At 31.4% G+C, this 284,011-nt stretch overlaps 30 protein-coding genes, 2 long non-coding RNA genes and 2 other non-coding genes across 52 annotated transcripts; 17 read left to right on the top strand and 17 right to left on the bottom strand.

Moving 5' to 3' along the window:
• Positions 1-13,437: 13,437 nt before the first annotated feature.
• LOC145949373 (coiled-coil domain-containing protein SCD2-like) lies at positions 13,438-17,753 on the bottom strand. 2 transcript variants are annotated; one of them, XM_083059155.1, is made up of 7 exons: positions 17,468-17,753; positions 17,210-17,367; positions 16,057-16,126; positions 15,455-15,496; positions 15,036-15,076; positions 14,168-14,294; positions 13,438-13,761 (listed from the first exon to the last, which is right to left on the bottom strand). In XM_083059155.1, the coding sequence occupies exons 1-7, from the start codon at positions 17,580-17,582 to the stop codon at positions 13,640-13,642; spliced, it is 675 nt and encodes a 224-aa protein (XP_082915281.1). In that variant the 5' UTR covers positions 17,583-17,753; the 3' UTR covers positions 13,438-13,639. The 2 variants fall into 2 exon arrangements, with proteins under 2 accessions (XP_082915281.1, XP_082915282.1); XM_083059156.1 differs by having other exon boundaries at positions 17,210-17,325; positions 17,468-17,749.
• Positions 17,754-18,545: 792 nt separating this feature from the next.
• Positions 18,546-19,475, top strand: LOC145958794 (uncharacterized). The gene has a single exon (XM_083076339.1). It carries the CDS (start codon positions 18,546-18,548, stop codon positions 19,473-19,475), a length of 930 nt encoding a protein of 309 aa, XP_082932465.1.
• A 3,366-nt stretch (positions 19,476-22,841) lies between these two features.
• On the top strand, positions 22,842-24,756 carry LOC109792100 (sodium/hydrogen exchanger 1-like). Its single transcript, XM_083059154.1, has 7 exons — positions 22,842-23,043; positions 23,269-23,335; positions 23,461-23,561; positions 23,676-23,777; positions 24,034-24,172; positions 24,273-24,335; positions 24,544-24,756. The coding sequence occupies exons 1-7, from the start codon at positions 22,904-22,906 to the stop codon at positions 24,739-24,741; spliced, it is 810 nt and encodes a 269-aa protein (XP_082915280.1). The 5' UTR covers positions 22,842-22,903; the 3' UTR covers positions 24,742-24,756.
• Positions 24,757-37,221: 12,465 nt separating this feature from the next.
• LOC109794160 (superoxide dismutase [Cu-Zn]) lies at positions 37,222-40,432 on the bottom strand. 2 transcript variants are annotated; one of them, XM_020353638.3, is made up of 8 exons: positions 40,277-40,432; positions 39,338-39,426; positions 39,153-39,254; positions 38,688-38,783; positions 38,285-38,316; positions 38,108-38,183; positions 37,706-37,759; positions 37,222-37,434 (listed from the first exon to the last, which is right to left on the bottom strand). In XM_020353638.3, the coding sequence occupies exons 2-8, from the start codon at positions 39,411-39,413 to the stop codon at positions 37,412-37,414; spliced, it is 459 nt and encodes a 152-aa protein (XP_020209227.1). In that variant the 5' UTR covers positions 39,414-39,426; positions 40,277-40,432; the 3' UTR covers positions 37,222-37,411. The 2 variants fall into 2 exon arrangements, with proteins under 2 accessions (XP_020209227.1, XP_020209228.1); XM_020353639.3 differs by having other exon boundaries at positions 39,338-39,442; positions 40,277-40,389.
• Positions 40,433-46,544: 6,112 nt separating this feature from the next.
• Positions 46,545-60,409, bottom strand: LOC109793455 (uncharacterized). Of its 2 annotated transcripts, none has more exons than XM_083059152.1 (21): positions 60,154-60,409; positions 59,759-60,073; positions 59,601-59,654; positions 59,458-59,511; positions 59,292-59,351; positions 57,302-57,696; positions 56,478-56,559; positions 56,186-56,227; positions 55,777-55,839; positions 54,480-54,529; positions 53,646-53,673; positions 53,221-53,286; positions 53,021-53,101; positions 52,878-52,938; positions 50,573-50,680; positions 50,315-50,472; positions 49,162-49,231; positions 48,562-48,603; positions 48,143-48,183; positions 47,275-47,401; positions 46,545-46,868 (listed from the first exon to the last, which is right to left on the bottom strand). In XM_083059152.1, the coding sequence occupies exons 2-21, from the start codon at positions 60,071-60,073 to the stop codon at positions 46,747-46,749; spliced, it is 2,019 nt and encodes a 672-aa protein (XP_082915278.1). In that variant the 5' UTR covers positions 60,154-60,409; the 3' UTR covers positions 46,545-46,746. The 2 variants fall into 2 exon arrangements, with proteins under 2 accessions (XP_082915278.1, XP_082915279.1); XM_083059153.1 differs by having other exon boundaries at positions 50,315-50,430; positions 60,154-60,407.
• A 2,449-nt stretch (positions 60,410-62,858) lies between these two features.
• CAND2 (Protein of unknown function, transmembrane-40) lies at positions 62,859-65,184 on the top strand. Its single transcript, XM_020352928.3, has 6 exons — positions 62,859-63,253; positions 63,898-64,089; positions 64,304-64,466; positions 64,549-64,651; positions 64,746-64,827; positions 64,924-65,184. Exons 1-6 carry the CDS (start codon positions 62,990-62,992, stop codon positions 64,999-65,001), a joined length of 882 nt encoding a protein of 293 aa, XP_020208517.1. The 5' UTR covers positions 62,859-62,989; the 3' UTR covers positions 65,002-65,184.
• Positions 65,185-65,233: 49 nt separating this feature from the next.
• ACP1 (acyl carrier protein 1) lies at positions 65,234-67,551 on the bottom strand. The gene is made up of 4 exons (XM_020352929.3): positions 67,370-67,551; positions 66,697-66,807; positions 65,757-65,885; positions 65,234-65,650 (listed from the first exon to the last, which is right to left on the bottom strand). Exons 1-4 carry the CDS (start codon positions 67,430-67,432, stop codon positions 65,522-65,524), a joined length of 432 nt encoding a protein of 143 aa, XP_020208518.1. The 5' UTR covers positions 67,433-67,551; the 3' UTR covers positions 65,234-65,521.
• Positions 67,552-68,016: 465 nt separating this feature from the next.
• Positions 68,017-71,277, top strand: LOC109793458 (Transport protein particle (TRAPP) component). The gene is made up of 4 exons (XM_020352930.3): positions 68,017-68,302; positions 68,611-68,728; positions 68,813-69,044; positions 70,817-71,277. The coding sequence occupies exons 1-4, from the start codon at positions 68,151-68,153 to the stop codon at positions 70,843-70,845; spliced, it is 531 nt and encodes a 176-aa protein (XP_020208519.1). The 5' UTR covers positions 68,017-68,150; the 3' UTR covers positions 70,846-71,277.
• A 6,377-nt stretch (positions 71,278-77,654) lies between these two features.
• Positions 77,655-83,670, top strand: LOC109789911 (bifunctional 3-dehydroquinate dehydratase/shikimate dehydrogenase, chloroplastic). Of its 2 annotated transcripts, XM_020348964.3 has the most exons (10): positions 77,664-78,146; positions 78,460-78,550; positions 78,725-78,949; positions 79,282-79,622; positions 79,799-79,862; positions 80,526-80,634; positions 81,233-81,382; positions 82,595-82,743; positions 82,897-83,059; positions 83,368-83,670. In XM_020348964.3, exons 1-10 carry the CDS (start codon positions 77,920-77,922, stop codon positions 83,409-83,411), a joined length of 1,563 nt encoding a protein of 520 aa, XP_020204553.2. In that variant the 5' UTR covers positions 77,664-77,919; the 3' UTR covers positions 83,412-83,670. The 2 variants fall into 2 exon arrangements, 1 of the variants encoding a protein (XP_020204553.2); XR_014427567.1 differs by lacking the exon at positions 83,368-83,670 and having other exon boundaries at positions 77,655-78,146; positions 82,599-82,743; positions 82,897-83,036.
• Positions 83,671-85,830: 2,160 nt separating this feature from the next.
• Positions 85,831-91,829, top strand: LOC109789924 (bifunctional 3-dehydroquinate dehydratase/shikimate dehydrogenase, chloroplastic). 2 transcript variants are annotated; one of them, XM_020348980.3, is made up of 11 exons: positions 85,844-86,538; positions 86,651-86,868; positions 87,284-87,389; positions 87,586-87,804; positions 88,145-88,494; positions 88,662-88,725; positions 88,821-88,926; positions 89,014-89,157; positions 89,354-89,502; positions 91,030-91,192; positions 91,348-91,829. In XM_020348980.3, exons 1-11 carry the CDS (start codon positions 86,524-86,526, stop codon positions 91,389-91,391), a joined length of 1,578 nt encoding a protein of 525 aa, XP_020204569.1. In that variant the 5' UTR covers positions 85,844-86,523; the 3' UTR covers positions 91,392-91,829. The 2 variants fall into 2 exon arrangements, with proteins under 2 accessions (XP_082915277.1, XP_020204569.1); XM_083059151.1 differs by lacking the exons at positions 91,030-91,192; positions 91,348-91,829 and having other exon boundaries at positions 85,831-86,538; positions 89,270-89,405.
• A 6,554-nt stretch (positions 91,830-98,383) lies between these two features.
• On the top strand, positions 98,384-103,768 carry LOC109789912 (uncharacterized). The gene is made up of 2 exons (XM_020348965.3): positions 98,384-98,592; positions 100,104-103,768. The coding sequence occupies exon 2, from the start codon at positions 100,228-100,230 to the stop codon at positions 103,366-103,368; it is 3,141 nt and encodes a 1,046-aa protein (XP_020204554.1). The 5' UTR covers positions 98,384-98,592; positions 100,104-100,227; the 3' UTR covers positions 103,369-103,768.
• A 7,110-nt stretch (positions 103,769-110,878) lies between these two features.
• Positions 110,879-119,733, top strand: LOC109789919 (protein BONZAI 3). Of its 3 annotated transcripts, XM_029269553.2 has the most exons (17): positions 110,953-111,088; positions 111,452-111,565; positions 113,145-113,192; positions 113,685-113,833; positions 113,936-113,984; positions 115,267-115,323; positions 116,331-116,510; positions 116,613-116,747; positions 116,858-116,919; positions 117,032-117,128; positions 117,214-117,328; positions 117,410-117,486; positions 117,715-117,852; positions 117,958-118,125; positions 118,222-118,335; positions 118,444-118,540; positions 118,801-119,733. In XM_029269553.2, the coding sequence occupies exons 4-17, from the start codon at positions 113,694-113,696 to the stop codon at positions 118,929-118,931; spliced, it is 1,560 nt and encodes a 519-aa protein (XP_029125386.1). In that variant the 5' UTR covers positions 110,953-111,088; positions 111,452-111,565; positions 113,145-113,192; positions 113,685-113,693; the 3' UTR covers positions 118,932-119,733. The 3 variants fall into 3 exon arrangements, with proteins under 3 accessions (XP_020204563.1, XP_020204564.1, XP_029125386.1); XM_020348974.3 differs by lacking the exon at positions 111,452-111,565 and having other exon boundaries at positions 110,879-111,088; XM_020348975.3 differs by lacking the exons at positions 111,452-111,565; positions 113,685-113,833; positions 113,936-113,984 and having other exon boundaries at positions 110,879-111,088.
• Positions 119,734-121,520: 1,787 nt separating this feature from the next.
• Positions 121,521-126,618, bottom strand: LOC109789917 (DHHC-type zinc finger family protein). 2 transcript variants are annotated; one of them, XM_083059148.1, is made up of 10 exons: positions 126,272-126,597; positions 126,081-126,174; positions 125,664-125,758; positions 125,396-125,563; positions 125,237-125,309; positions 125,101-125,153; positions 123,491-123,582; positions 123,341-123,393; positions 123,100-123,225; positions 121,521-122,091 (listed from the first exon to the last, which is right to left on the bottom strand). In XM_083059148.1, exons 1-10 carry the CDS (start codon positions 126,418-126,420, stop codon positions 121,816-121,818), a joined length of 1,179 nt encoding a protein of 392 aa, XP_082915274.1. In that variant the 5' UTR covers positions 126,421-126,597; the 3' UTR covers positions 121,521-121,815. The 2 variants fall into 2 exon arrangements, with proteins under 2 accessions (XP_082915274.1, XP_082915275.1); XM_083059149.1 differs by having other exon boundaries at positions 121,878-122,110; positions 126,272-126,618.
• Positions 126,619-128,480: 1,862 nt separating this feature from the next.
• On the bottom strand, positions 128,481-131,909 carry LOC109789922 (stress regulated protein). Its single transcript, XM_020348977.3, has 7 exons — positions 130,900-131,909; positions 130,610-130,828; positions 130,029-130,115; positions 129,774-129,920; positions 129,458-129,484; positions 129,248-129,343; positions 128,481-128,936 (listed from the first exon to the last, which is right to left on the bottom strand). The coding sequence occupies exons 1-7, from the start codon at positions 131,125-131,127 to the stop codon at positions 128,736-128,738; spliced, it is 1,005 nt and encodes a 334-aa protein (XP_020204566.1). The 5' UTR covers positions 131,128-131,909; the 3' UTR covers positions 128,481-128,735.
• A 985-nt stretch (positions 131,910-132,894) lies between these two features.
• LOC109789916 (histone H2AX) lies at positions 132,895-133,839 on the bottom strand. The gene is made up of 2 exons (XM_020348970.3): positions 133,526-133,839; positions 132,895-133,344 (listed from the first exon to the last, which is right to left on the bottom strand). Exons 1-2 carry the CDS (start codon positions 133,724-133,726, stop codon positions 133,123-133,125), a joined length of 423 nt encoding a protein of 140 aa, XP_020204559.1. The 5' UTR covers positions 133,727-133,839; the 3' UTR covers positions 132,895-133,122.
• Positions 133,840-136,630: 2,791 nt separating this feature from the next.
• On the bottom strand, positions 136,631-140,008 carry LOC109789921 (histidine-containing phosphotransfer protein 1). Its single transcript, XM_020348976.2, has 6 exons — positions 139,812-140,008; positions 139,502-139,632; positions 139,347-139,415; positions 137,444-137,515; positions 137,218-137,290; positions 136,631-136,942 (listed from the first exon to the last, which is right to left on the bottom strand). Exons 1-6 carry the CDS (start codon positions 139,872-139,874, stop codon positions 136,892-136,894), a joined length of 459 nt encoding a protein of 152 aa, XP_020204565.1. The 5' UTR covers positions 139,875-140,008; the 3' UTR covers positions 136,631-136,891.
• Positions 140,009-147,838: 7,830 nt separating this feature from the next.
• Positions 147,839-152,184, bottom strand: LOC145949371 (uncharacterized). Its single transcript, XR_014427566.1, has 2 exons — positions 150,041-152,184; positions 147,839-148,428 (listed from the first exon to the last, which is right to left on the bottom strand). It is a non-coding gene; the product is annotated as an uncharacterized LOC145949371 (long non-coding RNA).
• Positions 152,185-152,224: 40 nt separating this feature from the next.
• Positions 152,225-155,478, top strand: LOC145949370 (uncharacterized). Its single transcript, XR_014427565.1, has 2 exons — positions 152,225-152,361; positions 154,201-155,478. It is a non-coding gene; the product is annotated as an uncharacterized LOC145949370 (long non-coding RNA).
• Positions 153,457-157,343, bottom strand: LOC109789909 (receptor-like cytosolic serine/threonine-protein kinase RBK2). 2 transcript variants are annotated; one of them, XM_083059146.1, is made up of 8 exons: positions 157,199-157,343; positions 156,775-157,110; positions 155,215-155,466; positions 154,880-155,037; positions 154,670-154,749; positions 154,454-154,589; positions 154,214-154,363; positions 153,457-153,892 (listed from the first exon to the last, which is right to left on the bottom strand). In XM_083059146.1, exons 1-8 carry the CDS (start codon positions 157,326-157,328, stop codon positions 153,800-153,802), a joined length of 1,335 nt encoding a protein of 444 aa, XP_082915272.1. In that variant the 5' UTR covers positions 157,329-157,343; the 3' UTR covers positions 153,457-153,799. The 2 variants fall into 2 exon arrangements, with proteins under 2 accessions (XP_082915272.1, XP_082915271.1); XM_083059145.1 differs by having other exon boundaries at positions 156,775-157,264.
• Positions 157,344-172,220: 14,877 nt separating this feature from the next.
• On the top strand, positions 172,221-177,059 carry LOC109789915 (sugar transporter ERD6-like 5). The gene is made up of 18 exons (XM_020348969.3): positions 172,221-172,553; positions 172,715-172,777; positions 172,866-172,955; positions 173,059-173,118; positions 173,922-173,987; positions 174,090-174,155; positions 174,285-174,360; positions 174,456-174,520; positions 174,684-174,776; positions 174,914-174,994; positions 175,077-175,161; positions 175,281-175,324; positions 175,462-175,524; positions 175,611-175,670; positions 175,751-175,804; positions 176,217-176,276; positions 176,375-176,489; positions 176,632-177,059. Exons 1-18 carry the CDS (start codon positions 172,383-172,385, stop codon positions 176,760-176,762), a joined length of 1,443 nt encoding a protein of 480 aa, XP_020204558.1. The 5' UTR covers positions 172,221-172,382; the 3' UTR covers positions 176,763-177,059.
• A 7,503-nt stretch (positions 177,060-184,562) lies between these two features.
• On the top strand, positions 184,563-186,175 carry LOC109789923 (NADPH-dependent aldehyde reductase 1, chloroplastic). 2 transcript variants are annotated; one of them, XM_029269555.2, is made up of 4 exons: positions 184,563-184,750; positions 184,830-185,206; positions 185,327-185,685; positions 185,794-186,175. In XM_029269555.2, the coding sequence occupies exons 1-4, from the start codon at positions 184,622-184,624 to the stop codon at positions 185,814-185,816; spliced, it is 888 nt and encodes a 295-aa protein (XP_029125388.1). In that variant the 5' UTR covers positions 184,563-184,621; the 3' UTR covers positions 185,817-186,175. The 2 variants fall into 2 exon arrangements, with proteins under 2 accessions (XP_029125388.1, XP_020204567.1); XM_020348978.3 differs by having other exon boundaries at positions 184,567-184,744.
• A 554-nt stretch (positions 186,176-186,729) lies between these two features.
• Positions 186,730-188,560, bottom strand: LOC109789918 (small ribosomal subunit protein uS11). Its single transcript, XM_020348973.3, has 6 exons — positions 188,400-188,560; positions 188,156-188,275; positions 188,031-188,076; positions 187,562-187,647; positions 187,268-187,397; positions 186,730-187,053 (listed from the first exon to the last, which is right to left on the bottom strand). The coding sequence occupies exons 1-6, from the start codon at positions 188,400-188,402 to the stop codon at positions 186,986-186,988; spliced, it is 453 nt and encodes a 150-aa protein (XP_020204562.1). The 5' UTR covers positions 188,403-188,560; the 3' UTR covers positions 186,730-186,985.
• Positions 188,561-189,801: 1,241 nt separating this feature from the next.
• On the top strand, positions 189,802-194,099 carry LOC109789914 (sugar transporter ERD6-like 5). Its single transcript, XM_020348968.3, has 17 exons — positions 189,802-190,137; positions 190,226-190,288; positions 190,587-190,676; positions 190,760-190,819; positions 191,062-191,127; positions 191,237-191,302; positions 191,624-191,665; positions 191,823-191,915; positions 192,067-192,147; positions 192,229-192,313; positions 192,428-192,471; positions 192,609-192,671; positions 192,758-192,817; positions 192,896-192,949; positions 193,346-193,410; positions 193,516-193,619; positions 193,801-194,099. The coding sequence occupies exons 1-16, from the start codon at positions 189,997-189,999 to the stop codon at positions 193,532-193,534; spliced, it is 1,092 nt and encodes a 363-aa protein (XP_020204557.1). The 5' UTR covers positions 189,802-189,996; the 3' UTR covers positions 193,535-193,619; positions 193,801-194,099.
• Positions 194,100-194,694: 595 nt separating this feature from the next.
• Positions 194,695-198,861, top strand: LOC109789913 (sugar transporter ERD6-like 5). Of its 2 annotated transcripts, XM_083059143.1 has the most exons (18): positions 194,695-195,208; positions 195,483-195,545; positions 195,622-195,711; positions 195,800-195,859; positions 196,060-196,125; positions 196,225-196,290; positions 196,396-196,471; positions 196,559-196,623; positions 196,768-196,860; positions 196,992-197,072; positions 197,148-197,232; positions 197,347-197,390; positions 197,510-197,572; positions 197,652-197,711; positions 197,825-197,878; positions 198,171-198,230; positions 198,333-198,447; positions 198,559-198,861. In XM_083059143.1, the coding sequence occupies exons 1-18, from the start codon at positions 195,017-195,019 to the stop codon at positions 198,687-198,689; spliced, it is 1,464 nt and encodes a 487-aa protein (XP_082915269.1). In that variant the 5' UTR covers positions 194,695-195,016; the 3' UTR covers positions 198,690-198,861. The 2 variants fall into 2 exon arrangements, with proteins under 2 accessions (XP_082915269.1, XP_082915270.1); XM_083059144.1 differs by lacking the exon at positions 194,695-195,208 and having other exon boundaries at positions 195,622-195,700.
• Positions 198,862-199,907: 1,046 nt separating this feature from the next.
• LOC109797711 (uncharacterized) lies at positions 199,908-201,536 on the top strand. Its single transcript, XM_020357829.3, has one exon. The coding sequence runs from the start codon at positions 200,047-200,049 to the stop codon at positions 200,749-200,751; it is 705 nt and encodes a 234-aa protein (XP_020213418.1). The 5' UTR covers positions 199,908-200,046; the 3' UTR covers positions 200,752-201,536.
• Positions 201,537-203,892: 2,356 nt separating this feature from the next.
• On the bottom strand, positions 203,893-203,974 carry TRNAS-UGA (transfer RNA serine (anticodon UGA)). Its single transcript has one exon. It is a non-coding gene; the product is annotated as a tRNA-Ser (tRNA).
• A 1,124-nt stretch (positions 203,975-205,098) lies between these two features.
• On the bottom strand, positions 205,099-207,150 carry LOC109795741 (uncharacterized). The gene is made up of 4 exons (XM_020355271.3): positions 207,006-207,150; positions 206,001-206,075; positions 205,505-205,894; positions 205,099-205,426 (listed from the first exon to the last, which is right to left on the bottom strand). Exons 2-4 carry the CDS (start codon positions 206,070-206,072, stop codon positions 205,265-205,267), a joined length of 624 nt encoding a protein of 207 aa, XP_020210860.1. The 5' UTR covers positions 206,073-206,075; positions 207,006-207,150; the 3' UTR covers positions 205,099-205,264.
• A 1,341-nt stretch (positions 207,151-208,491) lies between these two features.
• Positions 208,492-233,871, bottom strand: LOC109796058 (piezo-type mechanosensitive ion channel component). 5 transcript variants are annotated; one of them, XM_083059140.1, is made up of 22 exons: positions 233,481-233,730; positions 233,167-233,291; positions 232,120-232,200; positions 231,730-231,886; positions 231,459-231,616; positions 230,123-230,279; positions 229,845-230,031; positions 226,348-226,463; positions 225,581-225,665; positions 221,873-222,088; positions 221,620-221,794; positions 220,655-220,783; positions 220,083-220,256; positions 219,695-219,919; positions 217,990-219,507; positions 215,294-217,773; positions 213,972-214,367; positions 211,941-212,099; positions 209,878-210,381; positions 209,599-209,740; positions 209,141-209,285; positions 208,492-209,045 (listed from the first exon to the last, which is right to left on the bottom strand). In XM_083059140.1, exons 2-22 carry the CDS (start codon positions 233,213-233,215, stop codon positions 208,910-208,912), a joined length of 7,389 nt encoding a protein of 2,462 aa, XP_082915266.1. In that variant the 5' UTR covers positions 233,216-233,291; positions 233,481-233,730; the 3' UTR covers positions 208,492-208,909. The 5 variants fall into 5 exon arrangements, 4 of the variants coding, with proteins under 4 accessions (XP_082915266.1, XP_082915265.1, XP_082915267.1 ...); XM_083059139.1 differs by having other exon boundaries at positions 233,167-233,730; XR_014427563.1 differs by lacking the exons at positions 208,492-209,045; positions 209,141-209,285; positions 209,599-209,740; positions 209,878-210,381 and adding an exon at positions 212,267-213,885 and having other exon boundaries at positions 211,961-212,099; positions 233,167-233,871.
• Positions 233,872-235,377: 1,506 nt separating this feature from the next.
• TRNAA-CGC (transfer RNA alanine (anticodon CGC)) lies at positions 235,378-235,450 on the top strand. The gene has a single exon. It is a non-coding gene; the product is annotated as a tRNA-Ala (tRNA).
• A 5,360-nt stretch (positions 235,451-240,810) lies between these two features.
• Positions 240,811-243,473, top strand: LOC109797133 (phosphoglycerate mutase-like protein AT74H). Its single transcript, XM_020357057.3, has 2 exons — positions 240,811-241,521; positions 242,532-243,473. Exons 1-2 carry the CDS (start codon positions 241,047-241,049, stop codon positions 242,957-242,959), a joined length of 903 nt encoding a protein of 300 aa, XP_020212646.1. The 5' UTR covers positions 240,811-241,046; the 3' UTR covers positions 242,960-243,473.
• Positions 243,474-245,463: 1,990 nt separating this feature from the next.
• LOC109797261 (uncharacterized) lies at positions 245,464-247,603 on the top strand. Of its 3 annotated transcripts, XM_020357244.3 has the most exons (4): positions 245,474-245,764; positions 245,890-246,159; positions 246,824-246,847; positions 247,111-247,603. In XM_020357244.3, exons 2-4 carry the CDS (start codon positions 245,940-245,942, stop codon positions 247,431-247,433), a joined length of 567 nt encoding a protein of 188 aa, XP_020212833.1. In that variant the 5' UTR covers positions 245,474-245,764; positions 245,890-245,939; the 3' UTR covers positions 247,434-247,603. The 3 variants fall into 3 exon arrangements, with proteins under 3 accessions (XP_029126897.1, XP_020212833.1, XP_020212832.1); XM_020357243.2 differs by having other exon boundaries at positions 245,474-246,159; XM_029271064.2 differs by lacking the exon at positions 246,824-246,847 and having other exon boundaries at positions 245,464-246,159.
• Positions 247,604-247,983: 380 nt separating this feature from the next.
• On the bottom strand, positions 247,984-254,616 carry LOC109797450 (glutathione synthetase, chloroplastic). Of its 2 annotated transcripts, XM_029271063.2 has the most exons (12): positions 254,196-254,614; positions 253,947-254,116; positions 253,784-253,859; positions 253,374-253,504; positions 252,613-252,735; positions 252,457-252,537; positions 252,129-252,209; positions 251,837-251,906; positions 249,456-249,577; positions 249,154-249,293; positions 248,864-249,056; positions 247,985-248,782 (listed from the first exon to the last, which is right to left on the bottom strand). In XM_029271063.2, the coding sequence occupies exons 1-12, from the start codon at positions 254,367-254,369 to the stop codon at positions 248,638-248,640; spliced, it is 1,506 nt and encodes a 501-aa protein (XP_029126896.1). In that variant the 5' UTR covers positions 254,370-254,614; the 3' UTR covers positions 247,985-248,637. The 2 variants fall into 2 exon arrangements, with proteins under 2 accessions (XP_082915264.1, XP_029126896.1); XM_083059138.1 differs by lacking the exon at positions 252,129-252,209 and having other exon boundaries at positions 247,984-248,782; positions 252,496-252,537; positions 254,196-254,616.
• Positions 254,617-256,734: 2,118 nt separating this feature from the next.
• LOC109796437 (glutathione synthetase, chloroplastic) lies at positions 256,735-267,546 on the bottom strand. Its single transcript, XM_083059137.1, has 12 exons — positions 267,214-267,546; positions 266,962-267,131; positions 265,722-265,797; positions 264,858-264,988; positions 263,570-263,692; positions 263,392-263,494; positions 263,097-263,179; positions 262,822-262,891; positions 259,399-259,520; positions 259,166-259,305; positions 258,879-259,071; positions 256,735-258,798 (listed from the first exon to the last, which is right to left on the bottom strand). Exons 1-12 carry the CDS (start codon positions 267,433-267,435, stop codon positions 258,675-258,677), a joined length of 1,557 nt encoding a protein of 518 aa, XP_082915263.1. The 5' UTR covers positions 267,436-267,546; the 3' UTR covers positions 256,735-258,674.
• A 7,171-nt stretch (positions 267,547-274,717) lies between these two features.
• On the bottom strand, positions 274,718-279,888 carry LOC109797327 (glutathione synthetase, chloroplastic). The gene is made up of 12 exons (XM_020357336.3): positions 279,437-279,888; positions 278,850-279,019; positions 277,975-278,050; positions 277,489-277,619; positions 277,060-277,182; positions 276,892-276,972; positions 276,682-276,762; positions 276,508-276,577; positions 275,787-275,908; positions 275,428-275,567; positions 275,145-275,337; positions 274,718-275,061 (listed from the first exon to the last, which is right to left on the bottom strand). Exons 1-12 carry the CDS (start codon positions 279,767-279,769, stop codon positions 274,938-274,940), a joined length of 1,644 nt encoding a protein of 547 aa, XP_020212925.1. The 5' UTR covers positions 279,770-279,888; the 3' UTR covers positions 274,718-274,937.
• Positions 279,889-284,011: the final 4,123 nt, after the last annotated feature.

Here is a 284,011-nt window from a genome sequence, read left to right as displayed (position 1 = left end):
GAGTAAAAAGAACGATGAATCCTTCAAGGCGTACGCCCAACGTTGGAGGGAGTTGGCGGCACAGATAGAGCCCCCGCTGTCGGATAAGGAGACGGTGTCCTTATTCATCAACTCGTTGACTGGTCCCTATTACGATAAAATGATAGGGAACACAACGACACTCTTCTCGGACGTCATCACCATAGGGGAAAGGGTGGAACAAGGACTTAAAAGTGGGAAGCTGGCTAAGCCTTCCCAATCATATGAAGCTAAGAAGGCCTTTGGGAAGAAGAAAGAAGGAGGAGTCAACGCTGTAACCATCGCTCCGTCTTCTCCCGCTTCGAAGTCAGGCAAATCGCAAAACAACTCTGTGAAGAAGTTTGATAGACTTCCGACCACTTACAGCGATCTCCTGCCGAAGCTAGTAGAGGCGCGTCTTATAGCTTACATTCCACCAAAGAAGGTGAATCCACCCTACCCCGATTGGTACAATCCACAAGACAAATGTCTATACCACTCGGGGGCACAAGGGCATTCAACGGAGAACTGCCGAGCTCTCAAGTATAAGGTCCAAGACCTTATCGACGCTGGGTGGGTCACTTTCGATTCGACGGCGCCCGACGTGAGCAAGAATCCTCTACCGCAGCAGGAGTAGAGAGAAGGGCAAGCCATGATAGGGCCCCTCCACATTTTTTTTCTTCTTTTAGGGACTCACGATCAGTACCCGAGATCATGAGGACCTTTTCATGTAAATAAAGGGTTTTGTACAGTTTTACACTCATACATCAATAAAAAGGCATCTTTCACACATTATTCTCTCATTTTGTTCTATTCTCTCTCTCTCATAAATATTAATAAACTCTAAACCTAAACAGAACCAATAAATAATTATGTCTGTGATTGCTCGCTCTGACCGGGATCCGAAAGCCGAGGGTGAATGGGTTGAGTTGGACAGTGATGAGGAGACCATCTCTCCGGATCTGCAAAGACTGCTAGATCAAGAAGCTCGTCTACTCCAACCGAATCAAGAAGAATTGGAGACCGTGAATTTGGGGCAGGGTCAAGAATTGAAAGAGGTCAATATTGGGACCCGTATCAGTGATGGAATAAAAACGCAATTGATTCAATTGTTGAGGGAATACAAGGACGTATTTGCATGGTCGTACCACGATATGCCCGGTTTGGACTCCAACATCGTTGAACACAAGTTGCCCTTAAAAGAGGGGTTTCGACCTATTAAGCAAAAGCTTCGACGAATCAAGCCCGAATGGTCCTTAAAGATTAAGGAGGAGGTGGAAAAACAATTAGACGCGGGATTCTTGGTTGTATCCCAGTATCCCGAATGGCTGGCTAACATTGTGCCAGTCGTCAAAAAGAATGGGAAGGTTAGAGTGTGTGTTGATTATAGGGATTTGAATCGTGCCAGTCCAAAGGACGATTTTCCCTTGCCACATATTGATACACTCGTGGATCACACAGCCACAAACACACTCTATTCCTTTATGGATGGATACTCGGGGTATAATCAAATCAAGATGAATATAGAAGACCGCGAGAAAACTTCTTTCATTACACCCTGGGGAACTTTCTGCTACAGGGTGATGCCTTTTGGACTTAAAAATGCGGGTGCCACCTACCAACGAGCGATGGTGACTCTATTCCACGATATGATCCACAAAGAAATAGAAGTATACGTGGATGACATGATCGCAAAGTCAAAAGACGAAATGGACCACATCCAATATTTGAGAAAATTATTCAATCGGCTTCGTAAGTATCAGCTTAAGCTAAACCCAGCTAAGTGTACTTTCGGAGTTCGGTCGGGTAAGCTTCTTGGGTTCATCGTCAGTGAAAAAGGCATAGAGGTGGACCCCGATAAAGTAAAGGCAATAATGGAAATGCCTCCTCCTAAAACTGAGAAAGAAATTAGAGGATTCCTCGGCAGGGTGAACTACGTCGCAAGGTTCATCGCACAGTTGACTGACACGTGCAAACCGATATTCAAGCTGTTGCGCAAGAATCATTCCGAAACTTGGGATGAGAATTGTCAACGAGCTTTTGACAAGGTCAAACAGTGCTTGGCCAATCCACCAGTATTGGTGCCACCTGTCGAGGGAAGGCCATTAATCCTCTATCTGACAGTGCTTGATGAGTCCATGGGAGCCGTGCTAGGGCAACAGGACGAAACTGGAAAGAAAGAACGAGCCATCTACTACCTGAGCAAAAAGTTCCTTGATTATGAAACCCGCTACACGCCATTAGAAAAGACTTGCTGTGCGTTAGCGTGGGCAACACAAAGGCTCAGGCAGTACATGATAAGGCATACTACTTGGTTGGTCTCCAAAATGGACCCAATTAAGTACGTGTTCGACAAGCCAATAATCACTGGGAAGATCGCCCGATGGCAAGTACAATTATCAGAATTCGACATCATACATGTCACACAAAAGGCCATCAAAGGCAGTACCCTAGCTGATTACCTAGCACATGGGCCGACCAATGATTATCAATCCCTTCAGGATGATTTCCCCGATGAACATATAATGAGTATACAACATGAAGATCCTAAGGACGATGCGTGGACCATGTATTTTGATGGAGCCTCCAACATGCTTGGACAGGGGATTGGGACAGTGTTAATCTCCCCACGAGGAAAGCATATCCCTCTAACAGCAAGACTCAATTTCGACTGTACAAATAATATGGCCGAATACGAGGCTTGCGCGTTAGGAATCCAAGCGGCTATCAATAATGGTATCCTCAAACTCAAAGTATTTGGAGATTCGGCTTTAGTCATCCATCAGCTACGAGGAGACTGGGAAGTCCGAAATCCTAAACTGATACCATATGTTGAGCATATCAAAGATTTGACACAATTCTTCCAAAGTGTCATCTTTGAATACATTCCAAGGGAGGAGAATCAGTTCGCTGACGCCCTTGCTACACTATCATCGATGTTCGCCTTGGATAAGGAACATGAAATGCCCATCATCAATATCCGGCGGCACGATAAGCAAGCGTTTTGCCTACTGATAGATGAAACTGTTGACGATCATCCATGGTTCCATGACATCAAACAATATCTGTCAAAAGGGGAATATCCTGATATGGCCAGCGATAATGATAAAAAGCACATCCGAAGAAGGGCCATGGGATTTCTGTTGATTGGAGAAACCCTCTACAAAAGGAATTATGACTCGGTCTTGTTGAGATGTATAGACCAAGTCGAAGCTCAAAATATAATCAAAGAAATACATAAGGGGGTTTTTGGTACCCATATTCCCGGGCCTGCAATGGCTAAGAAAATCCTCAGAGCAGGATATTATTGGTCGACCATTGAAAAGGATTGTTACCAATACGCCCGGAAATGCCACAAGTGTCAAGCATATGCCGACAATATTCATGTCCCACCAACGCCACTCAATGTTCTGGCTTCACCATGGCCATTTGCAATGTGGGGCATGGATGTTATTGGACCCATCGAGCCAAAGGCATCCAATGGACATAGGTTCATCCTTGTGGCCATTGACTATTTCACCAAATGGGTAGAAGCGGCATCGTATGCTCATGTGACCCGAAAGGTGGTAACATCCTTCATCAGAAAGAATATCATATGCAGATACGGTATTCCCGATAAAATCATCACTGATAATGGATCCAATTTGAACAATAAGATGGTGGAAGAGCTGTGCAAAGAGTTCAAAATTCAGCACCATAACTCTTCCCCATATCGACCAAAGATGAATGGGGCAGTCGAGGCAGCCAATAAGAATATCAAGAAGATAGTACAAAAGATGGTTGTCTCATTCAAAGACTGGCATGAGATGCTACCCTTCGCTCTCCATGGTTATAGGACTTCAGTACGTACATCCACAGGAGCTACTCCATTCTCCCTTGTTTATGGAATGGAGGCAGTTCTGCCGGTTGAAGTCGAGATACCGTCTCTGAGAGTAATCATGGAAGCAAAACTTTCCGAGGCAGAATGGGTTCAAAGTCGATACAATCAATTGAACCTTATCGAAGAAAAACGACTGAACGCCGTATGCCATGGTCAAACCTACCAAAGGAAGATCAAAAAGGCTTTCGACAAAAAAGTCCATCCTCGAATCTACCATGAGGGAGAGCTGGTGATGAAGAAATTGCTACCAGCTCAAAAGGACAAAATCGGAAAGTGGGCCCCAAATTACGAAGGACCATATGTGGTGAAGCGAGCTTTCTCCGGAGGAGCATTGATTCTCACAGACATGGACGGAGAAGAACTTCGATACCCAGTCAACGCTGACGTGGTAAAGAAGTATTATGCTTGAAGACGTTGCTTGCATCAGCCCGCTAGGATGAAAACCCAAAAAGGGCATCCTAGGCAAAAGTTAGGGCAAGACAAAAAGCCCGCCAGTACAAGGGTACTAGGCAAAACAAAGGCAAAATTATCCCCGCTAGGACATGTCCTAGGCAAAAATTAGGGGCAAAAGAATAAGATATAAAAACAAAGCAAGCAACGATCACTTGAACCGAAAACCAAAAGGCGGTTCAAGTGATAATCTTCTAGAAGCAAGCGTCTTGCAGTATCTACACTCCTGGCTCAGGCATCTCACCCGAAACAACTAGGGAAACGGGAAGAGCAGCAATTACATATATAATTGTTTAAAGCCAAAAATATATAGCCAACCTTGGCCAGCCATTCTTCAGAAATTCCCTTTGTAAATCTTTCTGTATAAACATTTGTGAATATCAATAAAATATCCATTTGTTTCTTTTCTTTCTTGACCTTGTGATTATGCCTTTAAATTGATGTTTCTAAAAATTGTACGAAACTCTTAATAATCGGTCAATAAAAGAAAATTGGAGGGGTTCCTGTAAAATCCATAATCTCCTGCATAAAGGCTCACAAAAATACTCCCTCGCGTCAATGACAAAAAGTCCTCCAAGAAGAAGAGGACAGGGAGAGCCACTCACTTTTCTAAATAAATGAACAAAAATAAAATTGTATTACATTTGTGCATCACACACATGAGTTACACATTCAAAGACCTTATCATGAGGCAACTGCATAAAATAGAAAAATAGAAAATTGCTTGTGTATGACAGCAGCAAGCAAAATACAAAGATTCAGAAAATCAGCAGCATCATACAGAATAATTGAGCCTGGAGAGGCTTGCCGAAACAATACTCCTCATCCCCCACATCTCAAAATAATTGAGCCTGGAGAGGCTCGCAGAAATAATACTCCCCAGAGAAACCTCAACTCACGCTCTTGGACTCAAAATCCCCAACAAGAGCTATCAAAGCAAGATCGACGACATTCCCAATGGAAGTACGATCACCCAAGCAGAATATCCAAGTCAAAGGACTTAAACTTCCTCAGTGAAGATAGCTCTCCAACTCGAGTGTCGAGTGAGGCTAAGCCTGTAGAGGCTTCCTAAATAATACTCTGGGATACATAAGATCCCCAAATCCCCAGTCGCCTACTCAAGAGGCATCCCTGCAGAAGGAGAAGAAAATAAAAATCAATGATCATTCCCCAAGTGGAATCTGGCTCTCAGCCAATCATTGAACGTCAAGCTGATACGCCTAACAGAAGAGGCTAATCAAAATCAACGACAAAATCCCCCAGTGGATAACAGCCTACACAGAGGCAGCAAAATCAGAAAACCAAAAGAGACACCCGAACAAGGATAACCGGGATACTCCACCAACGTCGAAAGGACGTCAGCCAATCATAAGGCACCGCTCACATCAGAAAGAGCATCTTTGTGTCTACACCCCAAAGGAATCAGAAATTCTCCAGCGGGCACCAACTACGCAATGGAAAGTTGGGACACAAGAACCTATGAGTAACTGCACATCCCCTAGACGGATCCCTGCGTTATCCAGCCCTTAGTGGCACAAAATCAAAAAACAACCGTCGAAGCAGCATCGTGGACTGTGGAGACAAAATCATCACGAATCCCTGGAAAGGAGATATTCACGCTACCCCGTCGTCACAAACACGGAGGTATGCAGCTTCCGGCTCGGACAATGAGCGAAGCTATCTCTGAAAAAGGGTACTCACCGCCTACCGTTGTCATAAAGGTACTTAGCTTCCGGCTCGAACAAAGAGTGAAGCTAAGCCTGGAGAGACGGTACTTACGGCTTCCAGCTTGGACAACAAGCAAAGCAAGGCCTGGAGAGGCAAAACTCATACTGCTCACCGTCGTCACAAAGGTGTTTAGCTTCCGGCTCAAACAAAGAGTGAAGCTAAGCCTGGAGAGACGGTACTCACAGCTTCCAGCTTGGGCAACAAGCAAAGCAAGGCCTGGAGAGGCAAAACTCACACTTCTCACCGTCGTCGCAAAGGTGCTTGGTTTCCGGCTCAAACAAAGAGTGAAGCTAAGCCTGGAGAGGCGGGTACTCAACCATCAGCGTCATCAGAGGTGCGTTGATGTCCAACTTCCGGCTCGAGCGTCGAGTGAAGTTGACCTTGGAGAAGGTAAACTCAGCTACCGAGGATGTCAAAAGCGCCGAGGTATGCACCCACCTGGAGAGGCTACTCAACATTTTTCCACCGGAAGACGCTACAAGTCAGAAGGTCGGCACAATACCCGGACAATTGGGTCAACTCCTTTACTTGTCAGCCGATACACCAAAAGGCCGTCCGACTAAGTAAAGGGGGGGGCAGCTGTAGACCCCTAAAATTGTCCGGGTCGGAAATAAAAGCTTGAAGATTCTCGAAGACTGAAGGATAATCAGCCAGAAGGACTCCTGGAAAGCCCTAGGAGGGTTCTCTGTAGGTCTAGAGGTCTTAGAATAGCTAAAAAATAAGGAAGTGGAGGGAAAAAGCCCAATACGGCCGTACTGAACTTAATACGGCCGTATTGAAGCTTCAATACGGCCGTACTGAAGTCAGTACGACCGTATTGACACTTCAATACGACCGCCGCGAACTCAATACGGGCGTATTGAAATTTCTGACTTTCAATACGACCGTATTGAACTCCAATACGACCGTATTGAAGCTCAAAAATTTCAATACGGCCGTATTGGCCTTGTAGGCCGTATTGCGCCTATTCCCTATAAATATGACGTCATTTGGACGTCCTACCACACTTTTTCACTGAGTTTTGACTCCCTCCTTGAGTATTTTGGGGTTTTTGAGCAGTGTTCTGCCCTAGAAAACTCTCCGGGAGTTGATCCGACGAAGTTCTTGAGCCCCGAGCCATTTTGCTTGAGGATCGAACCAAGTCGAGGGGAAATCTTTTTGATCCCCTTAGTTAAAATTTTGTTCTAGGAGAGCGAGGAGCGGGCTTGTAGAGCGTGGGAACGCCAAAACGCTTCCCAGTTCATTTTTTATAAAAAGCACGCTTCAAGAGGTTTCCCTTCAATCCTTCCTTTTACTGCTTTCTGTGTGTATATTTAAACTGTCATCATGTAGATAGTCAATTCATAATTGTTTAGAATAAATAGGGGTAATTTAGTAATTTTATACTGTTCTGTTAAAAATAATCTGTCATAGGGAACCCGAAAGGGGCGCTGTGGGGTGCTAACACCTTCCCCACGCGTAACCGACTCCCTTACCCAACTCTGGTTGTAGTGGCCAAAGTTGATTTTTAAATCAATTGCCTTATCCCTTTTTCCAATGTTTTGAGTAAAACATTGGTGGCGACTCCACGAACCCTCCTTTATGAAAACCACTAATCCATGGAGGGTCCCGCTTGGGATTAATATGGATTAGTGAGCCTTTTAATAAAATTGCTCGTTTGACGAGGTCTCAGTTTGAGAATAAGTCATTCTAGCAATCCACATTTTTCAAACAAATAAACGAGTCCAACCATCCTTCGCGAATGCCGAAAGCCCGTTTCGGGCCGGTGGCGACAGCCCTTAGGATATCTGAGTTGCTCCATGAGGGTCTTTGGAAACCGATTCAGCTATCTCCTGGGGGGTTACCACTTTCACACCTCTTCTTTGCTGATGATATCTTACTGTTTTGTCAAGCTTCAGAAGACCAAGCTCGTTTGGTGGCATCAATCTTGGAGGAGTTTTCGCGTTTATCAGGCTTAAGAGTCAACTTGACTAAGTCCAAGTTTATGAGCTCTAGGAAAGTTTCACAGAGGAGGATTGATACGTTGGAAGAACTGTTAGGGATTGGCTACACGGCTCAGATCGGGAAGTATTTGGGTGTTCCCATGACTCATGGTCAGCTGAGCTGTGCAGATTTCTATGATGTGATGGATAAGATTCAGAGTAGACTTGCGGCTTGGAAGGCCAAGCTTCTCAATATGGCAGGTAAGCTGTGTCTGGTAAACCTCTATTCCTGTATATAGCATGCAATCATTGTGGCTTCCCCAAGCAGTGTGTAATAGAATTGATCAGGCTTGCCGTCGTATGCTCTGGGCTAAGTCTGAAAATACTCGATTTTGGTCTCCAGTGAGTTGGGATGTTGTTACTTAACCGAAAGAGTTAGGTGGCCTTGGGGTTAGGGAGGCGCGCAGGGTGAATGTATCACTCCTTGGGAAGCTAATTTGGGATCTGCTTTCGGCTCCACAGAAGCCTTGGGTTCAACTCCTCAACAACCTCTACCTACATGGAGACTCTATCCTGTGTGCTCATAACAAGCGGGGTGTTTCTTCAATCTGGTCGAGTATTATTAAGGCCCTTCCCTCACGGAGTGAGGGATTCAAGCCTCATCTAGGATCGGGCGCCTTATCACTTTGGTACAAGGACTGGTCAGGTAATGGGCTTTGGTGCGGGAAAGTCCCTTTTGTTCATATTGCGAACACCAATAAAAAGGTTGCCGACTGCTGGGTTAGTGGAGAATGGAGCTTCAATGCCTTGTATACGGTTCTTCCGACCGAACTAATAAACTCGGTCCAACAGCTGAGTGTTGGCAATTCCCCTTTGGGGTTGGACCACTTTACTTGGAGGGGTGATATCTCGGGTTGCTACACAGCGACATCTGGGTATCGTTTTCTAACTCCGGGGTTGGCAGCAGAGGGGGATGCAATTTGGAAGAAGCTTTGGAGGATCATGATTCCTGAGAAGGTTAAGTTCTTTCTATGGCAATGCCTTCATTCATCCCTCCCAACGAATCAGGTTCGGGCTGATAGGAGGTTGGCAGAGTCAGGTGTATGCTCGCGATGCTCTTGCCCTCATGAGACTATTTTACATGCTCTTCGGGATTGCCCATATTCGCGAGAGGTGCTGATGTCTGGCGGGTGCAGTGTGAGGTGGTCCTTTCTGTAATGGATTGTTTTCAGTGGCTGAAGGGGATTATCTTGCACAAGGATGCTATTACGCTATCCATCACCTTGTGGTGGGTCTGGCGTTTTAGGAATAACATGGTTTTTAACGACGAACTCTGGCAAATCTCGGTGGTCCGTCGGAAGATGATACTATCTACGGTGGAGAACAGTGTGTATAACGCTAAGAGGCGCTTATGGGAGGAGCAAGCCCTTTGGAGGCCTCCGGAGCACCCGTGGATCAAGCTAAACACGGACGAAAGTTGGTTGAGGGAGACTTCGGCTATGGGGATGGGTGGAGTAATTCGTGATTGGGCAGGTATGTGGCGGGGGGGCTTTTCGCGTGGAGCCTTACATGGTGATGCGTTACGTGCTGAGTAATTGGCCTTGGAGGAGGGTCTATTGTTTTGTTGGGAGGGTGGGTTTAGGAAGGTGACTTGTGAATGTGATTGCCTGGGAGCTGTTACGGTGTTTCACGATCGGCCAACGAACAGAGATTACCTGCACAAGCACTATGATGTTATTCATCGTGTTCAGCAAATGCTTGCTCGGGATTGGATAGTTTACGTAAGTCATATTCCTCGGGATATAAATTCAGTAGCTCATACGCTTGCTAATTGGGGTGTAAGGAACCTAGGTTACAATGTGTTTTGGAGGAGTCCTCCAGATTTTATTTTGCTTCAGTTAGGGAAAGACTCTATGTCTTAGTTTGTCTACTTTGTTTTAACTTTCATATTTTACCAAAAAAAAAGACAATTATTTTGGTTATGAACGTTGTTAAATTAGTCTTTAACATTAAAAGAATATAAAATAAATTTCTATTATGTGTAATAATTTTTCAAATTTAATTATTTATTATCATTTGATCTTTATATATTTATATATATATATATATATATTAATATCAGATTTATTTGTTTAAATCTTTTTTTTATAAAAGTGTTTTTTAAATAAAACAAGCATTTTATTTATACTTTTTGTATATGTTTGTCTAAACTTTTTTTAATAAACAATTTTCAGCTTTTTTCTTAGAAACAACTCCTTTATGTTTTTTAAAAATTATTTTTTTAAAAGTATTTATTTAGAAACACAGTTTATTAAGTTTAAACAAGCAAACTTATTATTACTTTACTCTTGTGCTTTTTAAATTTTAGATTAATATAATTGTCAATTTACAATTTTTTATAGACTTATTTTGTCATTTTCTTAGTTTTAAATATTAATATCACAATATTTTTTAAATTTAAGTACCCAAATGATCATTTATTCTTTAGTATATTTTGAAAGTGATACTAAGCAATTTTTATCTATTTTAATAAAAACAAAATATATATTGTTAATTAAGTAGTAACTATTTCAAATGATTTTGAAAATAATTATTAAAAGTTATATTTTTATTATATATCAATAGTATTCACGTCCAAGATTGTTGCCGTTTAAGATTTCCTAATCGGTCGGTCCAAATAGTAAAATTATTGATGCATTTAGGGTGATGAGATAAGTTCATGGATGTCAAAAGAAAAAATGTATCCATATATATTCACATATAAAATTCGTTTTAAGTAGAAAATGAATAATATAAATAAATATATGTTAATAATGAAAACAGATATGTTTTATATTCGCATGTTAACAAGATATGTATATATATAGTAATATTTATACTTATAAGTATTTATTAATATTCAATTATATAATTATATATAAAGTATTTTAACAATTAGGTTAAGTTTTTTGAATTGGAAAATCTTAATTAATAAAATTATATATAATATTTAAATAATTTAAGTTTTGACTTTTAAAGTATTATTTAAAAAATTATTAAAATAAATATAATTTTTTAAATAAATATTTACAAATATTTGTGAGTCTGCAAATATTAAAAAATATGTGAATATATATTAAATAGATATTTACACAAATATAAAAATGGATACAAGGATAATTATCTGGCGGGACAAGGAGTTATTATACCTATCTATTTTGTCCATTAAAATATTCCTATACCAGTTAATCTAACTTGTTTAAGTCTTAACCTATGAAGTTCACATATTTAACAGGTTAAATAGGTCTAAACTGTAAAATAAATGGTATTTTTATTTAAGTTTATATATGTCTGGCAAAACCTATAGTTAATAGGCAAGTCCACAAGCTCAATAAAAAAATTCTTTTTTTATACCAAGAAAATACGAGAGAAAAATACATAAAATATTATATAAAAATATAAACTTCAAGCAATCTAAAATTCTTAAAAAATGAAAATTTAAACATATAAAAGTTTATACATTTAAATCAAAGCATTAAAATATTAACATTTGTATATTTAATCTAAAATATATTTATATATAAAAAAATATAAAATATATTAAGGTAACAAAAGTACGATATATTTTAAATAAAAAATATATTAAAGTTAATACTTATTATTCATATTTATTTATTAACAAAATACTAAAATTACTCATATTTTTAAATCCCTCATAAAGCTGGCAGAAAGAATAATTTTTTAAAACAAGTCAATCCATGAGATTTGTGGATTAAGTTTGCAAAATTCGGGAACTTCGTGAACTATACTTAATTTCTTTTATAATTATGTAAATTTTTAAAAACAAGTTCATTAATCGTGCAGGTTACAAGTTTGGCCGACTTAAATCCATATACTCACTCTTAAATATACTATTATAATGTTAAGTTTATATAATAATAAAAACTTTTAATAATCAAAAGGTGAAAATCTTTTATTGTATTTGTTGTAAGCTGCAACTCTTTCATTTCATTTACAGGGATAGATTAAAAGAAAAAGCAATAGTCTAAAATAACATTTTTAAATTTCTAATACATTATAGATAATATTAAGGTACTTTATATTTTTGTGAATTATTTTTATAAATAATAAATAATAAAAATTATATAATAGTTAGTTTTTCATCTTTGGAATAAAAATTATATGAGAAGTTTGTTAGATATAGGTTAATTAAGTCGTTCTTTTTGTGAACTTTTGAATTGACGTAAATTGGATTAACTTTCTTAATTTATTTTTGTAAAATACTATATATATGTGTATATAGGTTAGAATATCTTTTGTACTCTTGTTAATTCTATTTTGCTTATAAAAAAAAGAAGTTAATTTTTCATCTATAACAATATATAAAAAAGATATCTCATTTTGGTATTCATTTTTCAAAGATATTAATACTTCTATATTATATTTTAATTTTTCCATCAATATATAATTAGGGATAAAATAGGAAAAATATATATACACAAATAACTAACTACCATCTTTAAAAAACAATAACTACTCTCTTTAAAAAATAATAACTATTTAATTTTGCCTTAGATTAATAAACTCACCAATTCATTCAATCCATCAATTTGGCAGGTTTAACACGTTACTCGATAGGTCAATCTTTTAATCTAATTATTTTTTATTTTATGCTTTTAAATGATAAATTTATAGTAAACTTATACTGGATCAATATTTTATTTTATAACTTTATTTTTCTTTCTAGATAATTATTCTTATTTTACATAAAATAGAAGTATATTATTTTGATCACATATTTTTCATAAGTATATTTTTATGTATAATGTCATTTTTTTAATAAAAAATTATATTACTTAAACCGTTTGTATAAAAAAATATAATATCTCTAACCAATATTACAAATAATAATAAAATTTCATGTTGTGGTAATGTATATTAAAATATTTTGATTTCAATTGAGATTTTTAAAAAAATTGAATAAATTCAACTCATTTTTTTTAACTTACAAAATCAATCCGCTAATCCATTACTAAATAAAATAAATTACATTTTTTTTAATTCATTTTCTTTAATGAATCAATTCACTCTGTTCCATTTCTTTCCTCCCATTTTAGATGGATTAACTTCACACCCTATATTTTAATGGGATGGGATGATAGGTACCTTTGAAATTTTGAATTATCCCCGGTTATTACGGTCGCCATTATTTTTTTAGTTTTTCTTGGACCTTTCGGGACTAGATTGTGTGTGTACTTAGACAGGGTATGGTAATTCGGCCGAATCCATAATGTAAACAAATATTATTGAATTTAACATATATTATACCCAAAAATATAATTCATACATAAATTTAACTATATATATATATATATATAATTATTTTAAATCAAGTAATATTCTCATAAGTATTATTAAAATCTAAGATATCTAACAAAATATTGACAACGTTTTTACCAAACACATCATACAGCACCATGGTAAAAATATAAATCCAATCTATTTTTAATATATATTTTTTACATTATCTTAATAATTGATAAAATTGTTTTTATAAAATACTATGATACAATGAAAAATATGGCCTATTTCACTCTAACTCTTTCCAGTAACTAAAATACAAAATCCGTTTTAGAGAAGTTTGTGAAAATAATAAATTTGGGAACGCTTAACTTGAATTGTATCAAAAGTCAGTACGACTGGGCGCTGCGGAATTGTTAATGTTTTCCTCCAATTCTCTGCGAGACTCATCCCACAACTGCGTTTCAATATCCAGCCTCTTGATTTCTGCAAGTCCACGTTCAACTGCGGACGGGATAAATCACTAAAGATCATGTTCAAACTAAAAGCATTTACATATTATATTTGCAACACAACATAGTAGTAATTAAGACAATAATTTTGAGTATTTTAGTTTGATATATAAAACCCATGTTATTGCTATTCCCAAGTAGAACGACTAAAATTGGCGGACTTCAGTCTTTTTAGCAGAAAAGATTACCTAAAAGATGACTTAGTTTAAATGGAAATACATCACATATTTATTTACAATTGTTTTTCTCTTAGCACATAAAATAAAACCACAGAAGTGATATCAGGGCAAAGCTACAATAATAAATGCTTAATTTTCGCACACAAAAAATGAATATGGTAGAACCAATACTGCTTTGCAGGTAAATTATAACGGATGGGAGGAAAGGATGAAGGGTACCGTCAACTGCATCTTGTGAGGTAGGAGTATTTGAGTTATGACTGATCCAGAATTGCAAACGCTCATTTGCTATGTCAATCTCTATTTCATGCCTTTTTGCCCTCCTCCAAATGTAAGTAAGCCAAGCCTAAACGAACATGAAAGACAAGAGAGTGGATTCATGATCGAACACAACTGATGTGAATTAACATGTTTGAAAAGGAAAATTGTAAATAAGCTCCATACTAACAAAATTTGAATCTTTCTTAATAAACCCCCACAAGAAAAGAAAGGTTATTTTCACTTTTATCTATATCAAATTTTGAATACAGAAAAAAATTGGAGAAAGTCATATTTTAGTAAATAAATGTGAAAAAAAATATTTTCTTAAACAAAATGCTTCCTAAATTTCTAGATATCTTTTCAAGTTTTATTCCAAGTAATTATTTGGAAACATTTTTTTATAGTATTTATTGACATATTTTACTCTGATGAAGTTGCTCGAGCTTCAGCAAATAATAAATCCCATATACAATAAGTTTATTCTAATTAAGATACAAATTCCAACCGCTTGTTTTCTTCCTTTTCTTTCTCATTGTCCCGTCTCATTAACAAATGCTGTTTTCTTCACATTCAAACTTATGCTTCTATCAGTAACCCATTCAAAACTAATTGAATGAAGTTTGCTTGTTGTGTCGTATATATTACTATTTAGCTATTGTAAATTAAACTTTCCATATCACACAAATTGAAAATTAAAGGCCTAATTAGTTACCACAATTTCCATGGCATGTAACAAGGAGGAGGGTGAGAAGTGATTAAGGAGGATATTACCAATTTTATCAGCCAAATAATGAAGAAACACAATGAAAATATTGTTACATGTTACCTGTTTAAAAGATACATCTTCGGCCTCTTCCTGACTCAATTCTGAAAGTAAAATAATTATCTTTAAATCAAGTATGTAACGTGCAAGCTAACTGAAAAATATATATTTTTAAATAAGATTTAGGTTTAGGATAGTGTCAATTTGAATCAATTTACAAACATGCAAGTTGTGTTGTGAGGACGATTATCAAAAGGCAGACAAAACATGTAGCATATAAGATTAAATGATGAAAACTATCCCTTATCTCTTTATTTCTTTCTAACTTAACTCGTCCCGTATCATATACATTTTTAAAATATATATAATAAAAAAGTCTCACAAGTCGCAAAACAAGCTCAATACACTATCATAATATTATAACTCCACTAATTTTTTACCACATGATCAAGGAAATGCAAAGTGCGACTAGAAAATCTTACCAAATGCATCACACTGCCCTTCAATTGGTAGTTTTAGGTCATCTACATAAAAATAAAAAAAAATAAAAAAATCAAGACAAGTGTTAGAACATATGCATAACGATCTTTGAGAGAATGAAAACCACAAGCTTATATATTTAAATAACCCTTAATAATAAGATTATATAATATACTCTACACTCAAATAGGTATCAATCTGGAAAAATATAAAAGAGAAAAAGAAAATTTGCACATAAACAGTATATTTACTATTAAATGTTCTTTTTAAGAAAATTAACTATGAATCACTCGTTAAAAGAATGTTATTTATAATTACACTACATGTTTCACGCACAAAATTTATAGCACAAGCTAAATAGTAGATGATGACTGTATTCTCCGAAAAAAAAAAAGAATAATGCTTTTTCTACAACAACTTTGGAATACCATTTGATGTCTTTTTTATTTTTATGAGATATTTTTGACATAAGCAGATATAACAACAATAAAAGCAATTAAATGAAAATTATAGACAAATGAATACCATATCAAATAAGATGATTAAATTTGACGTTCAACTTAAAAACCTATAAAATTAGTTGATATATTATTTAACTTGGCACCTGAAAAACCTGCTTTCAATAAATTTGGTCGCCTATGTTGAGCCAATGCAACTGCCAATGCTTCTTCTACCTTTAAAATAATTATAAAGAAGAAATCCAATCATAACTTAAACGAAAAAAACAATGGAGTCAAAATAAGATTGTAATATATAGATTAAATATGTAATATTATTGTGTTTTTAAATTTTAAAGTGCAATGTTGCTAAGACAAAGTTAACCATAAAAATAGTATTATAAAAAGATGTACATGATTCTTTTTCTACAATAGCTAGAGTAGTTGACTCAATTTATATATTGAATTCATTAATTCTCCGCGATGTTTTTCATGTTCTTAATATTTGTCATGCAATTTATTATCAAACTTGTAACTTAAATTGTCTTCTAGTTTTTGACTCGTCATATTTGCAAATATCAAGAGTTGAAATCGACGGAGATGATTGACGATGCTAAAGAGATTGATAGCCTAACAAAATTGAAAGCAATTCTCTTTACTCATCAAAAGCTTATAAAAAAAACCAACCCTGAATTCATAATGATGTTTGAGGACTAACAGAAATACCTTACTTTGAAATAAATAAATAAATAAGTGGTTCTTTTTAGATGATTATACAAGGCTGACCCGTTGGCATAGGTATGTCTAATGAGAGAAAATTTCAAAGTAAAGGGGATTTTCAAAATTTTCTTTCATATTATAAAGACACAATTTTAGGAACAAATCAAAATATTTTCAAGTAGCAAAAACTAGTATTTTAAAAAGTTCTCGTGTTGACAGCTCCCAACAAAATATGAGAGCCGAGAGGAAAAATAACACATTTTGGAAGTTGCTAGAGAATTATAATTTCAATATCTGATACGTAAATATATTTAGAGTGAAGAAATTTTAACATCAACCCATTTAATTGATAAATGTCCAACAAAACTTTAAAACCCCTTTCAGATGTTTGTTCGTTCGTTTCTAAAATTATCCCGTTGACATCTTATTGAATGAGGACGGGAAGAAGAAATTCTTGTGAAGAAAGGTATCACACGTTAAATTCCCAACTTTGAATTTAAAAGTGAAAAAGAGATTTTAGTATCTACGTACTAACATAACATTTGAAGCAATAAAGGACGTGCATGCCATCATTTTTAAAAATAAGGATATAATAGAAACCTTTAGTGAAGCCAATTGCCGCAAACCTTGCTCGACAAAAAGCATGTTCTCAATATTTCCCTCTCCAGAAAGTTCCTTCAGATCGCGTTGATATTCTGTATCCTCTAAATCCAGGTCTACCGGGTAGCACAAAAACTGAGGATTGTTAATCACCCGAACTTTTTTTCATGAGTTAGATACGTAAGTAACCGAGGGAAAGAAAAAAAGATAACAAGTAAACCACCAAAACAAAAAATATTCAGAAGTAATTAACGTTACCTGTTTCCTCTTTAGCTTTCTCTCCTGCGGCTAATACAACTTCATCTGGATTCGGGGCGAACATAGACCAGTATTTATATTTTGCTTCAGCAATATCAGCATGAATACCTGACATATATGAGATTTTCCCCCATTTCTTTAAATAAAAGTACAATTTCTAAGCAGTTGCATCAAAATGACAGTAAGTTCATCGACATCAAAATAAAAATATTAAAACTTAGTGAGATACTATTTCTAAAAAAGAAAGTTGTCCAATTTCGGCTGCATTAAAATAATGTTTTGTTTTATTTTGTTTCTATTCTGCATTGGCTAATTTTATTCTATTTTTTAAATATGTTAAAATGTGATACAAACTTCTAGAATAAGCTAGATCATTATAGAAAATACATAAATGTATGCTAGTAACTACTAGATGATACAAACTCTAGAATTATGTAGATAATTACATATAGGTAGAAAACTCTAGATCGAATAGATATTTCTAGAGTTTTCTCCATAAAACATAAATGATGTGTTGAGGCCTATAAATAGGCCATATACTCAACATTTGTAAAAAGCAACTAGTAAGTCATTTTTACTATTCAAATTTATTCCAACTATTCTTCTAAACTAGTTTTCCTCTCAACTAAGCCTATCATTATAAATTTGCCCCCCCATTCCTTCTACTAAACAAATAAGTTTTTACTATTTGATAATTCATAAACTAACAGTGGTACTAGAGCTACGTTCGGTCATCTACTAGGCGTAGAAATACTATCCCACTACTTCCAAAAAAAATTTCCAATATTCTACCCACTTAAAAAAAAAATTCTAATCCATGGCTAACACCATTCAATCATCATCTATCCCTATTCCCATTTTTAATGGTGAAAATTATGAATTTTGGAGTACAAAAATGAAGACATATTTCACCTTCCAAGATTTATGGGACACGATAGAAGAAGGATTTTCTACTCCAGAAGACCCATCATCTCTTACTGCGACTCAAAAAAAGGAGTTAAAAGAGAACAAATAAAAGAATTCAAAGGCGTTATTCATTTTGCAACAAGCTGTGACTGACACAATTTTTCCAAGAATAATGGGTGCAACAGCAGCCAAAGAAGCATGGACTACGCTGCAGGAGGAGTTCGAAGGAAGTGAAAAGGTACGTGCTGTAAAATTACAAACTCTACGACGTAACTTTGAATTGTTAAATATGAAGGAATCTGAGACTGTAGAGGACTACTATTCTAAGATAAAAGAAATAGTTAACCAAATGAGAGCTTACGGGAAAAATATTCTTGACAAGAAAATTGTGGAGAAAATTCTAATTAGTGTTCCCCATAAATATGATCCAATTGTGACAACAATTGAGCAAACAAAAGACCTATCTACCTTATCAATAACAGAGTTGATGGGGTCACTTGAAGCTTACGAGCAAAGGTTGAATAGGCATGATGAAGACTCAACTGAAAGGAATAATGGAGAAACTTCTAGACATAAAGAGAATTCTAGAAATTTCTCTAAAAATTATCAGAATGAATATCCTCCATGCGGGATTTGCAAGAGGACAAATCATGCCGAGAAAGACTGTCGATATTCCAATAGTGAAACAATGTTGGACATGTGGAGAAGTATTGCCGCAATAAAAATAAGCATCAAGCAAACTTTGCTGAAGAGAAAAATGGTGAGCAACATCTTTTCTATGCTACCCAAGATTCCAATAGTGAAACAAGTGGAAATTGGTACTTGGATAGCGGTCAAAGATGCAAGCATCTTCAAGGATATTGATGAATCCGTCAAGGTGAAAGTTCGAATGGGGAACAATATTGTCGTTGAATCAAAAGGCAAAGGCACAGTTATGGTGGAGACGAAGAAAGGTACGAGACTTATTACTGATGTTCTACTAGTTCCCAATCTTAAAGAAAATCTCTTGAGCATTGGCCAAATGATGGAGAAAGGTTATACTCTCCATTTCAAAGGAGACACATGTAAAATATATGACAAGAAAAAACTAGAGATTGGCTGAGTAAAAATGGAGAAGAGCAATAGAAGTTTCCTTATAAGCCTGAGACAAGGCCCTAACATTGCCATGAAAGCAGAAGTAGACGACTCATGGCTTTGGCATCGAAGATTTGGTCACTTTAATACGCATGCCTTAAAGTTATTATATCAAAAAAATATGATGAGAGATCTCCCATGCCTAAAGGAGAATAGTGAAGCTTGTGAAGGATGTCTCCTTGGCAAGCAACACCGACTGTCGTTTTCAACAGGCAAAGCATGGAGAGCAAAGGACTTATTGGAGCTGATCCATATAGATATATGTGGACCAATGCGGACGTCATCACTCCATAACAACAGGTATTTCATTCTCTTCATAGATGATTTTTCTAGAATGACTTGGGACTACTTCATAAAAGCAAAATCAGAAGTCTTTGGTATTTTCAAGAAGTTTAAGACCCTTGTCAAAAAGCAAAGTGGCAAACAAATAAAAGTACTTAGAAGTGATCGTGGCAAAGAATACACTTCCCATGAGTTTGATAAATTTTGCGAAGATAAAGGCATTGAGCGACAACTTACAGTTGCATATTCTCCACAACAAAATGGAGTATCTGAAAGGAAAAACCGCACAATAATGGAGATGGCCAGATCAATGCTCAAGGAGAAAGGATTACCAAACACGTTTTGGGCTGAAGCAGTTTATACTACTGTCTACATACTTAATAGATGTCCAACTAAGGTAGTCCAAGATAAGACTCCGATTGAAGCTTGGAGTGGAATAAAACCATCAGCAAAGCACCTAAGGGTATTTGGATCTATTTTCTACATACACGTTCTAGAAGAGAAAAGGCACAAGCTAGAAGACAAGACAGTACGAGGTATCTTCCTTGGATATAGTACACAGTCAAAAGGCTACCGAGTCTACAACTTGCAAACCAAGAAGCTAATTATTAGCCGAGATGTTGAAGTTGATGAAAATGCGGCTTGGAATTGGAATGATGAGAAAGTAGAGAAAAACATTCCTATCTCAATTCAACAACCAGAAGAAGAAACTACAGAAGTCCCAGGTGACCCTCATTCTACTCCACAACAACAAACTCCATCACTAGAGTCTACTCCTTGACGAGTTAGATCCTTGGAGGATATATATGAAACCTGCAACTTGGCCATACTTGAACCTGAAAGCTTTGAAGCAGCATCAAAGAAACAAGTATGGGTCAAGGCTATGGAAGAAGAGATAAAAATGATTGAGAAAAATAACACATGGGATCTAGTAGACTATCCAAAAGACAAAGATATCATCAGGGTAAAATGGGTTTACAAGACAAAGCTCAATCCGGACGGCACTATACAAAAGCACAAGGCAAGGTTGGTAGCTAAGGGCTATTCACAACAACTTGGAGTCGACTACAACGAGACATTTGCCCTGGTAGCACGCCTAGATACAATTAGACCTCTAATAGCTCTTGCAGCAGAAAAAGGATGGAATATCTTCCAGTTAGATGTCAAGTCCGCTTTTCTCAATGGAGTACTACAAGAAGAGATCTATGTAGAGCAACCACAAGGTTTCATAAGCAAGGGCAATGAAGACAAAGTACTAAGGCTCAGAAAAGCTTTAAATGGTTTGAAGCAAGCTCCTCGAGCATGGTATAGCAGAATAGATCAATACTTCACCGATCATGGATTTAGGAGGAGTAAGAGTGAGCCAACGCTATACATCAAGACCCAAGGTCAGTATGACACTCTCATTGTCTCCTTATATGTAGATGATCTTATCTACACAGGGAACAATATGAAGATGATGATAGAATTCAAAGAAGACATGATGAAGACATTTGAAATGACGGACCTTGGCTTGATGAACTACTTCCTTGGTATTGAGGTAAGTCAAAAGAAGAAAGGGATATTCATTTGTCAAAAGAAATACACTGAAGCTCTCTTGAAGAAGTTTAAGATGAGTGGTTGCAAGACTGTCACTACTCCTCTTGTGACAAAGGAGAAGCTACAGAAAGATGATGGAGCACCAGATGCTGATACATCTCGCTACAGAAATTTAATTGGAAGCTTACTATATTTAACAGTCACACGACCAGATATAATGTATGCTGTAAGCCTTTTATCAAGGTTTATGCAAAAACCAAGCCAAATTCACTTTGGAGCAGCTAAAAGAATTCTAAGATACCTACAAGGCACGAAGGAGTTTGGTATTTGGTACAAAACAATGATCAATTCAAGTTTGCTCGGATACACCGACAGTGATTGGGCAAGATCGGTAGATGACATGAAGAGCACCTCTGGTTATGCCTTCTCACTTGGATCAGGAATATTTTCTTGGGCATCAAAAAAGCAAGCAACAGTTGCACAATCAACTGCAGCGGCTGAAGCTACAAGTCAAGCAATTTGGCTACAAAGAATACTTGCAGAAATGGGAGAACAACAAGATGGGCCTACTACAATCTACTGCGACAATAAATCAACAATCGCAATGACAAAAAATCCAGTACATCACAGTAGGACAAAACACATTGCAATTAAATATCACTTCATCAGAGAAGCAGAAACAACTAAAGAAATCAAGATGGAGTATTGTAAGACTGAAGAGCAAGTTGCTGACATATTCACAAAGGCACTACCAAGAACAAGATTCGAACAGTTTCACACTATGATAGGAGTTAAAGAAATTTGTATCAAGGAGGAGTGTTAAAATGTAATACAAACTTCTAGAATAAGCTAGATCATTATAAAAAATACATAGATGTATGCTAGTAACTACTAGATGATACAAACTCTAGAATTATGTAGATAATTACATATAGATATAAAACTCTAGATCGAATAGATATTTCTAGAGTTTTCTCCATAAAACATGAATGATGTGTTGAGGCCTATAAATAGGTCATATACTCAACATTTGTAAAAAGCAACTAGTAAGTCATTTTCACTACTCAAATTTATTCCAACTATTCCTCTAGACTAGTTTTCCTCTCAACTAAGCCTATCATTATAAATTTGCCCCCCCCCCCCATTCCTTCTACTAATCAAATAAGTTTTTACTATTTGATAATTCATAAACTAACAAAATCAATACCTAATTGATTAAAGTTAGCCTATTATATTTAGATTTTTAGATTTTTTAGTCTTCATAATTAATGATTATGAACTGGAGTAACATTCTTTCTCCTTGAATTTTCGTATTTCAAAATAAATGATATTTTTATAACAAAATTAAAAAACTATCATATATATTAACTTAAACAAACAATTTTACATATAAAAACATTATTATATTTCAGAAGCTTTTTGAATACTACTTTCTTCACCTACCGTTTTAGAAACAAAAAAAAAAAAATTGTTTATCAAAATATAATAAAATGAAACGTTGTAGAAAATAACAAAGCCGTTGAAAAAGTTATGGTGAAACTTGCTTTGGCTGTGAGTGGTTGAATCACTCACACCATGAAAAGATCTAAGTCAACAGTTAGTACATACATGCACATTGATATTGCATATGGCTTTGGTCTCATATGTTTACTCCATATCACCTTGCAGGCTGGTTTACTTAGCGCTTACATTATTAAGAAGCTCTATATTGGCAGGTATCATCTTGAGACAAGTGTTTTAGCCATTGCTGTTGTCATTCAGCAGTTACTATGATAGTATTGTATTGTTTTATATTTTTCAAATGAGTTCTTTCACTTCAGTAGAATCTCTTGGGGTCTGTGTATGTTTTATCTTGTGATCACAAGTTTTTTAGAGCTACCATGAAAGTAATTTGTAACAATTTTATAGCTGTTCAACAAATTGCTCACTCAATATTACAGGCACTCTACAGATCGTGAGGTTGCTCTTATGATGCTAATGGCATACCTTTCCTACATTCTGGCTGAAGTAAGTTTTAAAGAACTTCAGAGGTTTTTGTGGAGTACGTCTTGTTTTTGAGCTTTATCTCTATCTATCTATTCTTGTGGTACATTAATTATTGGCGGGTTGTGATATATCTACATGTTCTGCAGTTATGGTACCTGAGTGGCATTCTAACTGTATTCTTCTGCGGGATTGTTATGTCTCATTATACTTGGCATAATGTTACCGAGAGCTCAAGAATCACTACTAAGTACATCCTCTAAACAGATTTCTTCAAGCTATATACCAATCTATTTGGCGGTGGTAACGCTGTCTTATTTTTTTATATACTAAAACTACATGTTTTTTCGTCTAACTCTTACAGGCATGCTTTTGCAACTCTCTCATTTGTTCTTGAAACCTTTATCTTCCTTTACGTTGGTATGGATGCCTTGGACATTGAAAAGTGGAGGTTTGTTAGTGATAGGTAAGTCCCGTGTTCTCTCACAAACTAGACAAAATGATCATCAACTCCTTGCCCTTTTTATATTCATGAAAGATTATTGAATCGTGTATCACCTTTTCAACAAATGGTATATGACGTAGCCACTTTACTGAAACAGATGTTTTCTGTGCTTGGAAATTTCATCTTTTAATTTTCCAAACATTCCTCAAAACTTGCTTTTTCTTACTATAGGAAGTGAAAAAAATTCATGCGCCTCATTCGGTTTCTTCTTCTGCAGGCCTAAAACATCTGTTGCTGTGAGTTCAGTATTATTGGGTCTAGTACTTGCAGGGAGAGCAGCATTTGTTTTTCCCCTATCCTTCTTATCCAACCTCACTAAAAAGTCGCCAAGCGAAAGAATAAGTTTCAGGGAGCAGGTATGGCTAGATCTCTATCAGAACTCAGAAAGTATTCTCTTTCAGAATTTCTTGGGCTTTAAAGTTCTGTTAACAAATTTTTCATTCTTTCTCGCTTTAGGTGATCATTTGGTGGGCTGGTCTTATGAGAGGTGCTGTTTCAATGGCACTTGCCTACAATCAGGTAAGAGCGACGTTGTTTATTAGGGGTTATTGTTTTTTCCAAATTAGAGTTAATGGTCAGTGTAGTGTAGATAGGATCAAGTTTAAATTGCTGTTGCATTCACCTTGCAGGATGTATCAGGTGATGCAGCCTGCAGTTTATTACTGTACCTCCAATACGATCTTAAAGTTAGATGTTTTTTAGAAACTGACACTCTTGTAAAATGCAGTTCACGATGTCGGGTCACACTGAACTGCGAACCAATGCCATCATGATCACCAGCACCATCACTGTTGTGCTTGTCAGCACCATGGTAAGATGCTTGCTTCTTGTAAATTTCTTACACCATATGTCAGTGTTGTTCATGGTTTTATTCATAGAGATTTTGCTTTCTGCTTTGCTTACAATTAGTCCTAGCCTAGGTTAACCATTTTAGAATTGAGACAGCTCGCAATATAAGATGGGAAATTTAAAAACCACTCAATTATATGCTTTTAATGTGTCTTACAGTTAACTAAGTTGAGGGGGATTGGGACCTGAAAAAATATTGTACTATCCGTACCGCGTAACCGAGCTCCGAGCTCGGCACCACAACGCAAACCGACCTCGGACGCGCATCGCATGGCATCAGCTCGGCATTTAAGTGAATCATAACCGATTCCCGAGGATCTCGCCCCAGACGAGGTCCGTTATCTAATCATATTACATCTTATCTCAGGCCCAAGGCCCAAAGTAACCCTAATTCACACTAAGGTACGTGCATTACTTATACGAGATTCATACTCCCACAAACACTAACTTGAGCATCGGAGTTTCTTTTGCAGGTATCACCCCCATCTTGGAGCACCAGCGTACCGGCGAAGGAGGCTCGCCGATCTTACCTAGCGGATCAGTTCTACAGCAAATTTCCAGTAAGAACATTTCGCGCCCACCGTGGGGCCGATCAAGACAGCTCTCATCGGCCACGCTTATGGTTTGCACCAGAAGTCATAGCAGACGCGCAACAGAAGACGCAGATCATACGACTACCATGGACAGTGAAGCGGCATTAAGGAGGCTGATTGATCAGGTCAAGCAAATGCGGCAGCAACACGCCGCCGACCTACAAAACATGCGTGCCCAGCACGACACTGATCTAGCGGCAATGCGCACCGCTAATGAAGCCAACCTGGCAGCGCTGCGCGCCGAGAACAAGCGCATCCGCGCCCAACTCTCTCGACGTCCCTCTGATCATCCTCCTCATGTGAGCAGCCACCACGAGGAAGAAGAACATTCAGTCTCTCAACCACGGACCGCAACCAAGACACCAACTCAGCGGCCGACCACGCATCGGTCTCACGCACCGACACACAGGTCAGCCCATGAAATCAGCAAGGCCCCTACTCATGCCGCGGGAGAACCGGCAACCTTCCGTCGCCACCCTTTTGTGGATGGCATTATGGAGACACCACTCCCTCACGGGTGGAAGCCTCTTCACCTCGACCGCTACGACGACACGACAGACCCGGATGAGCACATCGACCTGTACACAACACAGGTAAATCTCTACACCAACAACAATGCTATCTTGTGTAGGGTTTTCCCGACCTCACTTAAGGGGGCCGCGCTCAACTGGTACACACAACTACCTGCTCAATCCATCGACAACTTCAATACCCTAGTCAGGAGGTTCACCGCGCAATATGCGACGAGCCGACCTCACCATGTCACCTCAGCCGCCCTGGCCAGTCTCAGGCAAAGCGACGACGAACCGCTCCGGGCATTTATGGAACAATTCGCCGCCACCTCGATCAAAATCAGGAACCTGAATCCCGAGGTCGCCCTACATGCCATGCTCATGGCACTCAAACCCGGGCCATTCGTCGACAGCCTGTGTCGTGAGTCCCCCCGCGACATGGACGAGCTCCGCGCCCGCGCTGCAGGTTACATCCAGATGGAGGAACACTCCGCCTTCCGTGACCAGGTTCGCGAAAAAGTACCAGCAAAGCCAGAGCAGGGGCACAATGACAAGGTCAAAGTCAACAATGACAGCCAATTCAAGAAGTCGGCTAGGGCAAACAGAGGGGGGAGATATGACTTCTACACCCCCCTGAACGCACCCAGAGTCCACATCCTGGAAGAAGCTAGCAATAACAACTTACTCGCCCTCCCACCACCAGGTGACACTCCAAACAGCGCCGACAAGTCCAAACATTGTCGGTACCACAGGAACCACGGTCACACTACGGAGGAATGTCGCACGCTCCGGGACCGTATCGAAGAGCTCATACAGGTAGGCCATCTCGGCCAATACGTCCAGCGGCAACAGGGTCACTGAGGAGGGCATGGCGGTCGAGGACGTGGCAGAGGCCGAGGTTCGGGAGCTCGCACGGATCAACCCTCCGGCTCCCAACAAAATGCCGGCGGCGCAGTGCAGGCCGAGGTAAGCCAGGAGACAGGGTCAGCCCCCTTACGGGGAGTGATTAACACAATTACAGGCGGTTTCGCTGGGGGAGGCGCCAGCGGCTCGGCCCGAAAAAGGCACATGCGGAGTGTCAACTGCATCCACTCTACCACCTCGGCCTCGCACCAAAGCTCACCGCCGATCTCTTTCTCTGACGAGGACTACGTGGGTGTCAGCCTTAACCAAGATGATCTCATGGTTATCATGGTGGAGGTCACCAACTGGGAGGTACAGAAGACACTCATTGACCAAGGAAGTTCGGCTGACGTCCTGTACTGGCTAACGTTCCTTAGACTAGACGTCCCCCATTCTCTCATCCAGCCGCACACGAAGCCCTTAGTCGGCTTCGCAGGAGAGCGAGTTCACACTCGCGGGTACATAGACCTACTGATAACCTTCGGGGTACCCCCGGATACAAGGAGAATCATGGTTCGATACCTCCTCTTGGAGGCCAACACCTCCTATAACATCATCATCGGGAGGCCAACCTTGAATCAGCTCGGAGCAGTGGCGTCCACCCCACACCTCACCATAAAGTTCCCAGGGAATGACGGCAAAATCATCTCCGTCAAGGCAAATCAGAAGACAACTCGACAGTGTTACGCTGAGAGCCTGAGGATCTCCTCATCCGGAGCAAGGGGGCTCCCCCCACCATAGCTCATTAGGTTCTATTTCTCCTTTCTGTATAAACAAAATTGTGCACTCTTTTCCCGCCTCAGTCCTTGACTGAGAGGGTTTTTAACGAGGCACACAAAAAAACGATCAATAAAATTACTCATTTTGCTGAATCTATTCTCTTATTTATTGTTTTTACAAAAAAAAAGGTCGAGTACGAACCTCGGTAAAATTCATTTTACTCCAAAACGAGGTCGAGTACGAACCTCGGTAAAATTCATTTTACTCCAAAACGAGGTCAAGTATGAACCTCGGCAAAATTCATTTTACTCCAAAACGAGGTCGAGTACGAACCTCGGTAAAATTCATTTTACTCCAAAACGAGGTCGAGTACGAACCTTGGCAAAATTCGTTTTACTCCAAAACAAGGTCGAGTACGAACCTCGACAAAATTCGTTTTACGCCAAAACGAGGTCGAGTACGAACCTCGGCAAAATTCATTCTACTCCAAAACGAGGTCGAGTACGAACCTCGGTAAAATTCATTTTACTCCAAAACGAGGTCAAGTACAAACCTCGGTAAAATTCATTTTAGTCCAAAACGAGGTCGAGTACGAACCTCGGCAAAATTCATTTTACTCCAAAACGAGGTCGAGTACGAACCTCGGCAAAATTCATTTTACTCCAAAACGAGGTCGAGTACGAACCTCGGTAAAATTCATTTTACTCCAAAACGAGGTCGAGTACGAACCTCGGCAAAATTCATTTTACTCCAAAACGAGGTCGAGTACGAACCTCGGCAAAATTCGTTTTACGCCAAAACGAGGTCGAGTACGAACCTCGACAAAATTCATTTTACTCCAAAACGAGGTCGAGTACGAACCTCGGCAAAATTCGTTTTACTCCAAAACGAGGTCGAGTACGAACCTCGGCAAAATTCATTTTAATCCAAAACGAGGTCGAGTACGAACCTCGGCAAAGTCCATTCTACTCCAAAAACAAGGTCGAGTACGAACCCCAAGACAATTCATTCTACCCAAACCCGAGGCCAAGTCTGAACCTTAGTACCACCGTTTGAGGTCGAATTCGAACCCTTAATACAGTCTACCCTACTCTAAAAACAAGATTGAGCCCGAGAAGGCAGAAAAACAATCAAATCTCGACGAGCAATATATATACAAAGCCCACTTTGAAGCTGGATTACTAAAACCACATCCAAAAATACAAAGACTGCCAGCAGCTTGGCAATGCACACCGACAATCGCCCGAAACTCTCCACCACATGATGCCGGTGTGGCCTTTCTCCCAATAAGGAATGGATACCCTCAGACCATTCCCCCCTGCGAAAGACCAACTAAAGTTCCTTCTGGTAGCAATCGACTACCTCACCAAGTGGATCGAGGCATGTCCACTCGCCAAAATCACCACTGCGAACGTGCGGAAGTTCACCTGGAAGAATATCATCTGCAGGTTCGGAATCCTTCACGCCCTCGTTACCGACAACGGTCGACAATTCATCGCACAGGAACTCGAGGACTTCCTCCGCGATCTCGGAATTAAGCACCTTTCAACCTCGATGGAACACCCCCAGACCAATGACCAGGCCGAAGCTGCCAACAAGGTCATCCTCTGGGAACTCAAAGAGCGACTAGAAAGCGCCAAAGGGCAATGGCCCGATGAGCTCCCCAGCATCCTCTAGGTGCACAATTGATAGCTAAGTCGTATCACTATCAAACAATTCTAGGTTCTTCAACAAATTTCTGTAATATAGAGGACTTAACCTAGGTCATCTCTCAAGGACACAAGCACATTGTATTTTGAATTTAATCATGTATGTAAATCAATTTAGAACTCGGGGGGAAATTTTCAAACAAACAATTAGAACAGTATCAAGAAAGCAAAGAAATCAAATCAACACAAAATTTCAGTAGTATAAGATTTCAGTTCAAGGTTTCAATTCCTACAGTATAATCATCATTGTTCACAATGAATACGAATTCTCAATCCATCTAATTCAATCCGAAATTAATCCAAACAGTTTTCTAAATCTAGATTTTGAATTTTATTAAAACAGAAACTACAATCGCACATTCCAAATTTCAACAAAATTCAAGAAAAGTAACCGATTGAATTAGAGATTTAGGTTATTTCTAATCAGAAAATACTTCTTCTCATTTTCAATTAGGAATCAAAACAGAGATTCAATATCATGAAAACCGAATTTAAACTAAACAGAAAAGAGGAGAAGAAGAAGAAAGAATTCGTTCGGTAAAAATTAGAAACTCAAATTTACCGTAGTTCTTGAAACCTTAAACCGATTAAGGAATTAGCTTTGCCTCATTATCATGTTGCAGCAAATTCCAATTGAGAGAAGAAATTCCGTGAGACAGAGAAAAATTCGTGTAAGAGGAAGTGAGAGAGAGAAAGATGCAAAGTTTCTAAAGAGAGAAGAGAGAACTTGGAAGAGAAACTTCTTCAGGAAGTAATCTCCAATCTGAAAATCTAACAAATGATTTTTCAAGACACCACTCCTGAGTCATTACATGGTTTTAAAGACAAAATAATGGGCCTAAAGCCAAAGGTCCAGTCCACTAATTACAATTGAAAAGACTAATTAACTAAACTAATCAGTTTCATGACAAGCTGAACAATTCAGTGCAGAGCCGCGACTTTAAAGCACGATTTTGGGTCTGAAAATGTCCAAACTGGGTTTTTCGTCCAACATGAGAATTGTATATCTCTGTCTTATCTTTACAGGGACACCAAGTTTGCCAAATTCCGAGTTGAATAGCTCCAGATATGGCTTGTACAAGAAACTGTGTCAAAACAGGAAATTCTTACGGAAAATTAGTAAAATTTATAACTAATTCCTAAATGATTCACTAATGCAAATCTAAACTAAAACATGAATATAGGATACTAAAAAGAATCAAATAAGGTAAAAACACATAAAGAAAGATATACTAAAATATTACTATCAACCATTGCACCCCCCCGGTCAAGCACACAAGGGACGACTTACAGGCTGACCTACGGAGCTGACGTGATGATCCCAATAGAAGTAGGCAAAAAATCCCACAGACGCCAAGTCTTCAGCGGCGAGCAGAATGCCCAAGAACTGGCAGCTGACCTCAACCCAGTGGACGAGCTTAGAAACAAAGCCCAAATCCACGAAGAAGCCTGCAAGCTCCAAGCTTCCAGAAGATACAACACCCGAGTAAAACCTCGCTCATTCCGAGCTGGTGACTTGGCGTCATTCCAAAAGACATGGGTTTTGACTGAGAGGGTTTTTAACGGAGCACACTTACATAATCAACAAAATGACCCATTCCACTCAACTTACATCTTTTTCGCATCATTTTACGTCTAACCCCAAATGAAGGTCGAGTCCGAACCTCGGTTCATTAAGGTCAAGTTTGAACCTTCACGGAAATCCAAGGTCGAGTACGAACCTCGGTTTATTCAGGTCAAGTCTGAACCTCCACGAAAGTATAAGGTCAAATCCGAACCTTCGTATAGCTCACTTCACTTCAATTCGAGACCGAATCCGAACCTCAGGCCAAATTCAAACCTCTCGAAAGATTCATTTACGAAAAACCGAGGTCGAGGTTTAACCCCAGCGTGACCAGCTCGGATCCATAAAAACACAAAATAGGCACCGAACGTATACCTCAAAACGCACACAAATCAAAAACCAAGCGCAAACACATAAAAGCAAAAAAAAAAAAAAAGGATATATATATATACCAGCAAAGTTCCCAGAGTTCAACACTTAAATCCAAAACAGAAAATTAAACTAGGCTATTACAAAATTGGCCTACATAGAGGCATTTTCGCCGGAGCTATCCTCGACGTCGTCCTCCTTGACCAGCTTCCCAAAGCGGACAACCTTCTCCACATGCATGGAGGAAAAGTCGAACCCGGGAGCAAGAAGCCGTGCCTGACGGACAGCCTTGTGGAAGCCCCTCTTGTGCTCCACCACAACGGAGCGCTCGACCTTCGCAAGCCTCCCTTCCACGGCCGCCTTCCCTACCGCCAGCTCCGCCCTCAAGGCGACAATCTCGTCCTCCCGGCCACCAAGAATGACCTTGCTACGAAGGCGCTCCTCAGCCGCCGCCGCCAACTCTCCTTTAAGAGAGGTTACAACATCCTCCAGAGCCCGCACTTGGCCACAAGAAGACGTCACCTCATCCTCCAAAGAGCGGGCGTGACCCCGATAGAAGGCAACGAGCTCCTGCAGCTCCCCCACCTGGGAAGCATAAGCCTCGTTGGATCGCAAGGCGATCTCAAGAGACTTCTGGACCCGTGCAAGGTCGCCCCGCGCGGATCGAAGCTCAGCCTCCTGCCGCTTCGCCTCACCAAGGGCAGCACTAAGAGCTTTGTTTTCCTCCCTCAGGATCTTATTCTCATCCTTCCAGGGTTGAAGCCGGCCCCTCAGCTTGGCCAGGTCCTCTTGCTGCTTGGCCAGGTCCTCCTGTTGCTTAGCCCACCGAGGCTTCCAGTGACCCAAGATGCCCATAGCCCTCTGCAGAAGGACCTGGGCAGCATCGAAACTATCCTCGGGGTCGGCCTCGTCTATCAACCCCTGGTCCTCGGAGCTCAACGAGCCCTGAGGAAAGAATTTCTCGGCGGTCACCCCCGCGCTCCACAGCGATTTCATGTCGGCCGAGGCACTCACGTGGTCCAGCCGCACCTTTGAAAGGCACTTCGCGAAGCGATGGGTTAGGTATCGGCTCCGGGAAGCCCCTTGTGACGAGCCAGACGGCGGCGCCGAAGCTGCAGTGGTGGACGGGGGAACCTCACGACTTGGACCCCCTTCACGAGCCCCAACAGAGGCGGAAGCTGGCGTCCCCTGCTCGGCATCTAGAAGGTTCGCAATAGGAACCTCCGACCTCGCCTGCGAAAACCAGCCCTATGTCAAAAAATAATTAAGGTGACATACATAAAACCACGAAAGTCAGGGAACACTACTTACCTCAACAGCAGGAATAACCTGCTCGGCTACAGGAACTGCCACCTCGGCAGCCTGAACCACCTCTTCAAAAGCCACTTGAGGGGCCCCCTTGGGCGGTGGACTCTCGGTAAGGTCCACTGCACCAGCATCAGCAGCCTTGGAGGTCACCTCCTCGACGTTCGGAGGGGCAGAGGTCCCCCCGACCTCCTTCGCTCCCCTCTTCCTCTTCCGGTTGACCTTCAGAGAGGGAACATCCTCCTCTTGAGGCTATTGGACCTCGAGCTCGGTGACGTTGTAGCGATGCTTCAGCACACGCCACAGGTTTTTCCCCATGATGCCTGCATTCACGAGATAAAACACATCAGCAAGTGAAATTTACACAAACCCCAAACCACCAAAAAACCAAATACTCACTCTCCAAACCCCTCTCCCTGAACGCCGAGTTCGCAAGCGACATAACGAGCTTGCAATCCAGTGGACGAGGAAGCGCGGCGAGATTCTCAATGGCAGCCGCCTCCGAAGCAGTCAGCTTCAATTGGCCCACCCCGTGAAACCTAGAAGGTCGGGGGCACCAATAGAAGGGAAATCTTGGCAGCCCCCCAAAATAAAACGCCCCATCTTCCGAGGGGTCGACGTTCACAAGAGCAACCCGGAAAAACTCTTGTTTGAAATTTTTGTACGACTGGAGTAGAGAGTAAACAAACCCCCATCCCTACTCCCACTCAAAGATGATATACCGTAAGGCGGAACGCCTAACTTCAATTGATAAAAATGAAGGAAAACGAGAAGAGACACCTCTATCCCCAAAACTGTACACAAGACTTGAAAAGCCCTTAAAAAACCCCAACTATTAGGGTGCAACTAACAAGGAGCCGAGTTGACATAGTTCAAGAAGTCACACTCGAATTGAGTAAAGGGAAGACAGACACCCAAATCCCTAAAAAAACAATGGTACATATAGAAATGAGGAGGGTCGGAAGACCTCCCCATGTACACGCCCTCACCGGCCTGATAGGGCTCAAGCCGGGTCATTCGGGAGATAGAAGGGTCGCAAACCCTACACGACCTTGAGATCCCATTCACCTCAAGAAAGGTCCGAAAGACGCTTTGAACCCCCGCCATCTCACGCTTGACCTAGTCGTAGCCAGGGATACCCGGCTCCAGGTCCTTAGGCGGAGACACATCCTTCTTCTCGGCAGCGGCCTTCCTAGTAGTCGCCGCCTTGCCGCGCGCCTTGCCCCTGGCAGGCGCAGAAGAGCCGGCACCGTTTCCACCAGCCATCAAAGAAACGAGAAGACTCAAAGAAGATTTGGGTACAAGAGAAAACAAAATAGTAGAAAGGAAGTACCTGGTACTCCTCGTCAGATAATAACCCTAACAATGATGGGGTTACCAGAAACGGTGGCGGAAACGGAAGAAATCAAGAGTAGAAGATGAACAGGCAGGCAGAGGAGACAATGCGCGCAAGAAAACTGGAAGAGTGAAAATGAGTAAAGTGAAAAGGAGAAGAGGCGCGAGGGAGAGAAAAAGGTCCTTCCCACATTTCAAAACCGCCACGCCACGTGTCGGTCAGGGGACATGCCTGACAACACAATTAATTGCAAGACCATCATTACATAACTGTCATCTCCCATAAACGTGCCACTTGCACGTTCCCGGGAAATGAACAGTCGCGACACATGGCACCACAACGAGCAAACGTACGCGAGAGGTCACCTCCCCCCTAGCGAGCTTGATCTTAACTCACCGACCTACAGTCTTCAGAGCTCGGGGGGCTAGTGTACTATCCGTACCGCGTAACCGAGCTCCGAGCTCGGCACCACAACGCAAACCGACCTCGGACGCGCACCGCATGGCATCAGCTCGGCATTTAAGTGAATCATAACCGATTCCCGAGGATCTCGCCCTAGACGAGGTCCGTTATCTAATCATATTACATCTTATCTCAGGCCCAAGGCCCAAAGCAACCCTAATTCACATTAAGGTACGTGAATTACTTATACGAGATTCATACTCCCACAAACACTAACTTGAGCATCGGAGTCTCTTTTGCAGATACCACCCCCATCTTGGAGCACCAGCGTACCAGCGAAGGAGGCTCACCGATCTTACCTGACGGATCAGCTCTACAACAGATTTCCGGTAAGAATAACTATATACCTCAGTTTCAAAAGAAAATTCTTTAGAGGTGGTGCTGACACAATTTAATGACAACTTGTTAGGTGTTTGGTTTAATGATTAAGCCACTCATAAGGTTTTTGTTGCCTGTCACTCACCCTCCTACAAGCATAAACATCATCGGAAATATAGATTCATGTCACAATTCCCCCAAATCAATCACTGTACCCTTTCTTGGAGGCTCCCAAGATTCTGAAAACGACCTTGATGTCAATGAAATTCATCGTCCAAACAGTATTCGTGCCTTACTAACAACTCCAACGCATACTGTTCATCGCTTGTGGCGTAAGTTTGATAATACATTTATGCGTCCAGTTTTTGGTGGTAGAGGGTTTGTTCCGGTTGCTCCATCCTCACCAACTGACCAAAGCGGTGTTCAACAGTGGCAATAAGAAGATTGTCCAGAAACGTGTAATATTATTGCCTAGAAATTGAAATTTTTATGTAGATCATGCAGCGCATGTAATCGCGTTTCGTTTGCTCGAGTTTTTTGGGCAGTAGGAAAGCTTTGTGCAAGTGCAATGTATAAAAAACAAATTAATATTTCGTTTTTCACTATTACTACACCGAATGGTTCTTTAATTTCTTTTACAAACTAATATTTTAGTATGTAAAAAAAATATTTATTATATATAACTAAAACTTATAATAAATTATATATATAATTTATATAAATAAATATTTTAAATATATAAATTATATTTTACATTTATAATAAATAACTTATATTATACACTTATTTTTATATTATTTTTATTTATTGATAAAAATTTCTAAATATTCTCTAAAAGAATTTCTAAATATTTTTTCATACGATAAAAATTCGCATTTGATATAAAAAAAATTATATTTAATGTAAAAAGGTCAATTCAACACTTTTAGGATGAAAAATAAAATTTTAATAGTTATAACTTTAAAAATAAACAATTTAAATATGATGAATGATGAAAAATATTCTTTTCAGAGTAGGAAAAATTGCTGTGTATTTTGAAAGCCAAATCAACCTCAAGGTCTAAGATAATGTTAAAAAAACATATTGATGTATCGTGGAATTTTAACAGGTCCGAGAATTTAGATTAGATATGCAAGACTGTCAAAATTTGTATAATTATATTAAAATATAGGCTAAAAACCTAATTTGGTCCCTTATAATCTTTTTTTGTTTCAATTTAGTCCCTCATTAATTTTTGGTCTCAATTTGGTCCCAAACTAATTAATTGGTTTCAATTTAGTCCCATATTAATTAATTGGTTTCAATGTAAGACTTTCCGTCCAAATTGCTTTAACGGTGTTAACTTTTGGCCACGTGGACGCCACGTAGATGCATACGTGGATGCCACGTGGATCAAAATTTTTTTTAAAACACCTGGACCCAGAACGGCCCGTTCTGAAACCGGAACGGGCCGTTCTGGTTTCTTTTTTGGTGTGTTAATTTTGCATCCGGAACAGCCCGTTCCAGGTGCAAAATTAACACAACGAAAATGCAACCAGAACGGCCCGTTCCAGTTTCAGAACGGGCCGTTCCGGTTTTATTTTATTTTATTTATATATAAAATATTAATGATTTTATAAAATATATATTATTAATTATATTTTAATTATGTTATTATATCTAATAAAATAAATATATTAATATTTTTTTATATTTTATTTTATTATGTTTATTTTATTAAATTTTATCATTTTATTCTTTTAATCTTAAATAAGTTGCAAAAAATTATAAAGTGATATTTAAATATTTCTTCAAACAGAAAGAGAAAGAAAAAATTATTACTCTATTTATAAGATAATTATATTTTATAAAAATAAGTAATTTTAAAATTTTTACCATAAAAAAATATTTTTCAAAATTATTATATTTTTTAATAAAATTAATCAAGAATATTGGTTTAATTGCATTTTATATCTCTCAAACAATTGTGCAATTTTGTGATCTCCAAGATTTTAATTGCATAATTTTAGTGCTTAAAGAATTACAATTGCGCGATTTTGGTCCTTCAATTTTTAATTGAACAATTTTAGTCCCTCGAATATCATAATAGTATGATTTTTGTTTCTCCCATTAAAAATTAATAATTTTAATATATATATAATGTTTTAAAATTAAATAATTATTTATCTATTCAAATTAACATATATTATAATTTTTTGTAATGTATCAAATGATATATATTTATTATTACTAAATAAATAAAATTTATATATTATTAATATTTTAATATTACTAATAAATTAATATCAATAATATTTTTCCTATATTTATAAATAAACTAATAATTTGATAAATATATATTAATATATTTTTACAAAAATATAAATATATAAAATCAGATATATTTTTCTAATTAATATACTTATATTTTTGTAAAAGTATATTAGTTTATCTATAAATATATTAATAATATTATTGATATAATATCAAAAATTATAAGATATGTTAATTTGAATAGCTTCCCAAAGAAATTGCAAACAGGGGTCTTTAATTTTATAGCCAAGGTACGCGTCGTCACTACTACAGTAAATTTCCTGTGCAGGTAATGGCAATGCCACTTACGCGAGAATTGTAAAATTTCTTCTTTTCTAAGCTAAGATTATTGAGAATTGACTTATTATTTTACAAGCAACAGTATGAAGCCGAGAAAAGACCAACACATTTTTCGAGAATCACACTGCAAGCGCAAACTGATACGTGAAATAAAGATAAACACCGACAGGTACTTCAGGCAAAGTAACAATCTGATTAAAGCATCGAGTGCCGACATATAATCCTCAAACGATACAAGCAAAACACAGAATTCCGCAGTACAGACCAGACCTAACCAAACGGGTTTAAATAGGTGCTACTTTATTCCACAATTCTAAAGCTCCGTCGTATGATCAAGCACGTTTTCAACTTCATGTGATTAGTTTATCCTTGCAGACCAATGATACCTACACCAACAAACGGCAAAAAAAGAGGATATCAGTACAATCAACATAAGCAAACAACAAAATCTCGACAATGGAGGAAGTGAAAGCATCCACGAGAGTGACGAGACAATATAGATTCTAAACAGCTGACAAAGGCGGTCAAATATTTAGTCTTTATAAAGATCTTTGGTAAGTTTAATTTGTGGCATCACAACCACATCAAAAATTGATATTGCATGGGAAATAAGGAACGTCAGAAAATACGGCATTTGATGTCACAGTCTACGCTTACCACAAGCTACTCTGCCACCGGCATTTCCAGTACTCTTGCTAAGCTCGTGGCCACCTAACACAAGAGAAGGAAGAATAATAACATGCAGTAAGCTGAAAAACAATGGAAGCATGACATAAAATAATGAATAGCCGTGCATGTAATGCAAGTAAGGAGGAACAGAATAGATCAAGATTCTTTTATGATAGCAAGGAACATGATCGAGAGGAAGACACAATTCAAGTTGATGGGTCGTACATAAATATGATGAGATTTACTATTAATTTTTCTTTCCTAACAGGACAATATCATGTTCTTTACTAAGATGAAATGATCCAAATCCAAAAAGAATACAGAATATCATAAATATAGGATCAATGACTCAAATGCTATAGTAAGTAATAAAAACAGATCAGCGGATACCTTTCCCAAGATCATCAGGATCAGCATGGACAACAACAGCCCTTCCAATGATGGAGTTTGGTCCAGTGAGAGGAATCTGTGCACATTCAATAACTTACTAAAAATTGAAACTTCTAAGTATTGGTGTCAGCCTAGAAGAATTCATCAGACATATTGATTAGGAGATGAATAACATACCTGACTGTCAGTAATAGAGAAGTTGACTTTTCCTGAGTTACACAATGAGAGGGAACCATTTTAATATAAAGACCAAACAAGCATGTGGTACGATAGGCGAAATAAACAAGTTCTTTCAAAAGATGAACTATCAGCAAAATAGAAAGAAAGAAATCTTGATTACCAACAATCTTTCCAAAACATGGAAAAGTTCCTTGTATAACCTCCAGCCTATCTGTTAACTATGTAATCAACCACTTCTTTGTAATGCTAAAAGTCTTCTTTTTTTAACACAGGAAATGTATAAATAATAAGAAATCTAAAATTTGTAATCGGGTGAATAAATTGCTTTTGGTTATTTCAGTTTGATAGTAACCAATACAAAACAAACAAATTAAACAAAAAACAAAGTTATAAGCCATACCATCATCACCGACATTGACATTCCCTAGATCACCAGCATGGCGATTGTCATCCTCAGGGGCACCATGCTCCTTGCCATTAGGATTGAAATGTGCTCCTGTAAGCATGGAAAAAAACCAAGAGATTGAGCCTCGTAATATACAAGTAAATGATAAGATTTCATAATCCAACAGCTTTATAACAGATTGTATTGCTTGGCACATTGAAGAATCTTTAAAGGGAAATGCTAACTAAGAAAGGTAGAAAATTTATATTAAAAGATGTATCTGCACATTCTTCCATGTAGCTTTATTGTAGTTTTCAATGAAAACTTACCACGTGTGATTCCTTAACCAATGCCTCAAGGGCCCTGGTTAGCTAGACCCTTCTTTAAATTAAAGCAAAGTGTGTGATTATTTTTGTTCCAGTTCATTAATGCTTCAGATTATAAAAAAAAATGATTCGGGTTATTGTCCAGAGACTATACCAGTTGACAGACAACCATTGGTAGTGTCCCCCAAGGCGTGTACATGGAAGCCATGAAGACCGGGCTTAAGACCAGCAAGAGATCCAGTTACAGTGGTTGGGCCTGGACAATTCACAATATATGTTACTTCATTTAGCTTAATCCAATGAAAACAAAACAAAACAAAACTCTCTGTTGAAACTTACCATTTCCCTCCTGACTGAAGAAAATAGTTCCAGTGACACCCTCACTGCTGCCAAGAACTGCCACAGCCTTCACCATTGCTCAATGTGATCTGAACAACAAAACAGCTATTTAAAGCAAAATATGCAAGACATGCACAAGCTCATTAGAATAGTATCAAGTGAGCATTATTGGTAAATATAGACCGTCAGATCATATTCAAATAGTAAAGATCAAAAGGTGAATGTACGACTTTTTCTTTTAGTAGTGATGTAATCGCACAACCGAGTTAACTGAGTTACATGGCAATCTAAACACAAAGATCCTACAAACTCTTTCAAAACCTTCGATTCCGATATAAATAATTTCAAATGTTTATGATTCTGATGCTAATTCCATACAACTGAAGGAACATATCGAGTTGACCGGAAGTAAATAGAGATTATCACGTCAAAAAGCTAAACCTCAAATTCCAATTACACAAACTAGTAGCCTATTCAGTAGATCAATCAACAACACCGAACGAAACGCACAAACACAAGACTGACTAAAATTCTTCCGAATTCCATGAGCATAGCATGAGTTCAACAAAATATACACATAAACAAAAGAAATTAGTAAAACTAATTTCATTTCTGAAAACGAATCTGAAGCCGCTGAGCTTAAATAAGAGTTAGGTTTCTTAGGTATTATTTCTCTCCTCGCGACTCTCTCTCTCTCTCTTTAATTCTTCAACTCTTCTCTCGTCCAAAGTAATCAACAAAGGAAAAAAAAAATAATAATAATAAAGATGCGATCGATCACTTGTAGAACGAAAACGTTAGCGATTTGTGCATGATAAAATATCCGGAGGAAAATTAAAAATAAAAAAAAATAAGAAGGAGAAAGGAAGAGTCTAGACGCGATGATCGGAGAGAAAAGAGAAGTAATCGAGGAGAGAAGATATGAAAAGCAGAGCATACCTCAGGGCACCCCCTTAGAGTGAGAAGAGAAAGAGAAGAGTCTAGAAGAAGAAGACGACGAGAAATGAAGAACTGTGGTTGTTACGTTTTAATTTATAGTGAGTGAGGCGTGTGTAAGCACGAGATCCTCCACCACTGTTACCAATCTATCTGGTATTTCATCCTCACCTACCCATCTATTACCTAATTTATTAACATTAATAAAATTAATTCCATATCAATTATTACCCCCAACAACATTTTTTTTTTTGGGTTGCAAATTACCTAAAACATTTAATTCTTTATATAATTATTTTTAAATTAAAATGATTTTAATTAAAGTAAATTATCTTAATTTAACAAAATATATTAATATAATTTTTTTAATAAACATACATCCTAATTCTTTAGAAGAAAAATAAATATTAATTAATAGAAATAATTAGTGTACAACATATATTTTAATTAATTAAAAGATATATTAATATTAATTAAAAAAATATAAGAAATTTTTATCAATTAAATTAATTATTTTTTTAATATTAGATAATTGAGTCTTTTTTATATTGAAACAGAGGTAGTATTTAAATTTTATTTCAAAATATTCATAAAAGCATATTTCATGTGTCTTATAATAAGTGTTACATTATAAAAATAAATAAATTTTAAAATAAGTATTATATTAATTTTTAATATTAAATTAATTACTTTTTATTTATATTTCTAATAACATTACTCTAAACCTATATATAAATAAAAATTGTCTTAAATTTTTGACTAAAATATAAGAAAATTTTATTGAAGTCAAATTTATTTATTATTTTTAATTCAAAAATACTTTTATGATAATAAATGAAAGCACTATATCTACCATAAATGTTATTAAGGATATTTTAGGAAATATGGTATATATTTTTATGTGAAATTATAAAAATTAAATATACTTAATAAAAAAATTTAGTTTATGTGAAATTGATCCTATTTATTTATATATAAGTTTAGAGAGAATATTATGCAGAGAGTGATCTTTTAGTTGCATAATTTTTAGAAAGTTAATTATAAGATTAATTTTGTAAAGTTATTATTTTCTTTTTTATTTATTATTTTTTTTCTTCGTATGTACAAAAATAACTTAAAACAATACTTATTATAAAATAGATTAAGTATAACTTAGATGATAGTTATATTTAATGATAGTTTAAATATTTATATAATTTCATAAATTTTTACCTTTTAATTTACATAGTTAAAAAAAAAATTGTTTAATAACAAAATATAACCTATTCTATCAAGTTTTTTTTTTAAGCAAACCTATTCTATCAAGTTAGTTTCTGCAAAAGTAAAACAATATTTTTGATCGTGAGTATATACTTAAGTTGAGAACTTCAATCCTTATTTAATGAATACAAGTATGAAATTACTTACAATATATTTAATTTTAATTTTGATACATAGCATTTTTGTCTTTCATAGTCCCTTAGTCTATTACTATAGAAATTAAAAATAATTTAAAACTGTATAGACTAAAAAAAATTAATAACTATGTGAATTATAATATATATATATATAGAGAACTAAAGTTTAATGTTTTAATTATCAAAATCAAAAGATAAAATTCTTGGAACTATATATATGAAAAAAGATATTGAAACATTTAATGATACTACTCTTGGTATAAATAACGACTATTCAACCATTATTGCGACAGTTGAATAAAAAATTAATGGATATTTCATTAATAAAATTCATAAATTATAATAAATTAGGAATATAAAAATTAACAACTAATATATAAGTAGACAATTATTTTTGGTTATGAACGTTGTTAAATTAGTCTCTAACATTAAGAGAATATAAAATAAATTTATATTATGTGTAATAATTTTTAAAATTTTAATTATTTATTATCATTTGATCTTTATATATATATATATATATATATATATATATATATATATATATATATATTAATATCATATTTATTTGTTTAAATCTTTTTCTTATAAAAGTGTTTTTTAAATAAAACAAGCATTTTATTTATACTTTTTGTATATTTTGTCTAAATTTTTTTAATAAACAATTTTCAGCTTTTTTCTTAGAAACAACTCCGATATGTTTTTTAAAAAGTATTTATTTAGAAACACATTTTATTAAGTTTAAACAAGCAAACTTATTATTGCTTTACTCTTGTGCTTTTTAAATTTTAGATTAATATAATTGTCAATTTACAATTTTTTTATAGACTTATTTTGTCATTTTCTTAGTTTTAAATATTAATATCACAATATTTTTAAAATTTAAGTACCCAAATGATCATTTATTCTTTAGTATATTTTGAAAGTGATACTAAGCGATTTTTATCTATTTTAGTAAAAACAAAATATATATTGTTAATTAAGTAGTAACTATTTCAAATGATTTTGAAAATAATTATTAAAAGTTATATTTTTATTATATATCAATAGTATTCACGTCCAAGATTGTTGCCGTTTAAGATTTCCTAATCGGTCGGTCCAAATAGTAAAATTATTGATGCATTTAGGGTGATGATATGAGTTCATGGATGTCAAAAGAAAAAATGTATCCATATATATATTCACATATAAAATTCGTTTTAAGTAGAAAATGAATATATATAATAATATTTATACTTATAATTATTTATTAATATTCAATTATATAATTACATATAAAGTATTTTAATAATTAGGTTAAGTTTTTGAATTGAAAAATCTTGATTAATAAAATTACGTATAATATTTAAATAATTTAAGTTTTGATTTTCAAACTATTATTTTAAAAAACTATTAAAATAAATATAATTTTTTTAAATAAATATTTATGAATTTGCGAGTCCGTAAATATTAAAAAATATGTAGATATATATTAAATAGATACTTACACAAATATAAAGATGAGTACAAGGATAAAGATTTAACGTGGCTGCATACACAAAACAAGATTCAAACTCCTGACCTTGCTTAAGCATGGATCAAACCCTACTGCTGAACCACATGCTTGGAGTTGTAACAGCCCAAGCAACCCGCATGAGGATATTGTCCGCGTCCTCAAGAGTAAGGTATCCACACCCATATATATGGCATGCTTCGTTCACCTTACTAGCCGATGTGGGACTTCACAATCCACCCCCCCTCGGGGAGCCCAGCGCCCTCGCTGGCACACCTGCCCGGGTCCCGGCTCTGATACCAAATGTAACAGCCCAAGCAACCCGCATGAGGATATTGTCCGCTTTGGCCCACGGCCTCACGGCTTTGTTCTCGGGAATGGCCAACACCACCCCAAAACGCGTCCTCAAGAGTAAGGTATCCACACCCATATATATGGCATGCTTCGTTCACCTTACTAGCCGATGTGGGACTTCACAATCACTTACTCTTGAGGACGCGTTTTGGGGTGGTGTTGGCCATTCCCGAGAACAAAGCCGTGAGGCCGTGGGCCAAAGCGGACAATATCCTCATGCGGGTTGCTTGGGCTGTTACATTTGGTATCAGAGCCGGGACCCGGGCAGGTGTGCCAGCGAGGGCGCTGGGCTCCCCGAGGGGGGGTGGATTGTGAAGTCCCACATCGGCTAGTAAGGTGAACGAAGCATGCCATATATATGGGTGTGGATACCTTACTCTTGAGGACGCGTTTTGGGGTGGTGTTGGCCATTCCCGAGAACAAAGCCGTGAGGCCGTGGGCCAAAGCGGACAATATCCTCATGCGGGTTGCTTGGGCTGTTACATTTGGTATCAGAGCCGGGACCCGGGCAGGTGTGCCAGCGAGGGCGCTGGGCTCCCCGAGGGGGGGTGGATTGTGAAGTCCCACATCGGCTAGTAAGGTGAACGAAGCATGCCATATATATGGGTGTGGATACCTTACTCTTGAGGACGCGTTTTGGGGTGGTGTTGGCCATTCCCGAGAACAAAGCCGTGAGGCCGTGGGCCAAAGCGGACAATATCCTCATGCGGGTTGCTTGGGCTGTTACAGGAGTTATTTATCTTGTCCCATTAATATTACTATATGAGTTAACCTAACTTGTTTAAGTCTTGACCTATGAATAATTTCACATGTTTAACAGGTTAGATAAATCCAAACTATAAAATAAATGGTATTTTTATTTAAGTTTATATATGTCTCACGATTCGCAAAACCTATAATTAATAGGCAAGTCTACAAGCTCAATAAAAAAATTCCTTTTTTTATACTAAGAAAATACGAGAGAAAAATACATAAAATATTATATAAAAATATAAACTTCAAACAATCTAAAATTTTTAAAAAATGAAAATTTAAACATATAAAGATTTATACATTTAAATCAAAGCATTAAAATATTAACATATCAAATTTGTATATTTAATCTAAAATATATTTATACATAAAAAAAATATAAAATATATTAAGGTAACAAAAGTACAATATATTTTAAATAAAAATATACTAAATTTAATACTTATTATTCATATTTATTTATTAACAAAATGCTAAAATTACTCATATTTTTAAATCCCTCATAAAGCTGGCAAAAAGAATATTTTTTTAAAACAAGTCAATCCATGAGATTTGTGGATTAAGTTTGCAAAATTGGGAACTTCGTGAACTATACTTAATTCCTCTTATAATTATGTAAATTTTTAAAACAAGTTCATTAATCGTGCAGGTTACAAGTTTCGCCGACCTAAATCCATATACTCACTCCTAAATATACTATTATAATGTCATGTTTATATAATAATAAATAAATAAACTTTTAATAATCAAAAGGTGAAAATCTTTTATTGTATTTGTTGTAAGGTGCAACTCTGTCATTTCATTTACAGGGATAGATTAAAAGAAAACGCAATAGTCTAAAATAACATTTTTAAATTTCTAATACATTATAGATAATATTAAGGTACTTTATATTTTTGTGAATTATTTTAAAAAAATAATAAATAAGAAAAATTATATAATAATTTGTTTTTCATCTTTGGAATAAAAATTATATGAGAAGTTTGTTAGATATAGGTTAATTAAGTCGTTCTTTTTGTGAACTTTTGAATTGACGTAAATTGGATTAACTTTCTTAATTTATTTTTGTAAAATACTATATATATGTGTATATAGGTTAGAATATCTTTTGTACTCTTGTTAATTCTATTTTGCTTATAAAAAAAAGAAGTTAATTTTTCATCTATAACAATATATAAAAAAGATATCTCATTTTGGTATTCATTTTTCAAAGATATTAATACTTCTATATTATATTTTAATTTTTCCATCAATATATAATTAGGGATAAAATAGGAAAAATATATATACACAAATAACTAACTACCATCTTTAAAAAACAATAACTACTCTCTTTAAAAAATAATAACTATTTAATTTTGCCTTAGATTAATAAACTCACCAATTCATTCAATCCATCAATTTGGCAGGTTTAACACGTTACTCGATAGGTCAATCTTTTAATCTAATTATTTTTTATTTTATGCTTTTAAATGATAAATTTATAGTAAACTTATACTGGATCAATATTTTATTTTATAACTTTATTTTTCTTTCTAGATAATTATTCTTATTTTACATAAAATAGAAGTATATTATTTTGATCACATATTTTTCATAAGTATATTTTTATGTATAATGTCATTTTTTTAATAAAAAATTATATTACTTAAACCGTTTGTATAAAAAAATATAATATCTCTAACCAATATTACAAATAATAATAAAATTTCATGTTGTGGTAATGTATATTAAAATATTTTGATTTCAATTGAGATTTTTAAAAAAATTGAATAAATTCAACTCATTTTTTTTAACTTACAAAATCAATCCGCTAATCCATTACTAAATAAAATAAATTACATTTTTTTTAATTCATTTTCTTTAATGAATCAATTCACTCTGTTCCATTTCTTTCCTCCCATTTTAGATGGATTAACTTCACACCCTATATTTTAATGGGATGGGATGATAGGTACCTTTGAAATTTTGAATTATCCCCGGTTATTACGGTCGCCATTATTTTTTTAGTTTTTCTTGGACCTTTCGGGACTAGATTGTGTGTGTACTTAGACAGGGTATGGTAATTCGGCCGAATCCATAATGTAAACAAATATTATTGAATTTAACATATATTATACCCAAAAATATAATTCATACATAAATTTAACTATATATATATATATATATATAATTATTTTAAATCAAGTAATATTCTCATAAGTATTATTAAAATCTAAGATATCTAACAAAATATTGACAACGTTTTTACCAAACACATCATACAGCACCATGGTAAAAATATAAATCCAATCTATTTTTAATATATATTTTTTACATTATCTTAATAATTGATAAAATTGTTTTTATAAAATACTATGATACAATGAAAAATATGGCCTATTTCACTCTAACTCTTTCCAGTAACTAAAATACAAAATCCGTTTTAGAGAAGTTTGTGAAAATAATAAATTTGGGAACGCTTAACTTGAATTGTATCAAAAGTCAGTACGACTGGGCGCTGCGGAATTGTTAATGTTTTCCTCCAATTCTCTGCGAGACTCATCCCACAACTGCGTTTCAATATCCAGCCTCTTGATTTCTGCAAGTCCACGTTCAACTGCGGACGGGATAAATCACTAAAGATCATGTTCAAACTAAAAGCATTTACATATTATATTTGCAACACAACATAGTAGTAATTAAGACAATAATTTTGAGTATTTTAGTTTGATATATAAAACCCATGTTATTGCTATTCCCAAGTAGAACGACTAAAATTGGCGGACTTCAGTCTTTTTAGCAGAAAAGATTACCTAAAAGATGACTTAGTTTAAATGGAAATACATCACATATTTATTTACAATTGTTTTTCTCTTAGCACATAAAATAAAACCACAGAAGTGATATCAGGGCAAAGCTACAATAATAAATGCTTAATTTTCGCACACAAAAAATGAATATGGTAGAACCAATACTGCTTTGCAGGTAAATTATAACGGATGGGAGGAAAGGATGAAGGGTACCGTCAACTGCATCTTGTGAGGTAGGAGTATTTGAGTTATGACTGATCCAGAATTGCAAACGCTCATTTGCTATGTCAATCTCTATTTCATGCCTTTTTGCCCTCCTCCAAATGTAAGTAAGCCAAGCCTAAACGAACATGAAAGACAAGAGAGTGGATTCATGATCGAACACAACTGATGTGAATTAACATGTTTGAAAAGGAAAATTGTAAATAAGCTCCATACTAACAAAATTTGAATCTTTCTTAATAAACCCCCACAAGAAAAGAAAGGTTATTTTCACTTTTATCTATATCAAATTTTGAATACAGAAAAAAATTGGAGAAAGTCATATTTTAGTAAATAAATGTGAAAAAAAATATTTTCTTAAACAAAATGCTTCCTAAATTTCTAGATATCTTTTCAAGTTTTATTCCAAGTAATTATTTGGAAACATTTTTTTATAGTATTTATTGACATATTTTACTCTGATGAAGTTGCTCGAGCTTCAGCAAATAATAAATCCCATATACAATAAGTTTATTCTAATTAAGATACAAATTCCAACCGCTTGTTTTCTTCCTTTTCTTTCTCATTGTCCCGTCTCATTAACAAATGCTGTTTTCTTCACATTCAAACTTATGCTTCTATCAGTAACCCATTCAAAACTAATTGAATGAAGTTTGCTTGTTGTGTCGTATATATTACTATTTAGCTATTGTAAATTAAACTTTCCATATCACACAAATTGAAAATTAAAGGCCTAATTAGTTACCACAATTTCCATGGCATGTAACAAGGAGGAGGGTGAGAAGTGATTAAGGAGGATATTACCAATTTTATCAGCCAAATAATGAAGAAACACAATGAAAATATTGTTACATGTTACCTGTTTAAAAGATACATCTTCGGCCTCTTCCTGACTCAATTCTGAAAGTAAAATAATTATCTTTAAATCAAGTATGTAACGTGCAAGCTAACTGAAAAATATATATTTTTAAATAAGATTTAGGTTTAGGATAGTGTCAATTTGAATCAATTTACAAACATGCAGGTTGTGTTGTGAGGACGATTATCAAAAGGAAGACAAAACATGTAGCATATAAGATTAAATGATGAAAACTATCCCTTATCTCTTTATTTCTTTCTAACTTAACTCGTCCCATATCATATACATTTTTAAAATATATATAATAAAAAAGTCTCACAAGTCGCAAAACAAGCTCAATACACTATCATAATATTATAACTCCACTAATTTTTTACCACATGATCAAGGAAATGCAAAGTGCGACTAGAAAATCTTACCAAATGCATCACACTGCCCTTCAATTGGTAGTTTTAGGTCATCTACATAAAAATAAAAAAAATAAAAAAATCAAGACAAGTGTTAGAACATATGCATAACGATCTTTGAGAGAATGAAAACCACAAGCTTATATATTTAAATAACCCTTAATAATAAGATTATATAATATACTCTACACTCAAATAGGTATCAATCTGGAAAAATATAAAAGAGAAAAAGAAAATTTGCACATAAACAGTATATTTACTATTAAATGTTCTTTTTAAGAAAAATAACTATGAATCACTCGTTAAAAGAATGTTATTTATAATTACACTACATGTTTCACGCACAAAATTTATAGCACAAGCTAAATAGTAGATGATGACTGTATTCTCCGAAAAAAAAAAGAATAATGCTTTTTCTACAACAACTTTGGAATACCATTTGATGTCTTTTTTATTTTTATGAGATATTTTTGACATAAGCAGATATAACAACAATAAAAGCAATTAAATGAAAATTATAGACAAATGAATACCATATCAAATAAGATGATTAAATTTGACGTTCAACTTAAAAACCTATAAAATTAGTTGATATATTATTTAACTTGGCACCTGAAAAACCTGCTTTCAATAAATTTGGTCGCCTATGTTGAGCCAATGCAACTGCCAATGCTTCTTCTACCTTTAAAATAATTATAAAGAAGAAATCCAATCATAACTTAAACGAAAAAAACAATGGAGTCAGAATAAGATTGTAATATATAGATTAAATATGTAATATTATTGTGTTTTTAAATTTTAAAGTGCAATGTTGCTAAGACAAAGTTAACCATAAAAATAGTATTATAAAAAGATGTACATGATTCTTTTTCTACAATAGCTAGAGTAGTTGACTCAATTTATATATTGAATTCATTAATTCTCCGCGATGTTTTTCATGTTCTTAATATTTGTCATGCAATTTATTATCAAACTTGTAACTTAAATTGTCTTCTAGTTTTTGACTCGTCATATTTGCAAATATCAAGAGTTGAAATCGACGGAGATGATTGACGATGCTAAAGAGATTGATAGCCTAACAAAATTGAAAGCAATTCTCTTTACTCATCAAAAGCTTATAAAAAAAACCAACCCTGAATTCATAATGATGTTTGAGGACTAACAGAAATACCTTACTTTGAAATAAATAAATAAATAAGTGGTTCTTTTTAGATGATTATACAAGGCTGACCCGTTGGCATAGGTATGTCTAATGAGAGAAAATTTCAAAGTAAAGGGGATTTTCAAAACTTTCTTTCATATTATAAAGACATAATTTTAGGAACAAATCAAAATATTTTCAAGTAGCAAAAACTAGTATTTTAAAAAGTTCTCGTGTTGACAGCTCCCAACAAAATATGAGAGCCGAGAGGAAAAATAACACATTTTGGAAGTTGCTAGAGAATTATAATTTCAATATCTGATACGTAAATATATTTAGAGTGAAGAAATTTTAACATCAACCCATTTAATTGATAAATGTCCAACAAAACTTTAAAACCCCTTTCAGATGTTTGTTCGTTCGTTTCTAAAATTATCCCGTTGACATCTTATTGAATGAGGACGGGAAGAAGAAATTCTTGTGAAGAAAGGTATCACACGTTAAATTCCCAACTTTGAATTTAAAAGTGAAAAAGAGATTTTAGTATCTACGTACTAACATAACATTTGAAGCAATAAAGGACGTGCATGCCATCATTTTTAAAAATAAGGATATAATAGAAACCTTTAGTGAAGCCAATTGCCGCAAACCTTGCTCGACAAAAAGCATGTTCTCAATATTTCCCTCTCCAGAAAGTTCCTTCAGATCGCGTTGATATTCTGTATCCTCTAAATCCAGGTCTACCGGGTAGCACAAAAACTGAGGATTGTTAATCACCCGAACTTTTTTTCATGAGTTAGATACGTAAGTAACCGAGGGAAAGAAAAAAAGATAACAAGTAAACCACCAAAACAAAAAATATTCAGAAGTAATTAACGTTACCTGTTTCCTCTTTAGCTTTCTCTCCTGCGGCTAATACAACTTCATCTGGATTCGGGGCGAACATAGACCAGTATTTATATTTTGCTTCAGCAATATCAGCATGAATACCTGACATATATGAGATTTTCCCCCATTTCTTTAAATAAAAGTACAATTTCTAAGCAGTTGCATCAAAATGACAGTAAGTTCATCGACATCAAAATAAAAATATTAAAACTTAGTGAGATACTATTTCTAAAAAAGAAAGTTGTCCAATTTCGGCGGGATAAAAATAATGTTTTGTTTTATTTTGTTTCGATTCTGCATTGGCTAATTTTATTTTATTTTTAAAATCAATACCTAATTGATTAAAGTTAGCCTATTATATTTAGATTTTTAGATTTTTTAGTCTTCATAATTAATGATTATGAACTGGAGTAACATTTTTTCTCCTTGAATTTTCGTATTTCAAAATAAATGATATTTTTATAACTAAAAATTGAAAAACTATCATATATATTAACTTAAACAAACAATTTTACATATAAAAGCATTATTATTTTTCAGAAGCTTTTTGAATACTACTTTCTTCACCTACCGTTTTAGAAACAAAAAATATTTTTTTTTGTTTGTTATTTTAATTTTAATTTCAATTAGAAAATAAGAATATTAATAATTTAAATTTTTTGTTTTATCTTTTGATATATCTACTAAATAATTGAGGTTCGGAGACAACTTATTTATTAAAATTAGTCGCCTATTTTTCAAAAACTCTTGAAATAAACTAATAAAAATTAAAAAGTTATTTTTCAAACTAAGTTGAGCCAATTGTATACCAAAAATAAAATAATATTTTTGAGTAAACCCAGGGTATTTTACAATTATTAATAAATAACTTTAAATATTCTAATAAATAATATTAAATTGTATTTTCTTATAACTAAGATTTCTGAAAAAAAAAAAAAAAAAAAAGAAGAATTTGCTGTGTTTGAAATTAATGTGTATTATCATTTCAACTTTTCTTTTTGAAATTACAAAATTTATTTCTAAATCCATGGTGACGAGGTCCACTTATTTGAAAAAATATCATTGGCATTTTCCCTCGTCTTTGATTGTTTTTAATAAAATATCGCTAATTGAAAAAAATACAGACATATTGCTCATATGTGTTTTATTAGTCAGCAATGGTACCATAATTAAAGATAAGTCGAGTTCGTTAAAAAACACGTGTAAGAGGAACAATTTCATTATTCCGGGAAAAAAATTACTGCTTAAATTTGTTAGGAAATTAATATTTTGACGAATTTTGTTTTGACTAAATCTCTAAGTTTAGGCAAAGTTACATTAGAACATTTATAATAGGAGTTATCTACGAGTAATTCTCATTCACTTTAAATGAGTTTCAATGTGTCATATCACTCATAACCAATTCATATTATATTTATACAATTTTTGTTTTAATGAGAGTTATTTATAAACACTTCCACTTTTTAACAATTCATACTATATTTTTTAACAATTCATACCACATTTTTTGATTAATTTAAACAAAATTAATTATTATGGAAAGAACGTATCTTGAAAAACAAATCAAACCTCTCTACAAATAACATATCTTGGAGAAGGTACGTATCTTAATTTTTAGCAATTTTTATTGTTGTCACTCCATTCCAATGAAAGTTTGTAATAAGGGGCATGCTTAACTTTTACGAACTACATAAACATCTTTGCTGGAGGTGCTCTTAGGTGACTATTTGATGCATGAAAATTTTCACAGCAAAACCATTTCCTTGAGAATGAATTTCGCAAAAATAAGATATCTAAAAGAGTTTGTAAAATTTGTTTAGTTATTATTTCATTTTTTATGAATAATCTATTTATAATTAGTTTAAATGAAAAAAATTAATTACTTTATAATAAATAAATATGAAAATTTTCATTTTCATTTGTATTGGTAGGAAAATTGGTTTTATTTATTTATTTACAAATTAATATTTTCATAATTTGTTTATGTCTAGACAATAGTTTTATTGTCTTCAAACATGAAAAAAAAAACAGTTGAATTTCAATACATATATAATTTATTATGCATATACTTCTTAATTTTCTCATCAACCACTATAACTCGCTTTACCTTCTAAAATGAGTTGTTTATTTTAGATAAACCACAACCATCGAGACTTTAAACAAATCCAAAACAAAAGTAAATCAATGTACCAAAAAAAAAAAAAAAAAAAGCAAATCACACAATTAACGTTATATATATATATAGATAGATAGATACTGGATTGACGGTATATTTTAACAACTAATAAGATCACCTTACCATGTTGAAAGCATAAACCCCAGTACCGAGCTAGCCAACACCTCTTTAAAACAACCTCTTCCTAAGAGACAAGCGGAAAGTATCATTAATTATGATTATTTAAATGAAAACTTTATGCTTAAAATTAATTATTAAACCCTAACCATTTCTTCCGGGGTAAGTATCATTCGTTGAGTCATAAGCTGTAGCTTTTCCAAAGCAGAAGCCGTCTCCTCCCTTGCAGTCTGATACAAAATATGAGAAATTTAAATTGAACTCCATAAACATAATTTTTTCCATGCATTAAAAAATTGCATAATTTGAAAACAGAACTATGAAACGTACAAGGTAAAATGCTGGATACCTCAGCATCCGCCTGAAGCGTTGCTTGAAAGCCTCCATGATTCTTTGATGCATTTCTTAAAGCAGCCTGAAAATGGAAATTTAGGTCATTCTACAAACGTTAATAATAAAATAAAATAAAACTAGGATCAGATTGACTATACTATATTAAAATTGATACCAAGAGAAGTGTTTGTAACACACTTCTCTGAACATTATTTATTAAAGGCCATAAATCCTACACATTGATCGTAAATTCTAAATAACATAGTTAATATAATTTATTAAAAATAATACATTAACTCTAAACTATGACTATACATGTTTCTTTGATTAATTAATTTGCCAGTAATAGATGCACAACTACGAGGCCTATTCCCAGCGGTAGAGACTTGCATAAAGAATACGAGAAAGAGGGTTAGCTAGGTAAACGAAAAGAAGATAAACCTCTCTTTGCTGCAGTGCTGCCTCTTTTCTGAAGAACAAAACAAACAAGTATCAGAATACTAAAAAGATTTAGGGAAGAAACAGAACTTACCTATAGCTAGTCAGTCTCTCATGTTGTTAATGTTATCTAATTTTTCTGCCGCGGTAGATAATTTTCTTGGAAAAAAATCAGAGATCAAATTGTAGATGGGTTTTCTTCAAAATTTAAATGCATGCATTGAAATAGATTCAACAAATTAAGTTAAATCTATGAAAAGAATCACAAAATAAATAAAATGATTAATGGACAGAAAAGAAAATTTAGAAAATTATAAGTGGACAACAATGTTCTTATTTTAAACCATATATAAATAGTAAAGCGAAGTGACATTTAATCCAAACCCCAAGTGTTGAAAGGGATCAAGATACTCTCATGTTTGTTTTGATTGAGAAAAGATACCAACAACTATGAGATCCATCAATTTGAGTAGGGTCCACTAATTTTGCTTAATTCTCCTTTTCTCTCATGGGATGATCATGGTACTCGCTATATCATGGGAAGAACCAACTTTATGTTGAATGTGTCATTTGTCTGGATCATTTTTGGCTTATTTGAGTAAAATGTTTTTAAAAGGGAGAATAAAATAAGAATTAAAAAATGAAATCAGTTTTTTTTTAAATTTAAATTAATTTATGTATATACTAATTTACAGAAGTTTTCTAATATTAATTTTTTTAAAAAAAATATTTTTAATTTATGAAAAAAAAATTCTTCTTTTTTATAATTATTTTTAGAAAAGTTTATCTAAACACAGTCTTTACTTTTATACCAACTAATCTCATTGCTAAACTTGCCTGGTTAAAAGACGAGCTTCCAAAGTTACACCTTCTCCGAGAGCAGCAACCTATAAGAAAGTATATGAAAAATAATGGATAATTAGTAGACATATATAGATCCTCACTGACCAGTTATACCATACAATGAGAGAGAAAGAAACTCGAGATAGTAGGTAATGCCGATGTGAGAGTCTTTCCTTACCAATGGTAATTTATCCGATCATGCAATTCAAATATTTGGAATGGTATGCCAACCTAAAAAAAAAAGTTTAATTCTAATATGATAATGGTGTATAAGTATTTTGTACAATTACCTTGATAACAATGACATGTGTTTGTATAGAACTTTTACTTCTTTTTTTTTTTATCTGATATATTTTCTTTTGGTTTCTCATAAGCATATTTCTTCGGAGATCGAAGATAATTATGTTTAGGTACGACCTGATATTAAAAATGGATACCTTTTTCGGCTGATATTTTTTCACTTTTTTTATTCTCTATTTTCTTTCCGTTTCATCTAAATAATCATATTTTCTTTTTGTAATTAAATTTATTTTCATGTTATTCTTTAATGAGTTCAATAATACACGAGATATGAAATTTAATATATGAAGTGACAGCATGATATTAGATGTCAATATAAAATTACAATAATCATGCATTCAAAAGTCAAAATATATACTAAAATCATTTATCAAAAGATTATGAACATCGGAAGTGGACGCGGCCAAAGTACTAATAACAATATAATTTTAAATCTAATTCTTTTTTGCTTATTCTTCTAATAATATAATGTTGATTTTTGTATTATATCATTTTTAATAAAAAAATAATTATAAAATTAATTTTATAAAATTATTATTCTTTTTCATCCATTTATTAACAATTTTTTATTTGTCTAAAATGACTTAGAATAACACTTATTATAGAATAGATAAAATAACAATTATACTTTAAATATTATCAAACATGTTGGACAAAAAAAAAAAAAAAAAACTTTACCAAAAAAAACATGTTGGACAAATTTCATTTTTCTTCGTTCTGTTATAAAAAAGTAGCAAATAACACATTTCCTAAATCATATTTCCTTCATCAAAATAACCGTAATTATGGTAGCTAAATTTGTTCCCTAACATTTGATTACATGTCCCCGGATGTTATCAACATCACATGTATGCTTGTGCACTAGACGCTTTTTTTCCCCTTTCTGGGGGAAGCAATGGTACTAACGGCTTACTAGTGCACAAGAGCAATAAACAAATAAATAATTGCAGAAGAAAGATGGACGCTTTGGCAGATCCCTCAAATGTATTACCTGTTGTTCTAGTTGCCTAACTCTTGATTCAGTTTCCTCACACTTGTCTTCTGCAAGTCGAAGCTGTGGAAACACACATAACAATGGTGCGCCAAAATCAATTTTCATAATGGAAAACTTGATATTATCAGCCTTCAGCCGTATTGTTATTTATTAAAGACAGCAGCAATATTCATATGACTGTGGCAAGTTAGCTACATCTAATCTAGCCCAAAATTATATCTGAATCTAGAAAGAAGCTAATGTATCAATATAAAAAATATGAACTGAACGTTCCAATAGATGAAATCAAGAAAACTGATGTAACACACGAGTCTTTCTTCTACAATGTTAAAATAATGCAGCTAGAGTCTCAAAATTTGAATGTCTATGAGGAAAACATAATAATGAAACTAATGTATTTTATCACCTTTTCAACCAAATTGTCGTTCTCTTCTTGTAACATATCAAGCTGCATTAAAATTCACATCTCATTAGTAGATTCCTGAAAATAGACAGCAGCCATGCCTGGCTGAGGAAGTTGAAGATTAAGAAATGCAGGTGAAGAAAAGTTAGAAGGTGGTTGGAAGGGCGGAAGGAACAAGTAGAAATACAGAGCGGGTAGCTTGTTTAGTGACCCTGAAATGAATCATCTATGAAAGAAAGACTTCAAAGGCATGAACATAATTAAATCTAGTGTCCAAAATGGACCCATGTAATACCTCATCCTCAAGCTCACTAGTTGGACGCTGCTGCTGATTGGCATTTTCCCTTACCTTCATACTACTCAGATCAAGTGACAACCTACATGGTCATAAAAAGCACACAGCATTACATAGATGATATGCGTTATAGAGTAAATTTTGGATTTCAAAGTCACCCCTTATTTCATTAATGGCACGCATTTTGAACCTATGATTAGAAATTTGTGTGATACGCATGATATTACTTATCTGATTTTTTTCTTTTATAATTAAAAATCACACGTAGGTCTTACTAAATAGTAGTGTATAACATGAAATTTCCTGCTTTCAAAAAAAATAAAAATGAATTTTACTAAGATAGCTCTATATTAGTGTGGCTAACATGAAATTTTACCCAATGAACGTAAAAAAGAGTGTAAGAAACGCGAGATAACATTTCTCCAATGCATTTATTGGAATTAAAATGAGTAAATTGATGGGAAAAAAAACTCTTCCACGCACAATATAATATTCATACCTAAAGATTTCAAATAGAATGTACACTAAGATTTTATTTTCCAACTCTATACATAAAACTAAACTATAATGCAAAATACAAATGTATCATCATCATAATGAATGATAAAAAAAAATCACCATCCTAATTAAAAAAGAAAAAGAAAATAGATCTCTAAAAATAACCGATCCTCTTTATTTTTCATTCACTCCATGTATTTTAAAATTTTTATAACATAAATAAACGTACTACTTAAATGTAGAAAATAACCAAGAAGAGGATCATGTGATGATAATCCAGTGTCTTATTATTGTTTCTTGGAAAGGAAATACAAAAGCAAACATACCTTCTGTCTTTTCTAATATCAAGTAGAGGCTCAGTGGGAGGAATACCACCAGAGGAGGCTGGTCTGAGTGTGATAGGTACACTAGGCGGCACCATGGGAACCACCTTAGAAAGCCCAGAGGGACGGCCCGAGGTTGAGCGAGCAGAGGGAGGTTGATCACTGTTCGCACTGCTGGGTTGAGGCGTCCGAGTCGATATCATAGTGCGAGCGGAGGGAGACGAGTCCAGTGTTCGGGTTGCTGGTGTTGAACGAGCAGAAGGTGGTTGTTGTTCCGCTTGGTTCCCAATCGTGGGTGTTCGAGGTGGTGGTTGCTCGACAGCATTTGAAGAGGCAGATGATCGAACACTCGATATGCCTCTCACAGATTGGGGCTGTTCTTGAGCGGTGCGAATTGACTGATACAAATTAACAAAATCAAAGTTTCATCAACTTGTTGCAATTAGAACATGTTTATGAAAATTTAATTTCCCCCATATTAGCTTTTTGTTTTAAATACTCACACTTGATCTATGAAATTTTACGAATTCCTTATACATGTTATTTTTATTTTCTTTTAAAATATGTTAAAAGCACTTAAAAGGAAAGTTTATAAAATTATATAAATAAAAAAAATTAAAATTATATATAAGGACTAAGTTTTTTTTTTTTTTTGTCTTCTTAAAAATAAAATAAAATATTTAAAATTTGAATTTAATATATTTTTTTTTCATAAAATTGATTCTACTGTATAAAAACTATTTTTTTATTAAAAATAAATAAATATCTTAAAATTATTTTTCAATAAATTCAACTAAACAAAAATTCATTCTAAATATAATCTATTATAAAAATAATCAATTACATATATAATTAATTATTACAATAATATATTTTTGTTATAACTTTATCAATTACATTCTTAATATCATTCAAGGTTAATAATCTATAAATCTAAGAGAAATTCTATCATACATAAAAAAATTAAGCGTCCTTTGATTAAATGGAGAGGAGATAGAAAAATTTAAAAATTTTATTTGATTGAAAAAATGGGAGGTAATTCTTTTCTTATATAATTCAGAAAAAAGAAATTTTAAAAATTAATTTACCTTTATTTTGTTATAATTTAAAATTTAAAAAAAATATTTTAAATATTAAATAATAAATGTCTCAAAACTAGAATTGGAGAATTGGAAGGGAGCTAAAATTAGGTTAGGGATTTTACTTCCCTCTCCTCTTAAAATTGGAATCAAACGATACAAATTTAAAAAACTTTTCTCCAACAAAATATAATGTAAAGGATATTGGTACACCGAAAAATTTTCTCTCTTTCTCTTTTGTTTAACATATGTATGTAACTCGTTCTACGTACCAAAAACTCTATATTTATTTTAGGTTCATAACAATTTTTTAATTGGAATGAAGTTTTTTTGTTTTTCTCTCTCTCAATATAGAAACTCAGTTAACTACTGATTCAGAAAAACAAAAGTATCAACACCTTATATTTTTTTAAGTCCTATAACTCCCTAAATTTACTTAGAATGAACGAATAATATAATGGTATTTTAACTATTTTTCACACTCTTATCCACTTATAAATTGGGTTGTACACTCTTTATTTTAAGTAAGATTTATTAAAAATTATAAAATCATATATGAATTACATTAAATTAAAAAATTCAAAATAATACAATTTTTGTAGCCGGAAAAAGTTATGTCTGCGCAAATTAATCTTTATTACCTAAATTATGGACATTACCTAAATTATGTTTATGAATTTATTTATTTATTTATTTTTGTTTTTTTAAATAATTTTAATGAATCTTAAATAATAATTAAGAATATATTAAGAAGTTATATTGGTATCATTTTCCTTGGAAGTTATATGTATGACCAGATTATTCATTTTTTAATAATTATTTTAAAGTATAAATATTTCAGAAAGAGAGGGTGTGAAAATTAAATTAAAACACTAAAAAGTATATATATCTATGCAAAAATAGAAGCTAGTTACCGCTGGCGCTGGGGAACGCGATCTAGCAGATGGTGATTGTTCTTGCACGGAGCGAACTGACTAATAGAAACAAAATCAAACGTATTCACCAACTTGTTATTCCAATTAAGCAGCATTTAGCACGAATATATACATAATACATCATTGCAACGAAAAATCGAATTACCGCGGGGGAACGTGATCTCGCAGATGGAGGTTGATCTTGAGCAGCGCGAACTGGCTAAGAGAAATAACACGGAACAAATTTTCAAACAAAGCACTGCAATCGACTGATAATTCAAATGCCGCGAAGCGAAATGACTTAATTACCATCGGTGACCGCGACCTCGCAGATACCGCTGGATCCGGAACGCTCCGAACTGCCTAATAGAACAGCAACAACGTGGAATTCGAAGCACGTTCAAAAGGAATCAATAAACACAATATTAAGCAATCAAAACGGTTGAATGAGTAGTTAGTTAAGTTACCACAGGAGAGCGAGATGGCCTTGGTCTTCCACCGCCGAGGCCAATGCCTCCGGAGCCGGTGATGGAGGAATAGTCGAGAGGAACGTCGTCGTCGTCGTCATCCTCGTCCTCGGTTTGCGACATGACCTGTGCGAGCCTCTGCGCGGCGGCTTTGGTGGCGTTGTTCTGCGCTCTCCGGACGTTGGCCATGGCGGAGCCGGTGGAGCCTGCACGCGAGTGGCGGTGCAGCGGCGACACCATATTCACCGGCGAGGACGGCGTGGTCGGCGTCCCCGAAGAGCTGTTCTGCCTATCGTACATTTTCCGCCGATCCATCTAGAAAACCGAAAAAAAAATAAAAAATGAAACGTTATTGAAAATAACAAAGCCGTTGAAAAAGTTATGGTGAAACTTGCTTTGGCTGTGAGTGGTTGAATCGAAGGAGGAGGTTATATGAGAAGAGGAAGAATGGAGAAAAAAATGGTTGATGGATCTGTTAGGCGTAAGGCATAATGATTGGGAGTTAGAGGCATAATGTTGTTGTTGGAAGAGACAGAAAAGTAAAAGGAGAGAGTGGAAGAAGCGTGTTGGAGTGGCGTCCTGCTATTGTGGAGGGACTTGAGGATCCATTCGTTAGAGGTTGGGAGCTGTGACGTCGATGCAACTGCTTCCATTTTGTAACGGTCTCCGAACTTCCTGTAACGAAAATTTTTATGTTTTTCTATTACTCCTTTAGACAATAAATAAATAAATCTCACAATATAAGAGATAGGGGATAAAATGTAAGAAAGATTGTAAGATAAGGTAATTGGACAAACGAAGATATGAATAAAAAAGTTTGTCTCAAAAAATTATCTTCAAAATTGTAACATTTATTCTGATATATGGATAATCTCTATTATCTATATTATATATAGCTAAAAGCATATCTCTTTTATTAATTACCTTATTAGATAGATTGTTATATTTTTTATTATTAAAAATAATTTTAAAAAATTAATATCTTTTATCAAATTTAAGATTTAAATTTAAAATCTTAATATTTGATGATCAATTACAACATTAATTCAATTATTTTATTTTTATTTTTGTTTTATTTTTAATAGAAATATAAAGTGTTTTAATCTCATTATTCAATAATAATATAACTTTTGTTATTAATAGGATCATAAGGAGCATTACCAAATTATAGTCAAATGAGTTTCGAACTATATGTAATAAAAGATAGAGTTTTTTTTATTGTTATAAAATAAATAATATAATATTAATGTAGTTATTATTTAAAATATTTTTATATAATATTATAATATAATTTTTGCATATTATTAAAATATATAATACTTCATTAATAAACAATGTTATACTACATTGGTAGTATAACACCAGTGATGTATTAGAAAAAATAAGAAAATTAGTTAATAAAAAAGTGATTCTATTTATTATATAAAAATATTAAATAATAAATTATATAAATTATTTACAATAAATTTAGTTATTTTGATTGGAAATTATGTTTATTAATTTTAAACTAAATTTAATATTAAATAAGAATTAGAAAACAGTTAATTATATATATATATATAATACAGTATTTATTTGATAACTCAATATAATATATAATATATAAAATAATGAAGTTTCTAATAAGGATAATCGCTTTTAATACTTATGAAATCACTTTTTAACATTTTTATTAATTTATGTTTCTTTTACAGGTTATTGTCACGTCAATTAATAGATAAAAATTAAAGGATTGTAATTGTGAAATATATATATATATATATATATATATATATATATATATTCAACATAAACATAGTTTTTAACTAAAAATTAAAGATTAAGACACTAGAAATCTATTTAAGGAATTGATATATCTAAATTATTTTTTTATGTATATTTACTAGAGAGTAAACTCATAATTACATGTTAAAAAGAGAAGGTAACCTACTATGTTGGTAAAAATCTTGAATTATATTAAGTTTAAATATATTTTTTATTTGCAATAAAAAATTATCTTTTTAATCTTTATAATTTTATCAACTTTACATTTTAGTCTCCGTAATTAAGAATATTCAGTTTTTTAGTTCTTTTGCATATAATTTTTTTATTCTCTTTAGTTTTTATAGTTATATAAATTTTCTCTTTTAGTCCCTATAAAAATAAAGAATTAAAATAAAATAAAATAAAAATAACATGTATAAAAATAAAATAAAACATTTTTTACTATAAATACTAAAAGATAAAAGGTAAAAATTATGAATCTATATGAATAAACAAATAATTAAGCAATAATATAATAATCAAAAGTGAAATCTAATCATAAAATAATGAAAAATATTAACTAATATACTGTTCAAATTATACATTTTATCACATTATATTCATTCTACTTACATTAGAGAAAGTGAGACACTTCATGTCTCGTAATAAAAAAAAATAATGAAATTAAGAAAACTTACAGTTAATTTTAAAATAATGAGGTGGTTAAATAAATTAATTTAAGGATAAAAGAATAAAAATATATATATGAACATTAAAATAAAATATGCTTTTTATTAATTTTATAAATTATAGATATATTATTTCCATTTCATTTATAGATTATAGATATATAATTTTCATTTCATTTAAAAGTAGATTGATAGAGCACCTTCATTGGAGGGTGTTTATTGAGTTGCTTATTCTTAAGTAACGGTGCTTACAATTTTTTTTTATTGGAGTGATCTTATATGACAATTCAGTTACTTAAAATTTTTTCTCTGTTACTTCTACAAGCAAAGGTGCTTAAAACTAAGAAGAGAAATTTAATTGGTTGAATTGGATCTCCATGAAATATGAATCAAATTTATCAAAAAAAAAAAAAAAAAAAAAAAACATCATTCACCTCATCTTCTTCCGTCCGAGGAAGGTTGCCGACGCCGACCCGTGTCCCCGGTCGCTGGTCGCGCGTCGCCGGTCTAGCATTTATTTTTAACATACTTATTGATTTAACCCTGTAACTCTAAAATAGTATTTTTATATAAACTTTAAGATAACTATTATGAAAATTAAATAACACGTGTCTTTTAATTAAATTTTAAAAATAAATTTAATGTAATAACCAAATAAAAATGAAGAAAAGATAGGTAGGGATTGAACGGTGACGATGGAATTAAGAGGGGCAAGTAGTTCCACCAGCATGTCGAAATCAGAGCACTAGGGTTTCGGTTCTCCCTGCAATTGGCCCCTTCAAATGCACCAGCTTGGAAGATGGTTCCAGAGTCAGTGATAAGGCAAGGTTGGGATTCAGATAGTTCAGGCGAGGGAATGTACGATTGGGTATTGAAATGTCACGGGTTCTGGCACAATGCCACTTTGATCATCCCCTCCTTCCTTTTCGTCTTCTACCTCGCACTGCAAGCCAGGCACACCTTTCTCAAACTCTCCCTTGCCCGCAGCTCCCGCATCATCATTTCGTATAACGCTGCACTCTGCTTCGTCACCATGCTCAATCTCGCCTGGTGCCTTTTCCAGGTCAATTTCTTCTCCTTTACTCACTGCTACCATAGTCAATTACCAGCCATCAAACTTTTTCGTAGCAAGGGTTTCTTTTTTTAATCTTTTTTTTTTTTATATCACTTATTTGTAGTTGTGTTAAAATAATGCTTCCTCAAATACTCTAAATTAGTAATTGTTTGATAATTTTAATAGGAAAAAACCCCTCATGTATGGATAAATAAATTATCAATAAACATATATAGAAAAAGTATTAAAAATAAAAATTGTTTTTTTATGAATTAAAATTAATTTATGTGTAAGTCATATTTTGGGGAAATCAAATGATTTAATGCATACATTAATTTTAATTTAGAAAAGAATTATAATTTCATTTTATTTTTTCTTTAATAAATGTTTATAATAAAAACAGAAGTACACAGACAATTTTTTTGAAAAATTAAATAACTTTAGGCATAAATTAATTTTAACTTATAAAAATATTTAATTCATTTTATTCTTTTATTTTCTTCCAAGTATTTATTGAGAAATTAAGACAAGACCTTGTTACTATTTTCATTGGGTTTTAATTTTTCCGATGCCCATTTCTAGTTCACTAGGATTTTCTATGCCTTGACTTTAGACAAATAAATATATGCTTTATTTGATGCTCGGTGATGAAGGCATGGGAGTGCACGTCAGGGAGAGAACTGGAATGGAACTTGTTGTCCTTGTTTACTAGTTCCGGAATGCTGTTTTTGGAAGTGAGCTTGCTGGCTTTTTTACTTCAAGGAAATAATGCAGGTGGTTTGGAAGCAATGAGACGAACTTTTGGCATCTCAACGCTCCTTGTTGGTTTGGATATACTGTTGAAGGTATTTCTTTGTTTTAAACTACAACTACAAGTCTGCTTCTCCTTATTTGAACTTAGTTATCATAACGTCACCAATATCACTGCTCTCTCAGTAGCCAAATTATCTTGTTTTTCCATGCCAAATATTAGTATGTGGGATGAATATGGATTTATGCTTAGCCAATGGAAAGGTGACTGCGGGGTTCAATTTTCTTTTGGGACCTTTTCTTTGTTAGGCTATGTATCTATTTGTATTTGGGATCCCATTATTCGTCGACACCAATGAACATACCCACCATGTGAAGTGGAACTTGTGGGTTGTCCACAGGCTGTTGCTCACTGCTGTTTATGGCTTCATAATGTTAATGTACCATTCCGGATGGAGAGAAACGTTGCCTGGTAAGTTAATAATTGACGGGATAGTGAAAGGGTGTTTCAACTTGGTGTCTAATTGCCTAATTTTCAATTTCTTTTCATGCAGCAAAATTTGCATTTTATAAGTATGTTGCTATTATGTTCATTTTGAATGCGATTGCGACGCTTGCTTGTGGCCTTACTGGAAATGGTGCTGCTTTTGGTTTCTGGTAAGATTCTTAAACAACTGAGAACATGACATCCAATTTGAGCTGTTTTTCCTTGGCATCTTTCTCTGAAGCTTTGTTTACTTTTTGTTCACAGGTTGTATCGTGTCACAGTTGTCTTTTACCATGCATTTTATCTTCCCTTGTTGTATATAACATTCCTGGCAGACTTTTTTCAGGTTGGAGTTGTTTATTTTTTCAGAACCCTTTACTACTGCTTAAAGATAGCTTTCTTTTTACGGCTCTAACATTATATTATCGCGTGGGAATTTCAGGAGGAAAATTTTCATTTGGAAAGTGTGTATTATTCCGAGATGAAAGATGCGGGTTTCTTCGATACTGATTGGGAATGATCTATCAGCTGTAAAATAAACACTGGCTCAATGTACTCGTCGCAGGGCATCGGATCAAGACATATTATGTAAATTTAGTAATTGCGACAGCAGATCGCATTAATATATATAAACTGATGCTTATCTGTAAGCATCTCATATGTTCTGTTATTTAATACTTAATAGACACGGAGTTCTCATCTACTTGGTAATATTCAGGTTCCTTCCGAATTTTTAGCAATAGTCTATAATATTAACGAAAAAATTAGACTGAATTAAATTAACTTACATAAAATAGCAATGGCATCTCTGATAAAATTAACATATCACTGACATAAACCCCTTAATGCAAAAAAGGACTTGATGTAATTTCCAGAAACAAAAGGCCAGGCTAATTTGTTTTCCTTCTTGGACTTTTATCAGGCAACAAGTCTTTCGCAATTAAAACACTCGATACTCAAAATTGCCCCACACCATAAATATTGATAGGTATGGAGATTATGAGTTCATGTTTACACAAACCTTCTGGTACATTTTTACTCTAAGAACTCTTCTTCAGAACGATTTCTTCAATAAGATCTGCAGCATCCTGAACTGTAGTGATGGCCTGGGCGCTTTCCTCTTCAATGGCGATACCAAATTGTTCCTCAAGGGCCATCACAATCTCAACCTACAAGGCATGGCATTTAAACGAAATCCATATGTAAGATAGTAGATATAGGAAAAGAACATTAAACTGTTACAATGTCAAGTGTTGGCATGATGTTTCTAATTACCGTGTCAAGGGAATCAGCTCCAAGAGTTGCAAATTTTGACTCCGCGGACACAGTCTGACCTTCAGGCACAGCCAGCTGCTTCTTTACTATGTCGCAAACCTTCTCTACTGTCTCTGGTTTAGCTTTAGCCTGCTCCAAGGTGTTTATATAATCATGAAGAATGCAAATATACCCACAAAAAAGAGAGCGAGAGAAGGCAAGTCCTGGAAATTTATGGCCTGTTTTTCTTAAATTCTAATATCACCATTCACCAATCACCACACAAGGGAAAATTTGCCTTCCAGCATTTCTAGTCAAATGCCGAAGTGTTTTAAACTTTGATCAAATGGTCGTTTTCACCACTCCTAAATCTTAAACAAAGGAAGCATTAATGGATTTATATACACTGGTGGAGAATGTATATTCTTTCAGAAATATCATCGCATTTTTCAACTTGTTACTTACAAGCATACACTTTCCATCTTATAAAACCCTTTAGAAACTTAATAAACCACAAGATTCAAAAATATCTAATTTACATATTCTAATAAAACAGTTAATGGCCTTCGCAGCAATATCCACATACAAGCAAAAAATTAGTACTTTATACAAGTTCTTATAAGTTATAATTGGTGTTTCTTCAGCTAAAACCATTTCTTATATTGTGCAGAACCCAGGGCTAATTAACTGAGGCCAAGGGACGAACCCTAATTTACTGAAATATGGATGTCTGACCTCACGGGGTAAACTATGCATAACGTTTCACCTTTCACATCACAATTTGTCCCATTCACTTCTCAGACTCTGCTCCAACAGAGAGACTTCAAGAAGGACAATCCATTCGTAAAAAATCCTATTAACTATAGACTCAAAGACATATAAAATACAATGGTTTGGTGTTTCATGCATGAAAAGTAAGTAACGAAAATATGAAAGATCAAACACTGCATTAGCTACTTACAGCACAGGAAATTCTAAGGCGAATTGAGCTGGGCTGCAAGCTAAAGGAAACATTCTTCCTCCCAAAGCTGGAAACCAGAGCAGATCTCGGGCCAGAAATTGAGGTAAATGCCTGTTCAACAAATTCATCCACACGAAGCTCATTAAACAATTAAAAGATTAGTTAATCAATTAATAGAAGATAAAATAAAATAAAACGATACTAATGCTTTTTTTTTCTTCAGTTTTTCAAGTGAAAACTTTTAAGGAGCACTGACGAAGTGTGCAGAACAAAAACAAGTGTTATTGTCCAAAGTTTTCACTTGTAGAGTTATATAAACACGGAACCAATAAAAAATAGAAATTTTCTTGGCATGTAACTTACGAAACCCCAAATTTATTTTCCGAAAAAACAACTTAGGATTAAAATTGACAGAAATTAAAACGGAAAATAGAGTGCAATCAGTAATTAGTAAAAGTGGAAAAAAAAGGAAGATAAAAATAAGTGAAGATTGATTTATGAGGAATGCATCTAGGCTTTACAGTGTGGTAGAAAGAAAAAATAAATAAACATCTATGGAGCAGTCGGTAGTGAGGAATAAAAAGAGGGGCGAAAAATGCACAGATCAAGAAGCGAAGCGAAGTGCAGAGTAGTGGTTATGGTTGAAGAGTGTTTGAGGGAGGGAAAAAGATACCAGTGTTTGAGGAAGGAGGGATCGCATGGAGAGCGAGGTTCCAACGACTGCGTTGGTGGCCATGGTGGTGTGTGGCGAAGGTGCAAAGGCGCAGAAGAAAAATGGAGAAGAAAGAGAGAGGGTGGCGGAGAAGGCGAAGAGTGTGATGCGAGAATATATATAGCGACAAGTGCCTTGGACCCGGGATTGTTGGCTGCAGGAAAGAGTACTCTCTTCGGATTCGGAACCTCATAAAGTAGTTATTGGGTTGCACTCCACACCCCTACTGGATCATACACCCCACGTTAGCCCAATATTATATTTCCAAGCATTTAATTCCTGCACCTATCACACTACTACATACACCCACCATTTTTATTTATTATTGAATAGATAATATTTTACAATTTGGAGCAATGGTTGGTTTGGTAGAGCTATTGGGTTGATAAATCATTAGTTGTACCAATAAGTCACTAATAAAAATATAATTATATATGTTATTTATTTATTAATAATAATATAGTAACATAAAATTGTATGGCTCAACGATTACGTCTTGCTATTATGAAAATGTCAGAAAAAGAAGGGGTGTGAAAAGAAAAAAAGAATGTGAAACGAAAGGCCCAACAGAGATAAGCCCATTTAAGTCCAGTAGTCTCAAGTTTGATGTGTTGGTGCGGATCGGCGTTGAAGAGTGAGGCAAGGGAAGCAAGGACGATGAGTAAGACTAATCAGATTGAGAGTGTATAGCGATTGTGATTCTTTGGTTTCCATAGATTAGCGGGCGAGAAGAAGAGAGAAGATGGTGAGGGAAGTATCAGAGAGTTGCGTAGATAGCTTGCTGACGGAGATGGTGGCGTGCTATTGCAATCGATTCTATGCTAACAAACCTGAACTCGCAGCACGCAGGATCGAGGCCATTGGATATCAGGTCGGTCACCAGCTCTCTGAAAGGTTGTTTCCGAGCCCCAACATGAACGAATTCCTATTTCATTTAGATCTCTCTTTTGCTTCATTTAGATTAAATTTCTTCGGAGAGATAGATCTGTGCTGAAAAATCGTGACAGTTAAACTGAGTTTAGTTAGTTTATGGAGTTATACGAATAAGCCCCAAATTCTTTAGGCTTGTCACATGCTTTTTTGATAAACCTTTAAATGTTGATTGTTTTTGGGTGGGTTAACTTATTATTGTTTGTAGGAATTCTACATTAAGGCTTTCTGAGGGGAATTATCATGAATTAGTGAAAATGTGGTGTTGTTAGGTATACCATGGAGCGGCCTCGGTTCACGGATCATCTGGAGGCCATCAAGTTCATTTGCAAGGATTTCTGGTCTGAGCTCTTTAAGAAGCAGATAGACAACTTGAAGACAAATCATAGGGTGAGTTCAGAGTTGAAGACAATCGGCGCATACATACATATTTATTGTATAGTTTTTGACTGGATGTATATGGTTCTGTTGCAGGGTACATTTGTGTTGCAAGATAATAAATTTCGTTGGCTTGCACGGATGTCGGTTGATCCGTCCATTGATAATGCTAGTTCAGTTGAAGATAATTCTGCACCTACACCTGAAAACAAGGCAGCACAAGCAATGAGCATGCATCTTTATTTCCCGTGTGGGATTATTAGAGGAGCTCTTTCCAACTTGGGAATTCCTTGTGCAGTTTCTGCAGATATATCAAACCTTCCTGCATGTGTGTATTTCTCTATCTCTATTTCTGTCTCGCACAAATTACAGAAGTCTTTTTAGGGGAGAAGAGTTCATTTTTCATTATGAATGTTTTCTGGATGCACAAATTGTTTATCCTTCTAAGTCAGGTAAAGATCCATAATAATCATTTGTGTGCAATCCCGAGGCTATAATGGTGCAGCGTCATGTTCTGGCATCTGGCTTCTATCTATATTTTTCAGATTGCAGAGAGCTTTCCATTCGCACTTCGCAGAAGTTATGGACACAGCTTTTAACGGGGTTAAAAATCTTTTTTTGTTACCTCTGCATGTCTAATGTGTGTTTTTGGTGCAATGTGCAATTTTGTCCCCGTTCATTTAGTCAAAGGGTTTGAAACCCAGTTTCATGTTCAGAACTGGAAATATGTGTCTCTGCCTGCTGTTTGGATGAAGCCCATCTGGCTCACCGCTATTTGCCATAGTCTCTGGCCAAGCAGTCCTTTCCAGCCTTATCTTTGTTTTTCCAACCTGCTCTGTTTTCTGTATAGACTGTTTCCAAACCAGTCATATATATAAGAACTTTTTCTTTTTTCAAAAAAATTGCATAATTATTACAATTTTTAAAACGCATCTTTTAATTAAAAATGGACTTCTGTTTTCTTTTTTCCAAAACAATCAAACAGAAGGGCCCTCTATGTATTCAGTTTTTCCCTCATGAGTGGAGACTTGAGAGGTTCATGTACCTGTTTCTATGATTAAAACCTGCAATTCACTAGGTCACTAGACGTTAAGACTACATCTTTACTGTTGTATCAAAGCTCACCCTCCTGCTACAGAAAAAACCAAGTCTGAATTTTTGTTTAACCTTTTAGTTTATCAAGGTTCTGAGCAATGATGATGATGATCTTGTCATTTTTTTCTTCAAATTATTGTGATCTGTAGACCTTTCTGCTATGGAATAAAATTATTAAAAGATGTTGATGATAAAGTGGAACGCTTCAATTCTAATAGACCCTGCAATTATTGCCTCAGCTTAGGAAGTTTAAGTTGTGCATTTGTTTCTAGAAAATTTTGTTAATTTGGAATTACTTAATCTGTATTAATTTAAGACAATTTAAACAAGATTGTCTGTCCCCATACCTGTAGAATGTAGAATATAAACATTTCAAGGTTAATTTGTTTTTGCTTCCCATGTCTGTATCTATTAAAGCTTCTCATTATTGGGTAATCATATTAGGATTTAGCTTGATCTGAAATTTCAACATCATTTCCTAGAATCAGTCTAAATCTGGGATAAATGATGCTGTCATTGTTTTATAAATGAAGCCTTTTTCTCCTCATTTAAAAATGATAAACTATCATCATTGCAGCATGTAATTTCCTTTGTGGTGTGCCAACATGCAGTTCTAAGTATCTTTGTGTTTGTTTGATGTGTAGTTGCCAACTAATGTGTTGGAAATAATGATTCTTAATGTATTTAGGAAATAGTTGGTGCATGTGTCATAGGATAAAATGCATTTAGTACTTGTGGGTAATACTGGCTAGGAAGTTGCACTCAAATAACATCAGCCTAGGAAATAGTCTCCACTAAGTCTATTTAGAACCTATATATATGGATATCTTGAATAACCTATGACACACGATATCTTGAATAATAAAGCATTCCCATTCTCATTCTGAATTTCTCTAATTTATCTCCTTCAATTGCCCTCTAAATTCAACAATATGTTTGTGTATAAAAATTTGTCTTCTCTGTATTAGTTGCTCTGATCAATCTCCTTTTTACATCATTGAGCAGGTTCATTTGTGGTCCGTATAAAAGCTTGATGAGTTCATAATTATATTACTGAAGGGAGGGGAAGCCTTAACATCGTTCAAACAATGCTTTGATGTCTGCGAGCGCTTCTGTCATAAAATGCTCCCTTGGGAAATGTTTCTTTACCAGATTTAAACTATATCAAATGTTATTGACTTGGTTGTGTAGAAAGGGCTCCTGAGATAGTATTTTGATAAATGAGAATTTGGTTCTTTCAGATGCAGATTCTACGGAGAGTACACGATAATATCGAATTATTGTGCTGTGTGGAATGACACCGAGAATATCAGTCATCGTAATTTGTTGCTCTTTGTATGGAATGGATGTTAGCCTTATAAGTTGTATAACTTTTTTTATTTCCAATTTGCTTGAGCGTGGCTTCTTTTTAGGACTAGCTTAAATTGATCAGTTATAAATATTTGATTACGAGGAATTTGATCTAATTTTTTTGCCATATTCTATTCGAACCTAAATCACTTCTGAGATTTCGGACTTGCCAGTTAGTGAGAGTGAGTTTTGTATGCACCGGCTTATGAAATTCTAGACGGGGATCCGTCTTATTCAGTGTTATTGGTCATCAATGCTACTGCCACGTTACCTTTATGCAAATAAATAATAATATTTCCATCTTCATGTTCTAGAAAAAAAGAAAAAAAAAAAAGGTGAAACAAACACTTTCTTGTTCTAAAATTCAGTATTAGATTTGTCTCAGACTGATCGGTTGATCCGGGAACTAACCACATTGAATCGGATGTTTATGAACTGGTGTTGATCGATCGGTTTAATTCAAACGAGATTGTTAAAAACCGGTGACCCGGGGTGACCAGCTGGGTCATGTTCGTTAATAAGTTAATTTTGTAAGAAGTTTTTTAATCGCTTTAAGCTACTTTGTAAGAAATAAATTATAAATAATAAAGATCAAATTTAAATTCTCGCGCTCAAATATCAGCACAGGATTGATTTAAGTAGTTCTTGTAAGTTGTAAGGAATCTTTTGAGATAGCAAGATTTTCTTCTTTTTTTTCGTACATGTGAAGTATTCTATTTTTTTTATTATTAAGAAAAGTGAAGTATTATTATTATAAGAAGAATGAGCGTCTTAAAGTGGTACTTTAATTTGATAGAACATATCAGAGAATTTTTTACTGTATTAATATTTTTTTAAAAAAAAAATTATTAAAATAGAACTCTGGACATAATATCTACCTAACTAGCACCGATTATTATTCAAGGTCATAATTCAGTTCTCGGAGAACCGAATTCTTACTTTCCCTGTGTGCTCCTCCAGCGTCGTGGGCTGTGAGAATTCGATTTCCAGAAAATCGAATTCCGGGCAGCCATTTTTTTTTTTTTTTTTTTTTTACTAAATAATAAATTATATTTATAATAAAACTCAAATTATAAATAATAATAAAATAATAAATAATATTTATAATAAAAAATCAAATTTTAAAAATTTAATAACTTATAATGTTAATAAATAATAAAATTAATAAGTTATATTTATAATAAAATTTAATTTTAATAAATATTATTTTTAATAAGTTATTTTGAAAAAAATTGGAATTTAATAAATAATAATTATAATAAGTTATATCTATATTTAAAAAAAAATTAAATTTGAAAACAATTTCAAAAATATGTAATTATTAAATAATAAATTATATTTATAATAAAATTCAAATATGAAAAATTTAATAAGTTATAATGTTAATAAATAAAAAATATAATAAGTTTTCATTATAATAAATATTTAATTTAATAAATAATATTTATAATATTTATAAGTATTATTTATTAGATTTCATTTTTATTTAAAAAAACTTATTATAAATATTATTTATTAAATTTAATATTTATTATAATTAAAAGTTATTACATTTTTTATTTCTTAACATTATAACTTATTAACTTTTTTAAATTTGAATTTTATTATAAATATAATTTATTATTTAATTATTATATATTTTTCAAAATATTTAAAAATTTAAAATTCTTTTTTTAAAATAAATATAAATATTCATTATTATAATTATTATTTATTAAATTCCAATTTTAATTTCAATATAACTTATTATAAATATTATTTACTAAATTTAAAATTTATTATAAATATATCTTATTAAATTTATTATTTATTAACATTATAAGTAATTAACTTTTTAAAATTTAAATTTTATTATAAATATTCTTTATTATTTAATTATTATTTAAATTTTGAGTTTTATTATAAATTTAATTTATTATTTAATAAAAATGAAAAACGAAAAACAGAAAAAAAAAAAAAAAACAAACAAACAAACAAACAAACAAACAAAAACAAAAACAAAACAAAAAACAAAAAACAAAAATGGTTGCCCGGAATTTAGGGGGGTGTATTGGTTTAGGATTTCGTAGGATTTTAAAAGATTTTTTTTGAGTAAAAAAATTCATTGGTAATCCTAATCACTTAAAAATAATTCAGTGGTATTCAATCTGGATTTTCAAGATTTTTTAAAGAGTCCATTAAAATCCATTGGTATTCATTTGAGATTTTTTACAACTTAAAAACAATCCATTGGTATTCAAAAATATAAGGATTTTAAAGGATTGTTGTGTGAGAGAGATTTTGAATGACTTTCTAGTGTTATCTATAAATACCAAATTCATAAAACAGTCATATCCAAACCCATCGAATTTTGAAGGATTGTTTGAAGTGACTTTTCAAAAATTTTCAAGTGAGTTTTTCATATATTTTTTTTTATGCTCCTGTCTTCTCCATTTTTTCTCTGCTAATAATACGAAACTATTATTCATTGTTCATATATAATATTGTAGTATTGTTCTCATCCCATTCCTCTATTTTGTGAAACTCCGATATGTAAATGATAGTGTCATTGATTTGCTATATTTTGATTTGCTATATTTTTCTGTTCGTTCTCTTTAATTGACTTGCTTTATTTTATTCTATGTAGTTGAATTTGTTCCTTTATATAACACAAAAAAATGCTTGAAATTTCAACTTTTAAGTGGTATTTTTTTTTATAACACATGTCAAGAAAAGAAAAAGGTGAAAGATAAAATTGATATCATAATCTCTACAATATATATATATATATAAGATGAATTTGTTAGGGTTTCTGTGAGTAGAATGAGATAAAAATGGATCTTAGTTACGAGAATAACCCTCTCAGCATAAAAACTGCGATTTTTTTTACAACTCAATAATTATTTTATTTTTTTTACTATGAATTTTTATTTTTATTTTTATATTATGAAATTAGGACTTTTTTATATTTTAAAAAAATAAAATTAACATAAGATAATGCAGTATATAATTTTTTAGGGTTTAGGATTTATGTCTTCATTAGCTTATTTTTTAAAAGAGAAAATATTGTTTAAATATTTGTTAGAATATTTTACATTTATAAATATTGTTAAAAATTATCATAATATATAACTAAAATAATATATATATATATATATATTCTATATATCTAAATGCTTATTCTTTAAATAATAATAATAATTATAATAATTATTATTATTATACTAATATTATATATATTGCATATGTAATTAGGTAAATAATTTTTTGGTAGATTGTGGATTTCCTAATCGACGTCAATTTTTAGCTCCATTTCGAGGTGTAAGATATCATCTACAAGATTTTGCAGATCAAGGTAATGACCCTGAAAATGAGAAAGAATTGTTCAATATCTTCGTCATGCGTCTTTAAGGAATTTAATCGAGAAAATATTTGGTATTTTTAAATCAAGGTTCACAATTTTTAAGTCAGCACCTCCATTTTTATTTAAGACACAAGTAGAACTTGTGTTAGTATGTGCAACACTACATAACTTTCTATGTAAAGAATGTCGTTCTGATGAATTTCCAATTGAAGCGGTGGATGAACTTTCATCTTCAACGTTACCAGTTAATGAAGATCATACTTTTGAACCTATTATTCAAATCCAGGAGCAAGAGCAAAAAGACGCTAATGCTTGGAGGACTAATATAGCTATGAATATGTGGATGAATGTTATTTAAGAGGATAAGATATTATGGAGAATTATTATTATTATTATTTATCTAGACATTATTATTTTTTATTATTTTTGTCTTTGACTCTTTTTAAATTTGAATGTATGAAAATTTTTTTGAAATCTTATCAAATGTCAAAAATTCACAAAAATTCTACAAAATCTCACATAATTCATTAAAATCCTGATTTAAAGAATCCATTAAAATCCTGATTTTAAGTCTTGTAGAATCTTGCAAAATCTTAAAAATCATGAAAATTCTGCAAAGTCTTTTAAAATCTGCAAGATTTTTTTTAACTAAACAAGTCTTTTAAAATCCTAATCCAATACACCCCTCTCAGTGCTAGTTGGGTAAATAATGTGTCCAGAATTCTATTTTGGTAAATTTTAAATTAAAAATATTATTACAGCAAAAAATTCCATATCAGAGATTTGATTTAGGGGGGTGTATTGGATTAGGATTTTAAAAGACTTTTTTAGTTAAAAAAAATCCTACAGATTTTAAAAGATTTTGCAGGATTTTCATGACTTTTAAGATTTTGCAGGATTCTACAAGACTTAAAATCAGGATTTTAATAGATTCTGCAAGACTTTTAAATCAGGATTTTAATGGATTCTATGGGATTTTGTAGAATTTTCATGGATTTTTGACATTTGATAAGATTTCAAAAAAAATTTCATACATTCAAATTTAAAGAGTCAAAGACAAAAAATAATAAAAAAAAATAATGTCTAGATAATTAATAATAATAATAATAATAATAATTCTCTATAATATCTTGTCCTCTTAAATAGCATTCACCCACATATCCATATCTATACTAGTCCTCCAAGCATTAGCGTATTTTCGCTCTTGTTCCTGGATTTGAATAATAGGTTCAAAAGTATGATCTTCATTAATTGGTAACGTTGAAGATGAAGATTCATCCACCGCTTCAATTGGAAATTCATCAGAACGACATTCTTTACGTAGAAAATTATGTAGTGTTACACATACTAACACAAGTTCTACTCGTGTCTTAAATAAAAATGGAGATGCTGACTTAAAAATTGTGAACCTTGATTTAAAAATACCAAATATTTTATCGATCACATTCCTTAAAGACGCATGACAAAGATTGAACAATTCTTTCTCATTTTCAGGGTTATTACCCTGACCTGCAAAATCTTGTAGATGATACCTTACACCTCGAAATGGAGCTAAAAATTGGCGTCGATTAGGAAATCCACAATCCACCAAAAAAATAGTTACCTAATTACATAAGCAATATATATAATATTAGTATAATAATAATAATAATAATAATAATTATTATTATTATTATTTAAAGAATAAGCATTTAGATATAAAGAATATATATATATATATATATTATTTTAGTTATATATTATATGATAATTTTTAACGATATTTATAAATATAAATTATTCTAACAAATATTTTAACAATATTTCCTCTTTTAAAAAATAAGCTAATGAAAACATAAATTCTAAACTCTAAAAAATTAGATACTGCAACGTTTTATGTTAATTTTCTTTTTTAAAATATAAAAAAGTCCTAATTTCACAATATAAAAAGAAAAAGAAAAATTCATAGTAAAAAAAATAAAATAATTGTTGAGTCATAAAAGGAGAAGAATAAGAGTAACAAACTTAAAGGAAGAAGATAAATCGCAATTTTTATGCTAAGCGGGTTCTTCCCCCAATTAAGATCAATTTTCATCTCATTTTACTCACAGAAACCCTAACAAATTCATCTTTTATATATATATATATATATATATATATATATATATATTGTAGAGATTATAATATCAATTTCATCTTTCACTTTTTTCTTTTCTTGACGTGTGTTATAAAAAAAATTACCACTTAAAAGTTAAAATTTTAAGCATTTTTTTGTGTTATATAAAGGAACAAATTCAACTACATAGAATAAAATAAAGCAAGTCAATCAAAGAGAACGAACAGAAAAATAGAATAAATCAATGACACTATCATTTATATATCGGAGTTTCACAAAATAGGAGAATGAGATGAAAACAATACTACAATATTATATATGAGCAATGAACAATAGTGCAGTATTATTAGCAAAGAAAAAATGGAAAAGACAGGAGCATAGAAAAAAAAAGATAAAAAACTCACTTGAAAATTCTTGAAAAGTCACTTCAAACAATCCTTCAAAATCCGATGGGTTTGGATGGGATTGTTTTATGAATTTGGTATTTATAGATAACACTAGAAAGTCCTTCAAAATCTCTCTCACACAACAATCCTTTAAAATCCTTATATTTTTGAATACCAATGGATTGTTTTTAAGTTGTAAAAAATCTCAAATGAATACCAATGGATTTTAATGGACTCTTTAAAAAATCTTGAAAATCCTGATTGAATACCACTGGATTATTTTTAAGTGACATAAAATCCTGATTGAATACCAATAGATTTTTTTACTCAAAAAAAGTCTTTTAAAATCCTACGAAATCCTAAACCAATACACCCCCCTTAATTTTATTTTGGGCATGTGAGTAAAAATAATTACAAGAACATTATAGACAACATGCTTTTAGCTGGATGGCACTATGTTGCAGATAGAAGGTATTTTACAGCAAATTTATACGTGGAAACAGTAGAAAATTACAATGGACAGTTGGCATTTGGGACAACAATTTTAAGTTTTCATTTCTCCATGTGATTGTTGTTGGCATCTTTGAAAAATACTTATTTTAATTGAGATGCGTAAGTTGATTTAACTTATTGGAGAATCTCACTTCATTTTATTTTCTTGTTCTCTTTCTTATAAATGTATGAACAAAATTATACCAACGAAACCCTATTTCTAGTGAATTAAATTAGCACACTCGATAAATCATTGAAATACATGTCTCAAAAAAAAAAATGAACAATTACTGCAAAGCTTGTTAGTTGTGTTCCAATTCTATGCAACCTTGTTGGAGCTGTGTCAGCTATTGATAACGACTGAACCCCTGAGGGACATTGTTACGTATTTTGCTTCTCTTAATCTCTGCAATAGTTTTTGGACTGTTTCTGCCAATCAAAAATGGGTAGTAATGATGTGAGGAAACCTTCTGTTATGGTTTGTGCTCCAATCACAGCAACACAACGATCTGTATCTATTGAGCAAATTGTGAATGACATGCATCAGGCAAAGGCAGAAGGTGCTGATCTAGTGGAGATTAAGCTTGACTGCATCACCAACTTCAACCCTCGCCGTGACCTCAAAATCATTCTCCAAAATAAGCCTCTACCAGTGCTTATTGTTGACTGGTAATACATCTCATGTCTTGTTTCATTAGCAATACAACAAACTTATCCTGTTATTGAATCTCACTCTTTGTTTATATGTAGAGGCCAAGAGCGGTAACTGTTACATCATTGGTTCATATTATGAATAGTCATTTAACCATTTTAAATAATTGTACTTTCATTTTATCAGTGCTTATTGAATAAGTATTTAATTAAGTTGTTTATAGAGATGTAATCTAAAATCAATCGATGGTCAAGTGTCTTATTCTTTCTTTACTTTCACATGCTTAATCATTTGCATTCAGTATATTTGTTTTATTTGCTTTTTTTTAAGGCCAAAATGGGAAGGCGATGAGAACATGCGATTGGAAGCATTGAAGCTTGCTGTGGAATTGGTGGCTGATTTCATAGAAGTTGAGTTGGAGGTATGATTTTTGTTAACATATGGAAATTGGTTTCTTTGAGAAAGTGCCACGCTGTTCATTGCATCCAATCTATAATTTGTTTCTTTTCCCCTAATCTTATAATAATTTCAATTTAACGGCATAGCAATGATATTCTTAAGACACAATTTAATGGAATACCACTTGGTTGTTCAGGCAGCTTCTTGTCTTCCAACCTTGGTGGAACATAAGAGAAATCATAATAGTCATGGAAAAATGATTGTTTCCTGCAATGTGGATGGAATCACCCCTCCGCAAGAAGAACTCCTTCAACTTGTTGCACAAATGCAAGCTGCCAGAGCAGATATCATCAAACTTGTGACACATGCAGCTGATATAACAGAAATTATAAGAATTTTTAACTTGTTTCCCCATTGTCAGGCATGAGTTTTTATTTTTTTACTTTTTGTCTTTTTAAGCTTACATCTCCTGAATAATCATATTTCCAATATAAATTGTACTGTAGCAATAATAGTTCTGGCACTAGTTATAGCCAAGAGGGGAAATATTGTTCTTTTGGGTTTGGTTCAGTAGGGAAATGATTTACAAAAGTAGGATCATTTCTAATCTACAAAGAAGGAAAGCTGATAAACACTTCTTTTTCTGTTCTGATATTTTCGTATTTTGTTACATCAAAATTAATTTTCTTAGTCTTTTTTCACACTTGCTGTTTCTACTTTCTAATGTTTTCCTGCTCTGGTAACAATTTGCAGGTACCATTGATTGCTTATTCTGTTGGTGAAAGAGGATTGATAAGTCATATTCTAAGTCCAAAATTTGGTGGGTTCTTTGTCTATGGATCATTAGCAGGAAATCCAATCCCTGGTGTGCCTTCTCTTGACAGTCTCCGGGGAGCCTATAAATTGGAACATGTAAATGCAGATACCAAGGTTTTTGGGCTCATCTCAAAACCAGTTAGCCATAGCAAAGGTCCTATATTGCATAATCCTTCCTTCAGACATGTTAACTATAATGGAATCTATGTCCCCATGTTTGTTGATGATCTTAAAGAGTTCTTTAGCACCTATCCAAGCCCTGATATTTGTGGTTTTAGGTATGTCACAAGTTAGAATCACACTTTCTCATTGAGGTCCTCATCGTAACTTCTATTTGATTTTATGGTTTGCTTGAATGGTGATGTTTTAATATTTTTGTAATCATATCAGTCATTGAAGTGTTTGTATTTCTTTCTTCTATGGAAAATTCTCATCTAATTCTTTTGTACCGCAGTGTTGGGATTCCATATAAGGAAGAAGTTCTAAGGTTTTGCGATGAAGTCCATCCGCTAGCTCAGGTTGGCTTATTCTTCCATGCAACATTCGGTAGTGTTCTGTAGTGGTTATATTTTTACCAAAATCATGGCTCAATCTGTTCTTTCAGCCAAGATATAAATTAGAAAAATTTGCACTAAATCACTTTTAATTTGTATATGCATGGGTGACATGCAGAACTTGTTTTCTGCACTGCATATATCATCATGCTTGTTCTTGCTTTTCAACCTGACCCTTCAGTTTATTAGGTACTGATTGACAATCTACATTCAATCGCAGAAAAAAAAATGTCATTAAATAATTTTCTCCAGTTTTATAAAGTTAGACATAAAATTTGGTAGATGGAATAAATGAATTATTCCAACTTACATGATTATATGACCATATATTTTGGTGTGAATATAAATAAAGGATGCCCTTCCATTAAGTGTGTGTTTCTGTATGTTTTTCTCTCGAGTTGAGCACAATATCTTTTTTTGATCGATCATTTGAAATGAAACTGATGCTATTCTGAAGGAACATTATTAGTCTGTCCAAAATAACTTCAAGGGAAATTAATGCAGTAAGGCATGTTGTTGCTTGATGACAATGGTGCTCTATTAAAATGGACTTCATATGCAGTTCTTCCATGCGATGTTTTTGGTAATAGATACGTAATCAATTTGCTTCACTTCATGTTCTACCAGTCTATAGGAGCTGTTAATACCATAATAAGGAGACCAACAGATGGGAAGCTTGTAGGTTATAATACAGATTGTGAGTCTGCAATTACTGCAATTGAGGATGCACTCAATGGTAATACTCCCCTACCGTTGTGTTTATTTTAATTTCCTTGAGCTTGCCAAAAATATATTTTAAAAAAATCAACATCCTAAAAGCCAAAGCTATTACATGAATGGTTAAAGGTGAAAAGTCAAAATTTTAATCATTTGGCCAAGGAGGTTGTGAAATAAAATCAAGGACCAACTTTCCTATAAAACCTTGAATTGTTAGGTGCCTATCCAAGAGTGGATTCCATCTTTAAAAGTAAATACTGATCATGTTTAACTTTTTTTTTTTGTTATTGTACGACTCCAAATAATCCACTTTTTTGAAATTTCAATGTAATTTTTTTGGACAAAACTTAGATCTAGTTTCTTATTTCCTTGCCATCAAGTTCTCAAATCAAACAATGACAATGAATGTTTTTCTAAAATTCTGAAACTTATAATGTTGGAAAAAAAAATCCTTGTTTGATTTGAGAACTTGTTAACAAGGATATGATTATCTTGATCTAAGTTTTGTCAAATTTTTCTGTGATGAACTTCAATGCTTGTTCTTTAGCAATCTCAAATTACAATTGGTGTGATTTTAACAAGTACTAGTTAACTGATTCCCATGATTCAATTATCAGATCATGGTTGCAATGATGGTGGAACGTCTTTAGGTTCACCCCTTGCTGGACGATTGTTTGTGCTAGTTGGTGCGGGTGGTGCAGCGAAAGCACTAGCATTTGGTGCTAAAAGCAGAGGAGCTCGTGTAGTCATCTTTGACATTGACTTTGGTATAAAATTATGGCACATGTTGTCTATTATGAATTTAATTTTCCTTTCATTCTTTCTTAAGTTATAACTGAAGTTTTTATCAACTTCAACATACCTGTCAAGTCTAGCAATTTGCTACCCCCAAAAGGGCCACAGGGATAGGTGGGATGGGTGGGTGAAACTACATACCCTAGTGTTTTTGGATGGGGGGATTTTAATGATGTAATTCAATTTTTTTTAAAATTTCAAATGTTTTAGTGTAAAATATTTTGTTTCATCGAAGAATTTACAAAAAAATTGACATTCAAACATTTTTGAAAATTTGCTTTCTCTTTTTTCTCTTACCTTCCTCTTCTCTATTTCAAAGTCTACATTAAAAAATATCAATAATTTTTTTTAATTATTAAATATTAAAATTTATTTTAAAAATTATTAAATATTATCCAATATTATTTTTTAAATTTATTAAATATTTAAAAATAGGCTAATATTTAGTTTTATAAAATTAAATCTTAAAATTTTAATATATATTTGTTTAAAATCAATTTTATCCATAATAAAAATTAAAGAGGAGGGTTCAAACGACACCGGTATAACTTTTACTAAGTGTTACACCGCTCAATAACTTTATATTAAATGTAAATTTTGAAAATCTAACCGTTAGATTGAAAGTTAATATCTCTTAGATCATATATATCAAATTTTATATTAATCTAAGATGATTTGATACTTCATTCTTATAAAACAAAATTGACGTAATATATACATTTCAAAATATATTAAAATATGAACACTTTGATTACCTTCAAGTTGTTCAATTTTAACAAAATTTGACATATATGATCTAAGAGATATGAACTAATCTAACGGTTGGATTTTCAAAATTTACATTTAATATAAAGTTATTGAGCGGTGTAACACTTAGTAAAAGTTACACCGGTGTCGTTTGAACCCTCCTTAAAATTAAATTGACTATCGAAATTAAGAATTTAAAATTTTAAAAATTTGAATTAACTTATTCAAACAAGACATTTAAAAGAATGACAGAAATTGAAATCAATGTAATTCAAATGTAAAGAATTTTTAATATGGTAAATTACTTCTCTTTTGCATGTGGTTTTTCCCATCAAGAGTTTTTCACGTTAAATATGTGTTCATTTTTCTTTCTTTGTCTCTATTGCATAATGTTGCATGGACAAATTTTCTTTTAATCTCTTATTTTGTTTAAAAAGACAGAGCAAAATCTCTTGCTTGTGATGTACATGGTGAAGTTCAGCCTTACAAAGAGTTGGTGAGCTTTCAGCCAGAGAAAGGGGCGATTCTTGCAAATGCAACACCAGTAGGAATGCACCCCAATACAGACAGAATTCCGGTGGCAGAGGTTCTACACTCTTCATTCAAATAAAACAAGTGCAAAACTAACAAGAAATTACTTAGATGGATATATAATAAAAGATTTGCATTACAAGTTAACATAAAATACTTCATCTAAGTTTATGTGAGTTTAATTATTAATCTTGGTTTCTTCTTGAAGGCAACTTTGGGAGAGTACCTATTAGTGTTTGATGCCGTTTATACACCAAGAAGAACCAGATTATTGAAAGAAGCTGATGCTGCAGGAGCAATTACTGTGGGTGGGGTAGAAATGTTCCTAAGGCAAGCTATTGGTCAGTTCAATCTTTTCACGGGCCTACAAGGTACAATTTTTACTTTCTTATTTAACGTTTTCATAATCAAACCTTCTTCTTTTTTCTTCAAGTATAATTTTTATAATTAATCCATTTTTTTTTTGAAAAAAATATTCTTGATTTAGTCTCTAGAATACAAAATTCTAAAACTTAAGTACATAGAATAATTTAAAAAGAGGTCTAAAACATTAAAGGCTAAAATTCTTGGTGGAATTACCCTGCTGCAATTCAATTAAGTTGCCTTAATTCAGTTTCATATATGAATTTGTTGGAAGTTTTATAAAGTAATCTCCTTCTTGGTGGTTTCCTCTCTGCAGCACCTGAAGAATTTATGCGGCAAATTGTTTTATCCAAGTTTTGAAGGTTTGTTTCCACAAATAGATCCTACAACTTGAGGGATATAACATCTAAAAAAATATGTGCCTTATTCTTAATTGGGAGGACAAGTACAACCCAATTATCAAAAGTTTAAATAATTGACAGCAGAACATCAATTATTAAAGGAAGAAGTGTGGATTGCTGTAAATTTTATGATATTTATTGTGGACGAAACTAGAAGACATTGTTCAACCTATTTTGTTGCCATTGGTAATATTAACTTATGGGCCTCCTAGTTGATAGTTTTCCGGGCCTTGGGTCTGATTCTGCATTGGAGTTTTTCTTTTTTGTGGCTATTTTATTTATTTTGAAAAATTGCACCGATTTTCTTGAGGTCTTTTAAAATGACATACTTCTCCTTTAATTTTTAAGTGAATATTAACTTATTTTATTTATTTATTTATATGATACATACAATTCCTTATATAAGATAACACCATTTGTATATTGTTAGAAGAAATAAATTATTAATGCAAATATCAATAATTGAATGAGATTTGATTTCTTACTTAATTTTAACTTTTAAATTATATTTTAAATATTATGTGTGTTGTGATTTGAAAAAATTACCAATTTCAAAGAACAATTTCAAATAATGGGCTGGAAAATTATTATTTCAATAATGAAAATTTTCATAAAAAAGAACGAACATTGTATATAATTCAAAAATATAGGCTTAAATATGTTTTTAGTTTCTCAAATTTAAAATAAATTTATTTTTGGTCCTTCAAATTTAAAACTGTTATTTTTAACTCCTGTAATTTTTAAAAATCTTGTTTTAATCTCTTATGTCACCAATAATATATTTAAAAATGACAAATTAAGACAGTTATGTAATATCAACTGAATTTAATGTGATATATTCACTAACAGGAACACTAATAGATAAATTTTATGTAATAATGATTGATAATTTTCTTAACAAAATTTGAATACAAAGATTAAAATAAAATTTTTTAAAATTACAGAAACTAAAAATAATAATTTTAAATTTGAGAAATAAAAATAAATTTACCCTAAATTTAAAGATTAAAAATATATTTAAGACAAATATATATAATTGGTAGAATTAAATTATTTTTATTTATTTTTTCTTCCTTATTTCTTTAATTAATAACCCTATTTAAATGGAAGTAAATGTTTTTTAAAAATTAGAAGAGAAATGTGTGTTATTTAAACAAATATTAAGGGAGGTGAGTGAAATTTTCCTTTTCTTTTTAACTCATTCTCATTTATTCTATTCACAATTAGGGATGGCATAAATACTCGCACCCGCGGGTACCTGCGGATAAAATCCGCTATGGATAATAAATGGATAGGCTAATTGGGTACCGCGAATAATGGAGACGGATAATTTTTTACCTGTTTATAAATGGGGCGCGGGCGGGTATGATGATATCCATACCCGCGGATACCCGTTTAATATTATTTCTTAAATATCTTAATTATACTTATACCACATAGCCCTAAAACTACACTCTCTCATCTTATTTTCTTACAAAAGTGGGGTTGATGAAGTTACTAACATGTTTTAAGCATGTTATAGAATTATGTTAGATGTAATTTGATTAATTTTCTAGCTTTGATTGGATCAATAAGATTTATGTACTTTAAGTTATTTACTTTCGTTTGGAATTATGAGATTGAATTATTGTAACTTTATGATGAGACTTTAACTTACTTGTCAGATTATGTATTTTAAGTTATTGATTATATTGCAATTTTATTATTATTTCAACAAAATTAACGTTAAATACAAATTCAAAATTAACATTAAATTTTTGTTTTTAATATTTCAATGACATTAAATATAAATTTAAAATTATTTGTAAAATAATTTTTAAATTTCTTAAAAAATTTATAAAAATATTCATGGATATCTGTGAGTATTCAAGAAATTCATGGATACCCGCACGGATATGGGGTGGGTATGGGACCAATTTTCATTCAGCAGGACAGGGGCAGGTTTACTATTACTCGCCCCCATCGGGCCCTATTGCCATCCCTATTCACAACCTTAGATTTTTTTTGGTCAATTTTTATTTATAACAACTTAATAATAAAAGGGAAATTCTTACATGGCGTATACAATTTTTTAAAAAAACTTTCTTTATCTATCAACTAATATTACAAGCCACCCCCACTATTTTATTTCAACCTCCTACGTCAATTATTTTTCTTTCACCAAAATTCTCAATAAATAAAAGACACGCGGAGAATTTACATTGTTAAAAAATGTACCAAATATATATGAAATTATTATCAAATAATATCTTTTCCTGCAACATAATTATCTTGGAAATAAAATTAATTTTTCAATAACCGAATAACTTCAATATGAATTGATGCATTACGGACAGGCGGTGGGTGATTTGGTGATATAAATAAGTTACAAGTTTATTGACAAAATATTCCTTTGTAGTTTTATGTTTCTCCTTAAGTGTTTTTTTTTATTATTATTATTATTTAACAATAGCGGCATGTATTGATTTAATTAGTTTCATTTGAATTTTCAACAGGTCAATATAATCCAACGAGGACTTCTAGAATTAATTGCTTACACGAAAGAAAAAAAAAGGATTCATCTCAATAAAAATTAATTATTACGAGAAAAAAAAGTCATATTATCTAATATCTAGGCTTGATAAGAAATTAAGAATGCTAATTTGTTTGGCCTCAGTTGGATCATTAATCTTTAATCTCAAAAGCTGCTGATCTTAATCGGTTTAATATTTCTTTTGTAAAATTTAAATATATGCACAGAGAGGAAACAATTTTTAATTGATTGAGATTATATATATATATATATATATATATTGGGAATCCATTAAAATTAATCTCTTTATTTTTTTGAACCAATTGGCTTTCTGATTTTGGGTTGGAGTAGTTATGACAGCACAAATTAATACTTTCCTGATCATGTAAATTATTAATGCAATGATAAAAGGCAACCTACCACCAAAGAAGGAAGTAAGCACTTGTAGTTCAATTAATTTCTGGTTCAACCGCTATTCTTGGCTTTGTTTCGTAAACTGCTATATATGAAGTCATAACTGGAGAAGGTAGATAAGTTCCAAGAGAACCACATAGGACACATGGAAGGCCTTCCGGTACTCTCTTCTCTTTTAATTCTATTCTATCATTATGAATGTTTCGCTATTGTGTCCTAGTTTATATGCATAATATAATGTTGAATAGCACTTGCATGTGAATGTGAATTAGTTGGAGAGTTTGAACTCAGTTGGAAACTGTCCTACACTTGTTTGCACTCCGATTCTTGGAACCACTGTGGCTCAGATGCTGATTCAGATGCGAAGGGCCAATGAAATAGGTGCAGATATGGTTGAGATACGCCTTGATTATTTGAGAACCTTCAACCCTACACCTCATCTTCAAACTCTTATAAGCCAGAGTCCTTTACCCACCATTGTCACTTACAGGTTTTACTCTTGTTTCAATTAGTACTTATAAATCAAAAACATTACACATACTCAGTTCATACATACCTCATTTTTTTGGAAAGGAGAAAACAAGGTTTTGCTAACCATTACTACATTGAAAATGTTTTAAGTAACTTTTTATATTCCCAACATAATAAATACTTTATTTTTTTTAATATTTTTAGTTTTACTTTCTTACTAAAAGTATTTAGAATAATGGTTAGTAAAATTATTTGGAAAGTAGTACTTCTGTACAACAGTAACCTTTTACTTACAATAACTACTAAAGTTAGTAGTAAGGATGTGGGTACGAGGACTTTTGTCATTGTCATCAGTGTAATCTTTTTTGTTAATGGAGAAAAAGATATATTTTAGTTACAATAAATCTACAAGTATATGCTGTTTTTTTATTCAGACCAACATGGGAAGGTGGTAAATATGAAGGAGATGAAACCAAGAGACAGGATGTTCTTCGCCTAGCAATGGAATTGGGAGCTGATTATATTGATGTTGAGCTTCAGGTAGCTGTTTATTATTCAATAAGGTTAATTTCCCAACGTTAGTGAAAAACCTGAATGAAGTTAATTTATCAAAGTTCAAAAATTTTATTACACAGTCATTTCAGCATATGGATCAGCTATCCATGTGGTAAATTAGTAGTTTTAAACTTACAAGTTTGTTTATTACAATAAAATGTGACTCTCCCCTTGTTTGCAGGTTGCTGATGACTTCAATCGTTCCATATGTGAAAAGAAGCCTCATAATTTCAAGGTAATAGTTTCTTCACATAACTTTCACAATACTCCATCAGCGGAGGCCATTGGCAATCTGGTAGCAAGGATACAAGCTACTGGATGCGACATTGCGAAGATAGTAACCACTGCATCGGACATTACAGATTGTGCACACATTTTCCAAATCATGGTACATTCTCAAGTAAGTTGATCATAAATACATTTCATGTGATTTGCAGACTAAACCAGTTCTATTTTCCTTGTTGCATTGTATTGTACACTCTATATTGTACTCTTTCTAATACATATTTTATTATTGGTTAAAATTTATTAAAATTAAAAAAAAAAAATTAAAAGACTCATTAAGTAAGAAGACATATCAAAATTTATAATTTTCAATAAATTTAACCGAAGATAGAAAATGTGTTAAAAAGAGTGTTATATATTGTATTATTAGTATTTCTCTTTCTTGAACGTACATTTTGTTTCTAATGAATATGTATATATATCCTAAATCCTAAACTTCACATCACATGTTGCAGATTCCAACAATAGGAATTGTAATGGGTGAGAGGGGCTTAATTTCGAGGTTACTTAGCCCCAAATTTGGTGGTTATCTCACCTATGGTGCACTGGAGGAGGATGCTATTTCTGCTCCTGGGCAAATAACAGTGAAAAATATGCTAGAACTTTACAATTTTAGGCTTATAAAAGCTGATACTAAAGTGTATGGAATTATTGGAAAGCCAGTGGGTCATAGCAAGAGTCCTCTTTTGTTCAATGCAGCCTTTAAGTCAGTTGGGCTGAATTCTGTTTATATGCACTTTTTGGTGGATGATGTGGAGAAGTTTTTCAATACCTATTCATCCCCTGACTTTGCCTCTGGATGCAGGTTCTCTATCTCTTTGCTTTGATGCTACACATTTTTTATCTTTATTCTCACTCCAGTCTTCTAGAAAATAATTGCCAAATAAAATTTAATCCAACAGATTTCATTTGTTTTTACACGGTCACTGAGGAAGTATAGTAATACTAATACAATTTCATTGTAAAATGCAGTTGCACAATTCCTCACAAGGAGGTTGCACTTAAATGCATGGATGAGGTTGACCCAATTGCCAAGGTACTGATCATTATCCTCTTAAACTATATCAAATGATGGTTAATGGTATATAAGATGTTACCGTATCTTGCAAATGATTCTTTTAATTCTTTCAGAAAATAGGAGCTATCAATAACATTGTGAGGAGACCTGATGGGAAGTTAATAGCTTTTAATACTGATTACATTGGGGCTATCACTGCCATTGAGGATGGATTAAGAGGTCCTTAGTTGTTGACTTTCTAAACTAGAGCAAAACAAGTTAAAAAAATTTCTCAACTCAGTTATATGATTTGTTTCTCTTTTACAGGTTTGGATGGTGCAGTGCCAGTTGTTGGATCCCCTTTGTCTGGCAAGATGTTTGTTGTACTAGGAGCTGGTGGAGCTGGAAAATCACTTGCTTATGGTGCTGCACAGAAAGGGGCAAGAGTTGTAGTTGCCAACCGCACCTTTGGTAAGACATTGTCATTTATCTCTACATTATGAAACCAGTAGATGCATTAAGTCGAATCCTTCTCAAGTCGATGAATATTTAGATTCATTCAAGTAATATATGACTTCACCAGCACCACCCTATTCATTTTGTTGCCAAAAGTGAGAGGGACATGGATATACTTGTGGTAACTCAAACCATCAATACTTAACTACAGAACGTGCTAAAGAATTGGCTGAGAAAGTTGGCGGAAAAGCTATGACTCTGAGTGAAGTTGAAAGTTTCCACCCAGAAGAAGGGATGGTGCTTGCAAATACGACATCTGTGGGAATGAAGCCTAACATTGATCAGACCCCCATACCGAAGGTTTGCTACTCTATGCTAATCTCTCTGACACCAACACTATGGTTATTTGGCTAATTATTTGAGGGCATTCAAAATAGAAAATTATCAAGCGATTTTTATTGGAGATATAACAAGTGATATGGGGGAAAGGTAAGGCAACTCTTATCGTATGAGTTAGAAGTTACCTCAAACCCAAATTTTAAAATTATATAAGGATTCAAAGCTTAATAATCTAGGACCTCTTGTATATGTTCAGCTCATGAAGGGAGAAAGTATCAAGTAGTCTTAAATCACGTGATTCCTAATGAATCTTTCTATGACATGTAATCAAACGCTATTAACTTTTTATTATAAATTCAAAGACTTAAATATACATGTTATGGAGAGATTCGTCGACATCACGAATACTTGATAGTTTTAGACTGCTTAATAATTTTTTTCATGAAAGAGGGTGTGGGGGACTCCAAATTGACTAATAATATAGTCAAAATAATATATATAATATATATATATATATATGAGAGTTAGTTAGTAATATAATAAAAATAATATATATAAATGAAGAGCAACTTACATTTTTGTAATCAAATTATAAGAATTATAATTCTAAATTTTTTCAAGACTATTCTTGAAATACAGTATAAATTAGAGAATTAATATAGTACAATCATTCATACAATATTATTTTTGTATCTATTGGTCTTAATTATTAATAATTGTAATGAATATTGTGATGAAGAGTATTATAGATATAGGATATTAGTATTGTTCGGATTGATTATATAAAGCTTCCTATGTACTCATGTAAATTTATTTTTTCACTTGAGTAAACCACTTTCTAGGTTTTTTTTTTTTTTTTTACTTTCTCCCATGTGAGTCATGTTCCCTTATAAGAGAGATATGTTTGGTTTTGAGCTCCCTTCTTATGTGAAAAATAAGATTAAATGTGTAAGTCTATTATATTTCACTTAACTAAGTAGGAAGGAGTCAGGTCAGATAGATACAGTAACTCATTTTAAAAGGAAACGACATCAAATTATATAGAGAAGAGAAGATAGAAAATTTTACTGTTGAGTTCACATATCTACTAGGTAGCATTTTTTTACTTGCAACTTGATATTTGTTCATTATTGAGGCAAATTGATTTTTAGAAAGAAAATTCTTAGGATTTGTTTTCTTATTTTCAACCATTGAATCGTCGAAGAGAGATATGAAATAAGAGAAAAATGTAGCGCAATAACAATTTTATTTTTTAGACTTTTCATTTATAAATAATTGTTTTTGGTTTACTTTGAATAAAAAGTAAAGGATTTAATTTATGTTACATTATTATTTTTTATTGAATTATTATTATTATATTAGGCTTTCCCCATCGACACAGACACAAAAGAAAAAATAATGTTATGCAAATTGATATACAAAGTATAATTTTCCTATAATTTATACTCTTCAAGCAAATGCATGTATTTTCACACGTACAAAATTTTGCATTGAGCACTTTCACACCATCCATATTCTGAGTACTTAATAGGATGCTTTTAAGTGCAGCACGCTTTAGTGCACTACTGCTTGGTGTTTGATGCCATATATACGCCAAAAGACACCAAGCTTTTACGTGATGCAAAAGAAACTGGAGCTGCAATCGTGTACGGCACAGAGATGTTGATTCGCCAAGGCTTTGAGCAGTACAAAAATTTTACTGCCTTACCTGGTAAAATTAATCAAACTCAACATCCAACACAGTTTTATTTATTTACTTTCTTAACTTATTTTATCTGACTTATGTATGTAAGAAGTCTAATTTATATTATTGAGAATTTTTGCTAAAAATATGTGATCTGACTTTATTTGTATCTTCAATTCCAGCACCTGAAGATTTGTTTCGACAACTGATGGAGAAACATGCATAGTTCTTTGCCACTCGCATCATATGATACAATATTTGTCGCCTGTTTAACGAAGATGTGTGATTATTCATGCTCTATGTACTTTTTTTCCATTGTTGTTTGATACAACAATAAAAATTTACGTTAATGATCCCGTAAAAAAAAAATTCCTATTTTTACTCTTTCATTAAAAAAAAAATTCATATCGTGATGATAAGATACAACATTTGATAAGTAAAAAATGCTAACTACAATCAATAATATTTTTGTAGGTTTTATTATTAAATCACCAGACATTTATTAAATAAAATATAAAATTTACAAAATTTGTGATTTTAAGTAAACATCAATTAATGATAATGAAACTATTATAAAAAGAGTAAAATAGAGAGTATATATTAGTAGTATTTTTCTTTGATAAATATTCATGTCTTTTAAAAATGTTGATGAAATTTTAATTCATAATATTTGGAGTTGTTACAATTTAACTTATGATCTCGAATTCTAATTTTGTATATGTAATTGAATTAAATAGTTTAAGAGGATTATCTTCTTTTGAAGGTGTTTGTATATACTCAAAATTAAATCATAGTATTTATAATCCATAACTATAATAAAGAAAATTTAACTTTTTAGTATACATAATTTTTGTCTTATTTTGCTCGTGTAATTACTCTTTTATAAATCACAATTTTTATTCTTTTATGTAGATTGTACTCTACATAATTGCTTATACTTTCAATTAACTACTTACTATTATAATTCTTTTTAAAAAGTCTACAAAGAAATTGAGTGTCTTTTTAATGTAATTCTATATACAAATAAATAATATTAGAAGAAGTTACACTCCCTTCATGATTTTTATATCAGACCAATAAGAATAAGTTAAGACTTCAAAAACTAGTTGGACATTTGATGGAAATCACTTTAGCATTTTGGTCCTGCAAAATAAGTATTTTTTATTTTAGTTTTTATAAATTTTTTTCATTCTTATAAAATTTGAATTATTGATTTTAGCCTTTTCTATGATGTGATCTTTGTTAATTGTCTACATATTAATAGAAAATTAAGTAATCATGTTAGATGACACTCACAATTATAAAAAATAATGATTTGTAATTTTAAAGAGATGAAAAATTAATTATTTTTTTCACAGAGACTAAAATTAAAGGATGTTCATTTTAAAGGAAGTAAGAACATATTTAAATTTTAATTTCTTTTTGAAATATCTATAAGAATTTACAAATCAATTTAACCTAAAAATAAATAATTAAAACAGTATGTGTACTGATAATATAAATATTTTTTAAATACATTTTAAAGATTTTATTATACTTCAAAATTATATTTCATTTTTACTTTTTATAGTTATTTTTAGTTTTTCACGAAAAAACTAAAAAAATAAATAATGTTAAATAAATTAAAATACATATCTCATTGTATATTATTATTAAATAAAAAACATAACACGCACATTAATAAAATATTTAATTATTGAACAATGTGCGTGGTTAAATCTTTATATGGTACTTAATTAAATATTTTTTCTTTTTTTAAAAATTAAATCGAACAATACAAATTTATAAAAAAAAAATCATATTCTTCCTCCCCTCTCCTCCATTCCTTTTCAATCAAATATGATGTTAATCTTTGTGGATCTTTTTATTGATTTATTATGAATTTAATCTTTTAAATTTAATAATTATTAACATATTTAGATTTTTGAAGAATTATTATCTTAATTTGTTTCTTTTATATATATATATATATTATTTTTATTATCTTTTTAATTATAATTTAAATTATATAATAATTATCAAGTGTCGGATATATAAAAAAAAATAGTGTTGTTAGAAACCTTGTATTCAATTTGTATGAATAGTATTAAAAAGAAAGATAATTTACACTTAATAGATAATAAATGTATGTGCTATAAGCATTATTTGCATGAATAACATTAGAAGGTAAAAACAATTGTGTATATAAAATAAACATTGTATACAATTTTTTTAAGTTATAAAAATTATATTTTTATTATATAAAGAAATAGTGTTGTTAAGATCCTTTATACAATCTGCATGGATAATATTAAAAGGAAAGATAATATATATTTAATGAATAATAAATATGTATTTTATGTGCACAATCTGCATGAATAACATTCAAAGATAAAAAAAAATTGTATACATTTGTTTTAAGTTATATAATTTATGTTTTTATTATGTAAGAAATAATATTGGTAACACCCTTATATACAATTTGCATGAATAGTGTTAAAAGGAAAGATAATATATACTTCATAGGTAATGAATATGTGTGCTACATGCACAATTTGCATGAATAACATTAGAAGATAAATAAAAATAAAAAAAAATTATAAAAAAGGAAACACAATGTTTCATGATAAATAAAAAATATAAAAAATAAAAATATTATATATGTATGCACACACATGTATACATGTGTATCTGTATGTGATATTAAGTGAGAAAGTCATTTTTTAGTGATTGAAGATAATTATCAAATATATAATTAATAAAATAATAAAGACTGAATTTTTTTATCAAATATTAAGTTTGATTAAAATATAGTCATTATATTTGATAGAATGAATACTTTTTTTATACAAATCAAAAGCATTTAAAATTTTGTGTTAATAATAAATTATACTAATGGTTAAAAATGGTTGAGTTTGCTTAAGCAAGAAGCTTAAAATTACAATAACATAAATCTTGATGTATACAAGTTATTCTAGTGACTGGAGTAGATGTATGGGAAGTTAAGTTCGATAAATCTTCTAAAAGATAAGTTTTTACCCCCTCTAAACATTGATTTTTCTCCAAACTTTGTCTTTGATGTGGTTAAAAGTGAATCTCTTACTTCTCCCAAACATTGAAGGGAAACCTAAGTATTTATTTGTGTCAAGCATTCATGGACCCTAAGCATATTAAGGACTAAGTATTATCTCTTAATTAGTATTTCAACTAAAAAACATTTAAAAATTTTCAAATTAAGAGACTAAATTTATGCTTACTCGAATGCATTTAAACAAGATAACATGAAGTATATTAGTAAGAGCTTTGGCCCAAATTTTACAGAAAATATTACAAGAGCAATCAAATATTGTTCATCAAAGTAAGATTAGCACATTTGGAAATAAGAGAAATGTTAGTATTTTTCAATGAATGAAATAATTCTCCAATTTCTAACCAATGAAAACATTCATTAGATATATCATTGCCACAAATATCTCAAAAGTGTTGAAAAATAATGTAAGACTTAAACCATCTAGTTTTGGGGTTTTATCATGATACATGTTGAATAAGATATCTTTGAGTTTTATTTCAAAAAAAGGAGTCATGAAGGCATATGATAGACAAGGTTGAACAAGATGAATGATTGGCTCATATACACCATCTTGAAATAATTCGTCACAACATTGTGAATTTCATATTGATTTTCAACCAATAATTCTTCATTGTTTTTCAATGTCATTCTTCTCATTCCTTGTTGATGCAGTAGAATGAAAATTTTGTGTTCATGTCACTATCCTTGAGCCAATAAACCTTTGATTGTTGCCTCCAATATTTCTTTTCCTATACTAGTAACATTGTAAGGTACTCCATGATGGAATTAAATTTTGTAACAAAAATTTCATCTAAACCTTAAATAAAGATCCTTTAAACATGTTGTCAATTTTGCAACAATGTCATATTCGTGGTGAGCTTCCCGACATAACCACATTAGGAAGGTCTCTTCAACAACCCTCGGGTGCCTATACTTCTAGCCCAAGTGAAAGGACAACCATCAAGATTGATGTTGTGAAGGTCACAATCGCAAACAACTTCATGAAAACCATTTAGAAGCTAAGGTAGATGGTCCATTCTACCACATTTATCATCAATGGTCAGAATATCATTGAAGTCCCCAATGATGAATCAAGGTGATTTGTCATGCCAATGATCTAAGAAAATCTCAACCTTTTCTCTTCCTACTTCTTTTAGGTTAACCTTAATAACCTGTTAACATCTAATTCCCTTTAATTGGATCTTCCATTAGAACTAAAGTTGTTAAAATGGGTTTCAACCTGTGGACCAACCCGACCCACCTTGAAAACAGACAAAGGTAGGCCCAAAAAATGAAAATTCTCATAATAGGTCAAAAAATGTAACTTGATCCACTTTCGACCCGCCTCACTCGGGTTGGACCCGTGTTGGGCCAAACTGCCCACTTAACTCACTTACACTCCCATAAACCAACTCACTAACAATCCACTTAACTCATTTATTATTATATATATATTATTTTAACAAGATACCATTTTTTTTGTAAATAAATATAAAGTTGGTGTTAAACAACATGAAATTACTATGAATTTATCTACTCAAGTTTCCAATAAAGTTTAATATTGATGAATAATCACTCTCATGAGAGGATTTTTATTTTTTTTGCTTTGATTATTTAAAGTTGTACACTTTTTTATTTAAGTTTAATGTTGTATGCATGATACTTAATTTGACAATTCTTACTTTAAATTATAAATTATTTTATATTGGAGATTATTTTAAATTTAATTTTTAAAAAAAATAGGTGGGTTGGTGGGCCAACCCATTTAGCCCACCAACCCGTGATGAGTCAAGCCAGATTAATTTTTTTTTGATATTGAGGTTGGTAGATCGAGTCGGGTCAACCCACTTAAAAAAGTTGATTGAGGTGGGCCGGGTCAAATGGATCAAGTCGACCCGTTTTGACAATTATAACTAAAACACCGACAAAATTATACAAAAATAATAATTTTGCAATGAACACAATCTTTCTAAATCACAACTAAATCACCACTTCTCTCATCTCTATCAACAACAAAAACACGTTCAAATCCAATTTTTTAACCACCACATTCTTTATATGGTTTATTAGACCATACTAAGGTCCTTCAAGATAGGAACTGCTCCCAAATTATCTGAGCATTGACATTTCAAACTTAGCTCATGATATATACATTTTATATATATATAAATACACCTCCTTCATTTAAATTTAAAAATATCCTTATTTATTTATTTTACACATTCAATTTTCAATTTATTACTCACTCTCTCACTCTTTTTTTTCTCTTGTTCCACACATCTCATTCCTTCTTCCTTTTAATTTTCATGTGCATCATCTTGTTTTCTCCCAATTTTACACTTATTTAAGGAGAAAAAATATTAAATAAAATATTGGAGGTGTAAAATTAAAAAATTTAATAATATTTTATAAATTAATTTTTTTAAAAAAGGAGATATACTTATATATATAAAAAAAAAGATGTATATATCGTAAGCCTTCAAACTTAACATTTTCATTGCTTCTAGTAGGCCAAGAATCTAAGCTTACCGTTGAAAAATGTTGGATTGGGATCTCATTAAATATGTGAAGCCATAACAAGGCTCAATAAGATTGTGACTGTGTTGTTATGTTCTCTAAGTTAATCTCTCACTTTTTTTTCTCTCACATAGGCTATCAATGTCCTCATTTTAACTTTTTGTCATGGGGGTACATGGTGACATCAATTGCAATATTTGAATGAGTTATTATAATTTTTGCTAAAATTTTTCGTTATTTATTTTTCATTCTCCACTCTTGTATTAATTCCTTCAATAATTTTACAATAATCATTATTTAGCCATTAATATCTCATTGATTGTTGCTATTTCTGCTACTAGATTATCCACCTACACCTCAATGGAGTTCGATCATCTTCCCATTCATTTCTAAGTCATCTCCCTCCCTTTAATCCTTTTGATCTTTTTATTCTTCTTTAATCTACTTTATGGTATGCACTTTGTTCCTATAAACCATCATCTGCATCTTTAGCAAATAAACAGTCATAAAGATTTTCATTATGGCCAATCAAGCCACAAACAAAATAGAAGGCTCTTAGGTGTTCTTGTTTGAAATGACCATATGCCATTATCCACCTAGTTTCCGAACCATCTTACCCTTCTATAATGTTTTACGAATATTCACTTTTACTTTGATCCTCATACAAGTTTGCCAACAGCTAGAATTATTGTTGGCATTGTATTTAAGAAATTCCCCAAGTGTTTGTCCACCATTAAAGTCACAAAGCCCATAGAAAAGTCATGAATTTGTACCTAGAAAGGCACATAAGGGTAATTGGCTAGGTGGTTGTCAAAAGACATCCCTAAGTATTAATAGGTGGTTGTCAAAAAATCAAGGTTGATTTGTGAAAATTTTTTCTGTTTAATTTATTATAAAATTTGAATATAAGTATTTCTTGGATGTTTATGTGAACATTGTTAGCGTGATTAGTCAACCAGTTAATCAAATCTTATTAATTAGTTAATTTGTTAACCAAATTTTATCTCTTATTGTAATATTAATTTATATTCCAGTACTTTTTGATATGGTTGTTAAAAATAATTTTTTTTTATTATTATATAAGATATGTATACAAACATTGATAATCAATTCATAAAACTATTGTTCTGCATATTTGTATAATCATCACTTTTCTTACAAGTCTTCATATTCTTATCATTGAACCCTTTCTTTCTTTTATAACATGTATACATATTTGCCATTCAATAAGAAATTGATCCAATGGACAAAATGATAAATCTTTTATTGTGTCCTCATCTTATTCGAAATTGAATGTTAGTCTTTTATCATCATTTTCTACCAGAAAAAATGTTCGATTGTTATGTATGTTTTTTATCTTTACCATCCATGTGAAAATAACAAATTTCTCGTGAGAAGAAAGAATCTAACTACTCTCATAAGGAGAGAAATTTTTTCTTTTAACCGACAAAATTTAAATTTAATATTAATTTTTATACATTAAATATTGCATATTATTCATTAATTATAAATCACCGTTAATATAATTTTAGTTAATATTTATTATAAAAATAAAAAATCTATAATAATTTTTAATTACTTTTTTTATACCATTAAAATATATATATTTTTATACACAAAGAGCAATCCAAATATGTTATCTTGAAGTTTATTTGAAGAAAGAATAATTTGAGCAAATTGCAAGGGCTTCTTCCTTCCTTCAATCAAGCCCTCACTTGTCCTTTCAGTCCCATCAAAATTTCCCTCTTCACTCTCTCAATTTTTTCACTTCCCGCTTTCATCTCTTTCTCACTCTCTATAGCTGAGAGCCACACCGTACCGTTAACACTTTCACTCTTCTTAGTTCGTGGTGGCGGTGCAAGTAAGTTCCATTACTCTTTTCTCGATCTCGTTGCTTCTTAGGGTTTTATAAATTTCAGTTTAAACGAAACTCCTCACTATGCTGCTTTATCTCATGTTTAGATCACTTCTCTCTAATGTCGAATCTTAGGGTTTAGGTTTTGCTGTTTCTCAGCTTGTTTCCTCTTTCGTGTTTAGTCTTGTCTTGACATTAAATTATTATTATTGTGTGTTTGTTTCACTGTCCGCATTTTATTGCATCTGATCTGTTTATCTGTTTATAAATAATTGTTTTCTTTTTGTGGGATTGGTAGTATTAGAGTTGAAATGGAAATTTAACGCTTCCTGGATTGTTGTTAGTATTCAAGGTTATCAATATTATGGCAGTGAGCCGAAAATCTGCCATAAACTTATGGCGTGGTGGCCTATGTCATTATTCATTAGAGTTTGATAATCTCATCATGTAAGATCCTAAACATAATCATTTAAATGTTTCCGTCCTGTGTCTAAGGAAGCATGACTTTTGGTTGTGTGCTTGACATTGTCTTATGAGTGGAAAAAGAATTGTGAATAGCATTATATGTTTTAATAAAGAAACAGAGAACAAAAGGACAGCGAACACCATTTTGAAATTATGAAAACAGAGAGCTAAACATTGAAAAAGATGAAGAACTATAGCAGTCAGTGTCACACAGAGGATATGAGACAAAACAAAAAAACAGAGAAAAAAAAGGTGAGGAACATATGAAGAATGTAGAACAGATAGAAAAAAATAGAAGGAATAAAAAAATGCAAAACAAAAGAACTGTTCTATCTTGTTGGCATTGTTTGCCAGAGTTTGGGCCATTGGTCGGAGGGTGACTGGAGAGGCTTCATCGGACTTGATTGGCCACAACTATGGAGGTTAAACACAGAAAGAAGAGAAACCCTAGGTTCCTTTGTGAACGTTAATGAGGGTCAAGAGACTGAGAGAAAAGTGGAAGTGATATTTATCTGAAGAAACCCTTAAATGGGCTTTTTAAAAACCAAAAAAGAAAAAAATCCACCATGACTGGCATAAGCCATGACGGTGCCATGGCCATGGCAGGCACCATAACAGATATGGCAGATGCTGCCATAAAATGTTAAAAAACGAATGGCCAATGGTGGTCAACTTTTTCTGATTCTCTGAGATAGAGAGTACCTACACATATGGAGCATGTCTAAGACTCTGTTCTTCATTAGCATTTATAGAAAAAGAAAATAAGAAGGTAAAATGAATTGATCTACTTCTATAAGCTTGTTATGCTAAAATTAACTTATGCTTACAGTTTTATAGAAGCTTTTTCATATAATTTTTCCTAATTTTGTTGAAGTTAAAGTGTATAAGTTGGCTTTAGCTTTTGGTTTAAGGTCAATTGATTTTATCTTTGTATTTGCTTTTCTTATAAGTGCTTATGAAGAAGTTTATTCAATCAGGATCTGTATTTACTTGTGCAACTGATATGAAATTCTTGTTAAATGGTTCATGGGGGTTTGGCTTGTGTTGATCAGGTGAAGATGTTGCACCGCATCTGGTTGGTGGATTTGTGACTATGCAGAAGTTGTTTCCCTGTGTATGTGTTGCCTGTGAGATTAAGAGAATTTCTGTGATTGCGTTTTGATTTTCAACTCACTGATGGAGTGCAACAAGGATGAAGCTATGAGGGCTAAGCAGATTGCTGAAAATAAGATGCAAGCTGGTGACTTTGAAGGGGCGCTGAAATTTGCTACGAAAGCCCAGAGGCTGTTTCCTGATATTCAGAACATTGTTCAGATCATTACAGTTTGTGAGGTTCACTGTGCTGCACAGAAAAAACACTCTGGGTCTGACATGGACTGGTATGGAATTCTTCAGACAGATCGGATAGTTGATGAAGCAACAATAAAGAAACAGTATAGAAAGCTTGCACTGCTACTTCATCCTGATAAAAATAAATCTGCTGGTGCAGAGGCTGCTTTCAAGTTGATTGGTGAAGCTAACAGAGTATTGAGCGACAGAACGAAGCGTACTTTGTATGACTCAAAGCTTGGAGTTTCTTTGGGAAATACAGCTCCTAAGGTTCCACCTCGTAATCCAAATGGGAATTCTTTTGGGGCAAAATATGATGGAACTACAAGAAATCATCATAACAATTTTTATTCACAAAACAATGCTTGGAATGCATATCATCGGGTTGAAAGTCAGACATTCTGGACATGTTGCCCATATTGTAATACTAGATATCAATACTACAAATTCATTTTAAATCAGACCATACGCTGTCAACAACAACAATGTTCTAAATCCTTTACAGCTCATGATATGGGGAACCACAATGTGCCACCAGGATATGGGTCACCTAATAACCAGAAAGAGCCTCCAAAACATGCACCATCAAAAGAAGCATCAAAAAGAAATGGTGGCAAATCTTGTAGTAGGAAACAGGAGGGTGTATCCATGTCAAAATGTACTGCTGGAGTTGGTGCCAGTTCTAAATTTGCAAAGAGCAGAGATGCCCATGTGGCTGCAGGAGTGGCAAAGGCTGGTGTTGGAACATCCAACCCCACTAATTCCAAAGCCAAGGAATCACAAACCTCAACAAAAATTGGATGTAAGAGAGCAAGGCAGTCAGCAGCATCAGATGATTATAACAAAACTGGAAATGGTAAAGGCATGAAAGATACCAAGGTTCAAGAAAATAGGGTTGATTCTCATAGGAGATCTTCTAGGAAAAAACAGCATGTTTCGTACACAGAAGCTGATAAAGATGGTGATGTTGGGATTTCTCCCAAAAGGCCAAGACATCATGAATCCTTTACCTCCACGGAAATGAAGAAAAGAGAAGTGCCCACAACTGGTGGGTTGTTTGGTAACAATAATCCAGCCTCTTTTACTGCTGGTGTGGGTGGTCAGAATGATAGAAAGGAGGCATCCAATTCAGATCTTAACGATAGAAAGTCAAAAACTGACAATTGTTCTCCACTGAAGTCAAATTTATCTCCCAGTTCAGAAATTTGCTGTCCTGATCCAGATTTCAGTGATTTTGAGAGAGATAAGGCAGAGGATTGTTTTGCTGTTAATCAATTGTGGGCTATTTTTGATAATGACGATAGTATGCCAAGATTCTATGCTTTTGTCAAGAAAGTGTACTCCCCTTTCAAATTGCAGATTACTTGGCTGGAACCTGACTCAGATGACCAAGGTGAGATTGACTGGCATGAAGCAGGTTTGCCTGTTGCTTGTGGTAAGTTTAAACTTGGTCATTCTCAGAGAACTACAGATCGTTTTATGTTCTCTCATCTGATGCATAGCATAAAAGGAAGTGACGCTGGTACTTATCTTGTATATCCAAAAAAGGGAGAAACTTGGGCAGTTTTCAGACATTGGGATATTGGATGGAGTTCTAATCCAGAAAAGCATTCAGAGTATCAATTTGAATATGTGGAAGTTCTATCTGATTTTGCTGAAAATGTTGGCATTGAAGTTGCTTATCTTGGCAAACTGAAAGGGTTTGTCAGTCTCTTTCAGCGAACTGTGCTGAATGGAATTAGCTTATTTTGTATTCCGCCTAATGAGCTATATAGGTTCTCACATCGAGTTCCTTCATATAAGATGACAGGTGCTGAAAGGGAAGATGTTCCAAAAGGATCTTTTGAACTCGATCCTGCTGGTCTGCCTAATAGTCTTTTTGAAGTTGGTGATCCTGGTGTTGTGAAGATAGATGGAGTCAATTGTTCGAACAATGAATACTTGAAGTGTAAAGTTGAACAGCCAACGTCTAGTGATAGTATTCACAAAGCAAAGTTGCGAGAAAGTAATGATGATGAAAGAATCTCACAAATCCTCAGAAGATCACCAAGGTCAAGCCAAAAAGGTATGAACAATGGTCAAGCAAGCACTAGCCACAGGGACACCTCAGAGGGAGACACTGTCGTATCTCAGACCAATGAGAAGAAAGTCGAGATACCTCAGAAACATGAGAAAAATAATTGTGTAGAAGAGACATTGAAAGCTCGAAAGTCACCTAGAGATTTAAGCAAGAAAAATGTTAAAGGAGATGCAGGTGAATGGACGACAGGCAAGATGACTGATAATCATTCAAATAACAGCAAAAATGTGAAGGACAGGAGTTTTCCTCAGTCGGTGGGAGCTTCGAGTTATGACTTTAAGAAGGAAAAATCTGAAGAGATGTTTCAGTGTGGTCAGATATGGGCAATATATGGTGACAGGGATAATATGCCAAATACATATGCACAAATTAAGAAGATTGAATTCACTCCTAATTTTAGATTGCAGGTGTCTGTGCTTGAACCCTGCTCACCATCAAATGACTTAAAAAGAACAATATCTTGTGGTTCTTTTAAAGTTAAAGCAAAATTGCAGATTCTTTCTATCTCTGCATTCTCTCATCAATTAAAAGTCGAACCCTTGGTAAATAGTAGATATGAAATTTACCCTAGAAAAGGTGAGATTTGGGCTCTACACAAGGACCAGAAGTGTGAACTGACTTCAAATCAGGGCAGAGATGAATGTCATATAGTAGAAGTATTAGCAGATAGTGACAAAAGTATACAAGTTGTTGTTCTGATGCCGTATAGCAACTCTCAGACAATTTTCAAGGCTCCTAGAATTCAGAGATCTAAAACTGGTGTAATTGAAATATTAAGAGAAGAGGTTGGCAGATTTTCACATCAGATTCCTGCATTTCAGCACAGTGGGGAAGACAATGTTCATCTCAGAGGGTGTTGGGAGCTTGATCCTTCTTCAGTTCCTGGTTGTCTCATACCAATAGACTGAAGTATAGCATATTTATACCCCTCTTGTTCTTTTTGTTGGCTATAGTGGACCTATGTTTTCTATGACTTATCCATCTATTCTGTGAAGCAGCAACGTATGGAAATGTGTTCAAGAGATTTCGTCATTCTATGTTTTAGTCAGTTACATTAATTAAAGCAGCTGTTATCACATTTTGGATATACTTTTTGTTGTCGTTAGTGTGCGCTGACACGCGGGACGCCTGATCTTGTGTTAGTACTTGACACTCTTTAGTCCTGAATTCGCTTCAATATGATAGTTTTTACTGTGCCATTCAGCCAGAAGAAAAAATGTGTGCTGGTAAATACATTTTATCCTTTTAAACTGGTAGTTGTGCTCCTGTATCCGTTTATAATACGATTTTTCCTATATTGTTACCCGCGATGCTGGGCTTTTGGTTCTAAGTTAAAATACGAGATCAAACATGGCATTGTGCGTTATGATAATTTCACTGCAGTCAATTATTTTTATTAACTAGTCTCAAATGATGAATGATTTATTAGCTTGTAGTTGTGTGGAAAAAAAGAAAGTGGTTAGTGCTTCAATTTTAAAAAAAACAGATATACAATTATCTAAAATAAAAATTTCCTAGAAGTAACTAGTACATTTTGTTACGTCACCCACATTGCATCAGCTATTCTATCTAATGAGACCGGGTGCATTGCTTTAAGCTTTTGCCTCCACGGTGTTTGGTGGATTACTTTTATATACTCTGTACTTTGATTTGGATTTGGACTTGGACTATTATATCTTTTATAGTTCGTAGACTATCCCATTGGGAAAGGTAGGGCCAAGTTCCCTCGGGAGTTTCATACCAAATTTATATCATCACAATATCCATCAATTTGTTTACTTTCTTTTAGCATTTTAATGGATTCAATAAATATATTAATATTCACCCGTTAAAGTTATATTAAATAATATTACAACGGATATTTTCTTTCAACAAACAGTCACTCATCATCAATTATATATGTGATAGGTTTAACATATCATTTCATCTCTAATTTTATTTTTAAAATTTTAATAAATCTTTCAATTAAAAAATTGTTGTTAGATCCTTTATCTTTTTATTTTTTATTTTTATAATTTAGTCCCTATAGTTTTGTTTAGAAATTTATTTACAAATGTAAAAATAGATTTTTAATATATGTATATTTAGACAACTATATTATATTATTATTCACTGTCATCATTCATATGTATCAAGAATATTTTTGTGAAATTTTATAGATTGTAAACAAATTTCTAACTTAGAGACTAAATTACAAAATATAAAATGATGAACTCAATTATAATTTTTTAAGTTTATATATAAAAAATTCTAAAAAATTCATTGATCAGATAATGTATTAAACCTATTTAATAATAAAAAAATACAATTTCATTAAAAAAATATTATTTTAATTAATATAACAAAATACTTAACTTATGATTGTTGAAATTTTTAAAAAAATACTTTTAGTAACATAAAATAATGATTACATTATCACATTATATGGATTATATTTAGCGATGATGTAATAACATATTGTAGCACACTCATGTAACATGTTTTTATTATCAGTTAATTTTTAAAAAAATTACATATTTATAAGAAAGACTTTTAAATAAGAATCGTTTGAAGTTGGTGTTCACTGTCATAGAAAATAAATTGAAGTGTAAAATTGAATATGTTGACTTGATTTTCGAATCTTGGAAGAAGAAAATGACAAATTTTAATTGTTACGTCAAGTACAGCAGAGCTGAGGCAGGACATTGTTTTTTCCTTGAGTTTGGTTGGTGGAATACTGATAATATACATATGGCATTAGAAAATACTTTTCATGTCCACTCTTTTCTATTCACTTACACATTCTACGTACTTTTTTGTTTCATTTCTCTCTTTATCAGATAACCTACTATATTTATCACCTTTTTTTCCACCTGAATCTATCCTACTTTACGACCATCATGATTCATGTTCATGGGATACATGCATACTGCATAGCGTGTTGAATTTTATTCTTCAGCTCGGGAGTTTCCCAGCAAAATTTTGGTATTGCAATTAGACTCGTATTCCTGAGTATCCCATTTTGACCCGATCAACTTATTTTCAGCCGTGCGAGTTTGGATTTACATTTTCTTTAATTTGATAAATGGGTTAGGATGCCACTTCCTGTCCCGTCCTTACACCCCTACCTGTTCCATTGCATTTTCTTTTTACCTTTTTTTATAGCTTATATATATAATATCAAAAATTAAATTTAAGTTTTTAATTTTAATAAATAATAAAAATTAGAAATTAATTATTTTAATAATTAAATAGTTTAAATTATAACAATAAATTAGTAACAAAAATTATATATTTAATTAAAAATATAATTAAGCTCTTAAATTTTCTATTTATAATTTTTTTTTATTTATTATTTTTAAGTAGTGTTTATATTATAATATAATTGTTAACTTATAATTTAATTTATTTAAAATGTATAAATAAATCAAAATACTAAAAAAAATGATGAATCTCCATAGGTTTATCTGAACTCAATAAAATCTAATGCGATGGAACGAATTTTGAAAACATGAACTCATCCCTTTAAAATCTAAATCCAAGCACACTTTGCCTTTTACGAGAATGGGGAGAGCAAAATCTATCCGCGTCTCGCTTTATTATCATTTCTAGCAAAATTATTCACAATTTACATTACTTTGTTTTCATTTTTTTAAGTTTTAATTGATTTAATATTATATAACTAATGACCAATAATATTATATTAAGTAATATTACCATAGATATTTTCTTTCAAAACTCATAGTCAGGTATTGAGATACAAACAAGTCAGATGAAATTATTTTATAGTATTTATTTGAAGGAAGATTTTATAAGAGTTATTTTTATAAAGTTATTTTACACACAACTCTACAATGATGAGATATTAACTTTGAACCTAAGTTTTCACAATTTTATTTTAGTCATCACGTATGTGTGTGTTTTATAAGTTGTTATTTTTTCTTATTTTATCAATGTGAGACTTGTTTGTATCCCAACAATCATCTCCTCAAACAAGAGACCTAACCTTTCATGCAGCGAAATTTGTTTTTATATATCACTTATCACTTTATATGAGCTATAATTTATTGGTTGTCACTGAATCCAACCTGTGACTCTAATACTACTGATAGGTTATTTTATATTTGTATTTTGTAAAGATATAATTTTTTACCAAAGAAGTATAATCTAATTTTATTCACAAGATCTCTAATTATAGAGAAAAATTGTCATACAAAATCAAATATTAGTATTATCTTATTCTAAAAATAAGGAAACAAATAATAAAATAATCAAAACAGATTAAGTATAAATATTTGAAACATAAATAAAAGATTCTTATAAAAAATTAATTTATTTTTTTAAAGATATTTAAACATATTCTCAACATAAAGTATATATTTATACGGTTAATAAAGGAGATTATCTTATTTGATATCCATATTTTTGGATAATTTTACCTTTATAATTATCCTTTTATAAATAATAATATTATTTTTTTAATGTAAATTTTACTTTATAATTATCGGTATAATAATCACCCATTATTATATTTTATTATTTATTATTTTGAAAAATAATTCACAAAGACACGGAGTACCTTTTGTACGTTAATTTTAAAATAAAAACAATAGAATTTGATTGAAAATAACTTATTTCAATTAGTTTAATAAAATACTTGAATTATGATGTTTGAAAAATTCATAAAAATATTTAAAGTAACATAAAATAATTATAATATTATCTCACAAAATAGTTTATAGATAAAATTGAGAAGTGCTAGTAGTTAACAAAATGAGTATAACATATTTATTTTAAATTTTTTATTATCAGTTAAAGTTTAATCAAAACTCAATTAATTGTAAGAGGTGAGACACACAATTTTTAATAAATTTACATCTATAATAAAAAATGTATTTTAAAAATTGCTATAAAAATGTATTGGAGGATATATAAGATGAGTTGTTGCAGCCACTGCAACATCTCAATTAGAAGAGATGAGAGAAGAGAATTCACGAAAATAGAAATACGAAAAGAACAAGACACTGCAATTGGGGTTGAAAGCAGTGTTCTCGAGCCAATAATCATTTTACAAAATTGATCCTCACTCTATCTCTGCACTGCAGAACTACCTCTATGAACCCAAAACCAACCTTAACTACTCATTCAAACTTTTAAGCATGGTTTCACATAAGTTAATAAGTGTTTTTGAAACTTTTTTTTATTGTAAAACATTTTTTATTAAGTTAATCACCTATACATCGTATAAAATTTTTTTACTAACAACCAATCATATCTTTTAATAATGTCATGTCAGTTACTTATTTAATAAAATAATAATAAAATAAAATAATTTAAAAGATATAATTAGTTGTTAGTGTAAAAACTTTACGCTAACAGTTTATGGATGATTAACTCATCAAATAATAAAGAATGCAGATTTCTTACTGTTGTAAAGAAATGCTTATTAGAAATATTTATCATTAAAAAATATTTAAAACTTATCTCTTCGTGTTATTAAAAGGATTTACTTAAACATATCAAAATCTCTTTAGTTAATAATAATTTTAAAATATTTCATGATAAAGTCGTATTATATATAATATAAGAAAATGAAGCAGAAACTAAGAGGTAATATCATCGGCCACAAAAAATTCAAACTGTCACATATACTTTTTCTTTTTATTCAAACTATGAACTATACTGCAAATTGTTTTCTTCACGTAAATAGTGAACAATTTGTTTCCTTCACGTAATCCAATAAGGAGATAGGATGGGGTCAGCAACAGATAATAAAAGTAGATTACTTTAAACTAATCTTTTATAAATAAATGAAAAACTAATTTGACCATAGTTAGTGAATCAACCATATACCAATTTATAATTAAATGCGTATAAGTGTATCATTAATTATATTCCTTGAAATTTCGTAGGTGGTATATGAACATAGTTCGATACAAATTAAAAACACTTTCAAACTAAATTTTTTTTTATAGGAAATAAAAAAGAGTTAATCACCTATACACCGTCAGTGTAATTTTTTTTACATTGACAACCAATTATATCTTTTAAGAGTTAATAACCTATACACTGCCAGTGTAAAATTTTTTTACATTGACAACCAATTATATCTTCTAATTGTGACATGTCATTATAAATATATTTACTTTTAATAGTGACATGATGCAATTAAAAGATATAATTAGTTGCTAGTGTAAAAAAAACTTTAAACAATGTATAGGTAATTAACTCATCTTTTAATAGTGTCATGTCAGTTGCTTATTTAATGAAATAATAATAAAATAAAATAACTTAAAGAGTTAATCACCTGTATACTGTCAGTGTAAAGTTTTTTTACACTGACAACCAATTATATCTTTTAGTAGTACCATGTCAGTTGCTTATTTAATACAATAATAATAAAATACAATAATTTAAAGAGTTAATTACCTGTACACTGCTAGTATAAATTTTTTTTACACTGACAACCAATCATATCTTTTAATAATACCATATCATTTACTTATTTAATAAAATAAAAATAAAATAAAATAATTTAAAAGATATGATTGTCGATATATAAATCATTAATTCATAATTAAATGTTTGGAAACGTAATGAGCATGACGAAGAAAATTATGATTCAGACAGGCCCATTGGAAGGGGCTAATGCTAATCCAACAAAATGGAAACTTTTCTGTTCAATTTCAGGCGTTATTTCTTAGGTTCAACTGTCGTCTTATTTGTTTTTTCGCCCACTCATAACACGTCAAAGAGACTTTGTTTTTTCTTACAGACATAGTACACACACTATTCAAATTTACCTTTTTTTTTTTTTTTTTTTTTTAATTGATCATACATTTTTATCTAAATTTTAAAAAGAGTTTATGGATAAACTTATGCATGTAAAAATTTTCACACTATTACTCAAATAGAAGTCAGAAATTATAAGGGAATAAGAGGGGAAAAGTTAAAAACTTTGTTTAATTGGAAAAAGGAAAGATAACTTTTTTTAATTATTTTTATTTGGTTTATAAGAGATGAAGAGAAATTTTAAAAAATTATTTTACTTTATATTTTTATAATTTTAAAATTTAATAATATAAATAAAAATATTTTAAACATTATATTAAAATTATTTAAAAATTCATCACTTTCCATTCAAATTCTCTCAATATCGTAGAAAAACTAAAAAATTAGATAAAAATTAAGAAATTTTGCTTTTTCCATTATCCTCTCCTAGACTCCTACAAATTGAATCGATAAAAATTTTCAAAAGTTTCTCTCTTCTATTTCATTCCAACATAATATTATGTTAGTCTTTACTTTGTACAGTAACACAGTATATATATTTTAATATATTAAGATTTCATTTACAATGTCAAGATTCAAATTTAAAATCCTATATATACTACTCTAAACCTTCCAAAAATGAATATATACAATTTATATTTATGTATTTGTGAAGATTTAAGTAATTAAATGATAAATATAAAATTAAATGGACAGTTATAATATAATATTTATCTATTAAATTTTAAATTAAGTATTTTACAAAATAAATTTCACACTATTTATTATTATTATTTTTCAATCAAATGACTTTTATTTTTACTTCTATTTACTCACATTTGTTTATTCCTTTAATTTTATTCTCTTCTTTCCCATTATTTCTCTCATTTTCATTCTAGTTTTTATCTACTTCTCTTCATTTCTCTTATCTTCCTCTTCCTTTATTTCTCTTTATTCTCTTTTATCTCTACTGAACATAACTTAAAAGATAAAATAGTTTTCATTACAAAGTTAACATTATAGATTAAAACAAAAGTGTAACATATATTTATATATTTAAAAATAACGCAACTTTTAAATTATAATAGAGATCAATATACTTTAAAATTTTTATTAAAAAAGTAGATACTATGGGGAAAAAAACTGTATGCATTTAACATGGAAATCACATTAGAAATAAGTAGGGTCCAACTAAATAGTGTATAAGAAACAATAGTTTATTTTCGTGTACACATATTTTCAAGTTATTTTATTCTTATAGCTTTCGAATCAATTCAGTCTCCGAATAATTAAAAAATAATAATATATTTTAATAAATTTATTATAAAATAATTATTTAATTTAATATTTGATTATTTAAATTAAATTTTGAATGGTTGGGACAAAATCTGGGTCCAAAGATCCAGCATATTTAATATGATTTATTTTTGTAATTGACGTAAATGTTCCCCTAGTGATCCATTTCATTTGTGATGATATGGAAAGGATATGAGGTATAATGAAATGTTGAAAATATTTGAGTGATTGACGATGGAATAATGAAAATATAAAGTTTGGAGAAGAATTAGAAAGGGAATTGGGAAACGCGTTTTGGTAGTCATTAAACTTAAAATATTAATATTTAAAAAATAATATTATTATATATATATATATATATATATATATATGTAAGCGCGGTAAGGGGAAAATGAAAGATCGTTTGTAGTTTGTTGTTTGGTATTAGGCAGAGAGAGAATGGGAGGCTGTTTTTCAGATGTGAAAGGAGGGAAGCAAGCGGTTGGAGGTAATGGCAATGGCAATGGAAGAGAATCACTAAACGACGCCGTTCATTTCTTTTACAAGACGCAAGGCTTTCAACCTATCTTCACCCAACTTCAGGTACCTTTTCGCAATCCCTATCACCATCGCACTCTTTTTCTTCACGCTCCTTTTATTCATCCAATTCTTTCTTCTTCTTTTTTTTTTATTTTTTTTTATTTTTTTATTTTTTAATTAATGGCATTGTGTATAATATTTTTTCTATAAAATCTTATTAGTATTTCAACAATTCTTTTCTAAATTTTGTTTTTCAATTCTAAAATGCTTAAATATTTTCTCCTCTAAATCTAAACCTTTGTTGATTTTAGGGTTTAGGGTTTACTTTTACTCATTTCTTAAAATGCTTTTCAAGCAATGATATAAGAGGTTATTTGTGCATTGACGTGAACTTTTCTTCATCTTTTATCCATTTTTTTATTCAAGTCCGGTCAAACCAGCGTCGTGACCAGGGGAAATGGAACGAAGGACAGATAAAGACTTTCAAATTTCAATACAAGTACAACAAAACAAACCAAAGTCTGACACTTTTAAACTAGAGTTAGGACACCTTTCATTATATTTCTACTTATTCTTGCTTATCCTATAATTATACATTTTTCGAATGTGTATCAATAATCATTTTTATGATAAAAAATAATTATATTTACAATTATTTTTTATAATGACTGTATTTATTTTAAAATATATCTAAATTTAACTTCTACGTTTCTTTTTATTCTATAATTTAGTTATGTATAATTTTAATATCAATATGTTATATTAAAATATCAAATTCATCCAATTTCAAACTCAAATAAACAATTCGATCACATTTACGGGTCAGCCTAGGCGCCTAGCAAACTTGTTTGCTTCTTCATATATATATAAAAAAAAACAATTACACTAAATAAGTATATTGCTATATTTAAAATGGACAAATAAAATTATTAACTGAAAAATAATTAATATAATCTAATCAATATAATCTTTTTTTTCCTTTTATTAAAAAATATTCTAAACATTTGAAAGCAAAACTTGAGGAAAAAGAAATTTTTCTTTACATTTTTTTAAAAGATAGAAGTTAGCCGGTTAAATTGAAAAGTGTTTGATAAAATTATGATAAATGTAGAATGACATAAAATAGTTTATAAATTAAAAAAGATAATTTTTTTTTATGTAAGTTGATAAGGATATTAAAAAAAGGTTAAGAACTTATAAAATATAAAATATAAAATACTTTAATTAACTTGTAAAAATAAATTATAAATTCCTAAAGTATGGTCACTGTATATTATAGTTATACACGTACATTTAAAATATTTTACTCTTTTACACTTTTCTTATTTTTTTAAATTTTAATGATATATCACTATTTTATCCTTTTCTTTCTTCCACCTTTAATACACATTTTAAACGAGTTGTAATGTTGTATAATGATGAGTATCCTTGTATGTTTGAAATTAAGTCGACATCTAAATCATGATTGGAACAAAGCTTGTCTTTTGGTAAGATTTACGTAAATTGTGATTTTGAGAATCCCTACTAAAATCCAAAGACACAAGAAATTATGGGATTTATTATTTCAAACATATCAGTCATGATAAACTGCCAAATATTGATTAAAAAAAAATCAAATTTCACAAATTCGAGCTTCATGTTCTCAAGCTTGAAGCTTTGAAAATGTGATTCTAAAACATAAGCTCTGGAAAAAAAAAAAAATCACCAGCAAATGTTACCTTAGCAAATTCGTCCATCAAAATTAATGTTTTTGAGTGTTGTTCTATAATTCTTAACCATCGATCAATTTCATTCTCAAAGTATTACTCTTTCTATTGTTTAGTTCCTAAAGAAAATGATATACTTAATCCTTTAAGTGTCAGGAATCATGCTACTCAATCTTTGAAGTATTGAAAAATGCTTCAAATTAACACGTCCTGAATGATAGTAAAATATATTACTTTAAGAACTAAATGGATAGATATTCAATATTTTAAGGAATATTTAAAAAATTTATTAATGTTTAGTTTATTTTCTGTCAATTTTTCTTTCTTTTTAAATGTACTATGTTATTGTTTGAACCTGGACAACTGGACAAGGTCGACAAATGTTTAAGGTCTTCGAAATCTTTTTGCTGCAGTTATCTCTTTCAGCATCTAACTTGCTCGATCGGGACATTACATCCAAGGTATATTTTAATTTATTTAAAGGGTGCAAATGTTATACAAAGATTTGAAATGGTTGACATTTTCTTATATTTCTCGACGTTTCTTGTTTATTTATATATGTATGACCGTTTTTCTCTTGAAATACCTTACCATTTGCCTTAAAATCCTTAATTGAACATGATCTTAATTATTTTGGACAAATATAAAGTTTCTTGGATTTTGTAGTACCATTTTTTCAATAAAAATAACTTCAGATATTAATTCATCTTAGATGCTTTTTCATTTAGACCAAGTGAAGCAAATGCTTTGAAAATATTCTTTAGGCTGCGGAAACTAGTATGTAAATTTTATTAGTAGAGCCACAGTTCCTCCACAAATTCATGTAAATGTCAAGACTTTATTTACAAAATATTTGTTTTTTTAGACATGAAAAATATAATGACCATATCTTAAATATCTTTTTTGTTATTTTATGTGTCAATATCTTTTTTTTCTTCCTATTTTTATTTCAGAGTGATCCCATGGTTGTAGTATTTGCAAAGAAAAGAGATGGTAAATTAGAAGAATTAGGTCGCACTGAAATCATAATGAATTGTCTGAATCCAGAGTGGATAGAGAAAATTAGTGTTGCATTTCAGTTCGAAATTGTGCAACCACTCGAGTAAGCTTTCCTTGATCTGTCTTGCGTCCATTCCAAGCTAAATGGTGTGTTCTGTATTGCAATAATGACTGATAATTCCCTCTCATTTTACTTTTCTTCCAGATTTCATGTTTATGACATTGATACAAAATATCATAGCATTCCCACCAAGGTTTGTAAACATAATAATAACTCTGCCCTCTATAATTTTATGCACTGTTTGCTCCTCAAGGCTATAACAGTGATACTTTCCGATTGAGTTTAAAAAAAAAAAAATCTCAACTCCTAACTTTCTAAAATTTTCGGAAGAAAAGTATTTAATTACGGAGAGCATTAGTGGCACATTTTCTAACAAGAAAGAAGTTCTCTCGTGTCAAAAAAAAAAAAAACTTGAGATTCTCAAATTTTAAAATCTCCCCCATTATTTCTTAAAACCTCCACTCTATAATAAAAAAAAATTATATTCAATATTTTTTTGAATGGTTAGGATCTCATCTTCTGAAAATACTATAGGAATGGATTGGTCCATTCTCCTCTAACACATTTCTATTAACACACTTTTTCATATCAGTTAAAATTTATTGAAAATTATAAAAATATGTGAAAAGACCATCAAATAAATATTAATGTAGAACCCACGCACACACACACACATATATATATATATATATATATATTAAAAAAATTCAATATATTTCAACCATTATAAATGAGTGTGTTCATAATATATCTTATTTAGTTATATTTACGGTGTTCTCTCTCTCTATATATAAAGCCTTCGATGTTATTATTTTTAATTTTTTATGCTGTAATTTGTAATTCATTTAACTACTCTATTAAGTGATTTTATAAATGAAAAGGATAATATGATTGACATCAATTCATATACTAATTAATATGCAAACAACAATTTGTTTTCAGAGAAGAGAATTTACTTTTTTACAACAACGGGTAAGTTATTTAGTGATGGAAAGAGTTTATGAAAATAGCTCATAATAAGTTTATAAGCTGTTATTTCTTTTTTTATTATAAAAACAAATTATACATTAAGTTTTTATATTTAATTATTTATTCAATAAATATTTAAGGTATTTACATAAACTATTTATTCAATAAATATATAAGTTAACATAAACGGACTGTAGTTATTAGATTTGAAAATAAGACATGTTTTGCTCCATTCAACTTTATATGAACTTGTGTGATTAAAGAAATTAATTTATGGTTGATTTTTATAATTAAAATGCATAACGAGAGCGGAAGGGAAGTCAACTTAGTATGGTGATGTGAAATAAAATGAAGCGAGACTTAAAAAGTTTAGATATGAGCAAGCATCTTGCATTGTAATAGTACTCCTCCAAATTTAAATTCTCACTTTCTCTTGCCGAATTAGTGAATTAGACTCATGAAGTTTACATTTGAAAACCAAGAAAAAATTTCATCTGTTCTTGCAGACATTAAAACTGGGAGATCAGGAATTCCTTGGAATGGCCAGTTGCAATTTATCAGAGGTCAGTCTCGTATTCATTTGCAATCGTTGATGAAAACCATGTTATTTTGGTCTTTATATATCCAATATTTAGTTTTCATTTTCTAATACACAATAAGTTCACACTTTACACAGATTCAAGTTCGTGGTTATGTGGTAATGGATTCTGATTAAATACAATTCGTTTAATTTGGAGTGTTATAGTTGGAAAAGAAAAGATAGAGAAATAAAAAAAATTAAAAAGTTTGAAAGAAGGAGAAGAAGGATATTAGGTTTTGTAAAGAAAAATGAAACATAAAAACTAACTTAATTTGATATAAAATGTTTGCAAACAAAATTTATCAAAGATTTTTTACCAAAAATGAAAAATGAAATAATTACATACCACTAATGAATGAAACCTAACATATTTTGTCATTGCCATACTTTCCTTTTGCCCTTCTATTTATTATTAAGTGAAATAATATATTGTCTTAATTATTAAACAATGTGAACTCACACTTCATAACGAAGTTAACATGAAATTTTACCAAATAAAACAAAGGTTAAAGATTGTGATGATAGCATTTCCCGTTGAAAAATACTACTCAGTACTCAGTCTCCCACAACATTACTTGTGACTTACGAGATTAAAAGGAGACGTGTGTGATTAAATAGGAGATGATAGCATTTCCCACAATTTAAGAGAGATGGAAAGAGAAAAAAAAAGGAGATGTATGTGATAAAATAGGTTATGACTTTTGAGGTAAGAAGAAAGAAAAAAACGAATTACAAAAGGTGAATGAAAATTTGTGATTACTTTTTCCAGCGTTGCTTATGGACAATGTTAAACGTTTTTTCTCATTTTGATAAAAGTGGAAAGAGTAAGTGATAAATATGACATGTGATATAATGGGAAACGTAGAGAAAAATGGAATGGAAAAAAGTTGTAAGATAATGTTATCATTTGTTGCATTGAGAAATGAGAGTTTTATGGACACTGCTTGATGCTGGTGCGAACTGTGTGTGTTGGTGTCTCCCCGGTGGCAGGTAGTGACTAAAGCAAGTAGTAGATTGACATTAAGGCTCCAAAACAAAAGCGGTCTTGGTGGTTCAAGAAACCTAGGGACAATTACTGTTCATGCTGAGGAGACTGTTGCTTCAAGGAGTGCAGTTGAGATGATCTTGCGTTGTTCTCACTTGGATAACAAGGACGTTTTTTCAAAAAGTGTACGTATAATACACACTTAATTCATGTTCCCTATTTAAGTGAATATTTATTATTTTGTTTGGCTTGTCCCTTGTCTCATATCCGTTTCGTTTTTCTTGTAGGACCCTTTTCTAAGAATATCAAGAATGGTTGAGAGTGGAGGTTATATTCCTATATGCAAGACCGAAGTTATCAACGACAATTTAAATCCAAAATGGAAACCAGTTTGTCTTAGTGCCCAGAAGTTTGCAAGCAAAGTAAGCTTGCCATCTTTGGGCTTGTTTACGATCATGGGTTATTATAATATTCTAATTACTTTCTCCCGTGAGATATTTATCTAGCTATCCAATTTTCTAATTCTGTGCAGGATAATCCATTAGTGATTGAGTGTTTTGATTTCAATAGCAGTGGCGATCATGTACTTATCGGGTAATAATGCAATTATTAGAAATTGGTTTATATTTTTGTTTGGCATTTATAGTTAACTTTACTATGGTTCATGGGTGCAAAATATATTGATATCAACATTTATTGTCATCAGTAAAATGAAGAAGTCAGTAGCAGATCTTGAAAAGCTATACAAAGAGAAAATAGGCGCAAATTTTGTCATAGCGTCCACAAGCCACAGACAAGAGAAGGTGTTGGTTGACCCATGCAAAAGAATTACCTTTTTTCTCTACTCCTTTGCTTAACCTCACACTTTATTGGAAATTTTTGCTGTAGATTCTGAAGGGTCAATTGTTTGTGGACCAATATTGCGAAAAGGAACAGTTTAGTTTTATTGATTACATATCTAGTGGTTTTGAACTGAACTTCATGGTTGCTGTAGATTTCACTGGTAAGTAACGATTGTTCTATTAGCAATAGTGATTGTGAATTTCATCTTTTTAGTTTATTAAGAGCTTCAAAATTTGTCCAGCTTCAAATGGAAATCCTCAACATTCAGATTCTTTGCATTACATTGATGCATATGGTCGGTTAAACTCGTACCAAAAGGTAAGCTTGATATCTACTTCTTGTCAATGAATGAATCTAAACTTGTCAATCATTAACTTGTGAAACCCAATGGATCGATCTCGCTCAAGGTTTTACAGCTTATGATCCAGTATTATGTTTGATATTTGTATAAAATCAAGACGGTGTTTCTTTTAACTTCTTTATGGTACTGACTAACTTCAATAATGGGGTGGCATAGGCATTATCTAACATAGTATTTATTTGTAGGCTATAATGGAGGTTGGAGAAGTCATTCAGTTTTATGATTCTGATAGGAGGTTTCCTGCTTGGGGCTTTGGAGGAAAGATACCTGGTGGCAATGTATCCCACTGCTTTAATCTAAATGGGAGTCCCGGTGGCTCTGAGGTGAGAAGCTTTTCCTTTCCTTCATCATCATCATTTCATTATTTTATTATTATTTGATGTTAAAAAATTGTTCTGTCAATTTAATAGTTATTTATCTGTGTTTAGGTTGTAGGAGTTGAAGGCATAATGGAGGCTTATGCCAGTGCTTTACGCAGTGTTACTCTGTCTGGACCCACTTTATTTGGCCCAGTTATCAACATGGCCGCACAAATGGCTGTCCAGTCCCTCACGTCACATAGCAACACAAAGTATTATGTATTGCTTATCATAACGGTAAGATAATGAATTGGTGATGCTTTTTTTTCTTATGCGTGACTTTTTTTTGTGATAAGGTTATGAATAACCAATCAAATGTTCATCTTCTCAAAGGATGGAGTTGTTACGGATCTTCAAGAAACAATAAATGCTCTGGTTAAAACATCTGACCTTCCCCTGTCGATTCTTATTGTTGGAGTTGGAAGTGCTGATTTCACTAGCATGGAGGTTTACTATTTATTCTTGTCTAAGTTTTTTTCATAGACCCCATTAATCATTTATTCGAATTAAAATGCTTTGTTGTTGGAGAGAATGAATATATTTGTTGGCTTGCAGGTGCTGGATGCTGATAATGGGCATCGGTTAGAGAGTTCTACTGGTCGTGTAGCTACACGAGACATGGTGCAATTTGTCCCTATGAGAGAAGTAGAGAGTAAGTACCAGTTGTTTCAGAAGTTAATCACTATATATATCATTCAAATCATTAACACTTATCATTTTTCTAATTTCTTCTTGTTACCACCTATCATATTTTTCATATATACATACTTCTCTTTCGTTCTCTAAGTGTCATTTGGCACCTAGGTGTTCATGGATTATTAACCTTGTCTTTGAAATAGTTGATTTTTTGTCCATTTTTTTAATTATTAATTTCATTCCATTCAAACGAACCGTCTCTCGTGTTTTTGACAGGTGGGCAGATATCTGTCGTGCAAGCTCTTTTGGAAGAACTACCTGAACAATTCTTGTCTTTTATGCGAAGCAGGGACATCAAGCCTCTGCCTTCCAATTTCCCTCAAGCGTCCACTTCCACTATGCAATAGATATTGCCATAAGAGAAGCTTTTTTCTTTTCATAGTTGGTCCACAAAACCCGTTTATTTTCGATAACTCGTACACATAAGGGAGAAGGACGAGTGAAGATGTTATTTGCTCCGAAGCAGGCAATCAAAGGCCAAAAATTCTATTAGGCTATTACCTAAAATGTTTGCATCTTTTTAATTTTTTTTTTTATTGAAATGAATTGTAAATAGAAGGATGAAGAATCTCGTACATATATCAGTGAATAAAGGGTAAAATGGTTTACTTGGGGATCAATATTTCAAAGAAAATATCTCACGTGATATACTCCTAGTTCCTCTTCCGTATACTTTGGATATTTCATATATAACATAATAACTTGATTTCTTTAATTTCTACAAGTAATCACTGGATGGCTATCTTGATTTCCTTGTCGATCACCTTTCAGCTTGGGCGTCCCTTGGATAACAACAGTAGATTTGATTTCTTCAACCTTGGAAATAACTTGGTTTTTTTTATTTTATTATTGAGATAGCATTATTGTCACGATTCTTGGAATTACGCGACATTGTAGATAATTTCAGTTGAGGTGGTACCCACAATTGTGATAGTCAAACCCTCCAAAACTTTATCGTTGTGACTGAAATTGCAATTGCATTCGCTGTCTCCTCGTGATCTCGATTGTACACGAGTTTTTTGTTTTGTTTTAATATACTTTTTTTTATTATCTAAATAACCTATTCCCTAATTATTTACCTAACTGACCCACTTACCGGTTTTTTACTTGGGTCCTCTTTTTTTTTTTTTTTTTTTTTTTTTTTTTTTTTTTTTCCAGTGAAAAATCGGTTGATTTATAATAAAATATTTGACATATAATACATAATGTTATATAAATATTCTGTTAAATAACTTAAATGTTTAATATCAACAAATTTATTATGATAAAAAATAATTAAAAATTTTAAAAATTCGTATTTTTAACTAATCTGTTCGTACCAACAAAATATATCAATTGACTCACATCGTGACCTTTTATTATGTCTCTACTAAATTAATTTTTTCCTTTGTATAACTATTTCTCCGATAGTATCACTTTCAAGTTTCAAAAATGTTCTTGACACCTTTTAAAAGTCATTCAAAAATTTTAAAAATTAGACTTTCATACAACATTCATTGATTTATAATACAAAATTTAATATATAATATAAATATTTATTTTTATATAACCTAAAAGTTTATATAAATTAATTAAATTTAATTTAAAATATTTTTAAAAAAATTCATTTTTAATTAGTTATCCATAATTATTAAAGAAAAATAAAAAAAATAAATGATACATATTTAAAATATAACAAATGAATTATTAAATTAAAATATTAAATTATCTATATTTTAAAAATTAAAAAAATATTATTTAAATTTTGATTCTGAATTTTAAATTAAATTAAACTAATTTTTAAAAATAATTATATTTTTAATTTTTTAACATTATCTATATTTTTAACACAAAATTTAAATATTAAATATAATTTTTAAAATTTAAATATAATAATAATATTAAATATATAAAATTTTCAAAATATAAAACTTAAATATTAAAAATAATATTCAAATTCTGAATTTTAAATTAAATTAAAATAATTTTTAAAATTTTAAAATACAAAAAGCAAAAAAAAAAAGTACCCCAATTAAGAAATCGGTTGCTGGATTCAAAAAAAAAAAAAAAAAAAAAAAAAAAAAGAGGGGGGTCCAAGTGAGAAATTAGTTCCCCCAACCGATATCTCACTTGGGCTGGAGAAGTGGGCCAGTTAGGTAAATAATTAGGAATGGGTTATTTGGGTAATAAAAAAAAAGCAGTATATTAAAAATAAAAAATAATAAAAAAAGTCGGGGGCTACAGACACTGTCCTAAAACTGTTTTTGCAACTGATTGGCTTCACACTTTTCCCTTCCGGTTTCTGTTTTATATTGTTTCTGGAATCTCGTTATTTTAAATGAAAATTGGCTTCCCGTTAATGTTTTTCCTCATTGGAAGTCTCATTCTCTAATTGAATTATAACTCAAATTCATCCTTAAAATATACAATTCTAATTTTGAAAACTTATATCTATCAAAATTAACCTTAGACCAAACTAATTAGTGAGATAATTATTGAATAACATACATAGTCATCGAAAGTTCGTAGTTTCTTCGTAGCTATCGTGTTGATCATGAGAAAGGACATAAACAAAGGATTCCCAACCCACGAGGCTTCAATCTTCTTGCTCTAGTATATTTTGTCCAACGATTCTAAGCACAGGGTACAGCAGACACGGGCTTTTTTATGATTGTGGTTAGCGCACTACACGAGCTAATCCTCAGATCAAATTATCTGTAATACTAGTTCTTTTAACAACATTTGTATTACAAGTTTAAGATAAACACACACATACAATCGTAAAACATATATTAGGTCGAGGGAGATCTCCCAAACTTCAAACCCGCAGGTAAATGGTAATTAGCCAAATAACAGCCAGGTTACCCGTGCCCACCGCCCATGGAGTTTCACTTTCACCCCATTATCATAATATATAATATAAATAAATAAATGAACAAAGTACAGCTGGACCAAAATTCTAAAATAAAATAAATGCATTAAATACTGATATATTTCTACTTTAGCAAATAGTAAATAGTACAACAACCAACAGAAGAAAAATGCAGACACATGGCCTATCAAACAATCAATTTTCACTCTACAGCTAGTCTAGAATACTAATAGACAACAGAGAATTTAATATATTATATTTCTGGTTTTACAATGACTTATTGGGTAATCTTAAAAAAAATGCGTAAACGTGCTACCAACTCAATTTATGTGCAACTAACCACCAAGAAAGACACGTATACACGTATGCTAGGAGCATACTCAGCTGGACTTGAATTTGTTTTGAATAAAGGACCGCCTTGTAGAGAAAGGAAAAATAACCTCCTGAATATTGTGGAAGAAACCTTTATCGTAAGCATTATTCTTAACAACTACCACATCTTCTAGAGGTGATTTTCGAAAGAAGGCTCTCCACTTGCTTAATAAGGGCTGTTTTTCACTGCTCATTCCACTGATACTTTGTTTTAGGGCTTCAGCACTGACCTTTGCTTCTTTTAACTTTCTTTGCCAATCCATATAATCTTGCCACTTGAAGGTCTGTGATCCACATAGAAACCTTAAGTTTCATTGAGCATCAGGGTGTCATTAGCACCTCTTATAAGCAAACAGTTTTCCGGTTAAATTAGCCACCAAGATTGGATAATACAAAACAACAATAGAGCAATTTTGCATTCACAAACCAGCAGAAACTGTACAGGGGACTCATCAGAATTCAAGTAGCCAGACCTGAATTATTTACTTCAGTATTGGGTTTTTTCAAGTCCAAGGATTCCGCTATTGGGTTTTTTCAATGCAAGGATTCCGCTATTGGGTTTTTTCAAGTCCAAGGGGAAGCTTATAATACGCCTTACAGTGGGGAGGGGAAGAGGAGCTAAGGGAATGGAAAAGGGAGATAGCAAATTACGGGAGATTGAATCCTGCACTGGAAGGATTCTTCTATTGGTGGGATGGAGACAATGATAACAGAAGGAAAAAACACACACAACAAACAATGAACTCATCAAAACTAATATATTAATTCACATTCCTTTCACCAGATAAAGAAGGTAGTAGATTATAAATTATCATATTCTAAGGAAGATAAACAAGCAGGCATTACAAGGACCATACAGAGCCAGTGAGCCACTCGAAATATTTTCTTATCCAGAAAAAAGGTGGTTATTTGCTTCTAGTGCTACCTAATGATAGCTTTATTTCATACGACAATTTATCAGGTTGCAGCAGAATGTATATTGAACCTCTAACAAAGCTGTCAGTTTTCCCAAATACAAATATTGTTCTAGAACATCATATCATGTGTATCACTGTTATTTTATGATATCCACGACCATGCCAACTTCCAAATTAATAATTCTGTTTAGCATTTTCTTCTAACATAATAGACATGGACAAATGGCATTTATATTCTATACACCTCTAATTCAACTATTAAGAGGCACAGTATTTGCATGAAGAAGGTTAAAAGATTCCTTGCCATTTGCTGGCTCCTTATAATTTACTAAAAATTTACTTTCAACACATTCTGAGGTTACAGGTAGAAAGTACCTCATTAGTGGTAGTATTGCTAAGGCAAAGCTTTGCATGGTAACCAAAGAAACCAGCTAACAGCATTGCTACGATTGCAAGGAACACCATAAGAAGTATCTGAGTGTTGTAAGATCCCAATAACCACTGTAGGATAACAAAACATCATTAACCACTAAATGGAAAATAGAGAATCAAAATAAAATTATTGAAATGCATAACAATCAACATGCATGTAGAGACACAAAAATAAATCCCTCACCTGCACAACATTAGGTGCTAAATCCATAAAAGAATTTTCTATTCCATAATAGACTGCATAGTTATGACAAGGATATAAGTCACAAAATTAGTAAAAGAAACAACTTAATCTGAAGAATGAAGATAGATATTAGTTGCAAATCTATATTACCAGTTAGAATATCAATAACTTTTAGTTCTTTTAGTCTTCCAGCAAGAACCAAGCCAATGGCAATTGTTCCATACAAGCACATAAGGAAGTGCCTACAAGATGTGAAAGAATCACAAAGACAAATAGAACCAGAGATGAAGAATGTATAATTTATTGAAAATTTAAGGTATAGCTAAAATCAGTGATTAAATTTTTATTACTATGATCTTATAGTATCTTATATACTAAGGGAATGGAAAAAAGAAAAAACTGAAGAATGTCACATGATGCTAAAATATCATATTGAAAAACACATGTTCACATAGTACAAAAGAGTTTTAAGATATAGTGGAACAGTGAATTGGTACAGAAACATTCAAGAACCACAGGTAGGGAGTAGGGACTAAATGTTTTATTTTCGAAAGAGAAAGGAAGGTACAAGTGCAACAAGGGTGAGGATAAGTTATCCACTAAGACAAGAGGAAGAAAAAGATAAAAGCTGGAATGCAGCATGGCTGTCTGATCTCTCTGTATGCCAGGGAAATTGTAGGAATTTTGTATTGCAGATATGCAAAATATGGAGACCAAGTCTGAAATTTGGAGGAAGCCTCTGTATTACAGAAAAAAAAAGATATACAGGAACTGGTAACACAGATGCCAAGGGAACTCCCAGTCTCCCCCCTCCCTGCTCACATTCCACACTCTGCATGATAACACCAGAATCCTGTGGCCGGTAGCAACCCCAACAGTTTCTTATCTCATTTTCTCTGCTAAGCAGAACATTCCTCCAATTCCCTCCTTATTTCCCCTCTCCTCTATGAGAAAACCAGTCTGCTCCTTTGGCCCATTCCTCTCTTTTGAGGGTAGTCCATGTTGTCTCTTCCTCCTACTATATCAGCAGCCCGCTTCAAACATCCAGGGGCAGAAAACTACAGGGAGCTAAAAACATAATCTTGTTCCAAATAAGTTTTAATAGGAAAGAAACACCCTTAAAGATGTGTATTTGGCTCTAACAAAGTGCACCAGGAGATTACAGAAAATGCACTCTGTAACAGAATTTTAGCCCTGGGAATGAGACTTTATGACTCAAGTGTCCATCCAAATATTCATAAATTTGCAATCACCCACACTGAATGAAACCAGTGATTTAAAAGAATCATGCCACCGAGAGAAAGTACAAGCATCCCACCCATTCCAATCTAACCCATGCTTGCTCTAAAAAACTCACGCAACCATTTAGCCGACAATGCGATATTGTTAGACATCAAATTTCCATGACCAAAGAACAAGGCTTACCAAGGTTCTTAATTATGATTATGAAATGAAACCTGTGAGCAGATTGTTGGAAGAAAAGAAAAACAAGAGGATGTTTCATTCAGCAAGTAGATATTTCTATCCGAAGTGCAAGAAGATACCACCAGACATATTTCTCTGTGAACCACGGTTCAATAATTTTACCTAAGGAAAGAAAACATCCTAAATTTTTGCTTAGTCTTCCAATGTGCCATACTTTATGGGGTTCCTTTTGTTAATGAGTTAGATTAGATTGCTTGAAATGATATTCATGAAAGAAACCAAGAATGCATTTTCTGTTAACTATAACAAATTGATGCACCACACATAGAACTCACCATAATAGAAAAGCCATGAAATACCGGGTGTTTTTCTCCCCTATGCAATTGTTCTGCAAGTAAAACAACTTCAGCACAACACCAAAAACCACATGATATATATTAAATTAGAACCATATATGCAAAGATTACAAACCATCCATCCACAGTGATGATCAAATCGTGCTACACAGCGATTACAAATGCTGCAATGTTTTGACCTAGCAGGTCTGCATAAAAAAAATAAAGACTTATTTATAGATAGATTTCATTTAACTAATATTTCAACAAAAATCAACAATAGCAGCAAACTCACTTTGGAATTTTGCAAGTGGTACACTCTTTCTCTGCATAAATAATATTATCATAGGGATAAGCAGAAAGATACTGAGAAACATTCTCAGTGCTAACCGTCCCAGGATCAGAAAAGCTGGTCAAAAGAAAGAGCAGAATTCCAACAGCAACTGCCAGAAAGCTTGTGTACCTAAACAAAAATATAAGGTCTAACAAAATTCACGATAGAATAACGCTGAAGAAACCATTAAGCAACACAAGAGTAGAACAAGAGCCGTGCAGTACACTACCTGTGAATTCCACTTAAATAGTATCCAGGGATGTAGGCAAAGCAAGACTTGACAATGAAATAATACGTTACGCCAATTATCACAGTATAAATAATCTGCAATAAACACAAGTCTAACCAATCATCAAACATAACAATAGAAGCCAAGACTCTCAGAGAAGTGAGAACAAAATCATCATCTCATCCTTCACCAAAAAAGGATGCTCCAACTGAAAGTACTCTCACTCGCACTCTATTACTCAATATCGCACAAACAAAAGAAGACCGAACACAGCATTCGTGACCTCGATAACATCGTAAGGAATAAGGCGTAGCAATTAATCTAACGAAAACCTAGAGGAATTTGCTCATAGATCAGCGCTAATAAATAAAAAAATTAATGCATCCAAATAAGAGGAAGCGTTTCGAAAAACGATACCTGCAGAAGAGGATTGGGACGATCGCAGCAGTAATATTCGAGGGAGAGAACCGCATCCGTACACTTGGAGCCGAAAACAGCGCCAACGAAACGCCTGCGAGAGAGAGATGAAGCAATTGAAATTGAAGGAAGAGAGAGAGTGAAGAAGCAATTGAAATGGAAGCGAGCGAGAGAAAGAGATATATATATACAGAAAGTAATCGTAAGCGCCGAAAGTGAGGAAGTGGTGAATGCGTTGGATGAAAGTGCCCTCGAAGATTGGCCATCGACCGCAGAGGAACGACACGATAACCAGCGCAGTTACCAAACCATGGCACACCAGTAACCACTCTACCCCCATTCTTTCCCTATGCCTATGCCTATGCCCATTCCATCATTTCCAACCTTCTTCAACCCACGCCTCTACCCTCTACCCTCTACCCTCTAACTAATTACTTTATTAATTATTATTCGTAATAATCATTCATCAGCTAAAATAAAATCAATATTGTTTCACGGAAATTCCCTTCAAATCAACTAATCACATGGTAATAAAAAAATCAATATTGTTAATCAAATCAAGGTCTATGCTCAATTAAAACCATTCCTCGAGAAATAAAAAGAAAGTCCGTGATAATCATGTTTGACTTCTCACTTCATACTCAATATTAAGAAGAAAGTTTTTTTATTTTAATATTTAAGACTAAGTTACGCTTATAGTATGCTATTTTATAATTCACAATTTTAATTTATATTCAAAATATGAAATTCTTTTTCTCATTAACATTTAAGATTTTAAGTGACATATAACATTTAGACAAAAAAAAAATAATCACTTAAATTAATGTGATTACAAAAAAAGGAGTTAATTAAAGTTTATGAGTAAACCCGTTTACTTTGTAATCGACCAAGGCATAGAAATTTTTAGGTGTTGATAAAGAGTTAATTATCTATATACGGACAACTAATTATCTATTTTAATAATGTCATATCATTTACTTATTTAATCAAATAAAAATAAATTATATATTATTAAAAGAAATGATTGGTTATCAATGTAAAAAAATTTACATTGACAGTGAACGATTAACTCGTTAATAAATACATTCCTATACTTAATAATATATTACCATTTCTCTTTTAGTTTTTCTGATTACTCTTTATTTTATTTCTCAGACCCCCTTCCTATGATATTCCATGTCCAGATATAGATAAAAATAAAACTGCAAAAACATAAACATATCAAAAGATAAAAAAATAATAATATTAATGATAGTCAGAAGAAAATTACGATGTTATGTAATGTATTTTCTGGATCTATGTTTTAAAACAGTTTCGTAAAGAATTTTCCGAAAGAGTATATATATTAATCTGAAAAATATTTGTCAAAAGTATATTTTAAAATATAATTTCAAAAACTATTTTACAGAACATTATTTATATTATTTAAAAAAAAATACATTTTACAAATATGTTTTAAAATATAATTATGCAAATTACATTCCAAAACAATATATATATATATATATATATATATATATATATATATATAATTTAGGAAATATTTGAAAGCCCATTTTAACAAGTACAACACAGATTAAAAAGAATAAAACAAAATCAATTATAATCAATCTTATCTTGAAAAATCAACAAAGACCTCTTAAAAAAATCTACAAACATTTTTTTTACATTCGTTTATTTTTGCATGACTAATAACAAAGATATCGGTCCTTATTATATATAGGTTGTATTAAATTAATCACAAAGAATTATCTATAAAAAAATTACTTAACACATTAAGTTTTACCTTATACTTAATTTAGGAAATAATATTGAAAGGTAAAAAAATATAAAAATGATGACATTGAGAGTAAAAAATAAAGTTAAAAAAATATATAAAATAATAATAATAATAATAATTGAGATTAAATATCTTGATTGTTTGAGAAACAAATCAAGAAAAAAAAAAGTAAGTAAAATCAACAAAGAATAGTTAAATAGGAACAGATAACAAAAGAAAAAGAGGGATGAAAAAAATGTTATGAACAAAAATGAAAGTTTTTTTTTAAATAAAGTTTATTTCAAAAAAAAATATTTAAAGAATTTTTTTTTAAAAAAAAAGCGAGAAAAAGAGGGGAGTATTTATTAAAAAGAGAAAGTGTATATATCATCATTTGCCAAGATTTTTGCTCACAAAGTTGTCAACCAGCGACTGTCCATCCCAAAATGGGCTAGGCTGGCCCAAAATATGTATTTCACATAGAATATTTAAACCTCAAAATTATAAATTTATAAGAAATGATAAATCCTCCTACAAATAGTCTTAATAATTTGAAAAAACTAGTATTAAATTAAAAAAAATGATTATAATTAATATCTATTAATATCTTAAAAATATATGCTAAAACAATACTCACCGCATACAATAAATAATAAACAAGATTGTCATTTTCTCTCATTGCAAATGATCTTTGACACAGCCTCCGAAAGTGATAACCAGAAGAATCAATAAACTGTATTGAATTCCTGCTTTCCACTGTAAAACAAGATATTCCCATTTTGCTCCAAGAACCGACCAAGGTAATAATACCAAATGAAAATTCATGGAAATATGAATCAACATATCCAGAAGCAAAGTTTAGAGTAGTTGAAGAATCAAGGGGGGTCAATCTTCAGTTAGAGATCTGAAACATCCATAGAATTCTCTATAATGTCAATGCAGGATCCTACAGATTTTCCCATTGACAATGCCTCTGCAAGCTTAGCTCGAGCTGCTTCATGCCTACGCAAGAGCAAGACCGTATTTAGCAAAGACCATCTAACTTGAGAATCTGCCTTCTTCTGGGTGAAACCTAGGCCCTTGAGCAATAAATCCAACTATTTACAATTAAGAAAACTATAGTTAGTAATGTCAATGCCATTTGAGCTTTCCATATGTCATGACTAAGAAAGTAAAGGTCTGTTTGGATAAACTTATTCAGAAGTATTTTTAAGAGAGAAAATTAAAAAAAAAAATGAAATAAATTTCTTCATAAGTTAAACTATTTTACAGAAGTTCTCTCTTATTAGTTTCTTCATAATCTTATTTTCTTTAGGTTTATTTTAATTTTCCTTTCTGTTCTTCTTTCCTACAAGTACTTCTAAATATATTTATCCAAACATGCCCTGAATCAAAAAATTGCATAGACCTTTCTTATGTCATCCAGACCTCCTTCAGCAAATCCATATATAAGATACTCGGTAGACACCCCAGCCAATGCTATACACGAAAATTTGTCCAATGTCTAGTAACACAGAACAAAGGTTTTGTCACATAATTAAACTTTATAATCTGCAGAACATTGGCTAAAACAAACATGTAAATGTGAAAATTAGATGTTAGTAAGATAACAACGTACTGTAGCTGATACTTTTCCCGTATTAACCTGCATGAAGTGAAAGGTGCTAACAATTAACAGATATCGGTGTCAACTAAATGCAGTTCAAGTGATACTCTGGATAATCAAGCAGTTTACCGAGTTAAAAACATATATTCACTCAACTGAAACAGTCAGAGACAGTCTTACAGTAAATTGTAACAAAGGTCAAAGCTGGATTACTAGTATTTAGTAGGACAAACAGTCAAGCAAAGACACATCCCTAGTTGTTACTTTCTCTCTGTGCGGTACCTTAAAAGTTAAATAAGTTGCATTATGGGGGGGCAAAGCAACCTACTTCTTCTTGAAACTCAAAATCCACAAAGGCTGTGCCAGCTTGAATATTCAGAGATCCTTCCTTCTGTAGAGCATCCAAACTAGAAATAGCATATCCTTTAGGAAGTATTCCTACCAGATAAGCAATTAAAAAGTGACCAGCTTCATGCTGCATAATTATATTTTGTTATGGTTACTTAATGGTCATTAAGATTATGTAAGTTAGTAGAAATAAAATTACTATAAGTGCATGATAATTGAATGGCATGAATCTGACTTGAATAACCCTATTGTGGTATTTCTGACTGAAGCTGTGACCAATCGTATCAACAACCAAGCTACCAATACCTCCACCAAAAGAAACCTGCAAACAATCAATTGGATGAAAAAACCCAAATGTAATGATGAAGATTGATAGACAAACTTGGTCCAGAGTTTTACAATGCAATGAACCTTCAATCCTCAATAGTTACAAAGTCTGTTATTGGCAGAGGTGGCAATTAAAATACAACAACCAAACCTTATCCCGCTGGGTGATGTTGGCTACATGGTTTATAGGATATCATTTGACTTGCTAAAAGACCAAAGTTTCAACAATGTTATTAGGTGGCAAATAGGATATTGGAAATAAAATCTTTCATTTGCATTGGAAAATAGGAGAAAAAGTAAATAAGCTCCCCAATATGCAAGTAGGATTTGTTCTAAGAAAAAAATGGTTATGATCAGCAGAACATGCAAACAAGCATAAAATTGATGGGTCTTCTAGGAACACCTCAATCACTTCACTCATCTGGTGACCTTATTTAGATAAATTTCTTCAAAAGTATAAGTGTATAAATTGATTCTAATACTAAGTACCGTGTCTAGTGTCCACAGAAATAGCAACGCGAGTGATATATAGAATAGTTGCTGTGGGGAAATTCCAAAGGCATTCCATGCAGCAAGCCCTCCCACAATAGCAGCAATCTGGAGGTTTCTCTCTATTGAACCAAGAGTGGTGTCGACGGGCGACAGAAGAGACAAAGTTTCAATTCCATTTAGCCTCAATTCATCCAAGGTGTAAAGCCTTTGAGGCACCTGAATAAGCATAGGAGAAAGATTATCCAAAGAAAAAACTACAGAAGGTTGAGAAGAAACGCAAGACTAACCTGTCTGGCTGCACCGAAACACCGAAGCCCACCAGGCTTACCCTGCAATTCCTTCACAAGTGTGAGCGCAGCTCTATCATCACCTCTTGCTAGCTCCTTGTCCACTTTCTCCAACACTTGCTGCCTAGACACCCCAACGTTGGAGGAACATTGGATTCGGACCTTAGGGCACGATGATGTCAAGGCTACACCCACATACTGCATCAAACTCAAACCCAAACCCACCATTTAAACCAAATTATTGGGATTACCTCTATCTACTGCGTATTTGGTTGTTTTGCACCGACGTAGCTTTTGAAGGCCCATTTTGCATTTTTCATTGCACGCCTTCTTCACCACATAATTACAAGATAACCAATTATGAAACCATAGAAACATTTTTTACGTTTAACCAAGAGTTACTGTTTATTGAATAGCTGAGATAAATTAAACAAAAAATAAAAAAATTGCAAAATAATAAACATAGTGTATTGCTTTGTTATCACCAATTAACGAAAAAAATTACAACAGATTCGGACAGCATGATTGCAAATATAAGAATATATGTCTAGCATGAAGAATGTACTACTCGATATTTGACGACGACGTTTCTAACATAAAGATATTGACAGTTTTTAAACCGATTGGTGACACACTACAAAGCAAAGTACGCTTACGATTGTAGCTTATTTTGTTTAGGGTTCGTGAGATATCGCTACGGCAAAAAAGTATAGACCAAAAACTGTCTAATTGTTTCATCAATTTGATGCTCTGCAATTTTACTGCTAGTTTTATGTCATTCCTTGTTGGGAGATTCCTTAAGTCATGATGCTTTCATAAAACCAATAAAATAAATAAAATAAATTGCAATCACCAGCAGCTTTCGCATAAAACACAGAAAAACGACCTTATATTTGTTAACCGTTAGTCGTAGAATTTTACTTCTTTCACTCTTGATCTACGTTGTTCTCCTACGAGCAGAGAACAAGGAATCTAAAGTCAAAAGAAACTACACCCCACCCACACACCAACTTAACTACATGACTACCTAAAACTAGCCGAAAAAGTCATGAAATTTGCAACATTGGGGGTAAATGCGCGTATCCTCGTTATGAAAATACGACATGATAAAATAGCAGCAACCTTGCTCAGGAAAAATAAAGAATTAACCAATAACAAGACACAAAAAAGGAGGGGGACCAGAAAAATAAATAAAAACCGCAATGGGACCCTTGCTCTAAAATATAAAGAAGAATAACCTAAACACTTGATGAACCTGCAATGGGACCCTTGCTCTAAAATATAAAGAAGAATAACCTAAACACTTGATGAACCTACCTACCCAAACGCATGACAGCCACTACAACAGACACTTGACAGGAAGAAACAACAGTCAAGAAAACCAGTGTAACTCCAAAGTTTAATGGTATGTTTGCGGATGTAATTTAGTAGGGAACAAAAAGGACATTATCAAGGAACTAAAATTTCGTTGGACATGTTTGTGGTGAGAATGAATTAAGGAATTTGTAGTAAAGCTCATGTACATTTAATTTTACCCACTTCTGAATTTTTTTATGTAAAATTTTGACCAAAACTACCCTTATTCTATTTTTTAAACAATTAATTAATAAAAATATAATTATCCAAATAACATTTTAAATTAAAGATCTAACTATATAAAATTAAATTTCAAAATATAAATTTCTCACTAACAACCAAGTATAAATTCTACAATATTTCTTATATAACCAATATTCACTTATTTTAGTCCATCCTTTTCGATCCTCCCCTCCTCCAACACGCATAAAGCATAAACATAAAAGATACACGTTCTCAAAATGTCATTACCAGAACTATCAGTTGGAGCAACAAGCCAGCAAAAGTACACCTACAAATTCCAGCAGCCAAACATCAACAAAGCAAACATGCAGGCTCATATTGAAAACTAAATCTCATCATCACTTGCCAGCCCATAAAACCAAAACAGTGTGTACCAGTCAAAGCAAATATCAACCATGGAGAAAAAATATTATCATAACACCGCTTTTTTAATGGCATCCATTTATAATTCATCAAAACATGACTTCGCATTGATATCCCACCCAAAAGTGATATACACCATTCAGTTCACCTGACTGAGAAATACTTAATCTCTCAGAGAAGATATATAGAAAATACCAAAACCACGTATATTACAGCCACGATAAAATCAAAACTATAGTCTAAACCCATCCATCAAAAACCCTAAAACTCTTGAGAAGCAGATCCAATTTCACCCTTGCCCTTGCCAGCTTTCTTGGGAAGCAAAGTCTGGTGAATATTGGGCAAAACCCCTCCATTGGCAATGGTGACAGATCCAAGAAGCTTGCTCAACTCCTCATCATTCCTCACCGCAAGCTGAATGTGCCTGGGAACAATACGATTCTTTTTGTTGTCCCTAGCAGCATTCCCAGCCAGTTCCAACACCTAAACAAACACAACATCAACAAATTAAAACATATCAGTTCAAACATTCCAGTCCACCAAAACCCTAACAGTGTCAACAATCAAACATTATAAACAAAAATCGAAACAAGAACAAACAGATTGAACAGAATCAGAAACACAAAAAGCAATGAAACCTAAACCTAATAAACAAAACACAAACCTCAGCAGCGAGATACTCGAGAACCGCGGAGAGATAAACAGGAGCACCAGCACCAACGCGTTCAGCATATTTACCAGCCTTGAGAAACCTAGCAATTCTTCCGACGGGGAATTGGAGGCCAGCTTTTTGCGATCTTGAAACGGATTTAGAGGCTTTGGGCTTGCCCCTTCCGCCCTTGGTTGAACCGCCAGTGGAACTCATTTTCTGATGGAGGAAGAAATTGAAAACCCTAACCCTAGAATTTGCGATTCGATGTTGGAGCACGGAAAGTGTGTGAGAAGTGAGGAAGCAGGCGCTGATGAGAGAGTTACGGGTGGAATGGTTTTATATAGGGTTCGAGAATCTTCTCTGATTGGTCGAGAGGGTGAGACGCGGATTGCCAACGTGGCACCCCCACTCAGATTCGCGGGAAACTGCTTTTTCGTTTTCCAGCATTTTAGAACACTCCTCACAAAAATGTCAAAATCTGCAAGGCTACTCGTTATGACTATTTTAGCCCAAATAATAACTAATAAATTAATCTGAATACATATTTTATAATCGACTAAATTTTATTTTATTTTTGTCATTCATCTTATTTTTTAAAAATCAGTTTTTTTTAATTCTTCATATTATTTATTTTTAAAATTAAGTTAATTTAATTCTTTTAAAATAATTATTATTTTCAATTTTAATAAATGATTTTAATTTTTTTTATTGATTTAAAATGTACAATTTATTACACTAAATTTACTTATATAAAAACTATAAAATCTAATTGATTTTTGAACCAAATAATACTATAAACATAATAAAAATGAATCGAAAAAAAATATTTAAAATTGTGTATCTATATTAAAAATAATTATTATTTTAAAAAAATTAAAATGACAAAAAAAATCTTATGAATAAATAAATAATTAAAATATAGTTTATAATTTGGTGGAGTGATATTTTTAGTTCTAGGAAAAAAAGTGATAATGATTTTTCAAAAAAGAAAATTGCACTCTAATTTTTTTTTAAAGGGAAACAATCATGTGGCGATGGGAAAATCGATGCATGTGAATACGACCATTGCAAATTTAACAGAGAGAGGATATCCTATAATTAGTTTTGAAAATGAAACATCGAGTTACACTAGTCATATTAACAATATCATATTTGGTGGGGCAATGGATGTTATTCAAAGCCCAAGACAGGAGAAGGATGTGTGTGGCATAAGCATGATGATGTTATTTATTTTTAATCAATCCTATGCCTGCATATAAAATTGGTCTATATATGATCCAAGTATTAAATAATTATTTAAATTATAAACTTATAAAGTAACTATTATCAAACATTAAAAATGTATATAAAAAATTAATAATATTTTAAGTATTTGACCATTTCAGTTAAAATATTTTAACTTTTTAAATTTATCATTATCTATTAGCAATTAAAACTTAAAAGTAAGGATTTAATTAAAGGCTTTTAAAATAAATGAAAATAAAGAAGTAATTAACATATCAATATATCACATTAACATAATAAAAAAGTAATCAATTAGCATATGTCGCAATATCTTGTAAACATAAATTAATAGAATTGTAATATGATTAATGACTAGTGATTTAATTACACGTTTTTAAATTATAAAAAGAAATTAAAAGATTTGTAACTATATGAACTTAAAGATTAATTTAGTCCAAAATATATGAACTTATAAGTTAAATTGTTAAAAAATAACATATTAGAACATGTTACAAGTTACTAAAAGAAACTATGTTTATTCAAATATAGGAACATGTTAGATTCTACAAATTTGATCCCATCAAAATTTAAGAATAAGTTAGAAAAAAAAAGTATATATAACTTGGTCTAACTCATCCTTGTATGTTTTCGATGTGTTCCCTTTTTTTCATTGAAAAATTTTAAACTATAAACATTTTTTATTTGTGTTCTTCGTACTAATGTCAAAACAATTTTTTATTATAAATATTTATTTAATCCACATAATATCATGTATGATAATAAAATACAAATTATTCTCAAAATCTCAACTACATTAATAAAAAAGTTATAATTTGTGTCACTTATCGAAATAAACTTTATATAATTCAACTTAGATTCATTTAAAAGGAGAAATTTAAAGTCTAAAATTGACTCAATCAAAATTTAAATAGATTATGATCAAACACAAATAGGGGTGTCAACAAGATGGAACGGGTATGAGTAGTACCTTTTCATTATCTATCTCCTCGGATAAATACTTTATGAAAGAATCAAATTTTTTAAATTTTCATGAGTATCGGTAGATAGTTATTATAAAATAAACAAGATCTTATAAATAATTTTAGAAAACATTTTAGTAATATTTTTAAAATTTATTCTAATAATTTATTTAAAAATAATAGTTTAAAAGTTAAAAATTAAATTATTCAAATATTGTAGATGATTTTATTAATAAGATTCTTCAATTTAAAGATTAAATTTAATTATTAAAATATTTTAATTTGAAAACATATGATATTATAACCATAAGTAGAAATGATAATGGGTGGGAGTGGATATTTATTTAGTGGCTATCCATGAATTTTATATGTTTGCAGATATTCACATCATTTATGAATATTTGTTAAAATACAAAAATTAGATAAAAGATGGGAAATAAAATAAATTAAAAAAATTATTTTAAAAAGATACATTTATATTAAAATATTTTTTGTGATATATTTGTACTAAAACAAATATTTATGAAATATATATTTATAGTAAAAATTAATTAAATCAAATTATTTTATATAATAAAAAATATTTTTAATATTTTTAAAGTACAAATATCTATAAATACCAACATCTTACTATTTATCTTCTACTATTTAACCATCTATTTATGACAAGTTTTATAAACAAACATTAGTAGATACCATTTTTTTTCATTCCTAACCATAAGTTTGACGCTCAAGAGAAAGAAAAAAAAAAAAAACCATTTTATTAAGGTATTATCATCATAATGTAGCATTCTACTTTTTTTTATCTTTAAAAATTACAATATCTGTAATAAAACTTAATATTTTGTTAATACTACCCAACGCTAAACAGAATCTAATGATTCAATGTAGCATTCAACTTTGGCACCTTAAGTAAATAAGAACAATGCAACATATTATTAAGATTAAAAAAAAACATCATCCACAGTACCATATATTTCTGCTTAGTTGACAAAGATAAAAGACAGTTTATAAAATATTGCACAAATAGTAGAGTGGACAAAATCATAAACAATGAGAAAATTAGAACAGAGGAATGTCCATCATGTATGTAGATTGTACATGAAGCTTGCTCTCTTATGGAGTTGTGATTATTGCAATTTCCAAATTGCAGTATGAACATCCCTGCCCCTTATCAATCACTACCTGGTAACCGAATCCTCTGCGGCAAAAGTTTCTGCTCCATCTATAATCAGATAAGTAGAAATATAAGGAGACATGAAAACTTTATTATTAGAGTAAAGAATTTTAAATTATAAACCAATTAAAATTTATTATACATTTATATATACATATTATACACTTTTAATTCATAGTCTATTTAGTTGATTAAAGAAGGTGCATGGATATTATAAATTTAATATCAAGTTTGATTATTAACAAAATTTATTATTAGCCAAATTAGTAAACACTTTGCACAGACAAGGTAAAAAGGAAAAAAAAAATAAATACTATCCTTACCTTGAAGAGAATTTCAAACTTGCTTTTGACCAGGGAACACTCCTGTTTGATTTCCTGTAAGCTTTTAAGACACCTGAATATACCAACCCTTATTTTCTCATTAGCGTATTTGAAATTTATTTTAAAAAATTGCAAAAGCTTGCAGGTGACTAGACATGGTATTTTGAAAAGTTCGTATCCATAGTATATAAAAACTTGATGATCATTGATCAATTTTGACGCTTACCCTTCAACGTTTTTCTCCTCGCAGTAGTTTCGGAAGGCAATGCAAACCTTCTGAACTCTCTGTGCTCCAATGCTGTATTTCCCAACAATCCAGAAACCTTATCAAAACACTTTTTTTTTTGTTCCACCGTTATGTTCATACCTTAGGAAGAATACTTTTTTTTTTTTGTCGTTGAAACAAGTGTATAGTAAAAAAGAAAGTATATTAGACAATAGATAATTGCATTCGGTATCATACACTATGTCAATCTTTTGAAATTCAAATAACACAATGGATGTTATTAAAAATTATGCTAGCTGTAGAAGGAAGAAGAAGAGGAGAATATGTTCATTAAGAGGGAGAAATTTAAATATATTTTTAGTTTTTTAAATTTAAGAATATATTTATTCCCTATCTCTTAAATTTTAAATTATTTTTTAGTTTTTATAATTTAAATTTAATTTGTACCTTAGAACCTAATGACAATGACAAATTAAATTAGTTGTATAATATTAGATTTAATATGATATTTTAACTAATAAAAAGATCTTATACACCACATTCAATGATAATTGAGTTTTGTTTGATAAATTTATGGTAACATTTGAATAAAACATAAATAAATATCTCATATTTGATGAATTAAGAATGCATTTAAGTTGATGAGAAATTATTGTATAGTTTGAGATTGGATTTTTTTTTTTTTGCTATCTTCATGTAACACATGTTGCTGAAATTTTCAATTTATGAGAAAGAATAAATAAAATTCAACTACATATCTCGTTAAGATGGATCGCGACAACACATGGTATTTTCAAACCATATAATAATTTCTCCGTTTTAAGGGTCTCTTTTTCTTTCCCTTTTTAAGTAATAGGAAAGGTGATTCATAGCATGTTTGGATTCACGTTTATTGAAGTTAACGTGCGTCCAAAACGTGAAAATCAGAAACTTTTATATGTTACTTCCGCGTCAAATTCAGCAAGACATAATTTTCTGACGCGAATTCAAACACGCTATCAATCTTTGAATTTATGTGCTTTCCTCTCAGTGGGGGTGACAAATTTATATCACTCTTAATTTAGTTAGTTATGTTGGGGCTGATGTTTTTGCAATGGAGCTAAGCTACCCAACATCTCTTTATCACATTTGATTCTCTCACAGTATCAATTAATCCTTGCAAGTTGCAACAGTTACACATTACTAGAGTAGTAGTGAGATGAAGCAATGACACACTCACTAAAAAGGTGCTACTCATGGTGCAGCAAATGGATATGCATGTACAAGAAAAGACACCAACACCACAAGTTGTACAACCTTTGACTAGACTACGCTATATGTATGCTATGAGGCTTCTAGTGAACATTTTTTACCTGTAAGTTTTGGCCAAAATACACTCACATCACATGATTTCTTGAGATTTCGCACCATGTTTATGTCTTTTTAATGCTTCTTGTTACTAAAGAAACACATTATTTGATGAATATATTACTAATGTGTTTGAATACCACTGAGAATTGATTCTACCCCATAAAGTCATGGTGGTATCATCAAAAAAGTAGAAATTAACAATTATTTGCTGCTTTAACTTGATCGTTAAAAGTTAATTGATTTTTTATTTATTGTGAAGCTGCTCCAAACACACTATATATAATGTACTGTTGTAAATGGACTCGCTGTATGCTTAAAAAAACAAGAGTATTGTGTGAAATTTCAATAGACCATATATGTTTTAAAGAGAAAATAAGCTACGCGTACGCATTAAGAGTGAAAAATAGTTTTATATTAGTCTTTAATTACAAATCATTATATTTAGTAAGTTTGTTATAATAATTATCGTAAAGATTATATCTATAATAATTTATGATCGGTTGATACTGTAATTATTTTTCTAGAAGAAAGTAGTGGTAAAGAATATTATTACCTGGAGCTGCTGCCTTTCAATTGGCGAACATGAGCATCCACCCTTTTAAAATCAATGTTTTCCTGGCCTCTGTGTTTGGATGAATCAGCATTCAGAAAGTGATTCTCTATTGGTCCAAACCATAAAACAAACAAGGAATAAGGAATTAATCTTACAGTGCCTTTGCCAGCTCACTAAGAAGCCTCTCTGCATCCTCAAAGAAAAGAGTCACCACTTCAACCACAAACTCAGGGTTGCTTTCATCTTGAAGTTGCTGAAGCTGGTAAAATTGATCATCCAGGAACCCCTTTTCAAAACCACACACACAGTGAGACAGCAGAAAATAGATGCAGTGAGTAACTAAGACAATATAGTAAGATACTAAGATACATAGTTTATGTATATATATATATATATATATATGAGACTTTATTTTTCTGCTTCCCTTGAATGTGTGTTGTGTTGGTAATTGTATGACATACTTACTTCTTCAAACAGGGTTGAAGTGTATTCAGCCAACTGTCTCTGCATCTGAGACACACCATTCATTGTTGTTCTCTCAAGATTTTGGCAAACACTCGAGATCTTAAGTTTATATAATTTAATGTTTAGATGGAGATTTGGTTAATGTCAAAATATGTGGAGAATTGAACTCTCATATAACTGCTTATGTTATGGGACTCAATATGGTGGTTTTTTATATACATGATGGAACCTGTTAGTGTTGTCACTTCCGGTGTTTCTGTTCTTTGCTTCCCCATCAACCAATGATTTAAGATTAGATTAGAATAAACTAAAAACTTTATAGTAAATCTTACTCTAAATTAGACCCTGATTTAAACTATATGATTTTGTTAAGAGTTTAATGTCAATTAATGTTAAAAACCCAAAATTGGATAATTTTTTTAAAAAAAAAAATTATTGATTATACAAAAACACCAATTTTATTTTTATTTTATTTTTTATGAGCTGTTCTTACAAAAATTGTATATGTGCGATTCATTCTTTAAATTCAAACTCGATTCAAGCTGGCCTTTGCCTTTGTTTGATGGATATAAATGGTTTTAAATACGTAAATGATTGAATGCATACGTAACTCAAATGAAAGTTTACAGGTTGAGTTGTTTTTAAAAATATTCTGATTTCTTATTTAATCTCTTTTTAAAGTTTTTCTTTATATCGTCTTTTTATTAAATTTTCATTGTGCTTATATGGATTCAAAGGATTAAGAATTAATTCAAACCCAATATATAAAGGATATAACTCCTCTAAACTATAAAGTAAAAAAAAAATACATTTTAAAAAATAAAGTTTAATAATAATCATTAACTAACAAATCAACCATTAATATTATAATTAATTTTAAATTTCATTTTGAAAAAAATAGTTTTATCATAAATTTTAATTATTGATTTTATAAATAATAATTACAAATACACTTTATTCTTTTAATGTACACATCTCCATTTTAGAAGAGTAAAATTCATGTAAATTAGTGCAAATTATGAAATTATAATAGATTAAAATATTATAATATTCTAAAAGAGTAAAAGTATAATTATGAAATTAATTTTAAGATATTTAACATTTAAAATGTTTTATATAATATATAAAAATAAACTTTTAAACAATTATGAATTTATTTTAAAAAATTAAATAATGAATTTAATAAAAAAATAAACATATTAATTTTAACATTCATTCATCATACATTGAATAAGTAAGATAAGAATTTAAATTATATGAAATTGAAAACGATCATTACTTTAAAAGAGTAATAACATTTTAAAATTAAATTAATGAAATAAATATTATAAAAGTAAGAATCAAAACAAATTTTATAATAAAATAAAATATTAAGAATATATTTTATAAGTTTCAAACTTTTCACGAGACTCTAATGGTTTACTTTTCCAACTAATAACGTATCATTAACCTTAATACAATGAAGGTTTCCAAGTTTAATTAACACAGTGTCACAGTCCAGCTTTTTCAGTCAGGAATTATTGCCTGTCTCACCATTCCCTTCTCTAATTCAATTTTGCCTCCTTCTATTATTTTTTTTTTTTTCTGAAAAAATGACTTTGTTTTTTTATTCCATTCCTCCTTACTTGTCTGTTGGGGTAGTGCCATTTTAAAAAACTGAACCTCTCACTTCCTACCAACCTGTAAATTCTTGTTAAAGATAAGCATAACCTGCTAGTATATATAATGAAAATGGACTAAAGCATGAAAAAATAATGTACCAAATTTTTACACTCAAAAAAAGTACATGTTAATTATTAAATGAAATATGTTGGCTAGAACCAACAAATTATTAGTGTAAGCTAGTAAGTTTAAATTTCTTAGTAAGATTTCAATTTAAGGTCTTATGAACAAAGAAAACATGAATAGAAGAGAAATATCCCTACTAAATATAAATAATAAATTGTTTAATATAAATTAGTTATAAAAAAATTAATAAATATTTCACATCAACAATACCACTAAAGAGATAGATAAGTAATTGGGCAAGTAATGTCTATCTAAGATTTTTTATAAGATAAACTTATTAAAGACTCCACCCTTTGTTCACCTAGTGGAGACATTCACTGGGGGCAACGTGACCTCCGAAAATTAGCAAAGAGAATTTATACTAAATGATAATATGTGGATTCTCTTTTCAATAATTAATATCTTCTATTAATATATTCTACTTCTTAATTGCTAAGAAAAAAATAAAAAATCAAGACATTTTCAGTCCTTCACATTATAACCTTTCACAATCTCAAAAACTATCTACAACCATCCACTCAATTATCTATTTTCTTATTTAATTTTAATTTAAAAATTAAGAGGCATAAAATGACTCTCTCACCAGTTTAAATAAATATCTACACATTATTATTTAATTAAAGAATTTAAAGTAGAGAAAATCTAACTTAAATATATAGAGGCAAAGTTATAACAAAGCAAGTTTAGTTGTACGTTATATGTTGTGGAGAGATTATTTATATTCCAATGATATTTATATGTGAGTCATTTTTTATTTATAATATTTTTCAATTTTCCTTTGTTTAAATTTAAAAATTACATACAATTTATTTTCCATTTATTTCACTCTTCTGTTTTCAATTTCAATTTATTTTCCATTTCACATCTATCTATCTAACATTTGATTATAGATCATGCAAATATTAGTTAGAAAGCTACATAACCTAAGATCACATAATAATTTCTAAGGCATTGCAGTATCTCTTATGCCACTGGAAAGTACAGCACCTACAAAAAGCATTTCGTTTCTTCACAATTTTGGTGTAACCAATCGCATTATGTTCTACTGCAAACTGAGTTGCATTTGCATGTGTCAGAAACTAAGGTGGGAGTGGGAGTGGGAGTGGGAACAACTTACCTTATTTTTGTTTTGTACACTGTTTCTAACATGTTTTAAGACATTTAAAATAACCCCAATCTTCAATTAACGAATCTTATGCTGCATATGATTTTGTAAATCTTAGGAAACAAATGTTTTACAACATGCATTTATTAAGGTGAGAGATTGAACAGTAGGAAATGGTGGCATGTTGTGGCGTGCGAGAGTAAGCACGAGCTGTCTGAAGCAGTGAGTGTGTGATTAGAAGGCAACAACAAAAATCTGCGCGCTGACTAGTGAACAGAAGCAGTAGAACATGGTTCCTTGGGGTGTTGGGTCCCAAGTTGAGACGAGTTATTCATGCGACGGTACAAAGCTGTACCTTGTCTATTTTGGTTTTCTCATTAGAATTGGATTTGGAGGTATCAGAAGTGGAATAAAAGCTGTACAACATATGTTAGTCAATAATTGGAGATTTTTAACACTTCCAAATGGACCACACTTGAAATCAACCTCTTGTTCTTCATGCCAATCCATAACAGTGGGGACAACCACTGTCACTGTGTGGAACCATTATTTCATGCATTTCTAGCTGTTAATTACTACTGCACATTGCCACGGGAACTCAAAGAAAACAACAAAGATACGTCTCTTAATCAATATCCAAAGCCGGGAAAACCATTCATTGACACATAAAAAAGAGAGAAAAATAAATAATTTATAATAAGTGATTTGATGTCGAAAACAAAAAAGAGCAACAAGGAGAAATAATAAATATAAACAAGGTATCTGATACGTATTATATATATCACTACTCATTTCTAAATAAAGTATAACTTTATACCTTTTCAACAATTGTGTTGATAATTTAAAGTGAAATATGTATTTATTTTTAAATTAAAAATATAAATTTTAGATTAAAACATGTTTCTAATTCATGTAAAATAAGTGAATTTTAATTATAATTTTTGAAAAAAAATCTCTTTAATTCTCATTCCTCAAAAAGCTGAAATCATTATCTTTATTTTCTAATACTATGTGATATTTGTTTATTAATTATCTGTTCAATAAAGATAAAGTGATCATTGCAAGTAACACGTAATAATTTTTATATTACAATGTTAGCATGTGATATTGATACCTTAAAAAAAACTATCAATCTTTAAAATAAATATTAACAATTAAAATATTAATTTTAAATTTTGAAGAAGTGAAATAAAATAAAATATTTTACGAGAACTAAAATTAAGTTTTACTCATTTTATAAGATGAAAAAGTTTATAAAAAAAATCAAAACTCACTCGTTTATAAGGATTAACCATATTTAGACTTAAATTATATTATTAAAAGGATATGACATTTCTAAATAACATCTTTATCATACTTACATACGTGCCAAACCATCAATGAAAATTTTGGATCACAATCACAATTTTGTATTCACGTGACATTGCCTCCACAAGTCACTTCAGATGTTCAAAAGTAAGCTAAGAAGAAAAGAAAATCTTATTGCCATAGATAAGAATATTACGCCTTAGGCCATCCCTCTTTCTTTTTAGACTACGGTTATTGATTATTGAAATTGACTAGAACTACAAAGTGAAAATTAACAAAGCAATGCTTGGCTACAAATTCAAATTCAGACATCAAATCGATCACATGTTTTTGCTTTAAGAGAAAATTTTCAAACATGGGCCAAGAAAGAATGTCAATTTGTCAGTGGCTTCTTTCTAAGATGGAACATTAATTTTCAATATCTTTACAAAGTTGGTAAACAATATTTAGCACATCTCAGGTAATTAAACTAAGATCTTACTCTTGATAACGAATCCAAATAAGATTAGATATAGAAAGGTCAAACTTGCCTTAGTCTTCATGAGACTATAGTCTAGAGAGAGAGCCAAAAATTGCCTAGTTTCATGAGAATATAAAAACGACACAAATGCAGAGAAATCTACACACAAATCAATATTCGAACATCCAATAATATAATTGTTCTAAGGTTTGTAAAGCTATTTTGTGAAAGTGAACTAGAAAATATGTACTCTCATTCCAGATACAGCATTGAAACAATATTCTTAGACATTAATTCTCAAAAAAAAAAAACACGCTTGTATTTTGCTTTTTTCCCCCACAATAAGAGCTAAGCATATTACTTCTGTGTGAGAATGAAAATTATTTACATCCTTCTATCAAGTATTTTCCCCATCAGGATTTAAAAAAAAAATGAAAACATTTCTAAAAAAGTTGAATGTTAATCAAACATTTCTAATTTAACTGATAATAACATTTCCAATTATTTCACAAAACCATCATTTTAAACCACTAGGATCGACAATAGAAAATTAAAATAATACGTACAAAATTTATATTCAAATCCTAGTGATGTTATTATAATTTTGATAAATAAAAGAGTATAAATTTTAGAAATGTAAGTATATATCTTAAAACAATTTTTAAGAACAAATAGTAAAAGAATAATAGATCGTAATGTATCTAGATTCTTTTTTAGTATTTTTTTAGAAACACTTATAAGATAAGGAAATAAAATAAAACAAGTTTATCTCAAATTAAAATTAATTTGGTATTGAAAAAAAGTTTTTTTTTTTAATTTTTCTTTTATAAGTACTTATAGAGAATTTAATTCAAATTAAACATGTTGAAACCCTATTTCAAAAAATGATCGAACAATCATGCCTTTAAATTCAATTACAGTCAGTTCAGACTCGTTGTGTGACCCAGCTGACTATAATTAAAATTTAAAGGTACCATCAATTAGAGAATTAGGTGGTGTAGACCCAAAAGCCTTCTTATTTCTATATTGATGAGACTGTTGAACATCAAACTCAATTTGTTTTCCTTTTTCTCTTTTTGCTCTTACAAATTATTATTTAAGGAGGCATTTTAGTCCCCATTTTCTTTCAATTGAGGCCATTCATGTCGGTAGGTTGGATCATTTCCTTGTTCCTTACGGGGCCTCTAATCCTTTATTCACATTTCACTAAATTTCTTCACAACTTCTATTCAACAATCGCCGACACATAATTTATTAATAATAAAAATTCTTTGCACTTGTTGAATCACAATAATTTTTCTTTGGCTTCACAAGTATTATTCTCTTCTCCTTGAAATTCACATTCCAACATATATATATATATATATATATATATATATATATATATATTAAAGTTTTATGAGATTGCACTTTAATCTCTTATTTTTTTCTACCCTTATATTAATCATCTTAGTTATTTGAAATATTTGATAAAATATAATTTATAAAATATATTATTATTATATAAAAAAGTTTCAAATAAAAAAATAATATTAAAAATTTCACTTGTAAAGTTTTAAATAAATGCATTCATCATAACAATAATGACATTGTTCTCATGTCAAAAAATAAAATAAAACATAAAGTTTTAATATCATAGGAAATAAAATAAAACACCATAAAATAAAATAAAACTTTGTAATAATGTATGCTTCAACCCATAAGTATCTTATGAGCAAATTTTGTTCAATCATCTACTTTCATCTTAAGAAACAGTCTAGTAAGTGTAGGACATTTTGTAAATAAAAGATCTTGTAATCACAAAATAGTATATAAGACATTTTGGACATACCTACTAATTGTCTCTCTTGACCTATAATATGTAACTTGAATATCTCGATTTTTCTTATGATGGGCTAATATATTTAGAAAAAAGACAACTTGCTCCTCAATCAATACTTTTCCATCCTCTATCAAACCTTTTTGGACTTTTAATAGCTCACACAATCTAGCAAAGGTGTTCCCACACATTCTCAATTCCCATATACAATTACTATCATTGCTTCTTATAATTTTATCATCGCCTCGTGCAATATCTCTAATGTGATTATTTTGCTCTAAAGATCATTCTTGATTTTTTTCACAAACTCACCAACCAATATAAGTGTTGCCCCAAAAATTGCAAGAATGTTAATGTACATCCTCCAACAATAAAAGAATGTCAAAATACAAAAATGTTCCATCCAATGCCTATACTAAAAACCAAAATAAAATCAGACAACAAATTCAATAGTCACACAAACCAAATTTACTAAAAAAAATATACTAAATTACGTGTTGATATATATATATATATAACAAAATTGATTTGATTTGAATGAGTCTAACATTCTCTCTATTAACAAATGATAATAATTCAAATGATCAGTAATTTATAGATGTAAATGACAAAACACAAAATTTTAATTATGCAAATAGCACAACAAAAGAGGAAAAAAATGTTTTGTCCTTGTAGGTAGTGGGAGCAATAAACAATGCAAGGAGAGGGAAAAAGAGCAGCAAACAGTGCCGAACAAAAAAGGATTGCGACAAGGATTTCATTTTTTAATTGGTTGTGCGGTGAAAGAGTTATAAAGATAAGGAATGATAATTTTGTCATTAAAAAATATTTTATAAAATGTCATGTCTCGTTACAGTTGATTTCACCTTTTTTTAGGGAACAAAAGTGTTTCACTATTTTAATCATGTGTCTGTTGAGATTTCCGTTGAAGTACTTTTGTTATAATTGAAATTTCGTTTAATTCTATCAACGGTCTCAAACACGGCAAGTATACCGGCCGTTCAAGTAGTAAAAATATCGTATCCACAGGGATTAGAAGGTAATATAAGCATTTATTGACTATTCGTGACTAAAGAATAATTCCAATTTCATAGTTTGTGCAGTGAATGCAAAGTTGTGACTATTGGAATGAAAGCTGTAAATAAATATTGTTTTGTGAGTGGAAAAGGTAAGGAATGGTATTGTGGTATTGTGAGGTTGTGGGGGTCAGATTTCACCGAACGTAACACTAATGTATCCTTAATCTCTTGTTGAATTCATTGCTTAGTCAACCCATAAGTTTACTCAAACCTAATCCCTTAGAGAAAGAGCCTAGGTGCGGATATTGAATATCAATCCCTTGAGTACCCAATACCTACACCCGCATTACGGGCTAGGGTTTAAGACTACTAATGGGTCAAGCTCTATCCCTAGATACAATCTCCACTAGGCATATGTTCCAGAACTAATTTCAAAGGTATTTCCCAATACTCAATGGAACCTTAAATCATGTAAAGGGTGATCAATCCAAAGCAAGCATTAAGCAAAGAAACAAACACAACAATGAATGAAACAACAAATATATATATCATTGAAAACGTAAGGATTACAATAGAGTATGTTGGCTACATCTAACCCCACAAAATGGGTGAAACCACTCAACAAAGAGGGCAAATACAAAATAGAGATGAAAGGAGGATGAAGAACCGAAGGAAAGATCCGCACACGGACGATCCCAAGCCCTGGGAATCCCTTCCGCAGCTCCTGGAGGCGCCCAATGTGAGAATGGGGGGAAAGAACCCCGAAAATGGCTTCAAATACGAGTCTGGGAGATCAGATTAGGGTTCCGCGCCCGGCGCACAATTCTTCGCGCCCGGCGCAAGTTCTTCCAGAGAAGTCAAGCACTCTCTGTCTCAACACAAGCCCGGCGCAATTCCTTTTGCGCCCGGCTTAATTCCTTTTGCGCCCGGCTTAATTCCTTTTGCGCCCGGCTTAATTCCTTTTGCGCCCGGCTTAATTCCTGGCAGAGATGAAATACTCTGTTTTTGTCACGCCCAGCGCAGGTTATATTGAGCCCGGCGCAGAGCCTCTTCTCTGCTCCTTAGCTTCTTAGGTTTCCAATCCTAAGAGTCTTCAACTTTCCACTCTTCCTCAATACCTGCACAAAAAATGAGGTGGATTAAGGTATTGTTAGATGAATTTGGGTTAGTTATATCTGCACACAAAATGAACCAAAAAGAGAACAATTATATTGCAATGGTTCAAAGGATGAGTGGAATTTGTTTAATAAGTCTCATCCAAAAAGAGGTAAAATTGAGACTTAACAGTGTCATGTTCTATTCTCTCTTTTAATTTTATCAAACAGGGAACATAACTCATATGTCTCATCTCATCCCGTTCTAACGTGTATTTCAAACACAACCTAAATGTTTTAAAAAAAAAAACAATGGGATTATGTGCAATTTTACAAAAACACTAAGGAATGTCATTACGATTTACTCTATGATTAGTGAATATCCTATCTAATCCTAATTATAAGCAACATAAGAGAAATCATCAAGACAAAACAAAAGTAATAAATTAATTATTTTTAATTAATTTATGATAAATTTTAATTTTATTCTAAAAATATCTTTTATTTTAAATAATTGTTATATTTAATACTAGTTATAAGTGAATGTATAAGAAATAAAGTTAATAATTAATTAAGAGTATAAAAAAATTATTTTTAAATAACTTTAAAAATTAATAATTGGTAAATATATTTATGATAAAAAAAATCTAATTTATTGTTCATAATTAAAAGTATAAGCAATTTTAATTTTTCTTTTGGTATATTGATATCTGAGTCTTTTCAATTCTCTTCGACCTCAATATATGCTAGTAGTATTTCATATTGGACTCTCAAACAGTAATAAGGCAATGTAAAGTTATCCAAAATAAAAGCCAATATAAATTAATAAGCTAAGAAACATTACTTTGGTAGCATTGAAAGGGAAAAAGTGGCTTATTGGTGGAGAACCTAGTCACTTACATTATCCCAAGGTCTTACACTACAAATTCGTTATCAGAAGAAACAATATTTAAAAATATACCTTTAAAGGACCATATTTCTTATTTTCCTGACAACGAATAAATCTCTTGAATCTACCAAGTGTTTTATGAGAAATAAACAATCATGCACAAATTGAGTGCAAAGAAACAGGTAACAAACTATTTCATGTTCTTAGTTTCTTTCTTTCTTTCTTTGTATTTCCTATTTCTCTCCCCTCCCAACCTCCCCCCACTCTAATTCCTTTAGATTAATGGTATGAAGATAACATATTTGAGAAACATAAGAACCTGCCCAGTGCCCACACAAATAATTTGTAAATTGAGGAATATTAGAAAAAAATAATAATAATCATTTTCCTGCAAAGGAATATTGTGAGCGACATTTGAAAATTCCTTGAATCAATAGTCAGCAACATTTTGTCAATCAATAAATCCTTTACAACAACTTGAAGTGATTGGCACACATGAAAAAACAAAAAGTATTCATGAACCTGCAAGAAACGTTGTGTAATTCTAAGAAAAACATGAATAATACAGGTAAGGTGATTACTATATATGTAAAGGAAATTATTCTCAATAGCTCCTATTTTTGTAATACACATCTTCAAGTGCTTATATTACACACCACTATATAGATGCACGATCAGAAAGCAACAATTGCTAAAAACTAAATTCCACGTACAAAATCAAAATGTAAACCATTTCAGAATGCATACCTTCCTCAGAGAAGTTAAATACACCACCATGCATGTCATCAGTCACAATCTATCTCAGCTTTGTCCTTGTCGCTCCACAGGAACCTTCCTGAAAAAATTGCTCATAATTGGGCATGTCATGTATTGGTTCCTCATGAGAAATGTTCACAATCAAGTATAAAGTTAGTTGCTAAGCACATATTTTTAATAATATTTTGACTTTTTTACAATGTCATATCATCATTTTGATAATCTAAGCAATTCAATTTTTTTCTCTCTAACAAATAAACTCTAATTATTCTTTTTTGCACAATTAACTTCGTATTATATTATTATTTTATATATTAGGTCCCACAAAGATATGATTTATCTCCATCTTTGTCAACCCATCTTAAAATGTGTCCCATTATGGGTTTTCTTCACCTATAATATTTTTAGCAGTTGACTTGCTCAATCTATAGTGTCATTTTAGCACTCATGAGGAAATTACTGAGATTTTAAAGTTTTTGTTTAAAAATTAGATCTTACTAATGATCTCCGTTGAAAAAGCTGGTTGACATAGCTTTCAGCAGTAAGAATGTATTCTTATACAAGCAACAAGTTCTTGTTATCAAAAAAATTTTGTGAGATAATATATTAAACCCATTTTAAGTTATTAGAAGATTGTACTACCAAAGTAGAAAGTTTTTAAATCGATCTAATGTAGCACAGTGAGATCTACTAAAAATGAGTTAAGAATCTTATTACCTCAAGAACTACATTGGAGATGCTACAATGGAACGATTATATATGCAATCAAGCTTGACTGCACACGAAATGCTCTCAAAATATCATAAACTAGGAGTAATCTTTTCCAGTTTTTTTTTCACATATATTATCTTTCGGATGGAATATTCATTATAATATAGCAGGGTACCAAACATAAACATCTCTCACCTAATGGGTATTTGAACTTTGAGTTACTGTGTTATGAGAGACTAATTTCTTCTGTGACTCAACCTCTGTTGATACTTAGTACAACCTTTTTTCATTTCATCTCATTTGTTTGAGTTTTGCTGAAATTAATTTAAAGTTATTAAATATAATTCGAATATATATCTAAATTAATCTAAGTTAAAATTTTATATGAAATTTAATATTATGGAGTATGAAATTAAGACCTTTGAGTAATTCCAATGCTTTAGTTCTTTTAGTTTTTAATATATTTTTGCTTAAGGTTCATTGGGTGGAGATAAAAAAAATTGAATAAGATATAAGGACATAATGAAATAAAATCAAGATAAGATTTAATTCATTCAATGTTTGGTGCACATTTGATAAAATTCTTGTGTTATTCTGTCATGTATTTGATTAAGAGTAAGTAATAATAAGTAGGAATGATGATCATGACAATGATAATGACGATGATGTCAATTATAATGATAATAATGATAAATAATAGTAGTGATGATGACAATGATTATAAGTGATGACAATAATGATAATGTAAAAAATAATGGTAATGACAATGATAATGATAATGATATATGTAATTGTAGTGAAATGATGGTGACAACGAATAAATGATTATAATAATGGTAATGACAATGATAAAAATAATGATAATGAAAATAATGATAACAATGATAATGTGATAGAGACAATAATGCTAGTAATGTTGACAATAGAAGTGGTAGTGATGATAATAATAATAAAAATAATGATGATAATTGTGGTGGTAAGGGTGGTGGGAATGAGAGCAAATGAAGAGAGAAAGTGATTTTTCTATTAATATTACTTTCTATTTTAACACTCTTTCATGATAAGAATCAAGCTACCCTAACAAGATATATTAGGTAACAGGATAAACAAATCATATCTTATTAGTTCAAACAATTGACTACAAAATGATGAGATAGTTATCTTATCATAACTTGATCACTAAATGATCCAAAATTTACAACTTTTTTGTAGTGTGCACACACACATATTATTTTAACTTAAAATATTAATTTATTTATATTATAATTTTGAAATAATAAATACTTAAAAATGTTACTTCACCGTTTGATTTTTTTTATATATATCTTTTAATTAAAGTTAACGCCTATAATAAATTTATTTCATTAAATGTTTTAAATTACCATTAAAAAGATTTGACTTTAGAATTGTCAGGCTCAAAGGCCAAAGCCCAAATATCTCAATTCAGTCTCCTCTCACCCTTGCTCCATTCCCCTTCTTTGTTCACTCTCTTTCTTTCCTTTCCCTTCGTTGCATCGCCCTGTCTGAGTATGTAATCGAAGATCGAGGTTGATGTTAGATGACTTTCGATTTTCTAGTTTGAGACCCTTTTCATTTTACAGGTTTGCATGTGCGATTTTAGGTTAAATTTTTTATTCCCAAATTTATTCATGATTTTTACTTTATAAATTTTCAATTTAAGGCTTTGTATTGTGATTTTTTACTTCAATAGTTTTTAAGATTGTCCAAATTACTTTTTCTTTTCAAGGATCACGTATATTTTTTTAAGAAATAATTTTATTCAAACGAAAAAGATTTACATCATAATAAGATTAACCTTTTCAATTAAAGTTTCTTTATATAAAATTATTTGTTAAAAGTTTTAGTTAAGAAGATTATATAGAAATGTTTATTAATAAAGTAAAAATAATTTTAAATATATATTTTATCACACTAATTTGTCAAAAGGAAATAGAATAAAAAAATATTAATTTCTTATTTAGCTTAAAAGTGTAGAGGGAAGAAAATGAAAAATGAAAAGGATAAAATTTCTCCTCCAATATTAGGAAATTTTGACAACACTTAGATCAAGATTTTTAACTTTTTATCATCAAGTTTCTCAAATATGAAATTACGGTATGTCTAATTCAATGGAATGGAGGGGAGGGGAGGGTAAAAGATGATAGAGATTTGAAATTCTGTTTTGGCTTTGGGAAGAGATTTTAATGGAAAGAAAAAACGTTTTCTTGTTTGATTCCCAGGTTTACAAGAAAATGAGAGGAATTTTAAAAATCAATTTGTAATACCCTTAAAATTTTGAATTAAAAATATAAATAAAGATATTTTAGACAAGAAATATTTTAAAATTTCTTTCCTCTCTTTCCTATATTAAAAGGAGCTAAAATTAGATGAATAGGAGTTTTTTCCTCTCCATTTTCCTTCCCTCCTTTTTTAAAAATTGAATCAAATAAGAAAAGTTTATAAAAATCTCTTCCTCCCTTATACTCCTGTCCATTTTCCTCTAACCAACTACTAACCTTCTGCTGTAATAGAAATGAAAAAATTGGGAGGACAAATAATAGAGAAAGGATGGGAAAATTTTAAACCTAGGGAAATAATGCAGAGAGATAGAGATTTTAAAATGGGTGAAATCTAACAAGTCAAGCTATTTAACCAGCAAAAACAGGTAGAGTTAGGTTAAAACCAAAATTTTGCCATAGTTTTAAAACATCATTAACTTTTCATCATTTAATTTAAAATTTTGATTACAAAGAACTGAAAGTAAGTTTTATCATCCCTTCTCTTTCTTCCATTAAATCAAGAAGTAGATACTATAAGATGTACATCTTTGCTGCACTCCTTGATTCTAGGGAAGAAATAAGGAAAGCAGAATTCCCTAATAGTAAAAGCAAGAAGAAAATTGAGGGAGAGGACTTAAACCCATCATTTTCCCTCCCATTTCCTCCCCTCATCAAATAGTATTTATCCATGTAACACAACCAACAGTTTTGAATATGATGTTCCCTCCCAATGCAAACTGCTATTATTCACTGAGATCACTTAGGTAGTTTGTTGAGTTGTACTCATGAGGATATTGTTACTCCTCTGAGTATGTTCCAACACAAAGTCATCACCTCTTAGCAGTATTGCAATCTGCAGCCAACAGAGAAAATGTGATCAATCTTCTCCTAAAAGGTGAAGCTTCTACAACAAAGTCATCATAATAGAAAAAGTCTCAAACTGTAATCCCCCTATGTTATTTAACCAAAGTTAACTAGTTACAATAGTTAACAATATCTTAGGATGTGTTTGAATCCAAGGTAGAAATGTTTTTTAAAGTTCCTCTATTGAAAAAAGTTCTTCATTTTTAATAGAGACTCTTAAAAACACTTATAAGTTTATATCCAAACAAATTCATAGTTTATTTTCATTTAAAAGATTACAATAATGCAACATCATAGATTGCACACTTGCCTGACTCATGGTGGGGCGTAAGATACGAAACTGTTCAACACAGAGAGATGCAGTCAAAACAACACGATCCATATGTTCCCGGTCATAATCATCACCAAGAGAAGGATCAACAAGCTCCCTGATGTTATTAGCTTCAAATAAAGGCTTTGCCTACAACACAAGAAATCACAGTGTGCTGAGGCCTCTAAGGTAGTAATTTAGGACAATATATGACTACCAGCATTTAGGACAATGACTTACCCATAACACAATACTTTGTTGCAAGTGATCCAATGCACGACGCCCAGATATAATCTCCAAAAGCAGGACCCCAAAGGAGTAAATATCAGTTTTCTCGTCTACTACGCCATGCATCAAATATTCAGGAGCAAAATACCTGTCAATTAAATAATAAGTGGTAATGACAATTCTCAAACCATAGTCTTAGTTGTTTATTATATGTATATGTTTACTTACCCCATTGTGCCTTCAAATTTCAATACATTATGGTGAGTACACTGTTCTGGTAACCATTTTGCTAGCCCAAAATCACAAATCTGGAGAAATTCTCAATTAGTCATAGTGATAAACCAGATAAAATATAGGCATCGAACTTATACAGCGATACTCTATCAGCAGGGGATCCAGAAGCAAAGCTTTAAAATCCACATCACAATTAGTAAGTACCTGTGGCTCAAAATTCTCTGTAAGCAGAATATTCTCTGCTTTAAGGTCTCTATGAATGATTCGCCTTTGGCAAATCTCATGAAGATAGAGGAGGCCATCCGCTATTCCTAAAGCAATTTTATACCTTTTACTCCAATTTAATATATTTTTATTTGGACCTGAATATTTCATGAAAGAGAAAGAGCATGTTTGTGACAGATTAATTTTAGAGATTTCAGCTGGTTTTTTGACTAAAAAATTTGTTTACAAAATAAGAAGTAATCAATACATAAATACATTTAAACAGAAAGGTTTCACATAGGAGAACAGTACAAAACATAAAACCAAGTGCACACCATGAAGAAGAGACCCTAAATTTCCCAGTGGAGATAGTTGGAAGACCAGGTGCATTCCTCCTTCTACACCACATCCAATAAGATTGGCTGTGTTAGGATGATCAACATGAGCAAGAATACCTAACTCAGATAGAAAACTTGAGGTCCTGTCTTCTGGAGTGCCTTTGTTCAGTTGCTTAACTGCTATTAGTTGCCCATCTTGGAGGCTACCCTTGAAAACATCAGCATAGCCACCTCTTCCAATAAAATTTTCTACAAGAAAAAGGCACAGTAAATTCTACAGAGTGAAATTGATGTCATTTTTCAGAAAAAAGAAATGGCATATCCACTCAAAGGAAATACTTTCAAATCAATCAAAGTATATAACAACAACCAAGCTTTTTTCACTAGGTGAGGTTGGCAAAATGGATTAAATGATGGCATAATCTTCTGATATATCTATAAACAAATTATTGACTTCCAAATACTTCCTAAAGGTTTCGCCTATAGTTTTTCTCTTCCTACAGCAATTGGATTACCCTATGGGGGCCTTTCTTAGAAAACAGAACATAAAAACAGTGGACTTTGGTACTGGACAGTCTTGGTGGACGGTCTTAAATAAAAAAGGTTCTGAAAGAAACTGATAAACTCAAATGTATAAAGGGAAGCAAAACTAATGATATATTTGGATTTTAAAGTCATTTTTACACACATTAAAAGTGTTACAAATACTTCAATACAAAAACTAACTAATCTATGATTGAGTAAAGTAAAAAGCAACTTATGTTTAAACTAACAAGTAAATATCATTTGTATGTATAACTTACTTTTTCTGACATAAACAATCCTTAACAAAACTTATAAGTAAAATAGAAAATTGTGTAGACTTAAAAATATTTAATTATAATAATGGAAAAATCTCATCTTCCGATGGCTTCTATAAGTCTTTTCCATATATGCCTAAACCACCTAAAGTAAGTTCTATCATCCTTTTTACAACAAGTGTTATCCTAATTGTCGTCTAGTGCATTCATTTCTTTCTAAACGTATCTTGTCTAGTATATCCACTGATGCGACATTATAATACATTATCCATATTTTTTATTTGCAGAAAAGATTACAACAACGACAAAGAAAATTAAAGTTAAGTCTTCATACATCTATCTAAATCTTTTGTCACTAAATGTGCGTTTGGTAACACGTCCAAAACATGAATACAAGCGAAAATCACGTTTAAAACATAAAAATTATAATTAATAATTTCTATTTTAACGTGATAAAACACGTTTTTTTTTCATTTATTGATACTATATTATCCGCGGCGTTAGAAGCCCAAGGCCCCGAACACATGTCAATTTGGAAGCAAATAATACTTGCTTCTACGCAACTGTCACAATTTTGACATAAATTTACTTGCAGATGTGGATCTGATATGTTAAACCAAACACAAACTACTATTAACTAATTATAATTCTATCTTGATTGGTATGTCCTCAACTCTTAATCCTAATCAAACTACATTATTATTAACTAGGATACTAAAAACACAATTGGTGTGAAAACCAGGGCTAGACTACAAACCATTGCTAAAATTGTTGGTGGCAATTCTCAGGTCAGAGAGGCTGAAATCCACCAAAGCTCTGGAATTGTATAGAACAGGGTTTCCTCCAATGGTTTTGCTTTTAGATTTTGTTATGTTTGGCACACAACTTGGTGGAAAAGATGGTAGGTTCTTAATTGGTCTTATTTTCCATATTTTAGAAAGCTTGCTCCGGTGAAATCGTGTTCTTAAGCTTGGACAATTAACAGCCACTTCAGGTGGTTGATCAGAGTTGTCAGTGTCTATAATGCAGTCCTCTAGAAGTTCTCTTAGAGTTATGACCTTTTCCTCTTTCTCCAAATCGACTTGTCCTGAGTCTGGAAGACCAAAATAAGAATGAAAATTATCAACAAAGGGATTATTGGGGACAGACTTAAACCACAAGAAAAGTCTAATTGAAGGAACCTTGTGCAGAAAATGAAATGTCTCCTTTTTTGTGCCTGTCATCAAAACCATGGTCAATTGGGACCATCTTTGATCTGTTTGCAGAACTCACTTTACTGTGTCCCTGCATGACACATGTAACCACAAGCATTAGCACTAGCAATATGAATGAGAAAAAGAGACACAAACATACAGAGAGAGTGAATCAATAAGAAAGACATAAACAGGAACCAGAAGCAGAAGCAGTCAATGACTTTGGTAAGCATAAAAGTTAAAAAAATAAAAAATGACTGTTTTACTGAATTTCGGCGTGAACTTGTAGAAAACAGGAATTTGAGGCATTGATAATTAGCAAACCTGCTCTCATTTGACATAGAACCATAAAAAAAATCTGACACCGGTTTTAATAATCAATAAATAATAAGTCAATAACAGTTTATTTGGTACACAGAAAAACACAGAATGAGATTCCTGATTCCCACATTGCTGGTCACTGGCGATGTAACTAAGAAAACAATCAGCATTCAGCAGCCAGTGAAAGCTGATTGTGAAAAACTGGACACGTATGGAAATCACGAAACATGAAACATTTTTGCACATACATAGATGCTTTAAACGCACGCAAAAGATTAAATTTCAGTCACCATAACACAGATATCTACATTTGGGTGAAAATCGAAAAAGAACATACCTAGAGGATAAACGCTAACAAGCAAGCATGGGATAACAACAATAATCTTTAAGGGTGACAGAACCAAAGCATGGCAATTGATGCCCCCAAATTATTATTATTATTATTATTAACTACTTCTTTTTAAGTAATTATACTGTTTTGGTACCGAGTGTTGTTGTTCAGTTACAAAGTGGAAAGTTTTAATGGCGGAAAGGCCAGAAAGTAATTGGGGAACAAGTTGTGATTGATAGTTCACACGTCACACACTCACACCCGTGTTTGTCGCTCTGTGTGTCTCTTAGTACTGTAGTTTATTATATATGTAATAAGGTCAACGCCCAACGTGTGCTAAAGCCTCTCTCTCTCTACAACTAGTTTTAGTTTGAGGCTTAACTTTAACTCTCCACACAGAGTGTGACATGGGACTTTGGGACGTAACGTTTTACATATAAAGAGGAGAGAGACAGGGTGTGGCTGTGGGGTTTAATTTTAAGAAATTTAATTAATAATTAATTAATGCTATTGTCGTATCTTTTTAGTGAAGTTACACTCATAATTTGGAGGACTTATTAATTTAGTATATGTCACATGCCTTGTTTGTATGAATTTAGGCAATTTTTTTTATTTATTTAATTAGTTTAATTTAGTAATATTATTTTTAAAAATAATATTACTTCGATCCTAATTATAAGTAATATATGATAAATCATGAAAATAAAAAAAATAATTAATATAATTACTTTTAATTAACTTTATCATAAATTAAAGTTTTATTTTAAATATATTTTTTACTTTAAGTGATTGTTATATTCAATTTTAACTATAAGTAAATACATAAGAAATAAAATAAATAATAAATGATGGATATAAAAGAAGTTTAACTCTGAGTAGTTTTTAAAATTAATGATTATTATTTACAATTAGGATCAAAGAAAAATTCAATTTGTTACTTATAATTAGTATTGGAGGTGGTAACAATGAATTTTTTTCGTCCAATTGAAATTAACAATCATTAGATATATGTATGAAAATTTCAGTAATTTTTTTTATTTGAATAAAGAGTCTCCCACCAAATTTTAATAAAAAAAACTTCATAAACTCAAAGTAAAGTTTTTTTTCTCTTCAACCACCATTGTAGCAACCTTCTAAACTCTAAATTTCAAATTTTCAATGACATCCTTTCAATCTCAGCGGCTCTCAAAACCTTAACATGCAAATTAACAACATTCATTTTTCTCCTTCTTCAAGCTTCAAGATGTTATCTTTCAAAAATTAGAGACCCTTGAAAAGTAAAAAGTTTAAATGTAAAAATAGTTTTTACCCTAAAACTTAACTTAATCTTAAAATAATTGATATTTTTAATTAAAAAATTTCATGCGAGTAAAATTAATGATGATTTGAGTGTTGAGATGATTTATTTTGACAACAAAATTTAATAGTATTTGAAATAAGATTAAAAATATGTATTATATAAATTTAGAGGACTAAAATCAAGAAAAAAAATAGAAAAACTAAAATTAAATAGAATCAAATTTTAAAAAATTAAAAATATATTTAGCCCGTATATTAACCATTCCTTACTTAGAAATTAACTTGTGGAATAAAGTAGAAAGATATGTCTCTATTTTAAAGAGAACTATTTGTGCTAAAGAAGAGTAATTAAACATATTTATGTGGGCTTCCAATTTTATTTTATATTTTTTTGTGGAAAGGTTTTAAAAAATGTGAATTTGAATAAGTTCACTATGGATCACAAGGGCACATAGTTTATTTGAAGATAAAGCAATTAAAGTTAAAGCATTTTAGAATTATGATGAGAATGTATAAATATTGCTATGATTATATATACATAATACTTGAAGACTTAAATATTACTAGAAAAAAAAAACTTAAAATCGGAAGATGATGGAAATATATTCTAGAAATTGACTTTATAAACAAAAGAAATGAAGACTTTTTTTTTTAAAAAAAAAAAAGCAAAAGAATTGAAGACTTGAGTACCGGTAAAAAAAACAATGAAGACATTGAAAATCACGCCTTTATTCATATGATATTTTTAATTAATTCAATAGATGTCATTAAAAGTAAATTAGACTCTAATTTAATTTTATAAAATCGATTTATAAGATAAAAATTATTTTTTATTTATATGCACTATTATGATATTTTTTTAGATGATGTAAAATGTTCTAACAATGCCATATCAAGAAAGTGGGTTATGAACTTAATTTTAACCCTATAAAATTGAACTCAGCCCTACTTTTTAAGATGGTACCAGGATTTATATTAATGAATGTTGTTGGATTTATTAAACTATTTGTTATTGAACTACTTGCAGATATCTAATTCTACAAACTTCACGTTCAAAGTTCAATCCTTAACATGATGGGATGTGTTGACGATTTCACACATCGAGAAATAAGGTCACAATAATGTATATAAATGGAGATCAAATTTCATCTTACAAATTGATTTTATAAGAATAGGTTGTCTCATACTTATATACATTTTCATATCTTTATTTTTGGATGATGTGTTATCTCCAACACATATTGATCATGAAAGTTGATTAATTTAATTAATAATATTAAATTTTTTAAAAGAATTATATTATTTTTCAAAATTTCTCTTAAAATGTTAGAGACTCATCATATCACTATTTTTACTTAATTAATTAATATGTTAGTTATTTTATCCATATGTCACTAGAGAGAATGGATTTATTTAATTAATTTATGGTATTTATTATTTAATGAATACAAAAATCATAGAGTAGTTTTTAAAAAAAATAAGTGATACAATATATAATTTAAAAAGAGTCATAAAAACGGATTTTTTTTTCTCAAAAGATTCGTACATATAGGAATGATAGAAATATTTATTATATAACGTTCATTCTTCTATTTTTTATTTCAAAATATTTCATTTTTTTATCCTTGAGAATCAAATTTGAGATCAAGAAATTAACAACAACTAACACACTTACTCGATTTTTTCTTATGCAACTTGTATAAATTTATGAGAAAACCTAAACTATTTTATATATTGCACTTACTTTTACAAACACCAAGTAATCTAATTAGAACAAAATTTAAGTACAATGATTCTCTAATTAGAGTAGTTGCACCTAAGATCTGCATTAAATGTAAATGCATATTACAAATGTGAAATTTCAATTCATACTAAAAAAACAACATCAATTATACCTATGTTTTGTCCATCTAATTAATCGTTTGAATGTATTTATTATACTTTGTTTGAAACTCCAATAAGAGTAGCCAAAACATATATAATGATACATGTGAACTAGAAAGGTCTAACTTAGTTAGTTGAAAAATGATGCGTGAATATTATAAATCTTTTAGTATTAAATTTAATTTTTATAAAAAATAATAGTGATACTTGTGATTGTAAAGTTTTTTTTTTTTAATAATAACAATGTTATACTTTGTTCAAATAAAGACAAAACTTACAAATAATGTCATAAGTACTATTTTTACTGTTATTCTATTATAACATGTCAACTGGATATTTTTTCCACGTCATATTCTATTAACTCTTTCTTCACTAACGAAAATCAAATACGGACACGTTATGTTCAGTTTCTCTCCACCCTTCCAAGTGATAACAAATGTGGTTAGCTCATTAATGATCTTTGACATGCTTAAACTTGCAATTTTGCCCATATCATTCATGACTTGTCTCTATGTGTTGTTGGAGTAGGGACAGTGATAACCACATCTTTCACCATGTTACTCAAATAGGTTTTAGCAACCTCCTTCCTCTTGACTAGTATCGTGGAAGTTTGAAAGCTTCAACCCAAGCAGCGAAAATTAACTCAGAAGAAAGAACAAATGTAGTTACTTTGTAAAGATTTACTTGTTGAGGATTTAAGTGTTTACTTTATAAGGATTTGCCTATAAATTATTGATAATGAGATCTAATGTTTTGCTGAACTCATTGTTAATAGTCTCACTTTTCTCTGAATATGCTAGAACTGTCTATGATTTTGGGTATTCTATTTCAAAGTAACAAAAGATTTTACGAAATCATGGAGAGAAAGAGGAAGTTTTTATCAAGAAGTGTTTATTAAGAGAATCTAAGAGAAAGAAAGTTAATGGGAACAATAACAATTGTCTCTTGAATTACTAATATGATGTGAAAAAATATCCAGTGGCATGTTATAATAAGATAACTCAAAAAAACAACACTTATGACGTTGTTTGTAAGTTTTATTTTTTTAGATATTCTAATTTAAAGTAACCAAAAAAATTCCGTGAAATCATGAAGAAAAAGAGAGATTTTTTAGTGGGAGTGTTTAGTAAGAGAAAGAAAGTCAATGGGAGCAATAATAATTGTCTCTTGAATTACTAATATGACATGAAAAAAATGAAAAAAATATTTAAGTGATATATTATAATAGAATAATAGTAAAAACAACACTTATGACATTGTTTCTAAATTTTGTTCTTCAAAGAGATATGTAAAGTAGAAAGAAATAAGAAAAAAAAAAGAGAATGAATAAAAAATAAATTGATATTTTTTTAACTTATCTGTAATTTTGAATAGATAGAAATGAGAAAAAAGTAGAAGAATATAGAAAAAGTGTATTGAAAAGATATATTTATTCTCAATTATTTATATAACTCAATATAGAAAGATAAATATGTTATTCTAAATATTTAATGTTGAATACATTTTTTTTCTTTCCTTTTTCAAACATCTAAAAACTCTTGTTTTCTCATTTATTTCTCTTTTAATTTTTTTCTCTGTAAAATCTCCCCAAATATACATACTGTCAGTTGGTGGATAAGCGGCGGTTGTGGGAAGAGATAATCATGTCTAAGCGTGGTTTTGGGAGTTGTTTATGGTGTATAGTTGGGGATTTCAACACGGTGAGAAGACAAGATGAGAGAAAATGGGTGATTGGTGAATACAGTGTACGGGATATGGAGGAATTCAATTCGTTTATAAGAGATATGAAGTTGATTGATATACCACTAGTTGGGAAGCGATTTACTTGGTTTAAAAGTGATGGTTCTATGATGAGTAGGTTGGATAGGGTGTTGGTCTCAGAAATTTGGAGTGCTCACTGGGGCGCAGGATATGTGGAGGTGATTCCACGTGATGTATCTGATCATTGTCCATTGATTTTGAACCACAAGGTACTAAACTGGGGTCCTAAACCGTTTCGCTTTAATAATTGTTGGCTTTCACATAGTGGTATTGAGGGTGTGGTGAGGTCTGCATGGGAGAAACAGGTCCAAGGTACATGGGCCGCCTAGAGATTAAGAGGAAAGCTCTTGAATGTGAAAAATACTCTAAAGAAGTGGAACGTCGACGTGTTTGGTAATGTGGATACCAAGATAAAAAGTCTGACCAAGGAATTAAAGGAGCTGGATGCGAAGAATGAGGATTACTTTCTTGCAGAATCAGAAAAGATTAGGCAAAAGGAGCTAGTAGATGGTATTTGGTGTGCTCGGAGGAACAAACTAAGCTTGTTATCTCAAAAGGCGCGAGTTCGTTGGGGTAAATATGGTGATTTAAATTCCAAATACTCTCATGCTTGTATCAGGGGAAGGCAGCGACGTAACCAGATTATTGCTTTGAAGATAGGTGAGCGAATGGTAGAGGAGGTTTATGAGATGAAAAAGGTTGTGAGGTCATATTTTGAGGAGCATTTCAAAGATAGAAGTTGGCTTAGACCACAATTGTCACTTGTTGGTTTTCCTGTGTTGTCTAATGCACAAAATGCAAGGTTGGTTGGTGACTTTACTGAGGAGGAAGTGTGTTGTTTGATTAGGGAGAGTGATGGCGACAAAAGCCCAGGACCTGATGGGTTTAATTTTGCTTTCTTGAAGAGATTTTGGCCTCTTATCAAGGTGGATGTGATGGATTTGCTTGCTGAGTTTCATACTAACTTGAAGGTTCCAAAGGCTCTTTTGTCTTATTTTGTGGCTTTGGTCCCCAAGGTTCCCTGCCCTCAAGGTATGACTGATTTTCATCCTATTTCGTTGCTTGGGTGCTTGTATAAAATTTTCGAAGGTATTGGCGAATAGATTGCGTGGTATTCTTCCATCAATTATCTCAGAGAACCAGTCTGCTTTTATTCCTAGTAGACATATGTTGGATAGTGTTCTAGTTGCGGCCGAGGCTATTGATTATGCTCAGAAATATAAGAAGCCGATTTTTTTATGAAGATTGATTATGAAAAGGCATGTGACTCTGTGGAGTAGGATTACTTGTTGTTCATGCTCCGAGGGTGTGGTTTTGATGAGAGATGGGTCCGGTGGATGGAAGGTTGTGTATGTGGGGGTAGTCTATCAGCCCTTGTGAATGGGAGTCCCACGGCGGAAGTAGCTATTGACAGGGGATTAAAGCAGGGAGATCCATTAGCACCATCTTTGTTCCTAATTACTGCAGAAGGTCTCAGATTGTTGATGATCAGGGCCTTAGATATGAATCTATTTACGGGATTACACTTGGGTGGTGAAAGTTCACCAATTTCTCTTTTGCAGTTCGCTGATGATACTTTGATAATTGGATAAGCTACTATGCAAAATTTGTGGTGCTTAAAGGCCATATTGCGTTGTTTTGAGTTAATTTTCGGTATGAAAATTAACTTTCACAAGAATTGCGTGGTTGGCATTCACTCAAGGGTAGATTTTATTGATTTGGCGGCTTCTTTTTTGCATTGTAAGGTGGGTCAACTATCGTTTAAGCATTTGGGCTTACCTCTTGGTGCAAACCCTAGGAAGTTGGCTACTTGGAGACCAATACTTGATGGCTTATGTAAGCGTCTATCCTCTTGGAAGCATAGGCATTTGTCCATTAGGGTGATAATGTTAATTTTTACTTACATTCTAGTACCAAATTTGTTAAAACATTCAACTCTTTTCTAACTTTTGACTTATGTAATCCTCAATTTAACTTCTCTTTTGTAAGTAAAGACACTTTGGTTACACATACAGGGTTATACATATTTAATCCTCATTTTTTGTGATTTTTTGGATAGGTAATCATGTGGGAAGAAGTCATGTCAAAGAGAAGAAGCTCGATTGAACTCTAGTGATGCTAGCTAGCATTTTCAGTAGACTCGCGCTGAGCCCATACCTCAGCTCGCTCAGCGCAATAGATCAAGCTGAGTTGATGGAGATTTGGCATCGCGCGCCCGGCGCACCTCCCGTCATGCGCAAAGCGCGTATCGTAGCGCGCTGAGCGCGTCACTTAAAGAGTTGCGTGGCTTGATATAATTTCTGGCTGAGCACGAAAGGGAATAATCTGGAAGGAGGGACCAAAGAAGGAGCGAAGTACAGGTCAAAGGGAGAAGCTAGGGCTCACCTCTTCACCCTTGTTTCTCATTGGTTTTCTTCCATTCTTCCTCTTTTGATGTATCTTGCTAATCTCATGGACATGGATTGCTAAAACCCCTTTGTTGGGGTTAGATGTAACCAACTTGACTCTCATGTAACTTGTTTGAATATATATATATATATATATATATATATATATATATATATATATATATCTTCTTCGTTCAAATGTTAGTATCATGTTCTTGTGCTTAATGCTTGTATGGAATGATCAACTATTACATGATTTGTGATTACTTTTGGTGTGCGAATATCATTGGTAATCTTGTTTGAGAATGTGGTACCTAGTAAACTTGTGTCTAGGAATGGAACATGATTTACTTGTTGTTTGGAGCCCTTTTACTTAATGCAAGTGGATTTATTGAAGTATTCAAGGGATTGATATTTTGTAATGAAACTTAGGCTCTTTTAACCAAGGAATTGGAATTTGAGAAAATTAGTGGGCTAGCATTAATGTTTGAATGAGAAGGAATGTTTCTTATGCATGAGATTAAAGTTGGTGAAGTCTAACCCTAACATTTCATTCATATAAGTTAATTTTCAAAACCGCATTCCAAGTGTTTGATGAAAGTTCACTTTAGTTCATTTGCTCTTTTTAACTTAACAATTACAATCCATCAAATATGAAATCATTCTTTAGTCTGTATTAGCTTTAATTCCACATATTGCCATTGTATTACTCAAGTCCTTTGGGAAGAACGACTATTACTTCTACTTACTACTTGTGCGATTGGTTCGCTTGCCATATCTGAAGAAATCGTTTAACATGGGGGGAGGGTGACCTTAATTAATTCAGTTTTGAATGCAATGCCCATCCATTTTCTGTCATTTTTCAAAGCACCAAACTCGGTGATTAAGGAAATTGTGGCCATCCAACGTGATTTCTTGTGGAGAGGTGTCAAGGATGGCTCAAAGATTCCTTGGGTAAAATGGGAAACGGTGTGTAAGTCAAAGGATGAGGGTGGACTAGGAATCAAGGATGTCAAATTGTTCAATTGGGCACTACTGGGGAAATGGGTGTGGAGGTGTATGTTATCTCCAGGTATGATGTGGGCTAAAGTTCTTCATGGTAGGTATGGGCGCATTAAGTCTTTTTCTAAGTGCTCAAATGTGGATAGGAGAGCTTCTTGGTGGTGGAAGGATATAGTGTGGGTGCTACAACAAGGAAATTTTTGGTTGAATGAAAAGATTGAACGTTGTATTGGAGATGGCACTACGACCCAATTTTGGGAGGATAAGTGGATAGGTGGTTTGCGCTTGTTGGATGTCTTTCCTCGTTTGTACTCCTTTGCCTTTGATCCGTTGTCAATGGTGGGGCATAATGGAACTTGGGAGGGATCTAGGTGGGTGTGACAGGTTAATTGGAGAAGAGAACCTTTTGTCCATGAAGTAAGGAGTGTGAATACCTTGTTGGAAATGCTTCAGGGTCTGCAAATTTTCTCTTCTAAGCAAGATCATTGGAGATGGATTTGTGATAAGAATGGTGTATTCTCAGTGAAAAGTGCGTACCTTTGGTTGCAGCGCTCGCTGGGTGGAGAACTTAGATATTCCTCAGATTTTCACCTAGTCATAAAAAGTCTTTGGAAATGCAAGGCTCCGATCAAGTGCTTGGTGTTCTGTTGGCAGGTGTTCATGAATGCATTCCCATGCAAATCATTGTTACAAGTTCGTGGTGTGGAGTTGGATAACAATTTATGCTCTCTTTGCTCTCTGTTTGTCGAAGACCCTCTTCATCCCTTTCTAATGTGTCCAATGGCTTTTAATACTTGGTTAGCTGTTGCTAATTGGTTGGAGGTTGCGGTGGTCCTTCCAAATTCTTTAATTTCTCTCTACCTATATTGGACGAATCTTGGTATATATAAAAAACGCTCTCAGTGTTTTCAAGTGGTTTGGGTGTCAGTAATCTGGTCACTATGGCTTCATCGGAATGTTATTATCTTTCAGCAAGGTGTTATGAATTGTAAGGAAGTGTTGGACAACATTAAACTGCGTTCATGGAAGTGGATTACTAGTTCTGTCCCCGATTGTTCTTTTAGTTATATTAGTTGGTATTATAATTCGGGTTTGTGTATCTCATAATTTTTGTTTTGGTTTTGAACTCTATTGTAACGGGTTGGAGTACCCCTTGTACTCCCAATAATTCAAATCTTGTTTGCTTATCAAAAAAATATATATTTAAATATTCACCTGAATAATATATATAAAAGGCAATTTACTGTTTTAGAGTTCTTTTGACCAGATAAGATCTGACATATTTGACTCGGGAGTGATAGTAACGTGTAATAAGCAAACGTCTTATATCATAAAAAAAAAAAGTCTTATGAATAGATGTCATGATTTTTTATTTTTAAAACTAATGAGTCAAATATGTCACAATTAAATTTATTTTATTTTATAGATTTTTTAAATTAGTGATTATTTTTAATTTTGAGATATAAATTTATTTATTTTTATTAATTTAAGATACGATATTTATTTTAATATATTTATTTACTTAAAAATTGTTAAACTAAATTAATCTTTGAATTAAAAAAGTCATAAATATAATAAAAAAATTATGTGAAATTGCATCCAACAACTGGAAATTAAAAATATAATATAATATTTTTTCTCGTTTGATTTATTTTTCATTTAATTTTCACTATTTTTATAATTGTTTTAGGTTTAAACATCAAAATAATTTCATAATATTTATATAAATAAATTAAATGGAACAAATTTCATGTATTAAATCAATAAAAAAAATTCAAAATTAGGTGTCAAAGTTAAAATTAATTACTATTTTAAAAAGATCAAATAAAATCAAATTTAAAAGATAAATGACCTAATTGAGTCAAATTTAATAAATAAAAAATTAAGATAAACAATTTGAATGATATGAAGTGTTGAAATGAGATAAAAGATTGAAAATACAATAAATAAAAATATTAATTAAAATTAAGACAGTTAATTTCTTTTCTCTCCTTTTTAATAAAAAAGAATAAAATTATATCATAATTTTATTTTCTTAGGTATGAATTAATATGTTGAATTATATTTTTCATCCATAATTTTTTGTGATTAGTTTATTATAAATTATTCGAAATAGAGAAGTTGTCATATTTGATATTAGTTACTCTTTTTTTTGCATTTTCTTGAAGATATCATCATACTTGATTTTTCAATGTACGAATGTTCTTGTGATTTTTTAAATGTTATCGGAAAATTATTTTCTTGAAATAAATATATATTATTTTGAAAAATAATTTCAGAGATCTGTTATTTTTGTTAAGATGTAGTTCTACAATAAAATATTTGTTTTACAAAGTAAATTTTGAAAATATATTTTAATAAAATAACAGATAGATCCACAAAGTTATATTTTTAAATAATATTTATTTAGTCTAGCTAGTAAATAATTTCCAATATTATTATTTTAATATTTAATTTCAGAGCTGGAATAAAGGAAGGAAGTGAGTACTTGAAAGAAGTGATTAAAAGATAAAAATTATTCTTTTAATTTATATTATTAATAAAGATAATATGTCTTTTTAATATATATATATATATATATATATATATTGTTAATTATTATATCCATTATTTTTTAAAATACTTTTTCTCTCTCTTGTGTTTTTATTCTCTTTTTATTTTCCTATTTTTCTATAAATTTATTTATCAAACTTGGGTATTTATAGTATAACTTGATTTAATTTTATCTTAAAAATCACCCAAATCAAAGAAAAAAGAAAGTGTGATTTAGTTTGAATGAATTATGAAATTTGAATCAGACTAAACTAATTTTTTACAATTTATTTTGGTTTGATTTTTGTATTTTTAAAATTTTTTATTTAAAAATAACTAAAAATATGTAATATTATCTTATTTGTTTGAGATGATACATAAAAGTAAAACTAAATGTATAGAAATACTAAAATATTTCATTCATTTAATATATTTAACATCAAATCTTAATTATTATTTTAGTACAAATATTTTTTAAAATTTTAATTGTCATATTGGATATTTTTTCTCATATATATAGTTTGTCACTTTAAAAAAAATAATTTGAACATTAGAAATAATTCAAAATTTTCATTCTAAAGTTTAGATAAATAACTTACAATTTTATAAAATACCTCTCAAATATTATAACATATATTTGAGAAAAAAAACACATTTTAGTAGTTTATACTTTTATAAAATACCTTTTATGTTCTGTGCTAGTTTGTATACAAATACCATGTATTTGGGTAAAAAAATATTTTAAAATATGTGCAATTTAATTTGGTTTGATGTGGTTTCACATTCTAATTTAGAAACTAAATTAAAACGTGTAGTTTTGATAATTTAAAAATTGAACCAAACCATTCTTTTTGTGTATACAATTTTTAAGACGTCTTTATCTTTTTTAATGATAATTGCACACTTTTTTTTAATATAAAACAACTCAACAATTTCACTTTATTAATTTAAGTAAAAATTATTATTTATCAAAAATAAATTACATATTTCATAAGCATTTTATAATTTTCACGTCTCATTTTCTCTCTCTCTCTTTTTAATTAGTATAAAAGAAAGAGATGTTTCTCACAAGATTGAAAATAAAATATAAAAATATTTTTTAAAAAGTATATCCATGACTTTAATCTTTTTATCCTCACATTTTTTTTATTTTATTTTTAAATATGTTATTAATTTTCATGATATTAGTGTACATATCCTTTTATCCTTTTTAATTTATCTAAAATAATTATCCACTTCAATTAATAACTAGTTACTCATATAAAATAATACATTATTTTCTATTTTTTTTTCTCATTCTACCGACCAGCATAACTGAATTTCTTCTAAAGCATCATACCACAATATCACATAAATAAAGTACTTTTGTGTTTATATATATATTGACACGAAAGTGTATTGAATTCGTTAATTATTAATAATTTGAGTTGTAATTATCAAATGTGAAACTTAAAAGGTGCATCGGTGCATGGCCCAAGTCTTTCCCATTAGTCTCCCTTTTTCCTATTTGGCGGTTGTCACTATCTCAATTAAGAAATGAATATTTTAATAAAAGTGTGATTAGGAGAGAATAAATTATAATCTGGTTATTGAATATGATTACAATGAACAGTGATTCATACACAGTTCCTACCCTCCCCTCAGGACCGATAAGAACTACACATCAGGAAGACATGTATGATATATCTTATCTAGTCATCTTTTTATTTATTTATTTTTTATATAGTATTTACATGAAAGAATATTTTATGAGAGTTATTTTTATAAGGTTATTACACATACAACTCCATAAAGATGAGATATTGTCTGCTTTAAGCCTAAGTCCTCATGATTTTATTTTTGGTCATCATCCAAAAGGTCTCTCTAATATTGGAGTATGTATGTGCTTTATACGTTATTATTTTTTCTCTTATTTTATCAATGTGAGAATGATTTGTATCTCAACAATCCTCCCCTCAAACAATGGATCTAACCTTTCATGCAACAGAATAGTTATGAGGGTTATAAAAGTTGTTATCACATCTAACCTTGCGGCTTAGATACCAGAATTGGGGTTATTATATAGTATTTGTCTGAGAAAATATTTTATAATAATTATTTTTATAAGGTTATTACACACAACTCCACAATGAGGAGATATTGTCTGTTTTAAGTCTAAGTACGAGGATTATAAGGGTTGTTACCCCATCCAACCTTGCAGCTTTGATACTAGAGTTGAGGTTATTATATGATACTATTTTTATAAGGTTATTATACACACAATTTTACAATGATAAAATATTGTCCGTTTTGGACCTAAGTCCTCATGATTTTGCTTTTAGTCATTACCCAAAAAGTCTCTCTAACATTGAAATTTGTATGTGCTTTATAATTTTTTTTTATTTTATCGATGTAAAACTTGTTTGTATTCTAACAACTAGTCATCATCTATACCAAGATTAGTAAAAAAATAAGTATTTCATACAATTTTTTATTATTATCAGTGAATGCAATTATTTAAGCGTACGAGCCATTGTTAAAAATGGAATAAAAAAGAAAAGGTATACATTGAATAAGGTTTTCTCCTTTATTATTAATATTAATATGATTTTTTAACTTTTTTTTTTTATATCCATCAAACTTAAATTTAGTTCAATTTGAACTAAAAAAAGACAATTCTGACCTAACTTTTCTTACATAAGAATTATACAAATTCAAATATAATATAACAAAATAAAATAATTATTTTATGTTAGAATATTTTTTCCCCCATCCTTTAAACGTTTCACAATACCGACGACCCACGTATAAATTAACATTACCATAAAATATTACTAGCCGCCCTGTTGGCGGCTGTTTGACTAGAGTTTAGAAAAATATAATAAAAAAATGCACACAAAAAAACCATAAATTTCGATAACTTTTAAATAATTGTTATTAAGATAAAAATTCCATGATATATTTTTATATATGTTATATTTACTCTTTTTGTTATATCACAATCAACAAATGGCAAGTTTACAAACGGAGTTATAAACTCAAAATTAAACAAAAAAACGAATATTGAACTCATTTTTTATTATAAAATTGTAACAATTGCATGTTAAATAAAAGAAAGAATATGTATCAATTTATAAATTATTAACTAACTAATCATAACATTAACAAAATTAATAATCAAATATAATAAAAATATTAATTTATATAATAAAATTAAAATTTAGAGATTAAAATATCATAATTTTTTTTATAAGAATTAAAAGAAAGATTGAAGTTCAGATGTAAATCATATTTAAGAGTTAATATTTTACGTTTTATTAAAAAAAAAAAAATTCTATAACTAGAAATCTAGAAGGAGGTATCTAAGCAAAGTATCTCGTTTTTTTATAGTTTTAAATTAAATCGGAAAGAGGCACGCTTAAAAAATAGAAAAGAAAAAGAAGCGCACAAGTGACAAGTGACAACGTTAACGCAGTGTTTAAAAAAGACGACACTAGTCATGTTCATGTCTCTTATCTCCATCTCATCTCATGTCATCTTGGTCAACGCCATACCTTTCTCTTCCGTAATCTTTTAAACCTTCTCAACTCTCAACTCTCAACTCTCAACTCTCAACTTACCTTCTCTCTTCTCTCTCTGTCTTACAACGCAACGCAATTAAACCATATTCATCATCATGGATAACAAAACCACTGAACCAACCGATTCTTCTACTCCTCTTCTCCCCACAAGTTACGCTGCCAATGATGCCGTTGACTTTCTCCATAACGGACCTTCTTCCCCACCAACTACTCTTATACTCACCACCCTCGTCGCTGTCTTTGGTTCTTACGTTTTTGGCTCTGCTGTGAGTTAGAGTTACCATTTACGTTTTTCACTTCACCACTTTATCAAAACTCAATTTCGTTATGTTATATGATAATTATGTTACAACTTATATGGCATGATTTCTGATTGATTACTCAAAATGAGCACTGTCACATGAATACCACCATGTTAATTTTGCAGATTGGATATTCATCACCTACTCAATCTGGAATCATGCGTGACCTCGATCTAGGAGTGGCCCAGGTTACTTTGAACTTCAATTTTGTAACATTTATTATTACAACTTGCCATTTGTTTGACGTGTGTACCTTAATGGTCAAACTATTTGCAGTACTCAATTTTTGGTTCCATTTTGACGATTGGAGCCATGATTGGTGCCGTTGCGAGTGGTAGAATAGCAGATTACGCAGGTCGTCGAGTTGTAAGTCCAATCCTATCTCACTACATTTAGTCTAGTTTGAATGTTGTTGTTGTAGACTTGTTGTCGTTATTCACTTTTGTTTATTCTGCGTTTTGCTGAGCAGGCTATGGGATTCTCCCAGGTTTTCTGCATCTTGGGATGGTTTGCCATAACATTCTCAAAGGTTTCTCATTAAATTTTTTAAACTTATTTTACATAATTCTCTAAGTTGTGCAGCTAATAGTTTAATATGTCTGAAAACTAGGAATCCTGGTAGTGGTGGGTAACCTTTCCTAAAGAGGAAAGTAGTTAACAATATTTCAAGGTAGGAGAAAAGGCATTCATGGAAAGAATTTATTGTAACTATTGAGAACTTTAAGTACATGCCCTTGTAGGTTTATTTATTTATTTATTTATTTATTTTTCTACGCAATCTCTTAAGCCAATTACCAAGAACTAATCTGTCTCATTAGGCTTAAATATCATTTTTATGAGAATGATTAAAAATGAAAGGTTTAGACATAACAGCAATCATAAATATATTTTTTTTATACATAAAAGTGAAAAAATTGATATATTTGTAGGAATGGAAAAAGTATTTAAACCTGCCCTGGTATTAGCAATAGTAAGAAAAAAGGCAATAACAAAATTTTATACAAGGTTGGGTCGGTTACATGTATAACATGACACCATTCGGCTTAATTAAAGACCAAAGTTTCCCGGATAAGAAGAGTAAGATTATTGAGGCTTATTTGAAAGAATATTAGACATTAGTAATCATTAGTAATCCCTTCTAACAAAATTCCAAGCAAACTTTCTGTTGAGTTGCAGTTTTTATAAACACATTGAAGTTGATGGATAGAGTAAGAAGTAAGGACCGCAGACTTTGAGCTACTGAACCACTACGATTCTATTAGTCGAATGTCTTCATTTCATGCATTTTCCTCAAATTCAGTTGCTGTTAATAACATTTGGTGCCTTTTGAAGGTAGCTATGTGGCTTTATGTTGGAAGGTTGTTGATAGGATGTGGGATTGGCCTTCTATCTTATGTGGTAACTTTTTTGACTTGTGACTATGCAACATGTTATGATTGCAATTCAAATGACATTCAGTCACTCAAGAAATACAAATACATGATTTCATTTGTATATTAGGTACCCATTTATGTAGCTGAAATAACACCCAAGAATCTTCGAGGGGCATTCACTGCAGTTCATCAGGTAAAGCAATACTAAAATGATTCAATCTTTTAATATCATTTTACTTTTATTGTATGTGCCATACCACTTATGTTTTACTATGTCACGTATAGGCTTATTTTAAATCCCAATTTGGTCTTATTTTGACAGTTAATGATTTGTATTGGGATGTCATTAACTTATCTTATTGGAGCATATGTAAATTGGCGGATCTTGGCTCTAATTGGTAACATTATTCTTCTCTTTGATGTTCTTTTCACAAACCAAATTAAAAAAAGGGCTTCACGTAACTCCCATGTTTTTTTTTTGTTTTTGTCTTAGGAACTATTCCGTGTCTTGTGCAGCTTCTGAGTCTTCCCTTCATTCCAGATTCTCCTAGGTGGCTGGTGAGTTGTTCAGAGCTTTTGTAATTTTATTGTTTGTCCAAGTACTTGTTCGACACTGCTCACACAAGGAACTGATATTTTCATCATTTTTATAAAATGGTTGGAGTTAAGACATCAGTCCTTAGACGCACATATCACAAATGATAGTTGCAATCTTATGCAGGCTAAGGTCGGTCGCTTGAAAGAGAGCGATTCTGTTTTACAGCGTCTCAGGGGGAAGGATGCTGATGTTTATCAAGAGGCCACTGAAATCAGAGTATGTAACTAGTTTTTGATTGTTAGAATGTTAGATTTGAATTACAATCTTACTAGGACGCAAAGAAGGGAAATAAAAAAAGGAAGAAACCAAAGAGTTTAATCTATCATTTTTTGTCATTTTACCTTTATTTGTAGGATTATACAGCAGCCTTTCAGCGGCAAACAGAAGCTAGCATCATTGGCTTATTTCAAATGCAGTATTTGAAGTCACTTATTGTGAGAATTCTAAATTATCCCTATTCATGTGGCCTATGTTAACCTTTTGCAGGGCTCTTATGGTATTTAGTTACATGGTTAGGTTGGAGTCGGCTTGATGATATTGCAACAATTTGGAGGGATTAATGGCATTGTTTTTTATGCCAACTCTATATTTATCTCAGCTGGTATGTGCAACTCCTTTTCTATGCTTTCATCCATCATATGACAAGTTAGAGAAAATGAATATGAGAATATTAAATTTATGACATGATTCACACAAAAGAAAAATCTCTTGTGATGACAGGGTTTTCAGAAAGTATTGGAACAATAGCAATGGTTGCCGTTAAGGTTCTTAATTCTTCTCTTCACATGATTTCATCATTTCTCTCTGCTTGATTCTGTATAATAAGATGGATGCTTTGATGAGTGAACCCTTTCATTCTTGTTTTTCATACTATTCCATCATTTATGTTTATACTTTATAGATTCCAATGACAACTTTAGGAGTGCTTTTAATGGATAAATCCGGAAGACGGCCACTTTTGCTGGTAAAAATGTTGAACTATATTGTTCCTAATTTTTTGCAGCGTTCTGTTAATACTGATACCAAATTTTTTTTTTATTTTTCTTACAGGTGTCTGCAGTGGGAACATGCTTAGGATGCTTCCTGGCAGCCTTGTCATTCGTTTTGCAGGTTCTTTTAATTACAAAATCTGATCCAGTAAGTTGTTTTTCACACAAATTTCTGAGAATAATTAGGATTGCTTGATGCAGGACCTACATAAATGGAAGGGAGTTAGTCCCATTATGGCGCTAGTGGGTGTACTGGTAATGTTCTTGCACTTATATGCCTATATATGGATCATCAACTAAATACTGAAATCTCATAAAATTTAATTTCATATTCTAGGTATCTAACTTAAATGGATTACAATGCTATATTTTATGACCGCGAAAGAGTCAAGTGAAACACTTAGCTCATAATCTGTTCTGTAACAATAGCACAACTGTAGAAGACTATTATTCCTGGCATATCTAGTGAATCCTTGATTTCTTGCTAAACTTTTATGATGTGTCTCATTCTCTTTCATTTTTCATTGGCCTTGTGTTTGTCTTAGCGAGATAGAATTGATTTCAACATTTGAATGATGCTTCTGAATGATTTCACAATAAGAATATTGAATTCCTGTTATGTACTGAGACCAATTTACTTATGGGCTGACATGAGGTGATTCTCCAGGTATACGTGGGATCTTACTCGATAGGCATTGGAGCAATTCCATGGGTTATAATGTCTGAGGTAGCTAGCTTCGTCATACTGTGCCTTAACCCAGGAAATAAAAAATTCAAACATAACATTATCTTCAACATGATCAATGCTTATATTTTATTTTCCAGATATTTCCCATTAACGTGAAGGGCTCTGCTGGAAGTCTTGTGACTTTGGTTAGCTGGTTGTGTTCTTGGATTGTGTCATATGCTTTTAACTTCCTCATGAGTTGGAGTTCAGCAGGTATGTTAGCATTTAATCTTGATCCGGAAGATAAAAATAAAAATAAAAAAATAGTTGTGAAAGAGTTTTAAGAAAATAGAGAAGTTAGGACTCCATGTTTTATATGTGGAATAAGAATAATTTTTATGTTGTGTTTGGCCAGGAACTTTCTTCATGTTCTCTAGCATATGTGGCTTCACTGTGCTATTCGTAGCAAAACTAGTACCAGAAACCAAGGGGCGTACACTAGAAGAAATTCAAGCTTCTTTGAATTCATATTCTTCAAAGAGATGAATTCAATTCATAATAAACCCAGTAAGAATCTTTCAAAATGTCAGATTGGCCAAGGTTCCGTGAAACAAGTTTGTTCATTGAAAAAAAAAAAAAAAAAGGCTATGCATACGCTAGTCTAAATGAAGAAAATTACATTCAGTAGGCATCACAATAATTTTAGTGATAGTCTTGTGATGTACAATTAGAATTAATTGTTTATACTATAGATGCTTCGTATGAAAATTCTTTTAATATTTTTTGAGACTGTCATATGTAGAGATGAATTGATGAAAAATTGATTTTAAACTCAATATCACAGCCATGGGGTATATGTTTCACTCCGTAGTTGAAATTGCAAGTTAATTTGTGAGTAAATAGGGTATCCACGAGCACGACGGTCATTGAACTAAATATAAATTTTCATGGTCATGCAAGTTTATTGAGTTTTACGCTAATTATTTCGGAAATCATGTATTCATATCAATGATTATGTTTGATCAATTGATAATATAAAAAGATTTACACTAATAATTTATTCTATAAAAATGCTATAATTTTCCATCCTAACCTATTATACATTCTCGGTGTTTGTTAATCATAAAATAAATATAATTTATTTGTTCAAAAATGAATGTCGGAATAAAAAAATAATAATCATAGTTTGGTTCTTTTTGGTTGATCTCCAACTATATTATTTTAGGCAATCCTTTTGGTTCAATCTCAAAACTCTATGTAAAAAGTATTGCCCTAGCAAGGAGCTAGATGAAATGGCCGATAATTTGGAGTACATGGGCGTATGAATTTTCTAATGGTGTGTTTGGACGAGGAATTTATATGGGGTAATTCATTTATTTGAAGAATTTCAAATTCTTTGAGGTGAAATGCTTTGTTTGGATGAGAAATTTACAAAGAATTTGAAATTCAATCATTTGTGAAATTCCTTAAAATAGTAGAATTTCAAATTCTCCCAAAAATGGGAGAATTTGAAATTCTTCATATTTGTTTTTCCTATTTCTCCTATATATTTTATCTTATCTATTCATTTTTTTAATTATTAGATATTCAAAAATACTTTTAAAATTGTTAAATATTATCTAATATTAATTGTTAAAATTATTAAATATTATCTAATATTAATTTTTAAAATTAATAAATATTTAAAATGGATTAATATTTATTTTTATAAAATTTAATTTAAAAATCTCAACATATAAATATATTTTTAAAATCAATTTTACTATGATGGAATAAAATTATCATATTCAACCTAACAATTTAAAATTTAAAAAATTTGAATTGACTCATCCAAACAAAATATTTTAAGAATGATAGAAATTGAAATCAAAGTAATTCAAATACCAAGAATTTAAAATTCCTTGAATTTGTAAAATTCCTCATCCAAACACACTATAAGTGTTTTTGACTTTCTTTGTGTTACCTTGGTAAAGATCATGTGAAATGTTTTAGCAATTGTACCAGGCTTCATTTATGGTAATTGAAAGGCATGTGTCACCGATTTTTACAAGAAAACAAGTGAATAAGTTGTTGACTAATGATTTTGTTGTTTAATTTTCATCTATCAAATTTATTGAAAGGCATGTGTCACCGGTTTAAACCACGACTTTTGTTGCTTTTCACCCCATGCTTTGAATTTTCCATTGCTTCTCTATCTCGTCAATTATGAATTCAGGATCCGAAATTTGTGTTAAATTGATTTACTTAGGTGATCCACTCTGGGTGTCTAATACGGTGTTAAATTGGACAATTAAGGATAGAGTAGTTCTAGGATTGAGATTCTAATATTGGATTAGTATAATTAGCTAAAGATTATTATTAATCCTTTCTTAATGATTAATTAGGTCTACATTAATATTTTAAATTTAATCCTTAATTAATATTAATAAATCAAAGATTACAAATATCAGGTAAAACACTCTTAACTATTTTAGGTTTCCATATATTTTTTTTCCCGAAGTCTCTAAATTAAGTATATGGTGATAATGCTAGTCTAACTAATCCCTGGAAAAAACAGTTTCCTCCAGAAATTACACCAGATTTCCCTATTTCCCCTGCAACATTGCAAAACTTTGCCAGACAACATATGTTATCTTATCTGGCAGCCTCTCTCCACAAACACCATATTTCGCCCAAACCAAATTGGTTTAATCCAGACACACCCTTTCTGAATATCTTTGGTATTTTATTGGGAAAAACATTCCTTGAAGATGACATGTGGTATTTATGGAGTGTCTCATTACTCCATCAATATCCATTAATCTTTCCTACTCAGGAAATGATTAATTTTCTGCAAAACACAGAAAATGAAGGTTCAATACTAGGGGAATTTCTGTCCTGGTTTGAGCCTATACAAAAATGGATTGAAGACCTTGAAGCTGAAAAAACTAGGATTCAACAACATCATGATCCTAGTCAGTGGAACTTAGAAAGGATGGTTACCATTGCCATTATTCATCGTCCATATTTTAAACATCCAACAACAAAATTATTATGGACACAAAACCAAGTTCAAATGTGGTCTACATATCCAAATCTTCAAATGTTTACTCAAAAAGCTCAAATGTCTACATATCCAAATCATGATCCTAGTCAAATGTTTCTTTTCTTCAACAAGCCTAACAAGCTCTTCATATTGTTCTTTAGCTTTGTCCAGGCTTCTTTGTTTGTTGAGAACTTCCATACTCAATTTATGGATCCCCTTGACTCCTGCAATTTCTCTTTCGAGTTGTTCAATTTTTTCCTTCAGTTCTTGATGGTAGGATTGTAACTTGGTGGACAGAAGCTTGATATCTTGGTCCATGGATATATGCATTTTTTTTGATTTTATCCATGTATTCTGGGCTACAACATTCTCTGTCTGCCAGTTTAGCACTTCCTCTGCTTGAGAAAGAGCTTTCATTCTACCATCAGTAGTGACCTCTGTCTTTGTGACAAAAGGTTTGACATCTGCCCTAGTTGTTGGAGTGGTTCTTCTTTCAAGTGGTGGAAATTCCTCTCGAGAAGCCATCATGCAGAACTCCGTTCTTTGTACAGGAGAGATTGTATGTAATGATTTTCTTTTGGACTACACCTTTCTGGAGGAGGCCAAGTGATTAGTGATGGTTCTTCAGGAGGTGGAGGAGACGACTTTCTCTTTTCTTTCCTAAGAATTTCCAGAACTTGATCATAGATTGGCAAAGACCTTGGAGGCGTTCTGAAAGCCACCCATGGTTGTCTACTGGGAGGAGGCTTTCGATGCTGTGATGGAGGTTTACATCTATCTTTTTTATCAGAATCAGAGTCATCTGAATCTGATTCATCATCTGAGCAGTCCATCCAGCAATCACATTCCGAATCGCACATTTCTGGTGCTACGTCCCACATAAAATGTCCATTTATCTTATCAGAATAAATGGAACTTCCATCTGATCTGAAAGCATAGATGGGAACAATTGTTTCTCTTTCTCCAAGGGAGATCATCATAGTGCTGAAAACAGCATTACTTGTTGAAGCTTCAGTGGGATCTTTCTTTTTGAAGATGGTTTTAACAGAGCCATCCTTTAATCTTTGGTAGGAGTATTCGGTGGCGATTACAGGATTCTAACCATTCCTGTAGCTTTCATAATTACTGATCCACTCTCGTGGAATCAGTAGCTCTAGATCTCCTCGCGAGATCTGCTTGGGAATTTGGACAATGGTTGGCACTTGGTCTTCCGAGTTAGCAATGACCATCAATGCATTTTCATTAAATTGTGCTTCTGTAGGAAGATCATAACAATGATCTTGCACTCTGAAAATCAATTGATGGTGTAGAGTGGCAGCCAACGCTGCTTCTTCCTGTGGTGCTCCAACGATCTGGACCTGCACCTTGAATCTTTTTGGGAGAGTTGGATCCTTTAATTGGACATTAAAGTTTGGAAATATTGTTAGAACAACACTTCCAGCATTTAATGTTGTCAGGACAGATCCAATGACGGCATGCTCGTAGTGATGAAAGGTAGAGTCTATAAGGGAGACTCTTGCAGTGACTGGAAGACCCTTTCTGCCATGTAAGGTTAAGACTAACCTTACCGCTCCAAAGTGAAGAGCAACATATCCTTCTCTTTGCCAGAGCTTTATCAGGGATGGATTTATTTCTAAATCCACGTATTGTTCTGCAGAGGTTGCCTTCAGGGCACACTGGTCCATCTTCGTAGTTTGGATGAACTCTTTTACTCCAGGTCGAGGAGTTGAAACCAGCTTTCGAACATTCCAGGTAAAAGAACTTTTATGGCGTCTAAAGACGTTATAAGGGCTTAAGAGTGGTGGTAAAGCACTCTCGATCTGAGCATCTTCTGGAACTCGAGAATACTCAATCAAGTTTTCAAGTTTATCAGATAGGGTTTGTTTACAAGATTTTGGGATTGTAAGGTTGATTTGTGAAGAATGGGTTATAGAAGGTCGTGGGTTATCTAATTGGGAATCACTCATGTTGTGTAAAGCTTTCCTTACTCACTTTCTTCTATATAATTATACCTTATACCTCCTTCAAAAAGAGAGAAATACTTTGCTAGTAATGTTTTGGCTCTGATACCATATTGGACGGGAGCCTTATATATTATCAACATCATTATAAAACCCTTATTATTGAACATAAATATAATTAAGATTTCACGACCGAGCTTTTCCGCACCCTTAGCGTACTTTCTCAGGTCCTGTTACTCTCTTAATCATAGCTATATTAATAATAAGAATTTTAATTCTAACGCTAATAATAATAAGGACCGTTCAAAAGGATCATTGATCAAATATATTTCTGATGCACAGGTTCCATTTTCATGGCAAGTGCAGAGCATACTCTATATCTAATAGTAAAGCAAAGTATTCTCTCACGGAAGAAAGTCTAAGACATAATCACAAGAATAAAGTTTTCAGGAAAGAAGGAAGTGTTTAGAAACTCATGATAATATAAAACAGAAGTTTTATTTATGGTTGAGGTTCTCTAATATACTTATATGGGGAATGCTAATATACTTATATGGGGAATGCTAATATACTTTTACTTATTTTTTTAGTGAGAATATGTTAGTAACCTACACTAAAATTTTAGGATAAAAATACCACTCATTTATTTTGATTTGGTTAATTTGTATAAAGGATATTATAGTAATTTAATTTAATTTTAAATAAAAATTAAATATTTTCTTTCTCTTATTAATTTATTTTACTAAGTTATTCCTCTCTCCTATTAAATTCCTTCTTTAACTCATTCATCTTTTCTATTAAATTCTTTCTCTAACTTATTTATCTCTCTCCTATTAAATTTCTTCTTTAACTAATTTCTCTCTCATCTCTCATGATGTCTCTCCCCTCTCTCTTTGAACAAATAAAAATTAATTAATAGAAAAAAGAAACGACTTATTGAATGAAGTTAATAAGAGAGAGAAAATATTTAATTTTTTTTAAAATAAAATAAAATTACTATAATATCCTTTGTACGAATTAACCAAATTAAAAGAAATGAGTGGTTTTTTTGTCCTAAAATTTTGGTGTAGGTTGCTAACATACTCCCACTAAAAAATAGGCGGAAGTATATTAGCATTCCCCTATATATATATATGTCAATTTGAGTTTAGTTCGATAAGTCGACTCAACATATAAATAAGGTCAAGTTCACTACAAGAAATGTTACATATAGTGACATATAAAGGTACAATATATATAGGTATATATCCATTTGACATATAGTTACATATAATTTTATTGTTGATTTTGAATGAAATTTAACAACATATTTTGTGTGTCACTATAGTCTATAGCTACACTTTTTAACAATATACCAACATATATTATATTTATTGTGTGGGTAAAAGTAACTTTTAGTGACATATATAGTGTCACTATAAGATGTGTGTCACTATATGACAATTTTTTTGTAGTGGTTGAACCTTTAAAAATGATGACTTAAAATTTAAATAGAACTAAATCATTTTGACCTAGTCTACTAAGCTCTATAGTCTAAATGGACTTGAGTCGAATTGGTCCGTTAAATTAATAAATAAAATAATTTAAATGATCATCAATTTTTAAATCTTTAATGTACTATAAGATAATAGAATAAAATAAAATATATAATAATAGTAATAATCTTTCATTCTTTTGTATTTGCTTATAAAATTGTGGTTATAAGCTTAGAGTTAGGGTTGTTATGGGAGTTTCATCGCTCTCATTGCGTCCTTGATGACTTAATTCTATGACCTGTCATCTTTATTTTGTTTGTTAAAGAAGATGAAGACTCAATTATACTCGTATCTATACTCACAGAGTTATGATAAAAGTAAGAGTATGGGGTATTAATGACGAAGAAGTCTAAAAATAACTTAACCTAATACCTATGAGGTATGAAATTATTATGAAAATTTTGGCCTAGTTTATTGAGTGGATAAATGCAAATGTCATATTTATAAGAAATTGTATACATGCAAAACTATTAAGTGTTTCATGATGTTATATATATTTTTTATTATAAAAAAATATATTAATTTTTTTAAATATATTCTTTTAATTAGACTAATTTGACCAGATGGCTCAATTACATGGGTCAAATTGGGCCGAAAAATAACAACTTGAAAAAATAGAGGTTAACTCAACTTAAATAACATTTGATTTGTGTAGATACTTAATACTTCTAGGCAACAATTTAGAACCAATGAGATATTACTTGACTAATTGAGTATGTATTTGAGTATTATAAACTAGAATTGACTCTCTCTATATATATATGGTCTAAAACAAATTCTAAGAAATAATTATTTTTAAAATAAAAAAATAATATGTGGGGCTTTTTACAATTATAAGAAACTTTTTTTTGACAAATATGTAATATTTTTACTTTATAAAAATTAATAACAAATATCTTTTTTATGAACCTAAAACATAAACTTTATCATCTTACCTTTGAGTTGGCCTTGTTATGAACCTTTCGTATCAAGTTCGGATAAAAAAAAAGTAACCAAATATATTTTACGCTTAAATATGATTTTAGTCCCTTAAATTTAAGATAAATTTTTTTTTAGTCCTTTAAATTTAAAACTGTTATTTTTAGTCCCTATAATTTTCAAAAATCTTATTTTAGTCCCTTAAGTCACCAATAACATATTTGAAAGTGACTAATTAATACAGTTATGCAACATCAACCGGATTTAATGTGATATTTTGATATATGGACTAAAATAAGATTTTTTGAAATTACAGGAACTAAAAATAACAATTTTAAATTTGAGGGACAAAAAGCAAAATTACCCTAAATTTGAGGGACTAAAAACATATTTAAACTTATATTTTATTATCGTTTAAGTATTATTTATTTTGGGGATGTTACGGTAAGTTGGATTGAAATCTCAGGATTCAAATAAGTTTTCCCATCTTGAAATTTAACAGTTGTTTGCAAACCATGTCTGTAAATTACTTGATGGACTAAATGTTATTTTACTCTTGAGAGAATATTATTTAGAAGTAAAATTGCACCAAATCAGATTAATCACGCATATACATATAAATAAGTTTCCAAATAAAAAACGCAACCTTAGGGAGCATAGTGCGGCCATTGTCCCAAAATTAATGGTAACCTTACCATGTCCTAAACTAAGAAGAAAGCCATCGAAACCAAACAACAAGGATAGCATAGTGAAATTAACCACGTTCCAAAGTAAAGCCAATGCTCGCCACGTGGCACGCTCAAATAAATCATTTGACAGAACATGTGCACCTATATGTGTATTCTGTATTCCATCACCATCACACACCTGACCTAAGTGTGCACTTAACACTTATAAATTAACCTCTCCATCTCTTGCTTTCTATCACAACCCATTTTTCCCAAAAGCTTAAGCTTGTTCATAAGAATGGCTTCCACTCAATACAACTTTCCCCCTCAGAAGCAAGACACACAACCTGGCAAAGAGTATCTCATGAATCCACCACCTCAATACAACAACCCCCAATACAAGCCATCAAATAAACTTCAAGTAAATGTAACATTAATTAATTCTCTTCTCTTATCTATAACTAGTTACTTTCTATTTCCTTCAATATTTAATCTTTATTTTGCAGGGAAAGATAGCTATAGTAACCGGTGGTGATTCAGGAATTGGAAGAGCTGTGTCCAACTTGTTTTCATTGGAGGGTGCAACTGTCATCTTCACATACGTGAAAGGGCAAGAAGACATAGACGCAAGAGACACCCTTGAAATTATAAGAAAGGCTAAGACTAAAGATGCCAAAGATCCAATGGCTATACCAGTTGACTTAGGTTATGAAGAGAATTGCAAAAAAGTGGTGAACCAAGTGGTCAACGCTTATGGCCACATTGACATTCTGGTCAACAATGCAGCTGAGCAGTACGAGAGTGATTCATTGGAAGAGATTGATGAAGCAAGACTCGAGAGGGTGTTCCGAACTAATATCTTTTCCCATTTCTTCATGACCAAGTAATAATAAACCTCTAACCTCTACCTCCTTCAACTTTGTATTGACACCATTTATTTTGATATTTTTTCATTACATAAAGTAGGTATGAGTTTAAGTGACCACATAATATAATTTTATAGGCATGCATTGAAGCACATGAAGGAAGGAAGCAGCATTATAAACACGGCATCAGTGAATGCATACAAGGGACATGCAACGCTAGTGGATTACACGTCGACGAAGGGTGCTGTTGTGGGGTTTACGAGGGCACTCGCGCTTCAACTTGTGACAAAGGGAATAAGAGTGAACGGGGTAGCACCTGGACCCATTTGGACTCCGTTAATAGTGGCAAGTTCCACGGAGGAAGAAATTACTCGATTTGGTTCAGATGTGGCTATGAAGAGAGCTGGGCAACCCATTGAGGTTGCTCCATCTTATGTGTTTCTTGCGAGCAACCAATGTTCTTCTTACGTAACTGGCCAAGTCCTCCACCCTAATGGTCATACATATTATATATTCATACTATAATAATTAATTAACATATATTTTACATTACCAGCTGTTCCTTGTTTGTTTTTTTTTAACTGTTTTCATCTCCTTTTTTTAGGTGGAAGCATTGTGAACGCTTAATGAAGGATAAATGACACTCGTTAATCGAGACTGGTGTATGGTTCTTGTCTACGTAAACTATGTTATGTATGGCAGATAGCACAGTGCTGATGTGTATGAAGGAATAAATGTTAGCTCTAATGGAAAGCAAGTGTGTGTATTGCTTCCAATCGTATAGACCTGATAAAATATTGTTTGTAAGTAAATGTATATGTATCCATAAATTTGTGGGCAAGTTTTTAAATGAGTCTATTGTAGTTGCTGTGGATAAATGTGATCATTGTAGACCTCGATCGCAGTCTGATGAGGACTGAGGTTGCCACATATGTCATTGTGATGTCATTATAAAATTTCGTGTCTGCCTGATTGTTTTTAATTTATACCCTCGTAACTTAATTTTGTAAATATTATTATATTCGATCACACGTACAAGAAGATTGTTGAAATAAAACTTAACAAAAACATTGTGAGAGACGCATTTAGAAAAAAGAAGTTACAGAATGAACTGGTAAGAAATATCCGGTATCAAGAGCCCGAGTAGGAATGGCCTACATACCTCCAAACGAAAAGTGCCCAAGAAAAATGGGCCCAAAGTACGCTTACTCAGCAATGCCAATGAGACATTGACAAAGTTCAAAGATGTTTTCAAAAAATATATACATATAATTTTTATTTTACTTGTCTGCCAAGTAAAAAATGACTTCATAACAAAGTAATAATAGCAAACAATTTTACAAAAGAAAACTTATAAAACAAGTTTTTTTTTTTTTTAATTTGATTCGAATCCATTATGACATTTTAAAATTATAGATTATTTGCGGGGCAAACATTCCTATCCGTTGATAAAACAATATGAATTCCAATCTATTATTTTTCCCACGCTTAAAACTAGATAAAAGTCGAGAGGGGGAATCGAAATATAAAAATACTATAATGAAACCGAACCTAGCAACATTTTATCAAGGAGATGATTAGTACATTTCCAAGCAACAAAGCAACACGCAGAATTTCCAACAATCTCAATACGAATAACTTTCAAAATGCGAAAATGTACTCAACTAAAATTTCGTTCAATACCACAAGAAATACAATAGATGTTCAGATAATAACCTAAGCAAAATCTCAAAATGCCACAATTTTGTTTGGCTTGCAGAGTGATATAGTAACTCCAGCCATATACCATAAGAAGTTTAAAGCCTTCTACCCCTTCTACCACTCTTTCTACGTGTGCTATCCGAAGGAATGGGAGTCACATCCTCTGGAAAATACAATAAACATTAATTAATTAGCATTTAACAACAAATGCAATACAATTAAATCAACCAGATAACTAAAATGGGAAACAAAATGAAAATAGAATAAAAAGAAAAAACCCTCGAGTAAAACACAGAAATTAATGTCAAACCAATTAGCTACCCTATTTGAGTAAGGCAAATCTAGTAAACTATGGTTTTCTTAAAAAGGCAAAATACCTATGCGACCAATTTTCATTCCTGAACGAGCAAGAGCTCGAAGAGCTGATTGAGCACCAGGACCAGGTGTCTTTGTTTTGTTTCCACCAGTGGCTCGGAGCTTGATATGAAGAGCAGTTATGCCCAACTCCTGCCCCAAAATAATTTAACATAGCGCATTAATCTCCACAAATTCATTGAAAAGGCTAATCAGAACAAGACACCAGTGATATTGGCTAACAAGCGAAGGATCAAATTGAAATTCTATTAAATTCATAAAGAAGGATGCAGCATGTTAAGAAGAAGCCTACTGACCTTGCATCTGGCAGCAACATCCTGTGCTGCAAGCATAGCAGCATAAGGAGATGATTCATCTCTGTCAGCTTTAACCTTCATTCCACCTGAAGATAGAAAGCAAAGACACGAGTAAATCACAGCATTTTTCCTACATCTACTAAAACCCAAAGACAACAAATATTTATTTAATGGCGTAGAATGTTAGCTTGGCAATACTCAAATGGATCCCAACCTCTGAATAGAAAAACTCAAAAATCATATAAAGCAAAACAAAATTTTACAAAAGCCAATCACTAAGCTCCCTCCATCGAGGCTTCGGGGGTAAGGGAATACCTAAATGCCAAAAACATATTTACTTACCGCAATAAAATCCACTGAAATTAGGTATGGGCTATCCCAATATCAACATTGTAAAAACGAGAAAGTTTACTAAAAAGTGGAAAAATGATGATAGATAAACAATAACCATAACCAACGCTTTACATACCAGTGATGCGAACAAGTGTTTCCCTCCCAGACAAATCAGTGACGTGCTGCAAACATAAAAACCAAAAACAAAATTTGAGCAATTGATAATTGAAACTAAGAAGTTGAAGAGATGCATATACTGACAATGAAGGTATCGTTGAAGGAGGCAAAAATGCGAGCGACGCCGAAGACATGTTCACCGTCTCTGACAGCTGGACCAAGAGTCACGTTCTCCTCCTTTGGCTCTCTAACCTTTCTCTTCGACTGCAAAACAATAAACACAAAACCCTATCAGAATTTCCCTCTTGCATTCCCAAACACACCGCTGAATTAAAAAAAAAAAAAAATTAGGGTTCGATTGATGAGATTGATTTTAGGATGCACATACCATTGTTGCTGAGCGGTGAAGAAGGGATTGGATGAACCTTCGGTGTTCGGAGCTGCTCCTGTAAAGCGAAGAATCGGAAGAAGTGTGTTTCTTTCGTTTTTATACCTAAGCGGGATTAGGGTTTTGGAAAGGAAGAACAGGAATTTACAAGGTTGTCCCTCAACCTTTGTTTCTACTCAGTTGTTTGCTTGTTTAATGTAGGGGTGAGGATGACTTAACCTAATATGTTAACCCATCTCTACCCTAGATTAATTTGGCGAATTTGAGATTGAAATTGAACTCGGTGAATTTTTATGATAGATAATATTATTTGAATAATTGTACATTAATATTAAATAATTAGTAATCATTTTTATAATATTATATTATATTTATAATATAATTATTATTTTAATATACATATATTGTAAATTATACATTAATTTGAGATTTATATTTATTTTGTTTTATAATTTAACTATACATAATATTAAAATTAATATAGTTAATAAAGTCGAATAAATCTACGTTATTCATCTTAATTTGATTGAATTTGAACTTTAAAAAATAACTTGAAGAAATTTTTGAATTAGATTTGAACAAAAATAAATGACTTAACTCAAATAATATTCACTCCTAGTTTTCCATCTTAGATGGATTAATTTTGTCCAACAACATACTTCACATATGATTTTTTTTTTTTTTTTTAATTTTAAGTTACACCATTGGACTTGGATTCTTTGGGTATTTAGAAAAAAAAACTAGTAATTTTCTGAATGTGTAATTTTGATCTTTCAAATTTTTTATTATAAGTTTATTCTCTATAATATTTTAAAGTAAGTAATGTTAGTTCACTTATTAATATGTGATTTAAAATTAAACAAAAAAATTATTAGCATATTTTTGTAATAGGTATTAGAAATTTCGTTTTTTTTAATTATGTTATATCAGTGTGGAATATTTATTGTTTTAAGTCTGTCAACAAGTTTCAAATTCATATCTAGTTGAACAGATCAAGTGTAATTCTACTTGAACTCCTAGTTGGTGGAACTTTTGACCTTTTATGCAAACTTATAGTAATACATCCTAAATTTAGTTCCGGTACATAGAATACATTTTTAATTTAATCCTTAAAACCAAATCAATAACACCTAACCATTAGGATGTGTCAAGTGAAAGAAGGGGTAGAATAATTTTAGGTTTAAATGTTGTTGCCATAAGTATAATTCTTACATGTAAAAAAAATTAATAATACATTATACGTATAAGAACTGAATTAGGAATAAAGTGAGAATTTGAGACATGAGGAACGAGTAAATCATATGTTTAACTAACTTTTAATTGATTGATTTTAAGAAGTAATAATTAATTGTTTCAATTAACAAACATGACTCATACTCTTATTGGTAAAATGAGTTGCAGTTCAGACTTTTATATGATTATTAATGAGTGTATATTGAAAAACATTGGCCTCAACCTTCAACGAACACTTGCATTGATATTAATCATCTTGATGAAAATGGGGCCTACGAGAAGTGCTTGATAGATAACCTTGCAGTAGATCCGACCATGTTATAACTCTGCAAAGTGTCTGTTGAGTGGCGGACTCAAATCAGTCATGAACACCAAAGGTAGTTCAACTCCTCTGCTTGAAGCTGACTTCCAGGGAAATGGGCAAAGGGAAGCATCTCCAATACCTCTTACTCTTATTTTCAGCACCCTTTCTGCTGTTTTTGGTTCTTACGCTTTTGGTTTTGCTGTAAGTTATCCCCTTCACACACTGCTTCATCACAATTCAGAATGACCAAGTGCTGTGCTGTGCTGTCACATTCCTACTCATTTTGCAGATCGCATATTCATCTCCTACTCAATCTGGAATTATGCATGACCTGGATCTCGCTCTCAACCAGGTTTGAACCTCCAATAAACCTCACAACCTTTGTCTTAGTAGAATATGATAGGAATACTCCTCATATAAATGAGTTGATTAAGTATTTCTTTCTGTTATATTTTAATTAGATTTGGAGATTTTACCTAGATAATATGCCTAATAAAGATTAATATTAAAGGTCAACATAGGTTCCAAGGTGAAACTCTATTTCTGAATAGAACAATACCAAAACATCTAAGAGAGTGCATTAAGTTTTCTACTAACATTTACACCTTATAGTTTATTGGCCTTAAGTTAAACTGTATGAACTTTTGTAGTACTCAAGTTTTGGTTCAATATTGACTGTTGGAGCGATGATTGGTGCCACTGTAAGCGGTAGAATAGCAGATTATGCAGGTCGTCGAGTTGTAAGTTAAAATCATACTACACTTAATTATAATTTCGATGTTATTGTTGTTCACCTTATGTTATTTTGTATTTTGCTGTGCAGGCCATGGGTATGTCGGAGGTTTTCTGCATCTTGGGATCGCTTATCATAGCATTCTCTAAGGTTTGCCATTAATTTCACCCCAGAATTCCTTAAATTGATGTGCAGGCTTGTCCAGGAATTAACTATATATGAGGCTTATTAACAAAGAAAGAAAATTAGTAATCCTTTTGAACAAGGCTTCAAGAAAAATTACTATTGAGTTAATTTGTAATTCTGGGGTTAATTCTGTCTGGTCCTAATCCCACGGGGTTAATTTCCTTAAATTCAGCATTTGATATCAAACATTTGGTGCTTGTTTGAAGGTTGCTTGGTGGCTTTACCTTGGAAGACTACTAATAGGATGTGGGATTGGTGTGATATCTTATGTGGTAATTGTTGTTATGTGTAATTATATGTTATGACTTATGACTGCTGTTCAATAATGTTATCCAGTGAATCAAGAAATTCAAATTAATATTAGTTCCCTTTGCATATTAGGTTCCAGTTTATGTAGCAGAAATAACACCCAAGAATCTTCGAGGAACATTTACTGCAGTTCATGAGGTAAAGCAATACTATAATGATATCTCTTAATATCATTTTACCCTCATTTTGTGTATCATGCCATGCCAATTATGTTTTATGTGTCACGTAGAGGCTTATTTTAAATGTCTATTTGGTATTGTTGTGACAGTTAATGATTTGTTGTGGGTTGTCATTAACTTATCTTGTTGGAGCATTTTTGAATTGGCGGATTTTGTCTGTAATTGGTAATGCTCTTTATGTTGTCCTTTTAACAAATCAAAATTAAAAAGGGTTCAATGTTAGTATGTTACTCATTTAATTTTGATCTTTATCTGAGGAACTATTCCATGTCTTGCGCAGCTTCTGAGTCTTCCCTTCATCCCTGATTCACCTAGGTGGCAAGTGAGTTGCTCCTAACTTCTTGAATTTTGTTGCTTGGGCAGTACATGTTGGACACAGATCACACAAGCAACTGAATTTTTTCATCACTTTTGTCAAATTATTCTAGTCAACACGTCATTAGCACAACTGCACAAGTGATACATGTAATCTTCTGCAGGCTAAGGTTGGTCGCTTGAAAGAGAGTGAATCTGCTTTACAGCGCCTTAGGGGAAAGAACGCTGATGTTTATCAAGAGGCCACTGAAATCAGAGTACATAACAAACTTTTGTTCTTTAGAATGTTATTAATTTATTATGTTACACTTGGGTTAACTTACTTGGAGGAAGAATAAGGGAAATAAAAAAGGAGGAAACCAAAGAGTTTAATATCTATCATTTTTTACATTGTACCTTCATTTGTAGGATTACACAGAAGCCCTTCAGCGACAAACAGAAGCTAGCATTATTGGATTATTTCAATTGCATTACTTAAAGTCACTTACAGTGAGTATTCTAAATAAACCCCATTCATGCAACCTATCTTAACATTTTGCAGGTTTTAATGGTACTTAGTTACTTGGTTAGGTAGGAGTAGGCTTGATGATGCTGCAACAGTTTGGAGGGTTTTCTGGCATACTTTTTTATACAAATTCCATATTCACCTCGGCTGGTATGTGCAGGTCCTTTTCTATGCTTCTATCATATAAAAATAGTAAAAAACAAACTTGAGAATATTATATTTGTATTAGATTCACAAGAAAGCAAAAATTCTTCTCTATGACAGGGTTTTCAGATAGTATTGGAACAATAGCAATGGTTGCTGTTAAGGTTCTTAATTCTGTTTACATAGTTTCATCATTTCCATCTGCTTAATTCTATATAAGAGTTCAATGTCATTATTTATGAGGGTACCATTTCATTCCTGAGTATTTTTTTCATTTCAATCGCATTATTTGTTTTTATAGATCCCAGCGACTACTTTAGGAGTATTTTTGATGGATAAATGTGGAAGACGACCACTTTTACTGGTAAAATGGTTCAGCTTTTGTTCCTTTTTATTTTTATTATTTCCATGTTCTGTTAATCCTGAATCCAAAATTTGACTTTTACTCAGGCCTCTGCCATAGGAACATGCTTAGGAAGCTTCCTTGCAGCCCTATCATTCTTCTTGAAGGTTCTTTTAATAGAAGATCGTACTTTAATAAGCTGTTTTTCAATTATTTCCAAGAATAATTAGGCTTGCCTGATACAGGATTTACATGAACGGAATGGAATCAGTCCCATTATGGCGCTTGTTGGTGTACTGGTAATGCTTATGCAATTATTGTACCCATACTTGTATCTTGGACCACATCATGAAATCTCATAATTCTAGCTCTAGGTATCTAACTGAAATGGATTCAAATTCAATCATTATTCTGGTTTGTGGTGGCCATGACATGAAAGAGTTGTTATGTTAAAATTTTACCTAATAATATTTTGTGTCTCTATATATAGCAATTAAGAAAAAGAATTCGTAGGAGAGTTGCATTTCTTGCATATCAATTAAGTTCTTGATTTCTTGCTAGAACTTCTATGATGTGCCTCTTTTTTCGTTGGCCCTGTATTTTTCTTTGTGAAGTAGAATTGAGTTTAAGACTTGAATGATATATCTGAAGTTAAGTTTTACAATAAAATTTCAATTCATGTCTTATATTGATAGGTATATATGGGATCCTTCACGCTAGGCTTGGCAGGAATTCCATGGGTTATAATGTCTGAGCTGAGGTAACTCTGTCCAACTATGCTTGAACTCATGAAATAAAAATTTCAAATATAATAATTAATTATTATTCCTCAGTACGATGAATTGTTATATTTTTATTTTTTCAGATATTTCCCATTAATGTGAAGGGCTCTGCTGGAAGCTTAGTAACGTTCATGTTCTTGGATTGTGTCATATGCTTTTAACTTTCTCATGAGTTGGAGTTCAGTAGGTAAGCTTGTATTTACTCTCAACTTAAATTCTCACCATCCATTCCCTAAAAAGAGAAGGTAAAAAATCCCAATTTGAAGAATTTAAAAAAAAAAAAAAAAACTGGGAATGAGCATAGACAAGTAAAAGGTCCTTATTTTTATATATGGAATGAAATTCATTTTTACGCTGTGTTTGGACAGGAACTTTCTTCATATTCTCTAGCATATGTGGCCTCACTGTTGTTTTCGTAGCAAAACTAGTGCCAGAGACCAAGGGCCGTACACTAGAGGAAATTCAAGCTTCTTTGAATTCGAATTAAGAGATGAATATACAAATTTACAATTTGTCCAAATGGAAGATCGATGGAGATTCCGTGTAATAAGCTTGTTAAAATACGCATCTAAATGTAGGAAATGACAATCAGCGAGTATCAGTGGTTATTGTGATCAGTTGTATTGTATTATTTTTTTAATATTTTTTACACCATTATTTTGATTTATCTCTCGTCTTATCTTACATTTCTTTTACTTCTCTTCCTATTTCTATGGTTGAAATAAAAATTCTACAATCTCATTATGATTTCCCACGAACAGTAATGGTACAAGTTGGATTGAAAAGAAGAAAAAAAAATAGCCGTACGCAAAAATATCTGAAGTTGTAACTCCTCATTCATCACATGCAAGTAAAACGTAAGATACTGCCAAGTGCCAAGGAAGAGCAAGATGTCGTTGTCCACCCTTCATGCCAATCATTTCATTTCATTTCATTTCAGATTACGCATGCTCGGTAACAAAAAAATCATCTCACGGCACCTCCACTGAATCGAAGTTGAAAGCAACAAACGTCGCGTCTCAAGTCAAGACACAAGACTTTGATGGGTAACATAATAACAAAATAATAACTCTCAACTAAAATAAAAGATGAAAAAACAGGAATCAATACACAATATTTTTACGTGGAAAGAAAAAATAACTGGCAAGATTAGAAAAATATTTTCACGGAGTGTAAGAGAAATTACAATCTCTTTCTAAATGATAGAATAATAACACACTCTCTCTCTTATAATAGGAAAATACATTCATTTCGAGACACTCTTGCTTTTGACTCTCTGAGATGGTGAAAATGAAATATGGGAGGTGCTATTTATAGGGAAGGGATGAAGCATAGCCATTAATGGATGGTAGAAATTTTCTACCTCCCAACCAGCTACTCATAGAAATTCTAAGAACTACGTCTTCCTATTGTTCACTTTGTTGTCACAAAAATGGCTTACGGATCTTCACAGACTTTACCTCCAACAGTGTCCTTCTCACTTCAATTTTTGACCACACAAGACACTACTCTTTTTAGATCCATTAATTCTGTCACACAACCTAAAAAAATCTTCGTGGCTCTTGCCTCTGCTTGTGGATAATCATGGACGGTACTAAAAGCACTGTACCAAGCGAATTTTCAACTCCTCTTCTTTCCGCAGAATCACAAGGGTATGGTGGAAATGGTGGCGTTGATTGTGAGGAAAAAAGCCAGAAAGAAACTTGGTACCTACCACCTCTTCTTATACTTACCACCCTTGTTGCTGTCTCAGGTTCCTATGTTTTTGGGACTGCGGTAAGTTCCCCTTCACATGTTTTGGTTTGGCTATTTTATTAGAGGAAAAGTGCTAGTAATACATTTGTTAACACTCTTTCTATTCTATTATTAGTTAAAATTAATTAGAAACTACAAAATTATAAATGAGACGTTGAGACTAACTAAATAAGTGAGATCTGCAACATTTTGTGATTTCTTATAAATTTCAACTAATGATACAAAGTAAATTTTTGTTACTAGCATTTCTCCTTATTAGAATTAAGAATTACCATTGTCACTGTGATTTTTGCAGGTGGGATATTCATCTCCTGCTCAGACTGGAATCATGGATGATCTCAATCTTGGTGTGGCCGAGGTTTGAACTTTGAATCACAACATTTTTCATGTATATAGCAAGAGAAGTATTTAAAGCTTTTTTAATGGCCATGCAGTATTCACTTTTTGGATCAATACTGTCAATTGGAGCAGTGATTGGTGCCATCATAAGTGGTAGAATAGCAGACTATGCAGGTCGACGAGTTGTAAGTTCATCCAATTTTGTGTGTTTCGAAATGAAAGTTTCCTGTCTTATTATTTCGATTTTCGGTTATGTTGCTTTTTGAAAATCAGGCTATGGGCTTCTCCGAAGTATTCTGCATCTTGGGATGGATTGCCATAGCATTCTCAAAGGTTTACTACTTCTTTGACTTCGTTTCATGTTTCTCTAAGTTGCTTACATTTCTAGTTGCATGTAGTCCTGTTGAGTGTTGAGTTAACTATAAAACTTAAGTAAAATTTCTTTTTAAGCAACTAACATGATTTGTAAAGTAAACCAACGAGGTTTGCACAAATTCAGTCGTTGATATTTGACACTTGGTGCTTTTTTGAAGGTTGGTTGGTGGCTTTATGTTGGAAGACTGTTGGTAGGATGTGGCATGGGCCTTCTGTCTTATGTGGTAATTGTTGTGACTCTTGGTTTCTCATAATTTCAGTTCAAAAGGTATTCAGTTACTCAAGAAATGCAAATGGGTTGTTGTCTTCTCTTTCCATGATAGGTACCAGTTTATATAGCTGAAATAACGCCCAAGAATCTTCGAGGGGCATTCACCACAGTTCATCAGGTAAAGCAATGATGTTTTCTCTGATTATATCTCATTGCACGTGCCACCTATGTTAATTTACACATTTCACAAATAAGCTAATTTTGAATCCCTATTTGGAGACAGTTAATGATTTGTTGTGGGGTATCATTAACTTATCTTATCGGAGCATTCTTGAATTGGAGGATTTTAGCTCTAATAGGTAATGTTCTTCTTTCTGGTTTTCTTCTAACAAATTGAAATTTTAAAAGTTGGATGTAAGTTTCAATTTTTTCTTTTTCTGTCTCAGGAACTGTTCCATGTCTTGTACAACTTTTGGGTCTATTCTTCATTCCTGAGTCTCCTAGGTGGCTGGTGAGAGTTATCTATGGCTTCTGTTTGGACACAATTTTCACACAAGAAACTGAGATTTTTCGTCACTTTTATCAAATAATTGGAATCAAGGCATGTTGTTAGACAAACACGTCACAAATATCTGATAGTAGAAATCTTCTGCAGGCAAAATTTGGTCACTGGGAAAGGAGTGAATCTGCATTACAGCGCCTTAGAGGAAAGAATGCTGATGTTTCTCAAGAGGCCACTGAAATTAGAGTATATATATTTAGTGTTTGTTCATTAGAAGGTTAACTTGTCGATTGCAGACCAAGTAAGAAGCAAAACAAGGGGAAAAAAGGAAAGAAGCCTAATATGTTATTTTCTATGTTGTATTTTTTTTTTTGTAGGATTTTACTGAAGCCCTTCAGATGCAAACAGAAGCTAGCATCATTGGCTTATTTCAATTGCAGTATCTGAAGTCACTCACTGTGAGCTTATATTCCCATTCTTGCACCCTTTCATATCCTTTGGCAGATTCTTATGGTATCTAGTTACTTTGTTAGGTAGGAGTTGGCCTGATGATACTACAACAGTTTGGAGGGGTTAACGGCATTTCTTTTTATGCAAGTTCTATATTCATCTCTGCTGGTACATGCAAATTTTTTTAATGCTTCTAACATATGACACATTAGGAAAATGACTATGAGAATATTGAATTTATAACGTGATTGTCATAGAGGCAAAAATTCTTATCCATGGCAGGGTTTTCCGGAAGTATTGGAATGATAGCAATGGTTGCTGTTCAGGTTCTTCATACAATTAATTCACTTGTCTTCTTAATGTTGTATAGTATAAAATGAGATAGATGCTACTTTTTTTGGTGAGTCTTCTCTTCACTTCTATTCAGTCATTTTTGTCTTTATAGATCCCAATGACAACTTTGGGAGTACTTCTGATGGATATATCAGGGAGAAGACCACTTCTACTGGTAAAAATGGTTAAGCTTTTGTTCTTCTGTTTTGTGATGGTCACTAAAATCTGAATCCACAATGTTCACTTTTATGCAGATCTCTGCATCCGGAACATGCTTAGGATGCTTCCTTGCAGCACTATCATTTTTCTTACAGGTTCTTTAATAACAAAATATGCTCTATTATATAAGTTTTTTTTTTTTTTTTTTTTTTTCTTTTTCACATTAGTTATTTCTAAAACAATCAATTAATTGAGTTACCTTATTCAGGACCTACATAAATGGAAGGAAGCCAGTCCCATTTTGGCACTCGTTGGTGTACTGGTAACGATTTTGCAATGGCAATGCTTATGCAATAATGCACCATTATCTAAATCTTTGACTACAGTGTGCAATCTTATGCCTTTAATTGGATTATAACGAAACATTAATTCAAATTCATTACTTTGTTTTATGACTTTGAAAGAGGGATGATAAACTATTATATCTTAACCATCTAAAGAAAAAAAATTCTTGTATCATTGTTTGATTTGAGAAGTTAAGAAAAATAATATAAAGAACTTGATCTAAGTAAGGTATTTTCATTTTTCACCATTTACTTTTTTGTAATGATCAGGTATATACAGGATCATTCTCGCTTGGGATGGGGGGAATCCCCTGGGTTATAATGTCTGAGGTAGTTTCTGAACATATCAAATAAAAATTAGATTAAAAAAAAAGTCTTCGGTTTGACTAAATTATCTTTTTATTTTATTTTATTTTATTTTTTGGCCCCTAGATATTTCCCATTAACGTGAAGGGCTCTGCTGGAAGTCTTGTGACTTTGGTTAGTTGGTTGTGTTCTTGGATTATATCATATGCCTTTAACTTCCTCGTGGGTTGGAGTTCCACAGGTAGGTTAAAATGTACTCTTAATTCCTTGTGAGAATACTTACTCCTCCCTTAAAAAAAATGAAGAAAATAATAAAAAAATGAATGCAAAAATTCATATTATGTTTGGTCAGGAACTTTCTTCATATTCTCTGGCATATGTGGCTTCACCGTTCTATTCGTGGCAAAACTAGTACCAGAGACGAAGGGGCGTACACTAGAAGAAGTTCAAGAATCTCTTAATCCATGTTCAGCCAAGAGATGAATTTGGCATGACCCAGTTGCAGAATTGCATGCACAATAAATCCAGCAACAATTTTCATATGATACATGATGAAAAAGATTTTATGAAACAAACTTGATCATTTTGAATTTGTATTGTTGCTTGAATCGCACTCCAAGATTTGATCATTATGGAAGTCAAGAGTATTGCAATATCTTTCCGTGATATAGTTTGCTAAAAATAAATTAAATTGGAAGGGGAAGTTTGAACAATTTCATGTTGTTTCAAAACTAAATTTCCAAAATTTATAAAAACTAGTTCACTTGTGAGGGATGAATTTCATCCTTTTAAAAGTGGGTATATCACCACCTAACAAGATGTCCCGTGAAAATATACATCCTTTTGAAAGTTTCTCCTTAATTGCTCTCAAATGATTCCTTATCGTATCATGCATGATATCTTGGATGTTAATTCCATCCAAATCCCAATAAAAATACCTAATATTAGATGTGCAGAATAATTATAAAGGGTATAATTATAATTTAATAACGCAAGTCATTATCATGTCATTTTCTGTTTCATACATGTCGGATGAACACGTCATGTTATCACATTTATAAAGACCACGGACTAACTGTGAGCAGCTTTATAAGATTGATTTGAAAACCCTTTTCAGGTAACAACTTGGTTGGAAACGACTGTATCAATCATCAAACTTTATCATTTAATAAAAAAAAATAAAGTACTAGGATATCGGATCACGTGTCTTTACACATCGCATATTTTTAGGTAGAAATATATAATAAAAAAAATATCCTGCTAACTTTGATAAATAAGAACCTTTTGGGATAAAGTAAAGCAAAAAATAATAACTTTTGATGAACAAAATAAACGTATAATAACTTGTATAAATTAGTTTATAGATGTTATCCATTAGAAATTGGTTTTGGTGCATGGATTGGATTGGAGTAAGAAAAAGGTTTGGTTAATGCAATGATAAGTGGAGGTGATCCACTAATTTGTAGAAGGTGGTGAAGATGGAAATCCGTTTTGTGTGGAGGTATTTTGGTTAGGGAAGGGTGAAAGAATGACAGGAGAAAATCGAAAAATAAAAAAGAAGGTTGATGAAGGGACAGGTAGATAATTAAGTAGGAATTGTTAATAAGCGGTCAACGGTGATAATTTGAAGGTTAGGGAAGTGAGTAAGATAAGAAAGAAAAGAAGGGTATTTGGAGGGAGTCCAACGTGGGACCCGGCACCGTTTGCTCCATCACGGAGTCCAGCTCATACCGTTATTTTAATACTCTAATTTTCTTCGCTTGGTTCTTTTCATTTTCAAACATTACTTTCTCTCTTCCTCTTTCTCTTCTTCTCCTTACTCCTCTCCCTCTCCGCCATCATGATTAATTTTTTCTTCAACAAGAGGAGTGCCTCCTCTCATTCTCAACACCACCATCACCCGCTGCTCTTGGGCCTGGGCCTGGGCCTGGGCCTCGCCACGCGAGACCTCCACACGCCTCCCAATGTTCTCCAATCCGCCATGCTCAGGCCCAACGCCGCTCCTACCTCCGAGAACGACAACAGATTAGTTCCCGTTGGATCTAACGGCTTGACTTCTTGCACCGAGAGTCTAGGGTTTGAGAGCTCCGACGAGATTCACGGCGACGCCAATGCCGCCGCTGAGAACGATGAGATTTCGCGGAGGAGGGTCACATTGAAGGCGGAGGCCAGAGCCAAGGTGCGCTCCTTCCCGCCGCCGCTTACGTCGCTGAGCCGCGACGGGAAACCGAGTTTTTATCTCCGGGCGGTGAGGAAAGACGGGAGGTTGGAGTTGACGGAGGTGAGGATAGAGCGGACGGAGATTCTGCGCGCTTCGAGGCACAACGGAAGGTTGACATTGCATCTGGTGGCGGATCTGGAAGATGTGGAGGAAGAGGAAGAGGAAGAGGAAGAGGAAGAGGAAGAAGAGGAAGAAATGGAAGAAGATAGGGTTAGGGTTAGGGTTGAGGAGTGGAAGTTTCCGGTGGAGGGAGTGAGGAGGTGTCACGAGATGGTGGTGAAGCAGCATGGCGATATGCGAATGTGTGGAATCAGCATTGTGTGACATGAGGAGGACACGTGGCGGCCACGTGGATGAATGATTTGATTTTACCTAGAACGGAACGGAACTGGGGTTGGGCTGCATGCGGGGAAACGACACTAGGGAATAATGCCGTGTAATTATTTAACTGCGTTTTGTGTTGTTAAGCAGTGGAGAGAGAGTAGAAGAAGAAGAAGTAGAGGATGGGAATTTATCAAAATTTTCAACTGTTACATAAGACAAAATCAAAATTTTAGCATCCTGTCCATTAATGAAAATAACTCCAGTTCTTTTACCTCTCTTGTATCAATCGCCATACGAGTCAGAGCCAGAGTGATCACTGATCGCTATTTTGGTGGAAAAAAAATGAGTTCGGCGGCCCCATTTCAAGGGTCTTTCTTCCGCATGCTAAAACTTGTTCTCCAAATATCTGAATTTTGGGTTATTTTTCAAAGAGTCTTTCAAAAATGTTGTTGGCATGACATCAAAACATTGTGAGAGAAAAGGGGTTATTGTTTGAAGCATCATTTGTGAGGAAGAACCAAATGTTGGAGCCTACAAAGTTGTCCCTACATAGAGAAATGTTGGACATTGTTTCATTTATTAAAAGATAAAAGGAGTATATGATCCAACATGCAAGAAGGGATCTTTTGTTAGTGTATACGATTGAGTATTTGGGTTTCCAAAATACTGGAAAGTGCCTTGAATTATTGCTATTTGACTCAGACTTATTTTAAAAAAGTCGAGGCATTTCGAATTGTTTGTTGACACGGACAAAGTCAAAAAAAAATTCTGAAATTTTTTTCATATTGGACCTTGGACATATCATAGTTCGGAGTCTTTAGCATCAGGAATCACTTTGTAATGTGTAGTGAGTAAGTCACACAAGTAAGCTTGACACCACAACATATCCTAAAATCTTAAGGTATTAGGTAGGTGGGTCCAGTCACAATCCCACGGGATAATCCTACTCTTAGATCCAATCAATACTCGTCTGAGTTGATTACTAGTCACTTGGTTGAACCATCAACTCTGATACCAATGTTGGGGAGTCTTTAACATTAGGGAGCACTCTACAATAGGTAGTGACAAATAAACTTGATATCACAACATATTCTAAAACCTTAAAACATTAGGTAAGTGGGTCTTTCTCACTTATATATTACTCAACATGCCCAACTTTAACTAATGTGAGACTTTACTTCATACTTGAACTCCAACACATGTATCACCATGAGGAACGCTGGTTTGTTTGCAAAATGATCAAGGTGAGTTTATTGTGGGTTTCACTTTTCACCTCAAATATTGGGACCTGCATGGTTCTTGTAGAATTATATGGAATTTTCTTGGGTGCTAGGCAACAAGGTTTCATTGTAAGTTTATCGTGGAATCAGACTCTTTAAGTGTCATTGTCATTAGCCTCCTCAGAGGAGATGGGCGTGACAGACTGCACCATGCTTTTCCATTATTCAACAAATTCATTTATTCTTTTCCAATGAAGAAATTCATTTCCAGCAATTCTTTTTTTTATTAAAATTAGTTTTTGTTAGACTCTTCGCCCTTTACTTGATAAAATAATAAAATCAATTTTTTTATGGACATAATTTCTCAAATATTTCAAAATTATCGATAATGATTAATTTATGTTAATTTTCGTTAACTAAATATTATTTTAATATGAATGAGAATTGAATTTGAAGATATCAAATCAATCAACCCTATATTTCAAGCAGGCGTTAAAACTACCAAAACAATAAACTTAATTTAAAGAAAAAAAAATCAAATAGATATGAAGAAGTAGCTAGTAAATCAATCAATTCCATATTTCAAGTTGACGTTACAACTACTAAACCAAGAAACTTAGTTTTAAAAAAAATCAAATGGGTATGAAGAAGTAGCCAGTAACATTGGTGCATTAAAAAAAAGTTGGGATTCTTACAATTATAAAACTTATCGAGAGAAGGACAAATTCTTACTTAACTATCAACATTTTCAAAAATAATATGAACAAAAAGCATGGTAGGATATTTGCTTTATTCTTTTACAAAATGTTTTCTATTTTAATGTAGTCAATGTTTTATTTTACGGTAAATAATGCTATTTTAATATGTTAATAAAAAATTAAAATTAAATTATTTACAACAATAAAAAATACAATAACAAGTTAGAATTACTTGATATGATATGTAATTTAGGTTGTCACCATGTCATGAGATTAAAGAGAAATATTTAATATGTGATTAATTGAAAAGACTAATTATTATATGTTAATAAATTTATTAAATTTTATTAAAAAATGTAAAATATTAACAAAAATGGTACGGTGAATAATATTATTTTAATTAATATGCTAATAAAAAATTAAAATTAATATATTTACAAATTACTACAATTGCAAAATTTATCCAAAAAAAGGCAAACTCTTCCTTAACTGTCAACAACATTTTCAAAAATAACATGAACAAAAAGCATGGTAGGATATTTGTTTTATTCTTTTACAAAATATTTTTCACTTTAACGTGGTCAATGTTTTATCTTACAACAATAAAGAGTACAATAATAAGTTAGAGTTACCTGATATGATATAAGATTTAAGTTAGCACCATGTCATGAGGTTAGAGAGAAATATTTGATGTGCGAAAAATTAAAAAGACTAATTATTATTTGTTAATAAATTTATTAAATTTTATTAAAAAATGTAAAATATTAACAAAAATGTTATGGTGAATAATACTTTATTATTTTACAAAATGTTTTCCATTTTAACGTAATCAATGTTTTATTTTACAACAATAAAAAATACAATAATAAGTTAGAATTACTTGATATGATACGAGATTTAGATTGCCACCATGCTATGAGATTAGAGAGAAATATTTGATATAGAAAGAATTGAAAAGACTAATTATTATGTATTAATAAAATTTATTAAAAATTTAAGACTAATTATTATGTATTAATAAAATTTATTAAAAATTTAAAATATTAATAAAAATGTTACGGTGAATATGTTATTTTAATATACTAATAGAAAATTAAAATTAATATATTTACAAATTAAAAACTCAGGTAAAAATGAAAAACGTCAATATGTTATTTTAATATACTAATAGAAAATTAAAATTAATATATTTACAAATTAAAAACTCAGGTAAAAATGAAAAACGTCGACAGCAGGGTTCGAACCTGCGCGGGCGAAGCCCAACAGATTTCAAGTCTGTCTCCTTAACCACTCGGACATATCGACATTGTGACTATTTAGTGTTCCAAAATTTTATAGTTAATTAATTCAAGACAATGGAAAATGTGTGGCCACCAAACCATGGTGCAGCACAATTAATTGTTCAAGACAACTTTGTCTTTCTTTGGATCTATTTATTCATTTAGAGGGTCATATTTGATGTGCTACAAATTAATAAATAATCCATTGTAAAAGTTTCTACAAATTTTAATCATTAGCATATTGGATTTTTTTTTTTTTTGTGAGAACGTTAAAGTCCAATTCAGATTTAGGTTTTCTTCCTTGCTATATTCACTAGGTTCATACACAGTTGTTGTAACGGTAAATAACAACAAAGCATTCCATTGTGATATCCTATTTGATTTTGGTTCTATTAATGCACGTACAATGGAAGTTATGGTATATTTAATTATTTACTATACTTGTTTTCAACGGTGCCAAAATTTAATAGTAAAAAGATAAAGTAAATCTTAATTTTACCTTCTCAATATTCAGTCCCTAATGTTACAAATCTGTCAAAGATATGTTGTTCATTTTATTCCTTTTACTTTTCTTACTATTATTTTACATTAATAAAAATATTGAGTAAAATGTTATTTGACAATATTAACAATTCCATTATAATTTTCAAAATTTAAAATTAGAATGTCTCATCCTCAATAAGAACTGTATAAAGGATTTTCTTAAAAGAAATTAACTTATATCGATAGTGAACTTTGTAAACATGTATAAAAATTATAATCAAGAAATAAAATGTCTCATGCAATTATCCATTTAAAGTGTGCCAAAATATCCACCTCCAATTCCTAAGATCGTAAGAGAAAGGTAGAGTTAATTACATTTTTTGCAAAAAAAAATAAAAATTGTTTCATATAAAAATGAGTAATTCGATATGTTATTTAATATGCTGATAATTTGGATTATATATTTTTATATATTCAAATACAAATATTTATTTTGAATGAAACTTTGTTTAAAATATACAATGTAATTATCTTTTATTTTTCAATCACTAATGAGATATTCTCAAGCACTTGTAACATAATTGTCTGTAACTCACTAATATTTATATTTAATAATAATAAGTTAATAAAAACTAACACAACTAAATCACTTTCTTGTGTATGGATGCAAGCAGAATATTTCTCAAAACATCATATAAATAACTTATAATATTAAGCAAAGTATTTTTAACCATGAAGCACAACTCAAATACGCAATACTTTCACACTTAACCTCTCATCTCCTTCCACTTTCCAAAATTGAACTTTGTCATCTAGGTTAAAGTTGTTCTCTCTACCAAAGTTGTACCAACCTCTTCCAAAAACCCCTTGAATTTGGTCGTTTATCCTTGCACCATATTATATCCCAATCTTCTTCCATGTTGTTTGGTAGCTTCACAATAATAGTTGATGGTTGATTAGTAAATTCAGTTTCCACCACATTTGTTGGAATGATCTAAACATGAAAAACACATAGGTAAAATAAAAATATAACTAATTAATAAATATATTAATATTACAAATGTTAACTTACCAATGATTTCCAAAATGGGCGTTGTTCATGAAAAATTCTACTTTCCCATAACATTATTTGATTTGCCTTGCGAGTCCTTGAAGCACTTCCAACTTGTCTCCTTGGTTGAAATTCTATAAATTGGTTACTTGGTGTTTCATTGATGGAGAACCTTATTTTAAATGTGTCTTTTCCCACATATTTAAAGTGAAGCAATGTTCCAACTTTAATGTTGTAGAAAGCCTTCAAACAATTGATGCCATTACCAAATTTAGCAGAAACCTTATTATTTATGATATCAATAACAATGTCCACCAGGAAGATATTGCCATAATTATCTTCAAGTATGACTTTTTTGCTCAGTTCATTACCCCATGTGTTATAAAAACTTGTTGGAATTTTGACTGTTTCCTGATATGCATTTTCGAAAATATATAAATGTGTTAGATACGTTATATATTATTGAAAGTTAATTATATTTCATTCTATAAGAGGATTTTCATGGTGTCATATTTACCTCACAAACACGAACTGCTCCTTCAAAGAATGCGTTTGAGTAATCGTGATTTTCCCATGACTGTAGATCCATGATCTATATATATATATATATATATATATATATAAAGAGAGAGAGAGTAAATATTTGTATATAATTAACATAAATAAACACAATTTCACACTCTGTCATTCACATTTCAAGATTTTCCAAATCATGTCTTCCAACTTCAAAATTGCACATTTTTTTATTATCAATTATATCAAACTTTATACATTTATTATCTCACTAGTTGATTGTCTAACATTATTAGTTGATTATTGATATAATATAATAACTTGTAACCTAATATTTAGTATCTAATATAACACATTAATTATTTATGTGAAATATTATTTCACATCATTAATAGATCAATATATTATATTAACGATTAATCAATTAAGTAATAAAATGTATAAAATTCTAAAAATTCTAAAAATTAAGTAACGAAATTCATAAAATTGTGAAACATGAAAAACAAAAAGTACAATTTAACTCACAAAATATAACATATTTATATAATATAATAAAATATAATATAAAAATTATTATTTAGAAAATAATAAAAGACAATATGATATTAATATTTTTTTCCTATACACGTGTGTGGATATTTCCACAATATGCCGAAAGAATAATCTGGACATTCTCTTTAATCTCTACAATTGCTTCCAATGTTTACAATTTTTCAAGGCAGCAATATTACATAATAGGGGAAATAATTAATCTTTTAGGCTTTTCAAACACAATTAGTAGATGATTTTTGTAAATGACTATAAATTATATAAGATAATATAACTTTCATTTGTAATTATTTGTATATGAAAACTTTAATTGTTATTTTTTGAAAAATAAAAATAGCATTTGATTTGTAATCTTTTTAAATGGAAATATATATAATACAAAATATATATTTAAATTAACTAAATTCATAGTTAGAAAATAAAAGAAAAAAAATTGAATATGGAAAGAGAAACGACATACCTTTCAGTGGCTGAGAGGATGTCAACGATAGAGAAGTAAGAACTTTGTCTGTTTTTTATTGAACCTGAGACCAAAATGGATAGAAGAAACAGAGAAATAGATTCAGAGATTGAGGTTAGTATTTGAATGAACAAAGAGCATGAATAATCACATATATGAAATAAAAAATAAAATAAAAATAGAAACCTAGTTTGATGCAGCACAAGCAGTAATGTGTGATTTGAGAACCCAACAACGACATACTTAAAAGGGTTAGTGAATAGCTTTTAGAAATTGAAAAGTCTAAAAAGTGATGCTTTTTGGCCTAATAGTATGGCATTTTTTGTGAGAAAAAGTAGAAGAAAGTTGGAAATTGAAGTAAATGAATTATCTCTTTGATTGAATGATAGAGTATTGAGATTTATGCTTTAACCAAAAACGCATACTCTTTAACGGTTATTTTTGACTTATTTTTACTGTAATTATTAGTAAAGGGAAAAAACAGTGGTACTTCGTAACTCTTTATTTAAAAATAAAAAATAAAAATAAGAAATAATGAATAGTTATTTAAAGAGATAAAGGTTTGAAAATTGAATATGAAGTAGAAAAAGAGAGAATAAATAAATAAATAAAAGAAAAAAAAGAGAAAGTGATTTATAAGAAATTAGTGCAAAATTTATGTACATCAAAGATTATTATTATTATACAAAAGATACTTTATATTTCTGTGTATTATTTTAAATAAATAATAAATAATAAAAATTATATAAATACAGATAACTATGAAGTAAAATTTATAATAAAAAATTATAATTTATAAAAGAATAGTTATAATGGTGATTCTTTTAAAAAAATGTGGATACCAAATAGGACAATCTTTTTTTTATTAATAGTATAGATTGTTATTATTATTTAATACTAGTACATATAAATCCAACCGTTAGATTGAAAGTTTATATACTTTATATGTGTATATCAAATTTTGTTAAAATTGAACAACAACTTGAAAATAATCAAAGTGTTAATATTTAAATATATTTTGAAATGGATATATTACGACAATTTTGTTTTATAAGAATAAAGTATCAAATCATTTTAGATTAATATAAAATATTTATGATCTAAAAATAAAGAACTTTCAATCTAACGGTTGAATTTACAAAATTTACAATTAATATAAAATTATTCAGCGATGTAATACTTAATAAAAGTTACACCGGTGTAATTATAACCTCTTTTATATATATATATATATATATATATATATATATATATAGATATATATATATATATATATATATATATATATATATATATAAAGGACCAGAACGTCCATAAGTAATATAAAATTACTGAGTAAAATTTATTAAATTAAAAATTAGACTTACAAAAAACTTATAACTTCTAATAAATTTCAAACATAAAGAACATCCGAAAGAACGTATAGGTTTACTTTGAAGATTGAGGGAATAACTTTTAGGGAACATCCTAATTTAAAAACAAAAAATAAAAAAAATGTGGATAACATTTTTCATAGTGAATTAATCCATTTTGATTTATAATTTGTGATAAATAACAGATTTAGCGTACACCAAACATGCAAGGTAGCTTAGGAATCACTCAAATTTACATTAACCTTCACCATCTGTGCGTATGCTACCTCGACCTGTTTCTTGAAGAGAGCATGCAATAGCCCAGAATAAAAACCACTAAACCACACAGAATCCTTGACTCCAGTGAAATTTATGAGTGGCTCCATACACTAGGATTGAACTCGAGATTCATATAGTTGAGTAGCCTATACAATTTCACGTGGTCTTCCTCTTCTTGCTTCGCGATTTCAACGGAAGAATTGGGTTATGTTCAATTATCAATAGTTCTGCAATGACACAGGTGACTGAATATCTTCCAACTCTTTCAAGAATTTATTCATCTCGAGTATACTCTAACAACATGTGTGGAGAACGGTAGATTTTAACAAGTGTCCCATACAAAACCTCTTCCACTTCAAGCTCTCCAGCAGCTCTTGCAGCATATATATCTTCACATATTGCCATCAATCTGCATCAATGAACACATTATTTGGACACTTATTAAAACAGAAGGGAACCCATATTAGAATACTCGAACATAGGATGGATCAGTTGGTCGAGCACCTGTCACAATGAGGAAGATTCTCAAAAGGAATTCTCATACGTAAGTCAGAACATTGTAATCTGATAAAACGTCCAACCGCAAGCACGAAGGTAATGTACAGTCCCCAGATGCTGAACTTGCTCAGAGTGTCACCGATAATGCCCTCTAAAGCAGCAACAGAATTAGTATTAATGAAGGTATTGATAAAATGCGTGTGTATGAATGTTTTGTTTTAAAAAGCAAGTTACTAATAAAAAGCCAATACAAAAGCTACTTAAAGTTGTTTCAATTCATTAATGTTGTACAATGTACCAATAATCAATTCTATCATAGAACCAAATATATAAACATTTATCTAAAATCACATTAGTTTATATTTTAACATGATTTTATAGATGATCCAACATCAATTCAAACACACTAAATAGATAACTGCATTAAAGTTTGGTAACTGTATTAAAGTTTCAGTTCAGCTTACGTGGGGTTTCTTCAGATACAATTATGGCCATCGGTCCTGGGAACTTCCCACATCCATGGGAACCTAAGATGTCGAAATCATAAAAGGACCACCACTCTGGATCTCCACGGTTAAGAACAATCTCCGCACTAACCAGCTCCACCTGCAAAGACCTTATGTCCATTATGAGCCATAGCTAGTAAATGAATGTAGCAGTTAAACTGAATAAAATTAGATACAATTTTTTGGTCTTGATGCATATTTTTAGTCTTGGATTGGTACATTATATGTTAAACATACCGACTGTTCAAGGGACCGCACATCTCCGGAGCCTGTGACCCGGAAATATCTAGGGTAAATATTGAATACTGCGAAACTCTTTGAAGTACCATTGAAAACTTTAGTCACTTCTGAAGATTTGGGAAGATCCTGCTCCTGTAGGGTTAATTCATACTTCACTGCTTCCTTTCCTTTAGGCCTATCTCTGATAAATTCCCAGGAGAAAGAAATGTCCATGTTCCACCTAAGGGACTTTATAAATCTGGCCTGCACAATTGGCGGAACAAGCCACAATTTACTTGCATCTGATTGGCAGCAAATTAATTGAATGTCTTTCTCATTGTATGCACTAAGATAACCCTGGGGATCCAAAGTTGTGCGTGCTTCAAGTTTTTCCCAAGATATCTTCTCACACAAAGTAGTCTCAAACAATGTCAACCTTCCACTTGGTGTCTTTATATCAACCCGCGCACTTGCATCTTTGATTGGGTTCGCAATATTTGTTGGGTTACCACTGCTGTACATCTGTTCAGAAAATGTAATTTTAAAGAAAAGGTGCAACTGATAGTTCATTAAATAACTTGCGGAAAAAAATTGCCTCCAATATTATTGTAATCTAGACTTCATAATTGATCTCGAGAAATGCTGGTAAAATTGTGGGTTTCACTCCTAATTTACTGAACACCACTCATAATTTTATAATTATCAATAAATTTTAACTAATAAAAAAGTATGTTTTAGGGGTGAAATTGATGAATCATATAATATTTTAAGCGAATTATAATGGATCGGACAAAAATTCAATCCATCTAATCCATTTAAAACAAAAATTCATCCAATCCATCCATTAATTTTTTTTTCATAAATGGATATCTAATGCATCCATAGAAGTAATGTTTTAAAAATTATTTTTTTATAAATATTTTATTTCTCTTTTTTTTCTTTATAAGTCATTATATATATATATTTTAAATTTACAAGACTTTTTTTAATGTCAATATAGTCTTTTAAAATCTCAATTTAATAAACATCTTATATTGTAATCTAATAAATTTTGAAAAAGTAGTGGATGAATCACTAGTCATCCATAAAATTAAATAGATGGATTGAAACCAATTCATTATTTATTTTTATTGTAATAGATGAATTTCCTTGTGGATAGATCAGATGGATGATGAATAAATGGATTCATTTGTCACCCTTAATATGTTTAGAGGAGTATGTTAAAAAATGCATTATTAGCACCCCATTTGATCTCATAAATGTAAAAATAACATTCAACAGCCTAAAGCTTTCTCTGTAAAGTGACAGAAAGGCATATAAGTAAGATATTTGAAATACGTACAATTGCACTGTGACAGTCAAGAGAGTTTAAAACAGTATTATCTAGGTTTAACAATTCAATACTAAATCACTCCCCAAAAGAGAAAAAGTGCTGGTAGTAGTTCTATTATATGAGCTATCAGGAAACAGCAAACGTTGCAATATAGCTTCACATGATCTTTTTTACTCCAAAGATTCGATTTTCAAGACTTCATATTAGTCTAGCAACAGTACAGCAGATCCATATCCAATTAATTTACTAAGAATTTTTCGAGCTAAAACTCAAGTACAGGACTTGAACACGTCTGTCAAATCTCTCAAAAAGTGATGATAGAAGTGGAACAAACAACCCAACATGAGATATTTCAATTACTTAAGCTAAGCGTACATAGCAGGCATTTAGGCCACCACTAATTAAACTTTAAAGGAAGAGAAGCTGTGCCACTGGTTTTATATATTTCTATTTATCAACTGATCGTATTCATCTAAAAGCTATAAAATAACATTATTTTAGTTCTACGGAAGTAAGTTATGAAAGAAAATTGCTTCTTTAAATTGAAAATATTTTCTTATATTTCTCAATCAAGTGTCCAGACACGTGAAAGATATTTACTTCATCAAGTTTTTCAAACCAAGTCATTGCCAAAATAGTTTATTTATTAGTTCATGAATTGTGTAAAAGGGTTTCAGAATTAGATGAGATTCAAAGTTGTAGTTTTTATTTTAAACCAAAGCAAATATATGGAGTTTTTTGTTCTTACCAGCATTGGAGCCCATATGACACACATTAACACAAAAAATAAACATATCCCATTGCAGAACTTTGTCATTTTTGTTTGCTTTTGTCCTTGTTGGTGGCTGGCCCTATTCAAATCCACATCGCATTTGACAAGAAACAGACTTGCATGAATATCTTCCAACTAGAAAGAAAGTTAAATCGTTAAAATCAGATAAATGGGGAAAGTAATGCACATCGCTTTAGAGTGTTAGTAAGGGAATACAAAGTAACTTAAGAAAATATATATGTAAAATAGTAGTTTCAAATCTAAGTTGTTGAGAGAAAGAGCATTTTCTGGAGAACTAATACATTAATGTTTAAGATGCGCCAGTTGACCAATAGCTTCTAACTTCTCAGTTCAGCTGTATCATAGTGAAAACTATTAATCAAAATCAACTATAATAAGACGTTGCCTTAACTAACAAAATTACTAGATGATGACTATTTACATAATTGGAAAATCTACAAAAGGAAAATGCCGAAGACTCATGACAGAAGAAATTGGAGATGCCATGGAAAATAGGGGAAGTGGTCTAGACACTAACGCTAGCTGAAATGCTTACAAATTTCATGTTGCAAGTTGTGTAAAGTGTAAACAATGATTGCTTACTATTAGAGTATAGGATTTTACTCAAATTATTAAAAATGTATTCTGCTATATTTTCAGTTGTAATTGACTTTGATTTATGTCACTATCATTGTCGGGGTTATGTCTTTTTGTTTCTGTTAGGAAGTGACTTCTCTTGTACTCTTTAGGAGATAGCTTCTGCTGCATTCTTCGCAGTTTAATTAGCTTGCTGTGCCCACTTCAGCATCTATATAAATATAGGTGCTCTCCTCTTTGTAAATCACCAAATATTATTCATTCATCTCTTCAATATGGCATGAGAGCTCGCATTGATCTTTGATCTGTGGCTTCTAATTTTCCTCCTCCTTCCCCTCTACCTCTCTCAAAAATGTCCTCAAACACAATTATGCTCTCTCACTTTATCTCTGAAAAACGACTTCTTGTGGTGTTAACAAATAGAACCAGTAATTAAAGGTCATCTATTACAGAGATATTTGGTAAATCCACAAATTCCTCTAGAGTATCTTTTGCTTGAAGATTGGGATGAAGATGAAGATCGTGTCTCCGAAGCATATCTTGCTTCGGAGCAGCAAGATCAGCTCCTATTATCATGGCTTCCATTGTCCATGTCTCAAGAAATTCTTACGAGAGCCATTGGTTGCAAATTGTCATGGTGGGATAAAATCCATGCTTATTTTCATTCTCATTTGAATGTGAAGGCAAGACAGTTGCACACGGCGCTTAGAAACACTACCCGAGAAAATTGCTCCATCTCTGATTTTCTTCTACGCATTCAAGCACTTATTGATACACTTTCCTCCAATGGAGAAACTGTAACAACGTGAGAGCATCTTGATGTCATTATCGAAGGACTTTTTGAGGATTACAAATCCTTAATTTCCTTCATCAACAGCAAAGTCGAACTTCTATCCATTGATGAAGTCAAAACACTTCTTGCGTGAATTGAAAATTTAGAAAGAAACAAATAGCTTTGGTTAATGTTGCAGAAGCTTCTACCATGGTCAATATTCAACCCCAGGCTGAAACTGCTCAAGAAAAAATTGCTCAAACATCTACTCAAATTCAAAATGATTTTTCTAATAGGACTTTCAATTCATGTAGAGGTAGATCTGGTCATAATAACCATAGCCGTGGTGGACCATCATTTTGAGGAAAATTATGCTCCTCAAATGCCAATGGACTTCTCATATCAACAAACTATGGTACTACAGTGGCATTATCCACCTTGGAATACTTATCACTATCAACAGAATCCTTCACCATCCTCCTTTCCTCACAATCTTAGGGTGATTCATGACAATTCTACTCCATGTGTTCAAGAATAACCAAACAAGAAGTCCTATATTAACATGCAAATAGCATAACTCATAAGTAGTAACAGCAAAAGTATTATCAAGAATAAACATGAGACTATTAATAACATACCTTCAGCCAGTCATACATGGTCAAAGATGTTGTTGTGCAAGACCAATCTAGCACACATCTCAACTCATAAAGGAACGGTATAGCGCGATATAGACGAAAACCCAAAACATTAATTCGAGAAACACTACTGGTCAAAAACTGCCTATACAAAGTGCTCTTATGTGGAATCCCAAAATGAAGTTGCATGGCTTGCAAAACCAGAGAAATTGCTTTTGTGAGATAAATGGCACGGAGTGCTAGTCTTCCAGAATATCTGTGCAAAGGATCCATGTCCCAGGCATGTTTTGTGATTGAATATGTAAAGAGAACAAGGTTGAATAAATAGAAAATAACTTTTCCTATTGCAAATGAGCAGAGGTATATAACTCGATCAAGCACGATCAAGAAAAAGACAACCTGCAAGATAAACTTATTATGTTGATTAGTTAGGTAGACAAACAAATTTATTGTCAACATGACATTCAAAAAGTACACTTGCATTAGTCGAATGGATCAAACTGTGGAACATAAAAAACACGTCATCTTTAAAAAGATAAAATGAATTTGACATGAAGGCAGTTAACAAGGTTCTGAAAAAATATGAATGCAAGTCACTTGAACCCTTGAAAGAAAAAAACTTGGTATAGTGGCTCGCCTGTACTTGTACATTAACTTCACCTGATATGAATTAGCGATATGTATTTATTTCTCTAGAAAAACACCACAGCATGACAAAGGGTCTCTATATTACCTACATGTACACTATAATCAACCTACACACTTCTCTCTACATCTCTAGTGTAACTCTATTATAGGTAAAAATTTATTGAAAACTATAAAATCTACAGATTGAATTGTTAAATATTAAGTGCAGTCCACTAAAATTTATCATTTTCAATCAAGTTCTGCCAATAGTAGAGAATGTGTTTAAAAGAGAGTGCAAAAACTGTGTTGCTAACATTTCTCTTCAAAAGAAAATTCCCTAAAGGTGTCCCATTTATTAGGCTAATCTAATACATAGAAAACGGGAAACATGGGAACAGAATCTGTCCTGATAATTACAAAAACAATCTCAATATTTACAAGAAAATATTTTATCCTGAATTAGTGCCTATTTACATTTTACAGCAGCAATATTAATAAAGCATGAAGGAAGAAGAAGCTTCTCAACAAGTAGTAGAACTTTGAGTTAATGATTTCGTCAATGCATTCTAACATAAATGGTAAGTCACATTAAGCAAATTGATCAGCCACCAACAATTCAATATTGGGTTTATAATAATATCCGTAATAGAAGTAAAATAAGCCATCTATATCACACATTCAAAGAAAAAGAAACTTGCCATGAGAACTAATACAAAATCTTCTGGGAACTGATCTTCAAGCTGATAGACTTCAAGAAATTTACCGTTAGCTTTCATAACTGATTCATAAAAAATGGAAATTAAGAAGAAAACAGCCAAATCAGCCCCAAAAATGTAGGCATACAGATCAATTTCCTTTTTTCCACCACCGATGACAGAAAGTATACGATATGGAAACCCTATTTGTTTAAAAATACCATCATCTTGAGCTTTTCGAATCTCATTGGATACATCTCCTGCTGGAGTTAAGGAACTGTACCATTCTTCAGCAGCAAATTCAATTGGAGGTGAAGCATATAACACCTCAAAAACAACAAGACACAAGTTTTCATTTTCTTCACCTTTTTCAATGCTCTGTACATGAACCCTACTTGCTGAGTGCAACTTAAAAAGGTTCTCCTCTTTGCATCTCCTCTTATGCAAGATATACAGCAACTTATTTATTCTTGATTCAATTTTCTTTGGCTGAATTCCCTCCTCTGGCCATGAGTTAACTTCCATAGACAGCTGAACAAAGTAAGGGGGGGTTTCTGTATCGCATGTCAATGATTTCCAGTACCTACAGAGGCTTCTGATCAACCGTTTCAGTATATTTTTCAGTGGTATAAATAATTTCAGTAATCTCTCTTGGTAGGTGAAGCACTTTACATCCTCTGTGTAGCTCTGATTTCTTCTCTTGCAAAAGCAGAGATCTGCAGTAATTGTCCAACCCCCATCCTTCACAGTTATGGAGGTTTGCACGAGAGTGAATATGTATACCAGGAAAAATGGTAAGTTGCTTGTCACAAAAGATGATGTTATTTCCTTTGCAGGAAATCCTAATTTTTGAAGCAAGTTCACATGGAATTCGAACTCAGTGTGTTGAATGATGATTTGATACAAATACTGAAGCAAAATGCACACCTCAGTATAGATTAACATAATAACCCAAAATATGTAAGTGGGACCAGTATTTTGACAGAGAGCATATAGGAAGAGCACCGCTAGATAGACCACAGAAAGCAAACTGAAGTTCCATAGATATATTAGAATAAAGCAGCAATAGCAAACAACATCATTATTCGACCTCATTCGGGACCACATGTAATGTAAAATAATTCCAATTTGGAGGCAAGCAGTGTCAGGCAAAGTATGCTCATGAATAGTGTGTGTGGAAATTGTAGGTTCCAGAGGTTCAGCACCCATATTCTGATTCTCAATTTCAATATCATAGTACACCTCATCCTCTGAAGAATCTTCAGTTGATTCTAGTTCTCCATGTTCTATCTTCAGATAATTCATTAGGTTGTTAACTGCCATATTTCCAAGCGACTGCACCTGGGATACTCCTTTCCCAATGAAGTGTATAGCTGAAACTAAAGCATTTTTCCTAACTGGAAGTTTACAACGATCACTTATTCCTAAAATATCATTGTTTTTAGTTCTTTCCTTTACCTCAACAATTTCATCCGTAGAATCCCTTGGATGCTTCCCATATTGTGGTCTCACCGGACTTTTAGGTTTTTCACTCAATAGACATTGATTCCCATCAATTGGGCCTATTGACTCAGAAGTTATATCAAGATCTTGCTTCCTGAATCCAGTTTCCTCATGAAAATCTAGGGAAGAGTTTTCTCTCTCTCTTATGCCATGAATTTCGAGAGAAGCATTGCTACAATTTGCTTCACTGCTCATATTATAAAGCTGGTTTTGAAGGTTTAGCATCTCTGATTTCATCTTTTCTACCTGCAAGCTTCGAAGATGCTTTAACTCTGCAGCTTTACGTATGTGCCGCAACTGAGCTGTCTTCCAAGCGGCTTTCTTCTCTTGTTGTCTAAGTATAGCACCAATCTGCTCTTTCTCGAGATATTTTGGAACATAATCGAACTCTGGAAATGAAAACATGTATGACTGCAGTGCTACCAATACAAATATTATGATTTCTACAAATGCCGATCTTGATGTAATTCGAAATCCGTAATCATACTTGTGGAATCCTACCAATTCGTTAATGGATTCTATAGAACCATGTTTGATATCACTATGGTCTCCAACAAAAGGAGATTGATATGCAAGAGACATGACAATAACGACAAAATTGTACATCCTCAAGAATCTAAAAATTTTATTTCCCTGCTTCAATATTTTTAGCCTCATCCGGAAGAAAAGCAGAGCAAAACCAAGATAACCAAGATGAAGAATATCATATTCAAGGGTTCCTGTAATCAAAATCAATGAAAGAACAAAATCTAGCAAGTGACAGTAACCATAAAGCCTTAGGTGGTCGAGAAATGTCCAGTATCCTTTTGTTTCAAATGAAAGATCACTTAGTACAGAAGCAGATTTCCATTGAGAGAGTATTTTTCGATACATCTCTAATCCAGTGAGACAGGACGAATGGTCAGCACGGAATTTGAAACATGAAAACATGAAAACCCCATAATACCAAATAAGCATGCGAGGATCATCAACAATAATTCCTGCAGGTAAAGGCATTTAACATAAATTATTTGGGAGAAGTAATTACACAAGAATATTACAATTAATGAAGTTCTAAATTATCACTAATAAGCTCCTCTAATGTCAAAATCAGGCTTCAGGTTTGTCATACGCAATGCACATTACCCATAAGATTTTTAAATACCTGATACCAACTATCTGAATGCACACAGAGACATGAATTAATGGAGAGATACCTAGCCAACATTTTTTGCAGTAGCTAAAATATATATCTGATACTCTCCAACAGTCATGGCATGGTACTTGTTCTTCAATTTGTTGGTTGGTAAAAGTGAAGCGCATCCATGTAGCCAAGTATTCAATAACGATGATGGAAGCAAATAAAAAAACAAAAACAGGCCATAGTTTTTTAATGAGTAGCCGATGAAGAAGAACACAAGCAGCAAGTGATGCTATATAGAGCAAGGAGATGGCATTCAACACAGCAAAACTGGCAAGAAGCAAAGCAATCATGTTTATTTCAAGACCAAATAAATTGAACATATTCTCTATCCAGAACTTCAAAGATACTTTTAAAACAGTCTTCTGCATCTCCATCCTTTCTTTTCTCAAGAAAAGAATCCGCTTTCTATTCCACTTTAAGCTATCCTTGGAACTCTCCCAAAAACGAAAGTATCGAAAATTTTTGGCACTGTCTCTTTCGAGCCCTGAATCTGGCCCTAGGGATAATGCAGAATTAACAGTTGGCCATGAAAAACTTCTTCCACCTCTTTTAAATGTTGGTGAAGTGGAATTTTCCCATTGTTTGCTTTGTGGGGTACAGGAAGCAGTTTCATTAGAAACTTCTATTAGATTAAACAGAGGACAAGGCTCATTCCATTTTCCTCCATTTCCATAAACATGCCTTTTCTCCAACCAATTAAAGACATTGTATTGAAGTATACAGGCCACAATAACCACAACCTTTCCCCTTAAACCCGACTCTAAACCTTTAAAACCAGGCTTATACAGCTGTAAACCCATGAATAAGGATAATTGGAAGTTCTCTTGACCAGGGAACATCTCAGCCTGATCTCCCCACATCTGGAAAAGATATTCAACCATTATAAGAAGTCCTGAATAAATTAAAAATACTTTTGAAGGGATCTGAGACAACTTTGGTAATCTAGAAAAATTAATTAGACCAAGGAGATACAGGAAACCAAATGCACTTATAGGTGATAAGGATGCATAAAATAGGGCAAGAGATAGTATTTTCTCAGCATGTCGAACCAAAAGACGTAAGGAAAAAGCATAAGGTCCTATTTCTGGTGCATCATAGTTACTTGATCTAGATCTTTTGCTCTGCCTCCTTTCATAGCTATATAACTGCATCACTATCAATACAGCCAAAGACCCCCAAATGTTTTGTAACATTGAAGCTGCCGGATTATAACCAATTGCAGTTTGAAGATCAACGATCCTGGGAAACCACATCTCAAAGCTGGAAAATACACCAACGCTGTAAATGGAGATAAACACCACGATAGCATACACTTTCATAGGATACCAAAGATGCTTTTTTGTTTTCCCTGCAAGTTGTCTTCCACTTATCCACAGTAGAAGAAAGAATAAGTAACCAAACGAAGCATAGTTGGGCGTGCAAAGGTATACACTGAAGAGAATTGTTAGGAAGGCAATGTATTTGCCACATAATCGATAAACAGAAAGGAAATTCTGTCTTATCACCTCCAAATATGATATAGTCTTCCTCTCTGAATAATTAAATAGAATGGTTAGAATATTGTTGACATCAAGTAAACACTTATGGCTAAACATGTAGCTTAAATCAATCAAGTAACAGAAGTATAAATATTAATCTTAAGATAACAAGGAATTTATTTGGCAAAATAAAATGAGATGGAAATCCTCAAGCATAGACAATATTTAGTGTAGTTGTACCATGAGTTCCCTGGCTCTCGCTAGATCTTGGACTATAACCTAATAAACGAACAGGTTTGATCAAGCAAACTCTCAAGATGTTAAAGCCAACTGGAGGGCAAGATGTTTGCCGTACAATAGCTGAAAATGAAAGGAGTGTTTGCAGCCCATGATTGTGAATTGCACAGAAGCAGGCAAGAATCGATATTTTGAAAAAATCCACTGAATGGATATGATTAAGCAGGCCTGCAACATTCACAAATCTCAAGAATGACATAATTAAAGGCAATGGAAATTTTACATTTGCACCACAAAAGTGGAAACACGTGTCTAATAGGTATAACAAAAGTTTTTTTTTTTGGCAGTACATAGAAATAACAAAAGTTTATTCTTACATTAAAAATATTACCTAATTGTGACAGAATCTGAAAAGCATATGATCCCTCCTGATCCAAAGTTTTGGATATCAAATCAAGTTGAAGAATGAATTGAAGTGCAAACTGTGCCTCACATAGAAGGATAATAGCTTGGCGTAATTTACAATTGAATGCATTGCTTAAAAGATAAATTATAAAGAAAATCACTGCATACAGAAAGAGTGTGCAGTTAGTAAATTAGGAACACTGCTACCCTCTCAAACTACTCTAAAGACAACGTTTCAAACAACACTTCAATTTGATCAACAATCAGTGCAATACTCGCCACTGTATAAATAAGGAAATTGCCACATCATTATTGTTATTCATATTTTTCACGTGAGTTATTTAAACAGGTGGAACCTTGTGGTTCCTCTGGTATTGTAAAACTCTTTAAATTAATGGTGGATCAAAAGTTTATTCCTATAAAAATTGGTAAAGAGTGGACCAACATTTATGCTTACAGATAATACAAATAAGAATAATTACTTATTACCAGTATATTAATTAGTAACAACCAAATATCTAAATAACAAAGGAGGAAACTGTTGGCCAATGAACTTACTATAAACAGCATGAATGAGACCAGATCTTATTGCAATAAGAAATATCAATATCAGCACTACAACATCTGAGCACTTGCGTAGTCCCCATGCTATTGTAGCCACAACTAATAATGTTGTCCCTTCTTCCTCTAGAAACAACAAAAACAAATAAACAATAAGACATTTTATCCCAAGAACAGCAAAAGGTATTTTATAAGCATCGAACTTACTAGCATATGCCACAATATTTGAGCAGCCAATAAAGTTAAATTGGATTTGGAAGAATGCAAAAAAGACATTTAAGAAACATTCTTTTAATTTCTTCAACTATATAATAATTCTATCAAAATTATATTTTCAAAAAGATAAATGAAAGATTAATAGCATGAGATATTTCACATTTCCAGAAAACTGGAATGCCTATTTAACACATTGTCCTGTTAGTGATGTTTTCAAATGGCAAAAATTAGCAGCACAAGTTGTTATGCCTAAGGCTTTACATGGACAAAGTGACATGATAAAGATGAGAACTATCTGGGACAAAACACATTTTTCTAAAGGTGTGAAACATATAAATAAAACAAGATGCTACTATAGTATTATTTCAGAGAAATGTTTGTTGAACAAAATAAATTATTTAAGATTCAAAAAATGTGCCGACCATGCTTTGTTTCTGATTCATTTGTTAAACCAATATTCTGAAAGAGACAGCAGACGTCAAATTTAAATGTGTTTCATAAATGGATCTCATCCACCCAAACTAAGTAAAACTTTATTAAACTTTTGCCAAAACAACCAAATGTTATGCACCTAAATTAGCACATATTTCATATCATTGTAGAAAATAAGTGAATTTTACTATGTAACTCATGATCGTCAAATGTTTCATTCCAACTCCTAACAAGGAGTATATGGTTAAGAACTGGAAAATCATAAGTTCACACAGTAGTAAGCTTTGTCTATTCAAACCATCTAGTTCTGTCACCTTCCATGACAGATTCATCAGCTGTTAACTGTCCCTGGTCGGTGACGCACAATAATACCGAACTGTTCACGAGATTACACATAGCAACAAGAAAACCAAGACCAAATTGAGCAAGCAAATAGTATCCTGGGATAGGGTAATGCCACAAGCCAATAGTTTCCCATATCTCCATATCCTGCAATTGAGTAATAGAGAATGTTAATGTTTCTTTAGTATAAATTTAAGATCTCCCAGAGCCACTAGCAATGTGTACCTTCCATGATTTGTTATTGGAGAAAGTAAACAATACATTGAAGATATATGTGCTAGCTGCCCAAAACAGAATGAAAACAAGGAGCATGCCATTTAAGTGGTGTAACCGAAACATGGAAGGGAAGGCATACAAGATGTACCCCACATAAGCAAGAAATCCAAATGAGCACAAACTTGCAAAATGAAAACTCCATAATGATAGAGCCAGCAAGGAAATCTGCAAAATGTACCCATTAATGCAATTAATCAACTCATAAAAGTTCTGTTGTGTCATGGGTCAAAACAAAGGAGAGAGGGAATCGCAAGTTGATCTAAGATACCAACAAGAGTTTTGCATGTTTCAAGTGTTTATATCTGTTACATGTTAAACATGGAAATATCTATTACTTTAATCAAGGATGTACTTACTACAATTAGGGATTTAATTTATTCCTATGTATTTATGATTGATTTTGTTGTACCCTCATGCGAGATTTTAAATAAGAAGCATGTGTAGACTAATATCACACAATTTTAAGTTCCCATGGCCTTCTCCTGAGTTGGATCATGCATGAAATCACTTCTCAATGGGATCATAGTGGGATCAGACAATTTTCCCAATTCTGTGAGTTGAGTTTTCCGAGCCAGGTTGTGCAAACAGATTGACCTAAATGCATTTTTTGCACTAAGTGCATTTTTTGTGCAAACATGACTGATCCAAAACATCTCTCCCTCAAGTTTCAACCATCTCTGTTGTGAATCCTTCGTGATTCTTCTTATTTTGTTGGGCTTGGTTGGTGCTGCTGCTGTCTTTGTATTGTAAGAACTGAAAATGGCTTCAATGGGTGCTTGGCAATATGATAACGGGGCAGGAGCGGGCAGTTCAAGTTATGTTTGAATTTGAAATTTAGCAAACCTTATTTAATATGTATGTGACTAATATGACTTGATTTAAATGGTATGGACTTATGGTTATGAAATTTCAAAGTTTGCTTTAATGTTGTAGTTTATAGGTTCTTTTCATTTTCTATGTATGGGTGTATATATATATATATATATATATATATATATAAATGCATAATTTTACATTTCTGTAGGATCTTACTAACCTTGTTACGGTCCTATGTTTTACGATCTTGACACCCCCATCTAATTCTAAGTAGGATCTCGATCTTGACAACATTGGTGTGGACATACAACACACAACATTCAAATATACTCCAACTAAATGATATTAGTAGTTTAGTTTTTATTTTTGCGCTTCTTTTTGCCACAAGTGGTTCTCATTCACAAGTGAACAGTACCCACAACCACTATGTGTCCCCCTTTCGTTGCAACCAACAACCTCTAGCCACCATCCCACTGTCAACCCATCCCAAATCGTCACTGCACACATCCTCATATCACGTACCACCTCTCTCCAACATGTGTCTTATGTGTTAGCACCAAATTGACGTGTGAGCCATTTTCAAACAAGACCATCATTTGATGACTCCTCCATTGCTTTCTCACTTCAGTGACAACCTTCTCCAGCCTTTTTTTTGGCTTGATTCATTGTGGCCTCTGACTATGCCTCTTTGTATTTTGATGCTACATTGACATGTACCACTATCCCCCTAATTAGGTGTGAAAGTCACTTGACCAAACAAATCAAAGTTATTCTTAAAAAGGATTGAGTCCGTTGGATAAAAATCATTGTCTCTTTGTGCATTGTTCACTAGTTTTCTATTTGTTGGAGATCCCACATCATCTAGGAATAAGACCATAATAGTGTATATAAGTGAAGAACAATCCTCACCTTACAAGTCGATTTGGAAAAGTTGAGTTAGCCACAAAACCTACATTCTAAGATGGTATTAGAGCAAATTAGAGCCTAAATCCTAGTGATTAGAGATTGCTAGAGGGCTTATCAGGCTAGTCGCTATCGGGTCGTTATTGAACCACCTGTAGATGTCCAGTCCTGTAAACTTCGCGCTCGAGATGTTCAATCCTCAGCATGAGGGGGTGTATAAGAGATCCCACATCGTCTATGAATAAGGTTATAATAATGTATATCAGTGGAAATAATCCTCACCTTACAAGCCAGTTTTGTAAGGTTGAGTTAAGTTCAAAACCTAAATTCTAAGACAATTGCACCCAAACTCCACGTACAATATCAAGCCTTTACAACTTGATATGATGTCTAGACAAAAGCCAAGAAAGTTTAGTCAAACAATGTTCATAGCCTCTACAATGTGATTTTTAACATGATTTCGATAAAGTCAGAAAACATGGAAGTGCAAACCTATCTTAGTAAGTTTCATCATTTAGTTGTTGATTTTGAAACCCTGATGCCATTTACTAGGGATGCAACAACTCATGTTGAACAACACAACAATTTTTTCATGGTTCTTGCACTTGTCAGTCTCCCACCTGAACATATTTTTGTTCATAATCAAATATTATTGAGATCCCATGTTCCCTCCTGTTTAGCAAATAACTACTACGTCTCTCCACTCCACACGCTTTTGGTCACTCTGCCACCCTTTCTAATAATTCCTCCACTTTTGTCTCCCATTCTTCTCATCATGGTGGACAAAGTGGAGGTCATGGTGACCAACATCATGGCACTGGCTGCACTTTTTGCAATTTCTATGGCCATACTGAGGCAAAAGGTCACCCCAAGACTAAACAACAGTTGAAGCACGCTAATATGGTTCAAGTCAATTCCTTTGGCACCACTGAGGATTTTATTACTATTGCCACCCAATGTAATGATTTTCTCCAATTCAAGGCAGCCCAACACCCCACCTCACTTATCATTGTCATTGACTCTAATACCTTTAATCATATGACCGGCAACAAATTCCTTTTCTCTCGTTTAAATTACTTGGATCCTTTTCCTTTTGTTACTTTGGAAAATGGCTCTCAAATAAAAGTTCAAGGTGTTAGACATACACATCCTCTTTCTAACCTTCCTCTAGATTTTGTATTTTATGTACTTAGTTTTCCTTTTAATTTAATACCAATTAGCAAACTCACTTGCAATCTTGATTACTCTATCCTGTTTGTTAATAACTTTGTTCTTTGCCAACTAAACAAATGATTAATGTAGGACATGACGAGGATTATATCAACTTTTGTTGTTGATTGTTTGTCTCTATTGCCTCCCAAGCTCTTGCACATCAATGCTTAGGACCCAATGAGAGTATGTGTTGAGTCATTTGGATGGAAAGGTTGAGGTTGGCTAAGATACCAGGTGTTGGGTTTTGTGGCACCTTGGGATTTGCTGGAGGGGTTTGTGTATTATCATATCTAACTTGGGTGGTTTTCATTGATTAGGACTATGAAGATTTGGGCTTTTTATATAGCCAGAGAATAACCTAAGCTCGTGATACCATATAAGCAAAAGTTTTAGGCATAATTTATGCGTATATTTACTCTACAATCAAGGTACATTATAAAAGTTAGAAGGGCTAAAATTTAGGAGATAAAAAAGGAATAAGTCACTAAACATTAGCTACTAATCAGATCCTTTAAAAAAGAAAAGAATATTCTTCTAATATTTACAATTATTTAGCTAATCAGTCCATGATTTTTTGGATTAACCTAATCCCTTGGTTTTAAAATCATTCAAACGGAATCCAACACGTGTCATACCAAACATTAGACACAAATTTTGCACATGATTTTAGCAATTAAACAATCTACTAATTAAAAAAATCAACAAAAAGGAATATGGCAGGGGTACCGGAAAACCATATGCTAAAAAGTTAATACTAAATGATTGAGAAACTGCTCCTCGCAAGAAGAAATTAATATGCCTCAGATCAGACCTGTATAAAAAACATAAAAACAAGAGATAAAAGATATAAAATATTGTTAGAGTTCCCACAAAAATGAAAATCAAAAGGTTCAAGAATCAACAAATTTGATGGGAAAACCTTATGCATACGTTTAATGGGATATTAGATTTATAAATGATCATAAAACTAGTCAAAAGTTGGAATCATGAGTTTGAAACCAAGATGGAAAGGGAATGGGTTTGACTTTATAAGATAACAACAAAAAAAAAAATTTATTATTTTGGCAAATATGCTCAATTCAAGCATCTTGTAACATGAGAAACTTCTTAGGCAAGTGAGAGGAGAAATTTAATTATTTTTCATCTAAAGTATATTTAAAATATTCTACCACATACATGCAAAGAGGAAAAGAAAAGAGAGAGAGAGAGAGAGAGAAGTAATCCAATGAAAGAAGTACCTTCTACAAATTTAAATATCACACTAACTACATTCACGTCCCACCCATTTGCCAAACTTAAGCCATCTTACTAATATTGCCGGTATCATCTTCATATACAAACTCAAGTGAACTATTAGATGATGAAGGGAAAAGAACAATCATATTGAGGCATTAAACCAAAGCATCATCATTGCAAATTAGCAATAAGTTCAAAACTTCTATTTTCAAATGGTAAGGAAATAAAAAGAAAAGAAGGAAGCTGCCTAGTTTTACCTAGATTCTTGAACAAAATGAGAATGGTTTTTGGGAAGAAGCTGCTCGGTCAAGTCACTTTCTCTAGTTGATGTGATGATTTCCATTTCAGCTAGCTCACTTCTGATCCAAGATAGCTAGAACAAGGGACGGATGAAGATTGATGATCCAAACTAAAGAAAATATTATAACAGATAGCAAAAATCTAGACCAACTAATTGTATGAGTGCATTGTCTCAATAAAGTGTCATATAAAGCCACAATTGGTAAATAGATTTTACAACAAGTGATAAAAGCATTCCTCTCCAATCAATAATTGTGCAAAACTCATGAAAGCAATCCGTAATCAAGTTTTAAGTTTATCTACATCAAAGGAAACATAATTGTATTGGGTGAATAGGCTAGATTTTTCTTTATTATCTTATAAGAAAAACTGGTATTCAATCCCAAGGAGAACAACACAAGGTTTATGGTCTAGGGGAAGCAAATGCAAAGTGCAAATATGTTACAAAAAATTTCATTAGCTTGTGATTTCACAATAACCAACACGTGTAGAAAAAGAGAGAAGCATTTTCTCAAATTGAGTTCTTTTTTACAAGAAAATTGGATAGAAAACTTTCATGAATTGCAAAGAGATACTTGGAGAGAGCTTGACAACCCAAAGTGATAAAATCCCCCCTCTCAATCCTTTTTTTTAATTTATAGGCAACAAGCTTACTCAAACTATCTCACATAACTAACTAATTCAATAATATAAATAATAAATGGCTAACTACCTAATTTGTTGTAACAAAATATGTAATAAATAGGAGTATCTTAGGAGATTTGATATTATTTTATAATCTTTCCTTATTTCCTTTATTTTTTTCATAATTATTTGTTTTATGGACAAATGTATCTCTATAATAGGGTAAAAGAAAAATGTAATCTGTGTGAAACAAATTAATAGAATCCTTAATTTCAACTTGGTATCAGAGCTCCTGATCTTGGGAGCTTTGTTTCTGCTTCCCCCCACTTTCAACCGAAACGGGATATATGAGCAAGCCCTATGACTCATGTACATTGTCCATGAAGGGTAAGAGTACTTTCAATATTTTTGGCTTCGTTTCTCTGGGAGTTTGGATTCTTGATTTTGGAGCGACAGATATCATGACCCCTTTACTTCACTTTTTGCATCATATTCCAAAACAAATGCAAACAATTCATTACAATTGTTTATGGAAATAATGTGCCCATTATTGGTTGTGACAATGTTCAACTTGAGCCCTCTATTTTCTTACATTATGTCTTACATGTCTCGAAATTAGCTAACAGTCTTATTTATGTACAAAAGCTTACTATAGACTTGAATTGTTTAGTAACATTTTTTCATTCTCCTTGTTCCTTTCAGGACCTGGCCATAGAGAAAACGTTCTTAATTACTAAAGAACAAGGTGGGTTGTGCTTTCTACAGCAAAAAAGGAATGGTGACAAGAACATGGAGACAACCTTAAGCCACTATGTGAAGACCTATACTTAGGTCACTTCTCAAATATGAATTTAACATAAGAGACTTGGGCATCCTCCATTTGGTCTTATTAAATCTTTGTTTCCATGAAAATGATTCCTTTGTCTATCCTCGGCTTCAAGGGGAGAAAATTTTAAAACCCGACCTGTAGAGGGGGTTATTGTCTTAAATGAAAGAGGGGGTCAAATAGAGAAGGGTTCATCAAGTTTTTCCATAAAACTTGTGAAGAAGGGTTTACCAAGTTTCGCCTGAAAACTTGTGAGAAAGTGATTTCCAAGTTTCACCCATAAAACTTGTAAGAAAGGGGTTTTCAAGTTTTACTCATAAAACTTGTGAAGAGGAATTTTCAAGTTTCATCTACAAAACTTAAAGGGCGGAGTTTCAGATAAATATGTAATACATTTTAAGATAATGAACATCATTGCAGATGTAAGCATGAAAGGCCGAATCACGTTAAATAATAAAAAAAAAAGGAAACTAAAGTATTTCTTACGAATTGAAGTTGTTTATTTCACGAAAGGCATATTTATCTCTTAAAGAAAATATGTCCTTGATCTTCTTAACGAAACGCGAAAGTTGGGATGCAAAACCTCAAGAGTTCCAATTGAATAGAATCACAAAATTGGAAGTGAAGAAAATCCTCCAGTGGAAAAGTCTTGATATCAGAAATTGGTAGGAAAACTAATTTACCTAACATACACTAGACCAGACATTGCTTATGCTATGAGTATAGTTAGTAAGTTCATGCATGACCCTTGGGAAAGGCATATGCAGACAATTGATAGGACCCTTCAGTACTTGAAGTCAAGTCCAAGGAAGGGATTACTATTCAAAAGAGGAGATACCATGTCTTTAGAGATTTTTACTAATGCAAGTCAATCACAGATAGGAGATATACTTCTGGATAATGCATGTTCTTGGGGGGAATTTGGTGACTTGGCACAAGGCATATGTGAAGGGCTATGGATGAAGATTATTCTTAATGACCATAGAATTAAAATAGAGCTACCTATGAAGCTGTTTTGTGACAACAAGTCAACCATCAACATTGCTCAAAATCTAATTCAACATGACAAGACCAAACATATTGAGATAGACAGACACTTCATCAAAGAGAAGTTAGACAATGGTCTTATTGTTATAGCTCACATCCGACATCCCTACAAGACAACAAGTGGCATATGTACTTACTAAGGGACTTCCTGCTAGTAGATTTTAAGAGCTGATAGGAAAGTTAGGAATGATTGATATTCATTTACCAACTTGAGGGAGAGTGTTGTAAATAGGAGTATCTAAGGAGATTTGATATAATTTAATAATATTTCATCATTTCCTTTATTTTTTTTTGTTTATTTTCATAGTTACCTGTTCTAGGGACAAATGTATCTCTATAATAGGGTAAGAGAAGAATGTAATAAGTGCGAAACAAATTAATAGAATCCTCTCTTTCAACTAACTACTAATGGGGTTATGTAACACTTTGTTAGATCCATGTAGCTAATTTCACCTAGTGGGGAAAGGCTGGTTGTTGTTGTTGGTTGATCTAAATACAAGGGATCTAGAATTCAAGCCACTAAATGGTGGTTATTTTAGATTATTTTTCTAAAATGAGGTCATGGCCAACTCAAAAAATTGATAAACCATACTAGAGGAACAATACCAGCCAACTTTGTTAATTAGAAAGAAAGCAAGAGGAATGATCAATCATAAATGACACTTATACTACTGTAAAATTTTAGATGAGCGAGTATAAAATCCCATATGAAAAAAGCTAATTTTGCAACCACTTGGTCTATGTGAGATTTAGAAATTCCATTGACTGGTAAATCTATGAAAACCACACATATTTTAATCCTGAAAAGCACAAGAATCAACATGCTCATTTATATAGTCAACCGACCACCACCCCACGCACACATAATGATAATTGATAAATAACTATCTTATTATATGTTACGTGTTGACTCTATTTCAACAATATAACTGTTTCGGGCACATTTAGTATTCTTACCATAATGTAGAAAAGTAGAAGTGAAAGACCAGAACAGACTTCTAACCATTCTGACTTTGTAGAAAGTTTGAACAGCCCAAAGTGGTAAAAAATCCACCTAAAGGTCTCGGGGAATTCAATTGGAAGTTGATATATGTACAACAAAATGATATTTAAGCCAGCATAGAATAAAAGATATCTCCACCACCTACAAATTCATAAAAAATAGAATTGGTGAACTAATTAAGTTCAAACTTAATGGCATGATCATAAGTCTTGCTTGGGAAGGGGGAGCTTACCGAAAGATACCTAAATAATAGCTGGTCCATGACCAATCAACAAGTCCTATACAGCTACAAATGAAAAAAGGCAAAGAAACCCACGATACATGACTAATCCCAACAATTAATTGTACAGCAGGCAACAATAAGCAGCACAGACCCTTGAGATGAGATCCTGCAATCCAAAAATCAATATTCATCTATAATTATTACACACATGGAGATAAGGAAATCAGTTCGTTTTTTTATTCAGCTGTTCACAATTTTATTTGCTAACAACATAATGCAACTAAATGAGTTCTTTAAAAAAAAAGTTTTCCTTTTAATTGAATGGAAAGCAATGATTGAAATCCTAAAGTTCCTAACGACTTGACTATTAAGATTATGTACATGTTAAACTTGAGTGAGCACACTGAATAATGTATTTATTACTAGAAAAAAAAATTCTGGTTTTTAGGCCATAAATACAGTACAAGATATAGACAACACAGGGTTTCCCCCAACAAGGAGTATCCCCCTTCTCTATTCACCAATTAGGAATTAATACACCAAGATACACAGTCACACCATTCTATTACTGCCTAAAAATAACTGCACATAGACAGAAACTATACAAAAAGAATAATAATCTTAGATCCATAACTACCCTAAGAACTGCCTAAAGGCACAATTACTACACAAACAGTAATAATTCGGGGGAAGTAGATCTAAGTATGCTCTTAGTCCCTCTCACAAACTTCCATGTTCCATGGCCTATCACCATGATGTCAAGAAAAAAGCCATCCTAAGAGTCTTAGAAAGGTTTTTAATATTGTCTCTACTATGACAACTTTTGGTAATATATAAAAATAAACTTTGTTGGAGAGAAAAAATCAAATTCAAAAAGGGGTAGGTTAAATCATCCTTGAAAAGTGAACATAGGAAAAGAAGACAAGAATAGAAACAAACTCGAAACAATGAAGAATGCAAAAAGCCCCTCTTATATCAATAATGGTGTAAGAATAATCTTCTCAAGTATATCTCTGTTGTAATACCTTTATTTTTCTGCCTCTTAATGTTTCAGTTTTCTGTTGTAACTGTCTCTGTCAGTTATAACTGTCACTGTCAGACGGTTATAATTGACACCCTACTTGAGATGAGCCTCTGCATTATATATAGGGGATGTTAGCAGAAGCTCATTAGTCTTTTGTACATTTTCATCTCTTCAATACAATTTACATTTTCAGAAATCTCTTCAAATTCAATAAGTGGTAACTTGTTTTAAACAAGCATGAGCAAAGCACTAGAGAAAAGCAATAAACACAACCCTATTCCAAAGCAAAAGTAAGGGTAAAGAGAAGATTTTTTGGCAAACCTATCAGCAGAACAGAAGAACATAGATGCCCAGAATGAAAATCTCTCCATGCATCGTGACCAAAACCATTTCCATAGATTTCAATTATAGAAAGAAAGGTTGCTAATACTTGTGTCACCAAAAAGTACTCTCTCGGCAAAGTCCTCCAAGACTGCACTCTGCAAACCATTTCATACAGTAATTGCAGTGTATTCTGAATGGCAATTCGCTGAAGAGAAAACCTCTATAATATAGAAAAAGCAAAACCAAAAGACAGAGAAAGTTCAAGTACCTTACAAATCCAATTAGCTGAGCCCACTGAGCATCAGCAATATTCCACCGATGCCCTTCAACGGCCAAAACAATATGAAATACAGCATGTGAGAGTACTGTCAGAGAGGATAATATTAGCACAGACCACGATATTAAAGATTGTTGGACGCGAAATCCTGTTAGCAAAAAAAAAAGGTTCACTACATGAAGAAAAGGATGATAATGATATTAGCACCTAAAATACTAGATAAGCAGTATCAAGTGACGAAATCATAGAAAAAGAACCATAAATTTAGAATATGTATAACCAAACTCCGTATTGGACACCAAAAATTTTAGGTGTAAAGAAAAAGGCAGAAGAAAACAAGTATTTTTGAATACATAACAAGAATCAGAGCAAGCTTCTCACCCTTTCTAGAAGCAGTGTACTGTATGTAAAGGAATGCCATCAAATCAAGCAAAGATATCAAACTCCAGTTAAGCATAGATGCTGCATGAAACATAAAGAGGCATCAGTTGCAATTTTGACAATGAAAACAACTTCGGTTATACAGTGGTCTTCCTGCGATTTTGAGTGATCCCACTCAAACTTAAGACTGAATCACTTCTACAGTTACAGTCACAGACAGTTGTGACTACAAGAGTTGTGTCTACAAGAGTTGTGTGACATTATTGTATGCAAAACCATAAGAACAAACCAGGACCAGCCCAATGTATCTTTAAGCATAAAACATATTTTAAGATGAAGCCTTGTTAATTCAAGAATGTGAGCAAAATTTGATTAAAAATGATCTATTTAATTAAAATTAATGAGTAATTGATTTTTAAGTGAGTGAAAGTAATAAAAAAAATTAAAAAGAATAAATAAAAGCCATACAAAAATGAAAATAGAAACAATTTTTTTGGGAGACCTAAAGCAAATGCTTGCCCAGCCAGAAACAAACAAACATACATACATGCATAGGTGCACAACAGCACAAATAAGATAATATTTTGATGTTTTATTTTTTTTATTTTAAAAAAATCAAACCGCCCAAGCCCCAAACTAATCATACTTAACTTTAACCAGTTCAAAAAACCATGCGATTAGTCAAAATGGATATAGTAGAGAGTAATGCAGTGACAGTGTGAAAGATTTTTGCTCAGTCATTCAAGCACAAACCATCATGTATAACAACAAGTTTGTTGATTATTACTCTAACTACTTAAGATAATTTTTGATTGACCGCAGTACATATAAATTAAACTCAAATGAATAATGTGGATGTTATGGTTGCTCCATTTGCATACAACGTTAGTCACGCCAACTCTTGTGATTCAGATGCTATTATTTAATATATACAATCTACATATAGGTTAAAATATTGGACGCATTTCACATAATAACATACAGAAAAGTGAGAAATGATAGGATCAACAAAATGAAGCGCTAAGAAAGAGAAACGGTGTGGCAAACCTATTAGAAGGAGCATAGGCAACGCGAATCCAGGGATAAACCTCTCCATCACCACAGTCTAAGATTGAAAACTGTTGTGAGTGGCTACATCGTAGAGAGATAGAACGCAATCCACGGGTGAATCCCTGAAAGTTAATGCGGTAAGCATTTTGATAATCGAATGAAAAAACGACGCCGCATCGTGTAGCTGCGGACCAAAGCGGAAACAGAAGAATGATGGAATGGAAATGGATGAAACGAGGAATGAAGATTCGAGAGAGAGAGAGAGAATGGCGTTGAGATTTGAGACGCGATGAACTGTGTTCTACGCTTACGCTTTGTTGATTCGTTCCTGAAATGGAGGCAACTGAATTCGCTTACTCAGAATCAAAGAAGGGTAATATTGGAACTCTGCTTCTCCGAGCCTTGCTATTGCTAACGTAACAGTTAGAGGCAGAAGCAAAAACGGGGCATGCATGCACACAATGCAAAATCACGATCACCCCAAACATTTGAGAGTCAATTGTCCAATGGATCGCCACAACTGAATAGACAATGATTATTGCAATCACCTTACTTTTTGTTTGGTTTATGGAAAAAATAATCAACAAAAAAAAAAAAAAAAGAGTAAAATATACAAGATGAATTTTTAAGTCATTGGGTTGCGTAAAAGCTAAAGGAAAAGAAAAGGTTAAATCGCATCTTATTTCGTGTAATATCAAACTCGCGATGTTATTCCTCTATTTTTAATTATATAATTTTATTCTTTAATTTCAAAAAATTTACAATTTTAGTCTTCTGTTAAATCTACTATTCATTAAAATTGTTATGATATAATAATTAAAATTTAAATTCAATTTTATTATTAATTCTCATTTTTATTTCATAAAAATAATAAAATAAAATAAAAATGTAAAAAAAAAATAAGAATTAAAAATATAAATTAATTTAAATATTATAAAATATTAACTATTAAATTATTCACCTAATGTTATATCATATTTTAATAATTAATGTATAAACATTCAATGAAAGGGTTAAGACGGTTAGCTTTACAAAATTGAAACACTAAAATTATAAAATTAAAAATAAAAAATTACAAATTACAACTTTGATATTACAGTATAACAAAAATACTATTAAGTCAATTCATGCATTTACCTTTCTTACATGCTTTTGTGAAAGAACAAAAAATTATATATATATCCTACTAAATAGTGTTCCAATTTTTCTTAAATAATAATATTTTTTTAGAATTATATTATAATTTCTTATCTTTAATTATACATCATTTTTTTCTAAAAATATATATATTTAAATGTATTTTTAATCTCCTTAAAATAAAAATTTTGATTTTAGTATTTTTAAAAAATAGTGTTTTTCACCTTTATAAATTTTGTAAGCATTATATAAATTATTTTTAACTCTTGTAATTTTAATTTTACAATCACCATACTAATAATGCGTAATATCTTTAAAAAGTTTCATTAGTTCAATATTTTTGGAAAAATTATCAATGATTTAAAATAGAGTAGTGTACAATATAAATTACTTATTATAAATTTAAAATATAAATTATATGTTAAAAATATTTTAATAAAATATTTAATTGAATATTTGTAATATATTTTATATATTAAAAAGTATTCTCTTATCATAAATTTTAGTTATATAAAATGAAAAATTATTATATGGATTACACGAGTCAAAATGTTAGGAAATATGTGTGTGTAATAATGTAATGATACAAATATCTCATATATAAAAAATATAATAATTAAAGATATTTTTTATTTATACTTATTTAATTTTTTTTCTTTAAGAAGAAAGAATATTCAAAGTAGATAAAATAAGTCTTTATCATGTACGTTTATAAATACTAAAATAATAATGTACAAAAAATACTAGAATAATAGGTGTTTTTAAAAGACTTATAATATTGGATAAAATATTCAAGCTAACTATGACAAAAGAAACCATTTTTCTATGTATAATTTATTGTAGATTTTTCTTATGTCTTATCTTTCTTTTAAGAAATTATAAACTTTAAAACCTTCATATTATTATATATAATTAATTAATTTTTACCATAATGAGATTATGGTTCGAATTTGATTGTATTTTTATTTACATTTCAATGTCCTTAATAAATGTCTTTTTTTTTTGTTTTAACTGGCCTGGAGACCCGTATTAATAAGTCTAAAATATTTTCTTTGATAATAAAAATATCATGGGGATGTAGCTCATATGGTAGAGCGCTCGCTTCGCATGCGAGAGGCACGGGGTTCGATTCCCTGCATCTCCATTCTTTTTAAACATTTTCTTATGTCAATCTTTTCTGACTTATTAAAAAAAATATGATATTTTTGGGCCTTTAAAAGAAGAAAGTGTAAAATATTATATCCCTTTTATATTTTTATTGATAAAATAAAATAAAAAATTAATTTAACATCATATTTTATGATTAAATATATTTTTAGTCTTTATAAAATTAATATATTTTTAAAATTTTTAGTTCCTGTAAATTGTTTAGCTTAATTTTAATCCTCAAAAAACTATTGTTATTATTTTCATCCTTTCCGTTAATTTGTATTGTTAGCTTTAACGGACTTTACATAACATGTGACTTGTAATTTAATTTTGATGGAGGTTTCTCTTTTACGATCAACAAAGCCTTTGCCGGAGGCATTCTGCACGATCCTTATGGCTGTTTCATTACCCTTTCTGCAACTGCCTTCCGAAATTGCTCTATAATAAAAATTGAAATCTGGGTCATCGATTATGTTTTTCTTTTTTTGAAGGTCTTATATTTTGTTGTTAAATTTGCTTTAATTAGAGGTTTCAAGAACTTGAATTATTGAAACAACCGCAAGACTCATCAATCAAGGATAATTTGTTTTTGTGAGAGGTTTCAAGAAATGATATATTAGGAAAAATCCAAGAAATGATATATAAGTGGAAAATAACTCTCACCTTAAATATCAATTTTGTAGGATTGAGTTAGGAATATATAAGAGGAAAACAACTCTTACCTTAAATATCGATTTTGTAGGGTTGAGTTAGGTTCAAATTCACTATTCTAATATGACATTAGAGTCATCCTAAATCCTTAAAAAAGGATCACCTATCCTAGATCACTAAAAATGGGTTACCCACCATTTATTCACTTACCAAGTCCAATAATATTAAACGTGAGGAGTGTATTAAAAAAAATCCAAATCTCATGTCAACTATAAATTTTAAGCAATTAAATAATATATAACTAAAAAATAAATTTTGGTTGAATAAAGATTTTTTTTAATAGTATAATTATGAAATATAAATTCTTTCTATCATAATTGAGATGATTTCAATTACGATTTTATATCTAAAATAGGGTTTGAACTCTTATCTTACACAAATGTCAAACTATTTATCCCAGCAAGTTTTCGAGTAAAATAAAGGATTTGATTGCAACCACTATTGCTTTCAAGTGTTACGTTTTTAGAGAGATTAAAGGTTTCGCGAATAATGTTGCAAAATTCAGTCGCGCTGTGGATTTTAGTAGGGGATAAATTGATTTTTCCCAGGAATTTTTTGTTGGCTGATTTTTCAGCTACTGTTTTCCTTTTGTTAGTTTTTGCTGGTTTTCCTGATCTTTTTGGCCCTTTTCCTAATAATAAGAAAAATTAATAACTACGGTGGCACAAAAACAAATTTGTTGAATCCGTTAGAATATGTTTGGATGGAAAATTTTAATGGAGTAATTCATTTATTTGAAGAATTTCAAATTTTTTGAGGTGAAATACTTTGTTTGGATGGAGAATTTACAAAGAATTTGAAATTCAAGCATTTGTGAAATTCTTTGAAACAGTAAAATTTCAAATTCCCCCAAAAAGATAAGAATTTGAAATTCCTCATATTTTTTCATCTTATTTCACTTATATATTTTATCTTATATTTTCATATTTTTAATTATTGAATATTTAAAAATAATTTAAAAATTATTAAATATTATCTAATATTAATTTTTAAAATTATTAAATATTTAAAAATTGGTTAATATTTTTTTTATAAAATTTTATTTAAAAATCTTAACATATAAATATATTTTTAAAATCAATTTTATCATGATAAAATCAAATTATCATATCTAAATTAATAATTTAAATTTTTAAAAAAATTGAATCGACTTATCCAAACAAAATATTTTAAGAGTGAAAGAAATTGAAATCAAAGTAATTCAAATACCAAGAATTTCAAATTCCTTGAATTTGTAAAATTCCTCATCCAAACACACCATTAAGGTTAATGACATAAATTAACAATGAGGATGAAAATTATATCAGTTGTGAGCACTAAAATTAACCAAAAAAAAATCATATGGACTAAAATCAAAAGACAATAATTTTGTAAATACCCTAAACATATTTAATCTTATATTCTAAATTAATTTAATTACAAATAAAATATTTTTAAAAAAATCATTTTAGTTCTCTTACTTTTAAAAATGAAGATGTGTTTATCCACTATTAACTATTAGCATATCATATTCTTGTCACAAATCTCTTTATTGGATTACTATGTTAATGGTGCAAAATATCTATTAATAATATTGTTAATGTACTTTGAAGAATAATGTGAGGAATATAATAATAAAAAAGTTACAATGAGCTCTGTTAGGATTTTGGAGGGATTTGAGTCTAAGGAGGATGATTCTAGCAATAGGAGTACTAAAAAAAGTTAAAATAAAGAACAAGTTTGAGGCGAGATGAGAATATGAATGATACCTTGCAATTTAATAATGATAAAGATTCCGCCAAGTCATATATGGAGAGCCTTTTATCTTTTGGGGGAGGAAATATCTTTACTGATTTTAATAGTTTTATGAAAGAAATGAAACCTCTAAAAGAAGAGATCTATAAGAAAAATTGTCTTTGATGATGATGATTCAATATTAGGCCCTTACCCTACTATCCTAGTGACATAGAAGGAGTTTGAATAATGGTGCAATTCATGGAGGAATTCACTAGTGATCAGTGTTTTAGGTAAGCATGTTACATACATATTGAGAACAAGGTGCAACGTGAGTGAGCAGAGACCAATGTTGTTCAAATTTTGGATATGTCACAAGATTATTTCCTCAATCAATTTGAGGCTAAGGAGAATTACAAACATGTTTTGTTTGAAGGGCATTGGATGATAGTTAATCATTATATTATAGTTTAAAGGTGGAGATCTTTTTTCACGACTAATAAAAAAAAGTGAAAAAGATTATAGATTGAATTAGAATATCGAGTCTTCCTATCGAGTTTTTTATTAGCTGATGAATTGGTACCAAGTTAGACATCATATTCAAAATTGATAAGTTAACGTTTATAAAATCGTGGGAGTGTTTTGTGAGAATATGTGTAGAGTTTGACATTGGAAAAAAATTGGTCTCACAAATCAACATGTTGAAACATATCCTAATACATGAATATGAATGGTTACACCCTATATGTTTTAAGTGTGGGAAGTATGGTCACAAATAGTGTCAATGCATGGATTCAGCAGGGGTAGACGTTGATCCTAGAGCACCTAGTATTGAGGGAGCATCCATGGAGATTGCCGGTGGTGTGCAAAAGGAGCCAACAACTAACGTTAGCCCTTAAAAGATTGGACCGTTACAAATTTTGGCGAGTTGTACGAACCCTAGATGATTGTGCATAAAGGTAGGAAAAGAGAAAGGAGAAATTAAATGCGAATGATTCGCGTGGCCATAATGGCAATGGACCACGTTTTGTTACGCTTAATAATATCGTTGATTGTGCAAGCAAAATACGTGATGCACATGGGAGCAAATATCCATAGCAGATGACTAGCAAATATTCAAAAAGGGTTATACACATGACCAATTTAAAAAATAAGGAAGTGGAGGTTCCTTATCCTCCCTCCAAAACTCGTAGTGGGCCTAAGGAGTGATATATAAGGGGAAGTTTGAGGGATGTACCATCTTTTTATGCGTGCAGACAAGTCTAAAAGCTACGTGAAATCTCCTTTTTGATGTTGCCATGCACATTATTCTCCTTAATGAAGACATGCGTGCTTTTGTGTTAACCCTTGGCAAACATTTTTATTAGAACCGTTTCTATGATGAGGGATCGTCGTGGGGATGATGCTTTCAAAACATGTGTTCGTGAGTGCAAGCTTCTAAACATAGGATTTCAAGGTGCTCTTTTCACTTAGAGGCGTGGTTCCTTATTAGACTGACTTGATAGGTGCTTGATTTCTTATAACTAGAGGTTGGAGTTTTTGGAGGCTAAGCTCATGCATTTGAATCCCCTTAAGTCAGATCATTGTCCCTTAAGTCAGAAGGGAAAGGAGACCCTTTAGATTTGAAGCGATTTGGTTGACACGTGAGCAATTCCCAAATGTTATAAGGAGAGAGTGGAGAACCTCTAGTGATTGAAATTCCCGAGTAACCCACATATACAGGACTCTTTTAAGGTGTGGAACTGTAATGTATTTATTTTCCTGACAAAATGAAAACTCCTAAGGCTACTAAATGTTATTGCTAGAAAACTCAATCAGGAAGTTAATCCTTTCTTGGATGACTTTCAAGCAACACCATGAACAATTACTAGTAAGTAGTAAGAGAATAACTTTTATGGTTTAAGAAGTCTCACTGTAAATGGCTTCAACTTAGAGATAAAAATACTAGGTTCTTTCATGGGACTATTGTTATTCGTAGGAGAAATAAGGTGATTGTGCTTCAAACCGAGGATGGGCAGATAATACATAATTAGAAGGTATGGTGACTGAGTATTATAAAATTTTATTCAAGGACCCGAGCACATCTACTAATTTCTGTTTGGAAAATAGTTTTTCGAATTTAAATGAGATTTCTTACCGGACCTTAGGCTCTGCTTTTTCTGATATGGAGATTTTCAATGCGGTGAGAAGTATGGGTGGATTTAAAGCCCCTGGATTGGATGTGGCTTGTAAGCTATTTTTTATCAGTATCAATGGTAGACGATGGGCCCTTCAGTACGAGTTTTAGGTGAACCCTTCTAGGATGGCATTTGTTAATGAGATATTAATCACCCTTATCCCTATCCCTAAGGTGGAAAAAGTTGTCTTGTTAAAGCACATGAGACCTATTAGTTTTTGTAATCTCTCCTATAAAATCCTTACCAAAATCTTATGATAGAGATTGAAAGGTGCATGGATTGAGTGATTGGAAGACAAAAATAATTTCCTTTGTTGGGAGTGTTACTCTTACTCATTTTGTTCTTATAGCTTTGCTTCCTTGTACAATGCAAATACAAACAGTAAATTTGCCTCATCAATTGTGTGGTGAACTCGACAAAGTTTGTAGGACATATGTAAACTAAAACTGGAAGGTGATTTAAATATTCAAAAGTGTACAACATATGAATTCGTTATCCTAATAAAAAATTGCTGAAAGATTTTGTACACAACTTTGTGGGTTCAAGTGCTTAAAGTCAAGTGATGGTAATAATAATAAAATTTAGAGTCATCATTTAGATTTTAAATTTGTTTATTTTTGTTTCAATCATCAATATAAAATGAAAAAATAAATAATGCAAAAGAAAGTCAAATAAAGAAAAATTCTTTATGTAAAAAAAAATATATACATCAATATCACATCACCATTGAACTTAAAAAAAAAATACAATAGCAATCCATGTAATAAAAAAAAATGACAGATGTGGTCTTCAGGTATTGATCGAGGTGTCACACACAATAGAGACAGATAAGGTATGGAGGTTGGTTTGGAAGGAGGTGGGAGCGAGAGAGATGAGTGATGAGTGATGAGTGATGAGTGATGAGTGATGAGAAGAGAAGAGAAGAGGAATGAAAAAGCAATCATAAAGCTGAGGAGTGAGGAGTGAGGAGTGAAAGGGAAAAGGAGGAGAATGAGAATGTGTAGCAAGAGAGAGAAGAGGGGAGGAGTGTTGCCGAAGAGAATAATTCTGATGCGGCACGGTGAGTCGGAGGGTAACCTGGATCCGACCGCATACGATACCACCCCGGACCCCAAGATCGAGTTGACGGAGCAGGGGATAGCGCAGGCGCGTGCCGCTGGGGCCCGCATTCGCCACGTGATCGAGGGGGAGGGGGAGGGCTCAGAGTCAGACAATTGGCGCGTCTACTTCTACGTCTCACCCTACGCGCGCACCCGATCCACGCTCCGCGAGCTCGGCCGCGCCTTCTCCAAGAAGCGCGTCATCGGCGTCAGAGAAGAGTGCCGCATTCGGGAACAGGACTTCGGCAATTTCCAGGCGCAGGAGCGCATGAACGTCATCAAGGAGACTCGCCAACGCTTCGGCAGATTCTTCTATCGCTTCCCCGAGGGAGAGTCCGCCGCCGACGTCTTCGATCGCGTTTCCAGTACTCTTTCCTTTCCCTTCCTTCTCCGATTCAACTTTTCATGCAATTTCTTTTTCTTCTTTTTTAATTACAATTGGATATATCTTATCTTAATTATGAGGATCATCCAACTGAAATTCTAGTTACCACTTACTCGACCTATTATCCTAGACCTAGCTGATTCAAGTATATAACAATACCATAGGATGTTAGTGCTGCTCTCATCGAGTTTCTCCTTCGTAATTCACATTTATATTTAATCGCGTATTTCTGAGCTGAACCTCCAACTTAGATTCTGCGCCTATGCTAGATTACACTTAAGTTTTGTCCTAAACTTTAAATGACAAAAGGTACTGTTATTTCTTGTTTTCTGATTAAAATTGGAGTTTTACTTTTCTCATTTATATCTAATATAAACTTTGGTAATATATATTTACGTATATTATTGAGGTGAAATTTTAATTTTGATTAGATAACAACACCAATAATATTGTAACACTATACCTGAGTTTTGTCCAAGTTGAAACTAGGAAAAATATTAGATGATTACAAGTTTTTAAAGAATTGTTTACGGGCTGAGTTTCTGTTTCTAGATCTGCACTGCTTTAGGTTATTCAATAAGGATAAAACTTACCAAAAATCTTAGATATAGGACTTACCGTTGGTGTTGTTTTACACTTAAGAGTTTTATGTTGATATGATGCATAATAACAGTACTTAAAGAGTAAAGTAATGTATGCAAATTTTCTCCAAAGACTTCATATGTAGTATTTGATGTTATTTTTTTATTAGAGTTGGAATTTCACTCAGCTAATATGTATTTTTATAATTAAAGATTCTATTAAATGTTAATGTGTATTACTCATGTAAAATTTCAATTTTAATTGGATAACAATAGCAAGAGTATTTTTGTATCTTAGTTTTGTCCTATTCGACAATTAATGTTGGCTAATTTTGACTAAATTGATGTTGAATTTTCATTTATCTGTGTGGTGTTAAATTAAGATGTCTCGTTTTGTTTTGTTTTGCAGGTTTTCTTGAATCTCTATGGAGGGACGTTGACATGAACAGGCTTCACCATGATCCTTCTGATGATCTGAATTTGATAATTGTGTCCCATGGGCTGGCATCTCGTGTTTTTCTGATGAAGTGGTTCAAGTGGACGGTTGAACAGTTTGAGCTTCTGAACAATTTGGGGAACTGTGAGTTTCGCGTGATCCAGTTGGGGAGTGGTGGAGAATACAGCTTGGCTGTTCATCATACGGACGATGAACTGCTTGAATGGGGACTCTCTCCTGATATGGTTGCTGATCAGAAATGGAGAGCCCATTCCAATAAGCATGACTCCAATGGTTCATGTTCCTGGTACCTCGATGCATTTTTTGATCATCTTCCTGATTCTGATTCTGATGATGAAAATGTGGACAATCATGATGAGACAAATTGCGTGTCTAGTTAAGCTTTCACAATGCATGATGGATTACTCAATTTTCCCGTCCAATTCATTGAAAATAACGCACAAGTTAGTATAATTTGCTTCTATTTAATGCGCATATCAATCATGTGTAACACACAACCTAACACGCTGTTGTCTTTGAGTGTGCATTCAGTGTGCCTAGCTAGTTTCTGAATTCGGGATTCATGTTTACTCGATAGTGGGTTGTTCTTTCTTTGTGTTTTTGATAAAAGAAAAGATCATTTCCAAAACAGGGGAAAGTAAAGAAGGAAAGGACAAGGAGATAAAAGGTTGTTACTTGCTAGTTAGCAGCTCTAATCTTTCATTCATTCATCATAAGATTGGGATCCAATTGTAGGGAATTGTTGCTTTGTGTAATGGCGGTAATGCATAATGAATGTACCCTGTATTATACATTATGACAGAATTTAGAAGAGCTTGAACATACAGGGTGTTTTTAGAGTTTGTACTCGCTTTGTGATCCTTGATGTTTGTGAATATTGGACTTCATTCTTGACCGCTTAATGTGAAAATTCCAAACATGCTATCCAGTTAATTACGGAGTCTTGCTGCATCTTATGTGTTTCTTTTTTCTCATAAGACTAAGAACCATGATTTGCACATGAGATTTATAATTTCTAATAGTTTATCTATGTAGAAAGATAACATATAGATTGAAGATATTAATTAATATTTTTATTTTACACTATTTTTTTTTTACTTTTTAAAATGACATTCTTTATTATTTTTTCGTCCATAATATGTCTGTAAAATATTTAAGAATTAAATAATATAAGACATTTAAAGATGATAATTAATATTATTTTAAACTTTTGAATAGAGAAAAATGAAAATAGAATTTAGTTTTAAGAGTAAAGAGAGACGAAGGCCAGAAAGTAGAGAAAAATAAAAAAAAATATATTTACTTATACAATAAATTATACAACAAATTTTATAATTAATAAAAAAGAAAAACTAAAATTTAATAAATAATAAAATAAACACAAAAAAGTAATTTTATACTAGGTATAAATTATTATATTAGTATGGTTCCTTAAAAAAAAATTTGGCCGGTAGACTCTGGCGGAGATTCCAAATAGAGCAAGTAGAAACTAATTGCCTCTTCTCTTGACATGCATGTATTGGGGTTGAAAAAACATGATGAGCGGTATTCCATAAATGGTTTTGTTGATGTGATGTTCAGATCATACCATTAAATTTGAATCTTAAATCAAGTCATTATTAAATTTAAGGTCGACGTTGGCACAAATTAATTAATTGTTTCAGTGTTGGTATCTTAAAGTAATGAGGGACGATTATTTGATAGAATAACTAAGAAAAAAAATCCTATTTCTTTTTAATAAGGAAAGAAAAAAAAAACTATGAATTAATAGTACAAAACATTTTTTAAATTATTATCTAATCACAAACCATAATTTATGATTAGTTAGTTGACTTTTAAAGTAATTTTTAAAAAATTTATCATTGAAATAAAACACCTAAAAATGTCCTTATCAAAGAAAATTTCAAAAAATATTTTTATACAGCATATTAAATACAAACACTATTTTATGTAAGAGAGCGTCCTTCGTCATTTAGAAATATTTATTTATCATTTTCAATTTTAATTTTTTAAATTTTTTTTATCTATTTCAATTTTTATTTACCATATTTTTTTTAGATAATTAGGCTACCCATTTTAGTAACTACTTTATTTACCATATTTATTTATAAATAAAATATTAATATTTTAAATAAACTATCAATAATTAAAATTAATTTTAAATTTTTTATCATAAATATAAAATATAATAAATATATTTAAAAATATTTATTTTATAATTTTTAAATATAATTTATATATTCAAATATAATATTTATTTATATATAATTTATTATAAAGTTTAGTTATATATAATAAACATTTAGCTTGTGTAATATACAAGTTAAGATATTAGTAGAACCTTAATTTTTTTTTTCTTTTTTAAAACATATGATTTTAATTTTTCAGATTTTTATAATGTTCAATGTTATCAAATTTAAATATGTAATTGTATTAAATATTTCGAGAGAGTATTTTGTCATTAAATATTTGTGGTCTAAAAAAATTAACTTTTTAAATTTTAAAAAAAAATATATGCAATATACATGAGATGCAACAATTATTATTAGTACTTCATTATTTAACTCGTTATTAGTTCGAGGTATTACTCCATTTTGTGCCAAGGTTAAGCTACTAATTAACATGGTATTGTGAATAACGTTCATTTGGTAGCTCTTGTCGTTATCGTAAGATCTGAAAATTGAGCAACACCTGCACGTGTACCCTGGACCATACAACAAAACAAAGAATCTCTCCGTTGAGCCGTTCCTAGTTTAAAGGGCACATACGGTTGGTTCGTTCTTTATTCACTCACTGAGTCACTGTTATTTGAACTCGTGACTGTTGGGAGTAACCAAACATGCCATAGCATCATAATTCATAACCTAATTGAATAGCTAATGGTATATAGTACAACAACCTTATTGGCTAACCCAATGTTTCAAAAACGTCAAGATTTTAAACAAACCCAATAATTAAAGCAACCTTCTTCGTTATCCTAAAGCCGCAAACACTCTTTTTCTTTCTCATAATGCAAATTAATTCTTCAGCAACAAATTCTCGTTTGCAAATCCCATAAAGACACCATCTTTACACTTTACCGGGATCTGGGTCTCTTTTTCTATTTTTCCCTTCCCCAAGACAAAGTGGACATTGTCTTCCACTTTAAAAATAGAGAGAGACTCTCTGATCTGTGACACTTAAGGGTTCTTCCTCAATCATTGTGCTTTACACAGTCAAATTCAGCGTCTATGATGTCATTCTGTAAATTTTTCTTCTTCTGTTAAAGGTGCTAGCTAGCTCTCTCACTCGAACTCTTTATTTATTTCAGCATCCAACAAGTGTTCCTATTCGTAACTTGTTCCAAGTTTTGGTTTTGTAATGAGGGTGTGGAGGGTTCACTCACCAGAGCAAAAGTTTCTTTGTCCTCATGGTGTTGTTTTGAGGTGGGTTTTGGTTTGGATGAGTGTTTGTTTTCTTGTGTTCACCGTTGGACCACCCTGTCGCTCGCGGTTGAAGAAGAGTGCATCTTCTACTCAATTTTCTTGTCCTCCATGTGATTGTTACTGCTCTTCAGAAGAGTATCTCCTCGATCCTTTGGGTGAGTTTCTTTTTTTGGTCACTATGCAGTGTAACAAATTTGGTCTTGAAGTGAAAAAAGGAAAAGCTTGATTAGATGTGATGATAAGAAGAAGACTAAAGTAACCTTGCGTGTGCTTGAAAATGGAAAATGATATGTGCATAGAAAAGAGTTCTCTCAATTAGTTAACATTTATTTGTTGCCTGTGCTGCGCTAGTCACAATCTGGAGTTGCAGAGGAACTGACTTCTGCACCTTGTACCATTTCTTTTTTGAAAAATAAAATAATCAGAAAATGCTTTTTTTAATGTACAAAGCCAAAATTTTCTTAATTTGGCTATTCAATTCATACATATTAGGCTTAGAGTTTCAATTGGCGATCTTGAAATCTTGGATCTATCTTTGGTCTTAAAAAGGGAAGAAGGAAGATGGGGCATTCAGTTCATCCGATATTAAGCCAACTGCGATGACTGTATTTTGTATTGCCACATATAGGATTAGTTTCAAGTTTTAGTTATCTTTGACATAAAATTGAGGAAACTTTTTTCTCTTAAAATCTTTGCATTTACTTCCTTAATGGATAGTTTTGTTTATGTAGCTACGTGTGCTTGTACAGCACTAATTATGTCTCGTGTTCACCTTCTTTAATACATTGCTTTATTTCTCAACCATGTTCATTTTTGCAGGACTTGTCAATGGCTCAATTTCTGGTAAGTCTATTATCTCTTCTGCTTTTCTGACTGTTGAAACGTTTCACAAAATAAACTGCTTTAAGCTAATATTTTGATGCATGTGAAGCTAAGGTTTTGATGGTTTAAGAAACTTTCAATCTTTTTGCTTCATTCGCAATTCTTATCGCAAATTCATGTAAAACCCATATCATTCTGTATGCTGAAAATGCTGATAAAAGTTCTGCATATTATGTTTGCAATCATGACAGAAAAAACCTTTTAATTTTTAATTGTAACTGCAGATTGCGGTAAACATGATCCGGTTTTGAATGAGGAAATGAATAAGAATCTACTGACAATGCTATCCGAGGAGCTAAATTTGCAGAAAATTGTGGCCAATGAAACATTGGAACACACGAAAAGGTTAATAATGGATGCCAGGAAAACCTTTTCACATTACCAAAGGGAAGCAGAGAAGTGCAACGTTGGGATGGAATCATGTGAACAAGCAAGGGAAAGGGCAGAGGCAGAACTCATTGAAGAACGAAGGCTTACAGCATTGTGGGAAAATCGAGCTCGTGAATTTGGATGGAATGACAGAAAAAGAACACACTTAAGGAGTTAACCCATCATTACATTTTGTTATGTCAATGCCTCATTCTAACATAGCTTTAATAGGCAATACACATGTCTCTTGTGATGATTTCAACCAGGTCAGCTATGCTATTTAAACAAGTTTAATGTTTTGGTGTTTTACATATAAGGAAGATAATTGCTTGATCCTTGTTTTATAAATACGGACAAATTTTAATAATATTTTAGGAAGATGAAATTTCAATTTTAATTGAAGAATGGCAAAATAATTACTGCACCTAAGTTAAGTTTTATTCTATAAATAACAGTCTCAAACTAATCACACTACACAGTTTTTTTAAATAAATTGACCACTACAGATAGACACAATTAATTAATGGACAATACTTAAATATAAAGCCAAAGATTTGACGTTATTCTACGATTAAAATCATAATTTTACCTTAATAATATGTATTGGTATTTAATGGAATTATGCATTATGCATATTACCAAAGTGAAAACTCAATTTTGTAGAATAACATTAACAATATATATAATAGTATTGCTTGTATGTTTTATTCATAATTGGTAAACCAATAAACCAAAGGCTTTTAATAAACAACCAAGTTAATACATTGAGTGTTGACATAAGATGTTTAGCATAAGTTGATCTCAAATCCAGAATTGATGAAAAATGGTACATTCATTTGGATCAAATATTATGGTGATCGGTGTATACATAAGTGATCACCTTAAAGTTACGAAAATAAATATTAATAATTATGACATTTCTTTTTATTAATAAAATGAGTTTCATGTCAGTCTCACTAATAAAGAGTACACTAAGGTTATTTAGTTCACATAAAATTTTCACCAACAAAAAATTATAAAAAAACACGTTGCTAACTTGCATTTCTTAGTTACAAATCCATTTAATTACTTTAATATGAACTCTACTCATTTGAAGATGGACCTTCCATCATGGAAAATTCCCTACTCAAACCATTTACTTACATTAATTCTCAAAACCACTAAACTCAAACTCATGCTAAAACAACTTATCATATTTTATTGCATAGAATAAAAAAGTTGTTGTGTACATTTTAGGAACCATTAACAGGTGTTACATAATTATATAAAATCTTATGGGAAAAAGAAAAAGAAACTAGGTGTCCTCTCTTTTAAAAAAGATATCATTAATATGTAAATCATCACTTATCTAATGTTTTGAATTGCCCGAATAACTAACGACCTTAGGTGTTGTTGGGTTCGTCAGTTAGGTATACACTATCTAACATCGGAAAACCCCATGGTACAGGTTCTCCATAAGATAAAGTAGATCCTATTGTACGCATCAAATAACCACTTTGCTTGTTGATGATAACCTTATCCTTGTTCCTACAAATTCCAATCCATGGATATCAAGTTTATGCAAATTTAAACTCAGATTTGTTATAGACATGTGCCTAAACAATGTACCTTAAATATGTGCTGAATATCCCAAGTTCTGAACTTGCACGTTCTTTAATCCAGAGACCATGATCCATGAAAACTGTTGAAGAAATAGTTGGAAATATCCTCTGCATAAGAAAATAAGCTGCATCTTCTATAGTTTTACGTTTCTGCCATCTTAGGAGAGTTTCCCTCACATCATAACCATAAATATTCTTTCCTGAAAGTAATTATTATAGTTCGTTAGATAGGTTTTGTTCCACTCTCTTTTATTTTTCAATAAAGTAGGTTGAATCAAAGTTTAGGTGGTACAAGACCTCCTTCTTTTCTTAGGGGTTTCATCATAAATAATTTAGGACTTTCAATCGCTTTTTCAACAATATCTGAGTCATCCAAACTCCACAACCCAGCAAAGCATTTACGCAGTTTGACAATGTCATCTTTGTTTTCAAGGAACCTGTTTATAGTTTTGATTCAAAGAATTAGTCATAGAACTACTTGTTTCCATAGATAATATCACTTTACATGAAACCTAACAATTGTGCATATATGCTTTTCTTTTAAACTTAGTATATTTGAATTGATCAACCACTTTCAATGCATAAAGGATGGAAGATACCTCTCAAGAACACCAGGCTTTGCAAGTTCCTGTTGAATCCTTTTGGAGCCAACCAAATGATAGGATATTGAAGGGCATTTGACAGCACAAGATCGTTCCATCAATAGCCTAGCCCTCCATTCCTACATATTGTGCAACATGTACCAACCAAAACCATAAGAACTCGAAGTTAAGCTAGATGGCTCACTAGCATTACAAGATAAAATAGGCGTAGCAGAAAACAATATTACGATTAAAAAAAAAAATATATATTTAGAAAGGAGAAGGTCGAAAAGAGAAAAAGTAAATCAAATTGTGTAATTTTTAAACCAAAAATAAGTGCAGAGAAAGTCTTTACATTGTGATATCACGAAAAGGTGTCAATTTGGACTAACTCGGTTCATATAACCTTTCACATGCTAACACATTTTCATACCGGGTAAGTTGAACCAATTCAACATCAAACTAAAATTTTCCTAGTCCAATCCAGCCTTTTGGTGAAACATAAGCCAAACCGGTTCATTCATTGGTCAATCATTTTTTAAAAATATTAAATCATTACAAAAAAAATTAATTTTTATATCGCAAGTTATCATAACATTTTAATCTCTATAATAAACTAAAATAAAAAGTTACATATTGTTATTTGTATTATAAAATTGCAAATATAACCAATAATAATAGAAATAAAATAAAATATATAAATTAAAACAAAACTCAATATGCATTAAAAAAATAACCTTAAAATGGACATTAATAACACTTGTATTATTAAATTTATCATCTATGATTTTACCAATTATAAAAGTAAATAATAAAAATATAATTCCGCTTCAGTGGCTAGCTTAGCTCAGTCCATCAAACAACTTCGAGACAATTCATTTTGGGTCAGGCAAAAATAAGTTTAGGCCCAAATTTTCACAACCTACTCCAACCCATGTATGAGCCCATGTATTATGTCAATCGGCCTAGTCCATTGGACTAGAGCCATTTTAATACTCTAGTCAAGAAGAAGTAAAATCATGTGAAGTTGGCCAACTCAACCCATTTGGGTTGGTCCATCTCGAGCTGGAAAACTTTTTAGACAGGCTGGACTAATTTGATAGCAGGCTGAAATTTTTAGCCCAATCTAGATCTTGGTGGGTAGTAGACCAAGCCAGTCTATGGGTCAATCATTTTTTAAATAAAAATAATATTTAAGTATTATAGCCACTCATTTATGGACCAAACTATTTTTAGGACCCAAAGAAGATATTATTTATCTTCACGAAATTTTTTTATATTTGTAAGACCCAAAAAGCTAACAATAAAGCTGCGACTGTGCGACGGGGTCACACACTCAATGATCTACTTCTACTTGACTTTTATTTTTGGCAGTGAATGTATGTTAATTTACAAGGCTTATAGCATAGGCAAATAAATAGGTGCCTAATGAGTTAGAAAGGATGGTCTCTGGCCAGATTGACTTCACTTGATACGTGATCTATAACATCCATAGTTTTAAAAACCGGACCGGTCATCGAACCGGTTAAGGTACTGGGTCAGTGGGTCAAAGGTTGAACCGGTAGGTCACTAGTTGAATCGCATGACTCGATTTTTATTTATTTTTATTAAAAAGTATTCATATTAAATATATTTTATACTTATAAATTTTAATAAATTCATATCTTATTTTAAATTTTAATTTTTCTATCTTATTTAAAATTATTTTTATTTTTATTTTGTAAAAAAATACATAAAAAAATTACATGTTAAACGGTATATTAATACAAATTAAAAATATAAATAATATGTACATATATAATATGCTTGCAATTAATATCAGAAAATAATATATGTAATATTTACATAGATATTGCATTATTAAATATATAATTTAAAATTAATAATATACTATAAAAGTTATTTAAGTTGTATATATTGTAAACAAATATATTAGAACAAGTAGTCATTGTTATATTTAATAAGACTCCTTGCTTTTTCATTAAGAGATTCAATTTTCATTATTATTTTTGTGATTTATGGTCCCTTAAAAAAATGTAAAAAAAAAAAAAAAAAGTGGTTGAACCGGTTTGACCCACCGGTTCATCGGTTGAACCGGAAATTTGACCGGTTCAATCCGGTTTGAAACGGGTCGACTGCATAACCGATCCAACTTCAGATTCGGACCGGCTGGACCACCGGTTCCCGGTCCAACCGGTCCGACCGGCCGGGTCGGTCCGGGTTTTAAAACACTGATAACATCTTTCATCACGGTAGAGTAATTAAATACCAAGTATTAATTGACAATACAGTAACATTTCATAACACTCTGAGTGAGAGACACTCTTTCTGGTCATGCCAGATTCAGTGGCCTAACCTTCCAAATGCTCAAGTCAATAGAAAACGAAACAGATACTCACTGATTCTGAAGGATAGTCAACTGGTGTACAACCAGCCCGGAAATAAATTACCGAAACTGCTTCTCCATCCCTGCAAATGCCAACATATTATATTTTTCTACTCTTAAAAATCTCGAATGTGTGTCGATACAAATTTAAAAGAGTTTTTCCTACTTAAAAAAAAAAAGCCTTTTATTTTCAATAATAAAACTTAAAAAATCTACTAATTTTTGTATTCAAAAAGACTTGTAATATAATTAAGCCACAAACACATTGCTGGAAATTAGTTCTTTTATGGCCAAAGGCTACATACACAGAAAGTGTTCCATCTGGTAGAATTTCTCCTTGTTGATCAACTTCTGCCAACGTTTTCCGTATAGTTGTAATATTATACGTGTTATAACATTAAGGACAGCAACAACCCAAAAATGTGTACCAAATATTTAAAAACTACAGTAGTTTTCTTTACACAAACAAAAGCATTAAGCATTCCTTAAAATTCTCTGGTATCACATTTAATAGCATAAATTATAATACAAATAAATGGGTTTGCTATGCTATATGGGAATAAAATGAACGTTTTCCCTTTTGTATTGTAGTTAATAAATTAATAATTAATGATAAACATTAGAAAAGGATATCTGTCATTTAGAACTGTAGAAACTAAATACTGGTCATACATGTTTTGTTCTTCAGCCAGAACCACAATCATAATCACAGCCCTGCATGTGGATACATATTAGAAAATATAGCAGTGAACCAAAAGCAATAAGGGAATTATTTTTCTCTGAACTGACCTGGGGTTATTATACTCACTCCAAGCTTTAGCCAAGGCTTCTGCATACTGATCGAGAGCACCGTTTGCCGGAATCCTTTCAGAATCTAGTCCAAGCAATTTTCCATAGCGAGAAAGAATATATCTAGAAAATGACCAACAAATAAAAGATATTTGTTCGAAGGAAATTTTCTTAAAACGAAAATATATTATCGACACAGTTCATATGAATAACTTCAAGCATAGTTATCAGTCCTGTATAACAACACAAAGTGAACAGCCCCAAAACTGCTATTGCAGAACTACAGTTAGCTGTTAAATAAAAGTGCATAGATGCAAAATAAATAAATTTAAGTGTTAATTATTCATTTAGTTCCTGTACATTTCCAACTTTCTGTTTTATATTTTATACCTAAAAAATCTATATCCTAAATCTACAGATATAGGTGAAAAAAAGATAGAGAATAAAAATAAAATAGGAGAAAAAATAATAAATATAACAAAAGGTGGAAGAGAATTAAAAAGAAAGATGTGATAAAAGTGGGATTGAAGAACTTGGTAGAACTCACACACGTACAGTCCACAAACTCAACCAGACTTGTAGGTAAATAGAAAAGAAAGCCAGTTTTTGTTAACATATCTATCAACAATTAATGAGAGTTCACGTATTTAACGTACACAAAAGTCAAAAACTCATAGCTGCAATGAAACAAAGATCTCTCAAATCATCATAAGCTAGAGATGATAGCATATATAGCATGTGTAATTTACAGCAACCCTTACCTGTGAAGTTGTGTCACAAGACTACTAAGACCGGCGAATGGAGAGGAAATAGTTTTCAGTTCTACCAGGAAAAGTGATTTAGTCTTTTCATCAAGCAAATAATCTGAACGATGCAGACCCAATTGTATTTCCTATTAAAATTAGGGCACAAGAAAAATAATATCTGTAAATCCCTCATACTCCTTTCTTGAAGAAAAAAGAGTAAAGATAATAATCTACATGTAAGATTTTTGTTTTCTATAAAAAACATACATTGGTTGGAATTTCTAAAACAATTCCACTTTATCTCCCGGTTAGAATAAGGAGTTCCTCTTGAATAAATTTTACAACAAAAACAAATAAATAAAATAAACACAGATATGCTGGTGCTGCATTACAAATGTAGCACTGCACTAATAATAGACGCTTACCTCTTTTTTATTAATCTGTAGCATCTTGGAATGAATATCCAAAAGCCTAGAGGTGAATTCATCCAATTTCTTAGATCTGCATTTAGAAATAGAGAGATATAATGAAAAGCATAAGAAAAAGAAATGAAATGAAAGATGAAAAAAAGAGTAGAGGAGAGCGCACTTGGAGAATGATTCGTGAAGAAACGTTGCATCGGAGCTGACACGATGAACAAGGTGATTGATAATAGGAGCCAAGTCAGAGGCTTCTCTCCACTCCTTTTCTGGAAAGCGTGCTGGCAACAATGCAAACGGTGCATGCGCCAATCCTATGCCGGGATAGAATCCCGAAGCCTGCAATGAATCGGAATTACATTACAGTGGCCAATTGAATTTAGAAAGAAGAACAAGAGTGAGTGAGTGTGAGAGTGACCTGATAGCTTTTGTCGGCAACAACGAGGCCGTGGAAACAGCTCCAAACGACTGAGTCTTTAGCGATTCTGTCAACGAGTTTTCTATCCACATCCATGTACTCCAACTCACCTTCACTTTCACCTTCAGACATGCTGAATTTGAGACAACACAGATTCTGAGACAGACAAACCATTTATAAGAGATTTCAATTTCCTTATTTTGGTTCTGCCTCCATACCACTTTCAATCCGCGTAAAACACGTCAAAACAAGAAGTAAATATTACTTGATTCTCCATCAAATTAATGTGCTTGAAAACGTGGATCAATATCAATCATCAACTTCAATTCTTTTACACATATTTAATTAATTAATTAATAACAGAATCGTAATTTTATGAAATTAACTTTAAAATTAATTATTCTTGATATAAATGATTCAACATAATAATCATTTTCTAAAAAAAATACTTTTAAGAATGTAAATAAAAATTAATAATTAACACTATATTGAATAATTAACATGATACTTATTTTAGATCTTTCATTTTTTTTAAAACAAGACACTCATTCTAGGACGGAAGGAATATAATATATTATAAATAAATAAATTATATTACAATTATTAAAATTAATATATTAATATTTAGAAACAACATCAAAAGAAAAATATTAAATGTTTTTTGCGAATGTATAAGCAAATCATATTTTTTAAAAAAGAAAAAAGCAGAGAATTAAATAAATTACAAAGTGGGAATGAAATTAAATGTAATAAAAAAAATACTGTTCACATAAATTAAAGAAGTTATTAAATTCATTAAAATTCAGCATGTAGTTTTTTTTGGGTGCACATGGTTTTGTATACCATCAATGTTATAAGGGCCATCATTAATTGGATGCACTGGATGTAAATTTGAGAACCATCATTGAGATCAACGAGTCATTTGGAGTAGAGAATGATAATATTGGATAGAATATAGCCATTTCTGATATAGAAAAACTCGTGTTGACGAGTATAGGATTGAAAGGAAGGAAGAAAAGAAGGAAAAAATAATGTTTCTGATATTGTTGTTTTTATTTGTGAATTGTGATTTAATGTGTTGTATATGAAAATCCTAATTATTTATTAGGGGAAAAAAGTTAATTTTGTAGCTAGGAAAAGGAATGAAAGAGGATTTATTACTATTGAATAGGATGTGTTGATATATTCGAAGCTTGATATTAACGTATATAATATTTTTATAATTATTTGTTAATTTGAATCAATAAAATAAAATATTAAATAATTTTAAATTTTTTAAAAAATTTATAAACTTGATTTATATGTTTAAAAATTTAATTTCAACAGTTATATTGTTAAAATTTGATGTTAAACATGTGTTATTAAACGAAGTAATTTTAGATATACTTACTTTTAAGATAAATAGATCTCTCCTTATTTATTTATATATATATATATATATATATATATATATATATATATATATATATATATTAAAATTCAATAGAATTTTGTTATAATTCATTTGTATATGTGATTCTTAAAAGAAGATAATATATAATATATTTTTAAAATTGATTTGAAACAGGATTAAAATTAAATAATAATTTTAACAATTTAATCGTTATGAAATAATATGTAAAGATAAAAATGAAAAGTAAGTTTAAATTATAGTTTTAATTAAATGTAATGATAAGGTTAACTTTAAAGCCACCCAACATGTAAAATGAAGAAATTATTCAATTATAACGTTTTCTATATTTAATGCAGGTTGAAAATATTAAATAATAAACATAAATATTTGTAAGTTTTAATACAAAATTAATCTTTTTATTGATTATAATTAAAATAATATTTGTTTATGTAATAAAATTCTATGATTATTTTATTGATTATAATTAAATTTTATATTAGAATTGTAATTAATAATTAATGTTATATATTAATTTTTATTATTATTTTAAAATATAATTACTTATGCATTTATATTTTTTTAAAAAAATTAGTGTATAGTAACTATTTCTAAGTAATTAAACCTTTCATATTCAGTCTACCACTGTCTAATTTAAATACATTAATTTAACCCATGGTTTTACACATTAATTTATGAATATTATATAATTGTTATTTTCTATTATTATTATTATAAAGTAATGTATAAAAATATTTTTGAAAAATAAAAAATACATGAAATTAATAATTAATTTTTTTAACATATTATTTTATAAAATATGCATTATATAGGGGTGAGCAACGGGTGGGTTTGGTCGGGTTCGGGTGAAAAATGTCCAACCCGTTGTAAACCGACTTTGAAAAAATGTGACCCATATCCGACCGACTGAGCTTTCGATTTGAGGCGGTTCGGGTTGAAACGGATTTGGATTTAAGCGGGTGGGTACAATCGGGTTTGAATTTTTTTGTAGACCAATTTATCTTAACGAATATGAAGCTTAAAACGATAAAAAAATATTTTTAAAATAGTGTATAAAAATAGAATGAAGGTGACAATAGATGGTGTAAATAGATTCGTAGTTGAAACATTTACAAACTAAAGAAGCAAAAATAAAAGATAACAAAATTCATAGTTGTTACATGGAAAAGAAATATAAAGTTAGATTACAAAACCATAAGAAATCACAGTCACACAAAATGTACTCAAAATGGAGATAAGAAGATGGAAAAGAAAAACAAAGAAAGAAGCAAAAAGATAACTCTAAAAATGGACTAGTGTGTTGAGAAGTTGAATGAGGAAGGAGAAGACAAAATAAATATCTAAATTATGAGAAAAAGGAAAAAAATAAGTTACAAATTGATGGTTATATTATACTTGAAATAAAGACTTTTAAATTTGGACCATTGTTGTTTAGTTATACAAAAGTAATAAAAATTTAAACTTATCTCATTTTCGGTTGGGTTCGGTTTTTAGCAGATTTAAAAATTCAAAACCGAACCCGCCCAATATAACCCGTATAAAATCAAAATTTTAACCTGATTTACCCATAAGACCCGCCCGAATCCACCCAAAAGCAATATTTTTTTTCGGATTTTTCGGGTTCGGTTCGGGTGTCGGTTTAATGCTCACCCCTACAAATATCTGTGCATCGAGTACATAACACATACTAGTCCCAAAAAAAAAATACCACATACTAGTTGCAATAAATTTGAAACAGTAAGTTATCTCCTGTAATTGATGATTACGATGCTATAACATGTCGCATTGTATTTTTTCATTTTATTCTTTCTATTTATTGATAATTTGAATTTTAACATTTATTACTAACATCTCTTAAAATAACATTTATTCTAACATCTCTTAAAATAACATTTATTCTAACATATGATTATGGAGAACTAGGTTCGTTTTCATTGCAATTGGTGACTATCTTTTTAATATTTTTTTATCTTCAAAAAAAAATCCATTTCAATTATAAATTTTATTATTTATTTTATCTAAATTCTTATATTGATTGTACATCATATAATCATGTATATATTTCATTTTCTGTCAATTTAAATTTTAAACATTTATTTTGCCGTATTATTGTTTCCTTTTATAATTTATTTTCATTATTTTTTTTTACTTAAAATTTTGCATGCATTGTAATTTATGTATTTGCCCTGGTGACAATTCTCCATGCATTAAAAAAAAAAGCAACACATTTGTAACATGAGAGTGCATTTACATATTAAACTTTCCTTTCATCTGTCTTTACCACAAATTCATGTTTAATCCATAACAAACATGAATCATCTATATCATGAGATTACTGATTCAATTACTTGATGTGTATGATTATAATTGTTTTAACTTCAATTACTTGATGTCCATTAAATTAGTAAACAGGTTTTTTTTTAAGAATAACACTAGTATATTGTACCTAAGTTTTGTTTCATAATAAGAAACCTAGTCTCAAACTACTAACACTATACAGTTTTTTAAAATAAATTGATCAATAAAGAAAGACATAATTAATTAATGGACAATACTTAGATACAACGCTAAAGATTTAATACTATTCTGCGAATAAAATCATACTTTCACCTTAATAATATGTATTGTAATTTGATGGGATTATACATTGTGCATATTACATATATAAGTGAAAACTCAATTTTGATAATAAAAAAAAATAACATTAACAATATTTATAGTAGTACTTATATGTTTTATCCATAATTGGTAAACCAATATTGCAAAGGCTTTTAATAAATAACCAAATTATGTGTTAACACAACATTTTTCGTATTTGGACAAAATAAAAAAAGTCGTTGTGTACAGTTTTAGGAAGCATTAACAGATGTTACGTAATTATATATAAAATTTTATGGGAAAAGGAAAAAGAAACTAGGTATTTTATGGGAAAAGGAAAAAGAAACTAGGTGTCCTTTCTTTTAAAAGCAAAAGACTTAAAAGAAGATATCATTAATATGTAAACCATTACTTACGTAATGTTTTGAATTACCATAATAACTAATAACCTAAGGTGTTAGACTGTTAGCTCAAGTTAGGTATACACTATCTAACACTGCAAAACCAGCTGCAACCCCACCTTCATCAGATGATGATATTTTTGTACGCATCAAATGACCACTTTGTTTGTTGATGATAACCTTATCCTTATTCCTGCATATTCCAATGCATGATATCAAGTTTATGCAAATTTAAACTCAGATCTATCATAGACATGTGGTCAAACAATGTACCTTAAATATGTGCTGAATATCCCAAGTTCTGAAATGGCATGTTCTTTATGCCAACGACCATCACGCATCAAAACTGCTTTAGAAATAGTTGGGAATATCCTCTGCATAAGAATATAAGCTGCGTCTTCTTGAGAATCTGCTTTCTGCAATTTTAGGAGGGTTTCCCTCACATCATCACCATAAATATTGTTTCCTGAAAAGTAATTATAGTTCGTATGATAAATTTGTTCCACTCTTTTTTATTTTTCGATAAAGTAGGTTAAATCAAAGTTTAGGTGGTACAATACCTCCTCCCTCTCTTTGGGGCTTCATCACAAATAATTCAGGACTTTCAATTGCTTTTCCAACAATATCGAAGTCATCCAAACTCCACAACCCAGCAAAGCATTTACGCAGTTTGGCAACGTCTTCTTTGTTTTCAAGGAACCTGCTTACAGTTTTGATTCAAAAGATTTAGCGATAGAATTGCTACCTCTCGATCAAAGGATGGAAGGTATAAAGAATGTTAATTAGAAGATACCTCTCGAGAACACCGGGCTTTGCAAGTTCCTGTTGAATCTTTTTGGAACCAACCAAATGATAAGATATTGAAGGACATTTGACAGCACAAGATTGTTCCATCAGTAGCCTGGCTCTCCATTCCTACATATTGAGCAACATAGACCATAAGAAATCATAGTTTTACGCAAACAAAAAAAATAATCAACAAAAGTTGTCTATTCAGACCGGCTCATCTAATATAACCTATATCACATGCCAACACATTTTTCATTCCAGTCCTATCGTATAAACTTTTACTAATAAATTTATGGCTTAAATATATTTTTAGTCCCTCAAATTAAAGATAAATTTATTTTTGGTCCTTCAAATTTAAAACTATTATTTTTAGTCACTGTAATTTCCAAAAATCTTGTTTTAGTTTCTTAGATCACCAATAACATATTTAAAATTGACTAATTAAGATAGTTATGAAATATCAATCAAATTTAATGTGATATTTTCACTAATAGAAATACCAATAAGGAGATTTTATGCAATAATGTTTAATAAATTTCTTAACAAAATTTGAATATAAGGACTAAAATAAGATTTTTTGAAATTACAGGAACTAAAAATAACAATTTTAAATTTACCTAAATTTATTTTCATCAAACTTATTTAAATTGGTGAAAGAAATTTATAAACTCTCAAATACACACCGTAAATCATCACAACAAATTAACTTTTATATAACGAGTTATTACAATGTTTTAATATAAAAAAAAAGATTGTTATTTACATTATAAAATTGCCGATATAATAAATAATAATAGAAATAAAGTAAAGTGTAAAGATTATAAAAAAAAAAGTTAATTTTTTTACACTGGCTACCAATTATATCCTTTAATTATATCATGTCACTGTTAAAAGTAAATGTGTTTACAGTGACATGACACAATTAAAGAATATAATTGGTTGTCAGTTTAAAAAAACTTTAAACTACCGGTATATAAGTGATTAACTATAAAAAGAAACTAGTAATAGAAATTTATCATCTATGATCTTGTCAAATATAAAATTTAAATAATAAAAAAAATCATTATAGCCCACGAGATAGCTTAGCCCATCATGGGTAAGCCCATTTCGAGACAATACAATTGAAGGTTAACAAAATGAACCCAAGTCTAAATTTTCACAACCCAATCCAATCTGTGCATTGGACTTATGTAACACCCATTTTAATATTATTTAGGAATGTATAAAAAATTCAAATATCCATAATCAAATTGATCTATGAATTTTTTTAAAGAAAATCTGAATCAATCTATTTTGCAAAATTGATTTGGTCATCCAATCCGTTTTTATCAAATAGATCAGTTTAATTTTAAAAAAATTAATTTATATATAAATATAAAATAGATAATAATATCACACCAAACTAATCTAATTTAAAAAAAATTGAATTGATATAATTTATAATAAATAAATAAATTAAATAATCCACTTTTATAAAATAGATGAATTTGATTTAAATTAGATTTCTTAAAAACCCACTCCAACAACACTCCTAATAATATAGTCCAGAAGTCTAATGTTAACTTGATTAGCCGGGAGACAACATTTTTTTATTTTTATTGTTGGACTATATTAATATCAAGGTGAAATTTTCCAAGTCTGATCCAGACTTTGGAGGGGTTGCAGACCAAACATGCTAATCTATGGGCCACTAATTTTTTAAAATAAAAAATAATAAAATTTAATTACTATAAACTATAAAAAGTGTAAATTGTCATTTGTATTATAAAATATTAATTTGATTAAATATTAATATATTAATAGAAATAAAATAAATTGCATCAGTCGTAAATATAAACAAGTATTAAATACTAAAAGGAATACTCAATATTCTTAAAATGTTAACTTTAAATGGATATTAACAACACATTAATATTACCATTTATAATTTTACTAATTATAAAATATTAAATAATAAATCAGCCCAATCAATCGCGGACTAAGTTGACTAACCCACTTCAGACCAATAAAATTTCTTGTCAGACCGAACCAACCAAAATAACTTAGACTCTTCTTTTTTTTTTAAGAACACCTCCTTTATATTTTTTTTTAAAATTATAAAATATTGTAGTTTTTTTTTAAATCTTCTATTTTTATACCTTTAATTTTTAATTTGCTCCTTTCTTCTTCTTTTTTACACACTTTTTTTTTTTTAGTTTTCACATACTACCAAAATAGGAAAGATGAAGGAACGACAAGGAGGTACATGTAAAAATTAAAAAAAAAAAAAAAAAAGAGGAAAAATGTGTGAAAAAAAAATATTAAATTAAATGTTATGAATGTAAAATTAAAAAATTAAAAAATAAAAATAAAAAAAACTAAAAATATTTTAAAATTTTAATTTCTTTTTTTTTAAAAGGTGGTATATATATCATGAACCAATAACTTATCCTTAAATTTTCACAACTAAACCCAATTCTTGCGAACCCATATTATACTGAGCAATCATCAAAAGATTTTTTTATGGACCCAACTATTTTTAGGGCCCAAGATATTATTTATATCTATCTTCATAGAAAAATTAGGCTCATGATATATATATATATATATATATATATATATATATATATATATATATATATCTTTTTTTTTATAAGTATACTTTCTTTATTTTTTAAAAAAAATTATAAAATATTCTAGTTTTTTTCTTCTAATTTACACCTCTAATAATTTGTTACTTTCTTCTTCTTTTTTACACTTTTTTTTTCTGTTTTACTTTTCACATGCTAGCAAAATAGGTGGGATGAAAGAAAGATAAGGAGGTGCATGTAAAAATTAAAAAAAGAAAGAAAGATGTGTGAAAAAAAGTAATAAATTAAATGTTGTGAATATAAAATTAAAAAATAAAAAATAAAAAAAAATTAAAATTTTAATTATTTTTTTAAATAGGAGGTATACTTATAAAAAAAAAGGTGTATATATCATGAACCAAAAACTATTGTTCGTAGGGCCCAAAACGCTAAGTATAAAGCTACGACGGGGTGGCTCACACACTCGATGATCTACTTCTACTTTACCTTATTTCAGAAATTGCACCAATTTTTTTTAATGAAAAAATATGAAATAGCATTCCTGGTCTAAATAGGTGCCTAATGAGTTACAAAAGATGGCCTCTGGCCAGATTGACTTCATTTCATAGGTACTCTATAACACCTTTTATCATGTAAATCCTAAAAGAAGTTTAGTTAGCAGATAGCTTAATTAAATATTAATTGACAATATAGTACCATTTCATAACACTGAGTGAGAGACACTCTTTTTGGTCATGCCAGATTCAGTGGCCTAACCCTCCTAATTCTCAAGTAAATAGAAAACGAATCAGACGTTTCTATACATTGTAAAAACACGGTTTTTATGAACAGAAATAAACTGATTTCAAGTCACTCACTGATTCGGAAGGATAGTCAGCTGGTGTATAGCCAGCCCGGAAATAAATTACTGAAACTGCTTCTCCATCCCTGCAAGTGCCAACAAATACTTTTCTACTGTCAGAAATATTAAGTCTGATTGGATATAAGTTTAAAAAAAATTATTATTTTTTATTATTTTTGATAGAATAACTCTAAAAAAATCGCTAATCTTGTATTAAAAAAGACCCAAAATATAATTAAGCCACAAGCTCATAGCTGAAAGTTAATTCTTTTATGGGTAAAGGCTACATACACAGAAAAAGTTCCATCTGGTAGAATTTCCCCTTGTTGATCAACTTCTGCCAACGTTTTCCGTATAGTTGTAATATTATACGTGTCATAACATTAAGGACAACAACAACAACCCAAAAATATGTACCAAATATTTAAAAACTACAATAGTTTTATTTACATAAATAAAAGCATTAAGCATCTCTTAATATTCTTTGGTATCACATTTAGTAGAACAAGTTACTATACAAATAAATGGGTGTGGGAATAAAATGAACGTTTTTCCTTTTGTATTATTGTAATTAATAATAAATGATATCTTTCATTAGAAAAGGATATCTTTCACTTAGAACTGCAGAAACTAAATGCTGGTCATACATGTTTCGTTCCTCAGCCTGAACCACAATCATAATCACAGCCCTGCATGTGGATACATATTAGAAAATATAGCAGTGAACCAAAAACATAAGGGAATTATTTTTTCTCTGAACTGACCTAGGGTTATTATACTCACTCCAAGCTTTAGCCAAGGCTTCTGCATACTGATCGAGAGCACTGTTTGCAAGAATCCTTTTGGAATCTAGTCCAAGCAATTTTCCATGACGAGAAAGTATGTATCTAGAAAATGACCAACAAATATAAAGATATTTCTTCAAAAGAAATTTTCTTAAAACGAAAATATATTACCAACAGAGTTCATATGAATAACTTCAAGCATAGTTATTTGTCCTTTATAGCACAACAAAGTGAACAACCCCAAATCGGCTATTGCAGAACAACAGTTAGCTGTTAAATAAAAGAGTATAGATATATATGCAAGATAAATAATTTTTAGGGTTAATTATTAATTTCGTTCCTGTACATGTGTCAACTTTTTGTTTTAGTTTTTATACCTAAAAATTCTATATTTTTATGTTTATGCAAACAATTCATTTTACATATTTTAAACCTCGTGTCTCTATTTTGTAACTTTTTACACATTAAATAGTAAATACCGTAGCTGCAACATAAATAACTTTTTAATGATTTAGACCTTATACAAATATATAAATAAAAGAGAATTTGAAAATCAATGGGATCAAATTTGTTTAATTTTTAAAATAGAGGATTTTAATTAGATAAAAAAAACTTAAGAGTCTAAAATAAGATATTATCCAAACTAAAAGAAAAAAAAAATTGCAATTTATTCAGAAAAAAAAACGATAATTGAACAAATGTGTACAGTGTACACTGAGCAAAGTCAATAACGAGCTGCATAGGTGAACAAGTTAGCAAAGGACGTGGCTGAGCAGTGGGCCAGAGGGTCAGATCGGACGTTAATTCAAAACAGAAGTTGGGATTTTTGCATAAAGGAATGAGAAAGAAGGGTGTTACACCTTTCATATTTTCTTAAACAAAATATAATAACTATAAACATTCACCCCATTTTTAATCCGAGGTCATGGGTAAAAAAGGTAGATATATATAATAAAAATAAAATAGGATAAAAAATAATAAATATGACAAAACATGGGAGAGAAATAAAAGGACAGATGAGATAAAAAATGGGATTTAAGTTGGCAGAATTCACACACGTACAGTCAACAAACTCAACTAGACTTCTAGGTAAATAGAAAAGAAAGCGAGTGTATGTTAAAAGTATCAATGAACAATGAGAGTTCACATATTTAATTAACGTACACAAAATCAAAAACCCATAACTGCAATGAAACAAAGATCTCTCAAAACATCATAAGTTAGAGATGATAGCATATATAGTATGTTAATTTACTGTAACACTTACCTATGAAGTTCTGTCACAAGATTACTAAGACTGGCGAATGAAGAGGAAATAGTGTTCAGTTCTACTTGCAAAAGTGATTTAGTCTTTTCATCAAGCATATAATCTGAACGATGCAGCCCCAATTGTATTTCCTATTAAATTACGGCAGAAAAAAAACAATATCTGTCAATCCCCTTTACTCCTTTCTTCAAGAAAGGAGGAAACCAAAAAGAGTAAAGATAATATTACATGTAAGATTTTTGTTTTCTATAAAATGTTTTGCAACAAACATACATTGGTTGGAATTTCTAAAACAATTACACTTTATCTCCCAGTGAGAATATGAGCACAAAATGAGTTCCTCAGTACTGGGAAAAACTCAAGTCTCACATCGACAAGAGATTAGGCAATTGAATAATATATAAGTGGAAAACAACCCTCACCTTACAAGCTGGTTTTGTAGGGTTGAGTTAGGTTTAATCCACTATTCTAACATGGTATCAGAGCCATTTAGATCCACTTTAAAAATGGGTCACCCACCATTGATGCATGCCTCATAGGTATGAGGGGGTGTATTGGGAAAAACCCAAGTTCTGCCTATCCTAGATCATTAAAAAAGGGTCACCTACCATTTATCCACGTACCAAGCTCAATAGTGCTGGACGTGAGGGGGTGTATTGGGAAAAACTCAAGTCCCACATCGACTAGAGATTAGACAATTAAATAGTGTATAAGTGGAAAGCAACTCTCACCTTACAAGCCGGTTTTGTAGGGTTGAGTTAGGCTTAATCCACTATTCTAACACTCAGAATAAATTTTACAACAAAAATAAACACAGATATGTTCGTGCTCCATTACAAATGTACTATACTAATACACACTTACCTCTTTTTTGTTGATTTGTAGCATCTTGGAATGAATATCCAAAATCCTAGAGGTGAATTCATCCGCTTTCTTAGTTCTGCATTTAGAAATAGAGAGAGACACGAGACATATATAATCAAAATTGCATAAACTAAACTTAAAATAAAAAGAAGGAATGAAAGAAAGAAAGGAAACCACTTATAATAAGTAAAACCTATCTATACTAACTTCATGTCTTTCACTGATTTTATTTAACTGTTTTCGATATAACTAATTTTCATGTTTTATGACTGCTCTTATTATTTTAATTTTTTTTTTATTAAATGCAAGGCATAGAGTATATATTTTTTTATCTAGTTAGATTTATACTATTATTATTTAAAGAGCTAACTACTTCGTTAACTGATTTTCATTTTATTAGAATTATTTTACTCCCTAACATTTACAATCGCAAATGTTTTTAATTTTTTTATTGGATTTCATGTCTTTCTCTTATTTTATTTGTTTATTTTGTTAAACTGCTTTGTATATAACTAATTTTCACATTTTACAACTGCTATTGTTATTTTATTTTATTTTATTTTTATTAAATGTAGAGCGAAGTAGTTCCTTTTAGTTAAAATTTATATCTATACATAAAAAAATTTATTTATTTTCGTGTATATATATTATATGGAAAGGAAAACACACGTGTTATTAGAAAATGTCCAATCAAGTGTCATCTTCGATTTCTATAATTTTTTAAAGAGTAATTCATGCCGTAAAACCAACTGAACAATTTGAATACAAAATAAGTAACTCCTCTAGATTATTTATAATAAATAAATAAAAATATAGCCAACGCCCTGGAAAAGAAGAGGTATCACTATTTTCTTTATAATTTATTTTAAATTTAACATGACACTATATATATATAAAGGAGAGATACTCCAAGTATAACCGTTTATAATTTTTTTGAAAAAATGTTATCCATTAAATGAGATAGAATAATTTTTAAAAATTTATAAATTTAATCTGTGCATTAAAAATTTAAAATTTATCAATTAGATCATTAAAATTTAATATAGTGCATGAGTTATATATATGTGTGGGAATGAATATGTTTAGGAATAAAAGATATAAAAATAAAATAAAATATCTCCGGTGAAAATGCTGGATTCCATTGAAAAGTTTTAGTGTGAAACTTAATTAAAAATATGAGTTATGAAAATATTATTTTTATAAAAAAAATTTAAAAAAATAACAGTAGAAGACAACGCACCTGAAGAGTGATTCGTGGAGAAACGTGGCATCGGAGCTTACCCGATGAACAAGGTGATTGAAAATAGGAGCCAACTCAGAGGCTTCTCTCCACTCTTTTTCTGGAAACGGCGCTGGTAACAATGCAAGCGGTGCATGCACCAATCCCACGCCAGGAACGCTTCCCGATCTCTGCAATCGGAGTTACATAAGAGTGGTAAAAACCACCGCCAATTCAATAACGTGCAAATAAACAAAACAGAGTGAGAGTGACCTGAACTGATTTGTCTCCAACAATGAGGCCGTGGAGGGAGCTCCAAACGAGAGCGTCGTAAGCGATGGTGTGAAGGAGTTTCTCATCGAGAGCATGGTAATCCAAGAGCTGAGACATAGTGAATTTGGGAGAAGAAAGATTGTGATTGTGATTGTGATTGCGATTGAAGGTAGAGAGTGGTGAGAAATAAGGGAAGGTGGTGGATTTATAAGGAAGTCTCATAGCATGCGACGCAATTAAAGCCCGCGCCCATATTTTACTTTTCGATTTCCTTATTTCATTTACCTTTTTCTCTTCTTTTCTTATTATGGAAAGGAAGAATATGCACAACTTATGCCTTTTACTGACAGTGCCTTGTCCTACCTTTTATCTACGTTTCCTTCACAGGACGCCAACGAGTAGTGAAAGATATTCATGGATTTTTTTATATATATATTTTATATGTATTTTTTAAAGTATCTTTAGGTATTCATGGATTATGTTAACATGCAAAATTTTAAACTAAAAAGTAAGAAATAAAAATAAATAATTTAAAAAACATATATTTATATTAAAAAATATTTTTGTAAGGTGTATTTGTACTAAAATATTTAATATTTATAGTAAAAATTAATTAAATCACATTATTTTAATATTAATTATAAAATCAAATTATACATAATTACCTTATTTATATAAAAATAATAAATAAAATACTTAATTAAATTATGTATTTAAAAATATTTTAATTATCTTAATTTAAAATATTGTTTAATAATTTATATTTTGTTACCAATTTTAATAAGCTAGTCTAAGATATTAATTTTTTTTACCCTTACTAATTTATTTGAAATCACTTTTATTTTAAATAAATAAATGTATTTTTATGTCATTTTATATTTATCAGCTAGTTAATTTTGTCAAATAATTTTAATTTAATAATTTTTTATAAATTTTTAGATTTTTAACTCTTATGAAATGTTTGGTAAAAGATAATTTTTTAGTTCTCTAAAAATCTTAGACTATATAAATATTAGCTTCTCACATTTAGTATCTATTTTATAAATAAAAAATTCTAAAAAATATTATTTTTAAAAATATTTTTATCTCACATTCTATAAAATATTTCCATGAAAAATTGAAAATCTAACTTTTTCAATTTGGGAAAAAGGATTTAATTATGTAAAAGACTACAATATCTTTTTTTAAAAGATAAAAATATATAGTCGAGTTTTATTTTTTTAAAATATCTCTCTCACTCTCTCTCCCTCTCCCTCTCTTTATCTTTATCTCTCTCCCTCCCCATTTTTATATCTATTTCTCTCTCTTTTATCTCATTAATTTTTAATCTTATCAATTTTAATAATATTATTAAAATTTGTTTTACCTTTATAATTTAATGATATTTATTAACACTTTATTTTTTTTAAAATTAAATAAAATAACATATTTTATCCTTTTAAATTATAAAATAATATTTTTTTTAATTATGTATTTAAATAATTTTAATTATAATTTTTCAACTTTTAAAAATAGTTTAAGTTTTATCAAATAAAAATATTATTATATATAAAATTTGTCTATATGTGGAATTAATTTTTTATTATCTTCAAAAAGTAATTAGATCATAAAAAATATAATGTCATATTTGTAATAATATTGGAGTAAATAAATATGTATAATGAGATTATTTTAATAAAAAATATTTATATACACTCAGAAATATACCATTATAACCAAATGTAAATTTTTTTTCTAAGAATCCTATATAAATATTCTCAAAAACTTTTATCAATAACTAAACAGATTAATTATAACTATTATTATGAATCATGATTTTTGGGTATGAAAAGAGTTTTCTCTTACCAAATACTCCCTTAAATTATAAGCATTCCACTAATTTATAAGTTATTTTTACTAAATGCATCCATAATTATTTTGAAATAATTGTATTTTATACTAATAAAAAATAAAATATTGTCATGTTATCTCTTAAAACTTGTATGCAAGCAAAATAATAATAATAATTTCACACAGATTATGAAAATTAGTTAAATACTTTATCTTTTTACAGTTTCATATAAAAATGCACTACAATTTTTAAAATAGTATAGATAATATTCTCATTTATTATTTTAGGCATATTTTTGAAATAAGAATTTTGAATAAAATTGAATTTATTAAAATTTGTTTATATTTTGATTCAAGAATATATATAAGTTTAAAGAAAATATTTGATAATATCATTAAATTTGTTATGATTTGATTATAGTTTGTTATTTGCTAAACAGACCCTAGCCTATGAGTATAAGGCTATTGTACCTGTGCTAAGATGAGTTGTCACAATAGAAAAAAATTAATGACAGAGGTTTGATTATTTTAAAGTGAATGATTTATTTAAAAAATATAATAATTATTGTTAATTAAAAAATTAATAATGAAAAATTGTGATAAAAATAAATATTTATATAATAAAATTTAAATTTAATTATAATATTTATTATTAATTTTTTAATCAACAATGATTATTGTATATTATTCTCTAAAGTAAAATTTATTTACTTTAAACCAGTAAAATCCTTGATTTTGTCCGATCCTAGTGTGTAAATACTATATTAATGACATTGATATCAACATGTAGTTTTTTTGGGTGGACATGATTTTTTACCATCAATATATCTCATCAGGCCATAAACTGTGATATAAGGACGAAAAATTGGATGCATCATGCTGAATAATTATCTCCATCAAGTTTGATGTAAACTTGAGATCCATCATTAAGATCGACGAGTTTGTCATTTGGAGTAGAGAATGCTGATATTGGATAGAATATAGCAATTTCTGATATAGAAAAACTCTTGTTTGACGAGAATAGGATTGAAAGAAAGGAAAGAAAAGGAAAATAAATAAATAAATAAAGTGTTTCAAAACCCCTAAAATTTAGGGAGTACGATATAATTTCTCAAAAAAGTTTGGGTGAGTTGTATTTTATATATTTTTACTAATAAAAAAAAGTTTTGCGGAAACTTTTCTATATTTCGATTATTTTCTATTTTCTTTATAAATATGCTAATTAAAATGTTTAAGTAATTAAAAATATTTTTATCATTAACTGTCTGATTGTAATAAATTTGAAACAGTTGTAATCTATGATTAAGATGTTGTAATATCCTAGATTATTTTATTTTATTAATAATTTAAATTTTAACCTCTTAAAAAACCATTTATTCTAATATAATTATTTTCATTTCAATTACATCATTGTCCTTAGTTTAGTGGTTAAAGTAACACAAGGATGAAAATCTAAGTTCATTTTTATTATAATTTGTGACTATATTTGTAATATTTTTTATCTTTTAAAAAATATCATTTTAATTATTTAATTCATTATTTTTTATTTAAATTCTTATATTGATTGTTATAAATCTATAATTAGGTAAATAATTCCATTTATTGTCAAATTAGATTTTAAATATTTATTTTGACGTATTATTATTATTTTCTTTTATTACTTTTTTTCATTATTTTTTTACTTAAAGTTTTGCATGCATTGTAATTTATCGCATAATCTGTTATATATATATATATATATATATATATATATATTGTATTTTGTCATGTAATTTGTTGTATCTTTATATTTATTTTCTTCATTTATTGTCGATTTGAATTTTTAATTTTAACGTTTATTCCAACATTTTTTTTATTCAATTGTTTTATTGGGTTATACATTTTTTTAATCTATCAACGTTCTCGTTCTAATTATTTTTATTTCACGTGTTTAATAAATACACATTATCATTAAAAAATTACACTATTAAATAATCAAAAATAAATATTAGTATTTGTGTTGGTTTTTTAGGCAAGCGCACCCAAGTCTCTGTAGTATAATTAAAAAGTTGTCGAACCTCAGGACTTGTGAAATAAGCTATGATTTCTATTATACTAATTGATGCTTATGAATTTAAAACTTGAGTAATTACACATGTTCAAATTTGATATGGATGATTGATCAAATTTAAGTAACAAAAGAATAATTTAATTTGAAGGAAAACAGATACGAGAAACAGTTGGGATTAGATTTCATCAATCTCCCTCCTATGCATTCCTATTAATTCTTTCAAAAGATTCCATTACTCATTGCCATTGAGTTCTCTAAATTCATTCAGACTCAATTCCTTGACATAAGAAATTCTAAGATATTTAACTCAATGAATGATTCCTCACTTCATCCAGTTAAATATCCCGCATTAAGAGTCAAAACTTGTTACAACTATTAATTTCAAGACCATCCCTGGCTCTCAAAACTAATAGGTGATTCATTCCAAGTCTAGGTTTAGAAAATGTTTTCCAACCAAATTCTAAACCCAAAATCATAGATAATTGATCAATTCATCAAAGCATTAAGAACAGAAACAAATCACTGACATAGTGTAATAGATGATATATATATATATATATGAATCAAAGAGGAATACAAAGGAGTTCGACGATTACATCAATCCCAACCCTAGAGCTTAGCTCTCCATAATACAAGAAATCACCCAATAACAATATGAAAGGTAGAAGAATAAAGAAATCCTTTGAAGAATCGCGTCCCCACGAGCTCCAAAGTGCTCTGTTTCTCTCCTTTCTCTGTTCTCTCTCTTCGTACAGCTTCAGATGCCCCTTTTCTCTCTCCTCTGCCCTTATATATGTGATGGAATTAAAAACAGAGTAAGTAGGAAAGAGAAGGATCCGCTCAGCGCCTTGAAACGGCTGAGCGGTTTGAAGAATCCTTCACCATGAAGTAATCTAAAGGGTTGAGCCCCTTGGATCCTCTGAGCACCTAAGAGATCCTTCACTGCTAAGCAAGCATAAGGGGTTGGGCGCCTCAGATCCGCTGAGCGCCTAAGAGGCAGAGTGCATCTTTCTTCCAGGGCCAGATCCGCTGAGCTGATGGTAGTGGCTGAGCGCCTAGAAGGCAGAGAGCACTCCTTCTTCCAGGGCCAAATCCGTTGAGCGCCTTGGGGAGCGTCTCTCCTTTGCTGCATTTGTTGAGCTCTCTGGCTTGAATCCGCTCAACACTTTTCAATGGCTGAGCCATTTTCCTCCAGATTTCATAACCTACAAAATAAGCACAAAATTGGGTCAAAAGCTTCATCACTCCCTGTACTAACATAAATCAAAAGTCTCTCTCTGATTCTAAGTATATATAGACCAAAATTATATCAATATGTACAAAAATTGTGCTAGATAAGTGTCTCAAATGCATATTTAATCATATTAGTTAAACACTTATCAATTTGGTATAACTTTTAAAATAATTATTGTTTGAAAATAAACAGATAACCAATAAGTTGAATTTGAATGAGGATGTAAAACTTCTATAAAAAAAAATGAATAAATAAAATAAATCATTTAAAAGTTATTTCATTTATTTTTCAATGAAATTAAAAATTAAGGTTTACTTTTTCATTTGTTTAAATTTCTTTAATTACACGCGTTTAAATTTATTTAGTTTGTAATTGTCTCATACTAATTAGGAAAGAGAAGAAATAAGTCACTCAAAAATTATTTCAATTGTTTTAAAATTAAATTAAAAATTAAAATTTATTTTGTCACATATTTAAAAAAATTTTATTTGTAATTCTCTCATACTAACTAAGAAAGATAATACATATCAATGATAATTAATTATTGAATGATTTTGAAACTAACAAAATTAATATATGAGTATAATGGATGACTAATTTGTATAAAAAAGTTAAAAATTAAAGATTCAAAAGAAGAAGAAGAAAACATTTTAGAAACTTATCACCTCTATCATGTTTTAGGGGTAAATTGAGTGTTTTAAAATAAAAAAAAAATTCGCATTTAACTCAACTTGCTTTTCTTTTTCCTTTTTTTAGGAAATGGCTTTTATGCAGATACAGAGGTCAATAACTGACATTTTCAATGCTACCGATAATTCACGGTTTCACGCTGCTTCCTGTGGTGCTCCAAGGGTCCGCTTTGTAAGGAAAAAAATGTATAAACATAAATGAATGAATGAAAACATGTGAAAAATAAAATAAAAAAATATTTAGTTTAATGTAAGTGAAAAATAAATAAAAAATAATTAATAGAACTCATATTTTTATTTATTTATTTTCTCTTGTGAAAGTGAGACACTCTGTGTCTCATTATAAAAAAAATAAAAATGATGAAATTAAGAAAATATGCAATTAACTTTAAAATAATGAGATAATTAAATAATTTCATTAAGAGATAAAAGGGTAAAAAAATGTAAACATCAAAATAAGACATCTTCTTTATTAATAATCAGTAGAGTCAAGGCACTATTTTAATATTTATTTTAAAAAATTAAGAACTATCAGTATTTATTGAATCAACATGTATTGATCTAATTTTTAAATCATAAGATCTTGGATTCATAAAAATAATTAACTTTTAATATTATTTTTATTATTTAAAATGTAAAAATAAAACAGTTTAAAAATTATATATACAAAAATAGATAATCGTTTTCTAAAAAAAATGGATTATCGTTTATATATATATATAGATATAGATATTAATTAAGTCATTCGAGTCATTTCTCTTTGATTAAATACATTTACTTTTTTATTTCTAGCTTGTCTCACTTTTTTCTTTCTTCACCAAACAAAGGATAAAGGGTCCTTCAACGTGAAAGAAAAGCTATTTTATTTGGCGCCCATTAAAACTTCACTCCAAACCATTTTGTTAATCTGTTGCGGATGTTAAATGCCATTTCTTTTTTCCTTTTTTTTTTCTCGAATGAAAGAAATGTTTCATTTTCCATTTCGGTCACAGAAAATCGTAAGAAATAGTCTCCCAACATTAATAGCGACTCCTCCCCTTTCTGTATATCCCATACGAGATTATCTTTGAATTTTATTTAAATTAGTGATTTTTTCACATGAATCGAATTTCAAAAAGTCATCAAAGAAATAAATCTAATATATATGATGATAAGTCTATCATGGACCATGGCTATAAGATATATATGGTTCGATCCAAAATCGGGACACAATCCTTTAGTCTCGAGCAAAAAGGCAAACGAGGTTTACAAGAACATATGATTTAAAAATATGTTTTTGTCTTAATAAAATAAAATTAAACATTTTAAAATCACTTTTCAACAAATTTATTTTAAATAAAAACCTATTATTATAATCCATTATTACAATAATTAATTATACACATTGATTATTGAAACAATCTAATTTTTGTAACTTTTCAAACACACTTTGTATCTAAATTAGTCTTAATCACATTTTTTTACTGAAATATATGAGTGACACAACTTGTAACCAAATAAGTACATAATCTCCAAAAACAGTCCTTTCCATATTACCAAAAGCCAAAAAGAGGCAAAAGAGGGCATGTTAGAACTTAGAACAGTTTGTTCATTTGGGTAACTCTCCCAATTTCTTGAAAAACAAAGAAGCAATCCACGATTTTGCACTTATCTGGTCAGGCCGAATATCGTTCCATGGCAGCCATTGTCTGAGAGCTGAAATAGTTAAAGGAAATTATTTCCTACCATTTTATCTCAAAAGGAAAGATTTGCATGCTCCAATCCTTATTATTAGTTAGAATCAAACAGGTTGTTGAGTACAATCGATAATAAGACACCATCCCATAGGAAAATTTAAAAGAAACAACAATGCCTCTCCTCTTCTTTCACTGTTTCCGGAGATACAAACAATCAGGAGTGAGAACTTGGAGGGTTGGCTCTATCAAGTTAGGTATACAGAATCTATCACTCCAAAACCAGGCAAAACTCCACCTTCATAAGATGATGATATTTTTGTACGCACCATATAGCCACATTCGTTATTAATGATAACCTTATCCTTATTCCTGCAAATTCCAGTCCATGCATGTTAAGGGTATTGAAAATTTTAAGCACGGAAATGTGATAGATATGTAGCCAAGTAATGTACCTTAAATAAGTACCAAATATTCCAACTTCTGTAATGACATGACCCGTATCCCAATTACCATTACGCACCAAAATTGCTGGAGAAGAGGCTGGAAATATCCTCTGCATAAGGATGTAAGCTGCATCTTCTCGAGAGCCTGATTCCTGTAATTTAAGGAGGGTTTCCCGCAAAGCATCACCATAAATATTGTTTCCTGAAAAGTAATTACAGGTTATTATGTAAGTTTCTCTCCCCCTTTTTGTTTTCAATTAAATGTTGAATCAAAGTTTAAGTGGTATAAGACCTCCTCCTTCTCTTTGGGGCTTCAGCACAAATAACTCTGGATTTTCAATTGCTTTCTTAACAATATCCGAGTCTTCCAAACTCCACAATCCTGCAAAGCATGCACGTAATTTGGCAATGTGGTCTTTGTTTTCAATGAACCTGCTTACAGTTTTTGAATCAAGGATTTAGGAAGAGATATCATATCAATCAGAGGACAAAATGCACAAATTAGTCATAGAACAACTTATTTCCTAAGATAAAAATGCAAAGGGGTTGCGGGGGGGCGTTATACTTTTGCTTCCAAACTAGCTTTAAAAGCAATGAAACGTAAAGGATGAAATAAACTTGGAACATATGAGAATATTAATTAGAATACACCTCTCAAGAACACCAGGATTTGCAAGTTCCTGTTGAATCTTTTTGGTGCCAACCAAATGATAAGATATTGGGGGGCATTTGATAGCAGAAGATTGTTCCATCAGTAGTCTAGCTCTCCATTCCTACACATCGAGAAAGATATACCCAAACCATGAGAACTCATGGTCAAGATAGAAGGCTCATTTAAAAAATGATGCAACTTGAGCAGGTAACATATTATGGTTGAAAACAATTCTTGTTAGATGATATTCCATGGAATAGCAAGGACAAGGTAAGTAAGAAGATAAGTAAATTAGATCTCATTAGTTTAAGAAATAATTATGCAAAGTTTACAAAATGTAAATTAATAGTGAAAGTCTATACACAATGATGTAATGAAAACAAGAAGCCATGTTATACTAACCAATCTCCAATTGATTTTGCTTTTGAAACACATTTTTTTAGAACCAAACTATTCAATGTTACTTATCTTCATAACATTAAAAGATGTTTGGTTACCAGTTAGGGGAGTCAAATATTAATTGGCAGTACAATACCATTTACTAACGGTAGAGAGATATTCTTTTAGCCACAGAGGTCATACTGGTTTCAGTGGGTTAACCTTTACTAAATTACTAGTGATTCAAGAAGGATTTTAAGTCAAAAGAAAACAAAAGAGATGTTTCTATGTTGGAAAGCAAGCTTTTATGAGCAGAAAAAAAACTGAATTCAAGTAGCTCACTGATTCTGAAGGATAGTCATTTGGTGTGTAGCCAGCCCGGAGGTAAACAACTGCAATTACATGTCCGTCCCTGCAAGTGCCAAGAAATCATATTTCTCTACCGTCAGAAACAAAATGTAATTAAGCCACAAGCCTATAGCAGAAAGTCATTTTTTCAAGACATAGGCTACATACACAGAAAGTGTTCCATCTGGCAGAATTTCCCCTTGCTGATCAACTTCTGCCAACGTTTTTCGTATGGATTTCACATGATGCGTATTATAAAGTTAAGGATAATAATAATATCTCTTAACAATCCAAATATGTACTGAATATTAAAACTAGATGAAAACAGTAAATTTTTGTTCCTTTGGTATCATAATATAACTAATAAGAAAAGGATATTTTTCTTTTAGAATTGCGGAAATAGTATGCTGCTCGTACATGTTTCTTTCTACAACCTGAACTACGGCCAGAACTACAGCCCTGTACATCAGAAATATGTTATGGAATCAAAAGTAGTCGCAGAACTGCAAAAGAAAGTGAAAAGGAAACTTCATTCTCCAAACTGACCTGGGGTTGTTAAACTCGTTCCAAGCTTTAGCCAAGGCCTCGGCAGACTTATCAGCAGCATTATTGGAAGGAACCCTTTCGGAATCTAGCCCAAGGTGCTTTCCATAATCAGAAAGCAAACTCCTGGATAAAGACCAAATAGTATCATCATACACATCTACATAATAAATTTTCCCTAAAATGAAAATATACCCTCAGAGTTCATGTGAATAATTTCAACATGGATAAGTCATACATTAATATCTAAGCAACTGTTTTATGATCTCCAAATAATCTTTGATTTATAACCACTTAATAACTTCAAATGTATTATTGAGCATGAAAAATTAGACATTGCGATTGCGCAATGAACAAAGACCTTAAAAACATTATTAAGAGATTATAAACTAGAGATGACACCACAATATGTGAAATTTCAGCAACACTCACCTATGAAGTCCAGTCAGAAGACAACCATTAACAGCAAATGCAGTGGAAACAGTGTTCATCTCTATTTGCAAGAGTGATTTAGTCTTTTCATCAATCATATAATCTGAACGCATTATTCCCAGGCGTATCTCCTATTAAAATCATGGCAAGAGAAAAGTCAATATCAGTAAAAATTCCTTTGACTCACTTTATCATAAAAAAAGAATATGTAGATGCAGAAAACTTTAAATCTTTGCCTTCAATCTTTTGCTGGAATAAAGATAATACGTAGGATTTCTGTATAAAGTTTTGTTAAAAACAAACATGCAATTATGTTCTAAATTACTTCCATTCTGTCCCTCACTCCCTCACAACTAAAATACAAACATAAATAGTTCTTGTATAATGATATTTGAAAAAATAACAACTAGAGTAAGCACTCAACTGATACTCTATTAATACTCTCAACCGTACAAATGTCCTACAAATATAGTAATATACACTTACCTCTTTTTTGTTAATTTGTAGCATCTTGGAATGGATATCTAAAAGTCTTGAGGTAAATTCGTCCGCTTCCTTAGTTCTGCATTGAGATGAACAGAGAAATATAATGTCTAATTAAAGGCGTAAACTATATTGAGTTTTAAAAAAAATCTAGGAAGCTAAAGGTAATAACACAATGCATATGACAGAACAAAAGATTCCTAGCAAATGTATGTGCTCATAGCATCAAAATGCAAGCAATTGTTGAAATGTGATGTTGAAAAATGGATTCAAGAACCAATCAATATAGTAAAGTATGTTGAAGTATTAGGGAAGGAACAAGTCCTACATTGCTCGTGTGAAGAGCTATTTTAAAGGTTATGTAAGTAGTTACAATTACAACTAATTAAGAAAAAGATTGAGAGAATTGGGTTTGTGTAGATTAGTTTGGGCAAAGGGTTAAAATTTGGTCCCATAATGTTAATCTTTGATGTAAAGTATATGTTTTTTAATGACCTGTGTACTTAATTATATTTTTTGTCTCCTAAATATCACAATTATACACTTTCAGTCTCTAGTTTTAATTGCACAAATTGCTTTCAAGTATCGCAATTGATTTTAGTTCCTTTACTGGTCTTTGCATTCTGTTGAAAATTTGACAAATTTTGCTGCCTGTTGCCAAACATGTATTTTAATGCGACTAAATTATAGTTCTGTCTCTCACAATTGCCATACTAAGAGACTAAAAGTGTAATCTAGTCTTGTTGGCATATGACACGTAGCTGCCATTAAAATACATGTCATTATTCGTGCCACGTCAATAAAACCTACTAAATATTTAACAACAATTACGTGCCAAAACTATAATTAAGTGATAATATAAAAGACGAAAATATTACCTGGAGAGAGATTCCTGGAGAAATTTTGCATCCAGACTGACCCGATCAACAAGGTCATTAAATATAGGAGCTAATTCGCACGCTTGCTTCCAATAACTTTCAGGAAATGGCGAGGGTAATAAGGAAAGTGGGAGATGCACCAAGCCCACACCAGGAACGGTTCCAGATCTCTATCATTCCAAACATTCATCGTCAACATCAAATTATAAGCACCACATTAGTTTCTAAAATTGCCAAATGATCACTTTAGTCCTTTAAATCATAACATGCAAAGATTAAAATGATATTCTTATAATTTTAATTAAACTACTCAGTAATGATAATTCCAAGGACTACTCCTGCAAAACAGAAATTGGTAAGAAATAAGTTTAGCTTCAAGGAGTAGTCTTTTGTCTCCACAAAAAGTAAAAATAAGAACAGAGTATCTTAAATGAAACATGGGAACTAATCATATTGTCTAAATAATTATCATTATTTTCAGCTGCTAACTTTTATTGGTTTACGATTTTATCACATAGAAAAATGTTATTAAGTATGGAAAGCTATAAATAAGCGAAGGAAAGAAAAGAAAGAGTGAAGAATTTGACCTGAACAGATCTGTCACCAACGAGGAGGCAGTTGAGGGTGCTCCAAACAAGAGCATCGTTAACGATGTTTTGGAGCAGTTTTTTGTCAATACGATGATAATCGAAGAGGGGAGGCGCTGCGGAAGAATCCTCAGCATCCTCAACAGTTGCAGAGTTTAGGGTCACGGGTTGAGACATGAGTTTAAGAGGTTTAGGGAAGGAGAGAGAGAAAGAGAGTGATTGTGGTTGGTGGCGAAAAGTGGAGGGGAGAGAGGGAAAGGAGGTGAAAACGCACAGGCCCCTAGTGCCACAACAAAATAAGGAACTTGTTCCACATCTACCACCCATTCTCATGTTTTTCACTCTCCTTTTATATTCTTATATCATACTGCAATCATCACTTCAGCCACTCGTAGTGCTCCAGTTTTTGTATGGATAAAGTCACCTCCATTGTGAATTTTTTATTTTCCACAACAAAAAGAGAAGATTATTATGGTTTATCTGTTCAAAATTATATATATATAAATAGGAGGAAAAGTTATATTTGGGTTGATAAACTGTTGCTCGATCAGAACATTGCATCTTAAAAAGTAGTTAAAATTGAGGAAAAGGATGGTTCTTAATTTCTTAAATTATAATATTTGGAATAGTTTATCAGTAAAAAAATATATAAATAGAAAAAGTTAAATTTGGATCGATAACTGTTGCTCGACCATTTGAACAAGACATCTTAAAAATAGTTAAAATTGAGGGGTTTGACGTCCAATGACGAGTTTGCAATATCCTTGGAGAATTCAGCATAAGCAGATGAGATTATAGATAGAAGATAATAAAACATTTGTGAGGAGAACAGACACATAAGAAGAAAAGGACTGAAATATCATTCTGTGATGCGATAGAATTTAGATTCAGTACGAAGATAAATGGCTGTATCGTACAGCTTGCTTTACGATTAATTGTTGCATAAGAACCAGACACATTTACATTCTAAAAGTCTAATTTGATGAGAACATTTTCAAATGTTCCGATTTGTCCGATGCATTAATTTTACGTCGAAGGGTACGATGTGATAACCAAGGCAAAAACAAAGAGATAAAGAACCGTTCCTTTATAAATAAAATCTCACATGATTATGACATGAAAATAAATAAAAATTTATAAAATATATATAGTTTTCATTAGAATGAGTTTTTTTTTTAAGATGATAAAAATAAAATTGTGAGAATTTAAATTTAAAATAGATAATATTATATTAATATGAAAATATATGTGTGAATTTCAAGTGTCCAATAATAATATCAGAATTAATGATATATTAGGTAATCGACTTAAAATCTTGAACAAATATTTAGTAATGAGAAGCGATAAAATTCACGACGATGTAAGTATTTAAAATTGGACAAGTGTGACCAAAGTTCTAAGGACTTTATTGAATACTCTTATATGGAGAAAAAAAAAGTTGTTTAAAGAGATACTTGTTGGAGTATAAACAAAGTTCTACATCATTAGATCACGAAGATAATAAAGGTTTATAAAATACACATAATTCCCATTAATATAAAACTTGTTGAAAAATGATCAAAAGTAGAATCGTGAAAATTTAAATCCAAAGTAAATAATATCATACAAATATATAAACATATGTATGTACTCCAAGTGCCCAACATGAAAAATGTCATACATGCAATATTTTAAAAACTAAATCAATTATCAAAATATTGAGTTAATGAGCTAAATGACGTATCAGCGAATCACTAATTGAATTACATGACTCAATTATTATTATTATTTAAAAAAAATATTATTTTATATATATTTTATACTTATAAATCATTCCAAAAAAAAATTATTGTCAATATAATATTGATAGAATAATTAAATTATTGGTTGATTAAATTATGTAAATTAATATATAATTTTAAATTAAAATATATGTTATATAAATTAAGTAAATTGAATAATCAAACACTAGTGAAAAAAACACTTTTAAAATTGGTCATTTTTTACTTTTAAAATCAGTTCTCTGACCGATTTTAAAAGAGCCGATTTTAACATCAATCATGGCATGACCGATGTTAAAAGTGGTTAAATTTTTTTAAATATTTGACTTATTTTATGAGAATCCCTGAACAAAACTTGCAAATTAATAAAATATCAGACAATTCATACGTTTTAATATACCAAATTACATACAAATGACAAAAGTTGGTAAATGTCAACCATATGTGTAATCAAAGTAACTTACAAATTATGATACATCCTAAACTACAAATTGAGTAAAACTATAAACATAACTCATAGCTAGCTAATGTTTCAATGAAAAATGTAGCTCATTGCTCCCTAATGGTGTTTATATCTTCTAGCGACAATGATGATCGATCTATAAATATCTGTTAAGAAAAATTAGAACAATTAGAAGTAACTCTTAAAACATGATAAAATACAAACTTAAAATAAAAAAATTTTAAAATTCTAAAACGTGCTTCAGTCCAATTTTAGCTTTCCTGGCCTTTTATAACTGTATCTGTTGCCCGATATTGGTCTCCAAAAGCATGTCTTCCAATGCATATTGGCATTCGCGGGGACCACACACTTGCCTCAACCCTACTGTTTTCTACCATATTATTATATTATTAGTACTTTTTAATCAAATTATCATAATTACATTTTCTCAAATACTCATTATAAAATTCAATAATTTATAGTAAATTATATTTTATAACAAGACGAAACTATAAATGTCTTTTTATATATTCAAACTAAATTCATTTTTCATATTTGTTTCTTTATTTATTTTTCTCTTGCATTTAAAATATTTTCCTTTTTTGTTTTGGTTGTTACCTAAAAGAGATTCATATACAGCGGTTTTTCTGTCTTTTGCTTTGATTCTCCGCTTCCTACTCTGGAGGTGGGACCTTCCCTCCCACCCCATTCTTCTTCCTTTTAAATTTTAATGATTTCATTATCAAAAAATAAAACGACCCAACGATTAAGCAAAATAGCATTTCATTCTATTTTTGCTTTAATTACCTCTTAATAAAATATAAGGTGGAACATATGAATTGTATCCTTACCAAGCTGGATCCAATTCAATGATTTTGCTGAGTAAAGGAAATCATACCAGTTCCACTAGCCTCACGGATCTCCACTTCTCTCCATTCTTGCATAAGGGCACAACAGCAACACATCAAATGAGAAAGAAAATCATCAATAAAGCCCCCCTGCCATAGAATGTCAATAACTAATGAAACATAAAACATACCAGAAAATGAAAAAAACCAAAAAAAAAAAAAGTCTCCATATAACACTAAATTCCAAAGATAACTCAAACCTTAACATTTATATATTTGTAAGTCGCCTTGAAAATTGGACAATCAGGATCCATTTAAACCATATCAGAGTCGGTATAAATTTCCACAAGCCAAGAAACAGCAAGTAAAAATACTGAATAGTTGAATACATGAGAGTCTAGATATATTAGCCAATAGCCCCCAGACACGTTTACTAAAATAGTGTTTTAAGTATATCCTCTGAATAATAAGAATAAATCTTTCATCATAGAATAAAAAATTATGCGAAAAGAAGGAAGCATTACCCTGATGTTGAACATCTTCCGAAGCTTCCTCCTTATGCAGCAAGTATAGCAACAGCAAGATAAAATTATTGAATATGCCATCAATTCATTACATACTTCCGCAGAAGCTGAAAAACCACAAATTTGAAATTTAGCAACACGGCCTCAATATAAGAAAGTGACAAAAATCAATTAGGCCAGCGCTGTAGCTATTATGATATCTTAAGAATGGTGAGACTTCATTACTGTTAAAATCAAAGATACATTACCCTCTTCAGTCTTAATTATATAAGAAAGTGTAGACAGGGCTTGCTTCAGTTAATTTGATGAAGTCAAGATTTTCTATTTTATCACTTAAGGTTCAAGCGAAGTCATAGCAACCAAAAAGACATTCTTCAAAGGTGAAAATTATAAACTGAATGTGCATAATGTTATGATCTTATTATCCACTTAAGTAAAATTCTAGCCTTGTTAGCGACAGAGTGAAACAGAATTCAGATAGAGATTCATCACTTTGATGCTAACAACACATTATAGCTCACTTACATATTGGCCTGTTAGTTGCAACAGTAGAAATATTTGACAGTGTCCCACAAGGATAGAAGCATGTCTTTATACCTGCAAATCAAATTGTCCACTTAAGAAGAAAAGCACAACATGATTGGAGGACTCTGTTAAGAAGAAGTACACTCCATGTACTTCTCCGGAGTATGATCCGGGGACTTCCCGGAAAAGAAATGCGGCACTGCTTGCCTCTCCAACCTATGCACAGTGGCAGGCGAAAACCAATCTGTTCACAGAATGTTAGAAACCCCAAACATCAATTCAAACTATCCAAAGCTGAAACACGAAACTGAAGCCAAACAAACACGAGATAGAAACTGAATTCACCTGAATGCATTGGAACAACAAGAGCCTTAGCTCCGAAGCGCTTAACGACGCCGCGACCCTCCAACATGGGAGGGGGAGTGATGACATAAGAGGGATCACCGTCGAGAGCGAAGTTGTCAGCTGGCACAGAC

This window comes from Cajanus cajan, chromosome 6 (assembly GCF_000230855.2).
Source record: "Cajanus cajan strain Asha chromosome 6, NIPB_CcT2T_4, whole genome shotgun sequence".
NCBI lineage: Eukaryota > Viridiplantae > Streptophyta > Magnoliopsida > Fabales > Fabaceae > Cajanus > Cajanus cajan.
Note: the sequence above shows the minus strand (reverse complement) of the source record. Positions and strands in the feature narration are given on the sequence as shown.

Excerpts from the sequence above, each read along its gene's own strand:
- LOC145949373 (XM_083059155.1), bottom strand. The coding sequence starts at position 17,582 with ATGTCAGGTATTCATGCTGATATTGCTGAAGCAAAATATAAATACTGG. Across the intron at positions 15,497-16,056 it reads ATTGAAAGCAGGTTTTTCAG|ATGACCTAAAACTACCAATT; the intron begins GTGCCAAGTTAA and ends ATTTTTATGTAG. Across the intron at positions 15,077-15,454 it reads AGGGCAGTGTGATGCATTTG|AATTGAGTCAGGAAGAGGCC; the intron begins GTAAGATTTTCT and ends TTTTACTTTCAG.
- LOC109796058 (XM_083059139.1), bottom strand. The coding sequence starts at position 233,215 with ATGGAGAGGTTTATCCCTGGATTCGCGTTGCCTATGCTCCTTCTAATA. Across the intron at positions 220,784-221,619 it reads TGATGAATCTGTCATGGAAG|AGGAAGAAGGGACAACATTA; the intron begins GTGACAGAACTA and ends TGTTGTTTCTAG. Across the intron at positions 210,382-211,940 it reads TCATATGGGCTCCAATGCTG|ATGTACAGCAGTGGTAACCC; the intron begins GTAAGAACAAAA and ends TTTTCTGAACAG.
- LOC109789919 (XM_020348974.3), top strand. The coding sequence starts at position 110,945 with ATGGGAGGCTGTTTTTCAGATGTGAAAGGAGGGAAGCAAGCGGTTGGA. Across the intron at positions 115,324-116,330 it reads CCAGTTGCAATTTATCAGAG|GTAGTGACTAAAGCAAGTAG; the intron begins GTCAGTCTCGTA and ends CCCCGGTGGCAG. Across the intron at positions 118,126-118,221 it reads ATGTATTGCTTATCATAACG|GATGGAGTTGTTACGGATCT; the intron begins GTAAGATAATGA and ends ATCTTCTCAAAG.
- LOC109789915 (XM_020348969.3), top strand. The coding sequence starts at position 172,383 with ATGGATAACAAAACCACTGAACCAACCGATTCTTCTACTCCTCTTCTC. Across the intron at positions 175,671-175,750 it reads CCTTGTCATTCGTTTTGCAG|GACCTACATAAATGGAAGGG; the intron begins GTTCTTTTAATT and ends TGCTTGATGCAG. Across the intron at positions 176,490-176,631 it reads CATGAGTTGGAGTTCAGCAG|GAACTTTCTTCATGTTCTCT; the intron begins GTATGTTAGCAT and ends GTGTTTGGCCAG.
- LOC109789924 (XM_020348980.3), top strand. Across the intron at positions 89,158-89,353 it reads AGTTGCCAACCGCACCTTTG|AACGTGCTAAAGAATTGGCT; the intron begins GTAAGACATTGT and ends ACTTAACTACAG. Across the intron at positions 91,193-91,347 it reads AAATTTTACTGCCTTACCTG|CACCTGAAGATTTGTTTCGA; the intron begins GTAAAATTAATC and ends CTTCAATTCCAG.
- LOC109795741 (XM_020355271.3), bottom strand. The coding sequence starts at position 206,072 with ATGGATCTACAGTCATGGGAAAATCACGATTACTCAAACGCATTCTTT. Across the intron at positions 205,895-206,000 it reads GAGCAGTTCGTGTTTGTGAG|GAAACAGTCAAAATTCCAAC; the intron begins GTAAATATGACA and ends AATGCATATCAG. Across the intron at positions 205,427-205,504 it reads GCCCATTTTGGAAATCATTG|ATCATTCCAACAAATGTGGT; the intron begins GTAAGTTAACAT and ends TTTCATGTTTAG.
- LOC109789917 (XM_083059148.1), bottom strand. The coding sequence starts at position 126,420 with ATGGGGGTAGAGTGGTTACTGGTGTGCCATGGTTTGGTAACTGCGCTG. Across the intron at positions 125,759-126,080 it reads GTCCCAATCCTCTTCTGCAG|ATTATTTATACTGTGATAAT; the intron begins GTATCGTTTTTC and ends TGTTTATTGCAG. Across the intron at positions 125,564-125,663 it reads TATTTAAGTGGAATTCACAG|GTACACAAGCTTTCTGGCAG; the intron begins GTAGTGTACTGC and ends ATTTTTGTTTAG.
- LOC109789923 (XM_029269555.2), top strand. The coding sequence starts at position 184,622 with ATGGCTTCCACTCAATACAACTTTCCCCCTCAGAAGCAAGACACACAA. Across the intron at positions 184,751-184,829 it reads CAAATAAACTTCAAGTAAAT|GGAAAGATAGCTATAGTAAC; the intron begins GTAACATTAATT and ends TTTATTTTGCAG. Across the intron at positions 185,207-185,326 it reads TCCCATTTCTTCATGACCAA|GCATGCATTGAAGCACATGA; the intron begins GTAATAATAAAC and ends ATAATTTTATAG.
- LOC109792100 (XM_083059154.1), top strand. The coding sequence starts at position 22,904 with ATGAAAAGATCTAAGTCAACAGTTAGTACATACATGCACATTGATATT. Across the intron at positions 23,044-23,268 it reads AAGAAGCTCTATATTGGCAG|GCACTCTACAGATCGTGAGG; the intron begins GTATCATCTTGA and ends TCAATATTACAG. Across the intron at positions 23,778-24,033 it reads TGGAGGTTTGTTAGTGATAG|GCCTAAAACATCTGTTGCTG; the intron begins GTAAGTCCCGTG and ends CTTCTTCTGCAG.
- LOC109794160 (XM_020353638.3), bottom strand. The coding sequence starts at position 39,413 with ATGGTGAAGGCTGTGGCAGTTCTTGGCAGCAGTGAGGGTGTCACTGGA. Across the intron at positions 38,784-39,152 it reads CAATGGTTGTCTGTCAACTG|GAGCACATTTCAATCCTAAT; the intron begins GTATAGTCTCTG and ends CCATGCTTACAG. Across the intron at positions 38,184-38,284 it reads TCTCTATTACTGACAGTCAG|ATTCCTCTCACTGGACCAAA; the intron begins GTATGTTATTCA and ends GAATGTGCACAG.
- LOC109789918 (XM_020348973.3), bottom strand. Across the intron at positions 187,648-188,030 it reads AACACTTGTTCGCATCACTG|GTGGAATGAAGGTTAAAGCT; the intron begins GTATGTAAAGCG and ends TTCTATCTTCAG. Across the intron at positions 187,398-187,561 it reads ATGTTGCTGCCAGATGCAAG|GAGTTGGGCATAACTGCTCT; the intron begins GTCAGTAGGCTT and ends ATTTTGGGGCAG.
- LOC109789921 (XM_020348976.2), bottom strand. The coding sequence starts at position 139,874 with ATGAATGGTGTGTCTCAGATGCAGAGACAGTTGGCTGAATACACTTCA. Across the intron at positions 139,416-139,501 it reads AGTGAGCTGGCAAAGGCACT|AGGCCAGGAAAACATTGATT; the intron begins GTAAGATTAATT and ends ATCCAAACACAG. Across the intron at positions 136,943-137,217 it reads AGTTTGAAATTCTCTTCAAG|ATGGAGCAGAAACTTTTGCC; the intron begins GTAAGGATAGTA and ends ATCTGATTATAG.
- LOC109793458 (XM_020352930.3), top strand. The coding sequence starts at position 68,151 with ATGGTGAGGGAAGTATCAGAGAGTTGCGTAGATAGCTTGCTGACGGAG. Across the intron at positions 68,729-68,812 it reads ACTTGAAGACAAATCATAGG|GGTACATTTGTGTTGCAAGA; the intron begins GTGAGTTCAGAG and ends GTTCTGTTGCAG. Across the intron at positions 69,045-70,816 it reads TATATCAAACCTTCCTGCAT|GTTCATTTGTGGTCCGTATA; the intron begins GTGTGTATTTCT and ends ATCATTGAGCAG.
- LOC145958794 (XM_083076339.1), top strand. The coding sequence starts at position 18,546 with ATGGGTGCAACAGCAGCCAAAGAAGCATGGACTACGCTGCAGGAGGAG.
- LOC109789912 (XM_020348965.3), top strand. The coding sequence starts at position 100,228 with ATGGAGTGCAACAAGGATGAAGCTATGAGGGCTAAGCAGATTGCTGAA.
- LOC109789909 (XM_083059145.1), bottom strand. The coding sequence starts at position 157,249 with ATGGTTTTGATGACAGGCACAAAAAAGGAGACATTTCATTTTCTGCAC. Across the intron at positions 155,467-156,774 it reads CACCAACAATTTTAGCAATG|AAAATTTTATTGGAAGAGGT; the intron begins GTTTGTAGTCTA and ends TTTTTCTTGTAG. Across the intron at positions 154,590-154,669 it reads AAATTTGAAGGCACAATGGG|GTATTTTGCTCCTGAATATT; the intron begins GTAAGTAAACAT and ends TTTAATTGACAG.
- LOC109789914 (XM_020348968.3), top strand. The coding sequence starts at position 189,997 with ATGAACACCAAAGGTAGTTCAACTCCTCTGCTTGAAGCTGACTTCCAG. Across the intron at positions 190,289-190,586 it reads TGGATCTCGCTCTCAACCAG|TACTCAAGTTTTGGTTCAAT; the intron begins GTTTGAACCTCC and ends GAACTTTTGTAG. Across the intron at positions 192,818-192,895 it reads CCCTATCATTCTTCTTGAAG|GATTTACATGAACGGAATGG; the intron begins GTTCTTTTAATA and ends TGCCTGATACAG.
- LOC109793455 (XM_083059152.1), bottom strand. The coding sequence starts at position 60,073 with ATGGATCGGCGGAAAATGTACGATAGGCAGAACAGCTCTTCGGGGACG. Across the intron at positions 54,530-55,776 it reads TTAGGCAACTAGAACAACAG|GTTGCTGCTCTCGGAGAAGG; the intron begins GTAATACATTTG and ends ACTTTCTTATAG. Across the intron at positions 53,287-53,645 it reads CAGCACTGCAGCAAAGAGAG|GCTGCTTTAAGAAATGCATC; the intron begins GTTTATCTTCTT and ends TTCCATTTTCAG.
- CAND2 (XM_020352928.3), top strand. The coding sequence starts at position 62,990 with ATGGTTCCAGAGTCAGTGATAAGGCAAGGTTGGGATTCAGATAGTTCA. Across the intron at positions 63,254-63,897 it reads TCGCCTGGTGCCTTTTCCAG|GCATGGGAGTGCACGTCAGG; the intron begins GTCAATTTCTTC and ends TCGGTGATGAAG. Across the intron at positions 64,090-64,303 it reads GTTTGGATATACTGTTGAAG|GCTATGTATCTATTTGTATT; the intron begins GTATTTCTTTGT and ends TTTCTTTGTTAG.
- LOC109797133 (XM_020357057.3), top strand. The coding sequence starts at position 241,047 with ATGAGAATGTGTAGCAAGAGAGAGAAGAGGGGAGGAGTGTTGCCGAAG. Across the intron at positions 241,522-242,531 it reads CGTCTTCGATCGCGTTTCCA|GTTTTCTTGAATCTCTATGG; the intron begins GTACTCTTTCCT and ends TTTGTTTTGCAG.
- ACP1 (XM_020352929.3), bottom strand. The coding sequence starts at position 67,432 with ATGGCCACCAACGCAGTCGTTGGAACCTCGCTCTCCATGCGATCCCTC. Across the intron at positions 66,808-67,369 it reads CCCTCCTTCCTCAAACACTG|GCATTTACCTCAATTTCTGG; the intron begins GTATCTTTTTCC and ends TTTGTTGAACAG. Across the intron at positions 65,886-66,696 it reads GCCTTAGAATTTCCTGTGCT|GCTAAAGCTAAACCAGAGAC; the intron begins GTAAGTAGCTAA and ends ACCTTGGAGCAG.
- LOC109797450 (XM_029271063.2), bottom strand. The coding sequence starts at position 254,369 with ATGGTTTGTCTGTCTCAGAATCTGTGTTGTCTCAAATTCAGCATGTCT. Across the intron at positions 252,736-253,373 it reads CTTGTGACACAACTTCACAG|ATATATTCTTTCTCGCTATG; the intron begins GTAAGGGTTGCT and ends GTCATTTTCTAG. Across the intron at positions 252,538-252,612 it reads AGTGAGTATAATAACCCCAG|GGCTGTGATTATGATTGTGG; the intron begins GTCAGTTCAGAG and ends ATCCACATGCAG.
- LOC109797711 (XM_020357829.3), top strand. The coding sequence starts at position 200,047 with ATGATTAATTTTTTCTTCAACAAGAGGAGTGCCTCCTCTCATTCTCAA.
- LOC109796437 (XM_083059137.1), bottom strand. The coding sequence starts at position 267,435 with ATGAGACTTCCTTATAAATCCACCACCTTCCCTTATTTCTCACCACTC. Across the intron at positions 265,798-266,961 it reads CTCCACGAATCACTCTTCAG|AACTAAGAAAGCGGATGAAT; the intron begins GTGCGTTGTCTT and ends TTCTAAATGCAG. Across the intron at positions 263,495-263,569 it reads AGTGAGTATAATAACCCTAG|GGCTGTGATTATGATTGTGG; the intron begins GTCAGTTCAGAG and ends ATCCACATGCAG.
- LOC109789911 (XM_020348964.3), top strand. The coding sequence starts at position 77,920 with ATGGGTAGTAATGATGTGAGGAAACCTTCTGTTATGGTTTGTGCTCCA. Across the intron at positions 79,623-79,798 it reads CCTGATATTTGTGGTTTTAG|TGTTGGGATTCCATATAAGG; the intron begins GTATGTCACAAG and ends TTTGTACCGCAG. Across the intron at positions 83,060-83,367 it reads TCTTTTCACGGGCCTACAAG|CACCTGAAGAATTTATGCGG; the intron begins GTACAATTTTTA and ends TCCTCTCTGCAG.
- LOC109789913 (XM_083059143.1), top strand. The coding sequence starts at position 195,017 with ATGGACGGTACTAAAAGCACTGTACCAAGCGAATTTTCAACTCCTCTT. Across the intron at positions 195,209-195,482 it reads CCTATGTTTTTGGGACTGCG|GTGGGATATTCATCTCCTGC; the intron begins GTAAGTTCCCCT and ends TGATTTTTGCAG. Across the intron at positions 196,126-196,224 it reads TGGGCCTTCTGTCTTATGTG|GTACCAGTTTATATAGCTGA; the intron begins GTAATTGTTGTG and ends TTTCCATGATAG.
- LOC109789922 (XM_020348977.3), bottom strand. The coding sequence starts at position 131,127 with ATGGTGGGTTTGGGTTTGAGTTTGATGCAGTATGTGGGTGTAGCCTTG. Across the intron at positions 129,485-129,773 it reads ATTTTGAGTTTCAAGAAGAA|GTTAATACGGGAAAAGTATC; the intron begins GTAGGTTGCTTT and ends CACTTCATGCAG. Across the intron at positions 129,344-129,457 it reads CGGGAAAAGTATCAGCTACA|ACATTGGACAAATTTTCGTG; the intron begins GTACGTTGTTAT and ends CTGTGTTACTAG.
- LOC109789916 (XM_020348970.3), bottom strand. The coding sequence starts at position 133,726 with ATGAGTTCCACTGGCGGTTCAACCAAGGGCGGAAGGGGCAAGCCCAAA. Across the intron at positions 133,345-133,525 it reads TCGAGTATCTCGCTGCTGAG|GTGTTGGAACTGGCTGGGAA; the intron begins GTTTGTGTTTTG and ends GTGTTTGTTTAG.
- LOC109797261 (XM_020357244.3), top strand. The coding sequence starts at position 245,940 with ATGAGGGTGTGGAGGGTTCACTCACCAGAGCAAAAGTTTCTTTGTCCT. Across the intron at positions 246,160-246,823 it reads GTATCTCCTCGATCCTTTGG|GACTTGTCAATGGCTCAATT; the intron begins GTGAGTTTCTTT and ends TCATTTTTGCAG. Across the intron at positions 246,848-247,110 it reads TGTCAATGGCTCAATTTCTG|ATTGCGGTAAACATGATCCG; the intron begins GTAAGTCTATTA and ends TTGTAACTGCAG.
- LOC109797327 (XM_020357336.3), bottom strand. The coding sequence starts at position 279,769 with ATGAGAATGGGTGGTAGATGTGGAACAAGTTCCTTATTTTGTTGTGGC. Across the intron at positions 275,568-275,786 it reads AATCCTGGTGTTCTTGAGAG|GTTCATTGAAAACAAAGACC; the intron begins GTGTATTCTAAT and ends AACTGTAAGCAG. Across the intron at positions 275,062-275,144 it reads ATATTTGGTACTTATTTAAG|GAATAAGGATAAGGTTATCA; the intron begins GTACATTACTTG and ends TGGAATTTGCAG.